Below are 288,358 nucleotides of genomic sequence, written 5' to 3'. Positions count from 1 at the left end.
CATGAATACACACACACAAAACCACTGTATAACATTTCCAGAATTCCAGTTTGTCCTTTAGGACAAAGAATTGGGCTGCTGATAGGCAGGTGTGTTCAGGCCAGTCTGGTCATGTTGTCAAACATGTAGGATCTTCTTTGCAGCTAGGCATTTGTGTTGGAGGGTGAGCCAATTGCCCCAAGAGCTCAGACCCCCTCACAGCCTCGTGACAAAATAAACAGTGGCTGAGCCACTGCTAACACCCCCCTTTGTGTGCACATACATGTATGTGTGTGTGGCTGTGTGGCAGAAGGGAGGTTAAGATATGGTCTCATATAGCTATGGCTTTATCTCAGGTTTTTTTCTGCAGTTTCTGTTCACCTTCACCTCTGCCTGGGTGTATAGATAACTCCAGTGGAAAATTCCAGATATGAAAACGTTTCAATGAGGTGGACATTGCAGCCACTAACACCAAGCCACCGATTTGTCCTTCTGGGGTCAGTTTGAGTGAATCCTAGTCTTAGCCTTCTCTGCCCCTTCCTTTTTATTTCTGTTGTCGTTGTTGAGACCAGGTCTTGCTATGTTGTCCATGTTGAATTCAAACTCATGATCCTCCTGCTTCAGCCACTGGGGTACTGGGATTACAGGTCTGCCCCTCCAAAACCAGCTCCCAGCCCTTTCTCTTCTGAGTCCTGTTTGTTTCCTTGTGTTGGTGTAGTGAAGAAATGGGGCTGGAGAGATGGCTCAGTGCTTAAGAGCACTGGCTGCTCTTCCAGAGAACCTGGGTTCAATTCCCAGCACCCACATGACAGCTCACAACTGTCTGTAACTCCAGGTGCAGGGCATGTGGCATCCTCTCGGGGCCTCTGCAAGAGGCAGGCACACATGTAGTACACAATACACTCACATGCAGAGAAAACACCCATACACATGAAATAATGAAAAATTTTAAAGAAAGTTGATGTTAGACGTGCTGGCTGCTTGATTCTACCCACCTCCAGCTTCCCCGTGCACACAAACACTGAATTCCTACGGGTTGCGTCTTGTCATTTTTCCATTCTTTTTCCTGTGCACCAGCACTTGCTGTCCCCCCCCCACACACAAATGTTAAGGATGTAAATTATATTTGAGTGTATGTGTGATGGGTGCACACGTACCATGCATGTGTGTGTTCAGATCACAGAACAGCCTGTAGGAGCCAGTTCTCGACTTTCATCATATGGGTACCAGGTGTCTATCTAGGGCTTTTGGTCTTGTCACAAAGCACCTTTGTGAGTTCAAGACCAGCTTTGTCTACAGAGCAAGTTCCAGGACAGGCTCCAAAGCAATACAGAGAAACCCTATCTCGGAAAAAAAAAAAAAAAGTATTTTTCTTTCTCACTTGCTTTTTTTTTTTTTTTTTTTTTTGTGCCTTCCCACAAGAATTTTCCAGACATGTTGTGACAGTGGCCACAAGTCCTTGATATAATATTTAGTCAGTCTCCCAAGAAATAAAAGCCAGTCAGGTCTCCCAGGATATACGAACAACATATCAAAACCCGTGAAGAAAAGCATACCGCATGTTACATGTGGACAGCCTTCACCAGACAGGGAGACTCCCAGATAACCCGGCTGTCACCCATTAACATCCCTTTTGCACGTTTTTCTGCTAATGAAAGAAAGCTCGTCAAGTTTCCTTTTACATCTTGATCCAGACGATATGAAAAGGTGCTTATGCTCAAATTGAAGCATTGCATTAATGTCTTCCGGGACCCGGAGGACCGGATCACAACAATGGGCACAGCTAGAGTCCAGTGGGATGCAAAATCGAAGCGAGTGTGTGAGGCCTCTGTAGAATAACGATGCTTGAGCCTCATTTGGCTATTCCGTTGTGACCAGAGTCCAAACAACCAAACTCCCTGTGCATTACAGTGATGCGCCTGAATTTCCAACTTTGCCTCTGGAGGGAGTGAGAGCCCTTACAACGATAACCACCTTAAAGGACAGGGCTCAGTGGGGGGTGTCACCTAGTTGATATATTAAAATTTCTCTGATTTCAATGAGGACACTCCATGAATAAAGTTTTTAAACAGAAGATGAGAATCTAAACTATAATTATAGAAATATCCAAGGGCCATTACTTCTTTGGGGCTTGAGTGGCTTCTAAAGGATGTCTTTGTCCCCTGCTTGGGTTCAGAAGCAACAGAAGTAACACAGGAATGAGATGCATGGAGGTGGGCTCTTTCTTCCATTACTATAGCGATTGATTGACAGGAATGGGCAGACACCCTGGCTACATGGCTTTGCTGACTCCTTGAAGCTGTGTAGTCCTTGGCTGTCACCGGAGGGCAAGTGTGTACCAGATTCTTAATGCTGAATTCCTGCTGTGAACTGGCCCAGAGGGTAAATACAGATAGGCTGTTTCCATTCAGTCACAAAGTAGGTACCAACGCCTATGATCAGCCATTTGGCATCAGGCCCATGGCTGGGGTAAATAGAACAAAGGCTACAGGCTTTTAGAAAGGAAATTCACTATGAGAATCAAATGCATAGGAAATGCAAGATTTCTGATGGATGCATTTTTATTTTGTATTTTGGCTTTTGTATTTTGTATCCTGGAATCTGCTCTGTAGACCAGGCTGGTCTCAAATTCAGAAATCTGCTGCCTCTGTTTCCCGAGTGCTGAGATTAAAGGCATGTGCCTGTTGATGGATGCATTTTTAAACTTTTATTAGGATTACATTTTTATGTGTGCATATGTTATGCCACTTGTGCACGGTTGCAAGTGGAGGGTGGAGGAGGAGGTTGGAACTCTGGAGCTGGAGTTATAGGCTGCTGACTGAACTCGGTCAGATCCTCCAGGAAAGCTATAAATGCTCTTAACCACGGAGCCATCTCTAGCCCCAGAATGTGTTTACTTCTTTAACGAAGCAGGCAGGCTCCAGGCCAGGCCTCAATGACCTCGCACTACTTTTGTCGTTGCCGTGGCAACATACCGCCAGAAGCAACTTAAAGGAGAAGAGGTTCGCTCTTGCACAGGCTTCCTGGGGGTATAGTCCGCTGTGGTAGGGACAGCGTGGAGGCTGGCATATTTTTCATTCAGAGTGATGGGAGCTTGTGGCTGGCATTACTTACATGTGGCCATCCAGGAAGCAGGGTACTCTGCTGGAACAGAAGGTGAGTATAACCATCAAAGGTCCATCCCCAAAGCCCTGGTTTGTCTGCCAGCTAGGTACTCCATCCCAAAGGTTCACAACCTCCCAATATAGCCTCGTCCTGGGGAACAAGTGCTCAGAACATGAGCCCGGTGAGGTGGGGGCATTTCACATTTAAGTCATTGAACCAGGGACAGTCTTGGGTCACCAACTACACATGGTAGATGGGATGGTATATTACCTTCAAGATAAGGTCATCAAAGGTAGACAGTCCAACACAGGGCCATTCTTTCATTCTCTTCCTCTTTGTTGTTCATTCTGAGGGAAGCTGGTAGCCATGTTTGTGGTGGTCTTGAGATGGCAATTATTCAGGAGGAACAGAAGCATCAACACATATCCAGTGGGGATTTGAGTTGAGGGTGGATTTTTGCTTTCATGGATCAAATGTCCATAGTCGAGCCCTGAGGTTTGAATCCCAGGAAACACTTGAATATGCACCCAGCAGAGACCCTAAGCTAGAGCTACCCAGCTGAACTACACCTAGAATTTTGATTCTCATAGCCTGTCTGAGACAACCAACCCATGTTCTTCCAAGCCCCTAGGTTTGGGGACTCACCAGTTTCTAACTATGGGCTGATGGGCCGAGGACTGTGGGAGTCATTGTGCAAGACATAGGAGAGGAACTGCCTTGTGAGAAACCCTTCACAAAGCTGTCTATGCCCACTCTACAAAGCCAATGAGATAGAGTTTGTTTTCCAGCAGAGGGAACTAAGACTCGGAGAGATTACGGTCACGTTCAAGCTGTTCAACAGCTGATGGAATTTTGGTTGCCTGAAACACGCTGAGTCTCATTCATTTCTAGATGTTCGAGATGGAAAATGAGACAGCCTGACTCTCCACTCAGATCCAGCAAGACCCAAGGTGACAGCAAAGCAGATGTGTTTGGCTAGGAATGAGGATCCTAGGCCCCTTCTGCATCTCAAGATGCTTTCTGGGGACGGAGCTCTCATCTTTGACTTCATGGGTCAAACATCTCCTGACAGATCTTTCTTGGGTAGCATGCACAGCCATTGTGACTGAGAAATCCCATTTAAAGAAGCAGCCTTGGCAACTGGCAGGGCCTGGACAGTTAGCTCTTTGGGGGAAGCCCACACTTCCATTCTTCAGCATCTGCCTCTACTCACATGTTAGCGTGTGCATCTCCTAATTTTTTGACTGCTTTATTTACTGCTTGTTTTAAGTAAACAGCGCTACCTGAAACTACAATTTAGAAGTTTTCACATTTATTTTTACTGCTCCCCCAATGTGTACATGGGTGTGTGAGCATGCCCAAAAGCCACAAGAAGGTACCAGATCCTCTGGGGATGGAGACACAGGTGGTTATGAACCATCCCACCGGGGTCCTGGGAATGGAGCTCTAATCCTCTACAGGAGCGCTCTTAAGCACCATGAAGGCTCTTAGCCACTAACCCTCTCCAGAGCTTCACATTTTATTGTGTCTGTGTGCGTGCACATGTGCGCGCACACGCGCATGCGTGTACATGTATGTGTACATGTATAGATGTATACACGTCCGTGCAGCTGAATGTGTGGCACCATGCATGCATAGAGGTCCAAGGACAACTTTCTGTAGGCAGTCCTGTGTTTCACCTGTGGCTTCTGGGGATTGAACTCACATCATCAGGCACACATGGCAAGTGCCTTTATTCATTGAGTCATCTCTCAGGTCCTGTCTGGTCTTTGAGAGTCTTGCTATGTAGCTGAGATGGTCCTTGAACTTGCAACCCTCCTGCCTGAGTGCTGGGATTACAAGCATATACCATCGAGTCTTGTAAGAAACCATACGTTTTGAGATTATATATATATGTGTGTGTGTGTGTGTATACATATATATGTATATATATATGTGTGTGTGTATATATATACATATATATGTATATATATGTATATATATATAATTTTCTTTTTGTTTGTTTCTTTTTGAGACAGACTCTCATTATACAGCCCTGGCTGTCCTGGAACTCATTCTGTAGACCAGGCTGGCCTCAAACTCACAGAGATGTGCCTGCCTCTGCCTACAGAATGGTGGGATTTGAAGTGTTGAATACCATGCCCGGATGACATGGACTTTTTTTGGGGGGGTGGGTGAGACAGGGTTTCTAACTCACTATGTGGACCAGGCTGGCTTCGAACTCAGAGATCCACTTGCCTTTGCCTCCCAAGTGGCGGAATTAAAGGTGTGGGCCACTATGCCTGTCTGATATATAAAATTTTCAATGCCACCAAGTAGATGGAACTTTTTTGATAGGAGTGTTATTGGGGCCACCAGATGTTTGCATTAATGTAATAATACATGTTCCCATGTACTTGTAGTTTTGAGTCCTCAGCTCAATACCTCAAAAACAGACCAATCCATCCCAGGCTACCAAATTAAAAGAAACCTTGTCTTCACTAAACTGCTTAATGTACTTGGAGTTAAGAAAAATCCAGCTGCTGAATAATAATAACAGCATTTAAGAATTTTCCAAGGTGGCAGAAATTAAAATCTCCAGACAGACGGCACTTCAGGTTTGATTATCCATATTTTTGCTATGAATACATTTATTTATGAATAAATAGGTTGTATCAATTAACAGTGTAACAGCTGGACCAATAAAAGTGCAAATGAATGTTTTTGCATGTGATTTTTTTTTCTTTTTGGTCCCGGTTGGAGGTTTTGCATCTCTTGGGTTTGTACTTCAGAAGGGACTTCCCTGGTGATGGTGGAGGACAGACATGCAGCAGGTGGGCAATTCTGTCAGGGGGAAGAGCAGGGGCAGGTGTCTGAAGGTAAGATGTGTGCCATAACTGGGTTGTGTTTACATAAACCAGCACAAACTAGCAAGCCTGTTTGTAAAGAAGAGTGGCATCTCCCATAGGCCTCCCATAGGTACCCCGGTGACCATAGTCACCCCACTTCCCCCAGCTCCTCCCGGCTCCACCCCACCTGCGCCCCCTCCTCTAGACTCATGTCCTCATTTATTTATTTTAAAACAACCTGCAGAGTCCAATTAGTGCTGCCCACATACATGCGTGTGGGGCCATCTCCTGGTGCATGGCCAACCTACCAGGGTTACAACCTCTAAAGAAAATCGACCCTCTTCCTTTAGCAGCTACAACTGCCAAGAGGTCCGGTCTAGGAGTGGGGACTCAAGAGTCTGTCCCCTGTCCGTGCTGGCATGATGGTCGGCTTGATCTTGTGCAGGCGACTGCAGTTCCTGTGAATTCATGCATGCATGTAGTAGCCGTCTCATATTCAGAACACAGTTTCACCCAGCCCTACCTCAACAGTAATCCCTGTGCATATGTGTGTATACATGCATGTATGTATGTGTGTATGTGTGTATATGTATGAGCATGTGTGCCTGTGTATGTGTGCCTATGTGTGTTTGCATGCATGTATGCATGTATGCATGTGTGCATATGTGTATGTGTGTGTATATGTGTGAGTATGTGTGCCTTGTATGTGTGTATATGTATGTATATATGCATGCATGTGTGTCTGTGTGTCTTCCTCAGTTGCTGTCTGCCTGATTTTTTTGAGACGGCCTTATATTGAACCTGAAGCTCACTGGCAAATGAGCTCCAGGGCTCTGCCCCTCTATGTGCTCCAAGCCCTACCCCTGCCTCCACCTGATCCTAATGCTGGGGTTACAGATATGCTTCTGCACCTGGCTTTTCCATAGGGGATCTGAACTAGGTCGTCTTGAGCATGTGGCAGGCACTTTACTGAGCTCCTTCAAAAGCAGTGCTTGAGCCAATCTGCTGTACTTAGTGAGACCCGGTCTCCAGTGTTTTGCTTTGCATTGCTTTGTTTAAATGCACTTTGGAAAAGAAGAGCTTGGGCCACTGGGAATTGTGTGCGGAAGTTGCAGGGCAGGTCTCTGAAGGCCACACTGCTTCAGTGGACCTGCCTGGGGAGTTTCTGCAGAAAAGTCTCTAAATGCATGGCGTGTGAAAGATCTGGAAACAGTAAGGCTTTTTAGGAAATTAGTATCAGATTAAAGCGATCTAAACCTTTTCTACGTTCAAATAAGGTTGTCTCCCCTCCTTTATCTGCAGAGGTCATATTCCAAGATCCCTGGAACATGTCTGAACCGACACATAGTACTGAACACTCCCCACACGGGATTTTATCCTATATATTCACACCTATAACAAGGTTTAATTGCTAAATTAGGTACAGTAAGAAAATAGCAATAATAGCTAATGATAAGACATAACAACCATAATAATTAATTATAATAAAAATTCCAGAATCACTCCTCATACTCCTTGGGGCCACTATTAAATAAAATATGGATTACTTGAGTACCAGTGCCAGCATATCACTGGAGTTGACTTGACAACCAATGGCTACCGGGTAACTAGTGGGCAGGTAACATATACACTATGGATACACTTGGCAAAGGGATGATTCCTAAACACGGGAGGATACAACAAGTTTTCTTGGTGACATACACTTTTAAACTTATGAATTGCTTATGTCTGGAATTTTCTGTTACCTATTTTTGTATGTAATGGAAAGCTTCCTATTCAGTGAACCTGTATGTTTACTACCCTCTAAAACATCATATCAATGCTTATTCTTATTGTTTACAACATATAATAACTGACTTTTATAATTGTGGTATTAATCATTACCTTTAATTTATCCAACTATTTGTGGCTTTTTTTGTTTGTTGTTTTGGTTTTTTGAGACAGGGTTTCTCTGCATTGCTTTGGAGCCTGTCCTGGAACTCACTCTGTAGACCAGGCTGGCCTCAAACTCACAGAGATCTGTCTGCCTCTGCCTCCGGAGTGCAGGGACTAAAGGCGTGCACCACCAATGCCCAGCATGTTTGTGGCTTTCTAACATTCCAATTGGGCCTGTTTTCTATTCAGTCACAAACTATTCCACTTTCCCCTTTAAACGTAAGTGGTGTTAAAGTCTTCCACTCCTTTCTATTTTTCTTGCACAAACATTAATTGTATTTGTGTGTTCTCTCATTTTGAAGGGAATTGTGAGAGATGTATACTCCTAACTTTGTTATCATGGTTACTTTTCTATTGCTGTGACAAAATACCATGACTCAGGCAACTCACAGAGGGGAGGGTTTCTTGGGTGCTCTCGACTCCAGAGGTCTAGGCATCCATGACCACCGTGGCCGGCAGGGGGCATGGCAGCGGGCGTGGTACTGGAGCAGCAGCTGAGCCATTCTCTCTGGAGACAGGAGAGTGAGGGAGAGAGACTGGGAGAGACCAAAGCCAGCCCCAGTGGCACACCTCCTCCAATAAGACCACACCCCCTAATCCTTCTCAAAGGGTTCCACCCCCTGGGGACAAGTACTCAAATATGTAAGCCTATGGGGCTCTTCGTTATTTTTGATACTGTCTCTTAATTAAAGCATTTCTCTTTCCCATCCCCTCCCTCCAAACCTTTCCATATACACCTCCCCACTCTTCCAAACTCACCCCTCCTTTTCCAACAGTGGTTACTGCGTGTGTGGATTTGTAGACACATACATGTTCCTAAACATAACCTGTTGAGTTTATGTCATGCTACTTTACGTATGCTCTCAGAGCTGACCCTTTGGCAGCCTTTGGTGTGTTCTTCTCTGAGAAGGACCACCTCTCGGGCTCTTGGCTTTCTCCGTCGCCTATAGCTCTTTGTGTAGGGTGGAGGTCCCATAGGTCACAACAACTTGTGGGAGGCAGTTCTTTGCTTCTACCACGTGAGGCCAGCGAGCAAACTCAAGTTTGGGGGCAGACACCATTTCCTGACACCCCGCCTCCCCCTCGAAAACAAAACAACTCGGCAGCAACAGCAACATCAGAAAGGGAGAACAAAAGCATGCAGCTTTTGAGTTCAGTTCGCAGCACTGGCGTTGTGTGGTTCGCAAGCACCTGTCACTCCAGCTTCAGGGAATCAATGGCCTCTTCCGGTCTCCGCAAGCACCTGCACTTACGTGTGCATACATGCGCACATACACATAATAAAAAAACAAAATAAAGAAATAATGGAGAAATGGGGTAGGCAGGAATGTGAAGAAAGGAAAACTGAAGATTTTCAAAGCTCTCTCGGAGACAGCTTCCTTCGGGATGTGACCCAGGCCCCTAAGGAGAGACTGTAGAAGCCAGGCTGTTAATTCCTGGAGTTCAGCATCATGGCCGCTTTGGACCATCACAGACAAATCCAGGGTATCTTCTATGCAGCTTGTGTGAACAGGAAGTGCCTTGGGGATTGGATCCCTTGGGATCTGACCGCATTGGTGGACTGAGTCCCTTGATGGAGGCCTGGCATGATGGCGGCCTTGGAAGGTGGGTCCTAGAGGAAGAAGGCCATGAAGGATCTGCCCCAGAAAGGTGTCCCAGTACCTTCCCCGCCCCTGTTCCCTGGCCACCACAGTGAGTTGCAGTCCTTCACGCCCTCCTGCTGGGATCTGCTGCCTTGAAAGCAGAGAGCCGGTCAAACATGGACAAGCATTTCTGTTATAGCTAAGCTACAATGGACCCTCTTCCTTTAAGCCTTTCCTTTCCTTTTTTTTTTTTTTTTTTTTTTTTTTTTTGAGACAGGGCTTCTCTGTGTAGCTCTGGAACTCGATCTGTAGATCAGGCTGGCCTCGAACTCACAAAGATCCACCTGTCTCTGTCTGCCGGGATTAAAGGGGTACATCACCAGTGCCCCACCCTTTAAGCCATCTCCTCTCAGGTGATGAAAAATAAGGATGGCTAGTGAATTTTAAACATTTACATTGTGCCATGGGAGACACTAAAGACTGGGGGAAGAGTATTGCTTCATTTATTTTATTGTATTGCTTATTTATTTTGAGAAAGGGTCTCACTAGCCCTAGCTGGCCTCAAACTCACAGAGATCCATCTGCCTTTGCCTCTGCCTCAAGTGCTCGGATTAAAAGCATACACTACCACTACACTGGTCCGTGGAATGTTTTTTTGGCACAGGGCTGGGAATGTAGCTTGGTGATAGAATGCTTGCCTGGTATACCCAAGGCCCTAGGTTTGATCCACCGAACTACAAAACAAATGGCGCTCCTCTCCCCCTCCCCAGTGGTGCACAGCACTCTGGAGCCTGAGGAAGAAGTTCGAGGCCACCCTTGCTACCCATGAGACCCTGTACCCCAAAGGGAACCCATAGAGCACTATTATTGATGCTATTCTGCAGTGACTTGGGAGAGCCAATGGCAGGGAAGCCTGCGCTCAGGTCTGGGCAGGATGAAGCCCTTAGGTCCCGAGCCTCTGGGCCGGTCCTTTCACAGCTTTGCTGCCTTTCTGTCTGGGTGGTTGTGACCATTCTGGCTCTGTGGCTGTTGTAGTGAGATAGTCCTTCTGTGGCACTGACCACGCCCATTGGGGGTGGAGCCATGGGCGAAAGTGACCTGTGGAAGGAGGTCGGAGGGGGCCAGGAAAGACGCTCTCTTTCTGGCGTCACGAACAGGATGCTGTGGCTTCCTCTTGGTCCTGGCATTGGCCATTAGGATGAAACTGAAGAAAATCCTTGTCTTTGGGCCGGTTTGCTGCCCTTGAATCCATGATCCTCCTGCCTCAGCCTCCTGAGTACAGGCTTACAGTTGTGTGATAAATACATTTTTTAAAGGCTAAAAAAACTTTAGATATGATTCCTACCCCCTTTCCCCCCCCCTCTCATCTCCTCTCTCTTCTTCCCTCCCCTCTCTCCTCTACTGTCTCCTCTCTTCCTCCTCTCCTTTCTTTTCTTGGTTGTCTAGCCCAGGCTGTCCTAGATTTTGCAAATTCTCCTATTCCCTCATCATAAGTGTCATTACAGCTGTGCCCCAACATGCTTGGCTTAGTCTATAAAACCTTTAAATGTACTAAACACCAATGAGATCTCCTGTAAGACACACTTACCTTTTTTTGTTTTTGTTTTTCAAGACAAGGTTTCTCTGTGTGGCTTTGTAGACCAGGCTGGCCTTGAACTCACAGAGATCCACCTGCCTCTGCCTCCCAAGTGCTGGGATTAAAGGCATGCATCACCACCACCCAGCTGACACACCTTTTGAAAGTAGTAGCAACTCTACTTTGCTGAAGAGTCTGCCCCCATGGTAAGCCTCATGAAAACCTATTTCTCCTACAGGGTCCCCTGCCTATCCTGCGAAGTGGCAGATAAGGTGGGAGGTGTCATTGCTAGAAGCCATCATGAGCTTAAACGTGGGAACCAGGTGTTAATTGGATTCAGCTGGGAATCAAACTCAGGTTCTATGGAAGAGCAACTAGTGCTCTTAACTGCTGAGACATCTCTCCAGCCTTCATCTTCTTACTTTATCTATTATTATTATTATTATTGTTATTTGAGACAGAGTCTGGCCATCTTGGAACTCACTGTATAGACCAGGTTGATCTTGAACTCATAAAAATCTACTTACCTCTGCCTCCCTCCCGAGAGCTGGAATTAAAGATGTACATACCACACCTGGCACATCTCCTTATCTTAACACTGATTTAAAAGCAGAGGTTTAACTTGGAGCTTGATCCCTGTCCTTAATACTTACTGTCTTAGTTAAGGTTACTGTTGCTGTGAAGAGACACCATGACCACAGCAACTCTTACAAAAGAAAGCATTTAATTGGGGCTTGCTGACAGTTTCAGGGGCTCAGCCCACTGTCATCATGGCAGGGAGTATGGCAGCTGATAGAGAAGCCACTGAGAGCTCTATCCTGATCCTCAAATGGAGAGAGAGGGAGACTCTGGGACTGGCTTGGGCTTTAAAAGTCCCAAAGCCCAATCCCAGTGGCACACTCCTCCTCCAAGGCTACAGCTAATCAGTGTTTCTAATCCTTTCAAATGGTCCCATTCTGTGGTGACTAAGCATTCAAATATGAGCATATGAGGGTCATTCTAATTGAAACCACCACACTTACCCTGGAATAACCGTGTGTGTATGTATGTACAATATGTATGTATGCAATATTGTATGTGTGTGTGTTTGTGTGGGGGTTATACACTGCACACACAGATTTTGACAGGATCTTACTAAAAAGCCCAGGTTGCTCCCAAACCTGTAATCCTCCTGCCTCAGCTTCCCAAGCATGCCTCCTCAACTTGCTATATTTTAATAGGGAAATATTTAGCTGACTGATCTTGCAGTAAGACAAGGATTGACAAAGGCTGCCAGAAGCTGTAAGAGAGATGGAAGAGTTTCTACCTCACACCCAGAAAAAAACCAACCCTTGTCAGCCTGGGTCTTGGATTTCTATTCTCCAACCTGTGAGACCATAACTTTTGATTAAAATATCTGTATTAAGGGGCCAGAGAGGTGGCTCAGTGGTTAAAAGTGTGTGCCGCTCTTAAGAGGACCTGAGTTCAGTTCTCAGCAGCCACTACAGGCAGCCAACAACGGCTTGAAACTCCAGTTCCAGGGGATTCAACGCCACCTTCTGGCCTCCCGGGGCACTGCACCCATGTGTATGCACATATATACACATAATTAACATTAAAAGCTCTAAAGAATCTTTGTTAGCTGTTTTTATCGTTGCTGTGATAAAATATGCAGAAGCAATTTACAAATTGAGAGGTCCTTTTGGCTCATAGCTTCTCTGCCGACCAGGCACTGTAGTGGGAGGGCAGGAGCAGGAGGCAGCTGGTCACATCACAGTGGCTGACCGGGAAGCAGAGAGGACTAGACCGGAGTAGAAGCAATTATAACCTTCACATTCTGCCGCCGGTGATCTGCCCCTGCTAGTTAAGCGCTGTATCTCATAGTTTCCCCAGTCTCCCAAACCAGCACCAGCAACTGGGACGGAGCCTTCAAATGCCTATGGAAGATGCTTCAGGCTTTAAGCCATCACAGCGCCCACTTGTGTTGGTTCAACTTGGTTGTCAACTTGAGTGCATCTAGAGTCAACTGCAAGGCAAGCCACTGGGCACAGGTGCTGGGGATTTTCCTGATCAGGCTATTCAAAGTGAGAAGGTTCACATGGGTGTGGGTGGTACCTTGTGGCGTCAACCCAGATAAAAGCCGGTGAAAGAAGGCTTGGTTAGCTTTGCTTTTGCCTGTTAGCCTCCACACTTACCAGCAAGCTCATCTACCCTGTTGCTGCTGCTGTTACCGCCACATTTGTTCACTGACATCAGAATCCAGGTTCTTTGGGTTCTCTCCCAGCATCCTCCAGGCCTTCAGCACTGGATTGGGAGTGCTGGGGGATGTAGCCTTGTGGACTGAGCGTCTACCATTTCTAAGTCTCATTGTGAGACAGCCTGTGTTGAACTCTCTATACCACACTGTGTAAGGCAAGCTAATAAATCCCCTTTTAATATGTGTGTATTCTCTCCATTCCATTCCTCTAGGGAACCCTAACACACCACCCTAGGAAACAAATGCACTCGGGGCCAGGAGACCTCTGAGTCAAACCTATTAATTATGACTTGACCCGCTCCCCAATCTTGATGATAAAAAAAGTGTCCTAAAAATATAACCTATTTTTGGGCAAAGCTAGTGTGGGTCTATGTGACTCTCTGGCCATGAAGGATTTTTTCCTTATCATCAAGGACAAACATGTTGCAGGCTGGATAAGTTTTGTTTAGGACTTGTTTTAAAAAGTTGGTCCTTCCCAAGTGGAGAGGTGGCTCAATGGTTAAGAGCACTGGCTGCTCTGTCAGATGATCCAGAGCCTACATTGCAGACCACAAGCGTCTGCAACCCCAGTCCCAGGGGATCTGACGCCCTCTTCTGACCTCTGTTGGCACTACATGCGCATGGTACACAGACATGCAAGCAGGCAAAACACCCACACACATGAAAATAATAATAAATAAATAAAATGTTCAAAAGTATTTTAAAAGGCCTTTTTGAATAAAGTAAGCATCTCAGAGTATGTATACAGAAGGCATAAGCACCAAAAGATATTCCTAAAGACAAATTATAATTTACTTAAATGGATGTTTACCATTTTGCCCCAAGCAGAAATAAATTTAACTCTGTTTACTTCCGTGCTTTGAAGATCTCTACAAAATTATTCCTTTAAAAATTTTTAACCATGTACTAACTGTCCTGGACGAGAGTTCAGGCATTTTTAACTATTTGTATTTCTTAAAAGATTCATTTTATTAGCTATGCGTATGGATGTCTGTGAGAGGTGTTACATGTGAGTGCAGTGCACACAGAGGCCAGAAGGGGGTGTCAGACCCTGTGAAGCTAGGGTTACAGGCAGCTGTGAATTGCTTCATGCCAGTGCCAGGAACAGAACTCTGGTCAGGATGTGCTCTTGACCGCTGGGCCATTCCTGCTTTCTGATCTGATGTGCTTTTTTCTAGCCTCACGTTTTGTCAACATTAATTCTGAAAGTAATCCAACCACAGTAGCACAGTTCTCTCTTCTTTTGTAGGCTCAAAATGCAGAGACCATGGAAGGGCAAAAGGCTGTCCAAAGGCATGAAGAATACAAATTATGAAAGAAGCATGATTTTTTCGCTTTTCTCTTCTCATCCCTTCACAATACTCACACATTGAGATTAGCGTGGTTGTCAAGCTCAGACTCACACATACAAAGAGACCAAATCTTTGAGTCTACGGTTGGATGCCTCCTGTGCTGAGTTCTTTGGAGTCCAATACGTCACAAAACCACTGTCTTGGTCTTTTTTTTTTTTTTTTTTTTTTTTTTCTATATTGCTATTGTGGAACACCAGGCACTAGAATTTTTATAAAGAGAGAAGTTTGCGTAGGCATGGTTCTGGAAGCCCGGAAGTTCCACAGCGATATGCCAGCACGTGTTGGCATCTGCCGAGGGCCTGCTTGCTTCGTCATACCATGATGGAAGGCAAACAAACATGTGCCAGAGAGAGGCACCAAGCAGGGGGTGGGCTTAAGCCCGCTGTCACCACAGTTAGTCCACTCCTGCGATGCCTGTATCATCCCACTCACACACAGTGCAGAGCCCGTGGGGTCAAGCACCTCTTTAGGTCGGGCCTCACACCCTCTTCTGAACTCTGTGGGCACAGGGCACGCATGTGGTGCACAGGCATACATTCAGACAAAACACCCATACATATAAAATAATAAATCATCTTTTAAAGTGTGGGAGGAGGAGAGAGATAAACAGACAGACAGACAGATAGATGAGAGAGATTAGGATATAGGATAAATGTCTCTTGGTCTGAAATATAAACAAACCTACCATAAATCACAAAATGAGATGTTGATTTTTTTCCTTGAAACCTAAACTCCTAGAAAGACATATGAGGTATGAATCTACTTCCATGAAGCAGCTAACTCCATGAAATCATGGAATCGTATGGTATTTTGGGGGGTCAGGGGACAAGGACGAGCTGGACAGTTACCAAACCCACAGAGCCTTAGCCTAACATGATGGCTAAACTCTAGAGATCTTCCGGGTACCATTATACTGACAGCTGATAAGTGAGGACATTCCCCAGGTGAGTGCAACCATCCCGATCACAAAAATCTATTACTATTTTTTATTTATTTTTGAGGCAGGGTCTCACATAGCCCAGGCTATCTTCAAGCACGCTAGGTTGACCAGGATGACCTTGAACTCCCCATCCCCTTGCCCCCACCTCCTGAATGCTGGGGTTATAGGTGTGTGTCACCACAAATACGGGGGACCGAACTCAGGACTCTGTGCATGCCAGCTGAATCCCCAGCACTAAGATAATTTCTTTAGATGCCCGTGTTGTAAGTGACAGCGTGCCTGAAAGATAGCACAGCTAGCTGAGGCCAACCTCGTCACAGCAAGGAGTTAGTTATGCCAGAGAATGCGTGAGACATTCCCCATGAACTTGGAGAATGAAAGTGAGGTGGCCCTCCCTTCCACCCACCCACCTTTGTTATTTGAGAGAGATCTGCGTTTTCCCCCTGCTTGGAGTGAGCTGCGCCTTTGTGGGCCTGCACAGTGCAGCCCACTCAGCCTGCCTGCTTCCGTCGGCTTGTCTTGCTCACTAATTAGAGCGCCGCCGCCGCCCGATTCACCTTGTTAATTAGAGGGACTTGAACACGAGGCCTCCAGGCAGTATGCGAGAGAGCCTCGCACCGGTGCCCCGAGAACGAGGCAGTCTGTGAACTCATTCTTCTCATCCTCCTTCTATTTTTCATTTGAAATGAATAAATCATTGAGATTTTCCTTGTGGAGTGAGAACGCAGGAATTCACATCTTTGTAAGATGTAAATTACATGTGATCAATAGGGCAGGCTTTTGCGCATGTGGTACTGGCATGCTCTTTCTAATCCCCTTCTGGTTGGTGTGTGGAAGATGGCCTGGAATGTGTGTCCCTTCTCCACGAACCCATGCCCGTCGCCTGCTGAGAGGGCGCTGGGCGAGGAAGCCATCGGAAACTGATCCAGTGGTTCCAAATTCGCTAGTGCCTGGGGGGAGGGGAGAAGGTGGCACACACCTGTAATCCCAGCACTCGGGAGGCAGAGGCAGGCGGATCTCTGTGAGTTCGAGGTCAGCCTGGTCTACAGAGTGAGTCCCAGGACAGCCAGGGCTACACAGAGAGACCCTGTCTCCAAAAGCAAACAAAGCATATGTTTGGGAACTGCAGGGCCCTAATGACTCATAAAGAAAGCAAAGGCTTTAGGTAGTTTCAATCTAGGCACCCCCACGCCAAAGCCTCACTATGAATGTATTCCTGGGTATCCTTTCATTCACTACATGGCCCAGGCTGACCTCTGGAGTGGTAAGGCATGCACTGCCTCACCTGGGTGAGACACCCCTAGAAATATTCCGTGATTGAAACTGAAGTGTTAGGTGTAGCTCATGGGCCTCTGAACTGCACTCCCACGCACATTCCACCATCCCCCGACCCATACACAGAATTTGAAAGGAAAGAATAGGAGGGTGAAGAGACAGTGAGGTGGTTAAGAGTAGCACTTGCTGCTTTTCCAGAGTACCTACACTTGGTTCCCAGGTGTCTCAGAACTGCTTATAATGCCAGCTTCAAGGGGATCCAATGCCCCCTACTGGTCTCTGCGGGAACTTCACACATATGCACATACATACAGACATGTACACACATACACATAGTTTTTTAAAAACGACGTTAAAAACACAATTTAAGAAGAAAGCATCTACTTGATGCTTGAACAGACTATAAAGCCGATCACAGAAGTGGGCGTGCCTGTAAACTCTGTTTTCTTCCCGTGCTCATGCAGAGGGAGGGCACTGTGAATGATCCTTCCGGTGGCTTTTGTCCATCAAAAGGAAACATTATGGAGAAGGAAGAGGGAGTCTTCACAGGTGGAAAGAGGGTACAAGTGTGGTCTCCCCTTGCTAAAAAGCCAGACAGTTCCTGCTAAACAGAGTAGTTTGATAACCCCACTGTCAGTCTTGGACTCCTTGCTGAGTTTGGTGAACGGCTTGCAAAATTATCTCTTTAGAGAAAGGAAGGAACTTTATATTTGCATACACACATATATGTGAATGTGTATGTATGAATACATATACATACATACACATGCATCATCTATCTATCTATCTATCTATCTATCTATCTATCTATCTATCATCTCTATCCTGGGGGAAAATTCTGAGGCTGCTTTCTAGAATGTTCTTTGTATCCTTGGGCAAGTCTGATTTGGTGCCCATGGTCTTGCCTTCTATATATGTTTATTGCATCCACAACACAGTCCTACCCTGAGGGAGAACACCAAGAACATAATTGGCCTTGGGGCCCACTTGCCAATAGGGGGAGCTGGAGAGACAGTTGCTCATCGGTACAGTGCGGCCAGTGCTCTGGGGCTGTGGTGATTTCGCTGGACAAGGTAGATGCAGTCTCAGGAGAAGCAATGTTTGTGAGGGTTTGCGGTAGGGGGGGTGTGAGGAGGATGAGTAGAGCTGCTGGGGAGAGAATATCCCCATCAGTTTATAGGGAGCCATAGAAATATCAAACCCATCTTGGCTGAGAGCATCTAGGGAAGGCAAGAGGGAGGCAGCCAACGTGTAGAGAGAGGAGGGTAGGGGTGAGGGTGGAGGGGATTTCTATGGCTTTGAAAGATGAGTCTGGTGAGCGTGTGTTTCTCGGTGTATTCTACTTAGGGCGTGCCTGCTTTGAGCCTCCAGCCCGGGGAAGGCAGAGTCCTGGCTCAGCCGAAGCCCAGGCAGGTCTGCAGAGTGTTGGGGAGTGTGCAGTCCTGTACTTGGGTTCTTTGACACATTTTTTTTTCTCCCTGCGTAGCTCCAGCTCTGTGTGCTGGAACCATGGAATAGAGTGAATGAGGAAAGTAAGTCAAGCAAGCAAAAATAGCCATTTCTGCTACAGCCACAACTTGTCTGAATTTCAAGTTTCATTATTATATGCCTTCTGAGTGCTGGGTGCCACTCCCAACTTAACGCCATTTTAATTGACAGGTGGTACATCCCATGAGACACCATGTGATGCTTTGATAGGTACGTGTGTTACATAATGATCAGATCAGGGTCATTAGCATATCCTTTCAAATATTTGTCATTTTGGGGGACATGTTCAAAATTCTCTCTTAGAATCAATTTAAAATACACACTAGGGGTGGGCTGGTTAGCTTAGTTGGTTAGATCTTGGTGCTAATAAAATACCCATTAGGGCTGAACAGACGGCTCAGTGATTAAGAACCTAGGTTCAGTTCCTGGCACCTACATGATAATTTGTAACTCCAGTTCCAGGGGAATCTGATGCCCTCTTCTGGCCTCTGAGGGCACTGCACACACATTGCACAGCCATTCATGCCACAAATGTTTGTACACATAAAATAATAAATAAATGTCAAGAAATGCACACTATGTTATTGTTGGTTGTAGCCTCTCCACTGTAATACTCAACACCAGAAAATATTGATCAGGGTCCACACGCCTGGCTCAGTTAAGGTAGAATTGAGCCCCTGTCCTTTGCCAAAGTCAGCACAAATAACCTAGGGTCTCAAGATGAAAAGGGACCCAGAGAGAATCAGGCAGAAGCAAAGAGCACTTGAGGAGACATAGTCTTATGTCAACTTGACTAAAGTCAACAGAGAGCGGGAACCTCGACTGAGGAAATGCCTCCATAAGTTTGGGATGTAGGCACACCTGTAGGCATTATCTTCATTAGCCACTGATGGGGAGGGCCTCGCCCATTGTGAGTGGTACCATCCCCGGGCTAGCGGTCCTGGATTCTGTAAGGAAAGAGGTTGAGCAAGCCACAAGGAGCAAGCTAGTTAGCAGCACCCCTCCAAGGCCTCTGCCTCAGCTCCTGCCTCCAAGTTCCTGCCCTGCTTAAGTTCCTGTCCTGACTTCCCTCAGGGAAGGACTATGATGTGGAAGTATAGGCCAAACGAACCCTTTCCTCCTCCGCTTGGTTTTCATCATTCACTGTGTTTCACCACAGCAACAGTACCCGTGACTAAGACAAGGATGCTCTAAGTGTAAAAACCATAGCTGTGAGATGGGATGTCACCAGGGAGGCGGCTCTGGCATTGAACCTTACAGAATGAAGGGGAAATGGGTTTGCAGTGATGGTAATGGGGATGGTTTCCCAGACAAGTGACAGCTGGTAAGGGGCGGGGGGCTGTGCTGCACGGCTCGGGGCTGGCTGGGGATGTGTGTTGCATGGCTCGAGGCTGCCAGGACTCTTGAGGCTCTGATTCAGGGAAGGAGCCAGGGACATTGGCAGTAGGGCCCAGAGGACTGGGGTATTCGGGACAGAGTATAAACAAGATCAAATCTGAAGTCATGTTAGAGGCTCCCGGCCCAGGCTGCTGTGATTTTCCAAGCTATCAGGACAGCAAAGGTGGGGCCATTTTATCATCTAGGCAAGAGCTGTAGGGGAACCAGCCCAGACTGGCAGAAGACTGCAAGGTGAGGAGGATCAACCAGGGTTGGGGCGACAGAAGTGGGAGGCGCCTGGGAGGAGTCTACAGATGTGGAAGCGGAGGGAGGTGGGTTCCCGGCGTGGAAACGTGGAGACGGAGGGGTAGGGGAACATCCCCCCTTCTAATTGCAGGGTGGCGTGGCTTCCTGCTTCATGTAAGCCATGAGAAGCTTCCTGCTTCACAGCCTCCAGCTTTACAGCTGTGGAGAAGAGAGACTCCATCTATTGTCCAACTTGCCATCCAAGGGTGTTAGGTCCTACAGTAAAGTCACCCCCACCGGCACCCACTTTCCCGTAGATTGTGAGCTGCCCACACAGGCTGTGACATCTCCATCAACTATACGGTGTGTCCTTTCTGCATCGCTATTATTATTATTACCATGTCTCAAAAAACAAAAAACAAAACAAAACAAAACAACAAAGCAACCAAAAGCCCATAAGGTTTTCTCCCTAATTTGGTGCTGTCTTAGACCCCACAATCTCCAATCTCCCTGGGTTCTGAGTTTCAAATAGTTACCAGGGGCCCACAGACACTTCTGCCATCTGCCTCCCATGGACTCTGAGAACCACGCTTACTCACAGGAGCATCTCAAGTCTGTGGCATGCCCTGGTGTGGGAGGCAAAGGCTTCCTGCCTGTTCCCCTCCAAGTACAACAGCACCCCACCTCTTGAGAAACATCTGCTAGTTGAGTAACATTCTGCAAACACTTGGAAAGCACGTTCAGGCTGGAGAGGTGGCTCCATGCTCTTACACAGAAGCCACCTTGAGTTTAATTTCCAGCACTCTCATTGGGCAGCTCACAACAGCCTGTAACTCCAGCCCCATTGGGACCTGACAGCTTTGACCCCCTGCACTGGCACTCATTTGTGCACACACACTCATGCACACGCAGCGGATCTGCCATGCCTTATCCCCTGCGATGTGAGGATACACACATACACTCACATTCACACACACACACACACACCACATCTGCCATGCCTCCCCTCCTGTGATGTGAGGATACACGCACGCACGCACGCACGCACGCACCGTATCTGCCATGCCTCCCCTCCTGTGATGTGAGGATACACACACGCACGCACACACGCACACACACACCATCTGCCATGCCTTCCCTCCTGTGATGTGTGAGGTGCGGTGGAACTCCCAACTGTCCCTGGGAAGGCAGGAAGCTGGGAACACCTAGCTGCAGCTTTGGGCTGCCAGAGGGGTAGAGTGGGTGGCTGAGTCTGTCAGCCACGAGTAGGGCTTGCATCCACTGAGGGCGGCTTGGTTGGCCCAAGGCATGGGGAAGCTTTGGAAGCCATGGACACAGTGACATTTAGGGCAACTCATTGGAAGAGAGCATGGAGCAAAGGCAGAAGTGTAAGAGGGTCTCCCTCCCCCTCTCCCTCCAAGATTTGTTTACTTTTATTTTATGGGTATTTATGTCGTTATTTTGCCTGAATGCACATGTGAGTGCCTGGTGCCCAGGGAAACCAGAAAAGGGGCTCAGGATCCCCTGGAAATGGAGTGAGAGATGGTTGTGAGCTGCCATGTGGGTGCTGGGAACTAAACCTGGGTCTTCTGGGAAAGCATTAGGTACTCTGAACCGCTGAGTCATCGCTCCAGAACTGTGTGTGTGTGTGTGTGTGTGTGTGTGTGTGTGTGTGTGTGTGTGTGTGTATGCCTGTCTGTGTGTGTCTGTATATGTGTGTGGGTATGTGTCTATGTGTGTACGTATGTGTCTGTATATATGTGTGGGTATATGTCTGTGTGCTATGTGTTTGTGTGTCTCTGTGTGTATATATGTTTCTATGTGTGTCTATGTGAGAGTGCATATGGGTGAGTATCTCTGTGTGCGCGTGTGCGTGCATGCGTGTATGTATTTTAAGACAGCTGTGAAAAGCCAGGCACACCTGCACTCACAGCCCTCGGGAAGCTGACTTTGCATCTCAGCTGACCTACATAGCAAGGCCTGTCTTTAAAGACAGTTGTTAGTCAGTCAACAAATACTCTAAACACCTAATCAGATATAGTCTGAGGAGACAGCCATTCTTAGGACACAAGTGTCCATCTCCGGAAAATAAATGTTATAAAGTAAAAGCAACTTTTGATGTTGTGAGTATGCTAATAAAAAGAAGTACTTTCTGAAGAATTGAATGAGGATGATGGCGTAGAGGGCTGGTTGGAAAGGGCCTTGAGGGAACAACTGTTGTGATTTGTGGGGACGTTTGAGAAGAAATGGGGGTCAGCGTGTCTGTGCAAAGGTCCCAGGCTGGTGTTCGGAGCAGAGGGAGGCAGCTGGGTACCCGAAACAACCAGAGAAGTGAGTTGGGTGTCCATGTCAGAGGCTGCTGGGTCGTACCATGGCGGGCACTGCCTGGGGGGGGGAGGGTGCCCAGTGGGTCCAGTCACCTCGTGATGACACTGACATTCTGAATCGGGGAATGGCCTGACGTGATTAGTATTTTCAAAGGTCGCTGTGGCTTTTGTAGGTGAGTAGGCTCCAAGGGGACAGGAGCAAAGCCTGGTGAAGATGCTCCCTGGTTGGGGATGGTGGGACAGGCGGAAGCAAGGACAAGCGTTGCCGGAACATGGCTGGTTCGGATCAGCAGTGATAACCACTGTAGGGTCAAGTGCCCAGGCTGCTGCACCCCAGTGGTGATGGAAATAGTCTAGAAACTGGGTAATCACCTAGCATCTGTTCACAGGTGATGTGTTCTATTCAATGTGTAGTTAGCAGATATTCTATTCGTGTTGTAGGACTCTCACTTAATTAGCTGTTTTGATTGGGCCCTACTTCTAATAGGGGTAGGCTTATTCACAAATCATCTCATTACTTTAACTGCGATTTTTGGCATGTGTATGTGTGGGGGGGTTGCGTGTGTGTGTGTGTGTGTGTGTGTGTGTGTGTGTAGGGGTGCATTGTGTGTGCAAGTGCAAGTGTGCATGCTTCCCAAGCATGTGTAAGAGTTGGAGGGTATGTTCCTCTGGTTCTCACATAGTCTGTCTAGAGGGCTGGTTTGGAGGGAGAATGTAAGGTGGCTCCTCGTATATGGTTCTTAAGCCGGCTACAATGGCCAGGCACAGAGTCGTGGTAACCTGAGGCAAAGGTGGCTGTCACACGGCCCAGGCTTGTGACCCTCACCATGCAGGGGATGCTAACCAGGTCTCCCTGCACCCTCCACGGGTGTCCAGAGAACCAATGGTGCCAATAGAAATTACGCCCTGGGATGCCGACTGAGGTGTTGGCGGTGTAAAAATTTAGAAGAAGCATAATCCAATGCGGATTGCGCCATATGAATCTCGTGGAATATTATACAGCAACCACAATGACTGTATGGGTTTTGTTGTTTTGTTTTTGAGAAATGGCTTCAGTATGCAGCTCAAGCTAGACCTGGGCTTGAAATCCTCCTGCCTCAGCTTCCCAAGTGCAGGGATTACAGGTGTGCACCATCACTGCCAGTTTCACAGGTGTGAATGTGTGTGGAGGGGACTCTGACTTTATGTCCTTTAGTTCTTTCAAAAATGGCCCAGAGTTTCTCAGCAACTGGCCTCTTACAGTCATACCATGATGGCCCACCATCAGGGATCTTGGGTCCCCCTGGACACCAAAGCCCAGAAATACTAATTTGGATTAGCAAGTAAGTATCTGGATTACCAAGTATTGCCTTACCCTTTACATTTATAATACACATTGTGTGTGTGTGTGTGTGTGTGTGTGTAGGTGTGTGTGTGTATAGGTGTGTGTGTGTGTGTATAGGTCAGAGGACAGTGAAGGAATCAGTTCTCTCCTTCCACTATGCGGTCATGGAGATTTGAACTAATGTCATCAGGTTTGGCAGCAAGTACCCTTACCCATTGAGACATCTTGACAGCCTCCCATTTTTATTTTGATGAAATAGGTGTAATATAAAATTTGCTATTTTAACCATTTTTGATGTATGTTCTCACTGGGCAGTACTGGCTGACCTCAAACTGGAGATCCTCTTGCCTCGGCTTCCCCAGCACTGGGATTACTGGTGCGCACCACCATCCCAGGCTCCCAGGGGTAGAAATCCTCCTCTTAGGCCTGGCAGTGCTGGTACATGATGGCCACCTCCACACAGAGAAAGGAATCGTGATTTAACAACAGCCCCTCAGAGAAGGGCACTGTTAATGTGACTTGTAGAATACCTGAGGCTGTAGGCGTGGAAAGAGAGTTAACCCAAACAGAGGGAGCCAAGATGAAGCCTGGGTCCCAGGCTCCCGAGTAGATTCAGAGGCCCTGAGCCACCCATGGGGGACCGTGGGCCTCCAGCAAAGGGACAGAGAGATTCCGCATAGTGTGGCAGAATCAAGGTTCGGTGTGTGGGTATTGCTGGCTCTTAGTGGGCAGCGCCCACAGGGAGCTGATGTTCTTAGGAATTCCGGGGCAGGGGTGGTTGGGTGGGGGGTGGGTGGGGGGGTGGGATGTGGGTGGGGGGGTGGGATGTGGGTGGGTGGGGTGGGACCCTGAGTCTCAGAAGACTCTCAGAGAGAGCCACTCCAAAATTCTTCTGTGCTGTGGCTTCTAGAACCTGCCCATCCCCAGGCACCCCCGTTGAGTTTGAGGCTTTGAGTCTTCAGGTTTCATTGTCATCAAGTCCGCCCCTCCTGTGAATACATTCAACAGACATCTGACCATTGTGATAACCCTGATGGGCGGCGAGTGGGGCAAATTAGCTGGAAGATGATTGATTTTCTTTTTTAATGCAGTTTTATCTTCAACCTTTTCCCAGCAACGTGCTATGCCAGGGCAATCATTTCTTCTCGCAGGTATTTGCCAGTATAGAGATTGCACATCTATTTACAGCTGCCTGGAAGCCTCATAATTACAATATGGTCCAAGTGCCCATTTTCCTTCCCTGACTACAAATAGGGATCAATCGAATTTTAAACCACTGCTGCGGGGCCCGCTCCCGATCGTGACCTTTGTAAATGATCGCACTCACCACTGCTGCTGTCTGCCCAGAGAAGGCGAGCGGGCAGAGCTTTCTAACTGGCATTTGATCTGGATGTGAGCCAAAGACATTCCAGGTGCAAACGGCCGATGAGCATCCGGTGGAGAGAGAGCTTGTGGGGTTTTCTCTCAGGCCTATGGACGCTGCCCGTGCATCCCAGCAGTCTGTTCGCTGCGTCTCTCTCCTGAGTTCTGTGGGTGATTTTTTTTTTTTTTTCCTACATCACAGAACAAGACCTGGCTCAGCTGGGCTGGTCCCTGGGCGAGTGGGAGGATGAATTCAGAATGTCCCTGGAAACTGTACCGCTGGGTGGAAAAACTTGCCTGGCAGAGAGAAGTTTGATGGTTTTAGTTTGGCATCTCAAATGGTAGCGAAGGAAGCCAAGCCCACCTGCAGGGTAAACATATTTCTGGAAAAATCTGAGGCCAGGACTCTGCCTCAACTCCTATTGAACAGTCCAGGATGTTCCCAGGGACAGACCTTTAACTTGGGGTAGAACGGTGTGTTTGAAACGTTCAACGCCCAAATTGCTTCTTGAGCCACATCTCAGGACTGCCTTGAACTCAGTCAGGAACGGTGGTAAAGTTTCTCCCTGCCTCCTCAAGATCATGAAGGCTGATCATGGTGGCGCACACCTTTAATTCCAGAATTAGGGAGGCAGAGGCAGGAGGATCTCTGTGAGTTTGAGGCCAGCCTGGTCTATAGAGTGAGTTCCAGAAAAGCCAGGACTAAAGAGAAAGTCTGTTTCAAAAACAACCATCACGTGCGTCTGTTTAATGGCAGAGAGGGGCCATGAGCGGATGGATAGAGGAGAGTAGTACAGGGTGGGCTTAAATGCCATTTCCAGGTTGGCCTTAGAAAGGCAGTGGGATGCGAGCTCTATGTCACCTCCCCTTATTTCCCGAATGAATGCATCCCGTTGGTTGGGGACAACAGTACTTGGGCTTTTCTAGTTGATCTCATTGGGTGTGTGTAGGTCTGAGGCCACCATCAGCTGTCTTCCTTGATTGCCCTCCACCTTATTTTTGGGGACAGGGTCTCTCGAATCTGCCTAGGCTGTCTGGCACTGTCCTCCCAAGCGCTGGGGTTACCAATGCATGCCTTTTAATGAGGTCCAAACTCAGGTAAACAGCTTTGCAGGGCAGGCACTTACCAAGTGAGCCATCTTACCCTCCCATCCCCACCCCTACTGGCATTCAGTTTTAATGTAGAAATGCTGGCAGGCTCTAGCCTTTCAGCCACAGCCTATTTCAATTATGCTGTATCGAAGGATTACAGTGTGAAGCAGCCGGCTTAATCCCCAAATATCTTGTCAATCTGGAAGCATGAGATATATTTTGTGTGCTCTCAGGATGGGCCCCTTAATGCATCCCTGGGTGCAGCAGCTGATCTGAGCCTGGAGCCAGCATCGGAAACTGCCATCCCGGAGCCCTGTGACATCGCCACACACTACACTAGCCACATCTGGGGATGTGAGCCATCCCGGGGGGTGAAGATGCCCGAATGCCTTTGTTTGTGATTACCTTTGTGTTCACACCCTGAAGAGCAGCGACTTTGCTGATTGCAGTGTTTACATGTGTGCATGCAAGTGTTTTCCAAGATGCTTACATTAGTGTCGTGTTTTGCAGCTGATGCAGAACAGCAGGGCTTAGGTGAGAATCTGCGATGCAAAATCTACCGCTCCTGAGGAGAGGGGAAGCACATTGAGTTCCAGGAGAGCTTACCCCTTACAGTTCGCCTCTGCCTGGGCACCTAGAGGGTTAGTGGTTACTCCGACTAGAACAACGGCCTGTGTTCACATTTGCTCATGAAGTCACCAGGGAGCCTTCAAGGCGGTGCCTCCTTTGCAGAGTTCTGCTAATCCTATTGAAATATACACATATGCATATAGGTATACACATATTACACACATACATATATACAAATTCATATACACATACAGATACATATACATGTCTATATCTACATATTTATACACATTCACATATTCAATTGCACATACATAAATATGCACACATGCATCTATCCATTCATAAACACATACATATACACCTATGCATACATATAAAGATATACAAGTAAAAATATACACACATAGACAGATACCAGTAGGGCCTGATAATCACAGCTACTCTGGGGGCTGAAGCAGAGGGTTCACAATTTCCAAGTAAGCTTGGGCAACAGAGAGCTCAAGGCCAGCCTGGGCAACTTCTCAGTGGTCAAGGGCTTACCTTGTATATGCAAGACCACACATAGGTCTGGTCTCCAATGCCTCAAAAACAAAACGTAGCGGAAACCACAAGGTTGCACAGTTGAGGAGAGAGAGGCAGTTCACGGACAGAGAGCAATACCAAAGCAAGGAAAGTGTCTTCTCCCAGCAGAGCCTTGCCCCAGCCTTAACTGCCTCTGGGGCATTTAAGTCAGAAATCATGGCTGTAAATGAAGGCATTCAGTAAGGAAAAGGCAGTTTTGCAGGTATTCCGAGATCCCAGAATAACCCGCTTCTGCCATAAAGTAATTACAGTAGTTTATCTCTAGTCCAGGCCAGGTTCCAAGCCATCAATGCTGCCTTCTCCCCTCTGCAGCCACCTGGTATGCGTGGCATGCACACAAACACCCACGAAGGGAAGTAGGTCTTTTCTAAGATGATGCCTCAAGTAGTGTCTCTTTTCTCGTTTATTTCTGTGTGTGGGATATCCTGTCTGCACGTATGTCTGGGCACCAAGTGCATCCCTGGTACCCGAAGAGACCAGAAAAAAATTGATACCAGAGTACCCAGAAATGGAGCACAATGTAGGCGCTGGGAATAGAACCCTGGCCCTCTGGAAAAGCGGCCAGGACTTTTAACTGCTGAGACGTCTCTCTGGCCCCTTGGGGGTTCTTCCGCTTGGGTTAGAACAGACTTTCATCTCCGGTCCCAGCCCCTTTCCTGCCCCTTTCCTTCTCCCTCCCCACCCACCGCCTTCTTTCCTGAAGCTTTCTGCAACCTGCCCTCTGGGCTTAGTGGCGGCTCAGGCTCTGCTCTACTTGGAAAGGGTTTCCTGCCCTCCTTTGTGGCGGGCTTCTCCTGGTCCTTCAGCCCGCAGCTGCAGCTTGGAGCCCCTGGTGGGAAAGTCCTGTCCTTGCTCACAGCCAGCCGTCTGCCACCTGTCTCCTCCTGTCACTCCCCACACCGTTGACACTCAGCGTGTTCCGAGTGCTGTCTGAAATGACCTTATTTTGTTTACCCATTGCCCATTGCCTCCCCTGCCTGAATGTGAAGCCCCTGGGACAGATCCATGTCCTGGACTGACTTACCCAACCTGACCTCTGACATTGACCCCGGGCCTGCCACTTGGAGTTTAAGTGACAACCATAAAATAGGTATTTGGCCCGTGTAGCCCGTGGTCTGCCCCTTCAGCGTGCTCAGTCCGTGGGTTAGGATTGGAGGGCTCACACCTCGTAGGCCTTGTCTGCCCCCTGCCACCAGCTAGGGGTCTCGGATGCACACTGGAGACCTGGCCCTGATTTATGGGTACCCACTCACCACCCTTGTTGGGTGATGGGCCTCCCGGGGCTGTGTAACACCCCTGCTCCTGTCTCTGCCACCTTGCCTGCTTCCCTTTTCTGGCTTGACCTCTGTAGACGGGAGCTCCCACTTCGTTTAAGTGGCAGAAGAGGTCTAGGGATGTGAGTGTTTGCTGAGTAGAGGTGGCGCGGGGACCCTCTCTTGTCATTCTGCTCTCAGCTGCTCTCCCCGACTGTGAGCCACAAGCTTTCGGAGGCTGTGGTGTCACCCAGCCTGGAAATGCCTTCAAGTCCAAGGCTTCCACTCCAGCCAGTGGCTTCTGTCACTAGGGCTGACGGGACTGGTAAGAGTGGGACCACAGTGCTGGCCTATCTCCTGCGAAGCAGGCAGACACAATGACTCCCCTCTGTCCAGCACTGGGGCCCTGGCTTGTCCCATACCAGGGCCTCAGAGGCGTCAGCTCTTCACTGCATCCAGAGGGTACCAGCCTGGCTCCCAGGCCTCCTCTGCAAAGCTGCACACCTGCGTGCCCGTATAGCCGAGTACCCACACTGGCACACTTATATGCTTGTGTAACCAAGGTTTCTTTTGACCACCAGCTTCCGAATAACAAATAATGACATGGAGACTTTTTATTAATTATGAAAGCTTGGCCTTGGCTTGGGGTTATTCCCCAACTAGCTCTTAAAACTTAAACTAACCCGTTTACGTTCTGCTATGCGGCCCGTTACCTCGCCTCCATGTTATATATCCAGTTTCTTCTGCATCTGGCTTGTGAGTCCCTTGCCTCTCAGATTCTTCCCCTGAGTTCCTCTCTCTGTCTCCTGCCTAGCTATTGGCCCATTAGCTCTTTATTAAACCAATCACGCCTTAGGCGAGTGAGGTAAAACAGAGACATTGTCACACAGTGTGATCAAATATCCCGCAACTTATCTGCATCCCTGCACACTTGCACATTCGATATCTGCCACCTGCCTGTCTGTATACCTGTGTACTCCCGTATGACGGCGATCCTGCACTTGCATGTCTGATAGCTGCCATTTGCCTGCATGTTTACCTGTGTGTTCGCTCTTAGATGTACCAGCAACCCTGCAAACCCACACAACTGCACACCTGATACCTTTGAACCGAAGTACTTGGGCGCCTGCAACCTTTTGCGCTGTCTTAGTTGCTTTTCTACTGCTGCGGTAAAACGCCACGATCATGGCAGCTCATGGGAGGAAGGGTTTATTTCCTGTTTATAGTTCCAGAGGCGTAGGAGTCCATCGTCCCTACAGTGGGGAAGAGCATCAGCAGGAAGGCATGGTAGCTGGGGCAGCGGTGAAGGGCTCACATCTGGAACCTCAAACAGGAAGCGGAGAGAGCAAACTTGAAATGACATGAGTCCTCTATCAAGGCCACATCTCCTGAGCCTCCCCAAACAGTGCCATCAACTGGGAACCAAGTATTGAATTGCCTAAGACTATGGGGACATCTCAGTCAAACCATCATGCCACACACCTGTAAAAGTGCCTACAGCATACACACCTACACCCCTGCGCTTACACACCTGCATACCTGCAAACATGCAGATGTAAAGCATGGACACTTACATGCATGTGTACACACTTAGAAGCCTGTATACTTGCACACGTACCCACAGCTTTGTGCCATCCCTTGCCTCCCATCCTCCGGCCTAGTGCCTTCTACTGGACCCCTGAGGTCACTCACTATTTCCTAGTCAGGGATGGCTGTTCTTGCCCCTCCCCCGGCATCTTGCCTCCCACACCAAACTCTGAGGCTTCTGGTGGCCCTTCCCTCTGTGTCAGACCCTCCATGCCTTCAGCTTCCCTTAGCTGAGCCTGAGAAAGTGGCACATGGTGGCTGGTGTCAGGTGATCCTTGGAGTCTACAGAGGATGAGTCAGCATAGCGGGGTATTCCCTTCAAGTCACATTATTAGTAATCTCGGTTTCTAAATATCCCCATCCACTCAGCTGTGAAATGGGACTGTGGTCAGCACCCACAAATCTGTGAAGACCCCTTGTCTTCATGCTGCAAGCCATTTCTTTACCTCCCGAAGAGCACCATGAGATGAAAATGATGGCAGGCTCTGGTGGGAGGAATCAGAAGACATGGGAAGTGCAAGGTCCCAGAGCCCTGTGTGCCGGTAAAAAGTGACTTAAATCTACACACAGGGCTGGAGACACGGGCTCAGTGTTTAAGAGCACGTGCTGCTCCTCTAGAGGACCTAAGTTCCGTCCCCAGCTCTCACACTGGGCATTTCGCAACCACCTCTCACTTCTGCGCCAGGAGATCTGATGCCCTCTTCTGGCCTCTTCAGGCACTGCACTCACATGTGCACATAGCCACACACAGACCCACATGTATGTACATAATTTTCAAAACTCGAAACAAAATTTTAAAACTGCTTAAAACAATAGAGCAAACGTTTTGTCAATCAAAAGTACAAACAAAATAAAACAAAAACAGCTGCAAAAAAAAAAAAAAAAAAAAAAAAAAAAAAAAAACCAAAAGAACCCTGGATGGTTCACCTAATTAGAGAAAATTAAATGATTACGTATGACTTCACCTTCACTCCTATTCCACAGCTGCATGACCCTCAATCATGGAACATAATCCATAAATAGAAGTCACTTGTTACCGTGGATTTTTGCTCTCAAGTTTCACCGCACCCCCAACCCTTTGCTTTTCCCCAGACTTAGGCAACGCCAGTCTAGCTGAGAAATAAGTCAGTTATTTTTAGTTCTTTAATGGTGTTCATGAACTCGTTCCTTCCTTTGGCCTAAGGCCCAATGGGACCATCAAAGGGATTTTAATACTAAGGTTGAAAAGGGAGAGGGTCCTTGCTGGCCACTTATCTCCTTGATTACCTCTTTCCAGCTAGAACCCAGGGCACCCGTGTGAAACAGAAGCTGGGGCTTTCATTTACCGCCATGCATTTCATTTCTGACTAAGTACATTTAAACAGAGCTCTCTGGCTCCTCTCCCTTGTCAGGGAGGGGTGGCTCAAGCCAGAGGCTCTCTGCAGGCTCCGCCTCTCCTTCATCCTTCTGCCAATCACCCAAGCAGTGCTGTTGGCTCCCAAGTGGACCTTGGAGTTTTCCCTGCATCGCTTGGGATTGACTTGGTGAAGCGCAGACGCAGTTTCCAGCTTCCGGTAGGTCAAGGCTCAAGGAAACTTTTCCTAGTGGAGAGTCGGGCTGGACAGCATTCCTTTCCTGGTCCCCACCTCTGAGAAAATCAGATTTACAATGGGGGATACAGAAATGTGACCGATCGGGCCAGCGGGAGGCTGAGCCGGGAAAGGTGCTTGTCGCCAAGTCTCGTGACTCGATACCCACCCCTGATAGCCCTGTGTGGAAGGGAGCCTGACTCCTGCACGCTGTCCTGTATTGGTGTGTCGCTGGGCTGGCACACAAATCAAAATAAACAATCTCCTTGGATCCGCATAACTTGAGTAGGAGAACAGATACCCTTTCCTTCTCTTACTCCTACCCTGGCGGTAGGCGCGACTCTCAGCAGGTGACAGAAGTGGCCCTCACCTCTCCAGGGAGAATATTTCTGTCCCTGCCATTTCACTAAGGCCAACTCTCCATGTGGTGGAAAGAAATCTCGCCCTTCCTCCTCCTCTCTCTCCTTGTTTTTCCCTAGCCCGTTCTCCAATGATAAAGCTTGGTGCCAAGGCAACTGGGTCAGGTGGGAGCTCGGGTGGGGACCAGCCTTGGTGTCTGCCTCACTCACTCGGGGAAAGCTGCAGCTAGCCTGCACTCCCGGTGTTTGTTTTTGAATGCAGAGATGATTGCCACGTGTTTTCATTGCCCCCCCTTTTAGTGTGTGCATGTATGCAGAGCGTGTGCAGGTGAGTTCATATGTGTCCACAAATGCATTGCATGTATGTGTGTGTGCATGTGTGTATGAATGTGTTTATGTATGTGTGCAGGCTCAGGGTTGATGCTGGGAATTATTCTCTCTGTGTCTGTTTTTCCCTTCCATCCTTCCTTCCTTCCTTCCTTCCTTCCTTTGCTTCTTTCTCTCTCTCTCTCTCAGCATATTTGTTGAGGCAGAGTCTTTCCAATCAAACCCAAAGCTCTTCAGTACAACTACCTGGCTAGCCATCTTCCTCCAAGGATCCCCTGTTTCTGCCTCCCAGCACTGGAATTGTAATTGTGCCACCTTACTGACCACCCTGGGTTCTGGGAGTCAAATGTTGGTCCACTTGTGTAGCAAGTGCTTTAGCCACTGAGCCATCCTCCATCCCCCTGCTCCCTGCCCATTTAGAGACCTAAGGTTATGGGACAAAATGGTCAGAGGATGCAAAAATGATAGGGAAAAAAGAGACTGATAACGTTAAAGCCCAGGTCTGTGGCAGTCAGAGTTCTGCCACCATGAGGGGGTTAGAGGGATTCATCAGTAAAGGTACATCTTAGGGATGACCAAAACTCCTGGTCCAGGCACCAAGGTTCTCATTAGACCTCAGCCACAGCTGAGTGTTACTACCGCCAGGAAGCATCACGGTCTGTTATAGCAGAACAACACAGGCGGGGGCATTTATAAAGAAAAGAAATATGATTTTCATACTTTTGGAGGCTGGGAAGTCCAAGATCAGGCTTCCAGCACCCAAGTAGGGCCTTCTTGCTATACCTGAGCTCTCATGCTCCCAAGCACTGGACTCCAGGTGCCATGGCTGAATCACAGATATGTTTTTAAGGACAGTTTCATGTAGAACAGCTCCGGAAAGTTACAAAGGTTGTGTAGGGGTTTGAACGAGAAATGTCCCCACGGTCTCAGGCATTTGAGTACTCGGTCACCAGTTGGTGGCACTGTTCGCATAAGATGAGGAAGTGTGTCACCGAGGGTGGGTTCTGAGGTTTCTGAAGCACTATGCCATTCCCAGCATGCTCTCTGCTTCCTTGTCTGTGGTTTGAGATGTGAGCTCTCAGCTTCTCCACCTCCTGCTCCAGTCTCCAGGGCGGCTTGGGGCCCCTCTATGGTGGCAATGAACTTGTGTCTCCTGGACCTGTTAAGTCCCAAGCTTGAGGACCTGAGCTGCATCTTCAGGATGCATGTAGAGAGCAGGGTGTGGCGGTACATAACTGTAATGCAAGCACTCCTAAGGGGAGATGGGAGACTAAGTCAGGAGAATCTCCGGAAGTTCTCAGGCTGGCTAGCCTGAGTACACTGCACGGCAGCAGACACAAGCGAGGCTCTGCTCAGCACTGGGGAACCAAGCGCCAACTCCCAAAAGCTGTCCTCTCCATTTCAAACACACGTGGCCGTTGTGTGTGCATGTGTGCACACAAGAATAAAGAAATAAACCAATACTGATAAAGTATTGATTTCCTTATAGACTTGTATTCTGGTGTTTTCAGACACACACGTGTGTGTGTGTGTGTGTGTGTGTGTGTGTGTGTGTGTGTGTTGTGTGTGCCTTGCACATTCTAGGCAAGTACTTAACTGCAGAACCACACCCTCTGATCCTCATTGATGGATTCTAGGCAGGGGCTCTACCACTGAGCCATACCCCAGCCCCTCACTGGGGGATTCTAGGCAGGGGCTCTACCACCGAGCAACACCTCTAGCCCCCAGATTTTCTTAAGCTGTTACCTGATTCTTGTTTTCTCTTTTCTAGAATCCCATTAGTCACCAGTCACCCTGGGTTCCTCCAGGCTATGACAGTATCTCACACTTTCCCTAGTTTTGATGACCTTAACAGATTTGAGGTCAGGTGTGTTGAAGAATGTCCTTCAACTAAAATCTGTCTGATGCCTGTGTTATCCTCAAACTCACACTATAGGTTTTAAAGAAGACCACAGTAGTGAAATGCCCCCTCGCTGTGTGGGATAGTTAGGGTCACTACTGCTGTGATAAAACACAATGACCAAAACAACTTGGGGAGGACAGGGGTTATTTGACTTACACTTCCATACCACTGTTTATCATCAAAGGAAGTTGGAACAGGAACTCAAACAGGGCAGGATCCTTGAGGCAGGAGCTGATGCAGAGGCCACAGAGGGTGCTGCTTAAGGGATTGTTCTTCATGACTTGCCCAGCCTGCTTTTCCATAGGACACAGGACCACCAGGCCTAGGGATGGCACTACCCACAATGGGCTGGGTCCTCCCCCATCAATCACTAATTAAGAAAACACCCCATAGCTGGATCTTATGGAGACATTTTCTCAATTGAGATTCCCTCCTTTCAGATAACTCTAGCTATGTCAAGCTGACATGAAACTATCTAGCACAACTGACCCCCTGCCAACTTGACACTCAAACACATCATTGTTAAGCCACGACATTTCTTTTCTTGTTTATCCCCAAGATTATACATTAATAAAGTCATCACAGTATAAAACATTTTTGCAGACTTAAAAAGTCCCACAGCCTTAAATTTTCAAACACTTTAAAAGTTGTCTCTTTAAAAATATCCATCATGGGTTGGAGAGGTGACTCAGCCGTTAAAGGCTAGGCTCACAACCAAAAATAAAAATATCCGCCCACTCCATTGCCCCTGTGGTGGGCAAAGGGGCTGGCCCACCTTCTTCCCAGCTGCTGCACCTCACCTGCACAGCGAAATAGAGCTGACCCTGTTGGCAGAGGTGTGGGTGAGCCAGTCCCAAAGTTGTGAGGGGGGAGCTGCCCCCATTACTCTGTCACGTGGCAGGCAGGGGAGAGATGGTGCAGCCCCGCCCAACCCATCCAATGCCTGAGGCGGGTGGGAGAGCTGGCCCTGCCCCTCAACAGCTGCAGCTCGCCTGGGCAACACAATAGAGCTGGCCCTGAAGGTGTAGGTGTGAGGGAACAGACCCTGAACACGATCCTGAAGAAAGTACTGGCGCCACCCCTTGCCCATCACTGAAAGAGCCAGGGCAACGATGGAGAGCTCACCCGGGTGGTGAGGACAGGGGAGAGCTGGCGGACTGACCAACCCTGCAGTTACCCAGGACCAGAACCAGGGTGAAGTGTTGGCCCACTCCAACATCCATCCGTCTGTGATCTGCTGGAGCGTGGGGCGGTGGTGGGAGGTGTTCTGCAGACTCACAGCTGCAGGATCTCTACAACACAGCGCAGCAACAGGATGTCCAGGAGTCCTAGTGAGGGTCCAGCATCGATGCTATTACACAAACCGGAGTCCAGCATCGATACCATTACACAGACCGGGGTCCACCATCGATGCCATTACACAGGCCGGGGTCCAGAATTGATGCTATTACACAGACCGGGGTCCACCATCGATACCATTACACAGACCGGGGTCCAGCATTGGTGCTATTACACAAACCGGAGTCCAGCATCGGTGCTATTACACAGACCGGGGTCCACCATCGATGCCATTACACAGACCGGGGCCCAGCATCAATGCTATTACACAGACCAGGGCCTCAAACTTCCAATGACTCTTTGTGATGAACTGAACGCCCACATATATGGATAAAGGGGTAGTCTCCTTCAAAATCCAAATTCTCTGTAAAATCCCCAAATCTCTCTCTCTCTCTCTTTAGAAGTTTAAAATTTCTCAACTGTGGGCTCTTATAAAATCAAAAATAAATTAAGCACTTTCTTACTTCAAGAGGGAAGGACCAGGGCACGGCCACAATCTGAACAAAGCAAAACCACACTCCAACAGTGTGAATAACTCAATGTCCAGCATCTGGGATCCACTCACGACCTTCTGAGCTCCTCCAAGGGCTGGGATCACTTCCCCAGCTCTGTCTCGGTAGGGCACACAGCTGTCTTCTGGGCTCTGGCTGGCCCCACCCCACAGCTGCTCTGTCTTTGGTGGTCCACCCCATGGCACTGGCGTCTCCGAAATGCTAGGTTCTTTTGCTGCAACTACGCTGCACCTCCATGCACAGCCTCTCAAAGGCTTCTCTTCAGGTGCCAAACCTCAGCTTCTCTGCATGACCCCTTCAGTCCTGGGCCTTCAACTGCCACTGAGACTTCACCAGTGGGCTCTCCTGGCCTCTCACAGTGCCGAGCCTCTGCTGTTCCCCAGGGCGCCTTCATGCCTTCAAACCCTGGGTGACTTATACATTACCAACGGACTCTTACACATCACCTTCCAGAGTGAAGAACAACCTTCGCCACCTCTGGAACACAGCGTCTCTCTGCTCTCAGGGAAGAGCAGAAGATCTCACCTCAGTGATGCTGGGCTCTTCTTAGTCACCAATGATTTCTCAGCTCCAGCTGATCGGCGTCAAGTGTCCCGGCACAGCGAAAGTTCCACTTTAGCTGCTCTGGTGTCTTGTTAATCACAGCTGATTCTTCAGCCCCAGCAAACCAGAACCACGGAATCTTAATTCAAAATAACGAATGGCCCTGGTAGTCTTGAAACTTCCCATTGGAGACTTCACAAGCCAGGCCTCCATCTTGCACATTACCCTCAATATCTATAGCTATGTATGTGCGTATGCATGTGCATGTGTGTTTATCTGCATGTACACCTTTATGCCAGAAGATGGCATCAGATCTCACTAGGGATGGTTGTGAGCCACCAGGTGGGTGCTGGGATTTGTTGCTTCTGTGCCTCTGGAAGCTCTTTTAGTGGGTACTTGGGCCTCTTTGCCATATCTCAGTAATTGTACTTTTGGGTGACATTTCGAGCAATGTAAGTCTTAGAGCCAGTCATCTCCCCAAAGATCTTTATGGGTCAGTGCGGAGTCTCCAGAGGTGAAGAAAACAAGAGGAGATAGTAGATTGGTAGGCGGATAGGTGAACAGACAGATGCTTAGATGAAGACAGATAGGTAGGTAGGAGGTAGACAGATTGGCAGCTGGTACAGAGACAGAAAGATGGTAGATAGGAAGGTAGACATGTGGTAGATAGATAGATGATGAATAAGATAGATGAATGAGAAATTATGCATGGTAGATAAATAGGTAGATAGATGATAGATACAGTTGATAGGTACATTTGTAGACAGATGACAGAAAGGTCATTGACACGATATTTAGATAGACCCCATAGACAACTCTAGCCTTATCTCCTCGTTTTCCTGTGAGCTATCACAGGACAGAGCCTTGACCTCAAACACCTTCATCCCTTTGTTTATTAGTTCAATCCCAGCTTATGAGTAGAGTGACTTAACAAGGAAACCCTGGAAATTTTCCTTACCCATAAGAACTTAGAGTTTCCATACTTAGTTAAGTCCCCAGTCATTTCCACAGTGACTTGGGTTAGCATCATCTCATATATACCTTCAGTGAAGTTATTTCGTACAGGTATGGGTAGATTTTGAAGAGCTACTTATTGTTTTGCTATTGTTGTTTGTATGTACGATGTGTGACGGGAGGTACACGTGCCCCCAAGGCATGTGTGTAGAGGCCTGGGACAACTCTATGGTGTCTACTCTCTCCTTCCACCTTTACATGGGTTCTGGGGACCAAAGAAAACCACAGAGTGGCTTAAACAAAAGAAGTGTGTTTCCCCACAGGTCTGGAGGCTGAAGTCAGAGAAGGAAGCAATTCAACTGGGCTTGCCGTTTTAGAAGGCTAAGAAGTCCACCCAGGAAATCCTGTTTCATTCCAGAAGAAACTTCACCGTGGCCTTGAAAAAAAAAAAAAAAAAAAAAAAAAGGTCAAGTGATGATGTCATGACCCCTCCTCCTCTGGGGACACACTGCTGTCTCAGAGCATCATGTATCCCCTGGTGATGTCACCTGTGCTCGGGTGACTGAGTTCCAGATGATTTAAGTGTCCTTGTGATGCATACATCCGAGGGCATCTTAAGGTATTCATATATTCCTCCAAGTTTTTTTTTTAATTTGTTAAGCCAACACACACTAGCATCTTAACCAGCTCCTGCAGTAATCTCTATTTTGCATGTTGAAAACATCATCTTAATGAAATGGAACTGAGAAGTTTAAGCTTTGCTGTAAAATTAAAGTAATCAAGGTAAAGTGGTCCTGGAAAAGGATTGACAAATGGGAGAGAGAGAGAGAGAGAGAGAGAGAGAGAGAGAGAGAGAGAGAGAGAGAGAGAAAGAGAGAGAGAGAACTTAGAAACAGATACTCACCCATGTTGATGTCTGTAGTCCATGGTGATGACTTCTGGCGGGGTGAGATGGGGAAGGACTCAATTTTCATTAAGGAGATGGCCACTAAGAGTTTGCCCCTGCTCCAGTAAGTATATAAGCAACAAACTTGGATGTAGTGTATTTTTTTTCTTCTTCTCCTTCTCCTCCTGCTCTCCTCCTCCCTTCTTCCTCCTCTTCCTCCTCCTCCTTCTGCCTTCTTCCTCTTCCTCCCCTCCTTCTGCCTTCCTCCTCCTCCTTCTGCCTTCTTCCTCTTCCTCCCCTCCTTCTGCCTTCTTCCTCTCCCTCCTTCTGCCTTCTTCCTCTTCCTCCTTCTTCTCCTCCTCCTTCTCCCTTCTTCCTCCTCTTCCTCCTCCTCCTTCTGCCTTCTTCCTCTTCTTCTTCCTCCTCCCCCTCCTTCTTCTTCCTTTGGGGGCTGTCACAAGGGCGATGGGGTGGATCTGAGAGGACTGGTAATGAGTGTGATGAACATGCATTATGTAAAATTCCCAAACGATCAATAAAAGTATTGTGTTGGGGAAAAGGAAATAGATACTTATAAGTGCAGTTATTTGATTTTTGACCAAGATGCTAAGCAATCTGGAAAATGGTGAGCAAAGATGCCAGGACAATTGAATTTATATAGAGAACAAGAAATGAACTTTAACCCCTGGATCAATTAGGGTTTAATCAGAAAGACAGAGCTACCATGGGTGACAGGTCAGGCATTCAAACTGACTTGCGCAAGTTGTTACTAATGTGGCCGAGAGGTGGCTCAATTGGGTAAAGGGTTTGCTACTCAAGTGTGAGGACCAGAGTCGGGCTTCCCAGATCCCATGTACATGGGTAGATGCGGTGACACATGTATAATCCCAGTACTCTGGAGGTGAAGACTGGGGATTGTCGGAGCAAGCTGTCAGTGAGCTCAGCTAAATCATGTGAGTCCTGGGTTCAAGTGCGAGATCTTGTCTCAATATATAAGGTAGAGAACAATTGAGAAGACATGCAATGTCAACCTCTGGCTTATACACACACACATGCACGCACATTAACTATAATGCAGAGGTTAGTGGGGAAAAGATTTTAAAGTATGGTAAAATATAGATGAACAGAAAGCACACCAGAAAAACACTCAGGGCCAGTAGTTCTCTGAGAATGCAGATAGAATTCCCAAGGAGACATCATGACACACCAACCAGAATAATTAAAATGCAACAGACTTGTCAACTCCGTATGCTGGTGAGTATGGAGACAGCAAGGCTTCTCCTATGCGTAAGAGTGGGCAAGTCTATTAAGGACTGGAACTTTGCAATCCATCAAAATATGGACGAGAAAGCAGATTGTGTTTTCCACAAATGAGCTACAATATGTCCCTTCCCACTGGAACTGGTACAATGACATCCCAACTGTCTGTTTTCGAGACATGGAGCCTGCTTTCCCTCTCCTGGAGTCTGTGAGCTGTGACCGCTGCTACTAATGTCACTGAATGGAATTAATGAAATGATGTGACCTACAAGTTCATGGTGTTTCCATTTTGTTCAGACCTCCTTATGCTTGGAGGTCTGAGTTGTCTAGTAAGAGTTTGTATATGTATGTGGTACTTGGAATTGAACCTAGAGCCCTCTGCATGCCAGGCAAGTGCTCTATTACTGAGCAATGCCTCAAGCCCCTCACTGGGGGATTCAAGGCAGGGCTCTACCACTGAGCCACACCCCAGACCCTCACTGGGGGATTCTAGGCAGGTGCCCTACCACTGAGCCACACTCTATCCTCAAGAGAAGATTTTCTTATGATCTGATTTTAAAATGTTCAATTATTAAAACCATCAAAAATAAACATGTCTTTGAATTACTATATTAACTTACTAGGCAGGAAATGGGCTCAAGTTGTGCCTGGTTATTGGGCCATTTCTCCTGGAAAAAGAAGGACGAAACAAAGGGCACAGTTAAGATCCCAGAGGGCAAAACCAAGAGCTATGAGAAGCAATTCCCACAGCGTTAAAACAGCCCGGAGGGGCTACAGCATGTGCCTGACCACATTTCAGAACTGCGGTGGCCTGGTGTCTCCCGTGTTCCTCTACTAGTCCCTTTCCAAAAGGCACAGGGCTGGTAGTGGTGGGTACACAGACAGTGTCTGTCCACGTCTCCGTCTAGAGGAGTTCGCAGAGGACAGTGCCTGAGGAGCCTTATCCACACCTGGTTTCACTGCATGGAGGACTCTGGGACTCCGAGCCCGGATCTAATGACGTAATAGAATGAGCGTTGGCTCTTTAAAAAAAAAAAAAAAAAAAAAATGTGGGTACTCCTCACAAGATTACTTCCGGGTAACTACCCGAGAGAACCAAAGCCTGCATGCCACAGAGATACTTGTACCTTCACCTTACTCTGCGACAGTCAAGGGACAGAAGTGCAGAGATGCTGCCACTGACAGAGATGACTGCATCATCCCCAGCATTGTTGAGACAAAGAAAAAGGGCTGCCTCTTTCATGAAAATGGATGGGAGCGCAAAGCTCTAGCGTGATGGCTTGATTGGATTAGGAGACACGGAGGGCGTTAGTGAAGCCCACCTTTGGGTCTGTCTGTTAGGTTGTTTCCAGAGAGGATTAATTGAGAGGGAAACACCAGCCCTGAATGTGGCTAATGCCATTACATGGGTCAGGGTCCTCCGCTGATGAAAGAGGGAAGTCTGGGAGGTCAGCCGAACCCCAAGGCTACCCTTCCTCTGCTTCCTCACCTGCCCGGGTGTGAGCAAGCAGCCTCCCGGTGGTGCCAAGCACAGAGCTAGTACACACAGCTATGAAAATACGAACAAGGCGTGTTGGCACACGTCTTTAATCTCCGCACTCTAGAGGCGGAGGCGGGACTGGGTTCAACGACAGCACGGTCTACACAGAGGGACCTTGTCTCAAAACACAAACAAACAAACAAACCCAAGAAAGTAGAAGCGAATAATATTTGGAAGAGGGAAAGGACTCAATGGGAGGGGGAGTGACGGGAAAGGGTAATAGGTGAATGAATTTACACAAACTCCCTGAAAATCATGTAAGAAAAATCGCTTGAACCAGAGCGATGGCTCAGCAGGTTAAAAAACAGTTGCAGCACCAGCCTGAAGACCCGAGTTCAATCCCTGGAACCCACATAAGAACGGAAACACAGAAGAGACCCTACAAAGTTATGCTCCGCCCTCCATATGTGCTTTCACGCAAGAGCCTGCATACACACGTCATGCACAAACAGTAGTAATAAGTAAATGGCTTTTAAATGCATACTTTGTACAATAAATATATGCTAACTAGTTTCTCTTTGGACAGCTCAACTGTCCCACTGACGGTGTCCTTTGCCTTTCTTTCAGTTTCTTGAGGTCCCTTTTGTTAATTGTTGGTCTCGATGCCTGTGCTATTGCTTTCAGGAAGTGGTCCCCTGTGCCAACGTGTTCAAGGCTGTCCCCTGCTCCCTCCTCTATCATGTTCAGTGTGTCTGGTTCTAAGATGAGATTTGATCCACTAGGACGTTTGTACATGGTAATAAATATGGATCTATTTTCTACATCCAGTTTGAGCAGTACCATTTGTTGAAGACACTGTCTTTTATCCAAGTGTGTATTTCTGGCTGTTGTCAAAAATCAGGTGTCCACATGTGTTTGGATTTATGTCTGGGTCTCCAGTTCCATTGCATTGATCAATGTGTGTGTGTGTATGTATGTGTGTTTATGCCAATACCGTGAGGTTTTTGTTACTATAGCTCAGTAGTACAGCTTGGAATCCAGCAGTTCCCTTGTTGCTCAATATTTTTTGACTATCCTGGGTTTCCTTTCAAAGTCTGTAAAGAATTATGTTGGTATTTTGACAGGGATTGCTGTAGACTGCTTTTGGTAAGGTTGCCATTTTGTTTGTTAGTTTGTTTTGTTTTGTTTGACAGGGTTTCTCTGTGGCTTTGGAGCCTGTCCTGGAACTAGACCAGGCTGGTCTCAAACTCACAGAGATCCGCCTGCCTCTGCCTCCGGAGTGCTGGGATTAAAGGCGAGTGCCACCACTGTCTGGCAAGGTTGTCATTTTTACCATGCTAATCCTACCAATCCATGAGTGTAGGGGATCTTTCCATCTTCAGATATCTTTTTCAGTTTCTTTCTTCAAAGCCTTAAACTTTTTTACCATACAAGTCTTTCACCTGCTTGGTTATATATTATTTGTGACTATTGCAAAAGATGTTCTTTCCCTAATTTCTTTGTCTGTCATTTGTATATAGGAGGGCTACTGATTTTTTTTTTTTAGAGTCAATTATATACACTATTATATAATCTGCGAATAATGATACTTTGACTTCTTCCTTTCCAATTTGTATTTCCTTGAACTCCTTTTGTTGTCTTATTGCTCTAGCTAAATCTTCAGGTAATATATATGGAGTAGATAAGGAGAGAGTAGACAGCCTTGTCTTGTTCCCGAATTTAGTGAAGTTGCTTTGAGTTTCTCTCCATTTAATTTGATGTTGGCTGTCAGCTTGCTTTTATTATGTTGAGGTGTGTCCCTTGTATCCCTAATTTCTCCAGGACTTTTATCATGAAGAGGTGTTGGATTTTGTCAAAGGCCCTTTCTGCATCTAATGAGATGATCATGTGGCTTTTTTTTTCCTTCTAGTTTTTTTATGTGGTGGATTACATATTGAACCATGTGAACATGATTCACGTGTTGAACCATCCCTGCATCTGTGGGATGAAGCCTACTCGATCATGGTCAATGATCTTTTTGCTATGTTCTTGTATTCAGTTTGCAAGTGTTTTATTGAGTATTTTTGCATCTATGTTCATAAAGGAAATTGGTCTGTAATTCTCTTTCTTTGTTGAGTCTGTATATGGTTTGGATATCAGGGTAACTATGTTGTCATAAAATGAGTTGGACAATGTTTTTTCTGTTTCTCTTTTATGGAATAATTTGAGGAGAATTGACATAAATACTTCTTTGAAAGTCTGGTAATATTTCATGCTAAAATCATCTGGCTCTGTGTTTTATTTGGTTGTGAGACTTTTTTTTTAATTACTGCTTCTATTTCCTTAGAAGTTATTGTTCTATTTAAATTGTTTTTCTGATCTTGGTTTAACTTTGGTAAATAGTACCTATCCAGAAAATTATCTACTTCTTTTAGATTTTCCAATTTGATAGATACAGGTTTTTAGTGTGTCATGATTCTCTGGATTTCCTCAGTGTCTTTTGTTATGTTCCCTTTTTCACTTCTGATTTTGTTAATTTGCATGTTCTCTCTCTGCCTTTTAGTTAGTTTGGATAAGGGTTTGTCTATCTTGTTGATTTTCTCAAAGAACCAATTCTTTGTTTCTATTTTATTGATTTCAGCCCTCCATTTGATTATTTCTTGCCCTCTACTCCTCTTAGGAGTAGAGCTTTCAAGTGTGCTGTTAAGTTGCTAGTGTGAGATCTATCCATTTTTTTTTTTTTTTATGTAAGCACTTAGTGCTGTGAACTTAGCACTGATTTCATTATGTACCATAAGTTTGGGAATGCTATGTATTTGTCCTCATTGAGTTCTAGAAAGTCTTTCATTTCTTTCTTTATTTCTGTCTTGACCCAGTTTTCATTCACTAGAGAGTTGTTCAGCTTCCATGAGTTTGTGTGTTTTCTGTTGTTTTTGTTGTTGATATCCAGCTTTAATCCATGGATGCAGGGAATTACAAATTTTTTTATATGTATTAAGACTTTCTTTGTGTCTGAGTAGGGAGTCAATCTTGGAGAATGTTCCATGAGGTTTAGAGAAGAAGGTATATTCTTTTGTGTTTGGGTGAAATGTTCTGTAAATATCTGTTAGGTCCATTTAGTCTATACCATCAGTTAGCGCCAGCATTTCTCTGTTAGTTTTTGTCTGGATGACCTGTTCATTGGTAAGAGTGGAGTATGGAAGTCTCCCACTCAGTGTGTGAGGGTCAATATGTGATTTAAACCATAGTAGTGTTTTTTTTTTCCCTTGGGCTTTTTTGTCTGGGTTATAGATGTTAGGAGTTGTAATGTTAAGTGGTGGATTTTTCCTTTGATGAGTATGCACTGTCCTTCCCCATCTCTTCTGATTAAGTTTGGATTGAAGTTGATTTTATCAGATTTTAAAATGGCTACACCAGCTTTTCTCTTCTGTCCATTTTGCTTGGAATATCTTTTTATGTCCTTTTACCCTGAGGTGATATCTATCCTGACGTTGAGGTGTTTCTTGGATGCTGCAGAAGGGTGGATCCTGTTTTTGCATCCATTCTGTTAGTCTGTGTGTTTTTATTGGAATTGAGTCCATGAAGACTGAGAAGTATCAGTAACCAATGATTGTCAATTCCTGTGATTTTGTTGTTGATGGTGGTAATGGGTGAGTGTGTGTGTGTGTGTGTGTGTGTGTGTGTGTGTGTGTGTGTGTGTTTCCCTTCTTTTGGTTTTACTGGTGTGAGATTATTTATTTCTTGTGTTTTCATGGGTACAGTTAGCCTCCTTACTTTGGAGTTTTCTAGCACTTTCTGTAGGACTGGACTATCTGTAGATAGATATTAAGTTTGGCTTTATCATGGAATATCTTGTTTTTTTTCAACTATGTTGATTGAAAGTTTTTCTGCTTATAGTAATTTGAGCTGGCATCTGTGGTCTTTTTTAATATACAGGACGTCTGTCCAAACCCTTCTGGCTTTTAGAATCTCCACTGAAGTTAGATGTAATTCTAATAGGTCTGCCTTTATATGCCACTTGCTCTTTTTTCCTTGCAGCTTTTCATATTCTTTAACTGTTCTAATTGTTTAGTGTTTTGATTGTTATGTGGCAAGGGGAATTTCTTTTCTGGTCCAATCTATTTGGTGTTCTGCAAGTTTCTTGTACCTTTATAGACATCTCTTTCTTAAGGTTAGGAAAATTTTCTTCTATGATTTTGTTAAAAATATTTTGTCTGGGATTCTTCTTTTGTTCCTATTATTCTTAAGTTTGGTCTTTCCATGCTGTCCCAGATATCCTGGATGATTTGTGTCAGAGATTTTTATATTTAACGTTTCTTTGACTGATGTATCCATTTCTTCTATCTTATCTTCAGTGCCTGAGATTCCCTCTTCCATCTCTTGTGTTCTGTTTGTGATGCTTGCTTCTGTAGTTTCTGCTCGAATTCCTATGTTTTTTTCATTCCCAGGATTCTCTCTGTGTGTTTTCTTTATTGCTTCTGTTTCCATTTTCAGGTCTTGAACAGTTTTCTTCATTTCCTGCCACTGTTTGTGTTTTCCTGGATTTCTTTAAGGGACTTATTCATTTCCTCTTTAAGGATCTCTTTCATCTCCATAAAATTTATTTTAGGTCTTTTTTGCTTGTGCTTTGTCTGTGTTGAAGTATGCGGGACCTCCTGTGGTGGGATGGCTCAGGCTCTGGTGCAGACATGTTGCCCTAACTGTTTTGATTGTGTATTTCCACTGACATCTGGGTTTGGGATGATTATAGGTCTAGGTGCTGATTTCTGGGATTGTCTTTGTTGGGTGGGTGTTATGTTCCTCAGTTTCTGTTTCCTCTCTGGATTTTCAGAGTGTGATGGCTCTGTGTTGCTTGAGTTACTGCACTGCTCAGCTAGTGTGTTTCACAAGGAATACTGTTGGTGTTAGGGGCTGGGATACTGCAAAACGGGTGTGGAGAGGATGATCTGTGAGATCCACAGAAGAGATGTAGCTGGTGATCTGTTGCAGTGCTAGGGACAAGACTTAGTGTCTGGGGTATTGTAGAGAGAAGAAAATGACTGTGGGCAGCCTACCTGTTTTTCTGGCTGGCATGGCCTGTGCTAATAATATTTTTAAGAGAATTATTGGTTCATCAGATGGGCTCCATGGGTAAACATGCTTTCTGCCAAGCCTGATGACCCAACTTAAGTTCCTGGGTCCCCACAGAATTGACTTCTGTAAGTTGTCCTTTGATCTACACACACACACACACACACACACACACACACACACACACACACACACAAATAAGTAAATACACAAATAAATAAACAAATGTAATATATGTAATAAAAAAACTTAACAAGAATTCTTATGTTTTTGGTTGTGAGCCTAGCCTTTAATGGGTGAGCCATCTCTCCAGCCCCTTAACAAGAATTCTTATAATCAAAGAGCAAGCTCAATCCCTCCAAAGACCGCCATGATGTGCCCATCCTATGGGTCTTCTACAAAATTACCTTGTCCTGTCGTCATCAAGAGAAGGGGCACATGTCTCTATTTGAGTCTGTGTCTCCCTTGGCCAGTAGGAATCAAGGCTCTAACTTCCCAGTTTGCATAACAAGATGATGTAACTTCTGCCTCAAGTGCAGGAGCCCAGACTTGGAGCTCTGAGCCACAGCACAAGAAGTCTGAGCACTTGGAGGCGATCATACCGGAGGGCCCACACATGCTGTTGGCAACTTAAACCCAAACAAGTCATGGTGTCTCTAGTCAATTCTAGTCGCCACTCTCCCTTGACCTAACGTCTTCCAAGAAGAGCTTCAAACATTCTACCTCCGTGGTTCTCAACCTTCCTAATGCTGCCCCCCCTTTAATACAGCTCCTCATGTTGTGGTGACCCCCCCCCCAGCCATAAAATTACCTCATTGCTATGTCATAACTGTAATGTTGGTACCATTAGGAATTGTTGTGTACCTAAGTCCCTACATCTCAGGGCGTCACTATGCACACACTGGAAGTGGGCTGAGAGCTAGGAAGAGGAACAGAGATAGGTGTGCCGATGTGTGGCAAAACAAATGTCGCCTAAAGTCTCTTGCAAGGCTAGATGAGAGTTCGTTACACACTTCCTTCAACTTCTCTGCATACTTGAATATTCTTATGACGGAAACTGCTAAGAGAGAAAGACGGGAACACTAGCTGGTACTAGTTAGTATTTATTACGCATTACAACACGCTGGGCTCATGCCAAGCACCCTTGTAGTTAATGCTCTCAACAGCTGCTCAGGTTGCTGTTGTATTCCTTTCCACTTACAGGTAAGGGGAACCAAGACAAAAGGGAGGTCGAGTCAGTTACTACAGTAACAATCCTAATGAGGAGTAGACGGAAGACTCCAAGTCAACCCTGGGGACCCTGGAACAGAAACTCCCCGAGCCTTGCACACAGTGTTCCCGGCCACCTCTCTCCATTGCTTTGATAAAAACGTAAAAACAAGAGGACTTCTGATAATTCCTTATTTTTTTATAGTTCTCCAATAAAGGGTTATGCTTCCCCAGAATGAGACATACCGTTCTTGGTTTTCCTTCTAGGATGCCATTCTTTCCTTCCCAATGTTGTCAGCCATTGCGTGTATTCTATTATCAGGTGATAAGAAAATCTCCTTTGAGGGTGGGGTGTGGCTCAGTGGTAGAGCCCTGCTTAGAATCCCCCAGTGAGGGGCTGGGGTGTGGCTCAGTGGTAGAGCCCCTGCCTAGAATCCCCCAGTGAGGGGCTGGGGTGTGGCTCAGTGGTAGAGCCTCTGCCTAGGATCCCCCAGTGAGGGGCTGGGGGTGTGGCTCAGTGGTAGAGCCCCTGAGGGCTTAGGATGGGACTCAGTGGTGGATCGCCTGTCTAAAATCTCCTCATGAGAGTCTGGAATTGTAGACCTCCTTTTGCTGTTCTGAAAACAGGGCATTTTGTTGTTTTTTCATTTTTTGTTTTGTTTTATTTTGTTGTTGAGACAAGGTTTCTCTGTATTGCTTTGGAACCTGTCCTGGAACTCGCTCTGTAGACCAGGCTGGTCTCAAACTGACATAGATCCGCCTGCCTCTGCCTTCCAAGTGCTAGGATTAAAGGCAAGCGCCACCACCACCCTGCCTTTTTATCGTGAGGCTTGGAGACTTAACATAAGCTGTCCAAGTCCAAACAGAATCAAGGGACAGGGCATAGCTCCTACGCAGGTCACCCAAGTCTTCTGAGGTCATGTCCGATGTATTTCACGACATTTCTATTAACTGATCTCTAGAACTGAGATGAAGGAGCATGCGCTCACAGGTGCCTGTGGCTTTCCCTGAGCTTTCCAACAAGAGCTTCCAGAGCCCTTTCAGGAGGGCAACCCTCCCGCCTCCCAGGAGAGGGGTATTTGTATCCAGGTTTTAGCTTTCACCATAGGGCTGTGAGGTACTGGCCAGATTCCTGCAGCTCGAGGGGAGGTGGGGGGGTTTTGGGGGGGTATTCAGAGTTTATCTTCCCAGTAGCTTTGTGCCTTGACTCTGGTACCTGCTGCAGGCCGAGCTGCAAGCAGCCTGGCCTAGTCAGCCTTATAAGTGCCTGATTTCCTCCAGGCAGTGGCTGCCTCGCCGGCCCAGCCACTAACCTCAAATGTTGGAGCTGGTTATTACAACCCACAGACACACACACACCAGGGCTGGCTGACCCACCCCTATCTTGTCCTGATCGACTTCATCTGGGGACCAACACCACCGAGCACAGGAATCTCATTCCAAGTCCCCATCCTTTGGGCTCCCGGAGTGAAGAAGCTTGTCCTGGGGTGCCCAGCTGTCGGATGGTAACACAGCCACCTCATCTAGACCCTGACCTGGGACCCAAGCTGGCGAATCGCCACCCGCTAAGGAGCTCATCGCCTGAGGTCTCCTGAACACTGTAGTTCCAGAAAGGCTGCAGGGAGGCAGCTGTGAGCCTGCTGCTTCTGGCTGCTTCAGGCTGGAGCCCAGGGCCTGGGTCGTGTTGCTTAGCAACGGGACCCCGTCTGGGCCTCTGCCCTCCCCACTCCTGTCCCCTTCCCCCATCGAGACTCAACCCAGCTCTGGTTCCAGAGCCGAGGGAGTGGCCCAGGGGGAACTGGTGTAGAGCTTAGGGGCCGCTCAGGTGTAGAAGTGGCTGCCTTATCTGCATGTGACTTAGGGACCAGGAGGGCCCCAGGCAGCGACGAGGACAAGTCGGCTTCCGCCCAGGCTCTGCCAGCTCCAGTTCAAACGAGTCTTTCCGGTGGGGCTGCCCAGCCTGATCTGCCCCGCCCCAGCCTCTCCTACCGGCCGGGAGACTTGCTGCACCCCGCCCAGGCCGAAGGCGAGCTCTGAGGTCAGGCACAACGTTGGACTCCAGGGGGTGGGGGTGGGGTGGGGGAATGGGGTAGGATGTGATTTTCCTACTCCTCCCTCCTTCCCATTCGGGTCCCGGAGCTCCGCAGGGTCACCCTGGTTAGAAACGCTCCCCCAGTGATGTGAGTAAAAGACCTTTCGTCCAGTTTCATGGATTCAAACTTGGGGAAACTAAGTCACCACAACCTGTCCCAAAGCCATTCATGAGCTAGCAGACAACAAAGCCTTGAAGGAGAGGCCTGACAGAGTTTCCCATGGCCCGGGTCCTGATATTCTGGGGCAGACTACCGGGGTCAAAGACAGAAAAATCTGGCTGTTTCTCCATTCTCTCGAAAATTAATAAGGAAGACAAGGTCCCTTTTCTTTCCACAACTGAGCAGATTCCGCCTAGTTCTGAGGTCTGAGGGGCGGGACCTCCCTCCTCCCAGCCTGGCTCTCACACAGCCCAGAAGGCATGGTAAAGGAAGCCAGGATTGGGAGCCCCTCTCTCCAATCCTCAGCGGGAAGATCTCTGATCACCCAAGTCTGTTTTTACCCCCAAAATCACAGGGAGCGAAGGCCCCAAAGGAAGGTACCCCGGAGCCTGCCTAACCTTGACTCTGACTTGCAATGGACCTTTGATCAAGAAAGTTGGTCAGTTTCTCAAAATGCAAAATCGATGGCGTTTCTTTGGGGTATTCTCTTTGCTGGGAACGAGAGAAGATGAACCATTTTCTTAAATTCTGTCTCGATAGCCTCTTTCCATTCATGATTCCCCTGCAGCCAGAAAGACCTCAGCAGCTTCAGTTTTATGACTTTTGGAAAATATAATTTTGATGAATTTTTATGTATTCCTCAAATTAGAAGACTCCTTAATTGCAGGAGAAAATGTTCTCAAAGAGAAAAGCCAGACTTTTAGAGTGGGGAGGGGGTAAGGCCTCCTTCAGCAAATCTCAGGGCAGGCTGACCATCTTCATTTCTGGGAGCCAAGAATCAAGCTTAAATGTCTTCTAGTAGCTCCAGGCCCACTCCTGCCAGTTAATTTGTGGTTAGAAAATAAGGACTCGGCCCAGCAACACAGGTCTGTAACTCCAGGCTTGGGAGACTGAGGCAGGAGGGTGGAGAGTTTGAGGCTAGCCTGAACTATTTACAAGTTCAAATCCAGCCTGGGCGACATAGTGAGACTTGGTCTCACAAAAGAAAGAAAATTAAAAGAAAGACAAGATAGAAAGCATACATGAAGTTCCACTGAAAGCCGCCCATCTTTCCAGAAGATTCTAACTGAAGAGGAAGCAACTGTCTTGGTTAAGTATTTTATAACTGTGCTTCAGTGGCTAAGGGGAGTTCTCCTAAAAGAATTCTACCTGTGTGAGAGGCACAATAGACAGAATATCACTGCCTGGCATCCCTACTAGATAAACGGATAGGAGTGGCCAGCAAGTGACTGATCACAAGAGAACCCAGAGAAGGCCGACATAGGATGCCTTGCGACATAGGATGCCTTGCTGTTGTCTCTCTGTCTCAATCTCTTTTTGTTGGTGGTGTGGGTTTTATTTGTTTTTCAAAGATTTACTTAAAGTTTGAAAAGATTTATGTTATGTGTATGACTATTTTGCTTGCATGTATTTCTGGGTACCATGTGTGTGTCTGATGCCTGCAGTGGTCAGAAGAGGGTGCTGGGTTCCCCTGGAACTGTAGTTATGATGGTTGTGAGCCACCATATGGGTGCTGGAAATTGAACCTGGTTTCTCTGCAAGAACAAGTGCTCTTAACCGCCGAGCCATCTCTCCAGACTCTCTTATTCCTGAAATAGGGTCTCTCACTGATTCGGGAGCAGGCTGGCAGCTGGGAGGCCTCGGTGATCGTCCTGTCGGGGTCTCTCAGAGCGCTGGAGTTACATGGAGGCATATCCACCTGTGACATATTTGCCTTTTTTTCACATGTGCACGGGGGATTTGAACTCAAGACCTCATGCTCTCACAGCAGGCACCTTTACCTGTTCTTCTGTTTCCCCAGCCCTGTCATTATCACTATCTTTGTCATGTAGTCATCGTCTTCATTTTCCTCTTCATTTTGTTGTTTTGTTTCTTCAAGACAGGTTTTCTCTGTGTAGGCCAGGCTGTCCTGGAACTCACTATGTAGACCAGGCTGGACTCAGACTCATAGATCCGCCTGCCTCTGCCTGCTGAGTGCTGGGACTAAAGGTATGCACCACCACTATCTGGCTAGCACAGTATCTTTTAATATATAAGTCAACACCAACTGTGATACCCAGCCTTCCCCTCTGAATCCCAAACAATTTCTCTCTCTTTCTCTCTCTCTCTGCCTCCCCTCTCTCCCTCTCTCTCTCCTCTCTTCCCTGAACCCAGGTGCTCTACCACTAACACACAACTTAAACCTGATTCTGATCTAGGTCTACCTAGATCAATTACCACATTTTTAGGAAATGCAAAATAAAGCAGAGCATGTTAAATGTCACATAGATCAAAGCAATCTATTGTAGAAATGACTTCCTCAACAATGATTTACAGGAAAATAATCAAGACTGAATAAGTGGTAAAAATATAGGGGTGACATTTATAGGCCACTTGTAAATTAGAATATTGATGAGATACCCAGTGTTAAATGATACGTCGTTAGTTGTTTTTGTTTTTTATAGTGGAAGCATTACGGTTATATTTTCCAGTCATCATTCAGAAATACATGCTAAAAAACATTTACAGGTAAAATGAGACAGAAGTATATAGACAGAAACACAGAAACAAGTCTCCAGCCTGGGCATTAGTAATCAGTATACATCAGTGTGTTGTGTTCTTTTCCATATTACAATGTCATTATTTCTTTTTTCAAGATGCTTTGCGTAGTTGAATGGTATTTTTAAAGATTTACTTTATTTTTAATTGTGTGTGTGTGTGTGTGTGTACACGCACGCACGCGCGCGCACACACACACACACACACATACACACACACACACACAGGGATAGCTCTATGTGAGTGCAGTTGCCCTTAGAAGCCAGTAGAGGGTGTCCGATTCCCTGGAGCTAGAGTTGAGGCTGTGAGGCTGTTCAGTGTGGGAACTGAACTCTTAAGTGCAGTACATGCTCCTAACCTCTGAGCCATCTCTCCAGCCCTGGTTGATTGGTTTGGAGATGAGGATTTCCCTGTGTTGCCCATGCTGACCTCAAACTCTCAATCCTTTGTCCCCACCACCCCAGGCTGAGATTAAAGATTTGTGGTACCGTACCCAGTCTTTTCAGGGTTCAATTTGTAAACCTATGCTGGAACCCGTGGCTGAGGCCTGGAATCCCTGAGCCTCTCCACAGTATCCACACATTTCCCTGTTGCATGTCCATCCAGCCAATGCCACTGGAGATCTCTGCTTGACCTAACCTCTTGGAATCATGGAGCTCACGTTTGGAGATCAGATCAGAAAATGGCAGAGGAGGAAGCTTCTAGATAGAAGTGTGGCAGAGCTGCAGAGCTATTGTTTGCTATGAGTGCTGACATGTAGAAAGATCGCCTGCACAGTGCCAGCTCATGTTCTCTGAAGTGAGATGACTAGGCTCCTCTACAAGGAGGACATACCTAGTCCCAATCTTCTTTGATAATTGCCCGCTGAAGAGCATGTGTTCCTCTGTGTCCACTTCTCCACAGAGCTGTGAGACTTTAGACTTCCTGCTGTCATCTCTTCCTGGCTTGAATTGTTGGTCTGAATCTCTTGGTTTTATTTGGAGACAGAGACACAATCACACCATAAAACTGGCAGCCTTCATAGGAAGTGAGTGATGTCTTTTGGGGTTAAAGAGTTTTTCTTTCCTGTGCATCCAGTTTCCTCAGCCATTTCACTAAGTGGCTTTAGCTATACACTTACTGGTCCTCTTGCCCAGCCCTGGTAATTGACCACACTTGCGTCTCAGAGTGTGCATGCCTGCAATCAATGACCTCAAGTCCCCTAGTCTTTGCTCCCTTTTGCTAATGCACACAAGGTCACGGGTATAACATGGTCTTCAGGTTGACCAGATGACTCGGATAGCTTTACCACAACAGGCCTAACTTGGCTCTGATGGCCCCTTTGCTCACCTGTCAAAGGGGAGCCTGAAACAGAAGTAGGTAAGCAGCTGGCTGTCTAACTTTTCCACTCTGCGGAGCAAACATTTTTGTGTAAATCTATTTATTCTTGACATCTTCTCAGTTTCTACAGATGTTCACACTTTAAAGATTTATACATTTTTATTTCATGTGTATGAGTGTTTGCATATGTATGTACAGCATTGCATGCAGTGCCTTTGTAGGACAAAAGAGGGCATCAGAGCCCTTTGAACTGGAGTCAAGGAGAGCTGTGAGCCAGGTGTGAATGCTGAGAATATAACCCTGGTCCTTTGTAAGAAAGAGCAGTGAACACTGTTAACGACTGAGCCATCTCTCCAGCCCTGAACGTTTGCATATTAAAGTGATTTATGAGACTTTTAATGTGTTAGTCAGACTTGGTGTTGCTGTGACAACATATCTGATAGATACAAATTGAGGAAGGAAACGGTTATTTTGGCTCATAGTTGCAGAGGATTTAGTCCACAGTCACTTGGCCAGATGTGGAGGAGAGGAGAGGACATCATGGCATTTGGAGTGTATGAAGGAAGTTTACCTTATGGTGGACAGGAAGAGGAAATGGGTGGAGGAAGAAGAAGAAAAAGGGGAGGAAGAGAAGTCCCAAACAAGACCCAGCCCTCTTGCTGGTGGCACACCTTTCATCTTGGCACTCTGGAGACAGAGGCAGGCAGATCTCTGTGAGTTCAAGGCTAGCCCGTGCTACATACATAATTCTAGGCCAGTGACATGGTTGGCATAGGGGGACTCGTTTCAAAACAAAAACAGAAAGAAAGAAAGAGAGAGAAAGGAAGGAAGAAAGAAAGGGGGAGAGACAGAGGGAAGGAGAGAGGGAAGAACGGAGAGAGGGAGGGAGGGAGACAGAGGAAGGGAGGAAAGAAGGGAGAGAGGGAGGGAGGGAGGAAGGGAGGGAGGAAAGAAGGGAGAGAGGGAGGGAGGGAGGGAGGAAGCCCCACCAACATGTCCCCAGTGACCCACTTCCTCCAACTAGACTCTACCTCCTAAAGTTCCCAGAACTTTCCACCATAGTACAACTAGCAGGGAACCAAGCATTAAATGCATGAGCCTATAGAGGGCATTTCAGATTCAAACCATAACAGTCAATAAAAGAGAACTCTCTAATGTTGGCTGCTGCGTGTTTGTTGACAGATTTTCCAAGTGCTATGTGACTCAGTCAAATACTTTGTCTTCTCAAGAGCCTGGCAAGCATTCTGCAAGGTGATTCAGAGCCTGGCCGGGGGCTGGGAGAGCCCGTTGTTCTTGTTATAAACCGAAGATATATTTTACTGTGGGAAAAAGTACTAGAAAGCTGTCTGTGATATAGTGTGTGTTTCCAAGGCTTGCTCAAAAGTCCCTTATGCTAATTTAATTAGAATCATTTACTCAAACAGAAAACTATAATTTTGTACTTTTTCCAACCAGTGTAACCAACTTATATTCTTTTTTAACCTACACAGATGGAATTTATTACTCCAAAGCCAATATCCTAAACTTTAATTTGTGCCCTAACCATCATTATAGGTGGAGAATTGTGCTAGAGGAGTATGTGGGAAATCTGCTCTTGGCTCTGGAACACCAGCCTGGATCAAACAAAACCTCCCACCCCGAGGAGGGAGGACAGCTAGACGATTTAAAAATCTGTTCTAAAATACGAGAGAACTGCCCGGACAGTGAGAACTTGAGGGGGCTACTTCCTGGAGAGATGAGAATCGAGAAAGATGACCCTCGTGTTTAGCTGTGTTCTCTCCCAACATTTGACTCTAAGGATGATGCTTCAAGGCCAAGAAGCTGAGCCAAGCTTTGCCTGTCTCAGAATGACCCTGATAATGTCCTGGGCTCTTGGATAGGGTCTCTGCAAAGATGTTCGCATAGTAAGGGTAAAGCCAACCCACTAACCACTCTGTGTCAGTTTTCAATTGCCAGGTCAACATATGTGGCAGAATCAGCTTAAGGAATGGAGCGCTTATTCTGGCTCACAGTTTTGGAGGGTTTCATTCTCTAACTGTGGGGAAGGCATGGCAACAGAGTAGCTCTGTCCATGAAGATGGAGCATGAGGCAGCTGTTCATTGTGGTAGGTAGACCGGGCAGAAAGCATGGGGCCAGAGACGGAGCCGGTCTGTCACCTTCGAAGACCCGCCCTTAGTGTCTTACTCCCACCAGCCAGGTGCCATCTCCTAAAGCTGCACTGTTTGCAACCAACCAACTCTACAGTCTGGATTGAGTATTCAAAACAGCTGCCTGGGAGGGGTGTTTCCGGGTTAAAGCATAACAAACACCAGCTCTCACAAAGAAAGAGTTTAGATGTAAACCAGATTAAGACAGTCTAGCTCCTGGCTGGAGAGACAGCTCAGAGGTTAAGAGCACCGGCTGCTCTTCTCAGGTCTTGAGTTCAAATCTCAACAACTCCATACATGGTGGCTCATAGCCATCTGTAATGAAATCTAGTGCCCTCTTCTGGCATGTAGGCATACATGCAGGCAGAATACTGTATATGTAATAAATTTTTAAATAAATAAATAAGGCAGCCTAATTCCATAGCAACTGATAAAAGCAGAAGAAAAATCTAGGGGAAAAGTTATTTTACATCATCACAGTGATTCTATGATTCTGCAAGTAAAAATTACTAAACAAATGACTCAAATACAAGAGAAGAAATAGACCCACAGGACCCCAGTGGCTGAAGTTATCAGATCCAGGGACAGACTTCGGAATAGCTGCAGTCATGTATTTAAGCAAAGAAAAGGGAAAGTGGAGAATTTCAACAAAATTCTGCTCAGGTTGATAAAAATAAAACACCAACTCTTAAAAGTAGAGGCACCTGCCTTTAACCCCAGCACAGAGGAGACAGAGGCAGGTAGATCTCTGTGAGTTTGAGGCCAGGATGGTCTACAGAGCAAGTGCCAGGACAGGAAGGCTCCAAAGCTACACAGAGAAATCCTGTCTAGAAAAAAAAGTAGAGAGAGGACTGGAGAGATGGCTCAGTGGCAAAGAGAACAGACTGCTCTTCCAGAAGACCTGGGTTCAACTCCCAGCACCCACATGATGGCTCACAACTGTCTGCAACTCCAGCTGGAGGGGATATGATGCCTCTTCTGGCCTCCTCAGACTCCAAGCATGCAGGTGGTACATATACACACATGCAGGAAAGACATTCATACACACAAAATAAAAATGAAAAACTTAAAATAAAAGCAGAGGATATGCCATTTCAGCCAACCTTAATTAGATGGAGAGGTAGCTGCAGGTGCATAGAGACAAATATTCCCAGGAGAGGCCTCAGCTAGGAATGCAGGGTGAGCATGAGCATCTCTAGAGCAGTGGGGCTCGGAGTTGGTACTGAGGCAAGCACAGGAGTTGGAGGTAACGATGTCTATGATGGATGTTAAGGGAAAGAGTGTGGTCTCTCTGCCTCTCACTGTCTCCTCAGTAGCCCTCCTCACCTCTACAGCTGCCAAGGCTTCCCCTGTGAGAACCTGAATGGTATGTTCAAGTCCCAGTCTCCTGTGCTGGGATGAACCTGGAGAAAAAAAAAAAAAATCACCCATGGGCATTTGTACAGCTTCCAGTCATGGAACAAAGGATTAAAATCTGTTTGCAGGGCCATTAGTGACCTTTGTTTGTTTGCTTGCTTGCTTTTCTCTTTTGAGACAGTCTCAAGGGAACCTGAGGTACCTTCAAAGTTGAGATTCCCCCTGCCTCAGCGTCCCTAGTGCTAGGGTGTAGGCATGTACAACTGTTGCTGAATGCTCTTTCCCACCAGGTCCCACAACCGCTTTTCAGCCCGAAATAAACACACGGACACTAAATTAATTATAAAACTGTTGGCCGATGGCTAGGGCTTCTTCCTGGCTTGCTCTCTCACAATTATTAACCCATTTTTATAAATGTATGTATTTCTACATGGTCTTATCTTACCAGAGAAGGGTCCTGACCTGCTATTCCTTCCTTGGCTACATAGCGTCTCTTCGAGGTCTCTCTATGCTTACCTTTCCCAGAATTCTCCTCATCGACTAGCCCCGCCTTTCTTCCTGCCTCTGTTGGCCAAACAGCGTTTTATTCAAATATACAGAACGAAATCTCCCACTATACAACTGCACCTGGCTCTCTCTTCTTGAGGCAGGAATCTTTGAGAAGGACCTGTCTCATTTTTGTCCCCATGGGAAGACTCTAACAGAAACTCAGCAAGGATCTGGGAGTAAAGCCAGCATGGTACCTTCCAACAATAATCAGATGGAACCTCTCCTCCAGAGGGATGCTTTTGGTTTTGAAGTTCTGAGTCCCAAGGGGGAATCTTCGGACTCTTACTAATGGAGTGAGCACACTGACAAAGAAAACAGGTGATTCTGCTAAAATTGTGCAATAAACATCTTCCTAATTAAAGTTCCCAAGACATCAAATTCCCAGAAGAAAAATATGTTTCTTGCCAAATTGTAAGGCAGTTGTTTGTCACTCTATAACCACAGAATGGAGACTGTTTTGTAAAATAACTGCTTAGTCATTGAAAATAATGGTAATCTAGTAAGTGACCAAGAGGGATGTTCACTGGTACAATAGTGGCGTGACTGTTACAGCAGTAACCAACCACGTTTTTTCTCAAGACAGAATTTCACTGTGTAACTGAAATCCTGGCTGGCTTGAGCTCTCTATGGAGACCAGGCTGGCCTTGAACTCATGGAGATCTGCCTGCCTCTGTCTTCCAAGCACTGGAACTAAAGTTGTGAGCCACCATACCTGGCTCCCAACTACTTTAAGATTTGAGGCCTGCACCATGGGAGGGGAACTCTTGCTTGGCACTGGACACCTGGTAAAGAGCCCATGGCAAGGGAAATCATAGGCCCTGAGGTGAACCCGCTGCTGTTGTTTTGTCTTGTCAAACTGCTGTCTGAGGTACATATGTTCATGTCTGTGGACTAGTGGTGCTCTCCACTGTGGTCAGAGTAGTTTCTTTTCCAGTTTGGGATGGTGATAAACACAGATATTTACAACTGGTCAATGCACCAATAATAACTGACTGTTGAGTGCTCAGCGCTAAAGGAGACATCTATATCGCTTACTGCCTAAAGCTTGGGAGCTATTGTAGAAGAGCAGGCTGAGGACTGTAAGAGCTGGAGGATGGGGAGGAGGGGCTTCCAAGCAATGTCTACTGAGATAAAATGGACATCATTGTGTTACAAGCAGTTTTCCCACCGACCTGGTCCCAAAGCCACGTCAGCCCCAAATAACACACACTACAATGCTGTTGACCAGTTACTAGTTTCTTATCGGCTAGCTCTGTCTTAAATATTAACCCATTTCTATTAATCTAATTATTTCCACATGGTCTCATCTTACTGGAGAGAGGGCCTGCATTGTTCTCCCTCAAGTCTCTACATTTTGAATCTCCTCCTCCCTCTCCCTGAGACCTCCTTCTTGGATGTAAGGAGTACGGTTTTTCCTCCCGCAGCCTAATCTTGCCCTGCCGCCGCGCCAGCCCCAATTAACACACAGAGACTCTGTATTAGATATAATTCTGTTGGCTCATTACTAGTTTCTTATTGGCTAGCTCTGTCTTAATTATTAACCCATTTTTGTTAATCTAGTATTTCCATGTGGTCTTACCGAGAGCGGAGGAATGGCAGTTCTGCTTTCTCCAGACTCTCCATCTTGGCTCCTCCTTACTACTTCCTATTTCCTCCTTGTTTCCTAGTCCCACTTATCCTGCTTTCCTATTGGCCAACAGTGCTTTATTCATTAAACCAGTATGAGAAACATATACAGAATGACAACTCCCATCATTACACTCCTGAACTCAGCTGCTGTAACTGCCTATGCAAGGCATGCAGAAGACTGGGCTTATCAAGATTCAATCATGGATGGAGGAAAAGGCTCCAGTAGTTGCTGGGGGAGGGGAGAGTCTGATGTTTTCTTCAGTGGTGTAGCCAATGATAAGCTACCCATGCTAATAATCTCTGTGTGTGTCTCTCTCATACACTCACACACACACATGCTTAGGCATGTGCAGTCACGTGCACTCTCTCTCACACACACAACTCACACCACACACACACATACATTTGCTCTCACGGCATCCAAGTAGGAGGGGGCTTGTAGGGGAAAGGGATTTTAATGGGAGAAGAGAGGAAAGAAGATAATGGGGAGAATATGAAAATTACCAAAGCTCATTATGTACATGTTTAAAATTGCTTTTAAAAAAACTATATGTACATAAATATGGTTAGAAAAGGCTGGCTGTTCAATGGTGGAGTACTTCCTAGAATCCCCCAGTGGAATGGGGGTGTGGCTGGTAGAGCACTTGCCTACCACGAATGAGGGCCAAGTCTCCATCCCCAGAACCAAATAGAAAGAGGGCAGAGTGGTCCTTAACATCATCACATTTTGCTCTCAGAGTATCACAAGGGAGGCTACATTTCCTCACTTGTCAGGTGCGTATGAAAGCTGATGACTGTGAGAGCCTTCCTGTGTTTGTTTTCTCCCTCTGACCTATCCAACAGCTACATGGTTCAAGTCTTCTTCCTTCCTCACCTAAGACCCACATCCTTTTCAAAACACTGTTCCAGAATCAAAGTGAGTGGGACAGACTTTCATCCGAGCATGGGGAAAGCACACAACATTCAGAGCTGAGCAGCAGGTATCCGATCAGTCCCTGTTATCTGATATCCAGCCAGTCCCATACTAACCCAGTGTGGGCGGTGCTACACTTCAGGAGTACGAATCAAGGTACAGAGGCCAAGCAGCTTGCCCAGACCCCAGCTGACAGAACGAAGAGCTGATCTGTAGACACCACATCTGTGGGCTCTTGACCCCATGATCTCAGCTCCCCAGGCAGCTGAGCAGTTGGTTCTTGGGGACCCTCTCCCACACTGGGGGTGCCCTGGGTTTGGAGGTGGCATCTACGGCTCAAGAGGGAGACCAGAGGAGTCAGTTCTGCAGCTCGTTTGACCTCTCCTCATCTCTGGGGACAGGTGAAACCACTCGGTGCTCCCTTGCAGGCCAGGGTCCTGGCATTTCCTTAGATACTTCTGGGAACTTCAACACTCAATAGGAACCCATGTCTATGGAAGGCGTCTGTTACATGATGCTCTCCCGGTACTTTAGGCCAGCAGTGTAGCTGCACTGTCAGGTAGGGGAAAACGGAGCATCCTGGTGGATATGCTTGGGCTGCCAGAAAATTCCACAGAATGATGAGTGGTTTAAACAATGTATAACTCTAGAAGCCAGAAGAGCTAAGGTCAATGTTCCAATATGCTCAGATTCTAGTAAGGTCTGTCTACTTGACTTGTTTTATGCTCACTTGGCAGAGGGTTCAAATCCTGACAACTTCTCTTATGAGAGCACTAATGCCACCATGAAAGGATCCCATCTTCTAAACCTACTTGCCTCCCAAAGGCTCCATTTCCAACTGTCGATCCCCAGCACGTGGGGGGCGGGGCTGTACTCCTGTCCCCAGGAGCTGGCTTTTTCCTGTTTAGACAAGTCCCTTTGTGTCTTCCAATCCTTGCTCTGCAGTCTGTCTCAGAGTTCTTATCCCTCTCAGAACTCTGCAGCCAAAGGGCTCTCCATTTGCCATGCTGAGAGAGGAAAAAAAAAAAAAAAATGGCCCCAATTGGACTCCATACTGTTTCCCATGTGAGCTTAGTTGGGTAGGAAGCTGGGGAGGGAGGGCCCTCATCTGAGCAAATGTCTAGACATCCAGAAATTCAAGCCCAGCTGAGTTCACATCGTTAAGTGTCCTCTGTATCTTTTCAACTTTCTAAATTAATTTCTTTTTAAACATTGCAAAAATTGAACTTAGTATGTCCAGCTGCTGGACATGGAGATTTCACAGAGGCCTGTGTTAGTCAGCTTTCTGTGACTGCAACAAAATATTTTAGAGAGACTGACTTGTAAGTATAGAAAGCTGTTTTGGGCTCTCAGTTGGGAAATCTCAATCCAAGGTTGATTAGTTCCATTGCTCAGTGGGGATGCATGGCCCCGCAGAACCACCCACCTTACAGCCAGGAAGCAAGAGAGAATGAGGAAGGAACTTGGGGTCCCATTCCCTCTCTCTCTCTCTCTCTCTCTCCTCTCACTTCCTTCCTTCTTTCTTTCTTTTTTTTAATTTTCTTAGACAAAGTCTTACTATATAGCCTTGGCTATCCTGGAACTCTCTCTGAAGACCAGGACGGCCTTGAACTCACAGAGATCCACCCACCTCTGCCTCCCAAGTGCTGAGATTAAAGGCGTGTGTTACCTTGCCTGGCTCCTGCCACTCTTTTCAAAGGACATACCCTCAGTGACTTAAAGCCTCCCATAAGGTTGCTCAGTGGTTCCCAACAGCACCATCGTGAGGACCAGTCATTTAACACATAGGCTTTTGGGAGACATTTGAACATCGCACTGGCAAGGCCACAGCCTCATGCTCCCTTGTATCTACGTAGCCAGTCTCTCTCTCTGCCCCAGTTCCTGAGCCTCTGATCTTCCAAGAGACCCACAGACACTAGCGCTTTCTTCCTGAGACCCAGCCACTCCGTGTCTGGTAGGAGCTCACCTTTTGTGCTGCAAATAGGGATGGGTGGAGGCTCACGAACCCCAGCCCAACCCTACATAGGGTGGTGGGCCTGTACCCTGGACCAAAGTAGGGGTGTCCAAGGCCCTGAACTTCTCACGGACTAGAGATTTCTGGTGACTGACTTGTTCCTGAACAGTCTGGACTCAGATTTTGCCCTTAGCTGAGCCAGAGCCCTGGTGAATAGAAATTTTTTTCTGGCCCTCTAGAGCCACCATTGACCCCTTCCTGTCTGTGGTTTTGTGAACATGTCTGTCTTTAACACCATGGTATATATGCAGCAGTCCTGGGCCTTTCTAGAACCTGCTTTTTTATCCCACTGCCCTGAGGAGGAGTCCCCGTGTTCACACCTGCCCGGTGGCTTAAGGGATAAGCGGTCACGCCTGGGCAGGACACCTCCTCGGAGCAATGCTACTCACATGAACTGCTCAGGTTGGCCTAGAAACAAAGCTTTTGGACAGCTTCTCTGTGAATTACGTGTTGTCCTCAGACCCCCTAGAGCAGGCCTGGGGGTCAGGGCTGGGTTTAATCTGAGCTGAAGTGCTCACACACAGGAAAGCCAGGACTTGCTGCTTTCATGGTTCAGGCCGGGTACAGTGGGACCCAGGTGGCTAAGTCACGCATACCGCTATCTTCCTGAAAGTCAAGACTTAGAGGGGTTGGGCAATTTGGCCATGGTCACCTAGCACAGCTGTTACAGAGAAGGGTTCAAAACCAGGTTCCTGGGAGCACTCCAGCTGGCTTGTGCCATCTCTGCTATCCTCATACATGTGGTGTGCAGGCTCAAACGGTGGGCAGAGGAATGATTGGTGTGCGTGTGTGCTTGTGTGTGAGGACATTATATGCTAGACCAGTGCTCTATCCTGAGCTTCATACCATCCCTTGAAGTTTTTGTTTTGTTTTGTTTTTTAAACAGGATCAGCGCAGGTGACCTTGAACTCTAGCTCCTCCAGCTCCAGCCTCCCAAGTGCTGGGATTACAGGTCTGCACTCCAAATCCAGTGCCAAGTAGTGACAATTGAAAAGGATCGTGTCTTATCTTCTTTGAAATAAGCTGTCACTCTGCAGCTCTGTCAGTGTGACAGTTGTCAAGTGTAGAGTGCACAGGACAAGGAGCCCTGGAGGGCTGAGGAACTAACAAAGCAGAGCAGCTATGGTGCTCACCATGCCCGGGCGCCCACAGCTGAGGGGCGATGGCCCTCACCGTGCCTGTGTGCTTGAAGCTGACAGGCAGCGGCTCTCACCATGCCTCTATTCCGACAGCTGTCTGTTTTCCCTTCTCCTACACCATGGAGATTCCACTACATGCCAATAAGGGCCTCTTGTGCAGGCCTAGATAGCTGGAGAGTAACCCTTCATACTTGATAAAAATAATCATGTGTCCCAAGGGACATGCTTGCTCTAAACATCATCAGCTGAGGCCCAGTGCCTCCTGCTGAAGGGGAAACACCCGGCTTCAGAATACTCCAAGACCCTGGTGGGTTAGTGAAGCCCGGTGATGAACACCTATGATTCCAGCACTCTGGAGACAGAGGCAGAAGGATCACGGATTTGAGACCAGTCTGGGCTACATAGGGAAACCTAGTCTCAAAATTAAACAAAGTAGGGCATGGTGGTGCCCAGCACACGGGAGGCAGAGGCAGGTGAATCTCTGTGAGGTTGAAGCCAGCCTGGTCTACAGAGCGAGCTCCAGGACAGCCAGGGCTACACAGAGAAACCCTGTCTCAAGAAAAAACCAATCCAAACAAACAGACAAAAAGAAATCTCTGCCCTCCATTTCTGAGCTCACTAACCCTCCTTGACCTCCCCAGATTCCCCTTCACATGGCTAGACAATGCCCTAAACCTTGGGTCTCCTGCCTGCCAAGCACATCTGCCAGTCTCTCTTGTTTCCTGCCTGCCCTGGCTCCAGGCCAGAGGCCAGGTTCTATGACAGTGGCCAGCCTGTTGAGACAACAGGGCCAGAGATAGTGGCCACAGATGACTGAAGCCCCTGTCTCCCTGACATGGAGGTGGCGTGATTAATCAGGAAGTAATTAATACGGATGCCAGCGGCACGTCACCCTGAGAGATGGTCAACATCTGTTGACCTTCAGGACCCTGGTCCCTCTAATGCTCCTTCAGCGTCCAGCCAGTGTTACCTTGAAGCCCAGGGATGATTCTGTGCCTATGGGTCTGTTACCCACCATCCTCTGAGGTCCGAGGGGGCGGACGACCATAGGCAGAGTGTGGGTGACTGTGGCTGGGCCCTGGTCTGCATGTGCCTGCATTTCTGGAGCAGCCTGGCCTGGGAGAGCTCAGAGCACGGCTCAGACAGGGCAAGCAGGACGACATAGGTTCAAATCCGACTCTCCCCAAAGCCCCGTATTAGCCACTCTTCTGGTTACTGTGGCGAAGCAATTGAGGAAGGAAACAGTTTATTTTGGTCTTGGTTGAAATTGTCCATCTTGGCGGGGGAAAGGCATTCGTGGCAGGAGCATGAGGTAGCCGGTCACACTGCGATCACAGTCAGGAGGCAGAGGGAGGTGAATTCAGCCGCCCTGCTCTTTCTCCTTTTTATTCATCCATGCCCATGGCATGGTGGCTCCCACTTTCAGGCAGAGTGTTCCCGCTCCAGCTGAACCTCCCTGGAGACACACCCGGGCTTGGATTTCCTAAGAAGTTCTGAATTGCATGAAGTTGACAGTCAGGATTAGCCATCACAGCTGGGAGGGGCTCACACCTTTACTCCCAGCATCTTTGAGGTGAAACAGTACCATGTCTGTGAGTTCAAGGATAGCCTGGACTTTAAAAAAATAAAAAATCACAACTCCACAGGGAAGTTGGGGTGAGGGTGTCCTTACGGTGGCTGGGTTAAAGGACATAGTGACTGGGCTGGGACACTCACAGCAGCACGGACAATATGGAAAAGACATCTGATGGTGGATACTGGCTCATGGCAGCCCATGGTGGCCAGCTCCAGCCCCCCCAACCCCCAAATTTTCCCAGGGAGACACTGGGAAGGCTTCTGGGAGATGTGATTATTTGTACCTCTCTGAAGGAACCTGTGAGAGCCATGTGGCCCGGAGCTGCTGTGCCCATCCACAGCGGGGTCATGGCGTGCGTCTCTGGCATGCTGTCCGCCCCAGCAAGGAAGACTCATGGCTCGCAGGGAGAAGAGATAGGACAGCATGTAAAGGTGCCTGACTGTCTGAGTGAGATGGATTCCAGGACCCGCATGGTGAGAGAGAACTAACTCCTGCAAGTACCTCTCTGGCCTCATGTGTGCTGCGATACACGCACACGCACACGCACACACGCGCGCACACACGCACACGCGCACACACGCACACGCGCACACACGCACACGCACACACGCGCGCACACACGCACACGCACACACGCGCGCACACACGCACACACGCACGCACACGCACACACACACACACACACACACACTAATTAATTCATTAAAAAGTAAAACAAAAACAAATCACACAGCCAGCAGATGCATGTGGAGATGTCCGCCGTGCCCCACCCCCGCCCTGGAAAGTAGCTCAGTGGTTAAGAGTGCTTGCTTCTCTTCCAGAGGTGGGGGAGGGGTTGGTTCTCAAGGCCCACATTAGGTGGCTCACAAACTCCCCTAACTCTAACTCAGAGGGACCCAGTGCCCTGTTCTGACCTCCACAGGCACTGCACACACATGACAAACATTCCCACAGTCACACACATGAACGGATTTTAAAAATAAAAGAAATACGAGTGGAGATGAAGAGAGGCGAGAATATGGGACGCTTTGGGTGGGAACGTAAGTTGGTGCAGCCATTATGGAGTATGGTATGGCGGTTCCAGAAGACAGGCTAACAGTGGGTAGATACCATGGCATCTGACAGTGCCATATCTGGACAAATATCTAAAGAAACTTACATCGGAATCGCAAAGAGACATCTGCATCCTATGTTCAATGCAGAAGTATTCACAACAGTCAAGATGAATGTGGGGGGCGTGTGAGTGTACAACAGGGTGTGAGTCTGTGGGTGGGGCGTTCATGAGGGTGTGAGCCTGCAATGCTCACACGCAGTAGAATGCTACTCAGCCTTCATGGCCTGGTATCCGCAAGAATGTAGATGAATCTGGAGGTCACTGTGCTGAGTAAAGTCAGCCAGACGCAGAGAGCCCAAAGGGCGTGATCTCACTCACACACAGAATCGGAAATCATCAGACTCTCAGACACAGGTCGAATGGGGGCTGCCAGGGGCTGGAGAGGGGAAAGAGTGGGGAGGTGGTGGTCAGGATTCAAAGTCAAAGTGAGTCCAAAGTAGGTTCTGCAGATCAAGGATGCCGAGAGCTAACCACACTGCATCCTATATCAAAGGAGCTGAGACCAAGATTGGTGAGAACTGTTTTTACCACCCAAGAGTCAAAACCTGAAACAGCAGCAAAGAAACGGGGAAGAAAGTTTGTTGAAAGGCGTTAGATGTGTCCTTGGGCTTGGCGCATAAAAGATTTTAAAAGAAATGTGTTTGGTTCTGGAGAGATGGCTCCGTGATTAGGGGCCAGCACACTGGGTTGCAGCACCCATGTTCGGTGACTTACAACCACGTGCAACTCCAGACCCAGACAATCTGAGATACCTTCCACACTCCATGAACCGCCCCTGCTGCCGAGCCTTCTGAGACATGGTCCAGAGGAGGCTGCCCCTTGATCTGGGCAAGGCATTTGCTGGAAGCCTCCAGCACCGCAAGTCTGCCTTTCACACCAACAGACAGCTACCATATCAGGAAAGCCTCCGCTGCTGGTTCGCCGTGCAGATCTGATGGCAGCCTCAGGACTCAACATCCACCACGCACAGAGGTGGGAGAGAGTTGTGCAAGAGGTACAAAGAGCGAAAGCCGATTACGCCAAGTCTCCCTGGTTTGGGGACCTTTGGGGCTCAACCTAAATTCACATTCCATCCTCTCCCTGTGATTGGCATGTGTAACTTTTGCAACGTTGGCACCTGAGCTGCTATGGCCCATGCAGAATGATGCACCGGATACAGCCCTCAGCTCCATGTTTGGGTCTCGGGAAGCCACAGTGATGGAGATAAGACATCTTCCTGAACCCGATTTTGGTTTCATACTTGCTACTTAGCCAAGGATGAAGAAGACCTTGAATTCCTGACCTTCCTGCCTCCACTTCCCAAGTGCTAGGGTTGTAGGCATGTGCCACCATGCCCAGCTCCTCCAGCTCTTTCAAGATCTTAACAGAGAGGCGAACTATTGCATAATGCGAACTTGCTTTCTGGGTGTGATTAAACAGAACGATTTGCCTTTTGTGCGATGAGCAAGAAAAGCTGCAGTTTAATTCGGTGGCTCTTTCCCGTCTGATTTGTTTGTATCTGTTTGTTTGCTCATTTTTGAAACAGAATCAGGCTGCGTTGCCCAGGACAGCCTCCCACCACCACCTTTGTGCTTGGCCCCTGTGAGTGCTGATGTCACAGGCGCGCATGCGCCACCACACCCAGCTGTCGTTGCCCCGGCGTCTTAAAGCTGGAATTTTACTGTTAATGGTTTCAGAAATCCATGTCAGAGGATAAAGTTTAGGGAGAGAGTAATGGCCTTAGCCTGAGAAGGGTCAGTTAAGAGTTTGCATTCACTCCTCTGAGGGAGTCGGCAGTGGGTCCCCCATGATTCTGCTGGTTCCTTAGCTCTAGTGCACATCCCTGTGGCAAGACCAGGACCAGGGAGTGGAGGTAGGAGAAACACTTGCCGGGAAGGAGGGGTCAACATTTAAGGAGGTGCCCTCAAACCAGTAACCAGCTAAATCATTTTTAATCTAACAGTTAAAACAAACAAACAAAAAAGCCAGGCAGTGGTGGCTCATGCTTTAACCCCAGCACTTGGGAGGCAGAGGCAGGCGGATCTCCATGAGAATGAAGCCAGCCTGGTCTACAGAGTGAGTTCCAGGACAGCCAGGACTGTTTCACAGAGAAACTCTGTCTCGAAAAACCTAAATAAATGTAAAATAAAATAAAAATAAAAACTTGTGTACACACCCCAAATCTAAGATGAACAAAACTTCACCAGCAATACTTCACCCTTGCATGTGTGCCTACCTGTCTGGAATTTTCTAGCTCCTGGCATTCTCCTTCCCCAGGTCTAGGAGAAGCAAGGAGGCTCCATGGACCTGCCTCCTATGAGCATGGCAAGGGTCAAGGAAGCCTTTTCTGCACACCATGTGTGTGAGAATGTGTGTGTGTGTGTGAGTGTGTGTGAGAGTGTTGTGTGAGTGAGTGTGTGAGACAGTGTGTGTGAGTATGTGTGTGAGAGTGTGTGTGAGTGTGAGACAGTGTGTGTGTGAGTGTATGTGTGTGAGAGAGAGTGTGTGTGAGTGTGTGACTGTGTGTGAATGAGAGTGTGTGTGAATGTATGTGTGTGTGAGTGTGTGTGAGAGTGTGTGTGTGATTGTGAGAGTGTGTGTATGAGTGTGTGTGAGTGAGAGACTCTGTGTGTGTGTGTGTTTGCTTTCTGTTGCTATGATAAACACATTAACCAAGATCAGCTTGGGGAAGAAAGGGTTCATTTCAGCTTCCACTTTGTAATCCATCACTGAAGGAAGTTGTGGCAAGAACTCAAGGTAGGAACCTGGAGGCAGGTACTGTAGCAGAGGCCATAGAGGAACGCTGTTTACTGGCTTGCTCCCCTGGCTAGCTTAGCTTAGTTTTTTTATACTGTCCAAGACTGTTTGCCCAGGGGTGACACCACCCCAGTGAGCTGGACCCTCCCACATCAATTGTTAATCAATAAAACGTTCACAGACAGATGTACTAGCATCTTGATGGAGGTATTTTCTCAATTGAAGTTCCTCTTGCGTCAAGTTGGAAACAGAAAAAAAAAGGAGGACAGTGTATGTATGTGTCTATGTGCTTTAGTATTTTTATTCCTTGAGAGCTCTGTTCAGGTGATGTGAGATTTGAACCCACTTTAAACCCATGGAAGGAAGGGGAAAGACAGGGAGCAGAAGATTGAGTGGGGCCTGCAAGGCATCTGGGATGAAGTCTCTGCGCGTCCCCTGGGATCTGCAGAACCAAGAGCAGCGTTTTAACTTGAAGCGCCTTTACTCTCCTGCACAGTGTACACGGCCGCTGCTTGGACAACGCATGTTCCAGTCCATACAGTGCCTCTCAAAAAGGGACTTGTCTTGGAAGCTTAGTTGATCAGATCTTGGGCACAAAGTGTTCAGACACATGAGACCACAGGGGACATTTCACATTCAGACGTAACAATATTTAAGTCCAACTCAACGAATGATGATACAGTTACAGACGTTTACTCAGTTTGTCTCATCAGTGCATTATTTTCTCTAGAGCCGCTGTGTATAGCTCCGACTGTCATCAAGCTCGTCATCCTCCTGCCTCAGCCTTCCAAATGCTCAGGCTACAGGCTTGCCTCACTCTATCTGGCTCTTAGTATGACTGTGCGTGTGTGTGCACATATATATGTGTATGCGTGTGGAGGCCAGAGGATAACCTTGCTGGTCAGCCCTTGTAAGCCCACCTTAGTTTTTGAGGCAGGGTCTCTCAATGGCCCGGCACTGACCAGTCAAGCTTAGGGCTGACCAGGGATCCCCAGGCCAGGAGTCTGTCTGTACCACCCCTCTACCAACTACATCACAAGCTCCAGCTGTCACACCTACCATTTTTTACATGGAGATAAAGTTCAGGTCCTTATGCTTGCGTGGCAAGTGCCTCACTGGCCGAGACACCTCATCAGCCCCTCTTCTTCATATTAAAAGTAAATAAAGGTAGAACTGTGATAAGCTACTTGTAGCCAGTTACTTGTGGTGTGTGTGTGTGAACTCACTACTGAGGGTCCTGGTTCTACCAGTAAAGATAGTAGCAGGTCAGGGTGGGGACACAGGGCATATAGAGAGGACAGAAACTCCGTCTCCAAAAGAAACTACAATGGAGACCGGAAATCAAATTTTGTGTCAAGTTTTCATACAAGGGACACTTTCGAAAAATGGATTCTGTAATTTATTATCTTTAATAACATTCTTTAAATTATTAGTAAAAAATGCCACCCAGGTGCGCAATACCATAGAAATCCTTCCTACCCATAGACTTCATTTTAGAATGCTTCAATTTCTCAGCATCTTGGTTTCTGTTGTTTTTTGCCCAAAATAGCAACTTTTCTGCTCAATGGTATATTAATGCAGAATAGAAGTACAGATGCTTCAAAAAAAAAAAAAAAAAAAAAAAAAAATCCTTCCAAGCACAAAAGGAGATGGTTTTCAACAGATAATTTTCCATATTTACATATTTTACCTTAAGCATTTTGTAGCCTGTGCCTACTGGTGAATGGATCAGATTCTCTTTTTCCACGCCTTCAAAATGAACCAGTTTGGCTTCTAAGCCGTTGCAAGAATGGAAATGAATTTGAACTTTTTTTTTCCACTTCATTTTCGCATCTTCACGTTTCCTTATTTCACATGGTTTAAAATAAAATGCCTGCGGCATTATTTTTCCTTTCTCAAGAGCAAAGTGAACGTGACTTTTCAGAAGGGTCACGGGATGCCCGCAGGGGCTGTGGGTGTTACTGGACCGCTGCTGCTTTCAGCTTGACTGAAGGGCTTGTCGGAGTTTGCATCTCCCAAGGAGCCCCTGGCGCTGGCCAGAAGGGGGGGAGAAGGCTGCAGAGGGAGGCCCATGCAGCTGCCTTCCCACTGACATCAAATCCTGGGGTTTGAAAATTAATCCCACACAAAGACAACCCTCCATTGTGGAGCTTGTTTGAAATTATACAGCGATAATAACCTTTCTGGGATGCCTTGTGTTGACGGAGCTCCCTATAGCAACCCAAAGGTTGCCAGAGGAGGCACCCCTCCCCCAGCGACTCTGTCAAGGTGACTGCCCGGCCTGGCTGGGGAATGCTCTGGGACGGTGCCACGTGGCCTCCAGCATCAATGGCTGCAGTCCCCCTGGTCACCGCCTCTGTGGATTCCTGGTCCGGAGCCACTGACCGTTACTACTGGCTCAGAATGGCTCTTCCCCGCGCTCCTTGAAGATTTTATTTTTTTCAAACTTATGTGTGTTAGGTCTCAAACCCAGGACACTGGGTTAACTAAGGTGCTTATTAACACATGGAAGCTGACGCTGACCTAACTGCGTCTGAGTGTTTTGTCTGCATGTATGTGTGTACACCGCATGAGCCTGCAGAAGGGGAACTTGGATCTCCCAGAGCTTGAGTTGTGGGAACTCAGGTCCTCTGCAAGAGTGCTAGGTGCCCTTAACCTCTGAGACACCTCTCCAGCCCCATGCCCTTCTAGTGCTGGCCAGTATTGTTGTTCCAAGGAACTGGAGCCTCGCCCTGAGCGCTAACAAAGAAAACAGACACAGTGCCCCTTCTCCAGAGGATGGGAAGGCCCCGGGGCACCAGATGGGAACCAAAAACCAGGAGGGCCATCTTCTGCAGCCTCCCACTCCAACTCTGGGACCTACATAGCAAACTGCCTGTCCTGGATCGTGTCTGGAAGCTGGTATGACAACATGGACTCACCTAGGTTCTGAAAGCTGACTGTACTCTCTCCCATGGGGCAACATGGTAGCTCCCCCACTGGGCAATGGATATCCATCTCTGTCATCCATGGTGACCAAGGAATAGCATAAGGTTAAGTAGTTAGAATGTGACCTTCCTAGACTAGACTAGAATAACCATTTCATTATTCCCAATGCTTCCCAGTGAGTAGATATGGCCATCACCTCTGTGACTGTTTGAAGCCAGGGTCTGTTAGACAATGATCGCTGAGCCTCAGAAACAAAAAGCACAAGCTGGGTGGGAACAGAGGATGTTGGGGGTGGGGGCATTCGTGCCTCTAATCCCAGCATTTAGGAGGCAGAGGCAGGAAGATGGAGAATTCTAGATTAGTCTGGAGTTCAAATGCAGCATGGGCTGCATAAGGAAACCCTGTCTTGAAAAAGAGAAAGAAGCTGGGTATGGTAGCTCATGCATTTGGTCTCAGTCCTTGGAGGTAGAGGCTAGTGAATCTTTGTGAGTTCAAGGCCAACTTGATCTTCATAGTGAATTCTAGGACAGCCAGGGCTGTGTAGTGACTATATCAATAAGAATAATTATTATTAATTTTTAAAAGAAGAACGAGAAGAGAAGAGAGAGATACTGTGGCCGATGCTGCATTTCCTGATGTTCTGGGGGGGGGGAGGGATTTGTGGTTTTGGATTTTGAGATTCCAAGGCTAGAATCCTCCAGGAAGGTTTTTTATTTCATTTAACTTGCTTCTTTTAACCCTTGGCAATGGTTTTGAAGAGAGGAGGCCCTAGAAGATGTTGAGGATTTTGTCAACAACCAAAGCTGATTTATCAAAAGAGCGCTTTTTAACAGCCCGATGACCTCTGCCAAACACCTTTCTGTGTTCTGGGTTTTGGAGAACGTGCGAGGTCTGGTCCTGGCATCTGGAAACTTACAATGATGCCTCCTTCCTTGTTTTAATGTATTTCACCTCACCGAGGCAGACGGATCAGAAGCTCACAAGGAAAACCGATGCCCTTTCCCGCAGCTAAATTAACCAGAGTCACGTGGAAAACAATCCGAGCCTTGTAGGAACGGGGAGCCATTAAAATGTGCCCTGAGCAATGGACTGCACCCAATCTTGCAGCCTGGCTCTCTCGCGCTCGGCGGCGGCAGCAGCAGACAAGAGGCTGCTCCCTGGGATGGAGAGAGAGCCTTGTTGGAGTGCCACAATTAAAATCAGCTCCTCTGCCAAAAAATAAAAGGGAGGAGGGAGAAGGAGAACATCAAAGGCAGATTGAAATGTGTAGTTAGTAATAAGAGTGGTCTCCTCTTGAACCACAGCCCGCAGCGATTCACGGCCCCCTTGTTAATGAGAAATGTTGACCTCTGGTTTGTGAGTTAAACTTGTAATCCCAGCTAATGAAGTAAATCACTTCCAACTTGAGTCTGTTGTTCCTGTCTGTTCTGCACACTGGGTCTGTGAGTGAGTGCCCAGGTCCACATGCAAATGGGGGGGGGGTGTGATTCTGGGACTGGGACTGCTTGTTTTTTTGCATGCAGAGAGCATGCTGTGGGCAGTTCTTTCTTCTGTTTCTAGTACTGGAGCTTGAGCCCAGGCCTTACTGATGCTGGGCAAGCAACTCTACTGCTGAGCCGCAGTCCCTCCTAGCCCAATATACTCCCCATCCTCCTGCCTCAGCCTCCAGAGAGGTTGGAATTACAGGCATGTTCCACCACCTCTAGGCTTGCTGTTAGTCATTCTGTGGGCTGCTTATACATTACTCTATTGTAACTTGCTATTGATGAGAGGGAGGAAAGAAGGGAGAGAGAAAGAGAGATAGAGAGAACCTATTGACACTAAAATGAATGACATTCTGTAGGGAATTAAGCAGGATGACCTATATACTATATTTCTTATTTTATTTTCTTTTGTTTGTGTGAGCCCAGATAGCTCATGGTAGAACATGGGACTCCTCTCTCTTTCTCCCTCTCTCTCTCTCTCTCTCTCTGTGTGTGTGTGTGTGTGTGTGTGTGAGAGAGAGAGAGAGAGAGAGAGAGAGAGAGAGAGAGACCCATATGTGCACACAGAAAAGGCATTGAGTGTCCTGCTCTATAATGCTCTACCTTGAGACAGTATTTTTCACTGAACCTGGATTCTGCGGGGTTGTTTTTGTTTGCTTTTCAACTAGGCTCATGGGCCATCTTCCCTCAGCACTGGGGTTACAAAGTACTCCTGCAGTGCCTCGCTTTTGGGTGGGAGCTGGGGATCCAAACCCAGGTCCTTGCCCTTGCAAGGCAGGTGCTCTTACCCACTAACTTATCTCCCCAGCCCTTCATTTCTTCAGCAAGTAGAAGTGCGTCTTGTAGGCTCGCTGTGAACAATGACTGATCTAGTCCAGAGCTTGGATGCGTTGGGAGTCAGGGGGGATTTGTCGGACAAGCCATGGCAGCGGGAGGCTGCAGAGATGGCTCAGCAGTTAAGAGTGTTTACTGTGCTAGGGGTGGTGGCATAGCCTTTAATCTAGCACTTGCAAGGCACAGGCAGGAGTACTCTCTGTGAGCTTGAGGCCAGCCTGGTTTATATAGCGAGTTCCAGGACAGACTGGGGCTATGGAGAGAAAGCCATCTAAAACAAAACAAAAACAAACAAACAAAAACCCCACTCCATCTATGATCTGCCGGAGCACGCGAAGGGGCCGGTCCTGAAGACCCAAAGCCTCAGGCTCTGCACCACACGGGGCAACAACAGGACACCCAAGAGGAGTCCCAGTGAGGGCCCAGCATCGACGGTGTAGCAGGAGCCAGAGGCCTCGAAGCAGACCAATGACTCTGCAGTGAACACTTGCGACTAAAGATGTATGCACAAAGGTAAACTGTGACTCACTGTGTCACACTGCAGCTTCCATGACACGGAGATGAACGGGATGGAGATGCGTGGTGTGAAAGAATAGACAAAAAGAAAGTTAAAAACAGAAGAGCAGAACACGGGGTTCGGTTGCCGGCACCCACTTCCGGTGGCCCCGCCACTGCTGCAAGTCCAGACCCAAGGGCTCTGACAACCTTGTCTAGCCCCCTCAGGAGGCCACCCAGCACATGTGCATACATACACAGCACACGCCAATACACACAGTCCCACACACGAGAAAAATAATAAGAAGGGAGGAAAGATCACTAAGTCCTGCTGCGGGCTTTGCTGGGAAGACGATACAGCTGAATACAGCTGAAAACAAACAGCTCAAGTCCAAGCTTGAAGCTCAGAGTCTCAGACTCTGGACTATACAACCAGACCTCATCCTAAGGAGAAAAGAGGAGATGAGGGAGGAAAAGAGGGAGGGAGAGTGGGAAGGAGGGAATGTTTGGGTCTAAGAATGTCTGTGGGATCTGTAGGCTGACAGTCTCCTGCCTTTACTGAAAATTAAGAAGGGAAAAGAAAATCCGTAGTAAGAAACTAGATACAGCTGGGATGCCTCAGGCTCGCTTCTTGCTGTGATAGACTATAGCTTCGAGACACAGTCTAAAAAAGAAAGAAAGGAAGGAAGAAAGAAAGAATCCCATCTTTCAGTCATGTGAGGGCAGGAGGAAGGTATCTGGCTTTTGTTTTGTCTAAAAGGATTTTATCCTGACAGCGGTGGACGGCCTGTTTAACTTACAGAGACCTAGTTTCGTTTGGCTCCATGACAGGTCATAGTCTCTCCTGGCTCGTCTAAATTCCCTCAGTGTTTTCTAGATTACAGTGTGAATTTTCATCACTTCTGCCTGGGCGACAGTATGACTTCACTTTTCTGCCAGGAGGCCGCGCAATGTGGCCCGGGAGGGCTTACCGCCTGGAAGAGACCTTCTGCTTGGAAGAACCATTATCTTTCCCACCCCGGGAGAATTTTTATATTATTATTATTATATTATTATAATATAAATATATATATAATATAAATATATATAATAATAATAATAATAATATTTTGAGACCAGGGCACCTCTCTGCATCTAGGCTGGCTTTACAGGCGGGAACCCACCCCTCAAACCTAGCAGCTCTATGTGGATTTAGTGGGGGATGGGTGCGGCTTCCACCCGTCTCTAGTGCAGGTCTCTTGGACAATCTTCTCCCATGGCAAAAGACTTGCTCTGAAAGGTGGGTCAGACCAGATGGTGCAGGCATCTTAGGGAGGCTGAGGCAGGAACAATCCCAAGTTCAAGGCTCAAGATGCAGAGGGAATTCAAAGCTGAACTGATCGATTTAATGAGACCCTGTTGTAAAAACTGTTTTAAGCTGCAAAAAGAGGGAGGAACAGACCAATGGGAGGGACACTTGCCCAACATGAGGAAATTCAATCTCTAATATTGAAAGAAAGAAAATGAAGAAAAATTGCCCCCCCCCAATATCTGATGCATTTATTTCTCTCATAATCTTGTTGACCATCCCTTAAAAGGTTTCTGGAACTTTCTTTAAGCTCTCATTTGGTGAGAGGACCGTCTTAAAATCATTGATCCTTGCTGTTTGTGTAAGGGCACCTAGCATAGCCTCCTTGTGTCTCTCTGATTTTTCGTTAGACAAAGCGAAGCGATCCGGCATTTGCGTGACCCTGAAGAGAGCTCTGGGGTGGCATCCCCTGGGGCTGGAAAAGTCACTGACCAATGTCTGAAATCCGAGGATGAGGACGTCTGGGGCCTGAGGCCAGCGATTCACGTCTACTACAGACAAGGGGTACATGATATATAAAGGGATTTGGATCATCTCATTTTTCTTTTTTTCTGTGAAACCTCAAGCATGGGTAAAATGTAAATTTCTCTAACAAGTGGTGTATGTGTCCCCAGCAAATCCCCTGTTCTGGGATGACAGTACCTGGTACCCGGACTACACCATCCAGAACACAATCCTAGTTTACCAGCCGTATAGCCTTTCCCCTTTCTTCCTATTCACTTAATTCAAAGTGAAACAGCTCAGCATGCAAAGCTAAAATTAGCCAGGGAGGGAAAAAAGGTGTAAGTGAATACGCAGGCAGATCCATTCCAGTGGAGGGTTCTCAGGGCCCTTGCCACTCCTCAGACTGGGCCTATTAAAACTGGTAATGTCTGCCGCCAGCCATGCCCCCAGCAAAGAAAGAAGGCCGAGGCAGGCCTATTTCACATGCATCAGACACAAGAATTAAATAGCCTGATATTCCCTAAAAGACTGAAGTACATCTCTTTCTGACATTCATCTCGGGCAAAAATCCATTGATCTCCGTATGTCCCTTGGCAATTATAAAATATTAAAACCAAGTCACACTTTTCTCGTTGGCTTAATTTTTTTCTCTTTTCACAGCTTTCTATTTGATCAGTTTTAACAAGTTAGGGAATAGCATATAAAGATAGTACTAGCAGTAACAACAATAATAATACAGGGCTTTAAAGTTCGTTCTTTTGGCTTCTTTCTGTTTTATTTTGTTGTGGGTTTGTGTTCCATAAAAAGACTTTAGGTCTATTTTCACACAAAGAAAGAAAACAAGAAGCCAGAGATTCTTTATGGAGAATAATATTCATCAGAAGGGATCAGCCTGATTTTCAGAGTTTTTCTGTTTAGCACTATTCAGGATGTCTCGGAATCACCATGTGTTTTAACCCAGGCGTATCTGCCGTGGCTAGAGGTTTGTGTGGGTTCCACTGAGATTTTTTCAAAAAGATGTATATCCTTCTTTCTGTTTTTATGCATTTGTAATTTTTAGCATTTGATGTTTGCTAATTCAGAATAGAACATAAATGCAAACATAGACCTACATAATAAAAATGCAGAATTTGGGAGAGCCTGTTCCCTTGGAATAGCAATTTGGGAGTCATCAGGGGAAGACACTGCCTAATGCTAGCTTATCTCTTTAGTTCTGGCCTTAAATTATTGCAGCACCACTCCCAAATTTAGAATTGCGTTTTGTTTTATCCTTTTAATGATTTTATTTGGGTTTTTAATTATGTGTATATTGTGTCTGTGCGCATGAGTACTGTGCCCACAGTACTCATGAGGCCAGAAGGGGGCATCAGATTATCTGGAACTAGAGATATAAGTAGTTGTGTTGCTCCTAGGGCAGGTGCTGGGAACGGGACTAACCCTTTACAAGATTAGGAAGCACACTTAAGCACAGAGCCATTTCTCTGGGCCCCCTAGAAAGTCATTTGATAACTGAAATCATTTATATGAAATAATGCATATTTTTATGTTTGCAGTACTGTGGGTATGTTAGAGCCCTGAGTATGTTAGGCACATTGTTGCCTACTAAGCCACTCCCTCAACCCATGAAATAGCAATAATAATAAAATAATAATAAATAATAAAAAACCTCCTTACATTTAGATTTTCCTATGAAAAGTAATATTTAATCAATTATTTTATTAAATGCTTTATATTCCATGGAACTCTTCCCAAAGACCCACAGGATCATAGCTTTGCCTTGGGTTTTCAGATTAAGAATACCAGGGACCCCAAAGCATCAGCAAGAGCTCTTCCTGGCATGGCAGGATCAGAAGAGAAAGGGGAGAGGTACAGTTAGAGTTGAGAGGGAGGGGAGGGAGCTGAGCTTGGTGGCGTTGGCCTGAATCTCAGCTGCTTTAGGGGGCTAATGCAGGAGGTGGTGAGCTTGGAACCAGCCTCAGTTGCACAGTAAGGCCCATGCCAGCCCAGGTTACATAACAAGACTTTGTCAATCAAACACGATGAGGGCAGGGCCTGGAGACGAGTCCTGTCAATTATGGGAAACCCCAGGTCCCTGCAGTACCCAGGCAAGAACCCGGTCACCCAGGGCAGGGTTATAAAGTGCTGTTTTCATCTGCGTCCTCCCTGTGTGTTCCAAGGTGATCAGGGTTGAACCTGCCTCACTTGGAAATTACTTTCAGACTGATGAACCGTATGTATCTGTGATCCTGCCCTGAGACAGGGCCCCATGCGTGATGTCTCTATATAAGCACCATGGTTATTCTGAGTGGCCAATTATAAACACTTCAAAGAGAATTCAGAATACAGTTTGGGAAGACTCTAAGCCCAGTGGCTTCTGGGCTCCTAATAGGACCTACCTGGGTTCGCATCGGAGCCTCAGGTACAGAATGTTCTCTGTAGCTGCCGTTGTCATTCCTTTCTTGTCCTGACCCTTTGAGGTCCGTGTGTCCTCTTCTGTCATGCCCTGCAATGGCCATGAGTTGCATGCTCCCTTCTGAGAGGGAAGAATGTGACCACTTAAGGAGATGGGTGGTGATTTGGGGACCCAAACTGTGCCTCCAGCTGTGTGTGCCAGGCTTCTGGAACCCTGAGGCCAAGGCCATGAGCTGAGCGGTGTCCAGTTGTGGTGGACTCACCCATCTCTGCGTCTCCCACACTGGTGTTCCCTTTCTGTGTCACTAGTTCTATAAGGTGAATGCCAACGCCAAAGGGTGCCTATTGGGGCACTGTCACTCTGGCACCTAGAGTAAGGCCTTCCAAGAAGCAGGCGCGCTGAAAAGATCTGCTAAGGGGCAGAATGTGTGTGTGGTAGATGTATGGAAAGAAGGAAGGGTAGGCGGGTGGACAGAGAGAAGGGCAGTCTGAAAGGCCGATAGACGGGTGATAGTTAACCAACTCTCATAACCCACACGCATGCAGCCCCTTAAGGAACACTGCATTTGTGAGAGACCTAAAAAGAAGCTTTACACAAAGAAATATGACCCCAAATTAGGGCTTTCGAGGTGTGCTCTTCGTCTGTTTGCTTTGAGAACCACCCAAATGTTCCATTTGTTCAAGCCTGAGGTTCTACCCAGGCACTCAAGCTGAGTTTTATTGTTATTTATTTATTATTTTGAGGCAACCCTGGAAGGCTTTGTGTGCATTTGAGGGTTTGGGAGCACAGCTCTCTGAAGAGTCGGGCAGGCTGGGCTGCTGGAGGTAAGGCACTCTTACCTACCTAGTCACAACGGCTGCTTTCTGCTCCCTGCAGTAGGCATTTTAGCCTTCACACCCAGCTGAGCTCTGGACACCAGGAGACCACCTGGCTTGTACACACACACACACACACACACACACACACACACACTCTTTGTCCAGGAAGTGGGACCTATCTTTGGGGCTTTGTGTTGGCCTCATGCTGCCCAAATCCAGCACTATAGTCCCTAGGAACCCTTGAGAGTAAAGGTCCTTTGTCTCTTCCTCTCCCCTGCCCTTGGCTGGCAGCACAGGCACCAGATTTAGGCCAAACTGTCCAGTTTTCTCAAGCAGGTCTAGATGGGCTCCCTCCTTGCAGCCCTTTGCTGGTGGAAGCGGCCTCTGCACCATGGGAGTGTGGCGTTGTTTCTCCTTGGGAGCCTTGATTGTTCCGTCTGTAAAGTGGAGCTGAGAATGTGAGAATGAGGACCAGTTTGTCTCACTGTGTAGATGCCTTGTGATAGGAAGAGACCTCTACAAACCCTGACGTGCAAGCATGAGCTTCTATGTCCGTTCGATTTGGTAGTAGGGGTTAAATTTAGGGCCTGAGCTTGCTAAGCAAGCTGTCTCCCACTGAACTAATGAACTACATCCCTATCCTTTTAAAAATATATATATATCTTTTTGGCTTGAAGCAGTATCTAAGTTACCCAATTAACATTGGCCTCACTTTTCCTTTCCCCTGCCTCAGCCTCCTCAGTAACTGGGAAGACAAACTTGTACAGCCAGGCTCACACGTGCCCGTTTTAATCCTGGGCCCTAAACTATCACTTAGGGTCATTTCCTTCCTTTGTTGGTAGGGAGTGAGTAGTGCTGATTCTTCTAAGGCTGACCTGGGGCCAAATCTGGAATACAAAGGGGTGGGGTGGGGTGGGGTGGGGGCTCCCTGCGTTTAGGGCACCGGTGAAATCTCAAATGGGATATGAAATTTGCAGTCTCCACATATCTGTTGTCAGGTTTCATATGTTTACTTTTAATTCTGTGTCTATGTTTGTGGAGGGGTATGCACATATGTGTGTAGGGGGGGTATGTGTGTGCATGTGTGTAGGGGGGTATGTGTGTGCATGTGTGTAGGGGGGTATGTGTGTGCATGTGTGTAGGGGGGTATGTGTGTGCACATGTGTGTAGGGGGGTATGTGTGTGCATGTGTGTAGGGGGGGGTATGTGTGTACATGTGTGTAGGGGGGGTATGTGTGTGCACATGTGTGTAGGGGGGGTATGTGTGTACATGTGTGTAGGGGGGGTATGTGTGTGCACATGTGTGTAGGGGGGGTATGTGTGTACATGTGTGTAGGGGGGTATGTGTGCACATGTGTGTAGGGGGGTTATGTGTGTGCACATGTGTGTAGGGGGGTATGTGTGTGCATGTGTGTAGGGGGGTATGTGTGTGCATGTGTGTAGGGGGGTATGTGTGTGCACATGTGTGTAGGGGGGTATGTGTGTGCATGTGTGTAGGGGGGTATGTGTGTGCATGTGTGTAGGGGGGTATGTGTGTGCACATGTGTGTAGGGGGGGTATGTGTGTGCATGTGTGTAGGGGGGTATGTGTGTAGGGGGGGTATGTGTGTGCATGTGTGTAGGGGGGTATGTGTGTGCATGTGTGTAGGGGGGTATGTGTGTGCATGTGTGTAGGGGGGTATGTGTGTGCACATGTTTGTGCACATGTGTGTAGGGGGGTATGTGTGTGCACATGTGTGTAGGGGGTATGTGTGTGCACATGTGTGCAGGGGGTATGTGCAAATGAATACAGGTGTTCGAGGAGGCCGGTGTGTCAGATTCCTGAAGCTGGAGTTACAGGCATTGTGGACCACCTGACATGGGTGCTGGGAATCAAGATCAAGTCTTCTGGAAGAGTAAACACTGCAAGCTCCTAACCACTGAGCCACCTGTCCAGCTCCCCAGCCATGTTGGTCAAGTTTTAAATGTTCAATTTTCTTATTATATTAGGAATTTGTTTAGCTTTGTGATTGTTGAGCCCAAAGGTCTGTAAAACACAATAGTTATCAATGTCTGTGAGTGAGTGTGTGTGTGTGTGTGTGTGTGTGTCTCAGAGAGAGGGAGAGAGAGAGAGAGAGAGGTGGATATTCAAGCCAGCCAAAAGCAGTTTACATATCCCTAGCCAGTGTTAAGCATGCTGTTCTTTCCTGAACTTAACATGTTCTTGAAAATTCCCAAATCCCTCACTCTGGAATGCAATGATACTGTACTAAAAATGGTCCTGTGTTAAAACAAAACAAAACAAAAAATCCCCACTTACCAACATCCTCATTCTAAAGGTCGTGGTGTGGGACTGCAGGGGTGGTGACCCAAGATTTACCCTTCCCTGCTTACCTGCATTTCTGATCTGAGGTGTTCGAGTTCCGGAATGATCTTTCCCTGAGTTTCAGCAGCTAAATAAGTTGCAGGCCCTTCAGCTATACTCATAAAAATTTGCTTCCAGACAACATGGTCTGTTTATTGTGTAATAATCGAAATGGCACTAAATCGCCCTGATTGCCGAACACTTAGGAATCATATTAACCTCTTCAGTGCTAAGTGGTTTTCTGTCCTCCCCTGGCTCTTCAGACACGGTTCTGTCACCGGACCTTCCTCATCCAGGGTCACACGGGAAATGAAAATCCTTAGGCCTGAGGCTGTGGCAAGAGGATTATAACTCTAAGGTCAACCTGGGATAGATAGGATGTTGGAGGCTAGCCTGCTTGACTTAGCGCGACCCTGTCTCCGAACACTGGAAATTTACCCAGTGGTAGAGCACCTGCCTAGAACTGCCCAGTAAAGGGTTGAGGGCTGGGCTCAGTCAAAGACAACATGGACACAGAACCCCCACCCCACTCAACAGTGGCTGGAGGCGTGGCATAGTCAAGAGCAATTGCCAAATAGGCACAAGGCCCTGGGTTCGAGTCTCAGTACATCCCCAGACAAACACACAAAAGCAAAAGCCTCGGGCTCGAGATGTGTCCTGGCAGCAGGCTCGACCCTCCTCGCTTGGTTCACCTGAAAGCTGAAAGAGCTGCTGAATGCCCCTGGAAATGGAATGCCCGTCCTTAGCCCCCAAATTTCCACTTCTGTCCCCTGGCTTCAGAGGGTGTGTTTTGATGACAGCGGGTTTCGGAGAATAGATTCTCTGAGAGAGAGAGCTGCCTATTCTGCCCAAGCTGCCTCTGTTGAGAAGTTGCTGGGTCCTAGGAGCGGTAGCCCCTGCCGCCCTGCAGAAGGCCTGGCCTCTGTGGCCTTGACATCCCTGGGCCTTGTTCCTGCAAGCGCCAGGCAGGCCCGGGAAGGAAGAGTTAACCAGAAATGGAGCGGCGCTGCTCCAGGGCAGGCAGCCTAGCTGCAGAACCGAGCAGCATTCGTGCGAAGGCAAGTCATTTCCCGAAACACTGCAGACACACGGCCTCGGGCAGCCTAAAACCTTTGGAGACCAAAATGGCTCGCAGGGGTTGGAAGTAATAAGGTGTTTTTCCCTTCTTTCTCCTTCACTGAGATTCTGTGAGGTTGCTTTGCATGGCTGGGGAACAATGGTACAGTGTTTTTTTGTATTTTCAATGGGCATTAAGATCCATTACAATGTGACATTTTTAAGATTGGTTATCCTGTAGTTTGGTGTTAAATTGAAGTTGTTTGTTTTGAATTTAATTCTTTCATTTTTCAAATAGCAAATGTGGAGTTGCTGTGGCTGGGCATGGGGTTGGCTTACTGAAGTACTTTTAGGTAAAGCATCCAGACCATCCCCAGACCTTTGTGGGGGGTGGGAGGAGTAGAACTTAACCTACTTCCTCATGGGACAGTCTGTGGGGCTCCTTGCAGGCACTTTCAAAACCAGGAGATAGGGGTCGTCTCCACTGACTGGAGAACAGCATCGTAGGGGCCGTTTTTAATAGAACGTTCTACAGCCAATCTGTTATGGCTAATGCCGCCTGCATATAATTATTCCTATTCTGTGTCTACGACAGCAGTCGAATCGGCTTCCATCCAACAAATGACCCAGCAGCAGTGGGCCAGCCGCCACTGAAAATGACATCTGTTAACTCTTTGTCACATGCCCTGTCCTTCCCTCTTTCTCCTCAAACGGCTGTGTGGTTAATTAGACGCTAGACGCTGAGCATCTGACACAGGCTCTCGGGTGGAAAGACCTACTCAGGGGCAGGGAAAAGTCTAACTCCTAGTACTTCTCTCCTTTCTCTCCCTTAAAAAAGAATGAAATAAAATAAAGAACCATAGCAAATTGCTATAAAATAAACATTCATTCAGAGTGCCAGAATAGGTTGTAGGAATATGTTTTGATTAAACCCCAAGATTGCAGGGTTACTGTTTCAGCTTGGTGTCTTGAGACCAGAGCTTTTGTGGGAGGAGAAAAAAAAAAAGTCACATCAAATTCTTGTTAAACCCTAAGAAATTTTCCATCGGAGGAGGAGAGGCAGCCAAGAGCACCCTCTATGCCTATGAGTTTAGAATCAGACACACATCTGTCCAGCCATTAGCAACCTGGTGAGCAGTTTCGTCGTAATTGGCTGCTGGAATTTGAGATGACCAATCTGACAACCCCAAATTTAGGACCAGCCTCCACTAAGGGCACACTGCCTTTGCATTGGACCAGCCTCCCTCGCTGGAATCAGCGTGTAGCAACCCGAATCTATAGCAGGGCCTTGGCACCGCGCTGGTGGAGGTGGTACTTCCTTCTCACATCCCTGCCTCAGCTGCTGAGTCCCAATCATTCTGGAATCCATAGGTGAGGCTGAACATCTGTGATCTGGTACCCTGACTCGTTCACTCACTCTGCTCTCTGTTTGCTCAGCCTAGGTTCATGCCCAGTGTCTGAACTATGTGACTGCCGCTGGCTTCCCCACAGGGGATCCTCCAAAAGTTTGGGCACAATGTAGCCAGTTTAGATAGAAATATGTTTTAGTAGCATTTAAAACCCATACCATCTTGGCCCGGAGGAGGTGGCGAACACCTTTAGTCCCAGCACTCGAGAGGCAGAGGCAAGCGGATCTCTGTGAGTTCAGACCAACCTTGTGTACAAGAGCTAGTTCCAGGACAGCCTCCAAAGCCACAGAAAAACCCTGTCTTGAAAAACCAAAAGCAACAACAACAACAACAACAACAAAAACAAAACAAAACAAAAAAACCCATACCATCTGGGGCCGGGATATCCCAGTGGTTAAAAGAGCCTGCTGATGTTGCAGAGGACTGAAGTTCAGTCACCAGCACCCACTTCAGGAAACTCACAAGCAGATGGCTCACAACCACCTGTCACTCCAGCTCCAGGAATCCAATGTCTCTGGGTGGGCAAGGAGGTCGTCGTTGACTACATAGCAAGTTGGCGGCTATGCTGGGCTATGAAAGGCCTTGCCTCAAAAACAACAACACGAAACTGAACTTCACAATTTCCCCAAGTTTGTTCCACCCATAGATCCTTTGGGGTCTACCTATACTAGGTCTGGTAGACATTTTCTGAAAGGTTTGTGGATTCATCCTGGATGCCACAAAGGACAAAGGGTCCCTGAGGGTCCTGGGTGTAAGCACCAAGTGTGAACCCTCCCAGGACCCAGGAGCCAATCACTTCATTTACTGGAAATTCGAATGTGAGTTTGATTAAGAACATAACCCAGGCCAGGTGGATGTTAAGCCTAGGGTTGGCAAGCGTGGGGAAGGACGATTGTTGCTGTACGGGCTATCTTACCAGGACTAGGGCTTGAACCCATCAAAAGGGTCTTGGATCTTGAATCAAGATTACACTCCTTGGCTCTGTCATCCAGTGTTTGCCCTGAATAGACAATACTCCTGTGGGGTGGGTTTTTCAGTTTTCTCATTTATAGGTACCAACCAATTCATCCAAGTAATACAGCTTAGTTCAAAATAGGTCTTCACAGAGGCAAATGTTGGAACCAATCTTGCCTGGATGTGTGTGCGCGCGCGCATCACATTGTGCAATACCCCCCGGAGGCCAGAAGGAGGAGTTGCATCCCCTGGAACTCGAGTTACTGCTGGTTTTAAGCAGCCATTTGGGTGCTGGGAATCAAACCTGGGACCTCTGGAAAAGAAGCCAACACTCTTTCCAGCCCCGGTGTTTTTGTTTGTGTAGGTATGTGTATGTGAGTGTAGTTGTTCTCAGAGGCAAGAAGAGGGCATTGTGTCCTCGGGAGCTGGAGTCACAGGCAGTTGTGAGCCACCTGCCGTGGGTGCTGGGAATTGCACCCAGGTCCTCCGGAAGAGCCGCAGGTGTTCTTAACTGCTGGGCCATCTCTCCAGCCCTGAAAACAATCTTGGGATGAGCACACCATCCCTGTTCTCTGTTGGTTTTGGATCCGCGAGGGGTGGTTGCATTTCCCTGACCCTCATTCCGTCCATGGCCAAGCATGCTGGGTCATCTGTCATTTCAGCAGTGTAGACAGAAGCACTCCCCTCCGGTGATGGGACACATTGCTTTGTGTCACTGATGCAAGACTCAGAGTGGGGACCTTGACTTTGAGCAAGAGACTAGATGGAGTTGATTAGAAGCCAAGCCACAGCGAAGACTCCGCCCCACGCCCTCCTTTTTCCTTGTCCTGGCCCTGAGCAGGTGCAGGGGGCTGTCCACAGATGCTAATATGCACATCCGCTTTCCAGCCCACACGCCCTAACCCATACCCAGGACACTGATTCCAAGGAAGAGTCTTGGAAGGTATTCAGAGTCACCCCTGAGGCCAGAGCTCTTTTCTGTCCATGGGTCCGAGACTTGAGTCTGGAACTCAGGCCCCAACATTTCCGTTTAGACTCCGTCCAGGGCACGCACATGTGGCTTAAATTAGAGCAATATGTTTTTCTAACAGCATCTTGGCTGAAAAGTCAAGCAGATAAATGGAAACAAACCCAGCTTTATGTGAATGAAAGGGGGCTGGTGGGAGGCGACTTCTGCCTAAAGGGCTGCTCTGGCGAGGTTTCTCTAGGGCTCTCCCCACCCCATCCCCTCCTCCTGCCTCCACACAGCTTCTCCTGACAGGCCTCGGTGCCTCCTAGCCTGCTGTGACAATCCTCATGTCCCCAGTACTGTATGTAAGGTCAGCATCTTCTGGGCAGGCCTGGCACCTGGGGAAGAATGCACGTCTGTCACTCATCCATTTCCACCCCACACTTATCACCCATTAAGAAGAGATGTCATTTGGAGGCTACCTCAGGGAGCTCAGGCCAGCACTGCGCATGACATGTCACGTGATGCTTTAATATAGACATAGGATGCTTCTAGATTGGAGTGTGCCTTCTCCTTATTGTTGTTAATATCATCCCGTATGACCCCTCCAAATTGCACCTGGCCTGGGGGCTCCATGACGGCTCTTCTCCTCATCCATGACTCTGTGATCCTCCCACCTAGTCTGGAAGGGTGCGATGCCAGTGTCCATAAAGTTAGGGCCAGCAAGTGGTCAGAGAATGCTTGCTAGGAGACTGGCTGGGGATGCTTTCTGTTCTGTTGGGGTGTTTTATTTCATTTGAGGGGAGGGTCTTGCTATGTAGTCCAGGTTGGCTTCAAATGCATGATCCTCACATCTCTGCCTGAAACTGTTGCTGTTTTAATAGAAGAAGGACAAGTACTCCTGGCCCCCAGCAAAGACAGCCTATATCGTCACTCCTGAAATGCAAAACCAAATGGCACTGCTAAGAAATTGTTGGAAGTGGGTTCCTGGGGTCAGAGGACATTACCCATGTTGACCCCCTAAAAGATAAAACTCAAGTCCCCCTTTCCCAGATTTATCAAGATTGTGTATTGTTGTGATATAAAAGAGAAAAATCACAGGCTTGAAAGATGGTTCAGCAGCTGCTGCTCTTCCAAAGGTCTCGAGTTCAGTTCCCAGCATCCACATTGGGTAGCTGACTGTAACTCCAGCTCCCAGAGATTGGTCACACTTTTCTGGCTTTCATGGGCACCTGCATTCACACACGCACACGCACACACACAGTCACACACAGACACGCACACATGCATTCACAGTCACACACAGACACAGACACACAGTCGCACACACGCGCGTGCATTCACACACAGACACACACAAATAAAAAAAAAACAATCTTTTAAAAAGATGAAAAGCACTCCTGGGGTACTCTGCATTTAACTGCTCCCCTGGGAAAACAAAGGCCGCCGCTATAGGGCTCCCACAGCGGAGAACATCCTAGTACTTATTTCCCATTCAGGGTCAGAAACAGTCAGTCATTAGATGGCTTCAGATTATACCATTTTGTTTTGTGACTACTTTTCTGGACTCTGTTAAATGTGTGAGGCAAGTCATTGGAATCCATCTCTTCCAGAACCTTCCCTGCATTTGCCAGTGCCCAGTGGCTGCTTCCTCTCCCCAAAACCCTTCAACAACTTGACTGTCTGCTGACAACCTCCTCCCAGAAGTTAGACATTCTGCAGTGTAAGGAAAGAGGCTGTCCCCAGTCCCCAACCCCCCCCCCGGGCTTTGTGGGGAGCAGGCACACCGTTTGGGGTGTCTTGTCTTATTTGGGAATGCAGATTTATTCTCCACATCTCATTCCATCTTCTCTTTGTATAGAGGAAGCCCGAGGGGTCACCTTTCAAATGCTTCTGTCCTCCTGTCTTGTCAACCCATTACAGCTCAGGGCTCAGAGCTCACCTCAAAGGCAGAGAGCCTCTTTTCTCACCTGCCAGGACCTAGAGCAGAGTAGCCTGCTGCATAAGCAGATGCTGTGAATGAATCAGTAAAACAAGCAAGCCAGACAGAAGTTGCTAAGACAATGGCAACATGGATTTATTTCCTTGTAGGCTATTGTCATAGGAACCTGGCTGTGTGAGTACAAAGAAAACAAAGGCAAGCAGGGTGGTGGTGGTGGTGCCTGTCTTTAGTCCCAGCACTCAAGAGGCAGAGGCAGATCTCTGCTGTGAGTTCGAGGCCAGCCTGGTCTACAGAGCGAGTTCCAGGACAGCCAGGGCTACACAGAGAAACCCTGTCTTGAAAAACAAAAACAAACAAATAAACAAACAAAACAAAACAGGTCATTATTGCCTCTACAATAAAACACCATAACCAAAATCAAGTTGGGGGGAATGGGGGATGGAGAGAAAGTTTTTACTTGGCTTGGACATCCACAGCACTGACAAAAGTCAGGACAGGAACCTGGAGGCAGGAGCTGATGCAGAGGTCACGGTGGGGCGCTGCTTACTGGCTTGCTCCCCATGGCTTGCTCAGCCTGCTTTCTTATGAATCCAAGACCAGCAGGCCAGGGATGGCTCCACACACCATGGGCTGGGCCCTCCCCCATTGATCACTAATGCCTTATAGCTGGAGTTTATGCAGGCGTCTTCTCAATTGAGGTTCCTTCCTTTCAGATAACTCCAGGTGAGTCAAGTTGACATAAACAAATGACCACAGGGATCTTACCTTAACACTTTCTCATTCCTGGTTATTAGTTATAGGACTGTGCCCTTAAAGGACTCCCCACTCAATCCTATGAGTTTGTTAACTGATTTTCTTCATTTTATTTTCATATTAATATCTTTGTCCTTTTCCAAAATATATTAATTTACATTCATTTATATATCTGTGTGGGGGGTATCCATGCATGTATATATCTGTGTGTGGGGTATCCATGCATGTATTTATATATTTTGTGGAGGGGTATCTGTGCATGTATTTATATACTTTGTGTTGGGGGGTATGTATACATGTATATTTTGTGTGGGGGTACCTATGCATGTATTTATATATTTTTATGTGGGGATATCTGTGCATGTATTTATATATGTGCAGACAGAAAACATCTTACAGAAGTTGGTTCTCTCCTACCATCACCTTTCTTAGCCGCCTTTATCCACTGAGAGTTCACCCCTCCTTTTTGTTATATTTAATTAATTTACAAAGTAGCAGACATCAGGGTTCAGTGTTTAAGTATAGACAAACTTTCTCATTGGGACCACCAGCTCCCAAATAATGACATGGGGACTTATTATTAATTATGAATGCTTGGCCTTAGCTTACTTAGGCTTGTTCCTAACTTGTTCTTATAACTTCAATTAAGTTTTTTGTTTGTTTGTTTGTTTGTTTTTTGTATTGGTTTGGTTTTTCGAGACAGGGTTTCTCTGTGGCTTTGGAAGCTGTCCTAGAACTAGCTCTTGTAGACCAAGCTGGTCTTGAACTCACAGAAATCCACCTGTCTCTGCCTCCTGAGTGCTGGGATTAAAGGCGTGGGCCACCACCGCCCGGCTTTAACGCATATTTTTTAATCTCCGTTCTGATACATGCCTCATTATCTCATCTCCACACTGCGGATCTGGCTTCCTCCACGTATGCTTGGTGACTCCTCCTTTCTTCTTCCCAGGGCTTTCTCTGTCTAGAAGTCCCGCCCATACCTCCTGCTTAGCTATTGGATGTTCAGCTTTTTATTAAACCAATCACAGTGCTATCTTTACACAGTGTAATCAACTATCTGGCAACAGTTAAGCGCACTTGTTTCCCTTGTGAAGGACCAGGATTTGATTCTCAGCACCCACATGTTTGCTCACAACCATCTGTAACTCCGGTTCCGGGGAATCTTCTGAGTGCTGGGAATGCCGGTATGCTCCACCACACTCAGTTCAAATGAGGCTTTTAATGTCCCGTCAGAAGACCAGCAAAGGCCGCCAAGAGAGGACTGGCCAGAGGCCACCTTCAGATCTGCCTGTCTCTTCCCTACAACCCAGCCGGTTGCATCCCTGAACTGGTCTGTAATGACAGGTTAGACTGCGCGCGAGAATGGAGCAGCAGACTTCATCTTTCTCATTAAGGGGGGGGGGGGAGTGTCAATCTGTGATAACCTGCACAAGCGGAGTGTTAGGAAGTGCGACCCAGTTTATTTGGTTGGGTCTTTTATATTGGGATTTCCTGCTTGCTGCTTTAAAATCCGAGTTTGTATTTCAAAATGTGACATTGATGACCCTCTAAGGAAGTATGTGGAGCCTAAGTAAGCAAGATGGGAGGAGGGAAGAAAGGCTCGCTCATCCTGCCTTCCCAGATGCTCAAGGGTATAGCAGTTTATTTCCACAGGTGAGGCACTGGCCGCCTGCAGCCCAGTCCAAAGAGCTGTCTGCTTGATGGAGAGCTGGGAAGGGGTATCTGTGGGGACTTCCTAGGGCTGGGAAACCGAGTCTCTGCAGAGAAGTCTACCAAAGCTGGAAGCTGGCAGGCAGTTGCTGTAGACAGAACGTCTTCTTGGGATACTGTGCCACACTTTCCTTTCTGGGCCTTAAATGACCTTTTAGATCTTCCTCCCTCTCCTCTCCAGTGTCTCCCCTCCCGCCCCCCCCCCATTCCTCTCCTTCCTCTTCTCTTCTCCCGGTATACATGTAGTTGTCCTACGGTATCTACGGGGATCGGTTCCAGAACCCTTGTGGATGCAGAAATCCGAAGATGTTCAAGTCTTTCATATGCAATGGAATAATATTTGCATGTAAAGCACCCATATGTTCCCAGATGCTTTAATCCATCTCTAAATAATTTGTGTCTCCAACACAATGCCTTGTTCATAGCTGGTCCGTTGGGCTGATGTGGAGAAAAAGATATGAAAAAAAGTCAGTACAGTTTTTACAGATTTTTTTTTTTTTGCTGCAGGTGTAGGTTGAAGGTTGTATACAGAGTAGATTCAGAGAAGCAACTGTATATGTGTTATACATGTGTGAATATGCATGCATGAATGAGTTTGGATTGAATCTTGAATATCTCTCCCAAGCTCACGTTTTGAACTCTTGGTCTCCATCTAATCTGTGCCGGTTTTGAAGGTTGTGGAGTCTTTGGAAGGGGTTGGAGATTGGGGTCTGGCTGGCAAAATAGGTCACTGGAAGTGAGCCTTTGAATGCTCCCTGAGGCCCTGGTTCCTGCTTCTACCTGGGCTCCCTGGCTTGTCTCTACACAGCCCTGTCACCAGGGGGCGCTGCTGTGCCAGATCTTCCCTGTCACAGGATGCTGAGTCAGGGCGATCTCCGCCCATGTCCCAAAACAATCAAAAAAGTAAATGAGAAAAAGGAAAGAGGAAAAAGGTTACAACCATTTACCTACGTAGCATTCCCGCCTCTCTGTCCTTAGTGTTGACCTGCTTCCATTCGATTTTATATTCCTTCAGCTTGGAGAACATCCTCTACCATCTCATAATTCATGTTTCTTTTATAGAAACTACACAGGAGAAGGATTCCATGCTGTTAAACCTTCATGGCTTGATTCCTTTACCATTTGTTTCTGTTTTTCTTCTAGCATTTATTGAGGTGAAAAGTGCCCTGTAGTTCTATACCCAGCAATGGTAACCTTTTCTTCCTTCAGAGTTTTAAGACAGTGTTTTTCACCGAGCATTGGTGGTGCGCGCCTTTAATCCCAGCACTCGGGAGGCAGAGGCAGGTGGATCTTTGAGAGTTCCAGCCTTCATTTCTCTTGGCTACATTACCCCTGGCAAGTCAGCAGTAACTCCCAATTACATAATGTGCCTTTAAAATACGGATATTATAGCGTTTAGGATGGTGACATGCTATAGTCAGATGCTTTTTCTGAGGACATACCTGTTCAATGATTTAGAAAAAAAATAACCTAATTTGTTAGGTACAACAAATGTTCAGTGGCAGAACATTCGCCTGGAATTTAAGAGGTCCTGGGTTCCATCTTTTAGTGTGGTATAAATAAAAATAATGACCAGAATAGTTTAAAGATTTATTTTATTTTAGTTATATATACGTGCATGTGTCTTTCATGTGTGCATGTATACATGACCAAAGGTCCTGGCACTGGCCAGAAGACAGCACCAGATAGATCCCCTGGAGAATGTGAGCCAGCTGATGTGGGTGCTGAGAATCAGACTTAAGTCCTCCACAAGGACAGCGAATGTTCTTAACCACTGAGCTGTCACCAGCCTAAAGAACCGACTAGTTGAAAGATGCATTTGAAAATGAATTGTGGGGCTGGCGAGATGGCTCAGAGATTAAGAGTTCTGACTGTTCTTCCAGAGGACCTGGGTTCAATTCCCAGCATCCACATGGCAGCTCACAACTGTCTGTAACACTCCAGTTTTAGTTCCAGACATATATGCAGGCAAAACTACAATGCACATAAAATAAAAATAAATAAATAAAAAAGAAAAGAAAATTAAGCAGGGTGTGGTGGGCACACCTTTAATCCCAGCACTCGGGAGGCAGAGGCTGGGGGATCTCTGAGTTCGAGGCCAGCCTGGTCTTCAGAGCTAGTTCTGGGACTACATGAAGAAAAAAAAAAACAAATAAAACAAGACAAAAATAACTGAAGCCAGGGCCTAGGAGAGATGGCTCAGTGAGTCAAGCACTCATGACTAAGTTTAGTTCCCAGGACCCAGGTGAGAAAGCAGCCACGTGGCCTTCTAGGTAACCGCGGCCTTCCTGTGGCGAGACAGGTCAATCAGAGAAAGTCTGTGGGCCAGTCTGCAGCAAGAGGAACAGCAACAACATCAGCTGTCTCAAAGAAAGAAGGTGGAAGCCCCCCCCCCTGCAGGTCTACTGTGGCGCGTGCACACCTGCGTTCACAAACACACTCCACATAAAAATGAAAACAAATTCAAAATGGTACCTCACTAATATGTGCAACTTTTGTATGTTTTTATGCATCTATTCAAATAAACATTAAAAATGAATTAGACTAGTTCGTCAGGGTATTTCCCATCAGTGTTGTCCACGCTTGTTTCCAGTCCTTTCCAGTCCTCTCCCTGCCTCACTGATGGTTCCTTCGGGGACATTTTTGTTGGTCGTGCTATGCTCCCCTGTTACTTATTTATTGCTGAGACAACATCTGCCAGGAGCCCAGGCCGTCCGTGAACTCACTATGTAGCTAGCAGAGGATGGTCTTGAACTTCTGATTTTACCTCCTGAGTTCTGGGGTCACAAGCTTGTGTTACCATGTCTAGTTTCACAGGATGCTTCATGTCTGCTATTCAAGCGTTTTACCAACTGAACACCTTCGCCAGCCCTCCCTGGTTGCCCTGACTTCCCAGAGTGCCTCCCCTCCCCTCCCCTCACATTCATTCCTTTGATGCCAGTGAGGTTCTATCTTGACTCCTGGCTTCCTCCCTGGGTGTACACCAATCCCCGGTTTTTCCACTCTTGTGTCTAACAGGCATCTCAACCCAATGTGCTCCCAACCGGACAATCCCCCCGGGCCGCCCCATCTTGCTCTCCACAGTCCTCTTCAGCCCAGCAAAAGGCAACTTGCTTTGTTCCAGCTGGAAGCTTGAAGTCACCACAGACACCTCTGTGGTCCTCACACCCCACATCTGGACATGCTGGCTTCTTTCTCCAGAGTATGTATCCACATAGGAAGCTGCCCTCACCACCTCTCCAGCCTCCACTCTCCTCCAGGCCGCCTTCAGCTCTCCTCTGGGCCTTCATAGAAGCATCCAGCTGGGCTCTGTCTCTCCCCTCGTCCTTCAGTCTGTCATTGCTCTGTCTGTCACTCAAGTGGGGTGTCTGGGATTGGGACTCTGCAGGAGCCAAAGGCCAAAGCTTAGCCAAGCTCTTGAATGTAAGTAGCTCGCTTTGAGATACTTCCCAGGTGTATGCTGGGTAATACAGGGAAGGAAGGGATCCAACACAAGGCATGTTTCAGTGATGTACCATGTGAGCCACTGGAACTTGAGTTCCCCACTAGGGCCATCTGAGATGCTGAGAATATGCCTCCCATTGTCAGATACAAAAGGCAAGGTGATGTCTATGCCTTCCTATCCTATCCTAACTCCACATGATTTTCAGGGACTTTAAGTCCCTCCCCTGCCCCATGCTCAAGGTCCCTCCTGCTTCTGTGATCTTCTGCCTAAACATATAGAGCTGAGTGACCACACACCAGACCCCTCCACCCCAAACCATGAAAAAACAAAAATCAATCAAACAAACAAACAAAAAAAAACATTTCTTCAAGTTGTTCTCTCAGGTATTTTGGTCACAGGGACACAAGGTGTAACCAATACACAAGCCTCATGGTCTTTGCATCTTTATTTAAATGATACCATTTCAGTAAGGCCTTCTCGGTAAAAGGAACATGACGCCTTCCAATAAAGACAATCGAAAGACACTTTACTAAGTACTCTTTAAAGGCTGGGGAGACGGCTTAGTGGGTAAAGTATTTGCTATGCAATCATGGAGTTGTGTGTTCAAATCCCCAGAACTTACATAGAGCTTAGTGTGGTAGCACGTGTCTGCATTCTGAGTGTCCCTATGGCAAGGCGGAAGGTGGAGAAAGGACAATCCCTGGAAGCTAGCTAGAGGGCCAGCTAGTCTGAGAACAAAGCCATGAACAATAAAGAGACCGTGTCTTAGACAAGATCCAAATACATGAAGCTTTTCATTGACCTCTACAGACATGCCAAGACTTGCACACATGAACATTAACACACACATCATCATCACCACATGTACATCATATACATGTATAATACAAAAACGTTTTTAAAGGATAAAGAAGCACTATTTGCAAAGGCACAGGGCAACCAGAGAGACGAGAGCCCTTTGTGTATAGCCAGCCATAGTTCCCACCTCCAGTCCCGAAGAGTGGAAGAAAGAGATGTACTCTCAGACCCAGCCCCATGGAAAAGCCTCTCGCTGGAGCTGGAGCCTTTGGAGGAGGAATGAGAGATGCTGACCTCATCGTCTTCTGCCCTCCAGTCTCCCAGTGTGCTTCCCAACAGCCACAGCCAAGGAGAAGCCAGAAGGTAAGGAAGCAAGAAGCCAGAGGGTAAGGAAGCCCCTTTACCCTGTTTGTGCTGTTAGCCTCCAGGCACCAGGCAGGAAGCAAGGGCCAGTGATGGATGTTCCCCCGACACACACCAAGAGTAATATGCATGCACACGCCTATCCACCTTCATCTTTACCCCGTAGCTGTGCGCATGATGGAGCCTATGGTCCATTTGACTTCTCTTCTTTAATTCCCATCTTGACTCACTAGGTGTGAATGCTGAAAGGTTAGGAATGTTTTTGTTTGTTTTGTTTCATTTGCTATTGTACTCTAGGAGCACTCAAATGAGGACTCTGAACTTAGCATATGCACAACCAAGATTTTATTTTTAATACTTATTTATTTAAAATTGATGTGTATGCCTGTGGGCCCACGTGTGTTTGTGTGTACCACATCCATGCGGGTACACAGAGGGGTCAGAAGAGGATGTTAGATCCTGTGGAATTAGAGTTACAGGTAGTTGTGAGCTGGTATGTGGATACTGGGAACTGAACTCTGGTCCTTTCCAAGAACAATATGTGTTCTTTTCTGTTTACTCATCTCTCCAGCCCCTTAAAGTTGTGGAATATAAGATGTGTTACATTCATTTATACTGTAGACTATTTGTTTAATGATGCACAGACATGTTGCATTCTTTTATGTTGCATTTGTTTAACTCTGTAAAGCTGTGTTACTTTGCCTGTCTAGCACACCTGATGGCCTAATAAAGAGCTGAACAGCCAATGGCTAGGCAGGAGAGAGAAAAAGGCTGGCTGCCAGGCAGAGAATAAATAGAAGAAGAAGGGGAGGAGCTTGAAAAGGAGGAGAGGAGGGTGCCAAGGGCCAGGCAACCAGGTGTGGAGTAAGAAGGAAAGAAAGATGTTTAGAATAAATAAAAGAAGCCCAGAGGCAAAATGTAGTTAAAGAGAAACAGGATAATTTAAGTTAGAGAAGCTGGCTAGAAAAAGCCAAGCTAAGGCAGGCAGGGCATTGAAGTAAGAATAAGTCTCCATGTATTTACTTGGGAGCTAGGTGGCAGGAAGAGAAAAACAAACAAAACCAACTACACTTTAGCATTTCCGTGGGGTGGAGGAATAACTCAGTGGTTAAGAGCACACCATTCTTACAAATAATCTGAGTTTGTTCCTAGCATCCACATCAGTGGGCTCACAACTGCCTGTACCTCCAGCTCTCTGGGGTATCTAATGCTATCTTCTGGCCTCTGTGGGAATCTGCACACATGTGACATACACAGACATACATAAACATAAATCTCAGAAAGATTTTCTTGCCCCGTTTTCTTTTTCTGTCTCTTTTCAGTACTGGGGATGGAACCCAGGTCCTTTCCAATAGCAACCAAGCACCCACTGAGCTATATCCCTAGCCACTCCTACCACCACCACCACATCATCACCACTATCACCATCATCACCTCCATCATCCATCACCACCACCACCATCATCATCACCACCACCACCATCACCATCACCACCATCCCCATCACCACCATCACCATCATCACCTCCATCATCAATCACCACCATCACCATCATCATCACCACCATCACCACCACCACCATCCCCATCACCACCATCACCATCATCACCTCCATCATCACCACCACCATCATCATCTTTACCATCCCTGTCACTATTTTGTGATGTTGGGATGGTACCTAGAACCTCGCATGTAAAAACACTCAACCACTGAGCTATTCTCCAGCCCTCCGCTGAGATTTCTTGAGTGAAGTTACTTCCCAGCTGTAGTGGGCACAAGAATCCTCTTAAATATCCACAGACCCTCAGTGGGTATCTGCATACGGGTAAGGCTATGTGGTACAGAACAGTCAAGTTTCCAAAGAGAATTACAGTTGCTCCGTTGACCTTAGAATAGGGAGGTTAGCTTGTATTATCTGTGCATCCAGTGTAATTACAGGAGTGCAGAGAAGAGGGAGCCAGAGAGATTTAAGAATGCTAGGCTGCTGGCTTTGAGGCTGGAGCAAGAAACCACAAGCCAAGGATTGTAGGCTGCCTCCCGAAGCTAGAAATAAAAGAAAGGCTTCCACCCTAGGGCCCCAATAGAGAGCACAGTGCACAATCCCGAGAGTTCCATTTCACACTCTGGCTTCTAGAACAAGACCAAAAAAAAAAAAAAATACATCTTCTCAAATTTAACATTGTTTGTGCCACAGGGTTTGTGGCAGTCTGTCACAGGCAACACAGGGAAGCAATATACTGGCTTTTGCAAAAACAGGCTCTCAAACTTGGTGCCATCACTTGATAAATGACAATTACTTTGTGTGGAGTGGGTAGGTGGGTGAGTCTGTACAGGTGCCACAGTGTATATATAGAAGTCAGTGGACAACCTGCAGGAGTTGATCCTTGTCTCTTACTAGGTGGGTCCTGGGAACTGAACTCGGTTTGTCAGGATTAGCTGCAAGCACCTTTATGGGCTGAGCCATCTCACAGGCCCCTGTTATAGCTCTTCTATATGAGTAAATGGGACTTTCTTTCTGCCGTTATTTTTGTTTGATTTTTGAGACAGGGTCTTCCTGTGTAGCTCAGGCTTGCCTCAAATTCTCCCTGTAGCAGAGGCTACCCTTCAACTTGTGTTCCTCCAGTCTCACCCTCTTGAATTCTTGGATACACGTGTGCCCCATCGTGTCCAGCCAAATGAAACTCTTAAATGCTATTTTCCCATGGTGGCAGGTATACGGGCTGAATGACCAGGTCATTCGTATCATCCAGATGGGCCAGAAGCCATCAGGGCATCTTCTAGACCTGCCTGGCTGTTGCAGACACTAAATATACTTGAGGAGTGAACACTCCCCCAGCAACTCCTAACACATAGACGTTTTGTCTCTCCTGTTTATAGGACATCAGGGACTTCCTCCCCAACTTTTGCCTTTTATAAATAAAACTGAGAATTTATTTATGCGTATAGGGACTTTTAAAAATTAGTCCTCTACCATGGGATCTACAACACACACCCCACACCTAAGGCTCAAGGAAAATCAAAGAGAAAGGGGAGAACTAATTGTCAGAGCCCAGGGATCCGGACACCTGCTGTGGAGACAGTGTCCTCTAGACATGACAGAGAAGCTGAACCCATGAGACCTCAACAATATGGCAGCCCAAACAAGAGCATTGTAATGGCAGCCATTTTGTGTGCTGATGGGAAAGGGGAACTGTCACAGGCCTCACTCCCAGATGAGGAGCTACAGGAGATCAATGGGACAGAGGGGAAACCTGTTTCCTCTGAGGATAAGCCCTCATAGGTTATCCAACCCAAGTGGTCAACCCCAAACAATCGTAGGGACGGACTCAGTTGGCTGCATGTATGCATTTAACAATGACAATTGAAGAAAAGGTCACGAGAGCTGGAGAGATGGCTCAGTGGTCAAGAGCACTGGCTGCTCTTCCAGAGGGACCTAGGTTCAATTCCCAGCCCCGCCCCCATTTTGGCTCCCGATTGCCTGTAATTTCAGTCGTAGGGGGATTCATCACCATCTTCTGGCCTTCAGGGACACAGCACACTCTTCATACACATCCGTACCTGCAGGCAGAACACAGATGCACATAAAACAAAAAAAGATGTCGTGATTCTGAGTTGGCGGGGGAGAGACATGGGAGAAGTTGGAGGAGGAGAGGGAGGGTAGACGTGATATAAGTACAAACTCATATATGAAATTCTAAAATAATAATAATAATAGGAATTGTCTTATCCTTCAAAACGATCAGGCAGGCTGCAAGGCACTGGCAGCTTCTCAGTGCAGAGCTGGTCAGCTGACTACAGGTGGGTTACCGCCCTATGCATGCGAGCCTCCCACATAGCGGGGAGAGTAAAGGCAGCTTAGACCTTAGCAGAAGAAGAGGGGAGAGGTTGTGTCTGGAGGTGGCTTAATGAATTCCTCTCTTGGGCCTGGCTTTCCACATGGTCCCTCCACCAGGCCATGGGAACTAGGGGAGGCCCACGGGGGTTGGGGGGTGGGGGCAGGAGAGTGAGGTGTCGCTCGAAACTTCTCCCTGATGTAAGATTAGTGCCAAGGCCAGTTCAGCGGCTCGGGGTGGCGCCCGTCAGGATGAGCTATCCAAACCACCCTCGGCCTGGTCCACATCCAGCAGCCCTGCACCCCAGCAAGATGCACACCCACAACCTATGGATGTGCCTGGAGGGGGGGGCTTTCCCGGGTGTCTTGGGGGAGGTGGGAGAGCCAAGGGGACCGAGGGAATAGGCAAGCCTTCTGCAAAGCGCGACCACTCTAGAGGTGCCTGCCTGTGCCCGCTGTACCCTGACCACAGCTGGTACCACTGAAACACCGCTGGACTTGAGTTTGCAAGGCAGAGGAGGGAGAGGGGTTGTGAAGAGAAGCCAGCAAGAGAACAAAGGAGGCTTTGCCTGAGAAGAGAGGGAGGCACCTTCCACTGAGGCCTCAGGGCCTGGGGAAGTGAGTCACTGAGCCTCCGGGTTGGACCCACCTCTGGGGGCTCCGTGGGCCTGAAAATGCAGCCCAGCTGGCCAGGCACAGACCCTGGGGTGCGGCAAGGGTTGTCTTTGGACTTTGTTGGGTGGGGTTTTCCCCAGCTCTCCCCGCCGCCCCCAGGACCTGGTGTGCGTCCAGCCTGGGGGCCTTGGCGACGGTTTGTGCCTCATTAGGCACTGCCAGGCGGGGCCCGATGCCACTGCTGAAGCCGCAGCTACCCTGGGGCTGTAGGCGTGGTCCCCTCCACCAACCCTCAGCAGGGACCTGGGTTCTATAGCCCTCTGTAGAGCCTCACAGCACCCCTGCCAGAGAGAGGCATCAGTGCCACCCGAAGGTGGCGCCCTCCTCTGTTCCAAGCTGCCCCCTTCCTGTCCCGTCCCCCACCCTGGATCCTGGGGATGGGAACTTGGAGATCTCGCTGCACGCCCCAGCTTCTTGCACAATCTTCTCCCAATTATTCTCTGTATAGTGTGTGGTAACAGGGCGAGCATTCCAGGACCTTGTACTTACTCGTACAAATCTGCCTCCTGTTTGACTGCAGGGCCAGGCGTGTCTCCTTGGGCCCGGGGAAATGGGGGGTGTGTTCGCGTCCAAGAGGGCGTGGCCCGCGTCCGCCGCGGGGACAACCGCCCAGCCCTGCGCCCAACCCAGCCCTTGCAGCCTATTTTGTCCCAAATCACAGCCACTTCGGGAGCCCTGGACCCCATCCAAGACCCAGAGGAGGATGCACTGGTGACATCCTCGACTCAGGCTTCGACCTACATGGCCTGGGTCCTCCTGTGGGCAAGATCGGCAGCCTCAGACGCCTCAGCCTGGCGTGCAGGTCTTTGCCCGTGCAGGCTCTGACTTTGTCCTGAAGTTTTTGTCCTAGTTTGTGATTTTTGTTTTGGCATGTTTTCTTTAGTAGAGTGTGTGTGTGGGGGGGGGGTGTCTCACTCTGTAGCCCAAGCTGGTCTGAAACTCACTGTGTAGCCCAGGCTGGCCTCAAACTCATGGCAACCCTGCCTCACCCTTCCAAGTGCAAGGACAACAGACTGGTGTGAATACCACATTGGGGTGGCTTGTAATTTTTGTTTAAGGTGGGCCCTAGGAGTCTGCCCCCTGTGACCAACTATTATTCTTCAGCCATAGCTTTGGGTCAGGAAACATTCTCCACAGACCCACAGATCACAAAGGGTGCCTGCTCTGATGGAAATAAAGACAAAATTCCAAAATGGAGCCAGCCCGTCTGGACTCAGCTTCTTGTATGTTACACCCCACCCCAGCCTGTGAGACCGTTCATTCTACACACACCTGCCATCTGGGGTTATCTGTGTTTGGGGACGTGGCAAACTTAGAAACTATAATATGATTTCTCTTCTGAATAATTTGACAGCATCTCTGATAAGCAATGGAAAGTAAATAAGCCATGTGGATAAACAGATGTCTTCCTTTGGCCTCATGAGCTGCCATTTCTCGTGAAACTGTAGTGGCTGGCCAACAGTAGAAGAGAATTTTATTTTGCCTGATAGTTTCAGACTTTGCTTCCATGGCGGCTTGACCTGAGCAGCTGCCAGCCTGTGGTGAGCTTGGTCTTGGCAGCTATGGGCAGAGAGACGGGAGAGGAGAGTTCAGGGACAAGATATAGCCTTCAAAATCATGTCTACAGATCTATTTCCTCTGAGCCCTACCTAGGAACCCATCAGCGGTCTGGCCTATAGATGAAGTTGGTACCCTGGTGATTGCAATTTTGGATCACAGTGCTATCAATCTTTGGGGGAACTGATGGACAGCTACACCTGGACTCACAACTCAAGAGTAGCCCCCTTCTCAGGTGCGAAGACTCGTTCCAAACCAGCGGCTCTGTAGATCAGACTGGTACCCGTTTGCTAAGCTTTGATGCTGTGGGAAAAGAGCCACTATCCAGGGCTCCCAAATCTATGGGTTAATTTAGGATGAAGGTAGGGGTGGGGGATTCTTCACTGTGACATAAAAAGGGTAGGTTCCCATCTTGGCAAGAAAGGCATGGCAGCAGGAGTGGGCATGGCATAGCTTCTTCTCACACCTAGGTGCACCAGGAAGCAGGGAGTTTGGCTGCAAGTGTTTGCCTCTAACCACCAAGCTCCAAGCACTCCCTCTCCAGTGATCCTCTTCTCCCTCCTAAAAGTTTCACTATGTCCCCAAACATCATCATCAAGTGGGGACTTAAGTGTTCAAACACATGACCCTATGGGAGTAATTTCACATTCAAATCAAATAACAGGGAACACACGGGCCATACTGGGGTTCAATGGACATGAAGAGAGAGAAAGACACAGAGTGAGAGAGAGACAGAGAGATGAAATGCCCACCCAGTCAGCTCTCTTTCTTTGACCCGAAATCCTTTGGGTTTGTGTCCCTTTTAGGCCACCGTCGAAAACGCTGGAGCTTCCTAGACAACAGCAGTGCCAACCTTGCTCCTGGCAGGAAGCTACCCTGAGATGTCAACAACACCTTTATCTTTGTCTTGTTCCACACAGGCCATCTCCTGAGTCCTCCAGAGAATACCCGAGTCACCATAGTGCATCGTCAGAATGTCCTAGCAAAAAGAAATTCTGGCGGGAGCAGGTTTAACCATTCTAATCTAAATGCAGCCGTCGTTAACCTACAGTATTCTGTGAGTAGGTGCCCTTGACTCTCTTCCTCAGATCCAGGTGAAGTTATGAAATACAGCAGGGAAATTGTCTTGGGGTTCCTGTTGGATGTTAAAGCTTCATCTTTGAAGGTTTCCTTGGATACTAACAACAAGCTTCAGCTGGCTAGCGAGAAAGAAACCTTGGGTCCATAAAGGCAAGCGCTGCCTTTGATGAACAAACATTAAAACCATTCCTTACCAGAAGTGGAGGCACACACCTGTAATCCCAGCACCTAGGAGGCTAAGGAGAGAAGATGCTAAAGAGTTTGAGGCTAACCTGGGCTATCAAGCGAGGCCCTGACTCAAGGGCAAAAGCATCTTTCTTTTCTTCATTTTTTTAAAACTTAGTTTCATTTTTTAATGTAGACCAGGCTGGCTTTGAATTCAAAGATCTGCCTGCCTTTAACCCCTGAGCACTGAGATTAAAGGCATGTGCAACTAACTACGCTGAGTTCATCCCTCTGTTAGCAATTGTTACAGTTCCCCCCACCCCTCCCCACCCCCTCAACTCTCCCTAAGCAAGTCTTTCTGTATAACCCCTTCTGGCCAAGAACTTGAAACTTAGACTAGGCTGGTCAGGAATTCACAGAGATCTGCCTGCCTGTGCCTCTGGGAGCTGGGATTAAAGGTGTGCGACACCTGACCCTTTTACAAATATTTTAAGGCCATCCATTTGCAGATAACTTGTGGCAGTGAACAGTCTCACCTTTGACCCTGTAGAGTAACCACGACCTTTCAATGTCACTGAGCCTCCTCAGAGGGGCCTGGGGGACAAAACTTCTCTCTACCTGCAATCACTTGCTTTGCAGGTTAAGGGGCAGAAAGAAAGGTTGTCACATCCTTGTCGCACGAGGTGCAAGCCTGGTGTGATGGTTATTTTTAATTGTTAACTTGACACAGTCTGGAATCACGTGGGAAGGGAATCTCAATGAGGAATATTCTAGATTGGGTTGTCCTGCAGGCATGCCTATGAAGGACTTTCTTAATTAGGTTAATTGAGGAGGGGAGACCCATCTTCTATGTGGGGAGGGGGGCATTGTCTCCAGGGCTGGGCCCTGGTCTGGGAAAAAGAGGAGCAGAGAGCAACCATGCATGCATTGCTGCTACCTTTGTGATGATAGATTTGATTTAACCACCCCTCCCCCGAGTTCTGGCTGCAGTGGTCCTCCTCACCATGATGGACTGTGTAACCTTGAACCGTGAGCCAAATAAAATGGCTCCTTTCTTAAGTTGCACTGGTCAAGAGTGTTTTATCATAGCACCAGGAAAGAACACAAGACAGTTGGTGGCTGCTGGAGCTGGGTAGCTAAACCAGCTGCCCGTGTCCCTTAACATTGGCTCAAGTTATGACCACCACACTGTGCCCAGCACCCTGTGTCAGCCCAAATGGCAGGCTCCAGACCCATAGCTGTCCTCACCTCCGGCTCTGTCCAGTGTCCGCTAGTCCTCTGGTGATGCCTGTCTGTATGTCCTGCCTTGTCATTTAGTTAGTGGATGAGAAATGGAGTAAAAGGAGGAGGATGTGACTACTCCTGAAGTATGGGGAAGATTTTTATTGTAGAGATAAGAGAGAAAGCAGGCAGATGGGAGAGTCCGGGCTGAACATGGCTGGCAGACTAAACGGGACCACCAGAGGAGGTGGGGGAGAGGGGAGCTGCTAACCAAGAGTCTGCTGTGGCCAAATGGCTGAGTTATACAGGGATCAGGGTGGCGGGAGGGAGAGCCTTAGGGTGGGCAGGTGGGGTGAGGAATGCTGGGAGCAGCCACAGGTACTTGTCCTGGAGTCTCTTGAGACCCAACAGGAGATACTTCTATCCTGTGTGGTCTGGAGTGTCCTTCTGGGCCACCTCGAGTGTTTACCTGTCTCCGGAGTCAGCAGGGACAGAGTGATGAGCTGTGACACTCTGGACAGACGGACACCTCCAGAGAATACAGGGAAAGGTCGGAGGCTCTGTTGAGGGCCAAGCTCGAGTCTTTTCTTGGTTGGGGGTTTAGTGGGGTCTGGGTCCCCTCTTTGACCTGGCTCACACACTTTACTCATCCCTGTGACCCCGACAGAAGCAACCTCAAGAAGGGGATTGATTTGGGCTCACGATGGGTACAGCTCATCCTGGCCAGCTGGGGCAGTGCCAGTCGGCAGTGTGGCTAGGCACCACGTCCTTCGAGTTCCACTGGCCTTCCAAAACTGCAGCCAGTTGGGATGAAGCATTCAAATGTTTGTGGGACACCCTTCATATTCACATCATTAACAGGCAAAAAAAAAAAAAAAAAAAAAAATACTCACCAGTGCCCGTACCCTGAGACCAGGCCTGGGATCTGGGAAAGGTACCAGAGTTTTGTTCACTCCCGGTGCCATCTGCCAGCAGGACACACACTGGGTGTTGACAGACTACAGAGCTGCTGCGGGGCCTGACTCTCACCGGGACCCCGAGGTCAGGGGTTCTGGCATTTGAATATGGAACCCATAGTCAAGGTTCTGAAGAACCCAAGCCTTCTAGCAGCTGCCTCAGAGTGCTGAAAACTGCATTGATTGGAGTTGTCATTTATAAAATAATTTTCTAGGGAACACAATCAAGTAGTAGCTTTAAAAAAAAAAAAAAACCCACACTTTCCAAAAGATAGTATTAATGCTGTGAACTGGCTTTGAGCTCACGAATGGGCCAGTAGTGGGTTACCTGCTGTAGCTTTCCCCGGCACTAGACTGGCAGAGGCTTGGGAGGTAGTATTGTGCCATCTCTCTTCTTTGTCTAGTTGCTTATAAAGAATGAGTGTTGAGGTTTTCGGAAAGGTAAAAAATAGTGCTAGCATTTCATGGGCATATGTAAGACGCTCACTGTGGGCTTTAAGGAAAGGGTGTGTGTCAATCATTAGAAAGATGACTTTTTTTTTTTTTTTTTTTTTTTTGGTTTTCCGAGACAACTAATCCCTGTACATAACAGTCCTGGCTAGCTGGCTGGGAACTTGCTCTGTATATCAGGATGGCCTTGAACTCAGAGATCCACCTGCCTCTGCCTTCTGAGCAGGGACTAAAGGTGTGTGCCACCAACCAGCCTTCTTTTAAGACTGTTTCTCATTAAATTGCCTAGGCTGACCTTGAACTTGTAATCCTCCTGTCCCGGTCTTGCAAGTAGCTAGAGTTAGAGGCCTGTGTACAATTATGCTTCTTGACTAGGTAGTGGTGGATGGTCTTGAACTTCTGACCTTCTGCCTCTGCCTCCCAACTGCTGGGATTTCAGGAGTACTCACCATGCCCTGTTGTGGCTTCTTGAACAAAAAGACAGCTTGAAAGTCCTGGAGGATATCTACCCATCAGGACCCATGCTATTATGCTAGAAACACACACACACACACACACACACACACACACACACACACACACACACAGCATTGGGTGTTTCCACTAGGCTTCCTTGTAACAAGCACAGCCCTTTACCTCCTCTCAGATGCCTGCCTGATGCTCACATGCAGATGTGCCAGCTGCAGGCATGCTGTTCAGCAGAGAAGCCTAACAAGTTTGTCCAGCAAATTAGATTGTACTCTGGGATGGCGTCTCTGTGGCCTCAGACTGGAGGTGCTGGCCTGTACTCCCAAGCTCCGAGGCAGATGAAGGCTGGCGACCCTGGGCAGGCATATAAAATGAGTCCTCGTGGGCTTGAGCATACAGGGATTTGAGTGAAAAAAAATTTAAAAAGCTCATTAAAATTAGAGGCCTCTATGACATGTCCAGACTCCTTCCCTGGAAAGGGACATAATGGGATCCAGTTTGCATGCCGGCTAGGTAGCCTCTGTCCCTTGGCTGGCCTGAGACAGTCTGTGTCACCTTCTCCTACCATTGTGTGTTGGGGTTTAAAGAGAATTGTTGGATGGTGTGAAAGGCTGCAAACCCAGGATTTGGGACACAGTGAGTTCCAGGACAGTCTGGATACATACTAGCAAGTTCTTGGAAGGAAAAAAAAAAAAAAAAAAAAAAAAAAAAAGAAAAGAAAATAAGATGGGGAGACATCAACTCAACTAAAATACCAACCCCCCCCCCCCAGAAATGCACTTACCTCTGGCTAGGGGCTAAGAGTCAGAATGTAGAATCTGTGTCCCCAAGAGACCCCATAGAAGTAACTAGAACCCCAGATGAATAAACAGCAGCAAGCTTGTGACGTGCACCTCCTACCAACAGCTGTTCCTTCCTTGATTAGAACCTAGGAAGGAAATCCCGCCTCTCCCCGCAAGCCCCATCCCTCTCTGCCCAAAGTCAGGTGTGGGGACCCGAGCTGCAGCTTTTACACAGGACGGAGCCTCAGTCTTCCGCTTTATAGCGTTCTTTATGGCATGAACCAGGAACGCAATGTGTTTACACAAACACAAAACAATTGTACATCAGCATCTTTACAATATTAAAGGAGCCATATACAAGTCTACAGGCATTATACACAAGGGGGTGCCGGCCAGGGCGCCCCTTCATCAGGTCTCTGCCATCCCCCGACTTGGGAGGACTAGGGGAGATGTGACAAGGCCTGTGTGTCCACCTTTGGGGCCTGTGGTCTGTGAGGACCTCTCAGGCCAGTCCTTGTTGGGATTTGGAGTTAGGAGCACTGGGGAAGCCGGGGTCTGTGCCTTACTGACAGGCTAGTTTAGTACATTTAATTAAAACTCCATGTGCATGAGTGTGGGGAAATTGGAGTTGGGGCAGAGGGTGGCTCCCTGAGCTGGGGACCCAGAGACTGGCGGTGACAGATGGGTCCCTTGGTAGAAGGGCCCATTCCTGAGATAAGCTGTGGCCTGTGCTGACTGGATGGGTGGAGACTTCTCCGAGAACCCAGACGTGAACACAGTCAGTTGGGACGGGAAGCTGCTGGGCATTGGCAGGTCAGGTGTGCACCAAGTACAGCCTGGGTTACAGGCGGCAGCAGAGTGTCTCAGATAAAAGTCACAGAGTCACTTAGCCCCCAGAGCCCCCTCCCGGCTGCCCTGCCCCAGGGGCCCTGTTCCATCTTAGGCAGCGGCGCACCACCACAGCTGCCTGCCACATCTGTCCCCACAGCCCCAGCTCAGCAGGCACCTGGGCCTGACCGCCGGCAGCACATCCTTTGCAAGGCTTGCTCAACACTGGGCTGAGAGCTGAGCACCACGTGAAAGCAGCGACGGTCCTTGTTGGCCTTGCCGACTTGGGCATCGACAGTTAGTTGTGTTTTAAATACTGTAGAAAAATAAGCCATCTCCAACACGAGGAAGCCTGCCAATGTCCGCCAAGCGTGGAGGATAAACAGCCGCTCTGAGGTGACTGGCCCAGCAGAGGATGCTGTACCAGGCTGAGGAGCAGAAGGGCTAGAAGCTGGCAGCATAGGTGCAGCCCGGCATCTCTGGGTCACATCGACAGTCCTTGCACAGGCATCCCTCATCCTGTTGCCATGACAGCTGGTACTCCCAGGGATGAGCTCAGACCCTTCATTCCCACCCTCAGTCTGTGAAGCACAACCAGGCAGGGACTCCTCGGCACTGTTTCCATGCCCCTGGGGTTGCCCCAGGAGTGAGGGGGTCTCAGGCGGGCCCCAAGGCAGGGCCTAGTCCAGGGGTTCTTGCTTTATCCGCACGGCAGTGGGGGTGGGCTGCGGTCGCCGCTCCTCCCGGCAAAGCACATACTCGCTGAACTGAGAGGAGTCCACACCGCCCCCGCAGGAGGCGGCCACGCTGAACCCCCTCTGAAACAGCCTTTCTAGGACCTGCAGGGGAAGAGAAAGGGGTCAGCAGTGCCCAGCTGCCAGAGTTCGCCTGGCCGGTGGGCAGCTGGGTGCCAGGCAAAGCAAGCTACCTTCTGATGGGTTTTAGTCCCAGCTGTGATACCAGCTGGATCCTACCCTAGGCAGGATAGGTGCAGTCAGGCCGCAACTTATCCAACCAGGGTGGGCCTCTGCTATCCCACCCAGGCTACCGCCTCCAACCCTCAGGGGTGTATAACCAGAACTAGGCAAGCAGAAGAGGGTTTGGGGGTCCTCTCCCTGTTTTCCAGGGTGTGCCCCTCCCCATCACACACACACACACACACACACACACACACACACACACACACACACACACACACACGGCCCCAGGCACCCCCTCTCTCAATCTCCTGCTCCAATAATGGAAAGCCCCTGTCCCCTAGCCTCAGGGCAGCCACCTGCTTCCTGGAGCTGAGTCCCAGATGGTCTGAGGCCTCAGGGCTCATCAGCTCAGAGAGTTCTAGGTGGAGGGAAAGAGGGGGAGTCCTTTCGGTATGTGAGTCTTTGTAGGCCCACATGTCTCCTGGGTTACGTCTTTGGGAAGGTGGGGGCTGGCCCCACATCTGTGTCTTGCAAATAGTACCTACCCTCCCACTCAGAGCCTGCAGAAAGTGAGGGGCTCTCCCCAAAGGGCCCCTTCTGTCCTAACCCCAAAACATGTGTCTCTGAGTCAGGAAAAAGCTTCTAGAAACTTCCAGGGAGCTGAGGCAGGAGGAGCTGAAGTTTGCATCTGGCCTGTCTCAAAAAGAAGTGCTCTAGGCAGCTGCTGCCTGCCCGAGGCCCTGGGGCCAGCCTCATGGGAAGACTCCCTGCCTTTCCTGGTGCCTGGGTTTAATTTGAATCCAAAGTCAGCCTCTGCATGTTAAATGAAGCATGTTCCGTTGAAAATTCTCTGGGCCATTTTTTTTTTTTTTTTTTAGAACATCCTTTTAGGGGGAAAAAGAAAAGTACAGATCAATTTTTTTAAGTCCATCCCCCAGGCACCATCATTTAATTATGAGCAAGGCATAAATTATGCATGGGCACATTGTTGCCTGTTCTGTATGGGTTTCGTCCATTCCGTTCCGGGACTGTGTCTCCCTCCGCCTCTCTCTGCATCCTGGGGCCCCTCACCTGCACAGAGTTGAGTCGACAATAGCCATTGAGGGGAAAACGGATGACGTGTGTGGGGTCCTGGTTCCAGCCAGCGTTGACGGAGTTGCACATGACATCCCCGGTCTCAGGGAAGACCTCCTCAATGAGAGCTTTCTCGCCACTGAGTGCAATGCGTTCACCCAGGTCGGGGGTGACTCGTACCACCAGGCAGTCGCAGGCGCGGCTACGGCGTCGCTGTTCTTGTTCTTGCTGCCAACGCTCCAGCTCACGAACCATGGGCTGCAGTTGGTAGTACCGCGCCTCCTCATACAGCAGGTTGAAGTCCTGTGGACAAACACAGTGTCAGGGAAGCAGGAAGCAGTCCCATCTGGGTTGCTCATCCTGTCTCCAGTGGGGTCCCTTTCTCTCTTCACAGATAGCTTAACTCCCAGAGTACAATGCAGACTAGGATGGTCATTTCCACTGTAGAGACGAGCAAAGACTCCAAAGAGTGTGCCCCAGATATACGGAATCTAAGAGCAGGCTGGAGTGCATCTGATGAGATTCTCTTCCTGGACCTTCACCTGGATGGCCAACAGGAGTGTCATAGAAAGAGCTGGAAGCTGCTGGTGGTGCACCCCTTTACTCTCAGCACTTGCGAAGCAGAGGCAGGCGGATCTCTGTGAGTTCAAGGTCAGCCTAGTCTACAGAGGGAGTTCCAGGCCAGGCAGGGCCACACAGAGAGACCCCGTCTTGGAAAAATAAAGGAAGGAAGGAAAGGGAGGGAGGAAGGAAGGGGAGGGAGGAAGGAAGAAGGGAAGAGAAGGAAGGCAGGGAGGGAAGGAGGAAGGGGAGGGAGGGGAAGGGGAGGAAGGGAGGGAGGGAGGGAAAGAGTGAGCTGGAAGCTGAACTAGAGGGGTGGGATCTGGGCATACGCTGCCTTCCTGGAAATCCACCCAGAGAAGACATCACACTGGATCTAGAACATTGTGCTCTTGCCCAGCTCCCAAGCAGCCCTCCACGGAATGCATTTCAGCCTGGTCACCCGTCAGCCACAAGGCCTACGAGCCTAATACCAGCCTTCCTGTGCCAGCTTGCCCTCTTTACAATATAAACACCGGACCCTGAGAAGCAGAGTGAAGATTAAAGCACAGACCTGCCCAGTGTCTGTCCCTGCCCAAGCAGCTAGAGAAGATGACAAGGTCCCTGGGAATGAAGGTCCTGGGACAAGGACCTCACCAAACAGCCCATTCACAAAAACTGTCTCCTCAGACCCCGACACTAGCCGTGTGTTCACCAATTCCTGAGTGGCCTATGCCCATGACTCATGCCGCTCATCGGGGCTCAGCATCGGTGGTGACTGACGGTCCCAGGGGAAAGGCAAGGGAGATGAACTCTCACGGCACAGCCGACCCTGAACACCCAGTGTGTATCTGTCTATTGACCCCAGAGGCCCAGAATCCCATCATCTAGGCCCACGTGTTATGACCCTGCCTGCTTTCCATAAACGACTCCTTGGAGGCTCCATCCCAAGTCTGTTCTCCTAACTCTCACCAGCCCTTAGTTGTATATCTTTCCCCAAGCCTAGAATGTTCCATGCCCAGACTTTCACTCACCGACCCAGGGCTGAAGCTGCAAGCTGGACACACCCTCCAGTACCTCCTGACCCAATAACCCACACTCAGCCTCTGTACCCTATCCCTACTCCCAGCAAAACCAGAAACACAGTGACATAAGTAGCCTGTCCCCACGCCTGCTCCCTGCATCTCCATCAGAGCCCGAATGCTCCTCCCAGTCTGCAAACCTCATCACCCACCAAGATCCAGGTCTCACCCGCAGCCCCCCCACCCCCTCCTTCCGGTTCACAGCCCCCCAGACCTCCTCTCCAGGGCCACGAGGGCCCTCCCACATGTCCCCACCCTTCCTTCCCACCCAGGCCAGGTTCCCCCATCTTTTGACTAGTACTCGGTTTTGTTTGTTTTTGCTTCTTTGTTTTGAGACGGGTAGCCCTGGCTGGCCTGAAACACCCTCTATAGACCAGGCTGGCCTCAAACTCACAAAGACTAGGCAGCGTTTACCTCCCAAGTGTTGGGATTAAAGGTGTACACCATCATTGTTGCTGACTTATTTTTAGATAGTGTCTTACTCTGTAGGCCAGACTAGCCTAGAACACTCAGCAATGCCCTTGCCTCAATCTTGGAAGGCTGGGATGAAGTGTGTCTGGTGGGATCCACACCAGGCATGTACAATGTTCTGAAGCAGCGCTGGCCCCAGGCAATTGAGACTAGACCTCTGTTTTCTGGACTGGAAGGGGCAAAGCCTATGGCTTCCTCCCGTGTAGCTCTCTTTTCAGACCAAATTCAGTTGTTGCCATTTAGTAACTAGGCAGGATGAGAAAGGCCCCTGGGCTGCTAGTGCAGAAGCTGCTGCAGGAAACCTCAAAGCACCGAAGCACACAGACAGACAGACATTTTCCAGCAAGACCCAGGCCTGAGTTTCCTTCTTCCTATGATTCCCAGGACTTGAGAGGGGCTCGGCGATGAGGCAGGACCACAGGGAGCCAGATCAGCCACCTAAAACAAGCTCAGCCCTCCTGGGATTAACATTTGTTTAAAGGGTGGCCACCTAGCTCTTAGGGGTTTTCCCCACCGCAAAGTGCAACAAGGGACAGACACACAGACCTCTAACTCCTTAAACACAACTAACATCCACCTGGGGTAAGTGCCAAAGCGTAATTGTTGTTACACCCCGATAAACACAGGCAAGATGTGAGAAGGCAAAATGAGTTTAGAAAAACTGATTTAGCCCTCGGCTTCATCGGTTAACTTTTGGTGGTCGCCATGACAACTGTGGGTCCGTTTATTAAGTCACAGCGTCCCCTGTGTAATGCCACCACACAGGCAGTGCGGGGGGGGGGGGGGGGTGGCCGCTGGCTGCGTGCGGACTTACCTTGAAGTCATCTGGAAGCAGCAGTTTGGACGTCCGCAGGAAACTCAGGATGTAGCGGAAAATCTCCCCATCCCGGTCGATGAAATAATGTTGCTTGAGACTGTCTAGGACAATGGGCTCTGTGCCATTGAAGAGGCGGCTTATTCTGGGAGAGATGGGCAAGATGGGATATGGATAGGGTAGGGTTAAGTTCACCTGCCCCAACTCCACTCCTTAGAACTCACTCAGAGTCATCTAAGGTAGCTTGGAGACCTTGCCAATCCTGACAGTTGTCAGCACACACATGTGAGGCTTCACACACACAGGACACTAGGGCAGCCATTTCACACACTTCCAACCACACTCCCCAGCTATAGCCAGCTAAGGGACATATCTAGCTATGTCTGATGACCCACTGACACGTATTACAGGCCTGGAAAACCATGGCGAGACACAGCCAGCCACATAAACCAGCTGGTCCAAGCTGCACACACACCCGTGGCAGAAAGATGTGTCCAGAAAAGGTGTGTCGACCACCCAGCACTCCAGTTAGACATCTGCTTAATGTATGTCAACCAGCCAAGTCTCTGGGGACACACACCTCACCCAAGCTACATCACCAACATCAGGTAATAATAGCACATGCAGCCGACAGGCCCACGACCACAGTCTCAGGCAGTGACATTCTCCAGCTAACACAAGCATGTGGAGTGCAGCAAGCATGCAAACCCCAGAGCACGTGATCATGTGGCCCCAGCCCTGGACAGGTATTCATGTAGTTCACACATGTGCACATCTGGTGAGAGGCTGGGATTGGAAAGACACAGGGCCTGTGGGAGACCTTGGGGAGCCCCTGACATCTGTCCATCTCATGGCAGAGAAACCTGGCCCTAGGACCTAGGCTGTCTCCCTAACGCACATAGTGGCAGGGTCTGGTTTGGTTAACTGCTCCACGCAGATCTCAAAGGCTAAGCTAGATAATTAGGAGCCACAAAATGGGTTGGGGGCAGCTAAGATCTTCACTTGGGAGCAGAAGCGAGGTGGGCAGTGTTCTTCAGTGGCTGGTTGACTTCGAGCCTGGGAGAACTGTTCCCGAGAAAGCCTTGGAGGCTGAGCAGTGGTGGCATGTACATTTAATCCCAGCCCTTGGGAGGCAGACACAGGAGGATCTCTGTGCATTTAAGGCCAGCCTGGTCTACAAAGCCAGTTCCAGGACAGCCAGAGCTACACACAGAGAAACCCTGTCTTGAAAACCCAAAACCAACCCCCCCAAAAAACAAAAAACAAAAAAAAAAAAAAAAAAAACCAAGCCTCGGAGAACCAGGGAATTAGGGGATAAGGGTAACGTATTGGCTTGGCCTACACCAACCACCCTGCCCCTTCCAAGAACCCTCTCCCTGTCCTGTTGGTATAGCTATCCACTCAATGCTTAGTCCAACTCGACCACACCCAGCCACAGCATGTGTATGTACCCACAGCAGGCCAGTTGCCAGAGCTGAGGGGTTCACAGCCCCCAATGCCCTTCTTAGGTACTCCCAATCCACAGTCCTCTGTTCTGGTGGCCCTGTAATCCCTTGTTCTCATCCTGGGGATGGATTTTTGGCCCAGCCTGTCCCAAGGGGGCAGTATAAAGGGCAAGGTTGCCTGGCGAGTGGGAGTGCAGGTCAGAACCTGTGGGCTAGAGGTGTGGAGGCCTGAGCTTGAAGAACCAGAGGTACAACTGACAAACAGAAATCCTGAGCGTTCCAGAGGCTGCTGGTGACAATGTCCTCCCCAGGACGCAGGGAAGGGCAGAGCCAAGGGCCCACACCCAGGTCACTGTGCTCTCCCTCCCCCCCCCCCCCTTTCTCTCTGGCTCCTGACACCAGCTCCACTGCATACAGGCCACCCTGACCAGCCAATGAGAACTCAGGATTCTGCTGGCTGGTGACCCCGATGCAAACCCTTGTGAGTTGCACAGCCCTTTGCAGACCTGGCCCTTCAACACTTCAACATGTAGCTGTGGGGGGTGTGGGGGGCACCCAGAATCCCTGGACACAGACGTGACTGAGCCACGATGTCAAGTGCCAGGGCAAACAGCTGAGGGCCCATGCCGGGCTCTGGCAAGGGAGAGGTCAGAGGCAAGGGTACAGGTGAGTTAGCAAATCTGACACCTCAGCCTTCCTGGGAACTCTTTCCGCCCTCCCCCGGCCGAGCTCAAGCGTTCTGTTCTGTGTGGCAAGCAGAATGCTGGGTCTGGCTGGGTTCCAAGCTGCTCTGATGTCGGAGTTGGCAGAGGCTCCCTGGAGTCTGTCCTGTCGGTCTAGAGGATTCCCAGTCCACCCACAGCCCAAGGCTGGCAGGGTTCTAGGCTGTCTACTAAGCCAAGACAAGCAGGTTCTAGATCTTTCCACGATTTGGTGTCAGTTCCAGGACTAATGGCAGGTGGACACCTCCTCTTAGGACAGAGGCCTTTCATGGCCCCAGCAACCAAGTTTTACAGTGGATGCTGGGCAGGCTGGAGGGATATTTTGGATAGTTACCACAAGGAAACCCTTAGCATTTCACAGGGTCTCGTGAGCAAGCTCCTGAGTTCTGTTGGTGGCTTCATGTGCCTCTGTGGGAACTATGCCTAGACCAGCCCTCTGAGGGTGCAACTTCCAGAGGTCCTCTGCGGAATAAACCTGCGGACTCCTCGCTTTGGCGGCTGGGACCTGCACTATCCAGCCACTTGCCCTGATGATAAAGGGTACGTGCCATCATATTGCCTTCATCCTCCTTTTGAAGCGCCGCCTCTGGCTTCCTGGGTAGTGCCCAATGTTATTAGCTCCGAAGCGCCCAGCCACCTTTGTGTGCTGTTCCTATGCCAGCACGGGACGGTGTCAGCAGCAGCTAAGTGACACCCGTGAGCAGGACACAGGGAGAGGCAGGCCATGAGGCCACTCTCAGCCTCAGGCCATTTGCTCAGGTTGAACAGGGGAGTCACCCAGCACCAGGCCCACAGGGTCTAGGCCACCCCGACCAGCCAAGAGCCAGAGGTTGGGGTACAATGCTATGAGCTCAGAGAGCGGAGGCAAGGGTCCCCCGACTCCTACAATGCTTCCCAGGGTGGGACACTGCTGGCATCCAGAGCTGTCTCCATGGGTAACCTCAGCACTTTTATTTCTGTCTCCATCTGTGCAATCAGTGGTACATCTTTTCCAGGATTGTAATAATCCACTTGTAAAAAGCCCAGGGGACCCGAAGGGGCATTTTCCATACAAAATGGCTCTGACGCTCCTCATGACCTCGTCTTTACTGTGTCATAGGTCTCAGCTTCAGGCCTAGCAAACGGCTCCGAGGAACCAGAATTATCTAGGCAGGACGACATATTCACCCAGTTCTGGTAAAGTACGTGGTATACCCTCTGGGCATACCCGAGCCGTGGAGGGTTCCACATGCCACATCACAGGTCAAGTCCTCAGCTCCCCAGAGAAAGAGAATGCCCGCTGCATAGCAAGCTGATAAGTGAGGGCAAGCTGCACTGTGGAACAGGGAGGGAAAATGTCCCTCAGTCCCCAAAAGCCACTAGAGACAAATGTGAATGGAGCCCTCTCCCTGCCCACACGGCCTGGGTGGCGATAACGGCAGGAAGGCAAAGATCAGACTTTAGGAAACACTATTCCAAGAAGGTTTGGGCAAAGATTTTTATGAATCTCACTCGCAAACACCGTCAGCCGATTATGGGTTGATCTATCTCACACAACTCAGGAACGCCGCAGAAGGCAAAACTGAAATTAAATGAAGAAAATCCGTCTCCTAGCCTAGACAGGGCTCTGCAAGGAAGCATGCAGCCAGTGCTGCATACAGCCTCACAGATCCTGCCCTACCCATGCTGCATGTTCATAAAGGCCCCTGTGCCTAGTCTGTGTTGCCACTCTCTGGACCGGACACAAAATCTACTTCCAGTATCCCCCTCTCCGGGGCACTCCTGTAACGGCAAGGGATCTGCCCAGACACCTCTGCACACTGAAATCCTCCAAGCTCTGAGCAGCCACCCTGGTGATGAGCCTTCGGTATCTAGGGGATTAATTAATTTCTCTTCTTATTTTAAATGTATAAAAGAGAGGCGATGCCTGACAGGCCTGCCCTCCTGCTGGCCAATGGTGCTTGCTGCTAAACCACGCCAGGAGCAAGCAGCACGGGCCCAGCAAGCTACACGAAGTGTCACCTGTAGGAGATGTGCACAGAGACACAGCCCACCCCCATTAGTTTTGCCGCCAGCTGTGGGGCCAAGGTGTGTCCTTGGGAAGTAAATCCAGGAGAAGTAACAGCAAGCGAGTTGGCGGTATTCAGTGCCATACCGCTAAGGGACCCTCCTGCGACCAGTCTGAAAGTCCCCAGTCAGGGTCCTGGTCACAGATATTTCCATGCATTACAAGGCATTGAACTCATGCTCAACCACTGTCAAAAATATATCCGACTGTCCTGCAATTTCTAACTCATTGCTACACCCTCCAGCTCCAAAGGTAAAGCTTGTTCCTAGCATCTCAGGTCAAATGGTGGCCGCCTAAAAAGGACGGTGCAACTGTAGCTGGTACTCCATTCCTTTCCCCCAGGGTAAGGGTAGGAAACAGCATTGACCATGTCCGCCCTCACCTGACTCCTAAGTGTCACTCTGTGAGGCTCCCCAGCCAGCGGCTGGCCAGGCTCATGTGGGACTGGATCTTGAACATCAGTGCAGGGTCAAAAGCCCGTCAGAAGTGGCCTTCAACAAGCAAGCCATCTCTCAAACCCTCAGGAGCTTTAGGGAGCGACCGACCTTGGTGTAGCATCCTACGAACACACCACATGCCCGACACTGGTGCTGACACATGCCAGCTCTTACCTGGAATCAGGGTACTTGGTGAGTGTGGCTAGGCTGCTGGTGTACATGTGACCGCCCACATCAATGTGCACAGGTGCGTTGGCTTTGGTGAGCTGAGCTGGCAGTGGGATCCCCTGGGCAGCCAGGGGAGACACAGGCGACCGGGTGAGTGACAGCCGGGACATATTGCCTCCCTCCTAGAGATAGAAATAAATTGAAAAACAGGGGTTCCTAAACCTCCATTTATTTCAAATGTGATCACAGATTTAATCAGATCATTTCTGCTTGTGCCTGATCACATATTCAGCTGACAAATTATGGCCACCACTGTAATTAAGTGTATTTGCATCTTTTTCTTCAAAGCACTGGGGGGGGGGGGGCGTAGGGAAAAGGATGCTTATTAGCAATAAGAAATCAAGAAAAAAAAATTTTTTTTCAAGGTGTCAGCCTCCAGGGGCATAAAACAAACTGCAAAATTCTAATTAAAGGTCGCAGGCTTATGTGTTAGATGTGAAATATCCCCTGACAAACGAATCACCAATTTGTGAATTGGGATTCAGGGGTTTTTTGCAAGTTTGTCTCAGTAACGAGACACCTCTAAATTAGTGACTTCCTCAGCACCTAAGGCGCCGAGCTTTATACATGTAGTAAATTTCACATCAAATTAGGAGCATTTTTGTTTCAAAAAAAAAAAAAAAAACACCATAATCGTCCAGTCAGTCGATATCTATCTCCTAAGTGCTAGGTCCCAGAAGACCTGCAGCTAGTTGAGCAGGTTCCCTAGCAAAGAGCAGAGGGCTGAGGGGCTGACCTAGCCCACCCTGTGAGCTCACCGAGGTGGTGCCGCCGCTGCTGCCGTGTGCGTTAAGCGAGGACCCGCTCGGCCGCTCCTTGCGGTGAGGCATCTAGGCTTCCATCCCTGCCCAGAGTATCTGTGGGAAGCAGTGACAGGGGGCTTATTCCTCAGTAGCCATGGGCACTGGACCTCCCCTGGGGTCAACGATTTTTACAAAGATACCATCTGGGACCCCATATATACCAGGCAGCCCTCCCAGATTCCATCCAACACTCCACACCCCAAAGCAGACCTCCAGGCTATAGTCTGTCTCTCTCTCTCTCTCTCTCTCTCACACACACACACACACTCACACACACACACACATACACACACTGACGTTTTCTAGGCAGCTCCATGTCTGCTAATTTGGCTAATGACAGCCTAAAACATATGCTCGCCATTATTGCCCCGCAATGTTTCAGAACAAATCTGATTTCTTTGGTATTTTGAGTTAGAGCCGTGTTACCAAGCGTGTCTCCTCTTGCATCAGTGGAGAGAACCTTGGGGGAGTGCAGCTCCCCTCAAATGACCAGGGAGCCCAGGACCTCTCACCACCCAGTTAAGATGCGGTTTGTATAGGACACCTCTTTCCTAAGAATCCTGGGCAGAGATGAGGACGAGTCACTGAGGAAGCCACCAATCACCTAGGGCTCCCAAAGCAGACAGAACCTGTCTTTGTTTGCCTACTCTGCACCTCCCTGCTTTTCCACAGACCCCTAGAATGGTGCTGCCTGAGCCTAATGTATTCCAGACCCCCTCAGGATCATAGGCCCTGGAGGCATGGAGGGCTGGCCAGACAGCAATCACCAAATGGGCTTTCTCCCCTCCTCCCCAGAGCTACTCAGGGACTTTCCTATGGCCTCAGACACCTGAAATAAAACTGTGCCTCAGTCCCCAGAAGCTCCCCGAGGGGGCTTTTTAAGGGAGCCATGCAGGAGGGTAGAAAAGGGTAGGTTTCTGGCTACCACTTCTAATGACTTAGAGCTGTCTCAAGGGGAGATAGAAGGGACTGATCTCTCTCTCTCTCTCTCTCTCTCTCTCTCTCTCTCTCTCTCACACACACACACACACACACACACACACACAGAGCAGGGATTCTACAAACATAACCTGGATTTCTCTGACATACGTTCACATGTTGTTTAACCCTTATGGGTCAACTACATGGTAACCTGGGTACCCATATGATGCTTTGTTTTCTATCAAACTCTCTCTTCTAGAGCTCTGCCTTAAAATTTGACATCCAATTATAAAACATGGTCAGAGGCACATGGATTCAAACCTTCAAATAGAAGACTCCTCCCCTCCTATGATTTCTTCTGTACCCCCCAGTGCCCTGGGAAGTGCTCTGACCTGAAACTGTTTGGGGTGAAGGGAGGGTGTTCTATCCCCATGGGGGTAGCTTATCCAGTCCCCTGTTTTGGACATTCCAAGTCACTTATCTCAAGGAAGTTTTTGAGAAGCCAAAACAGACCTGAGGGATGGATTATCCAGCCCTGGGAGGGGGCGGGGATGAGGGAAGTCAGAAGGGAAGATCCACTAAGGGTCAATAGGGCTAGAAGGAATTCCCACCCAAATTCTACCAAAGCACCAACCACGTTTCCTCCATCACCAGGGCCCAACTCAGAAGTGAGAAGTAGCATCAAGCGCCCATCTCCCAAGCTGGCGGAGCGTGTTTCCCACAGCAGAAACCAGAAACTCACCATTGGAAGCCCCAGGCCTTACGCCTTGACCCGAATCTCCACTGTTCCCTCCAACAAACGCATCTGCGGTGGACCACAGTCTCCCGAGGCCACTGCTGAGATCACAAGCATAAAAGTGCGTTTGATAAGAGATACAAGTTCACTGCACCAAACACCACGACCTAGACTCGGCTGAGGCTGGGCCAAGCCGCCTGTTGCAGGGACCTCAGCGGGTTTGCAAACTGGCCCAGCACTGACCCGCTTCTTCAAGCCGTGGTGGGAGACCCTGGTCCCGCGCCCACCCGCAGCCGAGCCCCGCCCGCCTCAGCAGAGGGAAGTGAGCAGAATGCCACGCTCATTTACACACAAAATGATTTTGTGTCCCATTGTGCTCGCAGTTGTTCAGCTCTCTGGGGGTGATTAAACTGGCTGAGCTGCGGCAGCTTGAGACGATTTCACTAAATCGCTTCTTCGTGAAGTCGCTTCTTTGCTAAGCTGTTATTTTAACCATAAAAGGTAAACAGAAGGCGCCTCTGAGTTCCCTTCAGCTCTACGCCCTGGGCGCCTGCCCGGAGCGACAGTGCCAGGGGCCTGCAGGACAGTCCAGGGGGGTGGACTGAGAGGGACGCGGCGGGCCACCTGGTGCGCGACAGCCCCGCCGCAGAGCCCGCTGGCCCATGTGAACTTCGGGGCTACAGGAGCCGGCTGGGCCGAACCTCCGGCCCCGCGGGGCAGGGTGGCCAAGGTACCCTAAGGGCCCAGCGAGGAAAGGGTGGGAGTACGGTGGGGGCGGAGACAAAGTTAAATCAAGAGGCAGACACTTCAAGACCACAGATGGGAAGCTCGCCTAATTAAGGACGTAAAAGCGCTTTTGTTCTCAAAGTTTATTGTTGCCGGGATTTAAAAAAAATTAATTGAAACTAATGCTGTTATTCACTCGTGCAGTTAAATTCCTTCATGCACATTTGAGACACCGAGTGAAAACTTGAAGGTTTTATCTTTCTGCAGTCGGGGGTTTCTTGAGGGAGGGCAGAAGGGCGCTACAGTGGCGCGGAAGGGGAGAATAGACTGTCCGCATCCAGGTCAAGGGGTGCGTGTGGGCAGCCGAGACAGGGAGGGGAGACCGAGGTCCGGTCTTGGGACCACCACCAGTGCGTCTGGCACGGGGCTCGTGGGGTGGGCGTCAGAGGACGCACATCTGTCCCGCTAGAGACTTTTCCCCCTTTTCTCTGATTTGGGCGCCAACCCGGTCCTGTGCGCCCCGAAACCCCAGCTGCATGGAGCGGGTTTCAGAAAGTCATCGGCTCTGCAGGGCACTCGAGCCGGCACTGGAACCGGAGTGCGGAGGACCCGGACGCAGTGCACCGCGCGGCAGGAAGATCGGAGCCGGGCCGAGTGGGGAGGGTCCACCCGCGGTCAGGACCAGCCCACGTGGGCTCCCCCCGCCCCGTGCGCGCCAGGCCTTTGTGCTGGGCGCCCCCACGCCGCCAGCCCCTGCGCTCAGCCGAGGGACAAAGCAGCCCGCCCCCCCCAACCCCCAGCCCAGGTCCCGGCCCCGGGCCGAGCGACTTTCTCGGCATTGCCGCCACTTTGGGAACCAGGGGTGTGCGGCGCTGAGCGGTGGCCGCCCGCGCTGGGCTTACCTCGGAGCCGGAGCGGCGGATCGGGCTCCGGCGCAGCCCCCGCCCCCCGCAGCCGCCGGTGTCGGGCGCCAGGCGCAGCCTCGTCGCCTAGTGCTCGATGCGCGCGGGTCGCTCCGGTCTCGTCCTGGAGTTACTTTCTCTCTCGCCCCCAACCCTCCCCCCACCCACCCCTCCCGCCCCGGCCCCCGCTCCGCGCGGCCCCTCGCGGCGCGCCGCGCCGGGGCCTCCCCTCCCCGCCCTCCCCTCGCCTCCTCCCCTCTTCGCCGCGGCCGCCGCCGCCGCCTCCTCTTCGCGCCGCTCTTCGGCTGCCCTCCCGCCGCTCCCACCTCCTCTCCTCCCTCTCTCTCCAGCGGCTTCCTCCCCCGATGGCTGGGGGAAAAGAAAAAAAAAAAACAAAACAACAACAACAAAAAAAAAAACCAACCTCTCCCCCCCCCCCCAAGCCCAGCCGGTAGCCTGTGCGCCTCGCCGCGGCCCAGCCCGGATTGCAAAGGGCAACGATCCGGTTCCAAATTACCCCGGCGCGGCGAGCGCGAGCGGGCGCGCGCGGGCGACTCCTGGCTCCGGGCTCAGCTGCGCCTCGGGGCAGAGGATTAGAGTCGCAATTAGCTCCGCGCGCCCGCGCCTGCCGCGCTCGGCGACAAAAATGCACCGTTCCCCCACCGCCACCACTTCCTTTCCACCTCGCGATCCCCACCCGTGGTTCCTGGAGCCCGGTGCCTGCGTGCCGGGGGGCTCGGCCAGGACCCTTCCGGGAGCGCTGCGCCCGGGCCCCGCGCCCTCTGCGCCCCAGCCCCCCGCCGTCCGGCCACGCGGCGCCCGGGCCTCCTCCGGGCTCGGGGAGGGGGCGGGGGAGAGGCTGATTTTAATCATTGTCATTTCATCTGATGTAATATTTCCCCGGGCGCTTTCAGCTGGGCATAAATTTTCGACTCCCAAATAAGTAACACAGGGCACGTTTCTCACATTTCTCGACTCCTCGGTTACAAAGAGGAGAGAAGCAGCCGCCGCCGCGGCGCCCCGGGGCTGAGGGCGGGACTTGGTGTGGGGAGGGGAGAGAAACTGGGCTGCCAGGCGGCTTACCTCCCTCTCTCCCTCCCTCTTTCCCGGGGTCTCGGCCCCGGTGCCCCTCTCCCGGGGAGCAGCGCCGCCCGTGACGTCTGCGGACACGCGGTGGCCACCGCGGGGGAGGGGCGCGGGGCACCCGGCCGGTCGCCCGGGGCCACTCGCGCCATTTCCTGAACGAGCGCGGCGCGATGGAGACGGCGGCGGCCAAAGGTCCCTGCGGCGCGGGGCCTGCGCCCAGGACGCCCCGAGCTGCTCCGCGCTGCCCCTTCCTCCTCTTCCTTGCCTTGCGCCCCGCCCGCCCCTCCTCCTCGACCATTTCCCGGCTCCTAGGAAACGGATCGTGGTCGGTGCGCTTTGCCCATACTGCGCCCCCGCCTGGTTCCCGGGACGCCGGGGCCAAAGCCAGGCTTTCGGCGAGGAAGGCGGGTGCGCTCCGATTGGGAGCGGCGCCCTGGTCCCCCTCACTGACTCCGGCCGGGCCTGGGCGCCCTCTGCTGGCCAAACTCCTGGGGGTGCTCTCGAGGCCAGACCCGAGCACTGTAGAAAGAAGATTGGGGGGGGGGTATCTCCCCTGACTCAGGGGATCTCTAGTGCCAAGAAAGCATCCCGACCGCGCATCTGTAACTTCACGCGGGAATAAGAAACTTTCCTCCCGAGGGAGTTATTTATTTATTTATTTATTTATTATCTCAAACTACTAGAGAAGGGGGGAAATTTTCTCATTAAAGTTACATCCCTGCAGTTAGTTCAATTACTTGATATATGCAGAAGATGTTGTAAATTTATAGATTTAAATAGCTTACAAAGATGCCGCAGGCCCCATCAGTTAATTTCCTTAATTTATGGATTTTAAGCTGCTCCAAGAACAGAAAGGGGCCCCGAGAAGTAGGTCAGGGATCTGAGCTGTGGGGTCCATGGCTGCCCATATTGGCTTCCCACGCTCAGGAACCCCCTGGTCTTCTAGCTCCCAGCTTCGATTAAAACAGTGCTACTCTTCCGGCCCGGGTCCAGTTCCCCAGCTGGCGTCCTCAATCTTTTGACAGCTTACAGTAGTGGAACCTAGAAACAGTCAACCCCCGCAGTGTTGAAGAAGGAGACCCTCTGAACAAAACTCAAACAACTTCTCAAGGACTGTATTCACAGTCTTGTCTGGAGTGAGTCCTTCCTGGAGCTGGCTGGTGGGCAAATGCTCTCAGCTCCAGGAATAGAACTTTCCCACGCCTTTTAGTGAGGGAGGTATGCTAGGCTCACCTGAGGATGAAGGACCCTCTGAAAACTGTTTGTCATGGCCAGAGTGGCTGTTGACGAGTCTGTTTTGTGTTCAATATGGTTGAATACATGCATACAAATTCAAACTTAAAAGATAGGCGTGAACTAAACCGTTTTAGGAAGCCACATGGCAATGTGGTCAGGATTGGCATTCATGATTTAACATTTCTTTTCCCTCTAGATGAAGTTCCTAAGATTCACAAGGCACATGTCAAGGACGGGTGTATAAATGGATTTTTATTTATTCACAACTCCACGACTAATTGCTTCCCTTTGCCTCAAGGCCACGAGATTGGTTTTAATATGACACTTCAAAAGTATTCATAGAAGTCCAGAGGTAGCAAGTGTCATTGTTTAAGAGACAAATCTCACCGTGATACTGGCTGACCCTGAAAAAAAGAGCAGGTTTCACTTTATTTTAAATTCCCACATGTTTTTTTAAAGTTTCACTGATACCAACTATATTAAAAATGCACAATTTAATCAGAGCAAGGGCTGACCGTTTATTTCCTTCACGCTGTAAGTCTTTGTTTCCATGCTCTCCAAAACCTTTATTGAAATGCTGAACTCTCTCTCTCTCTCTCTCTCTCTCTCTCTCTCTCTCTCTCTCTCTCTCTCTCTCTGTGTGTGTGTGTGTGTGTGTGTGTGTGTGTCATTAGGAAGCATTAACTTAGGTCTTACTTTCCTCTCAAGTGTTTTCAAAGCTCCTGCCTAAAGCGGCTGGAGAGATGGCTCTGCGGTTACGTCCATAGGCTGCCCTTGCAGGAGTTCATTTCTTGGCACTCAAGAGGCATCTTACAAGTGCCTGTAACTCCAGCTTCAGGGGATCCCACACCCTTCTGGTCTCCGAGGGCATCTGCACTCACCGCACATTACCCCCTCCCCAGTGCATAATCTAAAATAAAATAAACATTTTTTTTTAAGTTGCTAACTTAATGTCAACCTCCTCTTACAGCAAGAGAAGTTGGCATGGCCCATGACAGGTGTTGCATGATCTGTGGTATTTATTCCAATAGGGGTACATTTGTAGATTGAGGGTATATGATTAGGACTGGGACATCGTGTGGACGGCATCTTTCATAACTACCATCCAAGAAATGAAACCGGATGAATCCAGACAGAACTTGTGTCATTTGGATTTGAGTAGCGCTGAAGTCTTCACAGTCTACAAAGCAGCCCAGATCTGTGCTCATTGTTGACTCCCCCCTTTAAGTTCCCACACAAAGTGCCAGCCAGGTCAGTCCTGTTAGCGGCAGGTGCAAATGCAACTGTTAGTGGCTAGTGAATCCTGGCGGTGCACCCGGGCTGAGGGAGGTGGATCCTGAGCTCTATTCTAGCCCAGACTGAGACCCTGACTCAAACGACGACCCTCCTAACAGGCCCTCAGTTAGAAGGAGGAAATGGACCAGATTCTTAGGACCAATGGATGAGTAGCCTGAGGGTCCTTCATCCTGGTGAAAGGAGGGATAGGTGTGCGGGGGACCTCATCTGTATCCACCTCAAGACTAAGAGAGGGCCCTCTTTACCATAGGCTGGAGCCAGGCCGGCCCAGAGCTTACAGGTTTGACCTTTACCTTAGCCATGCCGCCACCATCTGAATTTTTTTTAACTTTTTTTTTTTTTTTTTTTTTTTTTTTTTTTTTTTTAAGACAGGGTTTTCCTCCGCAGCCTTGGTTGTCCTGGAACTCACTATGTAGCCTTGAACTCAGAGATCCATCTGCCTCTGCCTCCCGAGTGCTGGGATCAAAGGTGTGTGCCACCGCCACCACCACCTGGCTTGAATTTTCTTTAGATTCTAGAGACCAAAGCGAGCAAAAGAAAATGGAGACTGAGATAATGAGCTGGTGATCCGTGTCTGGAATCCCAGCACTGGGGAAATAGAAGCAGAAGGATCAAGAATGTAAGGCTAATCTGGCCTACAGAATGCCACTCTGCCTCCAATACGCTAGGCGTGGTAGCACACATTTGTAATCTCAGCACTTCAGAGGCAGAGGTAAGGACGATCAAGAGTTTAAGCCCAGCCTTGACAACATCGTGGATGTAAGGCTAGCCTTAATGAGACCTAGTCTCAAAACGAAATGTCAAAATGAAAATGTTTCACACCTACCTAGACACCCTTAGACAAAAGGAAGATTATCCATCCCAGTGACCCCCACCTCACTCCCCCCACACCATACTGCCCCAAGCTGGTTTTCATGCCAACAGACTTTGAACAATCACTCTTAGCTCCTGGGCTGGAGTGAAAGGAATATTGGACAAAGTTTGGCTGTGTCTGGGGAAAGTCGGAGGAAATGGGTTTTATGTTCAGGCTCAGAGCCCATAAAGGTTAGTGAGGTGTTTCTTAGGACTCTTGCCCAACACCTAGCACAGTGGCAGATGCCTGAACTACAGGGACTTGGGAGTTTCAGGCCAGCCTAGGCCGCATAAGCAAGTCAGATGTGTGTCTGTACATATAATCTGAAAAGCATTTTTTTCCCTTTTTCTTTGGCAGGGGCAGGGTCTCTCAATGTAGCTCTGGCTGGCCTGGAATTCTCTTCCTTTGTAGATTTAGGTACAGAGATCCACCTGCCTCTGCCTCCCACGTGCTGGGGTCAAAGGTGAGCACCTCTGTGCCCAGCGTAATATTTAATTTTAAAGAAGTTCCTCGAGCCCAAGACGGAGATGGCTTAACCGCCTTTCACCTACACCCTCGGGAGACGAAGCTCAGAGGTGGGGGTGGACAGGCAAAATGTGGCTACTTCCAGGCAACCAAACCAGGCCACTGGCCCCAGGCGCTCCACCTGGGTTCCTCTCAGGGCTCATTCCACTCTAGGGAGCTGCTTCAGTCAGGCCTTAAGTAGCTCCCGGCAATCCCTCCAGGCATGGGGGATGGGTTTGCTCTCTGTTAACTCAGAAAAAACAGGTTAGTGGATTCCCAATTACACTCCCGCCTGGTACTGGTAGAAAACGCAGGGGCCACCTCCCCGAGTCCAGTGTGTTCTCTGTGTGTGTGTGTGTGTGTGTGTGTGTGTGTGTGTGTGTGTGTGTGAGTGTGTATGTGTTCTGTGTGTGCGCGTGTGCGGTGAGGCTCTTTCTGGGGTCCTCCTGTTAGGAAAACACAGGCCCAATACTTGGATCCTGTTTTGAAGTGACTTCGTGTGGCTTCAGATGACCATCTGGTCTCATAAGACACAGGAATCTGCGGACACTTTTGCAAGAGTTCCAGGGAATTTTTCCCAGGAAGGATTACAGGTTAAGAGGAAAGTGACCTTTGGTCTCTCAGTCCAGTCCTGGGGCTCTTTTTCCAGGACAAAAACCTCTCAGGATGACCCTCTGTCCCTTCCCAGGCAATTTTTTTTTCTCCTTGGGTTTGCTTTGGAGTCTGTGTGGGGAACACGTGTCTGCCTGACTAGCCTTGGGCATCTCCTGTCTGTCTTCACTTGTGATGTGGGAACGGTGAAAGACCTTAGCAATGGGAATGCTGAGGAAATTAAAGGTAAGGACAGACAGCCAAGAACTTGACCCAGCCTAGGCTAAATGCTTAGCATGGGTGTTGTTTTAAAGTGCCGTAGGTCACTGCGCCCGATGCAGTTCTGTGGCAGAATGCTCACCCAGCGTGGGCAAAGCCTTGACTTTTACTCCTAGCACCCAAAGCGATGACGATGGTGACGATGATGGTTGTGGTGGTGGTGGCGGCAGCCTTTTGCAAATGACTCTTGAACCATCTCTGGGCAAGCCTGGGTTGTACCCTTACCCCTTCTGCCCATCTGCAGGAGACACGGTGCATCATGGGAAGGTTGGGTGGTGATCGCTAGAGCAGCCCCTGGATTCTAGAGTTGGGGCTTAAAGCCCCGTGACTGTATAATTAAGACAAACATGTATACCTTAAGGGGGAGACTCTAAAATGTGCCTGAGGTTTAAAGATAAAATACAGGACTTCAGAAAAATGTCCTATTTGCTTTGGGCTTTATCTTTGAGGCAAGATTAGGAAATGTCCCGGGGTTTTCTGTCCTCAGGGCCCAAGAGACAAAGGGCGGCACAGCTTCAGGGAGGAGTCCCTCACCCCTCATCATCGCCCCAGGGCACGAGGGTCTTCTGGGAAGTTCTGCTTTTTTTTTTTTTTTCCAAACCAGGAAACACTTTACTGTCCTTAAAAATATTGGAAGGGGTGAGGGCAGATAACAGGAGGATATGATCACTATTGCTATATGCAGGTGGAAGTTTAACCCAGAACCCCATTGCCATGTACAAGCCTTAGATTCAACAAAACTGGCTTTTGTTTTGTTTTTTATTTGTTTGTTTGTTTGGGGTTTTTTGTTGTTGTGTTTGTTTGTTTGTTTGTTTTTGGGGGGCTCAAGACAGATTTCTCTATGTAACAGCCCTGTCTGTGCGCTGGAACTCATTCTGTAGATCAGGCTGGCCTTGAACTCATAGAGATCCATCTGCCTCTGCCTCCTGAGTGCTGGGATTAAGGGCATGGGCCACCACTGTCCAGTTTAACAAAATCTTTTAAAATATTATATTATTATTGTAAGCAAATACAATAAACCTTAATAAAATCCACAAAAAAAGGAAACACAACCCTGCTTCCTCTTCCTACCTGGATGGTGCCAACACTTCAGTTTGTCTACCCAGCCTTCTCCTGTTCACGTGCCCACAGTGTGCTCCCGGACTCATACGGATACACACGCATGAACACACATGCTCAAGGTACAGGGAATTGAATTAAAACTCTAGGCACAGTGCCACGGACAGACACAGATACACACAGTAGTGGACACAGAATGGCTCAGGGAACTCCAGTCCTACACATATGTAATAGGTGCCCATGTGCTCACACACGGGACAAACACATTTGTGAGTGTGTCACACACATACACCACACACCACTTGTGATTTTCAAATATGGAATTAAAGGCAGGAGGCATGACTCGGTGGCAGAATGAGCTAGAATATGTGAGGAGCTAGGGTTGAGGCCCAGACCGAACAAGTGTATGCTTTCTTGTTCCTTGCAGTGTTGACCGTGGCCTTTGTGCTGCTGCTGAGCTAGACCCCCAGTGTCTCCCACCTTGTGTGTTTCAAACTACAGGCAACGTTATCACAGAGAGGCAGGCAGCCCCCAGCGAAATATAACCGATATTATACAAAACAATCAGTGAAAACCCATCCCTTCTTCCCAGCGTAAGTTGTATTTCCTCTGTGGGCAGCAACATAAGGATGGATTCCCAAGTGAGGGGTAACAGCTTGTTTTAGGTTTTACCTAAACAGTGTGGAAACGGACCTCCTCTGGCATCCTGCGGTGGGCCCCTTGCTTTGCTCACATCGGTGGGCATGGCTGGCCACCCCTTTGTCCCTCCTTGACCTACAGGGACTCCATGGCTCCTGCCTAGAGCCGGGTCCCTCGCCTGGTGCCCCTCCCCTTCTCCCCCCTCCCCCCCTTCTCACCTTCTTTACCTGTAGGGCATTCAAGCCTCTGGCAGAGAACCTGGAAGGTTACCCAAGGAAGTACAAAAAGAGGCATCTAGGTAGAGTTCGCAACACCATCTCTCCATACATTTTTAAAAACCATGGTTTTTTACGTTTAAGGCTCTCCTCCTTTTTAGAATTAACTTTTGCCTATGGTTTGAGGCCTTGAGCTAAAAAAAAGAAAAAAAAATGTAATTTTCAAAACAGCTAGCCAGTCTTTTAGACGAGCTAAGTGATAAAAGATCACACACACACATACACACACACACACACACACACACACACACGGCTGGAATGGGGGATTGGGCGCTTCTTATTTTTTTGCTTTATCGTAGAAGGATCTGGAGAGTTCAAATACGTTGTAAAAAATTAAAACATCGATTCCTTTAGTAATTAGAACTAATTACAAATGAATCCCCCACACCCTGGCAATCTCATTTTCTTCTTTGTAGGGAAGCTGGGTTTGGATGTGTAAGAGGTTAAATTATTGATTCCTATTTCTCCTGCCCTGTAGCACCCAGTGCTGTCTACGCCTGCCACTCAGACCCAGTAACCCATGTCACCAAAGGGAAGTCCACGAGGAATGGCACCAACAGAAGTTGGAAGCGGGGAGGTATCCTCCTGCTGCAGGGCTTGTTCTGGCGCGAGCAGCTAACAGGAGAAAGCCACAGGCGGCAGCTGCAGACCAAGCCCAGGAATGAACTGTGTAGGGTGGGGCTGGGCATGTCACCTCCACACAGGAGAAATGAAGGTCACTAGGACCCTCCGAAATTTTGTCTTTATCATGTATCAATAGCTGAGGACTCTAAACTGTGGGTGTGTGTGTGTGCACACAAATGTATATAAATTCCATGAGAATAGTATGCATACTAGTCTATGATTGATAATTATATAATGTGTATAATTATGCATACCATAATATTATATAAAATTACAAGTGTTAGTTCATATCTCTTGGTCCTACCCAAAATTTTTTTTTTGTTTTGTTTTGTTTTTTGTTTTTTGTTTTTTGAGACAGGGTTTCTCTATGGCTTTGGAGCCTGTCCTGGAACTAGCTCTTATAGACTAGGCTGGCCTAGAACTCACAGAGATCCGCCTGCCTCTGCCTCCCAAGTGCTGGGACTAAAGGCGTGCGCTACCACTGCCCAGCCTTTTTAATTAATTAATTATTAGACCGGGTCTAATATGTAGCTCTGGCTGTCCTGTAACTCTCTCTGTAGACCGGTCCCTCCTAGAACTCACAGAGATCTGCCCGCCTCTGCCTCTGGGATTAATGTACTGTGCCCCTATGCCTGACTATTTTTGTTTGTTTTTTGTGTACCAAGGTGCAAGGACAGTTTTGGGAGTCAGTTCTCTCTTCCACCACCATGTGGGACCTGGGCACTGAACCTTGGGAGAGGCATCTAGGTATAGTTCGCAACATCTCTCCGTACATTTTTAAAAACCATGGTTTTTACGTTTAAGGCTCTCCTCCTTTTTAGAATTAACTTTTGCCTATGGTTTGAGGCCTTGAGCTAAAAAAAGGAAAAAAATGTAATTTTCAAAACAGCTAGCCAGTCTTTTAGACGAGCTAAGTGATAAAAGATCACATACACACACACACACACACACACACACACACACGGCTGAAATGGGGGAATGGGCGCTTCTTATTTTTTGCTTTATCGCAGAAGGATCTGGAGAGTCCAAATACGTTGTAAAAAATTATAACATTGATTCCTTTAGTAATTAGAACTAATTACAAATAAATCCCCCATACCCTGGCAATCTCAGGCAATCCCAAGATACCTTGGGAGCAGAACCATTGGTCCCAATTAACATTTTGGGGCCCAGACTGTGAGGGCAAATCAGTATCCAGGTTGCAAATGTTTAAGCTTTTTCTCTTCCTCCCCCACCCCCCAGGTCTCCCCGTCTATCCTTCCCTGTGTAGACCAGGCTGGCCTCGAACTCACAGAGATCAGCCTGGAGTGCATCACTACCTCCCGGCTTTACGCATTTCTTTACTTGTTGCTGGTTCTTTTCAGGTAATTGTTTAGTTCTGTTGTTGAGATGGGTCTGTCTCTGTAGCCTAGGCAGGCCTTGAGCTTGCCTCCCTTCAGCTTCCGCTGTGCTGTTACAGGTGTGCACCAACAGATCCAAACGTCTAATTATTTAAAAGGTGTGAACTGAATTAAGCGCAAACATCCTTCCTCCTTGACATAATGACCGGGAACATCCAGTTCACTCTGGAATTCTCCGTTCCTTCGTCTGGTATGCCTGAATGTGGCAACTTGGGATTGGCCAACTATTCCTGGGCAGCCCCTCTCTGTCACTACACCTGACTCCATCAGCCAGTGTGGGGATGTGTGTGTGTGTGTGTGTGTGTGTGTGTGTGTGTGTGTGTGTGGTCTCATGTGTACACATACGCGCAACCTGTTTGCTCATTCTGGATCTGTCTATACCCTGTACAGATCCATGCTTTCTCCCGCCAGCAGATCCCACCGCACACTTGATGTGGCCTCACTGGAGTATCCGAAGTTCCTTAGATTCGATAGACTTGATGCACACCCAGAATCCAGTCTTGCCATTCTTCCAACCTGGACTCCACCCCAGGGCTCCCATCTCACCGGTTACTCATCTCTGTAAAGTGGAGCTGGAGGTCATTTGAAGGCCTGCCTTTTTACCCCATCTCATCCCCAGCCTTTCATTAATGTCAGGTAAGGCACTCAAACCCATGCCTGACTCCTCATGCTGGGCCAGGTGCCATCACCCCTCATCTGGGTAATCTGTCTGTGCCCAGTGCCTCAGTTTCCCTTTTCAGATCCCTTCCAGGAAATCAGCTGGCAAGAGATCACAGAAGCGTTCCCTTAAAGCCACGCAAAGGCATTCCTCGTTCTCGGGTGGAAGTTGACATTCTCCTAAACAGGTCGTGCTGTTTGGAAGTTCACTGTCAGCTGGGACCTGTCTGGCTTTTAAAGTATAAAAAGCATGCCATCCTGGGTCCTTTGGGTTTTAAAGGCTAGCACCAACATTTGCCATCTGATGCTGTTTCTGAACATTTGCGAGAATAGCTCACACAAAGCTTCAACGGGCATTTTCCTACTTAGCTTCGTCCCTTGCTGGCAACCTCTGCAGGACAGTTTTCCAGATCTGGAACGTTTGGGCTCTCCAAGGCTGGGAGAGAGAATGAAGCTAAGACCACTTCTTCTTCTCCGAGCCCTGGCTGCTGCTCTGTGGATATAGTAAAGGGAGTAGGTCCACAACAGGGAAGAGAGGTACAAGACAGCCCTCAGAAGGAACTCCTGTAGAAAGAGCCCCTGGTATGCAAGTGTCCCAGGCCCTGGGTTCTAGCCATCATCTGAGCTCTGGCCAGGTGCTTTCCATGTGAAGTTGGTAGCCTTAAGCTTCTGTCGTTCACCACTGAATGGTGTTGCCGGAACAATGTCCGATTCTTACCATAGTTATCTAAAGACGGGAGTACCATGCCCCCCTTCTTGAGAATGTGTCAAAGTGTGTGCACATGTTGTGTGTCTGTGGTCTATGACTAAGTTGCATGTGTTCTTGAGGACTCTGAATAGTAACATAGTCTCCATAGGAGGTCAAGTTCTGCATGTGTATACACACATACACACACACACACTCATATACTCACATCAGTCTGAATGTTGGTGTTGGCTGTGAGGCAAACTGAGTCTCTCTCTGATTCTACTCAGCTCCCTTCAAGAGTTGATTTAATAGGGGTGGATATGCCTGATGGCCGCATCCTGGGGCCAAACATGGTGTGCAGAGTCCTGAGAGGCACTGCAGGCTAGCCCAGCATTCCCTAGGAAGGCTAGGGTACAGTAATTACCTAAAAGGGGTGGGGCTCACAGCTTCAGGGTTTGAACAGCCACCTGGATGTGTGGCTCAGGGGTAGTGTCTTATCTACTTTTCTGTTGTTGGGAAGACACACTTTTAGAAGAAAGTTTATGGGGGGGTTGCTTACAGTTTTAGAGGGTGAGAGACCTCTAAAGGGACATGGCGACAGGCAGGCATGGTATTGGAAGAGTAGCTGAGGGCTTATGCAGGGAGGGAGAGAGCTGACTGGGAATGGTGTGGGCTGTTGAAACCTCAAAGCCCACTCCCAGTGGCCACGCCTCCTAATCCTCCCCAAACATTTCCACCAACTGGGCACCAACCATTCAAACAAGCTCAGCAAATAAACTTATGGGTGCCGTTTTCTTTCAAACCGCCAAAGGCAGGCAGCAGACAGTGAAGTGTCTAGTGGCCATCCGGGTGGCAAAGGGCCATGTGGGTAATCGTTATGCTTCACTGGGATCTGGATGCCCTGGATCCTGACTCAGATGCCACAGGAGTGCAGTGCTTACTTAGCACAGGTGAACATGGTGTATGTAAGTCGATACTCTGTGCTGAATACTCGCCACTCCCCCACCCAGCATAGGGCGCTGTGTTAAAAGCTCATTCCCATGAGGCCGTTGAGAAGGCTGAGGTCACGAGGGAGAACTCCCATGAATCTCCCAAGGCTGCTGCCCTATTGCTAGCATTCTGTGCGGACACAGCAGGGAGACAGATGGCTCTGTGCAAACCAGGAGGTGCGCTCTTGGCAGACTCGAGCTATTGCCACCTTGACCTTGGAGTCTAGAACCTTGAGATTCTGCAAATGGAGTCCAGAGTGTGCTAATCCTTCCGGGCCAGTAGTCTACCCCTGAGTGACGTCTCTGTCTTCCCCTCGTTAGTTTTAAGGTAGGTTCTCTCAGGGTTGCCCCCGTAGGTCTTAAACTCACCATCCTCCTGCTTTCAGTTGCCTGGGTAGCTAGCTGGAGGCAAGGCCAGGCTCAGGGTCCCTTATGATCCTTTGGGATACAGAAGCTGGACCACAGTACTCCTCGAAGCCCTTTACTGCCTCCCAGTGGCAGCATATGCTCTACTCTCCTTATTGGGACCTAACAGTTACTGGGGAGCTGGTAGCAGCCCTCCCAGGCAGCCTCCATCCTTCCCTACACATTCTGTACCATTGCCCAGGTAAGTGGGGGGGGGGCGACTCACTCAGCGACTGCACTTGCTCCCATGGATCCAAACCATCTACACAGGGTGTTCGTGATTCCTGTGTGTGTGTGTGTGTGTGTGTGTGTACAAGTGCACATGAATCACATATGAATCGCATGTATGTATGGAGGTCAGAGGTTGACATCCAGTACCTTCCTCAATTCTTCTCCAGTTTATTTTTCGACCCAAAGACTCACCAGGAGACTGAGGCTGGGGCTCAGTTAGGCCGGCTGCTGGCTGGCCAGAGATCTGAGGGAGAGTCTGCTTTCTTTTTCCACTCCCCAAGGTGCTGAGACACCCTTGAAGGTGCCTGACTTTGCACATGGGGGCTGGGGATCTGAACTCATGTCCCTGAACTTACCCAGCAAGCATTTTACTGACTGGGTTGTGTCCTCAGCCCCCTGACGCTTGGTTTCGGACACAGCACTATGATGTCACATGACTCGTCCATCTTTGGGGTACAGCCATCCTAATAACTGCCCCTCCCCCGCCACCTCAAGCCCTGTCCCCTAGTCACCTTCCAGTGATCCCCGTTCATCCTGTGCAGACTCCCCGAGGCTAGCCAACCTGGCTGCCAATCCATGGAGAGCTAACGTCTGAGAAATGATGGTGAACCCTTGTCCCCATGTCATTAATTCTCCTGCGATTGAGGCTTTCTCCTGGGTGGGTGCGGGGCCAGGTGACTGATCACACCTGCTTAAGCCTCTTGAGGACTTTGACCAGTGGGAGACATCAACAGAATTTCCCCAGTGAAATGCTGCGTGGAGATTAATGGCCCTGAGCTGTGGGAAGCTCTGGCTGTACTAGGCTTGAGTGCAGCTGGCCCCAGGTGCCTGAGGCCCTTGGATCTGCCCACCACCCCGCTCTGCCCGACCCCTTCCTGGATCAGAGCTGCGTGCCTGGGCTTTGCCTTTGCTTGGATCTCAGGGTCCCCCAGAAATGGTAGTCTCGGCATCATGCCTGAAACCTCCAACACAAATAATTTTCAATTTGCCTGGGAGTTTCAATCGTACAATCCGATGTTAAATAATAGATTAGAAGCCTCGGGGAGAGAAACAGGATTTAAGGAGAAATAAATAAAAGGCAAAGTAAAAATCTGTGCATGGGTTCGGAGAGAAACTCTGATCTCCCAGTTTCTGCTCTTGGCCTGGATTTGATCGTCCTGTTCCTTCCCGCAGCGGTGGGACAAGCAGGTGAGACAGCAGGTCTCAGGGGCAGTGGGATTGGCACCCACCCACATCCCTGGGAGCAGCTAGACGGACTCTTTCCATCCCGTACCCCCTTTGGGGCTCTGCACCCCAAGGGGAAGCCTTCATCTGTACCTTGACAGCTACCACCTGGCTAGGGGGTCAGGCTGTCCCGATGCTTGGACAGAGACACACAGACATTCCTGGGCAGCCTTAAATGACAGGCAGCTGCAGGCTGGCAGGTGATGGGTGAACAGTAGGCAGACAGGGTCTCATGGCATCATGTGAGATGCCCCAGAGGGAATATTTATGGGGCAGGACCTGCCCACTGCCCTTGAACTGTCTACCCTGTGCTACCCTTCACTGTCAATCCAAGAGAACGTTCCATATTCTCATCTTCCACATACCTCTCTCTACTCCCCAGCCTTCCCTCCCGAGCCAGATCCTTCCTTCTCTTCCTCCTCTCTCCTCCCCTCCTCTTCTTCCTCCCCCTCCCCCTTGCCCCTCCTCCCTCTCCTCTCTCTCTTCTTTCCCTTCCCCCCTCCTCCTCTCTTCCTCCCTCTCCTCCTTCCCTTTACCCTCTCCCTCCTCCTCCCCTTGCTGCTCCTGCTCCCTTACTTTCTACTTCGAGGCAGGGTCCCTCATGTAGCCCAAGCTGGCTCAGAACTGGCTGTGTAGCCAAGGATGGTTTGGGCTACTCAGAATAGACCATCCTGTCTCAGCTTCTGGATTGTTAGTTTCCAGGCATGCACTAGCCCACTCAGGACCTGTCCCTTTCTTTCCTATCACAGTTGCTGGGTGGGTGAGTGGGGGCAGCTCTGGTCCCCTCATGCTGCCTTCTGGCAACGGGAGGGGCATTCATCAGAGCCCTCAGGCAGCCATTCCAGCGTCTGGAATCTCAGTTGCCTGCAAAGCTTGTCTTTCCCTTGCTCCAGAGACCGCTGGATTCCTAATTTGTTCTCACAGACCATCCCCCACAAGCGCAGCAAAGTATTCAAATGGTAAGGACCTGACACCAGACCAAACTGCCTGGCCATGAAAACGGGCAACAGTCCTCTCAGAGCTATGTGGCCTCAGGCAAATTGTTTAATCTCTTAGTGTCTCAAGGTCCTTATCTGTAAAAATCTGGGGAGGATAAAATTGCACTATATCTATCTCACAGGGTGGTAATGGCAAGTAAATAAGATAATATATTCATGAAATATGCAGAGCAGTATGGCGTAAGCCTGTAAATACCACCATTTTGTGTGTGTCTGCTGGGGCTTGAACCTAAGGCCTCAGCGTGTTGACAAATGCTTTAGCAGGGACCCATACCCTCAGCCTCTCACTGGGGGGGGGGGGGTCTAAGAAGGCAGTAATCCAAGGCATGGCCAATATCCCCCCTTCTTTTTAAAAAAATCTATTACATTTATTTGTGTGTGTGTGTGTGTGTGTGTGTGTGTGTGTGTGCGCGCGTGCGCGCACATGCATGCCACACATGCGGATGGAGGTCAGAAGACAACTTCTAAGAATCAGTTCTCCTCTTCCACCATGCAAGTCCTGGGATTCGAACTTAGACTGTCAGGCTTAGTGGCAAGTGTCTTTTTACCCCCTGGGCCATTTTGCCAGCCCTATTGCTATTGTTTTCTGAGACAGTGCCTCACTTTGTTGCCTTGGCTGATCTATAACTCACGATGTAGCCCAGGCTGGCCTTAAACTCAAAGCATTTCCCTTGCCTCAGTCTCCTGAGAGCTACTCCTCATGTGTGAACCACCACTCCTAGCCATTACCTCAAGAGCCAAGGCCCGAGGGGACAGTGTCCTGGGTATAGATGACAGTTTCAAATAGGGAATAGAACCTGGTTAGCCTTTGATGGTGATGATCCTGATGCTGGCATACAGAAGAGGCTGGTCAGCCTGGCCAGCCTGGGCTACTAAGTGCATCCAAGGCCAGCCTGAGCTATGATAGCAAGTCGCTGTCTCAGGAAACAAAGAAAAAAGCTCAGGAGACAGAAGGAGAAAGGGAACACAGTGGAGACCCCCTCGGGAGGCAGGACCCCGGGAGTGGGGGCGCAGGGATGACTGGAATGGAGAAGGCGAGGCTCGAGTTCTGAGACTCTCTCTTTCTCTGTCCCTCTCCCTCGCTCTCTGCGCTGATGTGGATGTGGGGCAGGCAGCTGGCCCAGTGGGGTGGAGAGTTGCTGAGGTCAGGCGGTGGTATAAAGCAGAGACTCAGCATAGGGGTGGGGAGGTGTCCTGCAGGGGTGCGGGTGTGCGAGGGCAGGGGACTCAGAATACTGGAGGCGCCAGAAGCAACCGCATGGACTGTTTAGAAAGAGGCGGGAGGGTGTGATATGGGGTGGGGTTGGAAGTGGAAGGGTGCTTTCAGAGAAGGAGGAGGTAGAGGAGCAGTCAGTCAGTGGGGTGAGTTCTGGCGGGAAAGATAGACCAGGGTTGAGGCAAGCCCCTGAGGAAGACATCTATTTATTTATTTGTTTATTTTAGGTTTTTCGAGACAAGGGTGGTCTCGAACTCCTGGAGAATTGCCTGCTTCTGCCTCCTCTCCTGGGATTAAAGTCATGTGTCACCACTGCCTGGCTTATTCATTATTTTTGAGAAAGGGTCGCACTAGGCATGCAGTCCTGACTGATCTCAAAGTCACGATCAAACTCGGCCCATCAGCTTCCTGGTTGCTGGGATTTCATGGTGTGCACCACCATGACTTTTTTGTTGTTGTTGGAGTGACTCTAGTTTTGTGTTCTGTCAAAGGGAAACATAAGGACTGTGCTTGGGTTCTTATGTCTTGCAGGAAGAGGAGAGAGAGCTGGCTGGGAGGAAAACAGGACCCATTTATTTAAACACAGGGAGAGGTGATGCTCATGACTATGTGTGTACGTGTGTCCATGTATGTGATGGCTGTGTTTGAGAGAACAGGTGTGTGTGTCAGTGTGAAGATGGGTATGCACACACGCGCATGCTCGTGTGTGTGTGTGTGTGTGTGTGTGTGTGTGTGTGTGTGTGGTTTATGCAGGCTGCCTGTGAGGTCAAAGAATACCTGGTACCACTTGGATGGACGGAAAACATTCCCCTGCCTGGTGTTGGTGACCCTGATCTTGGGCCCACATGAGGGGAGAGAGAAGTTGAGGTGTTGGGAAGTGTGGTATTGGGAGAGATAGGTTCTTTTGGAACTGGTGCGTTTGAAAGTAGCCTCCGGGGTCTTCCCAGGGGCTCTGAGGAGGCCAAAATCTCCCAGGGGCTCTGCGGAGGCTGAAATCTCACAGAGTGTGGGGGTACAATTCTTTCTGGCCTGCAGTATTACCCACCTGGCTCTGGAATGTTGCTGCCACCTGGTGGCCCAAATAGGGATGCACAGGTCTCTGTTTAGGCGCAAGTACTTAGCCCCTCCTGCTGGTTAAGAGTGGTTCTGCATCTATGAAGTCCCTGTTGGTGGCAGTCAAGCCTGTGGGAGAGAAGTGGCTTGTCCTACCTGCTTGGTTACTCCCCAGGGGATTTGAGGGCGTTGGATTCTATTTTCAGAGCCAATGAGCAACCCTGGGCTTTGCAGTGGCTATTGTTGTCTATCCAGAAAATGGCTTCTATATCCAGGGAAGCTCAGCCATTCAAAGACCTGGTGGGGATCGTGTGTATGTGTTGTGTGTGTTGTGTGTGTGTGTGAGTGTGAGTGTTGTGTGTGTGTGTGAGTGTGTCTTTCCTAGTGAGGGCCTGTGTGATAGATCACATTAGAGGCGGGTACCCGGGACAGGGTAGTTACTCTCCACACTTGATGAGTTTTCTTGACCCCAGTGACCCTTCCTGGATCTCTGATCAGGCGGACCCTTTCAGGGAGCATGGTAGGCACTTGAGACAGGACTGGGTAGTGAATACACTGTGCTACCAGAGAGGAAAGGGGCAGGATTGTCCACGGTCCCATTCATACAAGGTGCCCAGTCATAGGGAGCCACACAGGAGGACAGACAAAGGACACACACACATACATTTACACTCTTTCTTATGTTGAATAGTCTGCCCCAAGCCCCGAGGCTGGAGATACTGCAGTGAATTCCAGGCAGGGCTGTGGGGCTGGGCCTGTGGCATTCAGTTGATGGCCATGCTGGGGGCCATCAAGGTGGTGATTATGATTATTGTCAGAGTCCTATGTCCTTTCCCCCCCTCCCTTATAACCGGTAATAGACACATTGCATGTAGGCCTGTCCAGCTCGAGACGGGGTGCCCCTGATAAATGACCCTGTGATGTGTTTTATCTTTAGCCTGTCCCTGAATCTCTCTATCTCTCTCTCAATCCTGCCTGACCCTGAGCAGCAGTAAACCATGCCCAGCTGGGCCTCCAGTGTCCTTTTGCTGCAGACTATACTGGCCACTCTGCCCCGGGCTCAGCCAAATGCACCCACGCCCAGGGACAACACTTTCTGCATTGTAAATTCAGTTTCACATTGTGAGCTCTGCAGCCTGGGGCCTGCTATTGCTGGGCTACAGAGAGCCAGGCCTCATTTGCCTCCTCTCACATGGGTCTCCAGCCAGCTCTGGCTCAGGGAGAGGGACAGCCCTCTTGGCTTCCTGAGCCTTTGAACATCTGTCTGAAATGAATCTCAAGTGCCCCAGGCTGTGATTTTAGCTTCCTCCCTGTCCCTCTGGGTCCCTCACTATCAGATGGTCACCTCCAGCTGGAACCAGAGGGCAGCCTCACCCTTGCTCAGGGCTCCTGGATAGAATGTGGCCTCAGGTACTTGTTCCAGTCATGGAAGATTCCAGAGTCCATGGTGGAGGCAAAATGGAGATGTACTAGCTCCAGCCAGTGTGTAAGGCTAACTGGGTTCCAGCATCATCTACTACCCTGGGGACTCAGTGTTGCCCGGTCCTAGGGATCCAAAAACAGCTCCCTCACCAGGGGGAACAACTTTAGGAGCGGCCTCCCAAGAGGACCAGCAGATTGTTCCACACACGGATCCCAAAGGCAGGCAGAGGTTCCCGGCAGGCCCCGAGAGACCGGCAATGACTTCTGCCTCCAATACAAAGTGCCTCCCTCTCCCTACAGACACTCCACACAGGCCTCACAAATTACAGAATCACAAGAATTAACTGCTGTTTGTTCTGGGTGCCTGATGGGTCCCAGCAGCAGCCCTAAAGGGCAGCCGACTGAGAGCACGATCCTGCCCTAGCAGTACTCAGAGGGTGCCTCAACTCCCTCAGTGAGGACGGTTCTGTCTTTCCCACAGGGTCTTTCTGCTAGGAGGGACCACACGACTAATTGGGAGAAAGGAACAAATCCCCCCAAACCAGAGCTACACAGGCAAGATCCTGCTTCAGCAAAACAAAAGCAGGAGGTGGAGACATGGCTCTGCGGTTAGGACCTCAAACTACTCCTGGAGTTCAGGGTGTGGTTGCCAGGACCTACAGGAGGTTCACAGCTGCCTGTACCTCCAGCTTTGGGGGGGGGGATTCTGATGCCTCCAACCTCCACAGACACCCGCACTCATGTGCACATATTCACATATGATCAAAAAGTAAAACGGATCTGAAAAATAAAATTCTAAAACTCCCCCAAAGCGCAGGGCCAGGCCCTATGACCTCACGGCATGACTTGGGGTGGACAGACAGACTGCTTTGAAAACTGTGAAACCGTGTGCTTTATTCAGACCTTCCCCTGGGTCATAGAAAAGCAGCAAACCATGTGGTTTGGTACAAGGCAAAGGATGAGGGAATGTAGGACATCCCCTACCGCTGGGGCCCTCAGGTTTCCCTGGTCAGCATCTTGGCTGAGCTCTTGGAGCATCCGTCTTAACACTCCGTACCAAGCTCAGCCAATCCAGAGAAGAAATGGGTGTAGGACAAGAGTCAAGGTCCAATGTCTGGGCCTCTGTCCCCCACCTAGGGGCACAGCCACCACACCTCACATCCTCCAAGCCCCGTACTATAGATAGCTCAGCTCCTAGAGGGTGGGAGGTGCCTATGCACAGGTGAGTGGGCAGACAAAGCCCTCCCCCGACCAGCAGGCCTCACCCCTCAGTACAGGTCCGAGAAAGGCTTGGAGTAGTTGAACATTAGGTAATCCATATAGTAGAAGTCGTAGGTGCGCTGCCGCTGCAGGGAAGAGAGCTGAGCAAAGTACTGATGGGTGATTCTCGAGGTGGTCCGAGCTTCCTGGGAGTGCCTGTCCTTGAACCTCGGGAAGGTCAGGTTCCCAGGCGCGTGGATGAGATGCAGGAAGAAGTTGGCATCCTCCTCCATGCTCTCAAACTTGCCCACGAAGTCATAGTCGATGAGGCAGGGGCTGCACAGACGGCTAACATGGTCCCAGTGGATGTCCATGCCCACGGGCCGGTGGACATCCAGCAGGTACTGGATGAACTCGGGGAACTGTACACCGGAGCCAGTCCGCAGTGCCTCCCGTGAGGCGTTGGCCCGATACCGGGCCAGGATAGCCTTGCCAAAAACAGGGTGATAATAGCTGTTGGGATGCTCAAACTTGTCTCGGAAGGCGGAGACCAGCCTCTCAAAGGGTTCCCGGACAAAGAGCATCTTGGTGTAGGTACTGAGGCGGTGCACGATACCCTGACGGTCGAACGTATCCAGGCGCTTGAGGGCGCTGCCGTAGTGGACAGTGTTGTGTTGTATATCCGCAGTGGAGGAGGCCAACCCTGCAAGCACCATAAGCACCCGCTTCCAGTTGGAGCATCCTGCCTTGGGCACCTCACAGTACAGCACGCGGTGGCGGTCTTCCACGAAGATGCGGGACACGTGGCGCGGAGTGACGGCTTTGCGGCTGCTGCTGGCCCTGTACTTGGCACAGGCTTCTCGCATCACGCGTTTGCGTTCCTGCTGGCTCTGGTGCAGGCTGACCCAGCGACTGTCCATGGTGTGGGGTCTCGGCTGGACAAAGGTCTCGGATGAGTTGTTGCCTCGGGTGGTCCCTGCAGCTGGCATCTTTTTGATGAGTAGTCTCCGTCTGCGCTGCCGGAGTCGCAAAGGAGACCCCGCCGCCCTTGCCTTTGGGTGAGGTCGAGGCTGGTCAGGCACCTGCAGCTGAAGACCTCTTGGGGACCGGCTAGGTGAATCTCGTGTGACCCTTTCTGTGGGTATCCTCAAGTGGCCATCCTGGGACAAGAAGAGTAGCAGTTAGGGTGTTTAGGACAACTGGGCATGGCGGGCCACATAACCCTGGCCCTCCACATGGCGGGGGGGGGGGGCTCTACCCACTCTGGCTTACATTCCTCTTCAGGAAAGGGAAGTTGCAACAGGCTGGCGGTGTTGTTGGTGTGAGCCTCTGGTCTAAGACCCGCTGGCCACACACAATGTTGCAGAAATGTGGAACCTGAACGACAAATATAATTTCTACCACTAGGTGGTGCAGTCCCCCCAGGAACCTCGGCTTGGCCAGGTGGCCTGCAGGAGGCTTGCTCAGATTTACTGCGGAGTCCAAAGGAGCCATCTAACAGAAAGGGGAAATTCATGGATCCAAAGCCCGGGTTTTGTTCCCAAGGCTCCTGGAAAAGACCCGGTACATTTGTCTTCCTATGAATGGATTCACCATAAGCTCCAGATTGTCTTTGTCATCCTCTCCTACTTTCCCCCAGGCGCCTGGCATTTATGGGGTTGTCAGAACTTACATGCTGGGGCCTGATGCTGAACTTCATGCCTGGAAAGCAAGAGAGGAGAGAGATGTGTTAGGCAGCGGAAGTTAAGTGAGGAAGTACCACATACCTGCCCAGCCCAACCAGGTAAAACCCCCTCAGGCCACCCTCCACCCCACTCAGTCATTAAGTCTCAAAGAACTCAAAAGAAAGCTCTGTCCAGCCCCTCTCTAAGCCTGTCATCACACCCTGCTCCATACTTGAATATGGCAATACTTGAACACACCAAGCCCATGGCACTCCAGAATTCCTGGGAGGTTCCCTTGCCTTGACATTCCCATCAGAGCTTTGGCCTTCTCGGACAGTCAAGGGAATGAGATTCATGTCTGGTTCATCCTGGTGTCCCCTAAAGGTGTGAGTAATGCCAAGGCATGGGCAAGTGCTGATTGGTGATGTGGGGGAAGATGGAGAGAGAGCTGTATGTCACTGTGTCAGTTACTTTTCTGGTTGCCAAGACAAAATGCCAATTAAAAGAGGAAATATGCTCTCCCAGAGGACCTGGGTTCAATTCCCAGCACTACACACCAACTCGCAACTATCTGTAATGCCAGTTCCAGATATTCCAACGCCCTCCTCTGGCCTCTATAGGTACTGCACACATTGGTACACATGCATGTAGCAAACACACATACACAGAAAATTAAAATAAATGGATCTTAAATAAATAAATACACGCAGGCTTTGGTGGCACATGCCTTTAATCCCAGCACTCAGGAGGCAGAAGGCAGGTGGATTTCTGTGAGTCGGAGGCCAGCCCGGTCTACAGAGGTAGTTTCAGGACAGTCTCCAAAGCCACAGAGATACCCTGTCTCGAAGCACCAAAAACAACAACAAAATAAAACCAATTTATCAAGGGTCATTGTTTTAGAGGGACCAGTGCATGGTTGCTTGGTGTTGTGTGCTTGGTGGAAGCATGTGGTAGAGGAGAGTTGTTTATCTCACAGCTGACCAGGAAACATCACAACCCAGGATAGGACCTGGGAAAAGATATCTTCAAAGACCTACTTCCAGTGATCTACTTCCTCAAGCTAGGTCTTACCAGCTAAAGTTCTCAGAACTTCCTAAGTAGGACCAAGAGCTGGGGACCAAGCCTCTAATACATGAACCTTGTACTAATACTTGTGTTGTGATTGGAACAAAATATAGAAGATTTACTTTATGGTGGGCAAGGCATGATGACTTGGCTTCTGTCTGTGATTGGGAAGTAAACTGTTATATTTCAGTCGACTGGAAACCAGAAATATCAGACCCAAGCTGAACATGTTGGGTATAGCCCTCTTGTCAGCCCCTATAATACTATATCTACTATCTAGGCCAGGTGTCCTAAAGGTTCCACATCCTCATACAGTGCCACCAGGTAGCCAAGTGCTCAAACACCCAAGCCTGTGAAGGATCTTTCACATTTAACAAGTCTTTTGGAGGACACTTCATATCCAAACCATGTCACTGATCAAGTTCTGGAATGTTCCCTCTGCCCACCAAAGAGGTCCCATTGGGCTGGTCAGGGTCACTCAGGATAACATGTTCTAGGAAAATGAAACTTTGGCCAGGATGGGGAGTTGCTTCAGATCATTTGGTGTGTTGGGGGAACTTGGTTGGTAAGGCAGAATTTCTGTCGAGGAGTCTCCTACTTGAGATCTTACCCATCCTTTAAGATGTCAGGGACTCTGTTCCTGAGCCCTGGAATAGACAGTTGTGCTCTGAAACTTTGCTGAAAGCTGGTCACAATCAGAGAAACAGCTGCCCCTCACACAAGCAGAGAGCCAGAGTGACAGCCAGCATTTTGGGGCACTGTGCCCAGCTATACCTGACCAGCTCCTGGCAGGGAAGGGGTGGTTCTGGTAAACTAGCGCCCCCCCTGTCTCTGTGTATTGGGCAGAGGACAGTGGCTATATTAAGCAGGTAAAAGGATATCCAGGCTGTCACTGCCCCAGACTCTCCGTGGGCTTCAGTTTCTTGGCTTCAGTGCTGTGACCTTGATCTCATGGTGCCCAGTCTGAGGCTATGCCCCACATATCCTTCATTCATTAGCAAGCAAGGAGACCAACAAAGGCTGCTTCTGGGATGGAAGCCTAAATGCCCAGAGTTTTCTGGAATTGTCACCGTGTGTGGGCATGTATGCATAGTCAATACATTTGGTGTTTTCCTCAACCACTCTCTATTTTTTCATGTGCATGTGAGTGCATTTATGTGTGTCTGCATGTGTGTGATTGTGTGTGTGTGTGTGTGCGTGCACATGTGTGGGTACAGACCCAAGGCTGACATTGGAGTCTTCCTCTATCGCTGACCCCCTTATTCACTGGGGGTGCTCATCACTTCAGCCAGTGTGCTCTTGGGACCCTACATCCCAGCACCACTGTGCCTGGCTTCCATATTTTGATGCTCAAGAGCAGATCTCAAGTCCTTATGCTTGCACGTCAAACACTGAACTAACTAAGCCAGTTCCCCAGACTCCAGAACCTTCTTTTCCAAGACAGCGTTCCACTTTTACACCAGGTTGACCTCACATTCACAATCCTCCTGCTTCCATCTCCCTGCCAGGCCTGTAGATGTGGGCTACCACACATAGCTTCTGGAACCTTCTTCAGCTCCCAATGAGGTAGGGTATTGGGGACTTCCTCACTGCTGTGACCGAATACTTGGCAGAAATGAGAGGAAGTGTTTACTTTGGTGCACAGCCTCGGAGGCTGCAGTCACCGAGGCAGGGGAGGCATGTGGTAGTCATGGTAACAGAAGCATCGGGCAAACTCCTCCCACAGTGGTGGACTGGGAGCGGACCCAGAAGTGGATATAAGCTCTACCCTTAGTGACCCACGTCTCCCTGGCAGGCCCTACCTCCTAACAGCACCGTGACCTTCAAAACTCTACTACAAGGTGGGGTCCAAGGGTTCAACTTATGAGCCCATGGGGGCTATTTCATACCCAAACCTCAACAGAGGGAAGCAGAGGCAGAGCTCTGGCACACTGACACTTTCTTCTGCTGGGCTGGGTACAAGTGATGCCCTTTTGAGACAAAGGACGGCGTGCCCACCCTCCTGCATATATGTGAGCACACATACACACATGAGAAAGCTTCCAGACAAGCCTTGCCGGTGGCGCGGTGGGGGCGGGCATGTCAGTGGGGTGAGCAGCAGGTACTGACTTAAAGGTGAACCCCCCGCCCAGTGCTCCCTCATCCTCACCAGCGCCCCCTCCCCATCCCTTCCTCTGTCAGCACAAGCGTCCAGAGCTCATTTCTCTTTGGCATGTGGGGTCCTCTCCTGCTGCCGACAATGACAGATCCCTTCACCGGAAGGGACCTGCTGCAGCCGCTCCGTTCCCTCTCCACCTCGGCGTTCCTTAATTATTTTCTTCTGGCGATGGCAGCGGGTTCTGCTAAATCACCTCTCCCCCTCAGAGTCTCAGATACGGGGATTTACTCTGGTTGTCATTCCTGTCAACCTGTCAAGGTATGACGGTGCTTATTTATATTCCTTTGCTGGAGCAAATGAGTCATGCTAAATTTGGCCAGGAGTGGGGCTGCTGAGCTGCTTGTGAAGGCTCCCCATCGCTCAGCCAAGTCAGGCTGCAGCTGCCAGGGCTGTGGGCCCTGTCCCCTTTCACCTGTGCAGAGGGGACAGGAGGACCCTGTCTTGTGCACACTGCCTCCCAGCCACCAGGGCATTTCAACAGATGGCCAGTCCTGGGGCATCAAGGGCACAGGATAAGGGGAACTCCCTCCTGGATACAAACCCAAACATCTTTTGCCCACCAAGCCAAGCTGGCTCCAACGGCTCCCTAGGAAAAGAAATTTTATCATGCAGTTAATAACAGATAAAAAGACTGATCTCAGGTGAGTGTGCCCAAAGCTGTCCAATCCCAACCCTTAAACGCAGGGCAGCTTGTTAGGTGACGATGAACCTGATTCCTACAAGGCTACTGAATAGACAGAATTGTCATGAAGAAAATGCAAGGGACTCTCCCAGCTGCCAATGGCACAGTTCTCACACGGAGGGAGTGGTTTTCCATGTGTTACTCTGGGCAAGCCAAAGCCAGAAACCAGGGTATACCAAGGCTGGAGTATGTGCATGCCCCAAGGACCGCCCTTCAGGACCATTGACAATTCCATGGAACACCCAAGGTCAGCTAACCATCGCTTCTGATGCTCAAGGCTGCCGTCAGTAGCTTGAGGCTCTTAAGAAGAGGGAGGCTATGGCTTCAATATAGCCCACCTCAAGTTCCCACCCCAAGGCTCTACATAGATAAAAACTGAATTTAGCAGGGCACGGTGAAGCATGGCAATCCTAACCCTCAAGAGGCCAAGGCAGTAGAAGCCTTAGTTCAAGGATGGCCTAGGCAATGGATGAGGAAGCTCACACTCAGCCCCAGTGGCTGGGGCTGAGGCTCTGGATAGCTTACAACTAATCCAGTGAGGGGCTGGGGCGTGGCTCAGTAGTAGAGGCCCTGCCTAGAATCCCCCAGTGAGGGGCTGGGGGCGTGGCTCAGTGGTAGAGGCCCTGCCTAGAATCCCCCAGTGAGGGGCTGGGGGCGTGGCTCAGTGGTGGGGTGCTTGTCCTAGATTTCACCCCTGAAAAACAACAATGGAGTGAGCTTGCTGGGCAGCATAAGCTGTGATCCCAGCCCCCTCTTCCTTCCAGTGACATGGATGCTGCCATGTACCTGTCTCCTACCCTCACCCAGGACAGGAGACCCTCAGGGTCAGCCACACCTTCCCTCTCTCCGCTCTCTGTGTCTGGGTTACCTGCTAGCTACTCATAGGACTATGTTAGAATGTGGAAGGGTGCTTCAAGCCTCTGCACGGCAGGAAATAAACAGTTACTTTCTCCTTCTGGACAGATGACATTCAAAGAAACACACAGAACGTGAGAAGAGGGAGCATCAGTGAGAAGAAACAAGGCGTGAGTTATGAGGACTGCCAAATGTGCTCCGAGCTGTGAACTCTTCATTGCCTGGTGGGTTTTCTTCTCAGTATTTTGGCTGAAAACCTTTCTGGTTCTCTGTTAGGGGGAAGCAAAGGCCAATGACCATAGGTAAGGTTCATTCCTTTCTCTTCTTTTCTTTTTTTTCTGTTTCTTTTCTTTGTGTGTGTGTGTGTGATACCTAGGATAGGACTCAGGAGCTCTACCACTGAGCCACACCCCAGCCCCTCACTGGGGGATTCTAGGCAGAGGCTCTACCACTGAGCCACACCCCAGCCCCTCACTGGGGGATTCTAGGCAGGGGCTCTACCACTGAGCCACACCCCAACCCCTCACTGGGGGATTCTAGGCAGGGGCTCTACCACTGAGCCACACCCCAGCCCCTCACTGGGGGATTCTAGGCAGGGACTCTACCACTGAGCCACACCCCAGCCCCTCACTGGGGGATTCTAGGCAGGGGCTCTACCACTGAGCCACACCCCTACCTCCACAAAGCCAGGTTTCTTTCCTTTTCTTTCCTCCCTTTCCCCCTTTCCTTCCTCTATTTTACTTTTGAAACAGCCTCACCGTATACCCCAGGCTTCCCTCAACCCTGCAACTCTCCTGTCTTGGCCTCCGAAGTTCTGGGACCAAAGGTGTGTGCTAGCATGCTAGCTAGGCTCTCACAGCGTCTTAACAACCAGGGGGGCCAGCCTGAGTCTGACAGCTGAGAAACAGCTTCACCGGCACGTGGGGTTTCTGGGTAGAAGGATCTTATGGTACCCTGCAGAGACATAAGGGTATCTACTGGGTTCCATACTGAAACCCCAGTCCCTAAAGTTCAGGGAAAACCCGGGGAGGTGACTGGGCCCAGCTCTGTGGTCAGACTGTGCAGGCATGTGGCACTAACAGGGAAAAGGGACAAAGCGCCTTGTGTTCCAGGTGTGTCACACTTGAGGTGACAGCTGCTTGGGCTTCCCAGGGCCACAGTCCTGGTGGGCGAGAGTCCTGCCACTCTGGCCTCTGCAGTCCTCAGAGGGAGAACCTCTGTGAGGTGCCAGAAACAGAAGGGTGGGGATGGGAGCCGTCTAGGGCCAGGAGAGGCAGAGGGTGGGTTCCAGATTCTTGCATTTTCTGGAATTTTCTAATGGAGTTATTTCCTGATTCCATATCCCGGAACTTCTGGCTGAAGATGCCTCATAGCTGCCTACACTGCCTCTTTACATGCCTGTTCATATTGGGGCTTCCCAGGCAAGTTCTAAGGGTTTAGATTGCCCTGCTTGGCTCAATCTGGGCCCCGGGAACCTCACTGCATGTACTGAGCCCACACTTGCCACCCCTCACACACCCCCCCAGGACTAGCAGAGCCACTGGTGTCCGGAGCCTCTCAGGGTTCAGTACCACTGTTTGCACTTCTTGATGAGAAGCCCGCACGTGACATGTGTTCAGGACAGGACCTGGAGCCACAGTGCAGCCCTGTATGTGACCAGTGCTGAGCTGAGCCTCGAGGCCAAAATCCTGGTGCAGAAGGGGCAGACTGGGAATGGGGTTGGGGTGCCCTGCTCATTAGACTCAGAGATAAAGCCTGAGTCAGCAGCCAGGCCCCGTATCACAGGAAACACAGAAGGTTCCTGAGAGAGGTTGTTCTCTAGGAGTCTGAGAAAAATACACACCCAAAGAAAGAAGTATCTTTCTTTGTTATGTGAGTTTTTCTCTCTTTTCAGGGCCTTCAACTGACTGGGTAAGGCCCACCCACACTACCAGGCAGGTCCTTGTTATTCTTATCATCTAAGGCTCCAAGTGCTAATCAATCACATCTAATGCATCTATTTACAACAACACGCAGAGGTAGGCTGGTGTCCCTTGGGCTAGCCAAGCTGGCTTCCTTTCCTGTGTGGATACTGCCACTAAGTATATGTAAACTGGGCTTCAGAAATAAGCAAAGCAATTCCGTCCCGTTGGAAGGATGAAAGTCAGCAAATGAAGGGGTTAGGGCTGGAGAGATGGCTCAGTGGTTAAGATCACTGGCTGCTCTTCCAGAAGACCCGGGTTTGGTTCCCAGCTATAAAGCATCTCTGCAACTTCTATTCTGGGGGATCTGATGCCCTTCTCTGATCTCTGAGGGCATATATGTATGTAGTACATATACATACATGAAGGCAAGCCACTCAATATACATAAAATAAATTAAAGAAATAAGGATGTTGGCAGGGCTACACTTGCCTCCAAGCCTCTGGGGAGGAGCGTTCCTGTCTCTTCCAGCCTGTCAGTTCTGGGGCGTCCCTTGGCTTTGGGCAATGTAAGTTCAGTTTTTGCTTACTTCCTTTCCATAGCCGTCTTCCCCAAAGAATCCCCTTTACTTGGTTATGTATGCAGAGAACCTGTGTCGTCACAGTTATGGGTATTGGAAGCGAAGAGGCCAGCATTGGGGGGGGGGCATGCAATTCAACCTGGATCAGGAGATAAGCTCTATGGGTCTGTAGAGTGTCCTAAGGCCAGGGCAGGAGCAGACTAGATCTTGGCAGCGGGTGTGGGGGTAGATGTGGGGTGTGGATCTTTGGGTTTTGAAGGACTGTGCTGGAATTTGATGTCCACAGGGGAGAGGCTTTGCCTTTGCTAGACTGGAGCAATGCCTAGGATACTCTAGGGGCTCCATAAATGCCTGTGGTGAGGCTGATGCTAACACACTGTGCTGGTACCAGACATGGCATGGAAACTGGGCCTTTCCCTGCAGAGACAGCGGCTAGGGTTCTAGCCAGAGTCACCAACCCAATCCGGGTATTTCTCTAGTGCAGTTCTGTGGCCTGGAAGGGCCTGCATGTCTGAGTGGCAGGTGCCAGTTGGGTGGTCAGGTGGATGGGGCAGCCTGGGAAGATCTACCGCCACTCATGGCTCAATGGCTATGAAGCCCTGCCTCCCCTGGACACAGACACCTCTAGCTGGCTCTAGGCTGCTGCTATCTGTGGCACATCAGGCTGGGGTCCTGCTCCTGTGGCAGCGGCCTCGCTGTGGCCACTCCATTCCTGTGGCTCTCTTCCCATCAGTCCGGGTCACTCCGAGCTTTGGCTGCCCCAGGGGTGAGAGTTGCACTGCGCCCAGGGACCTCGGGTGGCTTCACGGTGAACAGGCAGCTTTGCACCGGTAGACCATTAATGTATGCAGATTAGATGCAAATAGGAAGACCCAAGTGCTCAGCAATTAGAGATCAGCCTGGGCTCTAGGCACGGAATTTGGATGAAAGAAACCTCGCGAAAAGGCTTTAAATCCTCACGTGTGCTCACAGGAAAATTCAATTTACTAAATTGCTAGATTACAGGGCATTGCCTAGGCTGGTCACAGTGCGTGCCCACATGGCTGCACGAGGGGAGGGGGGGGGCGGTGTTCCAGCCACTGGAGCTGTTCCAGACACAGATGTCAGCTGTCCCTGGACCCTGAAGTTGGCTCTGTGGTTGGCACGGCACTTTGTGGGAGTCATTCCCAGGTGACACAGCAGCAACCGTCCATGTGGTGGCATCTGCCCTCCAGCCCGAAGCCTTGGCTTCTCTGGGTTGATGTCCTCCGGGTGTCCTGATCCGCAGTGAATTTAGTCAGATGAAGGACTATTTTCTGAATCACCTGAGACTTGGGTAATGGCTAAAGCACAGCTCAGCCGGCTCACGGTCCTAAAGGCTGCAAATGCAAGAGAATGGGCTGGAGTCCCAGACAGAGTATGGCAGAGGGCAGAGGGCAGAGGGCAGAGGGCAGAGGGCACGAGCTTGCAAACTCGGGTTGCTTTTCCCTCTTCCTACATCCACCTCCTTTTCTCCCTTTTCCAGTTCCAGGGATTGAACCCTGGGACTCGTACAAGCCCACCAGGCACCCCACTACCGAACCATGCCCATGGCCTCTTGCTGGTGGATTCCAGGCATGTGCTCTACGCGTGAACCATACCCCAGTTGGTTCTTTGTGGTTTTACTAAGGCCCTTATCCTATCTAGGGATGGGGCTAGCCTCTGGGACTCACCTAACTCTAATTCCCACCCCCACCCAAGTACCATCATCGTATGAATCTGGTGACGGGGTTGGCAAACACGTGAATTTGGGGAACACGTGCATCCATAGCAGAGGGCTCAGTGCTCTGTTACTTTGGACTCATCCCAGGATATGGCTTAGAAAAGTTGTCTGGAGAGTTTGTTCTTAGTTACTGGAGACAGGGTCTCACTGTGTAGCCCGGGCTGTCCTTAAACTCACAATCTTCCCGCTTCAGCCTCCTGAGTGCTGGGATAACAGGCCTGTGGCATCAGGCCTGGGTACCTGGGTGTGATGAGGCATCAGTATATCAAAAAGGGTGAATGACAGCAGGGGGCTGTAAGGTGGGTGGGAGAGAGAGACAGATGAATGCCACGTGTCTCACCGTTTCTGTGTCCTTGTCTAGACAATGAGCTAAAAGCATTCATCGTACAAGTCCACAAAGGTGCAGGTGCAGGTGCACGGGACACTTGGAGCTGCCGGCTCCTGGTGTTGGGATGCCCTGGTCCCTTTGCCAGCAGCTGTGTTCCGGGCACGGCTGCTATAGTGGTGCAGGGCCTCCGGGAGGACCAGCAAGGAAGGAGGCAGGAAACTCCCTGTCTCTGATTGATGGGCACTGGCCCGATGGATCTGGCTGCTTTTTGTTTTGTTTAGCGATTCTATTCTCTGCCTCTGTGATTAGGATTCTCGATTCAACTGGGTAGTTCCCTGTCAGCTCAGCCCAGGCTGTGAATTCCCTGGGAACTGTCAAAGACTGGCCTGTAAAGGCTGTCTGTCAGTCAGCCAGCCAGCCGCTTGGCTAGTCTGGGAACCCAGCAGCTGCTCCACCAGACCCCACAACCAACTGCCTGCCCATCACTTGGTGGGGGAAGGAAGCCCTAAACATGTCACTCCTGCAGAGGCCCCGCCCACCTACAGGGAGAGGCCCTGACCTTGCAGCTTCAAGGCCCTTCTTTGGTTATAGTCTGTGGTTGGTTCCCACCGTGTCTGGGGTATGTGAGGGGTCACAGCACACACATGATCACCATACCTCAGCTCATATACTGATGGGATGTGATTTACATGTCTTACGGCCCAATACACCACGCAAGGCAGAGGCCCGTCAGAGTGCACATGTGTTCTCTGCACTGTGAGCTCTCTGTGGCATGCATGGTGTAGGGGGCACTTGAGTTCGCATCCCTGCTGGTCTCAGAGTTTTAGCTTCCCTTGGGTGCTCTTACATGCAAATCTGGAAGGACTGGTGGTGAATGGTGTAGAGGGCACGCAGGAACAAACTTCATGACACCCACGAGTGACACCGTGCGTCCCCCAGAATGTCCAGTTCTGCCTCCCACACTGGCCGCACCTCAGGCAGCTGGCCCTGCTGCCATCACACCAGAATGCCGGGCCATTCACCAGCATGTGCTCGCACTCGACACGGGCTGAGAACCGACATGGACCAGGCTGTGTGCTGCATGCTGCTGGCGACTGTGTCTTAGCCAGGAAAGGGACACTTTAGCCCCAAACTCATGGAGTTTTCCGTGCAGTTAGGGGTAAGGCAGGGATGAATGCCTATCTGTGCTTGGAGGACTGGAGGCTGCAGCAGGCAGGGCCGGTCAGCCAAGAGCATGCGATGACAGCGGTTGGCACCTGAAGGGTATGACTATGGGCATTCTTGGCAGAGCTCAGCTACTTTGCCTCCTGACGGCCAGGCAGGCGCGGGGGTGAGGGAGCCGGGCTCGGGGGTGAGGGAGCCGGGCTCGGGGGCGAAGGCTGAGACTGAAGGGTGTTGAGGAAGGGCAGGACTGAAAGACTGGAAGGATCTGGCAAGCAAGGGGGCTTTATGGTCCTAAAGGCACCAGACTTTATCCCCAGGGTTCCAAAACCTCATCTCTGGGCTTGTTGTGAGCCGTGTGAGGTTGAGGTGAAGACAGAGCAGCAAGACCCATCAGGCGAAGCTGCCCTGGCCAGGTGAGAGGCGCCTGAGGCCTGGCCCGGATGGGCCTCACCATTAGGGGTGAGGGAGAGAAAGTCCCACAACCTCCTGAGCGCCAGCCTGGGTGGGGTGGGGGGAGGAGTCTGGCCCTCTGAGCTGATTACCAAGGTGTAAATATTCCCACCACAGCAGATTTCACACTGTTCCTGTGAACCTGGAGCAAGGCCCTCCTGGGCTGGTAAAAAGCTGACTCCAACTCACATGAGTATCAGCAGGACATGGGGGCTGGCTGCGAGTGGAAAGAGACAGCTCGCGATTTCTCCCTTGAGTGCTAAATTGGACTCTGGTATGTTTCTGTTGAAAGGGAACAAGTCCAAGTAGTTTGGGGTGCTTATGGGCTTCCCACATGTAAGGGCAGGAGGGGTGAGCTGAGGCTGGATAGGCATTCATGTCCAGGAGCCCATGTCTGGCTGGTGCGGTGTGTGTGTGTGTGTGTGTGTGTGTGTATGTGTGTGAACTAGCTCTTGCCAGAGGGACAGAAGGGCTAGGAAAACAGGATGGAGTGCTGGGCCTAGAAGTCACAGCTGCACAGGGTTGCGCCCAGTGGATTAAATGGGATGGATGGAGCTGGGTGTGACGTCACACGCCTATCATCCTAGCTCTTGGGAAGTGGGGACAGGGCAATGCTATGGAATGGTCATTTTCTACACTACGGATATGTGTTACTTTCGTTGGTTAATAAAAAGCTGACAGGCTGGCCAGGAAATTAGGCAGGGAAGCCAACCTGAGAACGATGGGAAGAAGGGCAGAGCCTGAGGAGTCAGCAGCCAGATGCGGAGGGGGCAGGAGATGAACGTGCCATGCTAATAAAGGTACTGCCATGTGGCAGAGTGCAAATAAGGAAGGTACAATATAAGAGATAGTTAGTAATAAGCCTGAGCTATTGGCTGAACATTTGTAATTAATATTAAGCCCCTGAATGATTATTTGAGAGTGGCTGCCAGGACAGGAAAACTCCACCCTAAGGACAACAGGATAATCTCAAATACATAGTGAGTCCAAGGCCAACTCAGGGTACATGAGACTCTGTAAAAGAGCCCAAACTAAAAATCAAGCAAAAGAAGGTAACAGGGTATCTGGTGACTGCCTTCCTGTCATCTCAGCAGGAAGTGGGTAGATTTGGTTTAAATAACAGTGAACTCTTACTATAGAGTCCCAGGGAATAGAAACAAGGGGGATGGGCTAGGAACTGGAGCCTGAGGGGCTGCACAGTGACACTAGCATCATCTGCCCAGCCCCGTGCTGGCCACTCCGAGTACAGGTGTGTCCCTTACTGGCCTGTAGAGGCAGTCAGTGGGGCAGCCTCATTACTGTAGTGGCCTGACCGGAAGATAATGATCTCTGCAGTTCTAGCTGGCCTCTGGATGTGTCGTTCGGGCGGCATCGTCAATTACTGAGCTGGCCTGTGGCTGTCAGACCTGTCTCAATGGCTGTCTGTGATACCCTGAAGAGCCACAAGAGCAAATTTCATCTTAATGGATGCTCCTCTGAAGTGGGCCGCATCCCTTACAGGCCACTCTGTCCTGAGAGAGGCACCTCATTCCATGCCATTCTCAGAATCACCTAGGGCCTTTCCAGGGGCTCAGAGGTGGGTACTCTGGCCCCTGGTGGCTGTGTACTGGTGGCCAGTGTGACTACTGACGCCACTCAGGCACCTCTGAGTCCCGACTCTAGCAGGATGGGTAGGCAAATACACTACCAGGGCCCTCCCACACTTCCAGCATTTGGACAGTGGAGCCTCGTCTTCAATAGGTCAGGCTGTGTGCAAAGGTAAGGTCAAGAGCTGGCTGGACCACTCCAGGGGAGGCATGCATGGAAGCAGGGAGAGGTCAGCATAGCTGTTCCCTGCTAACAGCTACTGTTTACATTTGGGAAGAAAAGGCCTTCGAGTTGGCGTGGGGCGTAGCTAAGGACCAGGGCAAGAGTTACCCAGGAGGCCTCTGGTTTGAATGTGTAGGAGAGCTGTAAGACCCCAGAATACAGATACGAACACTGAGCTTGGCAGTGGCTGACTACAACGATACCACCTTTCCTGTGTGTCTGGCAGGAGGCCACTTCTGGGCTTGTGATGACCAGCCACGCTCACTGTACATAGTTCCCTGGAGCTGTCTCCCTGGAGACCCCATATGGCCTGTGGGAAGAAAAGGACCAGTCACACTGGCCCCAAAGCATCCCGGGCAGCGAAGAACAGCCAGCCACCTTCCCCATGGGGCAGTGTCTACATACACTGCATTCACCTGGGGCTGATGTCTGTCTACACACACTGCACTTGCGTTTAGTAGCTCCATAGGCCCCGTGTTCTGTCGGGCCTGGGCCAAGACAGCTCAGACTACAGGGCTGAGGAAGTGAATGACGGGTTTCTGACAGACTACATACTCAAAGGTTGTTCTCGGGGCACCTCAGAAACAGTCTGTGTGAGTGAGGGAAGAGGGAGAGGGGGAAAAGGATTGGGGTTGACATCATGGTGTGGATGGGAAATGACAGGTCATGAACTCAGGAGGAGAGGAGCAGGGAGGGCCTGGCGAGTCAGGGGCAAGCATGAGGAGGGGGAGGGGACCCTCCACAGAACAAATTCTGTCAGGGACAAAGGAGCCAGTAATCCTGAAGACTGATGTTAGGTTACCCCAGATCTGAATGTAGATCTGAATACTGCCAGAATGTAGAACTCTATCTATAAACTGTAGAGGCTGGGTGCAAATAGTGCCCGTTAGCCAGTTTGGAACTGTACACCTTGGCCTGATTCCATTCATCTGTCTGTCTGTCTGTCTGTCTGTCTATGGGGGCAGACTGTCACTCTGTAGTTCAGGCTAGCTTCAAACTTATGGGTCAGCCTCCTGAGTGCTGGGATTATAGACATGGGCCACCATGTCCACCTCCCGGAACCTCGGCAGAGAAACTGTACAGTCCAGCTCTGTGATGCCCAACACCATCGTCACACACCGCCCTCATTATCCCTGACCCAGCACATTCAGAATGGTCACACTTAGAATCGGACAGTCTTCTCAGGACCTCCCTCAATGAGGACGCTGCCAGTTTTATCCCCAGTTCCATCTGGGGGAGGCAGGGTGTGCGGGGGACCTCGATTCCAGAGTCTAGCTGGGTTGAGGTGGAGGCCCAGCCTTTCTTTGCCTTGAGTGCACTGCGTCTGGACATTTACACCTGGTTTACCTCTGCAAATAGAACTTGGTCCTCATGTAATGACCACCTAGAGGGTGGCTGGGGTCATTATGTCCTCTGGCCTCCTTTGAAACCCAACCATCACAGCTGCTCTCAAGATGAAGTGATAGGCACAGAGGTGGTCCCTCCTGGCTGTGCATGTTTCTGGAGAAAGGAAGACTCCCCACCCCACAGAGCAGATTATTTGGGGTCCTTCTTTGTAGTCGGGACACATGCCCCTCAAGGAAAACAAAAGCGGCTGGGCTTGTATCTTTGGCCTTCCTCGCCTGTGTGTGGTGAGGGTTGAGGAGAGGGCGGGTGAGGCCACCCTCTCAGGAATTAATGACTTTTGAGCTGCTTTGCCCATCGAGGCACCTTCTGCAGGATTAAACATCATTCCTTCTAATGACTTGATTTATATCCAAAGGCTTATTGCTCCAAACAAAATATTGGAACGATGGCAATAAATCACGCCAAGGATGCTTCCAGCTGCGACTAGCACGTTTGCTATTGGTTTGGGAGCAGACTGGGGTACTGAGGGTGGGGGTGGGAGCTGCCAGGTGGCAATGTACACGGGGTGCAGGGTGAGCGCAGGACTTGGCTGGCACCAGGCAGCAGCGACTTTAGCTGGGGCACCAGAGGGATTCTGATGCTCGAGTCTTCGGGGAGAAAGGATTTCAGAGAAGGATTTAGAGAAGCCAGAAATCCCCTGAGCTCCAAGGAGTGGCTTTCAGTGATGGATGGTCCTGATGATGGCACCCTGAGCTTTCATGCCCTACTGTATCCCTGAGTGAGAGGTGCAGAGATGAGCCAGGCTAGATGGCTCTGCAGGGCCGAGCTCCCTGGATGACAGGCTGCAGACAAGGTGGTCCTAGGCTGGCTCCTGTCCCAAATGATAAGCAGAACATTCTCCTTGGAAACCAGGCCCTTCCTTGCCCTGCAGAGCGAGAGCTCAGAGGAGCCGAGGTCAACTTCAAGGCTAACCTTGTGACAGATCTGGGTAGAGTCCAGCCGCCTCGGGCCAGGAGTCTGGGAGAGTATGCACCTCCTCGTGGGCCGCACTAATCCTCATCCTAGCACCACGGTAGAGCGAAAGTGGGTGGAAGGAGGAAAGATTGGGGTCCAGTTACAGGCCCAACATGACTCATCCGAGCACCCCGCAGCTGCTGGGATTTATCCTTGGAAAACTCCCACGGCCTAGAATATCAAAGCAAGAGCAGGGTGCCTGTAAGGCCACGGTCCAGGGTGACCATGGTGTCGGGCACTGGGGAGAGTGACCCATGACAAGGATGTGTGTTACAGTGTGAATCTGAAATGTCCCTCCCAGGCTTGTGCTTGTGGTACTTGTTCCTTAGTAGGTAATGATATTTTGCGGGCTTTAGGGAGGTAGGTCACGGCTGGTCAATGCAGGCCACTAGGGGTAGGGTTTTTGGATGTTACAACCATCCCGGTTCTGATGTGGGTTCTCTATTTCCTGGTCTCCCATGCTGTGAACAGACCCTGCCTCACACTCCTGCTGCCAAAGATGGGGTTGCTGTGGTGTGTTCTGCCTTCCCCTCTAGGTGGAATGAAATCTCCTGCAACCCTGAAGTCAAGGCAACTTTCCTCTTTTGTTTCGGTCAGGGATGGAGATGGGTAATGGGTGGTGTTTAAAGTTTTAAGAAAAGAGTTGAAGATGGAGTTCAAGCAAGGGTGGGAAGCAGATGGCCAGACAGCAAGGGTCAACACATGGAGCTAACTATACAGCCACAGGCAGGCTTTAGTTTCCTACAGGCTGAAGGTACTGCCTCTGGCTGTGGTGTCCCTATAGAATTGAATACAGGAAGCTCACCATGCCCCCTATCCCGAACCTTTTCAGCCTCCAGGATGCTCAGAGCCAGCACAGGGGACCTTGACAGCAGTGATGCCTAATGAAAGGAGAACACGGGTCCTCCACTGACCTGTGTGAGCTCTCAGGACAGAACACTGGCTCCTGGGAAGGACGCGGCTATCCGTTTCCCTCTGCAAACAGCCCCCAAAGTCAGAATGCAAAGCTCCCATCCATCTTTGATTAAAACAAGTAGGAAATGGAGAAGTGCTGTTTGCTTTATAAAGTCTGGCAAATTTTGATAATGAAACCTTCCGAACATCAAGTTCGGAAAACCTTCTTAATTCCAGGCAGATAAGGGATAATGGTAACGTATTTCAACTTCAAATGCAAAAAAATAGCCTTTTATCACCGAATTTAACAATGTTGCTGGCGAAATATGTTAGGAGAATGTAAAATGCTATTTAAATGATAAAATGTGCTGTCTTGGATGCCCAGGATTTTAATTGCCACAATCAGAGTCCAAACACACTTCCTTGCCGGCCCTGACAGACGCGGCTAATGACAGGGTGTCCATAACGAATAACAGTGGAGGAAAGGGTCATTCTTGGCTTCTGTCCTCTCCCCGGGGAACCATCAGCTCGACAGCTGTCTGGGCTCGGCCGCACTCATCAACATCAGTGCTTGTGAAGTATGGATCGACTCAGATATTAATATTAATCAGCCATCACATTAATATTAACCAGTTAATATATATTTCCCATGACAACAAGAGATGAAGGAATCTTATTATGTGGCGGATCGGGGAACACACAAAGCCCAAGTGGATTTCCTTGGGACGCTCAGCATAAAGAACACTAAACCTCTTAGGCCTGTTATCTCTGCGGAGGGGGAAGCTGAGGCTCACGTGGGGGCAAAGCGACACACATGCTGAGTCCCAGAGCAAGCCAGTTTCTTTCACACAGCCAGCAGTGGGTAGGCTGACGGACTGTGGTTAGTGAGGCTGGTCCCCACACCCCTTCCTCCTGGGGCTCAGGTGGCCTGTAGAGTACCCCATCCAAGCCCTGAGCGAGTAGGAGACAGGGTGAGCAGGCACAGGATAGCGAGATGGGAAACCCTTCACTGCCCACGGGAAAGAACTATGCCCCTGCCTCCCTCGTCAGTCTCAGTGGAGGGGGCACCAATCCTGTAGTTACTCTTTGGGGACCTGGTATGTGCCAAGCTCTGAGACCGAGAGAGACGCAGGGTAGGGGAAAAACGTGGTGTCTGTAGCTTTGTTGATGCTTTGGTTTTACAATCCCCATTTGAAGGGTGCTAGATGTCCTCATTGCTGGCCAGGTGGGTTGCAGGCTGAGGTCTAGACCACGCCTGACTTGATGCTTTGGGTTTAGCCATTAGCCACCACTGTCTGAGTCCAAGGAAGAGTGGATTGGCCACCAAGAGGGTAGAGTCGGAGTGTGCGGACAGGAGAGGGCCACTGTAGGTTTCTCAACAATACCCCAAAGTCACACTGTCAGAAGGGGCTCAGGGTGTTGCCCTGGCAGCCGGCTCAGGGGTTCCTGGGGGAGGCCCGCTTGCTTGGTGGGGGCAGGGCGTGGAGGACTACCTACCTGCCTGCTGGTTTACAGACTGCTTCCACAGGCAGGCATGTGCACATCTGAGCACAATTAACATTTTAAGCACTAATTATTTTACTTGGGCGTCTAAGTCTGAGGATCCTTCAATTCCAGTGTAATTGGAGAAAAATGGTCATCAGTTATTACACAGCAGGAGGCAGGCTCCATGCTTCCTCAACACAGAGGGGCAGAGCCGCCTGGGAGGAAGGCGAGCATCGAGCATCGGAGCAGATGGGGTCTGCCACAGCAGCTCAGCTGCTGGCTCTGGTGAGGGTGTGGTGGGCGGGGCCAGAGGACCTTGGGCAGTCTGTCCCGCTACCATCCCTAGCATCTGCTGAGGGAGACTGACTTGCTGCGTTGTCTTTTCCATTTTCAGGAACGCATCTGTTATAAAAGAGCAACTGCAAAAGGAAGTGGGATTTCGCTATTAACGGAGGGCCCATGACTTCGTCACAATTTCCTGAACCTGATGGTAATCTGAGCTCATAATGAAATCAGCAGGCACTGCCTCACCTGGTAGGCAAGGTTTGCAGGTGCCGGCCTGGAGGAGGGGGCTCTGCCTAAGGGGTACCTGACACCCAGGAGTCTAGACAATTCCCTCCAGTGTCACTCCCGTCTCGATTCAGAGTCTCCTGGGAGAACCCGGAGGTTTTGGCGAACACAATTATGAAACATTTTGACTTCTGCCAAATTTGGACCCATCTAGAGAGAAACTCAAGCTGACCCATTGGTGAGGATGATAAGGTGGCCCCAGGGGCTCGGCTGCTGGTGGGTGTAGGATGTAGTCGTCTCTTATGGTAGCCCTCAGGATAGCCTGGCGTGCAGCCTGAGGGAGGGCAGGGCCTGGGACACAGGGAAGGGCTGGCTTGTGTCTGGGCCCTGTGGTCCTGGGGAAGGGTTTGGCCTGATGAGGGAAGAGCAGAAAAGGTTACAATCTGTCTCAGTGAACAGAGCTGCTGGGAGAGGGGATTCTGAGCCCCAGAGAATCTGAACTCAGCCCATTAAGGGCAAGAGGGGGCCATGCCCAAGAATACATCCTCCCATTCCCAGTGGCTCTCCCTTAGCCACACCCTCAATGACCTCCATCACTCACATCCTCCTACCCCATCCCAACTCTTTCAAATTTCCAGAGTCTACCTGATTGGAGAGAGTCCCTGCTTCCTCAGGGTCCCCTCAGGCCTAAGCCCTCTGGCCCACCTTTGAGCATCCCAGCCCCCACACATACCCACCTCCCTGAACTGGCTCTCTCAGTCTTAGCAGAGGACCTGGTCCCTTGCAGAACTCACAGGTTAAAGGGCTTCTCCATTTTCCTCCCATGTTCTGCAACAGAGTCTGTTGCGAGGCAACGGCATGCAAGAGGAAAAGAGATGCTTCCACAGCCTGCAGCCAAATCCTACCCGAGTGTGCTGTGAAAGCAACTTCAAAGCTCCCAAGACTCCCTCAGAAGGTTTTCCAACAAGAAATATTTCATTCATGCAAGAAAAAACATCTAACATGTAATATTGACACTATGAAGAATAACAGCCATGGCAAGGACGTAGCTCGGGGATCGAGTCCTTCTCTAGCTCGCATGAAGCCTGGCTTCCATGCCCAGCACTGCAAATAATGAAATGACCACAATGATACAAACACCCAGGGCTTTACCACCCAGTAGAAGTTGCCAACCCTACCAACATCTCTGAAGTTCCTTCCGTGTCCTCTTGGAGGGACACCTACCTCTCCTGCACCTGCCAGTACCACTCCCCTTTGACTTTCCATGAGACTGCATCTCATGTAGCTCAGGCCTCTCTCAAGCTTGCTGGGTAGCTGAGGATGACCTTGAACGTCTTGATCCTCCTGTTTCCACCTCCAGAGGGCCGGGCTTACAGGGCATGCCAACGTGCCAGGTTTGTGGGCTGAACCCAGGGTTTTGTGCATGTCAGGCAAGACCTTCAACCAGGCTACATGCTCAGGTCCCATTTCTTGCTTTCCTTCTGAGCTTATTGTTTCTATGTAAGCAGCTAAAACAATAATATTTTTTTTTATTCATGGAAAACTTCGAATTGGATTCAGAGAAATATTTACACCAGAGAAATCGGCAAACATTACAAACAGCAGCCTTCGTTCGTCTCTCCACCCCCACCCCATAGAAGGGCAGGATGTGCATAGTCAGGACATTTCTAGGGTAAGTGTCACCTTCCAAAAGAGGAGGCTGCTATCCCAGGAGGTCAGATCTGTGAGAAAGGGTACAGCTGTGAACTCATCAGCGTCCAGCAGCGCTCCTAGTGGTGGGGGATGGGCGCACACCCTGTTAACCTGGAAGAAGATCCTGAAACTTCCAGTAGAATAAGTTATAGCCAGGTGCAGATTGGAAGGGACCCCACAAATCTGCCCACCCCCTCATTTTTTACCCGATTGCTCACTGTATTTACAGACCATTCCTTGGAGTCAACACATGCTTACCAGAACTCTTCCTACCCTGAAATTATTTATGACTTGGCATTCAGGGTGGAAAAGCAATTTTCTCAAAATGTCCAATGTCATGATATATAGTCCGTTTGACATGCATGTGCCCAAACAGATTGCTGTGTAGGCCCGTCTCTCGGTGACTAGGACCCTGAATTAAAAGGGTGGATGAGTGTCACTCAGTGGATGCAGCCAAAGAAAACGCTTGGAGCATTTAATGGAAGAAATCGTGAATCGCACCAGACATTTGGTGGGATTGTTTCGTGGAGTTTCTGGGGAGCTCTGTGGTGCTGGAGTTTGCCATCCTGGCTCACGGAGCTCACATATACTTCCTGCCGGAACCTCACCAGGCCAACCCTATCTGGGTCCCTGTGCATGGTGCAGATGAGCTGAAAGAGGTATTTCAACAGGTGAGTGGATACAGGAACTCCTTACCAATAAAAGCAAATGGCCAAGATGCAAGCCAGCATGGATGCTCTCACTGGCAAAGAAGCAAAGGAGCCCAACACAAACAGAACTCGCTGAAAGATCGTACTGACCTGGGGCTCCAGAACAGGCCAAAGTAGTTTCTGGTGATAGGATCAGAGCAGTGGCTACCCTGGGGGTAGAGGTTGGGATCTGAGTGAGCAGAGACACGTGGGAGTATTCTGGAGTGAGGGAAATAGCCTGTGTCTCCATTAAGATGGTACCTGTTCGTCAAAGCTCGTTTACAATGCATGTGTTTTCTTGTTTACATATTATATCTTAATTAAACCGACAGAAAATGGTATGAACATATTTTAGAGTGTTAAAGTGCCAGGTTGTTTTATTTTTTATGCTATTTTGGTTTTGCAGAAATCTCGCTCGTATCTCAGAACCAAATGGCAGCCCCTTGGAAGGCTTTCATGAATCTGAGAGGGGAGGTGTTTCCAATAACATCAGTTACCAATCATTTTTCAATGATCTTTGAATAAGCCAGGCAGCGTGGAAACATTGCCTCCACGAAGTTTGCTTTCCCGAAAAGCAATCGCCAGGCAGTTCTTGTCCTCTGACTGGAAAGCCTGGACTGGGGCGGGCACTAGAGCCAGGAATGGGAGGCTGAGCCCAGACAAGACAGTGGCAGCCCAGCCAGGCTGCTCAGAGAGGAGTATTCCTACAGAGACTGGACTCAGCTGCAGGAAGTCACCTCGTCCAAGGTCACAACCCCCTCCCGGGGGCTGCCTGCATCCCACGGCTGATTCAAGTGGAGTTTGCAGGTCCTGCTTCCTCCCCATCAGTCAGGACACAGCTGTGGAGCCATGTCAGCTCCAGAGTTCCTTGTGGGATTGGCTGACTAAATCACAGCCGGAATTGTGCCTCCTTCAATTCCTCTACTCCACTGGAGTGTGCTCCAAGGTCACTGCCACCTCTGCCTGCCTGGCACACTTTCTGATGTCCTCAGGGTCTTCCCTCAGTAGTCTGAGAGTGCACGTGCTAAGATGAAAGTTTGGAGGGATGATTTACTACCAACCAGCCAGCAAGGGGGACTCCAGGATGGGCGGGTAAGCACAGGCAGCCTGCTTGTCTGTGGTAAGAAGAGACACTAATGTGGCTGTTAAAAAGGGTACTGCTGGTGAACAGAGCTCACACACCAGTGGAAGGAAATACTCTGGTTTGTACAAAAGAGGAGCCAGAAGCTGAAAAGTGTGGGGCCAATGATAACTTGGGGATATTTTGATGGCTACCAACCGCCTATAAAGAAATCCTCAACTGGGCTCAGTGGTAGAGCCCCTGCCTAAAATCCCCCAGTGAGGGGCTGGGGTGTGGCTCAGTGGTAGAGCCCCTGCCTAGAATCCCCAGTGAGGGGATGGGGGTGTGGCTTAGCGGTAGAGGCTCTGCCTAGAATCCCTCAGTGAGGGGTGGTAATAAAACTCTCCTTTGGCCTCATACTCTAACCATACCAATTTTTTTGTGTGTGCCCTGTAAACAAAACCAGTGTACTTATGCCTCAAGATGCCAGATTTTAGTTAAAAAAAAAACTCAGAAAACAGGTCCCCCCATATACCCATTTTTCTTTTTCAATAGCCATAATTGCATGACATTCTTGATTGATTTCCCTGTTGATTCTCAGTTGACTCCATAAGAACCGGTGCAACTCTGTCCATCTTGTCCACAACTGCATTTTATATGTTTAGAATACTTTGTTTAATAATAATTAGTGGAATAAATGAATAAGAAGACAAAAAAAGAAAAAACTCGTCAGCAGAGCACTTGTGGCCTAATACTTAGGAGATTAGGAGAGGAAGAGGAGAGAAAGAGAGACAGAAAGATGTAGAGACAGATTATGGGGAGGGAGGGAAGGAGGAAAGGAGGGAAAGAGGAGAGAGAGAGAGAAAACTAGCATGTTTCCCAAAACTTACTCTAACCCAGGTCCAGCACATGACTAATAAGGACTGAGACCCAGAAAAATGAACTGGGACATCAGGACTAAGACTTGGACAAGTTCCCACACTTGCCAGAGTCCTCTGGGCTTCAGAAGCATTCCAGCCTCCTGCACTACAGGCTGGCAGTTACAGGTTTCTGCTGGCCAAGATCTCCTTAAGATCTGCCCACACATCCTCACAGAACCAGCAGGTGCACCCTCGCTGGGGAACTGCTGGCTTTGCTAACGGAGCTAAGGATGCCCAAGAAAGGAGGGAGATGCAGAAGATGGGTACCGCCAGGGACCAGGAGGATGGGTTTAACTGCTGAGGGAGCTCAGAGAGAGAACAGACCACGAAGCTGGCTATGATAGAATGGTTTAGAGAGGAGCACTCTCCTGGGAGGCGGGCTTAGAGCATGTGGAACCGATCCCAGGAAAGATGCTAGCTACTAGGGTGACTGGGGGAAGCAAGCCAGCAGCCGTGATCCAACTGCTGTTCCTGCAGCCAAAGAGCCAGGGCCGCCAGGGATGACCCTTTCCCATCGGGGCACGCTGAGGACTGCCGAGTGCATTTGTGGGAGACCTGGCAGTATCCGCCTTTTAGTGAAGTGCTAGCATCTAAGTGAGGTTCGAGGCTGAATGTCAACGACTCCCAGACAGGGTCCTTGAACAACCAAAGCCAAGCGGTGATGCTTGGCCGTGATAACCAAAGAGCACACACATCCCAGTGTCAGCCCCGGGGGCTCACGAACAGATGGGTAAATTGAACATGCATCTCCGAGGTTAAGAGTGATGGGCCACCAACACGTAGGGTGTTGTCAATATACATACCGAAAAGAAATTCAGGAGGCGGAGGGCAGACCTCCCGGTAAAAAAGGCACAAGCCAGATCCAAAACTCAACAATCAAGAGTGAGAGCAGACCCCCAGTGGGAAGCACACTCCATGACATCCTGGGAATGCAACGCACACAGTGAAACTTCCCCAATCTCCCTCCGGAGGGCCTGCTGGGGGGGGGGGACAGTCAACCAGTCCTGGAGTTTTAACCTGGTTATTTGGCCCCTGGGAGCCACCCCTTGGTCCCTGTCTAGCTCATGCTGGGCTCATGGTGGTCACTTTCCTGTCCCTGAAGGGGTAAGCACAATGGATGTCTGTGGGAACTGTCAGGGCCTCCATGCCCTGGGCCTGTGCATACAAATGATCCCAGTGGGGAATGCCTTCTGAAAGCTCAGACAGTGACCCTCTGTGGTTCATTTTTCACATTTATTTATTTATTTAGAGTGAATAGATGCAAAACATTTCTATTTTTCCCTAGAGTTACTTTTCTGGTTTTGGTGTTTTGAGGCAGGGTCTGTCCAGGCCTTGAACGCTCAATCCTCCCTTCTTAGCTTCCTAGGTGGTGGCTCACAGGCATGGCTCACCACACCTGCTCAATTGCTACTGTTATTGTTTTAATAAGCCGTTCCCCCTTGATATGGAATACTTACTATGTAGCTGAGGATGCCCTTGAACTCTTAATCCTCCTGTCTCTGCCTTCTGAGTGCTGGATTTCAGCTGTGTAACATCCATCCAGCTTGTGTGGCATTAGGGATCGAACCCAGGACTTTGTGCATGACCCACATCTCCAGTCTCTAGCCACTGCTTAATGAGCATCCTCAGCTACATATTCTGCCATTGCAGGAAGCCTAACACGCCACAGGTGGAATGATCACCAAGCCTAGTTCAGGAGCTGGGGTTTCAAGCAGAATTGACTTAGGATCATGGTTGATAGCAAAGGGAATGTTCTAGCAGAGGTCAGAAGCAGAGTAACTGACCAGGAGGTCATCCAACTCAGGCTTAGGCAGGCATCACAGATCCCAGGGTTGCAGCTCATCAACTGGAAGATGGAGGCTGTTTTCAGGACCACAGACAGCTACCCTCTGGTCTCCCACCCAACCGCCCCTTCAGGTCTAAGGGACCCCAGGTCCTTATCTCTGGCATAGCAAGCCTAAAGAAATGGGAGGTGGGAAGTCTTTACTACCTTCCATCATTAATTGATGGGTCTACAACTGCCTCGACAGTGTGGGCAGTTCCTTGTGGTCCTGTTTGTTCAGAAGCCAAGATATGTTCATATAGCATGCTGTGCAGAGCCAGTTCTGGGGCTGATGTAAAACTAATTTATCTCTAGGAACCTTCAGTCTCTAGTGAGGAAGACAGATGGATGGGCATGGGATAGACTTCAGGGGCCTGGTCCATTCAAGTGATGAGTGTGTGTGTATGTGTGTGTGTGTGAGATAGATAGATAGATAGAGACAGACAGACAGACAGACAGACAGACAGTCTTCATGTTAAAGTGGGCTGAGCTCTAGTCCTGAGTCTATCAATCATTTGTGTGAGGCTGTGATGAAATACCGACCACAAACAACTTAAACGGAGGATTTATTTCAGCTCAGGGTTTCGGAGGACTCAGCCCATGGTGACCTCTGAGCCAGAGGTGAGGCAGGGCATGGTGGTGGAGGGATATGCAGTGGGCAGACCTTCCCCTCAGCAAGGAGAGCAAGGACCTCTCCCATTAAGGCCTTGCTTCCTAAAGGCTCTAGAACCCTTCAATTTAGTGCCACTAGTTGGGAAATGGGTGTCCAACGCATGAGTTTGGGATGGCTGCTTCATATTTAAGAAATAACACCAGGAGCCTGCCACTTAGGGTCTGAAGAGGTCTTCTTGCCTGTAGGGATTGGGAATTTCTGCTAGGGAATCTCACAGCCCACAGAGAGGGGAGAGAGGTGTGAGGTTTTTCTACTCCAATACCTTAAGGGTTTCTGGAAGGTACCAGGCCAGGCTCATGTCCCCATGTAACGCCAGGGTAAATTACAGCCATCACAGCACACTGACTTAGAAATGATTTAGTGTGTGTCCTTGTGTGTGAGATGCATGTGGGGAGCAGAGGCCAACCTCATGTGTAGTTTATCAGGAAGTCTGTCCACCTTGATGGGCTCACCCCTTCCTTCCTTCCCTCTCTCCCTCCCTCCTTCCCTCCCTCCCTCCTTCCTCTCTCTCCCTTCCCTTCCCCCTCCCTCCCTTCCTCCCTCCCTCCTTCCTCTCTCTCCCTTCCCTTCCCTCTCCCTCCTTCCCTCCCTCCCTCCTTCCCTCCCTCCCTCCTTCCTCTCTCCCCCTTCTCTTTCTCCCTTTCCCTCTCTTTCTTTTGAGACAGGGTGTCTCATTGGCTTGAAGCTCATTGAACAGGCTATGCTGGCTGGCAGAGAGTCACAGAGACCGTCTCTCTCCACTTCCCCATGGTTGAGGTTACAAGTCCTTGTCACCATGACCAGTATTTTTTAAGGTGGGTTCTGGGCATCAAAATCATGCCCTCATGCTTGTGTGGAAAGCGCTTTGCTGGCTAACCTAACTCTCCCAACTATTAAAAAAAACTTAGCATATTTTCATATTTATTTACTTACTCTGTGTGTGCATGTGTGTGCAAGTGTGTGTATGTGCCACAGCGCCCAGTGGCAGTCAAAGGAACCTACAGGACGCAGTTCTCTCCTGCCATGGGATGCCTGGGGATCACAGTGGGGCTCCTCTGATTCTTCACAATGCCCTTATTTGCCAGCTGAGACCCCATAAGAGCTGAGGCCCCTTGATTGTCTCCTTTGAGACACCACAGATGAGACTTCCTTCCCCACCTCACACCTAGTGTCGGGGGATGCCTGAAGAACCATGGTGATGCTTAAGAGTCAGTAAGCACAGGCAGGCTGCAGGGAATGTTCTGGGGTGCATGGAATACGTTCCAAATCCTGCAACACAAAAGCAGATGCATGGGTACACACCCAAGCACCCGCAGCCCTGAGCACCACCCAGTCTCCTGCTGTGACTCCACCCACAAAGTAAACAAACGATGACGAACCATCTAATCATTCACAAACTCGGACTCCACCCACAAAGTAAACAAACGATGACGAACCATCTAATCATTCACAAACTCGGACTCCACCCACAAAGTAAACAAACGATGACGAACCATCTAATCATTCACAAACTCGGACAAAGCTCGTGCAGTGTAGGGAGAAGGAACTGAAAATGTGGGGTACTTGGGGCTGATCAGATCCTCTGAGAAGCAAGATAAATAAGCACTCAGCCTTGATGAGGGAGGGAGGGAGGGAGAAGATTCTTGCTTCTGTGACTTGCAGGGGATGAGTGATATATACCCACATGTGGCTGGAGAGTCATGGTAAAGTGCCCTACTGGTAAATATTCCATCTTGTGGGAGCAGGGAGAGTCACTCAGGGCCAGAAGTGGTCATGGCTGAGAGCAGGGAGAGGCAGAGGCGGGGTGGTTGGAGCTGAAAGCTAAGATGAGTCTCTAAGTCTCTGTGAACTTACATTCTTCCTGTCTCTCTCCCTGCAGATGGAAAAGAAGTGATGTGTGAAGGAAAGCCCACGGCCTCTCATGGTCAATGAGTTCCTGAAGAAGGTAGAGGCCGGCTCTGAATGCTGCCTGATTTCCATGGATACAGCTGCTGTTAGGAAGCCCTTCCAGAAGGCAGAGGTTACGGCACTCTAGAGCCTTAAGGAGTCAGGTGATTTCCTCACCCACTCCCTCTCTCCCCCTTAGTCAGGGAACAGTTCGTGCATTTGTTAAAGAACTCAGCCCCGACTCTGTAGATGTCAAAAAGAGCACGAGGGCTCCTCACTGGGTTCTGTTTCATTTAGAGTCCCTTCCCTTTTGCTTCCAAGGGGACTGTGTCTTTGAAGCCATATGGGCACATACTTAATCCTGCCCAACCTGGGGCCATCTGTTTTGTGACATTTTGCTAAAATCCCAGGGCAGGGGGCTCTGAACGACAGAAGACTCCTGAATCTTTGTATTTCTACATCTCTTCCATTTTCTTAATTAATGCAGAGATCAGATGCTGTGAAAAAAACTTCCAGGCAGACACTGGCAGGGGCTTCTAACCTGGTCAGTGTTTGATCCTACACCCCCAGAGTGAGCCAGGCATCACGGAGTCCCCAAACCAGCCCTAGGAAGTTGGCATCAGTCACAGCCCTGGTATATTTATCTAACATGGATTTCTAGCTTCGTGCCACTTCCTCATCAAGAATGGGGAAAAGGGTAATTGGATTTAAATGTCAAGATGTTCCAAGTGTGGTGTGGAAGACACATATCTATTTTCTTGGCTATATATTTTTTTTCCGTCTTATGATAATGAAAACTGCAACCACTTGTTGCTCAAGACGGGAGCGAATTCATTAGGACTTGAAGAAAAATGCTGAGGTCACCGCCAAAGAGCAGGTTCAGATGCAGAGGGCAAGTCACCAGGGGCAGAGGAAGAGTGAGGGAGCTGGGCAGGAGATGCAGCTGGGCAGAGGACATCCTGGAGAAGGGCCAGAGAGAGTGCAAAGGAAGATTTAGCTAGGACATCAACCCTGGGATGATCATCAACCCTGGGATGATGGAAAGGAAAGGGTGCACCATCCACCCAGGGATGATGGAAAGGAAAGGGTGCATCATCCACCCAGGGATGAAGGAAAGGATGGGATGATGGGAAGGAAAGGGTGCATCATCAGCCCTGGGATGATGGAAAGGAAAGGGTGCACCATCCACCCAGGGATGATGGAAAGGATGGGGTGATGGGAAGGAAAGGGTGCATCATCAGCCCTGGGATGATGGAAAGGAAAGGGTGCACCATCCACCCAGGGATGATGGAAAGGATGGGGTGATGGGAAGGAAAGGGTGCATCATCAGCCCTGGGATGATGGAAAGGAAAGCGTGCATTAAGCTTTGCAGCACCCAAGAACAATTCTTTTCTGGGAACACTGTCTTTGTGGCTTTTTAATTTGTTTGTAAAGGTTTTATTTTATTTTAAAATCATGAGTATATGTGTCTGTGTGTGGGGATGTACACAGGAGTGCAGGTTCTCACACGGGCCAGGAGGGGGCATCAGATCCCCTGGAGCTGGAATTACAGGCTGTTCTGGGCCACTTGACAGGGATGCTGGGAACTGAACTCTGGTCCTCTGCAAGAACAACCCACCCTCTGAACCCCTGAGCTGCCATCTCTCCACCCTTTTTTATTTTTTCAAGACAGGGTTTCGCTGTGTAACAGCCATGGCTGTCCTACTCTCTCTGTAGACCAGATTGGCCTCAGACTCACGGAGAACCTCCTGCCTCTGCCGCCCGAGTGCTGAGATTAAAGGCGTGCACCACCACCACCTGGCTCTCCAGCCATTTTTGTAAACAAGATTTTGAAAAAGTTATTAGGGCAGTGACATGCTCCCCACGAGCTCATGTGACTAAACGCTGGCTTGCTAGCTGTTAGCTGTTTTGGAAGGTTGCGGAATCTTTGGGATTTGGGGCGTGAGGCCACTGGAAGTGTGTGGGGTGGGTGTCACCAACCGGCTAGCTTCCGTCCAGTCTCATTCTTATCCTGGTATGCTAAGATGTGCAAGGTGTCACTGTCACGGACCAAGCCATCCCAGCCCTCCTGCTTTTCTTACCACAATGGACTTAAGTTCCTTGAACCCCGAGCCAAAATAAATTTGTCCTCCCCCAAGTTGCTTCTGCCTCATTTTTTGTCACAGGATGAGAAGTTAATGAAGGCGCTAACAGCATACGAGAGCGGACCTGTGTCCACCTTTGTTTCAGCTGTAACTGTGGCTCCTACTGGTCACCAGGACAGTCAATTTCTAGTGCTGAGACAACTCAGTGGCCCCACACCTGACTGCGGAGCAACAATGATAGCCCACACATCATGCCATGGGCTACGTTCTGCATGACCACAGAGCCCCAGTCTCCAAAGTTCAGGGTAGAGAAGTAAGGGGAGTAGCCAGGTTGCTAGTGCTAGACACCTTCTGCAAAGATGGGACAAGAGTCTGGACTGGCCATTCCCAGCTGTCCCAAAGGCAGGTGACCACAAGGGGGCATCACCCCACTTGTCCTGGGTTGATGCAGTTGTGCATAGGGGGATCATTTCTCAGTGAAAGTGAGGCCATCATCCCACAGGAGGGCAGGACAGCGAGGAACACGTCACAGACTGTTGCCAGAACCAGCCAGCTGCCCTTCTGAAGCCACCACTCATCACTCCGCCACACTGGTAGGAAGGCTTGGGAGTGGGGATGCTGTGTGGTCCTGATGTGCAGCCACGGTGACTCTGGTGTGGTGGTCTGAAAGAGAATGGCCTCCACAGGCTCACATATTTGAATGCTTAGGCTCCATTTGGTGGATCTGTTTGGGGAGGATTAGGAGGCATGGCCTTGTTGGAGGAGGTGTGTCACTGGGGATGGGCTTCAAAAGCCCACACCAGCTCTCTGTGTCTCCCGCTTGTGGGTCACATGTGAGCTCCCAGCTTCTGCTGCAGCCTCATGCCTGCCCGCCCTGATCCCATGCCCCCCCTCCATGATGGCCATGGACTCTGACCCTCTGGAACGGTGAACCCCCAAATGAAATATTTTCTTTTGCAAGCTGTCTTGCCCGTGGTGCTTTTTTCGCAGCAACAGAAAAGTAACTAACACACCTAGTTAGACTCAGGCTTGCCCATCACCCATCAATATTCATAGTTGACTAAGTGAGGTGAGGTACTCAGGAGTTGGGGTGCAATGGGAACTGGCATGATCCACTCCTGGTTGGTTCTCCACTGTTGACTTTCCCAAACCCACACCTGACCATGAAGTTCTTGCCCAGCAACGATCCACATCTCAGCTCAGAAAACACAACCGACACAGATAAAGAAAACGAGCCGCTCAGCCTGGTTGCAAACCTTGGTGTGCAGCCCAACCCCAGACACTGTTTCCATTTGGGTGTTCTCTAGGCGCACAGAGACTCTGGACTGCCTCTAGGCTTAGAGTCCACAGAGCGATGCAAAATGTGCTTCCAATACAGAGCTGGTGATGGACTCCCGGCCCGCCTCCTGGTGTCTGTCTTGGTCAACACAAATTGCTGGCTTTGTTGGACTGTGGTCACCTACGGCCTCTCTCAGCAGGGGGCAGTCAAGGACACTGCCACGAGGATGAATGGTACTGCAGAAAATAAGCATCCTTAATTAGAGACACGCGGAAGGGACACCCCACTCCGTTACAGGCATTGATCAGGGGTTACGACTTTCTTGACGGGTCTGAGAATGCAGCCTGTGGTACTCTGTGTGCAGCGAGGCGGGATGTCTTGGCTGGAGGCCCACACTCGGCTCCCCCTCACCCATCCACACACTTGCTCTGCCCCTCTTCCAGTTCAGTTACTCTACCTGTGGGGTGTTCAAAGCCTTGTCTTCTGTATATGTCCGTCATTCTCCGCCATGGGCTAGGTCAGGCCTCCACAGGAGGAAGGCTAGAGGCAGATGGGGAGGGACCTGTAGCTGCCCTGTCCCTTTCTCTCCCACCCCTTCACAGCCAAGCTGCTGGCAGGCAGAGTTGGACGGCCGTGTTTTCTGATGCAGAGCCAGGCTTGGCACTGCAGCTTGCCAGAAAGCACATGCCTTTAAAAGGATGTCTCTTCTCTCCTGGGCTGGGAACTTCCCTGCCTGGGGAGTGTGATGGGCAAGAGAGGTTGGGGTTAGCCCTAAGAATGTTAAAGTGCATCTTCACCCACAACAGACAGCTGTTGATACCCTCAGGCTCAGCACTGAACACCTCCCATCAACCACATGGAGCAACATCCCCTGGGAGTTCCAAGCCTGGCTGTAGCCATTCTATTCCACCCGAGGAACAGTGCTGTGTTCTGCTCCGTGGGTCCAAGCCACCATCTTCTCACGCAGATAAGAGCCTAGCCTCGGAGAGTCCATTTGATTAGCAAATGAAGGTTTATAAAGTCTCCCTCTGAGCAGGCTGTAGTGTAACATGAGGGTCCCGGATGGGGCTCCCGAACATAACGTGTGACAGCTGGAGGGTGTTTGGGCTCTTAGTAGCATGTCCCTTCGGCTCTGAAGCTATGGGCATCTTGTGCGTAAGTCTGGCACAGGTAGCTGTGCTTGTCTGTAATCCCGGCACTGGGGAACATGGAGGAAGAGAAGGCAGAGAAGAGCTGCAGTAGGAGGGATGCTCAGAGACTGTCTTCTCTACATGGTGCAGCTGGCACACTCATGAATCACAGCAACTGTGGTTACCACACAAGACTGGGCCCTTCAGTATTTCATCGGGGTGTGAGAGGGTCTCACACGGTCCCTCCCCTCTCCGAGAAGCTGTTGGCAATTAATGGTTGCTAGGAGAGGAAGAGTCATTTTCTTCAGTAGTGTATCCACTGGTGGCCTGTGTGTGCTCTAGTAAATAAACCCACTTTGCAAATAAACCCTAATTAGATTCAGTGGGACACACACACACACACACACTTACACCCATCCACACACTCACACTTACACACACTCACACTCACACATCCACACACACCCATCCACACACTCACACATACCCCCACATACTCTCACACACTCACACTCATACACCCAACCCTCCAAACTCACACATGCACACTCACTCACACACTTACACATCCAACCCCTACACTCACACACATTCACCCATTCACTCATACATACACACACACCCAACCTCCACATACACACACACTCACACACACAACTTACCCCCACTCACAACACCCTACTCACATGCAACGCCCACACTTACACACACTCAACCCCCGACTCACACAACTCACGCAATACACTCACACATATTCACACAACCCCCACACCCACACAACCCCCACACTCACAACCAACCCCCGTGCACTCACACACACTCTCTCTCACACCCATACCCACATACTCTGACATCCACACACACCCAACATCCCACTCACTCAACACACACACACACACACACACACACACACACACACACACACACTCGGAGGGGACTTGTTGGGAAGAAGTTGGTTCATTGTGGGCAGAGGTTGAATAAGATCAATATACATTATATACATGTATGGAACTGTCAATAAATAAAAGTTGATTTTTAGAAGAAGGGGGTGGGTCCTGAAAACGCAAATTACAAGTGGGATCCACAGAAGAAACAAACAGAGGGGCCAGGAGCAGTAGAAGCTGCAGCTCACATGGCTGGCTCTCCTGGAGCAGTGATTTAGCCGTCTCCCTGAAGGCCCAGGTGTTAAAGGCTCAACCTTTAGGAGGTGGTGCTTAGTGGGGACAGTGAGGTTCTCTGGGGTTGTACCCCCAACTTTCCTCTTTCTTTCTGCTTCCTGGCAACTATGAGGTGAGTAATATGTTCGGCTACATGCTGGTGTTCAGCCTCGCCATAGGCACAGAAGCAACAACGGTCCCACAAGTCTGAAACCTTTTCTCTGTGTGAGTTGATGGTCTCTGATGTTTTGTTACAGTCCTGGGGAGCTGACTAACACACTTGGTAATGGGCTGTGGTATAATTAAGAGCCTATCTGGACTTTGCCCCCGGGGTTCCTGACAGATAGCTGTAAAAACTCCTGTAATTCTCTGGATGGAATAGCTCATTATGTAAATGATGCAGGCCAGTCGCCAGAAGTATCAGCCACTGGAAAGGGAGGGTGCCTGATGTCTGAGGAGAGGGTGCTGGTGACTGGGGTTAAGGTCAATCGTGTGGCCAATAAATCTGGACTATTCTCAATCAAACAAAACCCATTTAAAACTCTGGAAAGCGGGGCTGGAGAGATGGCTCAGTGGTTAAGAGCACTGACTGCTCTTCCAGAGGACCTACATGGTGACACGCATCTGCCTGTAACTCCAGTTCCAAGGGATCTGACGACCCCCTTCTGGCCTCTGTGAGCACTGTACACAGGTGATACATATACACACATGCAGGCAAAACACTCATATGCATAAAATAAAATAATAATTAAAGGATGAAAATCTGGACAACAAGGCTCGGGACCTTTCAGGCAGACAGGCTGAGGTGCCCGGAGGGTCATGAGTCTGGACCCTGTGGGAAAGGTCAGACAGGTCAGCCTTCTGTTCAGGATTCAGTTATCTTGTGCCCCAGGTAAATCCTTTCTATAAACTGTCATTGTCAGCCCAGCACTCAGTTCTTCAGATCTTCCTAACAAGTCCTTGAACATGAAGTAGTCACACAGACTCCCGGTCTGCATTAGCAGTGGGTGGCCTGGAGACCCCTTTGTGTCTAAAGAAAGGCCAGTCTTACTGAGGACTCTGCCTTTAACTTGTGGGGTCTGATGTTAGCTCCAGGTGGCCAATGTCATGGTTTTATTGGAGTCCAAACCAGCTGGGAGTGGCTGGGAACATGTGCTCAGCATGAGCTGCTTCCAATGGAGAACACCAATTCCTGTCATGATGAGTAGGCAATGGGACCTCCAAAGTGCTGAACAAATGCCCTTGACCTCATCCTGCGGCAAGGTCAACTGTGAGCTGCCAGGGGCTGTTGGTCAAGCTTTCAAAAGATTCCATTACAGTGGATCCCAGCTCAGAGACTCACAGGCCAAGTGCACACGGGGGCAGACCTGGCTGGGACAGACACTCATTCCCACACCTTGGTCCCAACACCCCCAGGCAATGGCAGCTTCCCACAGGGGTCTGGGCAACCTGCAGGACACCTCACACACACAGCTCTGACAAAATACCCATCAGCAGCAATTTAAGGTTGGAAAGGTTTGTCTGGGCTCCCCGCTTTGGCTTGGTACAGCGAAGAAGGTGTGTGAAGGTCTCGGCAGCAGGAGACTGTTCACAGTAATCACCGCACCCCAGAGTTTAACTGGAGCAATGGTGTCTGATGGAGGAAACCCCACAGACCGATGACTTCACACTCTCTCCTCTAATGCCCACCATGCTATCTCAAGTAGATTCTGCTACAGGCAGCCTCACTTAACAATGGTTCACGGATGATATTTTAACCTCAGAGTATTTAGTCTTTACTTATTTTATTTTTTTTTATTATTTTTTCTTGAGACAGGGTTTCTCTGTATTGATTTGGAGACTGTCCTGGAACTCCCTCTGTAGACCAGTCTGGCTTTACAGAGATCCTCCTGCCTCTGCTTCCCGAGTGCTGGGATTAAAGGCGTGTACCACCAACGCCCGGCCTTATTGTTTATTTTTAACTACACGAATGCATATGTGTCTCATGTATATGTACACGTGAGTGGTGCAGGACCCACAGAGGCCAGAAGCAGACATCAAACTCCCTGGAATTACAGGGGGCTGTGAGCGGCCTGACACAAGTGTTCAGAACCAAACTCAAGCTCTCTGCAAGAGCAATGGCTGCTGTTGGCTGCTGAGCTGTCTCTCCAGGCCCCTTTCAATTTTATGAAGGAGAGAGAGAGCAATATGTATTCTACGAAGTTTGAATTACTCATGCTGGGCAGCGGTAGCAGCCTACAGATTTGGCACATGGTCATTTAGGGGACATAAGTGGTCCTCCATGGCAAGATGTGCTCCTAAGCTAGCATGCTTGGTAGGCTGGGTGCAATGAACGAAACGGTAACTTCATATACACGATGGGATTTTATTCAGCCATAAAAAAACCAATATTATGTAGCTTTTTTTAAAAAAAAAAAATGGATGGAATGGGAGGCAATTTTGTTAATACAAGCTAGACTCAGACAAAAGTCATGTTTTCTCTCATATGCAGAACCAAGGCACACATATTTTAAAATTTCAAAAAGCTGGAGATGAAAGAGATATGCTAGATGTATCCAATAAGGCTACACACAGAAAAAAAATCGAAGAAGAGCCAGAGATAGTTCAGTGGTTAAAAGCACTGGCTGCTCTTCCTCATTACCAACACCCACATGGCAGCTCAAGACCCAGTGGATCTGACGCCCTCTTCTGGTCTCTGAGGGTACTGCATGCACACGGCATACAGGCACACAGTCAAAACACCAACACACATAAAATACAGATAAAGCTCTTAAGAGATTAAAGAATTCTGATAGCATCAGATCTCTCAGCAGCAACTCTGCGTTCCCTACAGCGGTTGTTTCTGGGGGTTATTATCTTCTCAGTTCCAGCCTTGGAACCTGATTTCTTCCCCACAGTCTCTGCCTGCCAGCTTTCGGGGCCACAGCAGACAGACTCGGCAGCAAGCCCTAATCTGGATGGAGGAAATGAAACCTGTAAACCCTGTCCTGGGCCTGCAAAGGCATGTGACTGGGTGACTTTAGAATCTTTCCAGTTGTGGTAGATTCCATGTGGCATGGCTTCATTGCGAGCCAAGGAGGACCTGCGTTACCCGCGTGTTCTTTCCCTAGGCTCTATTTTCAGAAAATCCCTCCCAAGTGGTCTCTCAATCTCATCCTTGCTAAACTCCTTTATTTATTCACATGGCAGCCAGGGTAACCTCATCAGTTTGAGATGTCACCGAGAGGAAGGTTTTATTGCTCCCATGATGCCCCAACACAAGAGGGAAAAAAGCAGCCTCGCTTTTTAGGGGACCTTTCAACACCCTCCTGAAGGACCAAGTCTCTAGACCATGAGTCTGTCTGGGGACACACTGGAGCCACATCCAAACTGTAGCAGATGTGGTTGTTAAAAAAAAAAAAAAAAAAAAAAGACAAAACAAGACACAAGCAGACCAGGCATTCCCTAGGGGGCTAAAAGCATCCTCCTTCTATAGGTGCCATCCTAAAACAGCATCAGTACCAACTCAGGACACGGGGAAGTTTCAATAGACAAGACTGTGTGCATTACCCAGAATTTGCCAAGACATTCCAAATCGGTTGCAATTTGCTGAAAGAGCAGCTAAATAGTCTGAGATGAGGCAGGTTGGGGTCTAGAGACAAAAATGTAAAATCTGTACTAGAAATAGAGAGCGTTCCGTCAGCCATGCTGGAACCACATGGCTGCCATGAGTGTGGCCACCATGGGCTTAAGGCACTTGCTGGGGTCCCAATGCTCCATTCTTGACAGCCCCGTGGTGTTCTGACCATCCACAGCCTGCCTGTGGCTCGGCCATCCCACCTGGCTAGGCTGGAGAAGAGTACCAAGCCGGAGGAGGCATGGCCTCTCCATCCCAAAATAGTGTAGTTTGGGACTCAACAAAGTAACAGAGTTCAGGAAAAAGGGTCACCATGAGGGAGACACACAGGTTACACAAACAGCGTAGAAGCTGGAAGCCAGCCACCAGCCTGCTCCTGCAGAGGCTTCCCCAGGGAGCAGACCCACTTGGCACCTGGTCACGGTAATTACTGCTGAACTTTAGAACCTAACACAGCAAAACTACAAATATTTAACATGTGCTTCTCCTCCCCAGGGGCCCCCAAGGGAAACAAGAGCAAATGGCTGGATTCACAACATGAACTCCCAAGTCTGTTCACAAAACAGATTAATACAGAAGCCAGCCAATGGGAGCCACGGTGCTTCAGCAACCTTCGAGGCCCAGACTTCAGTGTCTTCTGCCTGCCATGCACTCGGCTTCGGGATGCCCACTCTGGGACTCCATGGCTCATGAATGTCTCAACACTCATGTTACTCATCCACAGTCTGGTAAGGGCCAGAAGCATGCACAGTCTCTACATTAACATGGGCTGTCATCCCTTATCCCGGGTGGGTGTGGCCCGGCATGCCAGGGTTCTCTGTGCGCACACTGACTCCGCCTAGGGCATCATTACTCCTCATGAACAGATCCTGGACCAGCTTTGACCTGAGCCTTCCCGAAGCTTCTGTCATAACCAAGAGGGGACAGGGAATGCCAGGACCAGAGACGAGGCTGAACACTGCCGCCCCATTCTGCTGGCCCTCCTCTGGTCACCCCTGAGCCCTGGTTTGGGAGACCCCTTCTAGAGGAGGGGCTGGGGCGTAGGAAAAAAAGAATCAGCTTCTTACTGACATCTGCAACAGACGGCGATGAGGGAACAGGGGCTCCCTAGGCCAAGGGCATAGCACTGGGTAAAATTCATTCAGGGGTGCTGTTGCTGAGCCCCCACAATGACACAGCAGGGACTTTGGGCCACACCAGTGATGCGCGCGCACACACACACATACACACACGCGCGCGCACACACACACACACACACGAGACAAAGAGTGAGAGACAGAGAGAGATGCGCGCGCGCGTGCACACACACACACACACACAGAGACACAGACAGAGAGAGAGAGAGAGAGAGAGAGAGAGACAAGGGCTGACCTGGAGACAGGCCTCACTGTGTGGCCCAGCTAACCCCTACATTCCTAGTGCTGGGACTGTAGGCATAGGTCACCACTTACACAGCCGCTGTATTGTAGCGTTAGCCTTTGCAAATTTCGTTCCTGGGAATTTCAGATTTGAAGGGTTAGAACTTTTGGCTCAGGCCATGTTGGAAGAGCCAATAGTTGTGTGTGGCAATCCCAGGTACAGGGTACCCCAGAAGCTGAGTGTGAGGGGGTGGCGGGTGTCAGTCAGGAACCAAAGGGAGACAGAGGCCCTTCCCATCCCTGATCAGCTTCAAGGACTTGGAGACTCAGTTGGGTTCCACCAACAATCACACAGAGCCACAAGCTCTTGAGCCTCCCCTCCCTCACACACTGCACACCATAGTCACACACCTTCATGACAATACTTTCCCAGGCACTGCTATGTGTAACCAGAGCCTAGGGGGTCCGTGGTGGGAGCTGTACCCTGCAGACTCTCCTGGGGCCCTGAAAAGCACCACCTTTGCAGTTCCCATCATGCCCAGCGGCATTTTTGCAGGGAACGGGAAGACGGGAAGATGGAGGCTGCAGGGACCCCTGCTTCCCCTCAACTGGACCCTAGCTGGCCTATGCCCAGGAGACGACTGCAGGAAGGGCAGGTCCCCGGCTCCGCCCCTGCCCCCCCCCCCCCGAAGCAGGCCTCTCTGTGACACCTGGCTTGGGAGCCCTACACCTGCTATGCAGCAGATCTTCCTGGCTGAGCCTGGCCTGGATGCTGCAGAGAGAGCAAAGCAAGGAGGGAAGGAGGAGAGCAGGAGGCAGGGTTCAGCTGGTCTGTCTGGGTCTGACCTCTGCCAGGCTTCCGGGACTGGCCCTGGCAGGGTGGAGCCCGCCCACCACCAGCAGCCAGACTTGCAGCAGCACGCTGTGGGGGAGGGGCGTCCTGGAGGCTGCCGCCACACATTTTTAAGGTGTCTTAAATTATTCATGGAGATTTGGAAGAACTGTCTGCCTGCCTGGAGCAGCCCTGCAGCCACACTTTGCCGGATGGAAGCTCGCTGCTCCTCTGTCTGTGCCCCACACGGGGCACAGGCGTCCTCCTCTAGGAATAAAGGAGCCACTGGGAGAGCAAGGCCCCTCCCATGCTTTACCTGGCCCAGTCTTGAGTGGGGGATGGGGGACACGACAGGGACTGGGACCTGGCAGTCTCAGGCCCTCTTAGCATCTTCCCTTCTGAAAGCCTGCCCAGGATTAAGGGACAGCTACAGCCCAGCCCGGGGCAGCAGCTGTCAGGGAGAGGCATGCCCGACATGGAGCAATGGAGCAGGTGGACTGCATCTGGCCAGAGAGTCTAGCAAGGGTCTGGATTCCTAATGCCAGCCAGCAAAGCCCTGCCAAGGATGCGGCCTGAGACTAGAACAGTTCACCTCACCCACACACGGCTGCTGCCAGCATCCATATGGAGTTGGGGCACCCTGCTCCAGGCCTGGTGCCCAGCAAACCAAGCCCAGTAAACCAGGGAGGGTGGTACCCACCTCCTGATTCTGTTCCTGGCCCCCCTCCTCCATGCGTGCCAGCATTACTTCCTCAAGACCCCTACCTACCACCTGAACTGGGTTGGTACCACATACTAAGGACAAGGATGCAGGATCCAACTGGACCGCCTTGCTTGGGCTACACCCACGTCCAAGGATTTGGATCAAATATGGTCCTACGGTAAGAATTGGAGAAGCCTTGGAAATGGCAGGACCACCCCTTAGGAAAAGGACATTTGGGTTTGAAGCAGTCAAGTTCTGGTGACACTGAGATGGCACCTGGGTGTGGCTGTCCTTGATGCTGTCTGTCCCTTGTAAAGAAATGCTCCCCATCCAACCCACGTCCTCTGCCCTCGGGCCACCTACTTCTCCAGCAGAAAGGACTGTAAGGAGTAAGGTTTTTCCTCCCGCCGCCGGTCCTGGACCTTACTCCTTACAAAGGACAGCAGGTGACTGCGGGGCCACCCACCACACACCCCAAGGTGAGAACAATAGGGGCGTGTTCCAGGTTAGGGCAGACAGTAAGGCATGCCATCTCCTAGAGAGATGACTCATGCCCACTCTCCTCCCAAGGCTGCTGCAGTGTCTGGCATACAGCCACACCACATGACAAAACCAGGTCCCCTACATGCACACACACACATGCGAAGTGAACAGATAGATGCTTTCCCAAGGGAAAGTGCCATTCTCAGGGAAACAATTGGATGAGCACACGTGAACACAGAAGGGACTGTGCGCTCCAAAGGCCAGGCATTCATCCCCGAGAAGAGTGTGTACGCACACACAGACGCAGAGAGAGAGAGAGAGATCTGCTCACACCCTTGCAGACGCCGAGGCCCCACAGTCACTCCAGGATCACGTGTGGGAAATGTGAGCATCCTGGGCTTGGCAGGGGAGTGTGGCAGAAGAAACCTTGCCGGTGCCTTCTGGGAGCAGAGTCACGCTGGTATTAGGCAGGGTGAGCATCAGGTGAAAAATGATTAGCTGTCACTCAGAGTTTGATGGATGCAGGCCTCCCTCTTCCTCTCGCTCTTGGCAAAAGGCTGACGCATTATTGATCCACTTAGTGTATTCAGATCGGCAGTCACATACAGGCTGAGCCATGATTAGCTGAAGAACATGGGAGCAGGGGTGGGCTATGGTGGGGTGAGGGCTGCTTTTACCAGGTCACCCCAGCCTCTGTATGCCTGGCTGAGCTAGGCGTTCCTAATGCTTTCTTCTAGAAACTTCGTGTCCTGCCAGGTCCCTTCTGGGATCCTGGTACTAATCATGAACCCTCAGGCCCAGTTAAAGAGGGAGGGGTAATATGAGGGAATAAGATGAGCAGGGCAGAGGCGGAGACATCTGATGACAAGACCTCAGGAACATTGGGGTAACAGTCACAAGAGACCATCAGATCTGGAAATACTAGGCTCCTGCTGCTTCCCAGGGGAAGCCGGTCCACACAGGGATAATGGCTTAGTAAATCTTTATACAACTTCCCTTCATTTGTTCCTTATACCACACACCACCAATTAATTCATCCATCCATTCATCCACTCACCTATCATCCATCCATCCACCCACCCACCCATCATCCATCCATCATCCATCCATCATCCATCCATCCATCCATCCTCATCCATCCACCCACCCATCATCCATCCACTCACTCATCATCCATCCATCCACCTACCCATCCATCCATCACCTGTTTACCCATCCATCCATCTACTCACCATCCACACTCCATTCATTCATTTACCTACCCATATTTATCCACTCTACATCCATCTATCCATCATCTACTCACCCATCTATCTAGCTATACATTCATTCACCCATCTGTTCACTCACTCATGCATCTGCCCATCCATCCATACCATACCCATTCAGCTATGTATCCATCCATCCATCCATCCATCCATCCATCCATCCATCCATCCATCTATCCACCACCCACTAACCCATCACCCATCTCTCCATTCATCCACCAATCCATCCTTCTATCCACTCAACAAGCATTTATCAATCACTTGGCACATGCTAGGTCCTGCATTCATTGTGCTGATAGGGACAGGAAGGAAGGAAGCTTGTAATGAAATGACAGAAGAGACCTTTGCTCCTGTCCCAGAAAATGTCCAAAGTCAGAGGACAGGGCACCAAAAAATGTCATGACCTGGCTCAGGGTGCCCTCTTCTGGCACTAGGGCCAACACACACCAGGACAGTGCTTTAGCCCCAACCTCAGAAAGGCTATCCAGAGATGGGCAGCCTTTCCATTGAGTCCTGTCATTTCCCACAAAGCTTCAGGGATCAACTTGCCTTGAACCTGGGGATGGTTACAGGTGCAGTAGATATCGCTGATCAGACCACGCCCATCCAGGGGGAGAGAGTCAGGGTACCAGTCTTCAATGGGCCAGTGTCAGCTGCCACTTTGATCTGAGCCATGATGGGCATGATCTTCTTTAAGGATAGGACTCTCAGACACCATTCTCATTCCCCAGTTCTGCTGTCTATCATACTAGGGAGGGAACTGAGGGGTAAGAAAGAGAAGCCTGATGCTTCAATACTGCTTGGCTTGGTCTGTTTTCCTTTTGCCTTTGTATTTTTCTGACTTTGCCATGGGGATTTTGGCTGCTAGGCAATAGAAGTCAACAGACAGTATATGTGACATGTCTACACGTGGATTTATATATAAATGGTATGTTATGCATGTGCTAGGTGTATATATATGTGTGTGCGTGTGTATGTGTGTGTGTATACATGCCCTGTGTGTGGATGGTAAGCATTCACACATGGTGTATATGTATCATGATGGTATATATCTATGTGCAGTGTGTAGTACATGTATGGTATGATGTATAGCACATCATATATATGTATATGTATATATATACATGCATATATACATATAAATATATGTATATATATGCAATGTATATTGCATAATATATGTGTGTGTTGTGTTTGGATGGCATGTACATATGTGTGTTTGTGTGCAATGTGAGCATATGTGTATTTGTAGGAATGAATGGAGTATGTGATATGTGCATATATATAGGGTGCATGTATATATGTGTTGTGTGTAGGTGGCAGTGTGTGGTATATATGTATTTGTTCAGTATATAATATACAGTGCATGTATTATGGTGTTATGTGTATTGTATGTCTATGGATGCTATGTATACATGTGATGTGTATGTGTGTGGTGTGTGCATGTATGGCATGATTCTGTATGCACATGAATGGGCAGTGTGTGCATGATCAGGCCCAGACAGTCCTTCTAGTTCCTCCCCTGGGCACTAGAAACTTCCTGTGCCTCCTGCCTCTTCTGATGGTCAGGGGGTCTCTAGTAGAGAGGGTCAGGCTGTGGAGTTTCAGGGGCTCACAGGGGTGCCTGGCATGCTTTCCGTGGAGCCGGCTGCCACAGTAATAGCAGAATCATTCATGGTAAGAATGACTGTCATGCTCACATGGGGAGATGAGCCAGGGGTCTCCTGTGTGGCCCAAGGCTCCTCCCATTCTCATGAAATGATGCGTGGCCATCATGGTGGCACTGTCACAAGACAGGAGAGACTGTCACGTGATGCCCTCCATTGAATGGGGAACCCAGGCTCGCTGTGACCATCCCGCCGAATGAGGCTAACCCTCTCTTCCCCTTCTGCTAACAAGGTTCACCCACTCTTGACCATCCTCCCAGAGTCCTAGGCGGCTCTGCAGGCTTGACCTGTCTGGGGCTGGGCGCCTTGGTGTCCTCTGCCTTCCATCCTCCTCAGTCACTGCAGGCAGGTGACCCTCGCAGTCTTGTCTCTTAGAATCCTGTCACATTCCTGGGCTTATCATCCAGCACAAGGAATAAATAGCTAGCTCATTGAGCCTTATGAAAATTCCCTGTTCTCTGAGTTGTAGGCATTGTACTCCATCTCCCTCTCTCTCTTTTTCTCCCTCTCTCTCTTCCCCCCTCTCTCAAACACACACACACACTACGCACGCACGCACACACCACACACATACGCGCGCGCGCGCGCGCACACACACACACACTCACGCACGCACGCACACACATACACACACGCACACACACACACATACACACGCACGCACACACCACACACATACACACACGTGCGCGCGCGCGCACACACACACACACACACACACGCACGCACGCTTTCATGTTTCTTGGGCAGCCCAGGCTGACTTTGAACCTGTTACTACCTTAGGCTGGCCTCTCCATCCTCCATCCCCAGTCTCTGGAGTGCTGGGATGACAAGCATGGGTCACCATGCCTGACTACCCCACTCTTTCAAAGGCACTCTGCTCTCACTCTTCGCCTAGAGAACAGTGTCAGGGAGCTCTAGCATCTGAAGCAGGAGCCTCAAGTGGGGATGGATCCTAAGACACAACGCACACTTCCCCAGCAAGGGCTCTAAGGCCTTGGAGAGAGAGAGACAGAAGGAAACCTGAGTGAGTAGCAACACACATTATCTTGCCTTAGCCATGCAGCCCCTTCCTGTTGACTCAACAGTACCCTGTACCTTATGGACAGGTGGCTAGATGGACAAGACTCAACCCTACCTGGGCATCCCTTCTGGCCCGGGGACACCTGCAATATGTCTACACAGAGCCAGCGGTTCCTCGCCTGACCCAGTCCACAAAAGGGTACATCTTATATCAGGACAAGCGTAAATGGCTTTAAAAAAATGTATCATCGTCAGCCACAGTTTGGAAAACACATTCGTTTGGGAGGTGTCAGACACCGCCTGCCTGCCTGGCCTGGCCTCCAGCTGTAGGGAGCCACACCTAATGACATCATTGGTGGGAATGGGGAAGGAATCTGGGCTTGTCTTGGGGCTGGGGAGCTGGGGGAAGCCACAGAGTCCTAGGACAATGGACACTCAGCCAAGACCAGAAGAGCAGGCACCGGCAGAGCAGGGACAGGGGACAGGTAGCACCTGGGATTCAGGAGTCACAGAGAAGCCCCGGCCCTGGCCAGCTCCCCGCATCTCGCCACTAAGCCAGTCAAGAGCTGGTATCTAGCCTGGGTGGGGCGGCTTTCTCGCCCCTCCTCTGCAGCCGGCAGCTTTTACCTCTTCTGGGGAAGGGTTCTGGGTAAACACAGAGGACTGAACATATACATTTATCTCAGCTTCCCTCTAAGATCACAGTGTAACGACAGCAAAGAGTAAAACAGATAGCAGCCCACGGTGACAAACAGCACTGGTGCAGGACGGCGGCAGATGACAGACTCCAACACATTCCTGGAAAGTGGAAAGCGGATCAAGGCTGGCAACAGCTTCCACGGGTGAAGGGGACATGCTGGCCAAGCCTACAGGCTGCACGCAGGATTGAACCCACAGCATACAGGGGGCGTGGACTTGGAAGCAGCAGGGCAGGAAGCTGGCTGATAGGAAGGCGGGGCCTGAAGCTCCGGGCAGCTTCCCCTCTCACCTGGCCGATCTGCCTCAGAAGGACTTAGAGAAGACAGCCGGCTCCAGGTTGGGATGGGGATGCAGTGAAATCAGGTAGTTTCTAGAAACCTTCAGATGGAATGGTCAGAACCCAGGCCTCCTCCTTCCAGAGGTGCTGTAGTCTCAGTTGTGTGGATTCTCCTAACCCACTGTGTCCTAACCCCCCACCCCACCCCCCACACTACGACTGCATTTGGAGATAGGGCCTTTAAAGAGATTAGTTAAGTTGGAGTCATGAGGGTGGGTCCCCTATGGCTGATGTCGCAATGACAAGAGGTCTAGATACACAGTAAAGACATGGGAGGAGCTGGAGAGGTGGCTCAGGGTTAAGAGCATGCATTGCTCTTTCAGAGACCTGAGTTTGATTCTGGTACCCGCATTGGTGGCTCACAACCACACACAACTCCAGCTCTAGGGATCTGACAACTCTGGCAGGGGGCACCTGCACAAAAGTAAACATACACACAGACAGACAGACAGGCAGGCAGGCAGGCAGGCAGGCAGGCAGACAAGACAGAAACACACTAGAAAGAGACAAATACACACACACACTCACTAGAAAGACAGACAGGCATACAGGACAGGCACATACACATGCTAGAGGGAGACACAGACAGACAAGATACACACACACAGGAGAGAGAGAGAGAGAGAGAGAGAGAGAGAGAGAGAGAGAGAGAGAGAGAGAGAGATACACATGCTAGAGTCAAACACATACACACACACACACACTAGAGAGGGAGAGATACAGACAGACAAGACAGACAGACACACAGACTAGAGAGACCAGACAGATACATATTAGAGAGAGAGAGAGAGAGAGAGAGAGAGAGAGAGAGAGAGAGGGAGGGAGGGAGGCACAAAGAGATGGTGGTACCTCCAAGCTGAAGAGAGAGACCTCAGAAGAAAACAGCCCAGCTGACACCTAGATCCGGGATATCTAGAATCCAATTCCGTTGTTTAAGTCACCTGGTCCATGGTGCTTTTGTTATACGCCTTGGAACTCTCCAGCAAGATGGCAGGCTCCTTACATCAGTACCTTGATTGAAGGACCTGCGTGCCCTTGTGTTATATCAGGCACTTTCATAATGTCATGAAGGGTCACCAAGCACGTGGGAGCCTCCACCATGATAGTAACCAGAAGAGGCAAACAGAATAAGATGACTGGCAGGAAATAGAAATAATTCATGCAGTAGTTAAAAAAAAAAAAACAAAACTTAAAGTAAATCATTAAAGAGGAAGCTGGAGGATTACAGTTCAAAGCCAGCCCGGGCTATATACTGGGACTGCCTTAGGACAAAACAAAACAAAATGGTATGTATTTACAATAAATAAACACCACACAGATTCGGAAGGAAATAACAATCTCCATATGCTGATTAGAAAGGGGTCCACCGTGCAGTGCGAACTGACAGAAAACTAAGGACAGTTTATGGAACGTGGTTTGTTTATGTCGGTGACAGCTGCAGAAGAAAAGCCTTGTGGCTAGGGAGATGGCTGGGCAGTTAAGAGTGCTTGCTGTTCTTATAGAGGACCATAGTTTGGTTTCCAGCACCCACACAACGCTGCTCACAATCACCTGGAACTCCAACTCTGGGAGATCTGATACCACTGACCTTTGCAGGCTCCTGTACTCACATGGTATGCATACACCAGACACATAATTAAAAAATAATAAAAAAAGTAAATCTAAAAAAAGAAGGGTCTGCAGAGAGAAAGTCTACACAATTACATTGTTTGTGTGCCAAGTTTATTTTCTAAATGGGTTCACCCATGTGCCAGATAAATAAAAGCTCTATGGATTTCCTGGATCCTAAGAATTCCCAGGTACCGCTGAACTCACAGAGAATTATTCCTGGTTGGTCTGCAGGCCCAGGAACTTACACACTTGCTAAAGGAGCTAGAAGGAGGCAAGGTATACAGCAGGTGCCAATGACATGGATGGACAGACAGAAGAAGATGGACAGATATATACTGGGATGGATGAGAGATGGGTGGTGGTGGACTGGGCTGGGGTTGATGGATGGATGGTGGGGTATAGGGGGATATGTAACAGATGGATGTGAGACAGAGCTGATTGAACCCCGGGGAACTGAAGGTCACCCCGAATGCTGTTGTTTGCTGATGATCTGCATACTTCACAGCATCTATCACCTTCTGGCTGAGCAGTCACTGATGCCCTGAGAAGAAGTTTAACCTGTTGAGTTGCCAAGGCAACAAGAAGCATGTTAGAATGCAGAGCTGACAGTCCCAGGGAAGTCTTGTCTTCTATTTGCTAAATTATAGTCCATCAACCCTCCCCTGAGGCACGATCCTATCATTTCAAAAGCTGGCCACAAGGCAGTGCATTCTTCACTGACCCTGTCTGGGGGTGGGATGGATGGGGGCTGCTGCAGCCTTGCCAAGAGCTCCATGTTACCCACAAGTAGTTCTCAACTCCAGCAGTGGCTGAGATCATGCTAGACACAGCAGGTCAGTGAGGCAGGTGATACCATAGCCAGAGAGCTCCATCAGGTACTCTGCAACTATGGCCTTGACCAAACAGCAGTCTCAGGAGGGAAGGGTGAAAATGACTTGTTCACACATGAGGATGGAGCTATTCACTGTCCAGAAGGGGGGGCAGCTCAGAGGGCAACAGGGAAGAACATGATGGATGGATGAAGGGATGCATGCATAATGGATGGATGATGGATAGCTGATGGATGGATTGATGCATGCGTGTATGCATGCATGGGTGACAGGTAGATAGATGATGAATAGGTGGCTGGATGATAGATGAGTAGAAGGATGACGGATAGACGGATGGATGGATGGATGGATGGATGGATGGATGGATGGATGGAAAGTTCAGGGCCAGTGTCCTAGAAAAGTCACCCAGAGAGGAGGTGAAAGAAGAGAAAGTAACCAGGGCTAGAATCAGGTTTCTGGCAGAAGAATTGGACTGAGACAGTAGGATATCTACATTCGAAAAGACTGAAGTCAGGGGCCAGTGGGATGGTTCGCTGGTAAAGGACGTGCTGCCCAGCCTGATGACCCAAGTTTGATGCCTGGAATCCATATGGTGGGAGAAGAGAACAGACTCCTCTGCACATGTGTTGTGGAGTGTGTGTGTACGGATGCGCGTGTGCACACGTGCACGCGAGCACAAAATAAATAAATAGATGTAATTTAAAAAGAAAAAGGTGAAGTCAGGCCATTTGTGCACATGAAACACACAAAAAACTCGAAACAGATCCCAAATATACACAAAAAACTTACGAAACTTTTGGAAGAACATATAAGTGAACTATTTTTGACCTTAGGCTAGGCAAAGATGTCACAGGTATAACACCAAAAATATGATCTGTAAAAAGAATTGCACTCCTTCAAATAAAAAAAAAATGGATTTAAAAGGATGCCATTAAGAAATCAAAAGGGTGAGCTGTAGATGGGAAGCCATTCGCAGACGTAGTAATACAGGCCTGTAGAAATAAAGAACCATAGCTCAATAAAAGACATCCGTGTTTCACATGGGTGTGAGACTGTATGGATGTTTCTCCAAAGGAGATGTCCAAATGGCAATAAACACACCCAAGTCTGCCCAGTGTCATTAGTCATTACAGAAATGCAAATTAAGACTGAAGTATCTCCCCACTTCACACCGACTGGCATGGCTCTGATTAAAAAGTCGAGTAATACCCAGTGCTGATGAAAATGTGGAGACCCTGGGCTGCATCCATCTCCTGTGGATGTGGCCATTTGGGTCTGGTTGGTGATTTCTTTGAAAGTCAGCCTACTTTACTATACAGCCTAACAATTCTACTCCTAAGCATCTCCTCAAAAGAAATGAAAACACATGTTCACACGTGTGTGTGTGTGTGTGGAAATATACACAACAGCACTACACATAACAGACAAAAGGGCATGAACAATCTAAATGGCCATCAACCTGTGGGGCAGTGAGTCAAAATTCTATAAAATGCAGTATTAACAGTCAAAGGGAAGAGAGGGCTTGTCCTGGGCAGTTAGTTCTGTGTCGACGTCACACCAGCTAGAGTCACATTTCTGCAGGCAATGACTGATCTCAGAGAGTTCAGACCACTGTGGGGGGGCACCCCTGAGCAGGTCCTGGGTTCTGTGAGAACGCCAACCGAGTAAGTCTTGGGAAGCAAGCCAGTAAGCAGTGCCCCTCCAAGGGTTCTGCTTCAGCCCCTGCCTCCTTCAGCTCAGCGTCAGCCATAGGGGATGAACCACAAATTTTAATCTAAAATAAGCCCTTTCCTTTTGGTCATGGCGTTTTATCACAGCAATAGAAACCGTAACGAAGATGGTGTTGAGATGGGCTGTGAAGAGTTGAGCCTCAAAAACATTGTGCTAAAGGTATGGGGACCTAGCTCAGTGGCAAGGCAGCTGCATAAGACTCAGGAGATCCTGGACCAAATGCCCAGAACTGCAAACAAACAAATGAACAAACAAGAACAGGATGCTCAGTGGCTAAGAGTTCCTAGTGCTCTTCCCAAGGACCCAGGTTCAGTTCCCAACATCACAACTGCCCTGTGATTCAAGCTTCAGACATTCTGATGCCCTCTTCTAGTCCTGTAGGCATTTACAGAACATGTGCATGCGAATGCGTGCGCACACACACATGCGCGCGCGCGTGTACACACACACACACACACACACACACACACACACACGAGGTGGGGCAGAGGATAAGAACACATTTTTTTTTTTTTATAAAGAATATGCAAAAGAGAAAGAAGACAGATGGTAAAGGCCAGACAGCACGCGGCATGATCACACTGCTAGGAACTGACTTTATAAAGACTGATTGTCACTTTCGGTTACTTGGGCTGGGGGTGAAAATGAGGAGAGGGGGGAGGTGACTCAGAATGGGCACAAGGGATTTGGGGAGAGCAATGGAAATATCCTAAAACTGGACTGTAGTAACAGTTGCACAGCTCTGTAAATTTACTAAAATCAGTGAAGTGTACATGTAATGTAGGTGAGTTTTATGGTATGTAAATTATACAGTTTGCTCTCGATAGCTGTGAGTTCCGCAGTCTCTGATTCAACCAACCGTGGGCTGAAAATATTTTGGGGAAAACTGCATTTGTGCTGAACAAGTATGACTTTTTCTTGTCATTATTCCCTAAACAATTCAGTATAAATAACTATTTACTTAGCATTTACATTGTGTTATATATTGTAAATAAGCCAGACTTGATTTAAAAAAAATATACATGGGATATACATAGGTTATAGATGCAAATGTTGCATCATTTTATATACCACAGAACTTGAGTATTCAGGGAAGGATGTTCTGGAACCAACCCCAAGAGATATGTATCTGAATAAAATATGCTTTAGTGGTAGAGCATCTGCCTAAAATCCCCCAGTGAGGGGCTGGGGGTGTGGCTCAGTGGTAGAGCCCCTGCCTAGACTCCCCTATGGGGGCCTGGGGGTGTGGCTCATTTGCCTGAAATATACGGAATTCTGGGTTCTATTTCCACTCCCTACCTCCCCCACTATAAGCATTAAGATTGCATATGTGAACAAAATCATGTAATCTTTGTCTTTTCTGGGACTGAAGTTTTTTTCACATAAAATAATATCTTGACTTACATCCATTTTCTTGCAAATGACATAATTTATTATTGGCAGAATACTACATATATTTATGAAATGTACACATTTATACACATATGTAAAACATTTCTTTGTCTGTTGATGGACAGTTAGGCTGATTCCATAAGTGGCTCTTATGAAAAGTGCTAGCTTGGGGCTGGAGAGATGGCTTAGAGGTTAAGAGCACTGGCTGCTCTTCCTGAGATCCTGAGTTCAATTCCCAGCAACCACATGATGGCTCACAACCATCCATAATGAGACCTGGTGCCTTCTTCTGGCCTACAGGGATGCATGCAGACAGAGCACTGTATACATAAATAAATCTTAAAAACAAAAGAAAGAAAATGCTAGGTTGATATATATTGAACAATCCTGCTCTGGTAGAGTTCCCTGCGGATAAGGCAAGTGAGAATCCCTGACACTACCCGGCCTCTACCCAAGCAGGCATTTAGCAGTATCCCTGGGTAAGAACCAGCAAGGCCTCTTCCTTGAGTAGGGATAAAGAAAGAAAGAGTCATTAGAATAGTGTGGCTCCTGCCTATTAGGTCCATTTTCTGTTCCTGTGACAAATATCCATGACCAGGTCATTTGCAAAGAGAAGAAATGTGATGATCACTGCTCTGCAGTCTGAGATGTCCAAGAGCATGGCGTTGGACCTGGCAAGGGTCCTCTTACAACATCAGAGAATGTGTGCATGAGAGTGTCACATGACAAGACACAGCAAGCATAAGATGCTTGTATTACACACCCACCAGTCCTCTGTGGAGTCCCCTACCATGTGTCCCCCACCCTAACCACAAACCCCAAAGTGCCTCCTCTTCATAAGATAGACATAGAACTAACTAAAGAATTACATTTCAAACAAGTTTAGGGAACACATTGAGAGTGAAGCAGCATGCATCTAAGCAGCCTACCCCAGCCCCTCATTGGGGATTCTAGGCAGGGGCTCTACCACTGAGCCACACCCCAGCCCCTCACTGGGGGATTCTAGGCAGGGGCTCTACCAGTGAGCCATGGGATGGGGAAAGAAACTACCAGGTGAGGCCAACAGAAGGTGGGATCGTTAACCTAAAGTACTTGACATACATGCATGAGAATGTCATAATGTAACCTTGTACAAAGAATACACACTAATAAAAAACAAAATTCAAATCCTGAATTAGGCTAGCCTGACCTACCCAGTGAGTTCAAGGACAACCTGGATTACAGCTAGGCCCTGTCTGAGGTAACTGAGCGAAACTAGAGCAGCCCTTGCCACAGTAAAGGCTCACTCCTGCCAGCTGTGTTCTTTCAGATCGCCCACCCATTGCTGTGGGAAGGGGAAGGAACCCACTCCAATGCTGCAAGCCTTCTACCATGGGCACTGTACATGCCCCAAGCTCAGGCTCGATGTGAGCCAGGCCAACTCTATAATTACTGCTTCCACTTCTGGCTAGGCTCTTTGAAAGAACTAATTCCAGCGGTGACCACTCGACCTGAAATTTTATGAATGCAATTTCACCATTCAGTCTGTCTGGGTTGGGGGCAGAGGTTACAGTCACCGCTTTTCCCGACTCCCTTCTGCAATGAGAATTCTTCATTCACTTCTCTTTCTGAGGATCTACAGACGGCTCACTCCCTTCCAAGCTGCTAGCCTCTGCCTGTGCTATGACTGTTTGTGGCAGGAGACAATTTCCCCGGGGATACGCAGAGCAGCCAGCCCCAAGGTCAGGTGCGGGCCGTTTCCTCCAGGAGTCACAGGCTATTGGTGTGCCTTGTGTCGGGGTAGAGACACACTCGGACCTAGACCAGATCGAAGTTGCAAGGATCGGATAGCGTCTATAAAGCCCAGAGACAAAGCAGACCCACATAACAGGACTTCAGGGCTAGCTTTCCAGTGCCATGTGTCTTACAGAGGACTGTCCCCAGCCCCTAGTGGTTGTCAGAGTCACAGGTAAGAACATAGATTTTCAGGGTTCTAATTCAAACACGGCCACTTCCTGGCTGTGCGGCTTTGGTCCAGGGACTCTGTCTCTCTGGGATGGAGAAGGGGACTGAAAGGACCTGTGCCACAATTTCTGTAAAGGGCATAAGAGACATGAAGGGGGGGGCCGGGGGAGAGTCACTGCTGCGGATTGAGGTTAGTCTACTGATGAGCCACGCCCCTAGCCCCTCCCTCATTGGTAGGTCTGAACCACTGAATCACACCACCAGCTCCTTGCTGGCTCATTCTAGGCAAGCACTGTAACACTGAGCCATTCTTTCAAGCATTCATTAGTGGATCCTAGGCAGGTGCTTTATCACTGAGCCACACCCCAGCCCCTCACTGGGGGATTCTAGGCAGGGGCTCTACCACTGAGCCACTCCCCCAGCCCCTCACTGGGGGATTCTAGGCAGGGCTCTACCATTGAGCCTCATCCTAGCCCCTCACTGGGGGATTCTAGGCAGGGGCTTTACCACTGAGCCACACCCACAGCCCCTCACTGGGGGATTCTAGGCAGGGGCTCTACCACTGAGCCACACCCCAGCCCCTCACTGGGGGATTCTAGGCAGGGGCTCTACCACTGAGCCACACCCCAGCCCCTCACTGGGGGATTCTAGGCAGGGGCTCTACCACTGAGCCTCATCCTAGCTCCTCACTGGGGGATTCTAGGCAGGGGCTCTACCACTGAGCCACACCCCAGCCCCTCACTGGGGGATTCTAGGCATGGCTCTACCACTGAGCCACACCCCAGCCCCTCACTGGGGGATTCTAGGCAGGGGCTCTACCACTGACCAATATCCCTAGCTTTAGAGAATCCACTCTTTCCAGGTGTCCTGCCCTATCGCTCCTGTCCTCTCAGGCACAGAGAAGGACAGCTATTAAGTCTAGCAAGATAAGAGGGCATAGCTTAGTACACAGACTGTCAGGGCCCTAGTCCTCAGCAGTCAGCAGGAGATGCCAAGTGCAGGGGTCCATGTGTCTCTGCCAAACACCTCCTTAGTGAGCTGTGGTTGAGACCTTGGACATCCAGGTAAATATGTTACAGACTTAGCTGTAAATACCCTGAAAACTACAGGAAGATCCAGGAATAGTGGTGCATACCTGTAATCCCAGCGCTTGGGCAGCTGAGGCAAGTTTGAGACCTTTCTAGGTTACATAGAGAGGCGCAGGATAGCCTGGGCTACATGGTGAAACTTTGTCTCGAAGAAGAACAGGAGGTGGAAGGAGGGGGGGGGGAGGAGAAAAGGCAGAAAGACACACAGATCACTCGTCCAGACAGAGAACCGCAGGCCAGGGCCTGGGCTCGCTGGCCTTGGGGACAACGGAGCCCAGCTCAGTGTATAGGCCAGATAAGGCCAGACCACTCTCCCCGTGAGCTTAAGGCCTTTGAAGGTGGCTGAGAAACTCCTCAACCAGGCCTGAGAGCAGGAGGAGAGGCAGCCCCAACTTCCCTGTAAGACTCGACTATGAGAATGCGCACAGCCTCAGGGGACTTAGACACCCCCTCCCTCCCCCCCACCTCCCCCACCCCGTCAGAAGCCAGTAGCTTCTAGGCTGCCACTGTCAGGGGCTACAGAATGGGTGCAAACAGGCTCTACTATTTGCCCATATAAATAAAAATTTTAAGTGAGAGAACCTTCCACAGAGCTCCACGGTGATTTCAGTAAAAACAGCAGAGCCCCAAATCCCGGGAAGTAAGCTTTGTAATGAAAATATCAGCAGGTATGTAATGCTGAGCTTTGGTTTTAAATGAGATCTTCCTAGAGGCCCGAGGTGTTCTGGGAATGGGGTCAGGAAAGGACAGAGCTGCACTGACCCTAGGGCATAAGAATTGTGCATGCAGCGATGTGAAGGGCTGGTGTAACCCCACACAGGCTGTTGGCCCCAGGGAGCACAGCCTCGCCCCACACCCAGGCCCTCCCCAGGTTGGATGTGCCTCGGTCTCCAGTCTGCTAGTACTTCCATCGTTAAAACTACCCCGGTGACATCTGCCTTGGTTTTCAATAACCAAGACTGGCCCCTGGGCCATGGAAGGGAGGGGCAGACATAGGGGCTGCAACAACCTCGTCTTCCGGGCAACCCCCTACCACTTACATTAAGAATCGGGGCTCAAGGACACAAGGGAGGCCAGAGCTGTCACAAGCCCACTGGGCCACCTCCACTAGGAATGGGTGCCTTGTTCTGTTTGCGTACGTCCGAAGGCCTCACTTTTACGGCCAGGACAGGTAAGTTGAGGGACAGACAGGGAAGCAAGACAGATGTAGGGAGGCCCTATCGCCTCTCTTGGAACCTTGTGCCTCTTGAGACCGGAGTCTCAGCTGCCAGGCGGTGTTCACGAAGGTGCCTGGTCAGTGAGTTTGGACAGAGGCGGGTGTGGGGTCCAGGTGGTGAGACAGGACCTGCGCCCTGCTCCCTGCCTTCAAGGTGCTCTTAGCCACGCCCTGGTGCAAACATGGCGTCCTACCAGATATCATTTTGGGGCATCTTACACACAATCCTAGCCTCCGCCTCCTCCCCCTAAGTTCATTCTGGTCCAGGCACAGTGGGAAAGAGGACACCCCACACCTAAGGACCCCCTCCAGACATGTGACTTGTGTCACACGAGAACAGTCTGATTCGTCCCCACACAGGAGGGGACAATGAGCTGCTGTGAGAGGGAGAATCCAAAACCAGGCCACCTGGGGACAGGGCGGGCATCGGAACCAGCAGCCCTGATGGGTCTGTGCCCAGGCCCACACACAATGGGGGACCAGGGTCCTAGCTGGACTGTAATTTCAGAAGGCGTCTTTGCCATGGGACTCGATATGCAAAGCGGTTGAGCAGCCTTGGGGCCTGCAACCAGGGAGTTGAGATGTTGCCAAAATCTGCAGGGTTCAGTCAAGAAAGGTCCTTGGGGGAGGGGACAAAAACAGGAGACTAACAACAAAAACTAAAAGACCCGGGGACTCTGACACCAAGGCGACAAGCAGGGACGGAATGGGCCATGCCCAGACCTGAGGCAGAATCCGTCTCTGTCGAGTTCCCATGTTACGCGGCTGCTTTAAAAACGTCTGTGTGGAGGTCAGCAGCTCATAGAGTGAAGGCACATAGATAGGGTGGGTAACAGGGCCACGACAGTGCTGGCACCCCAGAACACGACTGTCGCGCACCCCGAGGCTTAACTACGCTGCGTTGTTTTATGAATTATCACCCTGTACCTATGGGTGGCTGTTCGGTTCTTCAGAGCCAATCGTGTCCATGAATTCATTAGACCCACACAGCGATACTGGCTCTGTCTATTTTCAGGGTTGTGCTGTAGCTCCCTGAACGCGGAAGTCACACGTCTATCAGCCACGACTGTCTCACTTTTTCCTGTTCGGTTCTCTCTTCTAATTTCCCCACCCCTAGGAGCCTTTGGCATAACAATGCTGGGACCAGTTTCTATTAATATCAATTTTCAGATTACAGTAATAGGATGTCTGTTTCCTAACTGAATTAGGTGATTCCTGTTATTAGTTCCTACACGCTCGTTATTTTTCATTTAGCATACTCCGATGCACTGAAGCAAAGTGAGGCTCTGGCTGAAGAAGACCCCAGAGTGTCTTCTGCAAGATGACTCGAATCTGCAGGAGGGTGGGGGACCCAGGAAATGGGGACCACATGGAGGAAGGGGACATTGGGCTGCTACAGGAGTGGTCTAGGCTCGAGGGCAGAGAGAGAGAGAGTATGGGACAGAACAACTAGCTATCGACCAAAGTCAGGGCCTCCTAGAAACTACGAGAATGGTGGTCCCCAGGATTCCCACAAGTACACAGGACAATTAAGGATGGGATATAACGGCTAATTATTTTTAAAGATTTATTTCTATTTCTATTAATTTCTGTGTGTGTGCATGTGGACGCAGGTGCCCACGGAGGCCAGAAGAGGGCGTCAGATCTCTGGGAGCTGGAGTTATAGGTGGTTATGAACACCAGACCTGGATGCTGGGAACTGGAGGGAGGTCCTCTATGAGAGCAGGCACATTCTTAACCACGGAGCCTTCTCTGCAGCCCAGATTAGCTAAAAAAGATTTTTCACCTCGGTATTGAGGATCGAACCTAGAGCTTCATGCCTTGTTGCATGCAAGACAAGTGTTCTACCTCTAAGCTGCAGCCCAGTTACCTCATTGAATGACTGAGATGGTCTTGAACTCACTCTGTAGTCCAGGCCTTGCAATTTGCCTGCTTTGGCTTTTCTTGTAATTAGGGCTATAAACTTATGCTAGCAGCAGGCCCAGCAACAACAACAATGATATATATACATATATACATATATACATATATACATACATATATATATATATAGATAGATAGATATATCTCAGGTACCCCAGAGAAATGCTCTGTGGGTGCTGGAGACTGAGCCCAGATCCTCTGCAAGGCCACTAAGTGCTGTTAACCATCTGTAGCCCTGATTGTTGATTTTGATTGACAGGTTGATTGCACTAAGATGCACTCTCCGGTTGTGTCAGAGGGGATGTTTCTAGAACTAACCAAGGAGGGAATGTCCACCCTGTATACCTCATGGGCAGGAGTCTCAGATGCAATAAGAGCAAGCACCAGCTAGTCCAGGCCCTCCCTCCCTCCCTCCGTCCTCCCCTCCCTTCCTCCCTCTCAGCCTCTATGAGGTAAGTTGCTCTATCCACACCCTTCCATCACGATTTGTTAAAATCTCTGAAAACTTGTTCACATAAAGCTTTTCTCCCCTCAGGCATTTTTTTTCTTCTTTTGTCACAGCAACAAAAACAGCTGAGTAACACAGGTTCCAATGCGGGCACCCCTGCAACTCCTCAGGCTGGCCAGGCTTGAAGGCTTGAAGACTCTCCTGCTAGCACCGGCTGACTGACTGCCACAGAGGGCTCTGTGTCCACGCCACCTTCATTCTGGCCTCTGCCCAGCTGCAGGGGTTGCCCTTCACATAATTAGCATTGAACATGGTCTGCCTGGAGCCTGCCTTATGCAAAGGGCCATCTGGTGTTTCTGGTCTCGCCCAAGTGCACGCCTCCAACTGTGTTCAATGTGCCTTCCTTTCCCCCTCCTGCTCGACAGTGAGGATGGCGCTGGCCCCGAGGAACTTACACATGGATTCCTCAAGTCTAAGGGTCAGGAAGGGCAAGGCCTCATGGACCTAGAAGAAACAGCTGGCCTGGTACCCCCACCCTCAGCCTTCACGGCGAGAACCTGGCTGCGTTGTAAGACGCATAGGGGGATGTCCCCCGAGAACTGAAGACCACGTGTGTGGATTTCCCCAGAGGGAAAATGTGTCTCTGAGGTCCCAGAAAGGTGAGACAAAGGAGGGTGAGGTGTCCCTGATGGGATGTGGGCGGTGCTCAGAGAGTTTGAAGATGGTACAGGTCTATTGTTTAGAAACATTGGGATCTGAGAGTCCCAGCCTGGCTGATTCCGCAATGATATATTGCCAGCTACTTAACAGGATGGATCACTGCAATTACATGTCACTTCTGATATTCACAGTCACAACAAGGATGTGTCAGCCTCACAAGGTTTAGAGGAAATATATAAGATGTTCCGCAATGCTGTTAGAAAACGGCTCCGGGAAACAGACTCCGGAGGATTCCAGTAAAATCCACCTGTTTGGGGAAAAGCAGCCAGCTCCATGGAAACAGGAGGGGACTGTGCATTTCAACACCCCAGCTCTGAGAGGGCGGGGTTCAGTGCTGGGGCACAGGTGTGGTCACTGTGCTTGGACGGACAGACTGCCACTTTCTGGGGATGCTCCCACTGTGGCTCACTTGGCGCTCTGTGGGGTTGGAACTCTCAGGGGACACAACTAGACAAGGGTAGTCTCTTTAGAAACTGGATGGATCTGGCATTGCAGAATGACCCTCAGCACTGTATAAGCAGGGCCACACCCCTGGTAATGTGGAAGCCAGAGCAAGGGCCACACACATTTTAGGCAGCACAGCATTGTGTCGAGGGTGAGGCATCATAGGTAAGACAGTGAGCAGCATGCACCCCGGAGAAAGACTCCCAGCTCCATGGAGCGAACCCAAGCCTACCTGGCTGCCCGCACTGATGGCGGAACCGCTGGGCTGCTGGAGAAGGTAGATGGATGTCTCACAACAGGTTGACTCCAGGGAGCCATTTAGACTCCTCCACCTTCCAGAGGCCCAAGACTCAGCCACCTTTGTCCTCTGAGTGCCGCCCAGTAAGTTTATTTCTTCCCTAGCATCCTCTATGGCCGGGCCCTGCCTTTCCCACAATGCCCTGGGGGGTCCTCTAGGAAGAGGCTCAAGACTGTCTCCATCTCCAGATCATATGCTCCTGGAGGCAGAGCCTACCCAGTCTTCCTCCACCTCAGAATGGCTGTATCTCCTCACTCATGGGGTCCCTGCAGACAGGCACACAAGAGTCTCTTTCCCCAACTGGCAAGCCCAGCACCCCAGATGGGGTGATTCTGTCCCAGGACAGGCAAGAAGCCTGATTCCATCCCTGGCAACTAGCCCAGCAAGGAACACGGGCAGTGTCCAGTCCAGACCTGCGTCTCCAGAGAGACCAGCCCCTCTCCCGGGGCAGAGCTCGCTCACAGCCCTGTGCACCCTCACTGGACCCCAAACTCGAGTGATCAAGAGGACACAGAGGCAGAAGGAACCTTCCCACAGCCTATGGCTGTGGAGCCCATTGTTGGAGAAGGTACAGAATACCTCCCCACATGCCGCCCAGAAGTTATGGAACATTCCTTTACACTGTGTGAACTGTGCCACTGTGATTGGTTTAGTAAAAAGCAAAACTGCCAATAGCAAGGCAGGATTTTGGGGGCAGAGAGAATGCTGGGAAGAAGGGCAGAGGAGACACCAGGAGCCGCAAGGGAAGCTACAGAACAAAGTTAACGAGACACGTAAAAGGATGTAGGTTAAAAGAAATGGGTTAATTTAAGTTGGAAGAGCTAGTTAGAAACAAGCCTAACCTATGGCAGAGCTTTAACGATTAATAATGAGTCTCCGTGTCATTACCGGGTAGCCGGCAGTCCCAATGAAAAGATCCAACAACATCCAGAACCTCAGATTCCCTAAGCCTGAGACAGAACCCATGCCCCCTGTCCTTCCCTGTCAGAGTTATCATGGGAAACGGTACCTTCCATGTGCATCCCCTTCAGCCCCCAGATGCTGCCCTTCACATTCTCCTCATCAGGATCTGCACACACACAGCCCCCCTTGGTGTCTGTTACAGTTTAAGCTGAAAAGCCCTCTGCAGGCTCATTGTTGAACACACTATCCCCAGTTGCTGGCACTATTTTGAAGGCTGGGGGTTTTTTAGGAAGTGGGTCTGGGTGCTGGATGCAAGTCCCTAGGGGCAGCGCTTTGGAGGAATTGAGCCTTAAGTTGTGCCTGCTGGGCATTTTGCAGCAGTGATGCAAACAATATGGGGACTAGAGAGATGGCTCAGCTGAAAGAGTACAGACTGCCTTTGCAGAGGACTAGAGTTCTTTTCTCTGCACCCACACAGGGCAGCTTGCAACCAGCTGCAACTCCAGTCCTGGGGGATCTGGCTCCCTCCTTCGGCAGCTGTCAGCATTTGCATGCACACAGTGTATATACACATGATCAGGTAAACACACACACACACACACACACACACACACACACACACACACCTGTGTGCATGCCTGCACCCACAAATAAGTACAAATAAATATTTTAGAGACCAGCCTTTCTAAAGCCATACATGGTGGCACAAGTCTTTAATGCCAGCATTCAGTGGCAGGCTGATCTCTGTGAGTTCAAAGCCAGCCTGGTCTATGTAGTCAATCCCAGGACAGCCAGAGCTACAAGGTGAGACCCTGTATCTCAAAAACCGAAACAAAAGTTAAACGTTGTTTTCTGCTTCACTTGACAGTGGTAAGAACCACCATCTCCATCCTTAACTGAGGTTCAACCATGGCACAAGTAACTATTTTGTATCTCAGATTCCATCCTTCTCCCATCCCCCGCCCTAGGCCTAAGGTCCCATCTGCTGACTACCATCTCCAGCTGTCTTGGAACCTCATGCTCCCTAGCCCATGAAGACACTAGAATGAGCTTGCTTTTAAATGAAAGACTTGTTTTTATTTATGTGGATGTGTGTGTGTTTGCGCATACGTGCACGAAGGTATCCCCCAGGCCGGAAGAGTGTCCAATCCCCTGGAGCAGGCATTACAGGGCCCTCTGCTAGAGCAGTCAGCACCCTAACCACTGAGACCCTCTCTGCAGTCCTGGAATGAGTTTCTACTCCAGCCCAGAACCTCAGAGGCAACGGCTGGCTCCTTCCCATTGTGTCCCAAGGGGGTTGCTGGGCCTGGGGCCTGGATGACTCTTTAACCATAGGAGATATTTCAGTGCCCTGCCCCTCAAGTCATGCAGAGGTCCTCATATGCCACTCTCTCTGGCCTCCAAATCTTTATCAACACTGGGCTGTGCAATGGGCCTGGGCCTTGGTGATGCCAGTGGCCTCATGCACAGGGATGCGGGGGGAGGGGGGGCAGATGCTCAGGCACAGGCCAGCTCTGAAGCCTGGAAACTACATGGCCTTGGGCATGATTCTTCACCTCCCTGACCTCAATGATCTCACGGTCAAATGGTGTCGGAGTGAGTAACTCATAGGGATTTCTGCAGTGTCAAAGGCATATAAGATGCTCATGAAAGAGTCTGACACATGGCCAGAGCTGGCAGTGTCTGATCATCATTCCTGTGTCTGAGCTACTTGGTGAGCATCCAGTGCACTGGAACAGAAATCATGATTGTAAGAACAATACTGAGGTGTGGCTGGGGATGGCTACAATCCCTGCACTTGGGAGACTGAGGCAACAGGGTCTAGTTCAAGGGTAGCCTGGGCTATTAGCAAGCTCCAGACCAACCAGCCTAGGCTACACAGAGAGACCCAGTCTCAAAAACAAACAAACAAAAAAGAAAAGAATTTGCAATTTTGCTTAGCTTAAAACTTGAACACACAGTAAATGGTCTGTTGACATTGGTGACTCTAAAATGCTCTTGTTCTCAGGAACACAATCCAAGGGTACCATAAGGACAGAGAAGCCATCAGTGGCTGTCCCTTTGTCTAAATCAGAGTTGCCGGACCAAGGAATAGGACTGTCACTATGGCACCTCAATCACAGATCCTCCACTCTGGGAAAGAACAGCGAGCTGTGGAATGCAGGGAGAGCCTACTGTAGGGAAAGCTGCTCTGCAAAAGCCAAACAATAAAGAACTCAGACTGGCAAGATGGCTCAGTAAAGGTGACTGCTACTAAGTCTCTCTTCCTTGTTTTTGAGACAAGGTCTTGCTCTGTACCTCAGGCTGGTCTCAAACTCACTCTATGGCCTGGATTAGCCCAGAACTCTCGATCCTTTTGCTTCAATTTCCCTAGTGCTGTGAAGACAGCCATGCACTGCCAAGCCTATCACTATACATACATACATACACACCCACATACATACATTCATACATACATACACACACACATACATACACATACATTCATACATACATACACACACATACATACTTACATACATACACACACATACACACATACATACATACACACATAGACACACATACACACATACGTACATACATACATACAGTATTACACCAATCAACCCATTGACCAACATTCACCGCAGGGTCATGAGTGGCTGGGAAAAACTCACCTGGCCCATGAAGATAAACTCCATCCCTGTGAGCAATGAATGAATGACAAAATGAGGGTGAGGCCCCCGGTGTGACCCGTGATTAAGGGGCAGCTGCAGGCGTGACCACTGACGGCTCCTATCACAAAAGAGCTAGAGGACATGAGCCGCCTGATGGATCGCAGAGCCATGTGTGTGTGTGTGTGTGTGTGTGTGTGTGTGTGTGTTTTCTTATCTTTTTTGATAAAAAGCAAAGCTGGTCCAAACGGAATCTACTTGTGCTCTTTGGGCAAGATTTTCTTAACCATATGCAGAATACAAAGAATAAAGGACAAACGGGTGCAGTCAGTTAAAATGGGCACAGTCTATGTGACCCATGGCCCAGCATCCTGAAAAACAAAACAGGAAGAGAGAGGAACTTACATGTGGAGAGAGATTTAAAGGATTCATAAGGCAACTGCAATGTGTGCTTGGAGCTGAATATTTGCTAAGACACTGGAGATACATGTATTTATATTTATGAGACAATTAAGTCTCAACACTGACTAGACATCCGAGTCTGTTTTTCTTAATGCAGGGGCTTGCTACGTAGCCCAGGCTCACCCCGAACTTAGGATTCTCCAGCCTTAGCTTCTCATGGATTGCCTGTTTAGCTGTTGGATGATTTTAAGAACATGTAAGATGGTCGGAAGTAATGTTAAAAACATCAATTCTTATCTTATTCAAACTGAGAAACCCTGAAATATTTATGTGTGAATTGGTTCAATGGCTGGCGTGGATTTCAAAAACCAGACCTGGGCAGAGACGCCTGGAGGGAAGGATGGGGCCAGCCTGGCCAGGTTGTGGCACTGGGGGTGGGGGGTGGGCAGGCTCCTGGAGTTCATTCTTCTACCATCCTAATCTTCATCCCCTATAATATAAAGTTCACAGAGACAGGCAGCTACAGAAATTGTCTGCCTAAGCAAACGCTGACGCTGCCTTCTGAAGTCCCCAGAGCCACCATGCTGAGTTTGTTATCCCCAGTTCTGGTCTCCTATTAGTAGAAAGAGTGGGTCTTGTGTCAGGAAGTGAGCTTCTGGGCTGGTTGTATGGCTCGGTGGTAGAGCACTTACTTAGCATGCTTGAGGCCCTGGGTTCAAACCCTGGCATTGCGATGATGATGATGATGACAATGATGATGTAACTCTCCCTAGCTGGGTAATTCTAGCAAGCATGGGGAACTGGGAATCTGAGGCCAGCCTGAACTGCATGGTAAAACATGGTGGCAAAAATAAAGGAAGCCAAACAGCAGCAACAGACTTACACAGAAGGGAACACACTGAGACAGAAGCTCTGGCCCTAGGACGGGTAACTTTGCAGACTGGAAAATAATCATAATTAGATAGGTAGACTTGTCCAGTAAATAAGAAAATCTAATCTTAGAATGCAGGTTGGCTAGTGGGTACCGACCTATTATAGACTGGATCTACGACGTCACCCACAGGCTCATCTCGAATGCCAGGTCCCCAGCTTATGATCCATCTTGAAGGTCATGGGGCCTTAGTAGGGGTGGCTGGCTAGAGGAAGTGTGTCAGTGGTAATGGGATCTGGCAGAAATGCCCACCTCCAGTTCCAGTCCATGCCCCCAGATTCCTGTCTACCTCACATGAGGGGTCTTTGCCTCAAGCTCTGGCGGCAACGTTTCTCCCACCCCACCCATGATGGACTGAAAACAGGAGCCGAAACAGCTGCTTCCGTCATGTATTTAGTTCTGTTTCGAAAGGGATAATTTAAAATAGAACACTCTTTTTTTAAAAAAAGAAAGAAAACATGGCCCACCTTTACAAAAGCTGGTAATTCTGTAAGATTCTGTTTAATGCCCTAGCCAGGCCAAGATGGGCTAGCTGGCCCCAGAAGAGATTGGGATGTGTTTTCATAAATTGTATGACACAAACCTAGTCACCTGGCAAGATGGAACCTTAACTGAAGAATTGCTTCCACCAGATTTGCCCGTGGCCATTGTCTCTATGGCATTTTCTTACATGTTAATTGATGCTGGAGGGTCCAGCCCACTATGGGCAGTGTCACCCCTAGGCTGGTGGGCCATACAAAAAAAGTAGCTGAATAAGTCAGAGAGGGAGAGCGCCAGCAAGCAGCATCCTTCCACGGTTCCTGCCTTGAAACTCCTCCTGCTTAACTCCCCTCAGGGATGGATTATGACCTGTGAGTTTTAAGAAGATGAAATAAACCCTTTCCACCCTACATTGCTCCCCCCCACCCCCTGCCCCTGGCCCCATGGTGTTCATTACAGCAACAGAAAGCAACCTAGAGCAATATAATTGTACCCCATCAGTGTCAGACCCCAAGAACCACAAACATGAAAGAACTCCATTCCCTTTCTCAAGCTGTTTCTTGGGCTCGAACACCCGGAACTCACACCTCAAGTCTCAGCAAAGTTTATACCATGGTGTGCAATTTCCCGAGTTCTAGTCCCTCCGGTGTTCCTGCCGACAGGATAGCTTTCAAGTCTACAGCTCCTTCAGACAGAAACTGCCAGGGAGAAGACTTGGCCAGGGGCCCTCGGGGCCACCCACCACGCAACTGGGCACCTACGCTTTGTAAGCACTGGTTTCCAGCAGATAAATGTAATCAAGGTTTATGTGCTCGGAGAAGCCAACAGGACGGGGTTGTTTCACTTGAAGGATCAGAAGAAAATTGTAACTAATGTTGTGGAAAATTACTTTGATATTGCTTTCTTGGTACCGAATCACAATTAGGCTGCTGCTTGCGGTACAGGGAAGGGATAAATGAATAGTAACAAATCAACACAAACAGCTGTGTCAGGACCACTTCGCTCAGGGAAAGTAACGCAAGCATTACTTAAAGTTTTACGGCCGCATTTGGTGTGATTTACCTAGACCGTCAGGGTTGCCCATCGCGTAGCACACTGTGCCAGTGGCCCACCGGCATCTGCCAATAGGATGTGGAGACCCGCCCCTGCTCCTCACTGGCTCCGCCCACCGCGGGGGATGCCCATCATGTGATCCTGCAGGCTGCCAGTGTGAGGCTCAAATGCCTCGCTCCACCGTACCATGCCACTCATTCCCCGAAGTCCCAACCGTCCTGTGGCCCCCACCCACCTGTAATTCACACATCTGTGCACTTGAGCAGCTGTTTCAGAGCAATGCAAGCTGGAATGAGAGACAGGAATCCAGTGCCTGTGAAATTAAGGGTTCCGCTTTGCCAGCTGGCTGGCGGCATGGCAGGGCATACCCTAGGACCATCAGTAGATCACCTGTCCCAGGAATGGACTGCAGAGGGGCCCATTCCCTGTCCCAGATGGAGACCACACATATACTTATGCCTTTTCTCCCTTCCCCCAACACACAGTGCGGACATCAGAGACCCGGACCCTCTGCCAGTAAGTGCCACAACCACACACGAAGGCGTCCACCAGAGGTATGTAGTACCATTCATCCATGCAGTCTTCAAGCTCCCTGGATTCTTTTTGCACAGACTACAAATAGTCACAGGGACCAATTTCCTGCACTGTGATGGCATTGTCCTCCGGGACCCAGCTGTGCTGACTTAGTGTCACTCGCTATTCTAGGGCTCTTGAGAGGCTACAAAGTCCCCAGAGGAGCCAACTCAGTCACGCACACTTGCTTCCTCAGAAGCTGGGGAGCAGCCAGACCCATTTTTGACAGCCACCAGCTGTAGGGGTTGACCCGGGAATGCGTCAGCACAGTGGCTTGCCCGCTGTTTCCAGGGCCTGCAACTGAACCTACTTCTCACTCACTGTGATGAAAGGCATCAGCCTCCCCCGTGCAGGGCTTCTGGCAGCTGCTGCCAGCTCCAGGTAGGCACTGGCCTCTATGTGTGTTTCTTCCTTCCCTCCGTGGCCTTCAGTCTGGGCTCAAGGCCACTGCATGAGGGGTTCGAGGCTCCAGTTTGCAGAAGGAAAACAATGGAGTGGTGCAAAGGAAGGGGACCTGAGCTGGGGAGGGCCGTGGGAGCATGCTCTGCTGGCTAGAGGACAGGCATGCGTCCCTTCTGTGCAAGCCTGCAGGTAGGAGTGTCACGGGAAGCCATCCGCCTTAACCTCTGACTTCTACATCTCTTTCATCCTGTCCCTGAGGAGAAAGCGCATCTCCTCTGGGGGTCTCCACAATGGACCTCTGCTAGTGCCTTGGCCTGGAAGCCCAGGTTTCCTTTTCCTTCAAAGCAGATTAACCTCTGGCCTCAGCCCCATGCCCGTGACTACCAGCTCGGTAGTCCTATCTAACAGCAGTGGCCTGGAGAGCTCCTCTTTCCGAATTCCGGCACTCCATCTGCCCCGAGCTTTCCAAACGTTCCACACTTGCCTCTCACTGTCTGTACCCACTGTCCTCAGCAGACACTGAGCATTCTAATGGGTGACAAGGCACAGAGAGAATGGGGGAGGGGGAGGGGTGGGACTCTGCCTCACAAAGCCAGCATGTGCCCGAGTTAGTGTCTGTCCCAAGCCAGAGGAGCAAGGTTCAAAGGGTCCCCCAGGGCTAGATAGGGAAACGGAGTCACACTCTGGATGTGTAAGTTCAAGAAGATGATGAAGGCTGGGGAGGCGGGTGGCTCAGCAGTATAGGTGTTGTCCCCAAGCCTGAGTTCAGTCCCCAAAAGCCACATGGTGGGAGTGAGACACAACCCCTGAAGGTTGTTCTCAGACCTTCACAGGCATGCCCATCACCCAGTAAATAAGCAAATTAATTCATTGATGTTACAAAATTACTTTTTTTTGAGATCAAATCTCATTGTGTAGCCCTAGCTGGCCTGGAACTTGCTATGTAGACCAGACTGGCCTCAAACTCACAGAGATCAGCCTGCCTCTGCCTCTAAAATTCTGGGATCAAAGGTGTGCTTCAACACATCCTGCCATAACAAAAAATTTCAAGCTGGACCTGGTGGTGCAGGACCACAGCCTACATACTCAGGAGGATAAGGTAGGTTCACGAGTTCGAGGCCAGACCTTGTCTGAAAATAATAGTAATACAACCTGATCAGAGGGCAAGACACTGGGTTCAATTCCCTGTGACAGTTTTGCAAAAGAGAAAGATGTTTATCCCCTGATGTCCCCAGCAATGTGGAAGATGCCCCAAGAGCCGGCACAATTTTATGTGAATCTGAAATTCACTGAAGACAGCAAACGGGCTGTCTAGATGGGCAACATCTCCTCGGGGGTTGGGGGAGGGCAGGGGGCTGATCAGCTGCTATGGAAGCCATAACCTTGAAACTAGTGGTCAGCCTTCAGCTAGACACCCCCACACGGACACCAACACCTGTTAGGAGGAAGCCAGGGTCCCTTCTCCGTTTATTAGGGCTATTGTCCCCCAGGGCCAACATACCAGGCCCACATGAAAGTCTGCAGTGTCCTGGCAATAGGAACCAGCAACCTCGGGCTCACCTGGAACCTGCTCGGGGCTGAGCTCTACAGGGTCCTGTAGGCTGATGAAGAGGAGGAGGCCCGCAGCTCCAAACAGCAGGATGGATGAGAACATGCAGGCTAGCCGCATTGTTCCAAGTCGTGGGGTCATCTGGGGCACGCTCCTGGGTCACCTCTCGGGTGTAAAAGGCACGTTCTTCCCTCATTATCCACACCAGACATCCATCGGGCTGAGCTCTATGAGACGGAAGGGAAGAAGTTTCAGTTGCAGGATATCCGGGCGGGTTAAGGCCCCTATCACTGCAACAGGGCAACCTCTGGATTCCCCTAACCCGCCCTGGAGCTCTCTCTCTATCATCTTCCTCCCTTTGGACAGAGACTCATCATGCAGCCCAGAGTGGCCACAAACACATGATCCCCCACCTGAGCCTCCCCAGTGTTGGGATTACAGACATGCCTGCCCACTTACAGCTTCTGCAGCCCACAGAGGCTGGGTGGAGCCCTGTGCTACGGGCACCTCTAGCTACCCTAAAAGGCTCTCCCTGCCTGCATCTGCCATAAAGCCACAGAGAGACGCAATCTCTGGTTGCTGCCTGGGGACATCGAAGGGTGGCGAGAATCTTGATAGTGACAGGTGGTAGGTAACCAGTGCCCTGCCCAGCTCTGTGAGCCCCCCAGAAAACACCATGCTCCCTTCAGAGACTCACAGCCCTCCATCCCTGCCCGCCCTTCTGGCCTCTGCAGATCCAGAGCATGAACACGTGATGTGTTCATCCTGGCTCTACCAGAAGAACAGAAGCAATGACCTCCACACTGAGTACAAATAAATGACCCTCAACCGGACCAGGTTGTGATCGAGATAGGCTCGCCCCAGGGCTGGAGAGATGGCTCAGTGACTAAGAACATTGGCTGCTTTTCCAGAGGGCCTGGGTTCAGTTCCTAGCATCCACATGGCAGCTCGCAGTCATCTGTTCCAGAGGTTATGACTCCTTCTTCTGGAATCTATGGGCATAGCACACACATGATGCATAAAAGCACACCCATAAAATAATAATTTTTAAATTTTCTTTGCGGGAGCGGGGGGGGGGGCTGGGACAAGTTTCTCTGTGTAGCCCTGGCTGTCCTGGGACTTTCTCGGTAGATCAAGCTGGCCTTGAATTCAGAGATCCACCTACCATTGCCTTCTGAGTGTTGGGATTAAAGGCGCGTGTTACCACAACCTGGTATAATCTTTTGTTGTTGTTGTTTGCTTTTACAGGCAGGCACACCTCACTATGGTTTGAGCCTGAAATGTTCCCAACAGATCCATATCTTTGAACACCTAGTGTCCAACTGCTGGTGCTATTTTGAGAGATTGTAGGGCCTAAGCCAGGCCTGTGTGGGGGCCGGGAAAAGGTGAGAGGGCAGAGGAAGTCCCCAAGGCAGCTGCTGTGGGCCTCCGCCATACACAATATTCTACACCCAGCCGCACGATGGCAGGGACTCATATCCCACCATGTACTTGGACAAATGGTCTCAGGGCTTTTACCACTTTCCCCATTACTGTGACAAAATGCTTCACAGAAGCAAACTCAAGAGAGGAGAGCTTGGGCTGCAGAGATGGCTCAGTGGTTAATAGCACTGGCTGCTTTCAGACAACCTGGGTTTGATTCCCATAACCCACACCGCTGCTCACAACCATCTCTAACTCCAGTTCCAAGGGATCCAGTGCCCTCTTCTGGCCTCCATAGGTACTGCATGCACAGGGTGCACAGACACAATTAAAAAGAAAAGAACAGAGGGCATAGGGAAAAGTTTTATTTTGGCTCTTTATTTTATTTCAGAGGGTTGGATCGAGCATTGTAGGGAAGGTATGGTAGACCTTCCCTACAGGTCCACTAGTGTATAGCAGGATGCTGGCCTCACACGCTGGCCGGGCCAGGAAGCCGTGGAACTGAGGGTAAATAGGGCTGGATTATATTAAAGGTTTGTCTATAAGCCAAAAAAATACCCCTATTTCCACCTAAGGAACATGCAAAAATCTAGCACGGGGCAGTGTCAAAGGAAGCTGGTGCTACTCAAAGCCACAGGGCCCGGCCGGCGCTTGCCGTGGTCCAGCCTACAGACCTTTAAGCAGAAAGGGAAGCTTATAAAGACTGTTGCTGCCCTTTTCTGTGCCCAGAAAAATTTCCCAGGGCCTAGATTGATTCTCAGAAAAGATTAGGAACTAAGAAGTATAAATTCCAGGCTTGGGTTTCCTCTCTGCAGTGTCTGTAATTATTTTTTCACTCAGTTAACTTTAATTAACCTGCCGCAGGCCTCTACGCGCCTGGTGCTGGGCTCCCTGGACTTGCAGAGCAGGGTGGTTCCCACGACCTCCCTGCTTTTATGTTTGGGGAGCAGCTATGAGAGGGGCTCAGTTGACCGGTAGAGCCTGACCTGGGTTTTTTGAGCAGGCCATGACCTCTGTGCCACAACCCTTAAAAAAAGACTGTTGCTGCCACCTGGCATCGGTGAGGGGTGGGAGAGGGAATCTGGCCTCGCTCATAGTGTGCCCAGACCGAGAACCACAGATTCCCAAACCTCAGGCCTGAGTACCGCCCGGGCTCCCTGCAGGAGGACTGTCCGGCATGTCTAATCATTGCCTTACAAAGCCATGGATGCATCATCCCTTTCTCCAAGCGTGGCCTGCAGAGTCCGGCCCGCTGCTGTCAGCCTCTGGATGCTGGGCGAGCATGAGTGGACAAGAAGGGGGTGGGGCTATTCTCTCACACACGCAGAAACTGCTGCGCCTGTGTCTTCATCTCTGTATCCTCAGGCGCTGGCCCGCCACGAGCAGTTGTCATGACCCCTGAAGAAACCCATAGAGAGGAGATGGGTGGGTAGAAATACCACTCTGCAGCGGCAAGGCAGAGAATGGACTACTGGCGGGGAAGCAGGGGAGGCTTTGATGCTTTTCTAAGCAAGCTGACACCCTCGCCCACGGGTAGACTGGAGCGGGTCCCCTCCTGATGCTTACATGCCCTCACCTATGTCGTCAAATCATGGCTCACTGTCTATGATGTTAGCATGATTCCTACAGCCTCATCAGCCTCCAGAGAAAGGGGGTCGATCTGACCAAAAGTGGGTGGTCTCTGGCGGGAAGATAACTCTTCCGGAGGATGAGGCCCCCACAGGCTCAAGTCTCAGGGCTTGCTTCCCTGGCGGTGGGATGTTGTAGACACATTAGAAGACGGGACCTAGCTCCTAGTGAGGAACTGGGGGTGGGCCCTTAGGAATACCTTGTCCCCGGCTGCCACCTCCTCTTCTCTTCCTCTCCCCTCCTGTTTGTCACAAGGTCAAGACCGCCCTCCACCACATACTCTCATTGCATGGTGCTCTACCTAAGAACACAGTACCAAGCCACTACGGACCGAACTCTCCAAAACCCGGAGCAGAAACAAAGTCAGGTACTGTCAAGTGACAATAACAACGACCTAACTCATACAGAGGAAGGAGAGAAGAAAGTACAAGCTACACCCAGCATGCAGAGATGCCTGGGAAGGTGGGTTACAATGTCCCACGGGGTCACCCCAAGGCTATTTGATAGACAAAGAAAGGTAATAGAATGCCCTGTGATTACCACCTTGCTCGTTTCCAGCCGGGCACTATAGATGTGACTACAGAGAGCTGCCCATCAGTCACACGGCCACCATTAGAGCCATTGCAGATTTCTGTCAACAACTAAGCGGCTTCTGCAGTTGTGCCCTGAATCTGTTCACACCAGATCCATTCATGGAGACAGGATGGGGCTGCTCGTGGGCCTAGGACCCAGGAGAGGAGGCAGGAAGCTCAGCTGTACAACATTTGCCATTTCACAGACCCTGGAGAGCACACAAGCACCTGCCGACATCACGTGGCTTCCCGCCCAGCTCCTAAGCCCTGTCCCCAGCCTTCCCTCCTGGGACCTTATTCTCCATGCTTGTTCTCACTAGGGACTATATGGTCAGCCAACTCCTGGCTCCATGCAAACGAGAATCAAAAAGCCAGCTGCCTAGCCTCCCGAGGAAACTGCTTGCTATCTGGCTGGATCCGTAATGTCCTAGGAGGGGACCAACATCCTGGAATCTGCAATGTTCCTCTTCCCACAGAGACCCAAGGGTGCATGCTCCAGAGGACATGTGTCTCTGACCCCTCCTCTGTATCCCCCCCACCCCAGGGTTCTTTAGTTAGTCACATCGTATTTTCAAGACTACAGGGAGATGCTGGTCCAAAGGTCATTTCTCTCCCTCTTCTTCAAACCCAGCTGTTGCCTTGGGCCTCAATATAACAACTGTCACAGGACATGGCCTGGCTGCCCCAGGCCGTGAAAATACATTTGCAAGACCTCAGCTCCCACCTGGGACTGCCTTGGCCTCAGCTCATATGTCACACTCTGCTCTGGTGACAAGGGGAAGTGATCCTCATGTCCCCGCAACCCTTTCTAAAACCAACAGACAGTAAGGAAAGTCAGATCATTGGCAATGAAGAGAGGGTTGCAGGGGGTTGGTTAAGGCATGAGAAACACACAGCCTGGTTGAGTATCCTGCCCTGCTCAAAACTGCAAAGCCTTCTAGTGGTTTCTTCCCCCAAGGCCTGAATGGCGTCACTAATTCTTACTTTAAGAAAGAAAAGATCCAATTAATGTTACACCTCCTGGGACACAGGGCAAGGCTGACAATCCCTCCCATCTCCTTCTTTATTTGATTCAAAAATTTGAAATTGACTTCAGGGGCTAAGCAAGGACTTGAGAATTCAGCCAAAACACACGCACCTCCAGTGGCGACAGCTGGACACATGGATGACTCCAAGGACACGCCTGGCTGTGGCTGCTCCGGAGCCTGGATGTTGCTCTCAGTCATTCAGAAACCCCTCTGGCTGTGGGGACCCACCCACACCTCATGACAGACAGCTTGGGTACACCCACGTGATCAGTGGGTCCCAGGCCCGGGAAAGTTCTCTGTCCCGGTGTGTCCTTCTCATACGGGCAGGAGCGAACAATGCGTCCCTCCCAGCTGAGGGCTACAGGAGATGCTGTTCGTCGGGAGACGGGCTGCTATGGCAACTTGAGGAGAATGGAGCCAGGCACTGCCGTCACCTTGAATCCGGCACCGTGCCTTCTGCTGCAGGGGCAGCGGGGGCCTGGCACCCGGCTCTTCCCACTACTGCAGCTGGGCACGGGTAGCTGGCCCTGGGTCCCCCTCCTTGGCTGCCTGGCCTTGGGTACTCATCAGCTCCTCCTCCATCGGAGGGAGCACACCCAGTCCTGAGAGCACCACCTCCATTTGTATTTGTCACACTAGTTCTTTCGTGTGTGCGCGCCCGCGTGTGGCTCCAGCTTACTTCTGAGATGGGGCTCTTCCTTGATTTCAGCTCATTAAAATCCTGCAGCTAATTAAAACCCGCTCTACCAGCGGCAGCGGCAGTGGCTGCAAACTCTGGGATTCCTCCCTCCAGTTTTATGCGTAGGCATAAAGTTGCAGTGCTCAAGGAAGCTGCAAGGGCTTAGACTCTGAGGCAGGGCTGCGGGCTCTGAATTGCTCCAGCCCTCCTCCACCAGCTGGGTCTCAGGGGTGCTGGATGCAGCCCTGCACGACTCATCGGCACCCTAATTGGATAGGTGGGTAGGTATCGATTTGCCCACTGTCCTAGGTTTCTGCTGCAAGGCCAGATTCCCTCCAATCTCCCCCACCCTCCAGCTTCTGCAAGTCAGAGAAAGGGCTACCTATTGTGGAGGGTACAGTGTCAGTCAGGTTTATAGAGCCCTGAACTTTGTTCCTGAAGCCCCTGTGAACACCACAGTCCAGCCTCACAAATCCCCCCCCCCCCCCCGCACAAACACAGAAAGTCTCCCTGAAGGCTGAAGGGATTCCAGAAAATTCAAGACTGCTATGACAGGTCCCAAGGAACTGGCCAAAGAACCAGCAGCTACAAGGCACACCACTTGGGACTTCTCATCTGCTCGGGGGAAGTTTGCACCCATAGCCAGAGGATAGGAATTCTAAGGAGAGAGAAACTGAGGCCCTCCTGACGCCAACCCTTGCAGATCCCAGTGCCCCAGCCCTGAAGCTCTGAGCCCTTCCCCCACTGGGCACTCGGAGCCAGGGGAGCTGTGTGGGAGGGCCCTCTCTTTCTTTGCATTCCCAGCACTGAGTACCAAGCCTGGTACCGGAGAAGTGATCAATAATAGCTGTGGTGCATGTGGAATGTGCATGAGTTAATAAATGGAAGTGTTGGGGGCCATCGGGAGAGAGGCACACCATGAACGTGGACTTTTAAAAAGCTCATTTACGTTTCAGGGAGCTACGGGTTTGTTTTGATTGGGTTTGGGCAGGAGTCAAGTCCAGTGGAAGGGTTCCGAAGTGAGCCCTGTGGAGTTGTTACCTCAAGAGCGCCCGAGGCTCACTGTGCATTGGGATGAGACCACCTGGGATCCCTCCATCTGTTCGAGATTGCACAACACGGGGCTTGAAGACTTGTACTTCCAAAGTAAATGTACAGCCTCTCCCTTGTGGGTATGCAAATGTATAGGAAAGCATTTACATAATTCTATGGATGTCATAGAACTGATGGCCTCCAACCCTTTTGTATTAGTTACTTTTCTCATTGTTGTGACAAAAGGGACGTGAAGAAGGAAGGGTTTTGTCTCACGGTTGGAAACAGAAAGAGATGCCATGGCAGAGCATGAAGCATCGGGCTGCAGTCTGCCTGCAGTCAGGAAGCAGACAGCGAGGACGCTGGTGCAAAGCTGGCTTCCTCCCTTTTTGCTCAGTCTGGAACCTTAGCCTGAGGGATGCATCCAGGGTGCACCCTCATCACACCTTCCGATGGCCGTATGATGTTAGAAAACCCCAGGCAAACTCACAGCTCACGTGTGTTAATCAAAGGCCAAGAAGGGGCTGGCCAGATGGCTCAACGAGTAAAGACACTTGCCTCCAAGCACGACAACCTGAGTTTGAGCCTAGGACTCGTGCACTAGAAAAGGATTAACTCCTAAAAGTTGTCCTTTTAACCTGCACATGCTTACGGGAACTCGTGTGTACACACACACACACACACACACACACACTCACTCACACGCACATAAATTGTTTCGAAATCAATACAAGCGTGTCTCAGAAGATGTATGTAAGGTGAACCAGAACAGTCACAAAGGGACAACGCCACACGGATGCACTTTATGAGGTGCACAAAATTGTCAGGTTCAGAGATGGCAGGCAAGGTAGAGATCGCCTGGGTCTCGGAGGGGATGCCCGCAGTTTTTCAGTGGGTACAGAGTCCAGTCTGGGGAGATGAAGAGGCTGGGAGGTGGATGATGGTGATGGCTGCATATCAGTGTGAATTTAGTTAACGCCACTGAACTGCACACCGAAAAAATGGTAACAGTGGGACCGGAGAGATGGTTCAGTAGGCAGGACTGCTCGTGCAGAAAACCCAGGTCCCAGCACTCATGTAGGGTGACTCACAACCACTTGTAACTCCAGTTCCAGGGGATCTTTCCAGACTCCCTGGGCACCAGGCACACATGTGATGTACATATGCACATATATGCAGACTATGGTGGTTTGGATAAGAACGGCCCACATAGGCTTGTATGTTTGAATGCTTGTTCCCCTGTTGTTGGAACTATCTGGAAAGGATAAGGAGGCGTGACCTTGTTGGAGAAGGTGTGTCACTGGGGCTGGCTTTGAGACTTCAAAAGCCCCAAGACATCCCCAGCGTACTGTTTCCTGCTTACAGTTCCAGATGTGAGCCCCCAGCTGTTCCTGCTGCCCTGTCTTCGCTCTGCCATCATGGACTTGACCCTCCCGAGCTGGGAGCCCAATTAAACCCTTCCTTTTATGAGTTGCCTTGGTTACGGTGTTTTATCACAGCAATGGAAAAGTCATGAAGACAAGATAAAACACAGGCACAGCTAAACTCGTACATTTCATGTGACGTGTATTTTACACATTCTTGTTTTTACTGGGCTCAGATAAGGAGTTCATGTTCTGGGCCTGGCTTCCCCTCCAACCGGCTGTGAAACCCTCAGGATTCCATTTTCTTTATCTCACAATCTGTCCTCAGACAAAATATCAACCGCGGGTGAGTTTCCACGTTCCTAGCAGCTTGGGGGGGGGGGGAGTGAGGCAGATGCCTTGGAAAACAGAAAGGCATCTTGTGACTTTCACACCCACAGTGCCACTTTCAGGCGGACAAGTGGTCAGCGGAGAGAGAGAGAGAGCCTCCATCACCCATGTCTGAGGCCTGTCCCTCACCACGGGTCTCGGCCACTTGCATACAAAAACCTCTCTGGAAGGCTTCTAGGGATGTGCCCTAAAGTCCGACACACCCAAATCATTGTTGCAGAGGCAGCCAGGTCCTCGTGCACGAGTAGGTCATGGTAAGCTATTTGCCTCCATGACAGCTGTGTCTGTTTTTGACAGAGGTGTCCGTGACAATGTGGCTGCAGAGTCAAGCTGTACGCTATATTCTTGGGTCCTACAGAGCCACGCTTTTCTACCAGAGGGTACTCTGCCTGAAATGAGGCCACCTGGGGCTGCTATGGACCAGGGACCATTGTTTTATGTGTGCACTGCATGGAGCCCAGCCAGGACTGTGTCCCCTTACCTAGGAATCTCTGGGGCCTGGACAGTGAGACCGGGTCTCGCGTCGTAGCTTAGTCTGATCTGGATTGCGCTATGGAATCCAGGTTGGTTTGGGAGTTGAGATCTTCCTCTGTCAGCCTCCCAAGTGCTGTGATTACAGACCCTGATGGAAATCACTTTAAAGCCGACATTTAAACCGGGATAATGACTTGGACCATAATGTAACTACAGCCAGATTTTTCATTTAAAAATCTTTAATTTTTAAAGAACTTTAAAGGGCAACATGGGACTGCATTCGGTGACGAAGCATCCTCTATTTTACAGTCTCGTTATTGATACCCTGGTTGTGACACTGTACTATTGTGCAGTACAGCTGTGCGTAACGTTAACTATTAGGAGGAATGGTATAAAGAGCACACAGGAATTCTGTAGGCTGTTTTGTACAACCGTATGAATATATAAAAAATATTCTATTTTTTAAAGATGTCAGGAACTTAAAATTAGAAGTTCCTGGGGCTGGAGAGATGGCTCTGTGCTTACGAGCACAGGTTGCTCTTCCAGGGACCTGGGTTTGATTCTTAGCACCCACAACCATCTGTAACTCCGGTTCTAGAGGACTCAATGCCACTTCTGGCCTCTGTGGGCACTGCATGTACATGGTACACCTACACACATGCAGGCAAACACTCGTGCACATAACATAAAAGTAAATAGGTCCTAAAAATGTCTGGTCTTTCAGCTCATGCGTAGTGGGAATGAATTCTAACAATGCACCCACAAATAACAGAAAGCCCTTCTCATGGATCAGTGCCAGCCCTCATTTTATATATGAAACATCTTAAAGTTAAGAGACTATTCCTTTAATAGGAAAATTTGATGTGTTAGCAACTACTGGCCGCTCTTTGTGCATTTTTCAATTGCAAATTGCACTTTAAAAATGCAAACAATTATTAATATTGATTTGGACTAAAACAATATTGAATTTCAATATATCTCCAACTCCTTTATGAGTTGCCCTGTGGACACATGGCGATTATGATAGAAGAGCATCTGCATGCTCGATTTCTTTTCAGTGAGGATCCTTGAGGAGGACTGACATGATGCATGGATAATGAACTAACCTCACAGGTATAAGCCCAGCTCCAGAGTCCTTGGCCATAACCACAGATTTCCCCCACAGCCCAGGCCCCTGACCTGTGTCATTGGACGTTTCCCCAGTCCATCTTACAAAGCACAGGTTAGGAACACAAGCTCACATCCAAGAATAGAATTTCAAGGGTTTTCAGAGGGAGGAAAGAAAACGGAACAGATATTTATCTTGCTTTGATGATGTTTCAGAGACGGCTCAGGGCACTATAGAAATAGTCCACTTAGCTTGCTTCACAATTACTTCTTCAAGTGGAAATCATTGTCCTTGTTTGTCACAGGCCTGCTTTTCTGTGAGAAGGAGCTGAGATGCAGTTTGGAGGTGTAAGTGTTTATTAAGGACCAACACCTGTGAAGGGGAGAGGCTGGAGACTGAAGGGGGCAGGACACCCCTGCATCGGGCACAGCCTGCGGGCAGCAATGGCTGACTTTTCTACCTCCAGCATTTTCTGTGGCTGGGTGTGGGTCACCCAGGGAAGGGTGTGACCTCGGGTGAGGCAGCTTGCAAATGCTGAGGCAGATCCGGTGGGAACTGACAACTGACTCTGGCCGTTGACCGCATGTGCTGTGGGAGGTCAGCAAGCCCTCCCTGGAAAGATAGACGCACATCTCTCATCTGCCTCTCTGTTTCCCAGTGGACAAAACAAAGGCCCAGGGAGACCAAACATGTCAAGGTTATGCAATAAATTATAGCCGTCCCAGATCCGTCGGATTCAAACCCTGTCTCTCTCCCTGCCGGCCCCAGCTTTTCTCCAGCAACGCTTACAGCAGCCTGTCCTGACCTTCATTTGTGGAGACAGGAAGGCTTGGAAGCCTCCAGAGGAATATGCAGAAAGTTTGGCTGTGTAAGCAAATACACTCCCCTCCCCCCACTAACATCTGTGCAACATGTACGCATGCGTGTGCACGTACACACACACACACACACACACACACACACACACACATTGCTAATGCAAGGGGAGACATGGGTTATTCGGGTGAAGAGCTCCCCCGACTTTCAGCTTGGGGCCATCTTTTCCCAGTAGAGCCAATGGATCTTGCCAAAAGCAGCGGAGAGTGCGCAGTGTTGCACCACCAGCCTCCCGTTACTTGTAGCAAGCACTAAGCCATTCACATTTCCCAGCTGCTCTGACATCCACAGCAGGGAAAATTACAGGGAAGGAAAAAAATTGCATATTTACTTCTCCAAATTGAAAGTTGGGGTATAATAATATGGGCAAGAAGGAATGTGTGAGTAAAACTGGAGTGCCCCGGCCCCTGGCAGGGCGCAGCTGCCTCCAAGCTGCCAACGGCAATCCAGAGGCTCCGGAGGAGGAGAGACTGGCTGGGAGGCTTGGCCTCTTTCCAGGGAATCCCTCTCCCTGTGGTTGGCACAAGGCTGCTCCAGAGGACTTGCCCATGGGCACTCGGATGCCAGCAATGCCTGGAACAGAGTGGGTGCTTGGGCACTGTGTGGTGAGCAGAGTATCCTATGTGAGGAGAAAAGGGGGGAAGGCATTTGCACACTAGAACAACTTTTAGCCAAAGTCATGTGTCTGAGATAGGTGGATGCAACAGACGGATACACAGTGACCACCCCCTTCTTACTTCTTAGTTAAACATTTGGTTTCTAGTAATTTTTAAGAGTGTATGTGTGTGTGTGTGTGTGTGTGTGCACGCATGCGTGCATGTGAGGTACAGGTGTCTAAGAAAACCAGAAAGGTCAGATCCCCGGGGGCTGGAGTCACAAGTAGTTTAGAGCCACTGGATATGGATGTTGGGGACTGAACTCAGGTCCTCTGCCAGAGAAGTTAAGTGCTCTTACCCCTGAGCCATCTCTCCAGCTCAGCCATTCCTTTCTTGACTTGTGTATTAGCTACTTTTGTCATCACTGTGACAAAGTACTGGCAGGAACAACAGAAAGGATATGACTGTTATTGGCTCATGAGTGGATGGATTTCAGACCGTCATGGCAGGGACGGTACGCAGGAGCAAAGGAGCTCCCATCACGTCAGGAGGCAGAGACAGGGGATGGTGGTCCCCTGACAACATCCTCTCAGGATTCTTAGCTCAGTGGATGCCGGTGTCTACATTCAGGAAACACTTTGCTGTGAGCTATTCTCTCTGGGATCACTCACAGTTCCAGCCAGGGGTGAGCCTCCCCAATCTCCTAGCTCATTCTAAAGCCAGGCATGCTGAAGAAGCACACTCCCTATACAAGAGCTAACCACTGAACAGGATGGTCTCTTACAGTGGCTAGGACTGACAGTAGCACAGAATGACCACGTGTCTTGGTCCCCTCCTTTTGTCCAGTGAGTAGGTTGAGTTTCAGTGACCTGAGAGTCCTAATGAGTAGCTATGCATGGAGTCGGGGGCCCAACCCCTAATGAGGTTCTGCCCAACATCTCCATCTCTGTTGCAAGTCTCCTCTGCCTCATTGATCAATGAATGGTCCCTTCTTTCATCCTAGATAATTTTGGAAAGCCAGAATTTACAACCCCTCTCCTCAACTCCTCTCTCCATTCTACCATGCTAAGCTGGAGTTGCAGCCTTGTGAGCATCTTTTCCTGTCTGTTGGTGCTAAGCTGGTTCAGCACCGGAGGACCTGGACAGCTCCCACCTCCAAACAGAACTAACTGTATGGTATTTTCAGTCACCAGTCCCTGTTCAAAAAGTTAGGGCTGCCCAACTCTGTTCTGAGATACCAGTTTAAGATGTGTTACATTTTTTATTCCTTGGGATAGTTGTCTGATGATGCAAAGATGTGTTGCATTCTTTTATGTTGCAATTGTTTAACTCTGTGAAGCTGTGTTACTTTGCCTGTCTAATAAGGAGCTGAACAGCCAATAGCGAGGCAGGAGACAGATAGGTGGGGCTGGCAGGCAGAGAATAAATGGGAGAAATCTAAGGAAGAACTAGGAGGACTGGGAGCGAGAAAAGGAGGAGAGGAGGGCACCAGGGGCCACAGCCACACAACAGTCACGGAGTGGGAAGGGAGGAAAGACACAGGATAAAGAAAGGTAAAAAGCCCAGAGGTAAAATGTAGAAGAAACAGGATAAAAAGCTGGCTAGAAACAAGCCAAGTTAAGGCAGGGCATTTAAGTAAGAATAAGTCTCCATCTATTTATTTGGGAGCTGGGTGGTAGGCCCCCCAAAGAAAAAAACAAAAAACAACTACACAGCTCTCCACATCCAAACATCTGAGCGTGACCCATGAACTTGGAAGAGCCAGTCTCTGGTAACATCCTGCCTTCGTCCCTCATCACTCCCAGATGATGCCTATGGAAGCCTGCCGTGCCCTCCCATGTCCTCAGCCCCCAGGACTTTCCTCCAACACATGTAACCAGGATAGAGCACCGTGCTCCAAGTGTCAGACGTTCAGTAGTGTTCCTCATTGGGTGGCATCACCATGTCATATTTCCTGTGCGGTGAGTGAGTAGGTCCCTCAAAGACCCATCCCACAAGGCTACTTACGGAGATTCCAGCTGTGACGGGCTGATGTCCTGGGGTGAAGGACCAGTCTCCTCCCCACAGATGGCACCTCTCTTTCTTTAAAAAAATAAAAGTACCTGTGTTGAGTGTATGTAAACCATATGAATGCCTGCTGCCTACGGAGGTCAGAAGCTTTGCTGCTCTGGAATCTGATGGTACCCAGGCAGAGGCAGCTGTGGCTCTGTGAGTTCAAGGCCAGCCTGGTCTACATAGTGAGGCCTTGTCTCATGAAACAAAAACTCTTCGTGTCTAAACCCTCCTGGCCCTGGGGTCCACTCTGCCATGAAAAGTACAGCCACAGGTGTGAGGAGCCATGAGATCCCTGGATAGAAGTGATGCTTAATGTTGCAGAGACTGCATAAAATTAGCTGAGCAGAGAAAAGGCTCGAGTCCTTGCTGCGCCGATCTGCCGTGGCCTCCCCGATGAGGAGCTGGCTCTGTACCATTCGGAAACATGGACTTGGAGGATGGTCAGTGTGGTGAGACGGGGAGGTGGTGCAGGATGTATGGTACACCACCCCCAACCCCGTTCTGTCCCTTCATCCCCTCCCTCCTGCCTAGTGACGTTACCCCCCTTTCTCTCATCCAACCTATATTCTGAGGTCCTAACCCCCAGCACTCAGAATGTGACTGTATCTGGGATTACTGCAGACTAATCAGTTAGGATGAGGCCATGGTAGAATAGAAAGAAGGTGCCCTGTCCCTAAAAATTGGTCTACATAGTGAGTTCAAGGCCAGCCAAGGCTACCTAGTGTCCTTAGAGAAGGGAATCTACAGACTCATGTCCTATTCCCTAGGAAACCCTTTATTCATGTGAGGTTGAGGGTATGAACATGTCTGTGACATGCACATATGAAGACACTGCTCCATGGCTCTGTTTGTGTGTCTGTGTGCCGATGAACATATACCAAACACACACGTGTGTGTTTTCAAAGTCCTCATTCTGTTGTTAGCTGCCAACTAGCTAGGACGGTCCAGCTGCAGCCAGGGGGCTAAGCCCACCAAGGGGAATGACCCCCAAGTACATCTTGTCCCCTCTCCACAGTGAATCTGTCCTTCACAGGGGTGGGAGAGTCAGGCTCCTTCCTGGCAGACTTCAGACAGCAAAGCTCTGTGTCTTCTGTGGGCCTGGAGGAAGGACAGCAGGAGGGTGGCCTGGGCTGGTGGGGCGGGAGATGCGTAGGAGCAGCAGCCTAACAGGGCCATCTGCCATCTGCGCCACTGCTCTGCTGTCCTCTCTGTCCCTTCTCCGCCTCAGGGTGCATCACTCTGGTGACCCCTGGGAACTGGAAGCTAATTTTCCACCATCATTAGTGATGGGAAGACCTCAGGTTCCTGTCTTTAATTAAAGTCAAACGTGGGGCTGAGGAGAAGTTCCACACGCAGACGTCCCTGTCTCGTTTGCAAAAGCCATATGCAAATAATTAAGCAAGGCATGGAAGCCATAATTAAAAATTTCACAAACCCCTCATTAGCTGAGCAGGCTGCACAGCGAAGCAGGACTGAGCCCCTCCCCCACACCCATGGCAGTTCCTGCAGATGGTTAATTGGGGGGTGGGGGTGGGGGTGGGGGAGAATGGTGGGCCACACCTAGGTGACAGCGCACCTGGCAATGTGCCCGCAGGGCTCCTAGTACATTTCCTAGGACAAACTGACAGCTTGGTCTCTCTGCCTCTCCATCCCAGGATATGGAGGCTCCACAACAGGGGCCATAGTCCCAAATTTCACTCCCTCTCCTGGGTGCAATCCTGATATGTGTACAGCTGGGTCCCACTGGAGACTAAAGACACCCTCCATGTGGACATGGCGGAAGCCCCCACCCCTCCTCAATTCCTGAAGTCATTCAATCCCTTTCATGCAAACTTATGTTACTGCACTGTGATCCATAGCAAGACAAAGGCCTTGGGCAGGATACCCACAACCCAGAGAGTTCTCACCCAGTCCTGGCTTCCATCAGCATCCCTGGTAATTCGGAGGGTGGGGTGCTGGGAGGGTGTGTCTGACTTTACTATTTCAGATGCTCTTTGGTTTCTCTCCCCATCCCACTGGGAGACCCTGGCTCCAGCTCTCAGCATCCAGACACCTGGGTCACCTCGTGATGGGGATTGATCCTGCCAGGCGAGTCACCACAGGCATAATCTTTACTTGCTCATTGACGTTTCCAAATGAATATTCACTTGTCCCAATTGTGGCCACTTGTTTTCTGTCTCCTTTGATCAATCGTATTCCTCAGGAGGTGCGGTGCTCACTGGAGACATTGATTGATGGCCAGGAAGCTGCCCAGAGCACGATGGAACCAGATACGATCTCCCAGCTACAGGACTAGGACACTGGCTTGCTTGCCTCGCCTGCTGGCTGTCCTGTGCTGGGCTAGACCAAAGCTTCCGCACAGCCCACAGCCGAGATTCACTCCTCTCACTGGAAATGAGTGCAACGATTCCAGAAAACAGACCTTTTTGGTTTGTTTTTGAGACAGTGTTTGTATGTAGCCCAGGCTGGCCTTCAACTTACTATGTAGCCAAGGCTGGCCTTGAACTCACTGTGTAGCCCAGGTTGAACCTGAAATCTGGACCCTGAAATCAGCTTCCGGGATGCTGAGATTACAGGTCCACACCATCACTCAGATCCAAAAGCAGATCTTAGCAGCTATGGAACCTCAGAGTCAAGAGTGTCCTGCTTGGCCATCTCTTGACCCAAAAGATCTCTCCATCATTATCCACATTTCTGGACTCAGACATTACAATTCAGACATTGCTTTTCTGGTGGCTCAAAATAATAATAATAATAATAATAATAATAATAATAATAATAATACCCACTTTTCTTTCTCTTCTTTCGCATAGAGAGGACACAGACCACTCAGCCAAAGATGATAGTGAGATACCATGCCAGCTGTCTCAGAAACATCCAGAACTAGGTGTGGTGAGCCTGGCTGTAAATCCCAGCCCTTGGGAGGCCAAGGCAGAAAGATTATGAGTTCAAGGAAAGCCTAGACTACATAGCCAGACCCTGTCTCAGAAGAGAAAAAACAAAACATAATAATCGTCTCAGTCACTGTTCTAGTGCTATGATAAGACATCATGACCCGGGTAACTCCCAAAAGGAAGCATTTAGTTGGGGGCTTATAGTTCCTTAGAGTCAGTCCATGACCATCATGGCAGGAGCCAGGCACGGTACAGGAGCAGTAGCTAAAGAGCTCACATCTGGTCCATAGGCTGCAGGGTTGGAGATGGAGCAGTTAACTAAGAGCTACAGTCAGAAAGCAAAACTGGACCTGGTACATGCTATTGAAATCTCCAGTGGCATGCCTCCTCCAACAAGGTCACACCTCCTAGTCCTTCCTAAACAGTTCACCAACTGGGAAGAAAACATTCAAATACATGAGCTTATGGGGGCCATTCTCATCGGACCACCGCAGTAATCCAGCATAGGGAAGTCTTGGATGGCCTTCTGTCCTGTATTTCTTTCTTCTCCAGCACCACTCGGACAAAGGTGCATAGAGTGAGTTTGCAGCCCCCTTCATTTCTTTTACCCATCACTTACAGAAGCTTCCCCGTGGGTCGGACGCCCTGCCCAGTGTATCTTCACTGCTACGAACACACCTGACTGACCGCCTGCAGTGTAGTCATTGATTGACACCTCGTATAGGCGAGCATCTCTGACTTCCAAATTCAAAGTGCCTCAGAAGTCTACAGCTCCCCCATTGCTGCTGATGTGATCCACAGGTGGAAAATTCCACCACGGGAAATGTGATTTTCCACACAAAATTCATATCAATATTGTATGAAGCCACTTTCAGGCCTTGGGTACAATGGGCATAGGAGGCACACACGAGTTCTATGCTTAGACCTGGGCCTCATCCCTAAGACACTGCATTATTATATACACAAATGTTCCCAAAGCTGAACAGTTCAGGAACTCAGAAGGGCTGTCTGGACCTAAGTGTCTTGTATGAGGAAGGGTTCACTTGTGGTACACACTTAGGTGGAGAAATCGGCTGTCCCATTTATACAGACACAAATTCAAATTCTCATTCTATCTGTTTCTGTGTGTGTGTGTGTGTGTGTGAGAGAGAGAGAGAGAGAGAGAGAGAGGGAGAGAGAGAACGTGCTAGGCTACCTTTATACCATTTAGCCACACCCCCAGCTCCTAATAGCTTTATTCTAGGCATTCTACCACTGAGCCACGCCCGCAGCCTCTGACTCAGTTTAGTTTTAAAAATTCTTTATGAAGCATCTCAGATTTACATATATATCACATATATAAAATTATATATATGCATATATATATATATCATATACACAAAACAGTAGTGAACCCATTCCCATCTTAAATAATAGAACGATTGCTGATATTTGGATTCCCCTGGAATCTCACCGGTTGCTTCTCCCATTTCCCCCCTCCACAGGAGGTAACTCATCCATGTGGTAAATGTTTAATAAGCATATGTTCCAGGCCTGGAACTATTCTGGACAACTGACACCCGTTAGTCAACAGAACAAAGAACAGAATTCTATTCTAACCAGAGAAACACAGACACTGTAATGGACATAGTAAATTACACGGAACATTGAAAGGCGCTCAATACCATGAAGAGAGAAGAAACAGACGATGAGTAAGGGGAGAGGACCGTGGAGATCTTGAGTCTGGAAACTGGTCTCAGTACCTCAGTGTGCGTCAGGACACAGATGTCTTCGCTGGGAAGGTGGGTAGATGTACAGGGGTGGCTCATGCAAAGGCCCTGAGTGAGGATATTTCTGAAGTGTGATATGGGATGTCCTTCTGTATGTTGCAAACATGCATTGCTTTTACTGGTTGTTGAATAAAGCTGTTTTGGCCGATGGCCAGACAGAATACAGCTAGTAGGAAATCCAAACAAAGATGCAGAGAGAGGGAAGGTGAAGTGAGGGAGATGTCATGTAGCTGCCAAAGGAGCAACATGCCAAAGCATTACCAGCAAGCCACAGCCTCGTGGCAACACACAGATGGGTAGAAACGGGTTAATTCGTAAGAGGGAACTAGTCTGAGCCACTGACCAAACGATTACAATTGATATTAAGCCTCAGAGTGTTATTTCATAAGTGGCTGTGGGAATTGAGGGGAGGGACAGAAAACTTCCAACCTCAGAAGTGTCAGGAGAAAGTTGTACACCCAGAAGGATGAGCAGAAGTGAGATCAGGGAGGTGGCTTAATCCGTCTTGGACATAGGCAGTGCCCCCTCCTCGCACACTGAGAGCAATGGCAGAGGCGAGGCAAGAGGCGGCTGTTAGGGAGAGCTGTGTCTGCTCTCTCACGGGAGAACTAGTTACCGTCACATGCGTTGTTTACTCTGGCCATGGATACTGTGGGTCATAGGAACAGACTGTTAATGTCCCCTGTCAACCCCGGTGACATGGAGGAGGGCCCTGGGACAGCCAGGCTGCCTGCATCCGCACTCTGGCTCCCCTTCTGTGACAGCCAATCTCGATGGAGAAGCATCTAGAAGACTGGTCACACACACACGCTCTGGGTGTGTCCATGAAGGTATATCCAGAGGAACAACTCTGGGAAGAGACTTGTCCTGGGTGTAGGTGGTACCACCCCACAGGCTGGGTCCCTGGAGAGAGGAAGACGGAGGAGAGAATTCAAGCCATGCTCCCATCGCCATGACAGCCTTTGACTCTACAAGCTAGAAGAAATCCATCCGCAGAGCAATGAAAACCTTAGGCTGTGCCACCAGGGGCAAGTTACTTAACCTCTCTGTGCCTGGGTTTGTTTGTTTTGTTTGTTTTTTCAATTTAAACATGAGGCTACCATACTAGGTTACTATAAACATTATATGGGCAGTCACAGAGAATTTGTTGGAGCCATGCCTGGCACTTAAGGAGCCCTCATTCATTTAGCAATTAGTTTGGAAAGATGGACGAAGCCCCTCCTGCCCACCCAGGCTCCTACACCTGGCAAGACCAGAATGCCTGCAAGAAATGAGAGCTGTAGAAGCTTCCAGCGACGTCCCCAGGAAACGTCTCCCGAGCACAGAGAAATGTATGTTCCTGGAAAGGGCTTCCAGGAAACAGCCTATGAGCACTTCATCAAGAAGGGAGAGAGCAGCCGCATTCTTGGCCGGATATCTGCAGCCAGGCTGGCCTTGGGCTACCTCTATTGGCTGGTGTCCCAAAGAGCAGTGGGATGGTATTTATCTGTACAGTTTGTGTTCGCGGTGTTCTCTGAGGCGTGGCTGCTGGAGATGCCAAGCCCCGCACAGAACATCTATTTGCAGAGTGTGATGTGGTTAGGCCTCTTCCCTGATAGTTAAGCAGCAGGTACCCTGCGGCCCATGTCACACCCAGCACCTCCGATGATTTCCCATCGGCTCAAAAGGATCCAGTGCACAATAAGATTCCAACATACAGACCGAAGCGGCTCTGAACCCCCAACTCTCCTGACTCACAGGAGTCTATCTTCTATCTTCACAGGTGGGCACCATCACAGCTGGCTACCAGTGGGCCTTTAGGATTGACCCATATTACACTTCACGGGATCAGGGAAACAGGGTGGCATTTAACGTCCTGTTTAGTTTTTGCTGCCATATGCAGGGTTTTTCCCTCTCTTTTTTACATAATTAATTACTTTGCTTGCAAGGTTGAAGTCTCCTAAAAAATCTGGCAAAATGCTGAAAGTTGATGCTTGGCAGGGAATGATCGAGTGTATTTTCAAAATATTTGTAAGGTTTTCTTCTATGTGTGCGTGTGTGTGCATGCTCACACACACATACACACACACACACACACACACACACACACACACACCAGCCTTGTCTGGAACTTGGCATTGTTGCAATACCCATAATGGAAAATTGATATTATTTTCCAATTCAACTTGAAGAAATTTGACTCCAGTTCATACACATTAAGGGAATCTCTAAGACTTAAGAAAACAAAAATTTCTCCTGTTAAATATTTAAATTTTGTTGGGCAGTGGTAGCACATGCTTTTAATCCAAGCACTACAGAGGCAGAGGCAGGTGGATCTCCGTGAGTTCAAGGCCAGCCTGCTCTATAGAGTGAGTTCCAGGATGACCAAGGGTACACAGAGAAACACTGTCTCAAAAAAACAAAACAAAACAGAAGCTCGTTTTAATGAGTGCATGTGTGTGCACACTGGCACTCATGCAAATGGGTGTGTGTGTGAGTATATGTGTGTGCCCGCACATACATGTGGGGGCTAGAGGGTAAACTCAGGTGTCATCCGCAGCTATGGCGTCTATCTTATTGAGACTGGTTCTCCCATTGGTTTGGGACTCTCCTATTGGGCTAGCCCAGCTGGCGAGCGAGCCCCAGAGATCTCTGACTCTGCTTACCCAGCAATGTGCTTACGAGCACACGACAAACCCAGCAGTTTTTACGTGGGTTCTGGGGATCAAACTCAGGTCCCCACGTTTGCATGGCAAGTACTTCACCAACTGTGCCATCCTGCCGGCACCTGATTCTTTTCTGTTCTGAATGGACACGCAGTCCTTGTACATATCTATGGGGTACAATGTGACATTTAGATACATGTATGCAATGTGTAATGATCAAACCACGATAATTACCACCTCCATCACCTTGTATACTTGTCGTTTATGCGGGGAATACCCAAAATCCTCTCTACTAGAGATTTTGAGACGTACAATTTAATGGCTATCGCCTGAAGAATCCTATGGTCAAGTTTACCCCTCCACCTTCCTAGTAAGAGCCATCGTTAGTGATATATCACACTGCCAGGAGCTTGTGTGTGATTTTTCTCCTCGTCCAGCCATCACAATTAATAGCCAAATAATAGATCTGACCTTTTGCAAAACTCAAAGCCTGCCACATTCATTAAATTGGTATTTGGACACAAAAACTAAAAAGCCTCTGGGTTGGCAAGGTACAAGTATGATACCATTTTTTTCCTTTTTCTTTTCTTTTTCGTTTCTTTGTTTATTTATTTGTAATTATGTAGCTCTGGCTGGTCTGCATTTCACGATGTACGTAAACCAGGCAGGCCTTCAACTCAGAGATCTGCCTGCCTCTGCCTTCCGAGTGCTGGCAGTAATGGCCTGTGTCACCACTGACAGCTAAGATGGCTCACCAGATAAGGTGCTTGCCTCCAGGCCTGACACTGAGTTCAACCCCACAGGACCCACATGAGGAAGAAGAAAGCAACAACTTGTCCTCTGACTTCCACACGCTCACACAGCACATGAGCCCTTTCAAAAAACTAAATGTAATAATGATGATAATAATAATAATAATAATAATAATAATAATAATAATAATAAAAACTTGAAGTCCTCTGGGCTATCTTCTCTATTTCTTTGTCAAGTCAAGGATTTGGACGTTCTCAGTGTGGGTTTCATGAAATTTTCCTAGAAGGTGAGGATCTTTGTCTTTAAGGACAGCAGGGGCTCTGTCCTGCCCTCCTGAAGAGGAGCCTCCTGCACTGTCTTCAGGCACCCCCAAAAGGGACAAAAAATCAGAAGGAGGACAGCTGATGCTCATGTGTAATTTGAAGACACCATTGGAGACCTTGGCGGTGAGCCAGAGGGGCGTGTGGCGAGCCAAGCCTCTATCTACATTGGGCTCCAAATAGCTGGATGTGCCTGTGAGTTGGTGGGTTTGTCTGGCATGCAGCCATCAGACTGTGTGTGGCTGCTGGCAAAGCCTTGGGGTAGAGTTCCCAATCGTAACCCGAAGACCACCTTAAGCTCACAGAAGGGACACACCAAAGATACCACACAACCAAGTTTCTTGAACCTCCAGTCCCCGGCTGCAAAACCAAAACACCAAACTGATGGGGGAATGTCCTTCTGTATATATGTTTCTCTCATTGGTTGATGAATAAAACACTGTTTGGCCAATTGAGGCAGGAAGATAGGCTGGGCTAGGAGACGGGAGAATTCTGGGAGAGGTAGGCAGAAAGGTGTCTTGAGGAGACACCATGTAGCAGAGGAAGGAGTCTCTGGTAAGAAAGACATGTGGAAATATTTAGACTAATAGAAATGGGTTAATAATTAAGATAGAGGTAGCCAATAAGAATCCCTAGTCATCGGCCAACAGGTTTATAATGAATATAAGTCTCTGTGTGCTTATTTGGGGCTTAGAAGGGTGCTAGGACCTGGCAGGACAAGAAACTCCAACAACACCCAACTTCCTTAAGGCACTTCTTCATGCTGAAAGTGAAGACACCTTTAGGAGACATGGCACAAACCATGACATACACGCCTACGTAAGCGCACGGTGACAGCCTATAACATGAGTGGCACAGGCAAAGCCTCAAAATCCCCAAATCAGAGCCTTACATGCATGGCAAGAAATGAGAAGCTTTGCTTCCAAACACTGTTTGGTTACAAACGATATAATTTTATATTTTGAATCTCTACAACAGACTCTCCCCAATTATTGGATTTCTTTTTCAGTTCCTCAGCTGCTTCCCTTTCCCCAGTAATGTTGGTACACTGTCCCATGGGGTCCTCTGATCTGACCCTCATCTCTTCCTTCTCCCTGCAAAACTGTGTGACATCCCACAACCATGCCTGGGAAAAACGATGCGATGATTCAGCGTATTTTTTTCCAAAGTCTACTTGCACCAAAGCTTCCTTTTCAGCCTCACAAAGCCACCTTTCCTGCCCCTTCCTGCTTAAGACAACAGTGGACCAAGCCCCAGCATCCAGCATGGAGGAGCCTGTGAGTTCTCTCCACACCCAGTCATGGAGAAGGTAGCCCCCCAAAAGGAGTGCAAGGTTCGGAGCAGCATGAACAGAAGGGAAAGCCCAGGGTCCCCAAGCAGAAGCCTCTGTCCCCTGGCAACCATCACTACAATGCAGTCTAGTTAATTCCCTTCCACACCATCGAGGCATGTGCAGCGGCTTTTGCAGAGGCAGTGTTAGAAGACTCTCTCTCTCTCTCTCTCTCTCTCTCTCTCTCTCTCTCTCTCTCTCTCTCTCTTTCTCCCTCTCCCTCTGTCTCTCTCACATATATAAAGTAAGGTTGTGGTCATTCCCCCACCAGATACTATTGTTTTAGGATATAAAGTGATGCTAAAAATGGCCAACATATCCCCCCCCTGACACAGGGGCATAAATCAGTACATCTTCGGCGCTTTCTTTGTGGTATCGATTATTTTCTGAGAACGGAGGCAGATGGCTCCGATATGGCATCAGCTAATATCCCACCCCCACCCCACTTGATTTATAGATCTCTTTGTACATTACCTGAACATAAATGAGCCTAGCATCATTTCTTGCACACTTGTCAAATTAAGGTAAGATATTCTTGTTGACCTTTAAACCTTAAAAAATAAATTAAAAAATAAACCAACGTGTCAGAGACATTTTGCAGTGAGATCTATAAATGAGCTGGGCTCTCAGATGCCAATTAAGAGGATGTAATTATGAAGGGGATTGTCGTGTGTGCTGCGGGTAATGATTTAATTTTAGTTTTAATGCGTTCACTCAATGGAGGAAAAGAAAATAAGCTGGTTACGAATCATCTCGAGAAAGAGCCGAGAACAACTTGGCACCGTTTGTTCCCTAATTTACCAAAACGGGAAGGAGCTGGGGGTGCTTGGCACCAGAACCTTCCAGAAGGAAAGAACACTTTGGAAAAGGTGCAGAATGAAGACGCACTGGCAGGAACCAAAATAGAGACAAGGTGGCCGTTTTCTGCGATGTCACCAAACACAGCCAGAGCCAGCCCATTCGCTGTTCGTGTGGGGCTGGGTGAGGGTGTGAATTGGATCCAATTTCCTGCAGGGGAGGAATTCTGCTCAGGGGAGGCATTAAGCCTTTCTCCTCCACTGCCTTTCCCGGTGTCCTTCCTCTAACAGCCAGCCTTGGATGCCAGAGACGGGTCCCTGGGTATTAGGGTTTGTGTGGAGACTGTCCCCCAGGGCCAGAGTGTTGCGACAGTGTTGAGACAGTTTCCAGCTGGTGGGGCTGTGCTAGAGGTAGAAGCTTTGGACACAGGGTCACAGTGCTTCTAAGCAATTAGCCAAACCTGAGTCCTCTTCTCCCCTCGGATACAATGTAAACAGCAGCCTCCCAGGGTTGCTAGCCCAGTGCAACCATCTTCCCCACCACCATGGACAGCATCCCCTCAAGCCACAAACCTGAAACAAATCCTTCCTCTCTCCAGCTGCCTCTTCCAGGTGTTTGTTCGTTTGTTTTAAATCATGAACAAGAAAAGTAATTAATCCCCTGGCCAGTGGCAGGTGTCTGACCGTTGGTCTGCTGGGGCACAAAGAGACCTCTTTGCACCTCCATCCATAAACACCATTGTTCAAGGCTCGCTGTACCGATTCACACCAGCCTCAGTGTGCCCACACACTGGGGAACACCCAGCACTCCCCCCCCCCTTCCCCGAAACACTTAAGATCTGGCCTGACCGCTGGCTTTGGGCATCTTCCGTAAGAATTTGCATAAGAATATCCCATATAACAATCAACTTCTAATTAAGTCTATCTTTAACCCTCACCAAGATAACAAAAGGGGCCCGGGGGCCCTGTGCGGATCCCTCCCTCTCCCTCTGTCTTGAATGATAACTTCTGGGCCCACCCCTCCTCACGGCTGCCATGCCCCCTGCTGCGCACAGCATGTGGCTTCCTACCTCAGCTCCACCCATTTTCTAAAGAGCTCTCTTTTCTCTCTACTATGGAGATGCTGACCTCCCATCAGGGATTGGTACACCAGGCAGACAGAATCCTCTCTGGGACAATGGGGTGAGATGCTGGAGTGTCTGCTCACTGTTTAGGATTTACATATGAAACATTTCCCTGGGGCTCATGTTTTGAAAGCTGGTCCCCTTGCTGAAGGCTGCAGCCTTTGATGTGGGAACTTACTGGAGAAAGTGGGTCCTCAGGGGCGTATTATCCCTGGGCACCCTTGGCACCCTGAGTTGCTCTGCCAGGCCTTCCCGTCATGACAGACTGAAACTGTGAACCTAAATAAATCTCTCCTCTGCAATCGTCTCTGTTGAGTATTTTGGTCACAGCAATGAGAAGCTAACCAATGTGTTCACACATCTGCCGGTGCACGCTCAGGCACACGCACACAAAGCTGGGTGTTCGGCGGGCATAGAGGAATGAACCCCCTGCATTTCCCAGTCACAAGTTATGGGACGTGTGACTTTATCCACAGTCATGTGACTAATTAACATGGCCTACACAGCCCCACATGAACGGACTCTCCCTGCCCTGCAGCCCACTCCGCATCAGTGTCGGCCTTCTGACATGCGTGACCCCCAGCAAAGATAAGCGAAGCCTCCAAGGAGGCCAGCGGCTGCTTTTCAGCACCCAGCCTAGGGATGCCACAGGCTTCCTCCCAAACCTGAGACGGGGTCTGCTCCTCCATCCTGACTTCTGGGCCTTCCCATGGGCAAGCCACTGGAAGAGGAGAGCCTTGTTCATCTCTCTGATTGTGTACTGAGTTCCAGTCGGTCACAAGCAAGCTCTGGCCTCCTCAGACTTGCATAGAAACAGGAGTTGCTAAGGTGGCTTCCAGAGGACCCTCTCCCAAGAGATAGATAGAGGAGGAATTGGTCCCATTCCTGGCCCCACCCTGGTCAAGTTAAAGAGACTGCAGGACTGTAAAGCATTTCTGGCAGCACGGGAGATGGCTCAGTGGTTAAGAGCACATACTATCCATAGAGAGGTCCTGAGTTCCCAACACCCACATAAGGCAACTCACAACTGCCCCAAACTAGAGCTCCAGGGTTCCTGACACCTCTGGTCCCCGTGAGCATCTGCACTCACACATGCACAAACCCACAGAGACACACATGTAGACACAGTAAAATATTAATAAAGGGCTGGAGAGATGGCCCAACAGTTGAGCGCACTCGCTGTTCTTCCGGAGGACCCAGGTTCAGTTCCCAGCACCCACGTGACAGCTCCCAACAGTCTAACTCCAGTTCCCTCTCCTGGCCTCTGAGGGAACCAGGCACACGTGAGGTATAGATGTACATGCAGGCAAAACACACTAACACACATAAAATAAGTGAATCTAATAACAACAATGCGTAATAACAATCTAATAAACAATAATGTTCTAAAAATAGATTTAAGCTCTACAGCATAACTCTTCTGGTTAAAACCCTACCACACCCCACTTCCCACATCCCTCTACCTACACAGCCCTCTGTGAACACATCAGTCAAACCAGGAAGGCACAAATGATGGCCCATGGACCAAACTTGCCAGCCACCTGTTCTCTTAACTAAGCTTTAAATTTTTTCTTTGCTTTCTGCTGGACTGGGGGTTGAACCCAGGGCCTTGTATAGATGCTAGACAAGTGCTCTACCATGGAGCCACGCCCCCAGCCCTTCGAATAGACTTTTACTGGAACACAGCCACACCCATATGTTTCCACACCATCTATGGCTGTTCTCACTTGTAGATAGATTCAGCGGAGAGCTGTGACCCCCAAATCCATTATAGTCACCACCTTCTAGAGAAAGCTTCCTGACCTGTGGCCTAAGCTACACATGCAGTTTCTTCATAAATTATCTGTCAATTAACTTTCAGGGTTGCCCATTAAACTTTAGGTAAGCCATTCAACACAGCCACTCAAAGAAATAAAAGCAAAAATGCAGATTCTAAACCCACACATGAGCACACAGGACATGGGCCTCACAAGGTAAACCTTCAAGCGATGCCATTAAAGTGAAGATTCCTCCGAAGGTTGCACCCACTTTAGACCATCCCACACTGGCCACTGGCAGAGTCCTCCCAGCCTTTGCTCTTGAGGGGATACTTACAGAGAAAAGCAGAGGCCATACGGTTGTGGCCTTCAGCAAATGTGGGCTTTAGCCATAAATTACACATACATGGGGCTGGATAGACGGCTCAGAGGCAAAGATGCTGGATGCTCTTCCAGAGGATAAGTTTGGTTCCCAGCACCTCACCGGGTGGAATTCCAGCTCCAGGAGATACACTACCCTCTTCTGGTCTCTGTGGCAACTGCACTCATATGTGCACATATCCCCCTACACACACACACACACACACATACACACACTTAAAAACAAAATAATTCTTGGGGCTGGAGAGATGGTACAGTGGCTAAGAACACTTGTTCTTACAGAGGACTTAGGTTTTGTTCCCAGCACCCACCTCAGTCCACAGCTGCAGTTCCAGGGACGTGTGTCCTACATAGACATACATGCAAACAAAAACACTCATACACACAAAATAAAATAATTTTTTTAAAATACATTTTTAAAGAATGGCTTCTGGATACCTTACCCATGTAGCACAAACAGACTTACTGTATGCTTCTTAACTGATCAGAATTTTCCAAGGTGTGGGTACACAATCCAGTCCCCAGGCACACAAACACCAGCACCAGCCGTTACGCCTAGCACACACAGCCCCCTCCCCCCAAATAGTACCTGCTTTGCTTATAATCTCTATGACAAAACACCTGGTGGTGGCAGCTTAAGGGGAGAGAGATTTGTTTGGTTCAGTTTCCGAGAGTTCCCGGTGAGGAAAGCATAATAGAGTTCCGGTCCGTGCAGTTTAGACTACAGAGTCTTGGCAGGCCCAGGAGAGGGCTCAGAAGGGAACCAGGGCTCCCTCCATCCCCATGACCAGCTTCCTCCAACTCAGCCCTGCCTCCTGAAGGTGGGCTGGGGGACGGCACGGGTTACACCCTAAACACAGGCAAGTGGCCCAGAGGTCACGTTGGAAATTGACCCCTCAGTAGGTGGACTGAAGGTCCCTCCCACAGAGCTGTCTCCTTGAGGATGTCCCCTCCGCCACCTGTTCCGGGAGTCCTGTCAAGGAGATTCTGCGTGCCCCGCAGCCTCTGCTGGCGCAGCCCCTATGATCCACAACTCCAAACACCCCATTCAAAGATGCTATTTGAAAGGAGAATCACTGTGAATATAAATGACTTTCTCAGAAGCTTGACTTTTAAAAAAGGAAGACGGATCTGGCCCTTGCAAATAAAAAACAGATTGAGGAGCTGAGCTTCGTGGAGTGACTTAAGCAGGCATTCAGAGTTGGCACCCGCTGGGAACAGTGCGGCAAACTCTGGAGCTGGAACAGCCGAGCCCCGGGCCTGGCTCAGTAGCAGCTTTTCCTCCTCACTTGGAATTGCCGCCGCCTCCTCTCCCCTCCCCCGCACCTTCACGCCATCTCTGTTTCAAAAGCCCTCAGTGAGCACCTACTGTGTGTGCTGGTCAGTGTGCCTAGACCTGGCTGGCTCTACAGTTCCCAGTGGTGTTGCTGAGCAAGGGACCCCAGCGCACCACCTTGCCCGATGCTAAGCGAGGCCTGATGGCGAGGCAGGGCCAGGAGAGCAGCGGCAGTGAGGCGCATTCCTCACACAGGTCTGATGTAACCAGAAGGTTGTTGGAAATTTTCCTTTTCAAGATCAGCTCTGCTGCAGGCGGAGAACGGAGTCATGGGGTCAGCTCTTGCGCCTATTCACTGTGTGCTCCGGGCGGGGGCGGGCTGATGAAATAGCAGAGAGACCCACAGACAGCTGGAGCAGAGGCTGTGGTGCAAAGAACCAGGTAGGGTACAGGCATCCTCTGTCTTCCGATGGCCCTGCTGGGCAACTCTCTTGGGGAAAGACAAGGACCCCTATGAAGGCAGGGCTGCACTCCTAGAGGGGACGTTATGAGCACACAAGAAGCACAGACATGAGCTATCATTCCACTGTGCTGATGACCATACATGGTGCTAATCCGCCTCACTGTTCAATGCATTCCACGGTGTCAGGGGCAGTGGGCTTGCTGTGCCGACTGAAGGCCACCTGGTGACATCGGGTCAGCAGAAGAGCCCCTTCCCATGTTGCCCAGTGACAAGGGACAGGACCTGGAGAGGTGTTTCAGAGGTTAAAAGTGCATTGTTCTTGCATGAGTCCTGAATTCAGATCACAGCATCCATGTCCTGAGGCTTACAACCCCGAGTAACTCCAGCTCCAGGGGATCTGATGCCCTCTTCTGGCTTTCATGGGCACTGCACCCACATGCACTGACCCACATACAGACATGCGTACATACACAATTAAAAATAAAATCTTTTTAACTAGGGATATAAAAAAATCTAAATAATAAAATCTGGCTCTCACATACTTTTGTGTTTAGCTGACAGAATGCAGTTTTTTCAATCACTCGAAGATTCTTTAGAAAAGTTGGCTTATGTTAGACTACAGAAAAAGAAAACTCAATAGAAGTCATTATCTAACCAATAAAATAGAATATTTTAAAAATGATAGGGAAAAATACTGGATACAACATTCTTTCTAATGGGAGAAAGTAGAAAATATATACTTGACCTTTGCTGGGGAAGGGAAGTTCCTGTTTCAAAGGCTTGAGAAGGGAGTCAATAGCCAGAAGCCAAGGATGAAAACCACAATATCACAGTCGCAAGCAAAATTAACAATACCATCAGCACAGCAGAAGATTTCAACAGGTTTCATTCAAACTTGGGATGATCATGGGGCTTAAAAGAAATGGCAGGCACACACATAAAAGATTTGAGATGCACAATCCAAACCTGATTGTATGTGTGTGTGTGAATGTGTGCACATGTGTGTATAAGTATATGTATATGATGTGCATGTATGTATTCACTGGAGATGTGGCTCACTGGTTAAAAACACTGGCTGCTTTTCTAGAGGACCTGGGTTCAATTCCCAGCACCCACACAGGAGCATCCAACCACTTTTAACTCCAGGTCCAGGGGAGCTGATGCCTTCTTCTGACCTCTGGATATGACATGTGCATGGTGCACAGATACACATGCAGGCAAAACACCCAAGCACATAAAATGATTTTTAACTACATGCCAGTTACAGTATATTATGAAGAACAAATGTAATTTAGATCACATCCCTCACCACGATGTGCATTTCAGCCATTTAAAGTGTGTTTTATCTCTTTAGACATCGGCTCTGAAAACCAGGATGCTTCTAATAATTGATGAGATATTAGGGTTTAAGTAGTGCTGCCCCGCCTTTCACTGGTATCAAAAATAATGGTGTGCATTATAATCCACAGCATTTTATATTTCATGAAAGTATGGTAATTCTTCAGAAATGTACGGTATATATTACTATTGAGCTAGAAATTAATAATAAAAGAAAAAATAGATGCTCCCAGGTATTCTCCTGAACATTTCTCTCACATCAGAGAGGAAATAAAAACAGCAATTTTAGACTATGAAGAATTATGATAATGGCAACTTGTGCCCATCAAAACTTATGAAATGCAGCCAGAACTGTGCTTGGAGAAAACTATTGGCGTCAGTGTTACATTCATTTTTTAAAAAGATAATAAATGACCTGGACATTCAACTTTAAAAAATGTGAAAATGAGTAAGAAAGTAAGTCCTGACAGGTAATGAGAGAAAGTGGTGCCTTTCAGAGGCTCGAGGGAGGAGGAAAGAATCCAGGGGCTCTTTCTCATGAAGGCATATGGAACAGTCCAATCTCCAATAAAGTTCTAACTGAGAAAGGAGAGATCCCTGGGACCGGAGTGGGAGGGTATAAGCTATATAGTTCAGTGGTAGAACCCTGGCTAGAATCCCCCAGTGAGGGGCTGGGGTGTGGCTCAGTGGTAGAACCCTGGCTAGAATCCCCCAGTGAGGGGCTGGGGTGTGGCTCAGTGGTAGAACCCTGGCTAGAATTCCCCAGTGAGGGGCTGGGGTGTGGCTCAGTGGTAAAGCCCCTGCCTAGAATCCCCCAGTGAGGGGCTGGGGTGTGGCTCAGTGGTAAAGCCCCTGCCTAGAATCCCCCAGTGAGGGGCTGGGGTGTGGCTCAGTGGTAGAGCCCCTGCCTAGAATCCCCCAGTGAGGGGCTGGGTGTGTGGCTCAGTGGTAGAACCCCTGCCTAGAATCCCCCAGTGAGGGGCTGGGTGTGTGGCTCAGTGGTAGAGCCCCTGCCTAGAATCCCCCAGTGAGGGGCTGGGGTGTGGCTCAGTGGTAGAGCCCCTGCCTAGAATCCCCCAGTGAGGGGCTGGGGTGTGGCTCAGTGGTAGAGCCCCTGCCTAGAATCCCCCAGTGAGGGGCTGGGGACGTGGCTCAGCCTAGAATCCTCCAGTGAGGGGCTGGGTGTGTGGCTCAGTGGTAGAGCCCCTGCCTAGAATCCCCCAGTGAGAGGCTGGGGTGTGGCTCAGTGGTAGAGCCCCTGCCTAGAATCCCCCAGTGAGGGACTGGGGTGTGGCTCAGTGGTAGAGCCCCTGCCTAGAATCCCCCAGTGAGGGGCTGGGGACATGGCTCAGTGGTAGAGCCCCTGCCTAGAATCCCCCAGTGAGGGGTGCAGGTATGATTCAACAGAGAATCCAGTGCCTAACATGCTTAAGGCCCCAGATTTAATTCCTAGCAATGCAAAAAAGAAAAAAGAATAGAGGGGAAGACACTAATGAGAAAGAGATAATAGCATTTGTGAAAAAAAAAATTGCTACAAAGATACCACACAGAATTCTGTTTTAACTTTTTGATTGAATGTATGGTAATCTTAGGAGGCAAAAGTGATGCAAACTGATTCCAAATGTGGGAAATCTGAATAGAAAATAAATGTGTGAAACATACATCCCCACCCCAAAAGGCATTGTCCTCCGCTGGTTGCAACCTTCGAGGAAAAGACATTTTCTGTCCCATTTAAAATGTTCCAGAGGATAAAGAAAGCAGGAAAACTTCCTAATTAATTTTATGAATAACACATAAGCATGCTACTAAAACCTGCCAAAGATGAAAGAAAAATAAAATCACAGACTAATCTTGCTTGTTACTATAGATGCAGAAATTCTAAATAAAAGATCATGGCAGACACACACAGCCTCCTCAGCACCAGCCCCCAGCACAAATGCACAGAGCTGCTGGACAAGACAGAATGTAAAACAATTAAATACATACGTCCGAGATCTCTTTATTATGAAGGAGGGGAGAGAGGGAGGAGAAGAGGTGAAAAGTGATGAGAAGGGTAGGCAGGGGGGGAGAGGAGGGGAGGGAAGAGATGCAAAAATGGTGTTCATGTTCCCAAGAGCCCCAAAGGATGGATGAAAGAACCCAGAGGTCCCACAGATGGATTCAAGGCAGCCTGGACCCCTGTCCACACGGAACTGAACTGAGCTGCCCAGCGGCTGCCACCTCAATGTAAGGAAACCTAGACCCAACGATAAGCTAGGTGTCGTGCCTCAGGCCTCTAATCCCAGCTCTCAGGGGGCAGATGGGGGAAGACCAGGACTTCAGCTCCAATCCCTGGAGACACCCAAAGTTATCTCCCCTACCTACACACCTGTGTCATGGAACACACACATACGTGGACACACACACACACATGCATGCAATTAAAAAGATGAAACAAAATCTTTTTTTTTTTTTTTTAAGTTCCTGTACAAAAAGGGAAATGTCTTCTGGGAAAAACAAAAAAGGAGTCTGCACACACCCCACGCCTGCTCTGTGGGTATGGAATCCACACTTCCGTTACCTGTGTGATGCTGGAAACCCCACCCCTGCAACCGAAATAACGGGAGAAATAAATCCCAGACTTGGGCACGCACGCAAGCTACCAGCAGAGGTAATTCCTGATTTTGACAACTCAGGAAGCACAGGGATACCATTTAAAAAAAAAAAAGATCCCTACCATACTTAAATTAGTCTGGATAATTTTTGCTTCTGTAGAATATTACATAGAAACCATAATCCACACACGGAAATGACTCACCATGAAGTCGGTTGATGAGGAAACGGATCAGAACCTAAGCTGAGGGCAGAATCTAATTTGCATGAATTTACTTATTGTTTATGTGAATATTTCCATTTTAAACCATTGAGGAGACAGATATAATCAAGCCAGGGAAGGTGGCCCATGTCTCTAAGGCCGAGACAGGAAGACTGTTATGAATATGAAGCCAGCCTGGCCTACATAGTAAATTCAAGGCCAACCTGGGTTGCATATCAAGGCGCTGTCTCAAATGAGTATTTTTTAAGAGAAAGAATCATAGCAATAAAGAAAAAACAGGAAACCATAAAAGTCAGGCAAGGAGATTTTCAATATCTCTTCACAGTTTCAAGAAATGAAAACTATAGTGATTGGAATTTCAAAAACACGTTTCCAGGGATTAAGAATAGACTAGTTATCGAAGTAGGAAATGCCGGCATCCAGATGAATCTGACATAAACACTCAGGTTACATATATGATAAACATGAGACTGAAGTATTAAGAGACTCGAATAAGAAAAGGCCCAAACAGTGTCATTAATCATAGAGACTCTGGCAGCAATGCCAACCTGGGGACCCAAAGAGAGTTAAGTGCCTTCCAGATAATTTGCAGTAATGAGTTTAAGGCAAGCAAGCCAGTGCCAGCACCGGGTCTCTGCTGGGTTCCACAGCACACTGAGAACTGAGGCTGGCCAGGAGCGCTCTGCAGCATGTTGCATATTTAAGTGTATTACATCCTCACGATGACCAAAGAGCGTGTTAATATGGTTGTCCCCATTCTATAGACAGCGAATCAGAGGAACAGGGAGTTGCAACTGTTTTCTCTAGCTACTGTGTCCTGGAGAAAAAGTCAAATCTAAGCGGCCCTCTAAGCTTATGCTTAGCTCTGTCCAAGCCACTGGCATTTCAAAGGTTGTTCAGAATGGGGGTGTAATTGTTAACCCCAATTGCTAACTTGATGGGACTTGGAATTTCCAGGAGACAGAGCTTATTGGTATGTCTTTTCCAGAAAAGTTCAGCTGAGGAGGGGAGGAGACCCACCCTGATTATGGGGTGCACGTGTCTTTGGTCTGGGGTCCTGGACTGAATAAAAAGGGAGAAGCCAGTGGACCGTGACCATGCTGCTCAGTCTTCCTGCATGCAGACAAAGCGTGCAGCGGCCTTGTGCTCGGCCCTCGGGGCTGGGGCTGCTGTCACTGATCCACCTGCCCCCGTGACAGGCTGTACCCTCCAACTTGGAACCAAACAAACCCTTCCTTCTCTAGGTTGCTTTTGTAGATCGTCAGGGCAACGAGAAAAGTGACTGACACAAAAGCAAAGAAACCATTGAAGAGATGATGACCAAAATTGTAAGATTTAGGAAAAGTACCAGTCCTGCTGTGCACACGTACAGTCCCAGCACTCAGGAAGATGCGGCAGGAGGACCAGGAGTTGGAGACCAGGCTGGGCTGTGGTGAGGCTCTGTGGAAGGTGATGAAGAACGAACTGAGAGTCTTACATCTTGATCCCCAGGCAACAGAAGCAACTGCATCACGCTGGCTGTAGCTTCAGCATATATGAAACCTCAAAGCCCGCCCCCACAGTGACACCCTTCTCCAACAAGGCCATACTTCTTAATAGTGCCATCCCTATGGGCCAAGCACTCAAACACGTGAGTCTGTGGGGGCCATACCTACTCAAACCGCCATACTCCTCCTTTTCCCTTTCCCTCCCATCTTTCCTTTTTCTCTCTCTTTTTCCCGCCCTCCTTCTCTCTCCCTCCCTCCCTCTCCTTTTCTCCCTCTTTTCCCTCCCTCCCTCTCTCTCTTGCCCTTCCTGCCCCCTCCTTCCACAGAGTCTCACCACAGCCCAGGCTGCTCCTGGTCCTCCTGCCTGTACCCCACCATGAAGATAATGGACCGAACCTCTGAACTGTAAGCCAGCTCCAATTAAGTGTTTTCCTTTATAAGTGTTGTCATAGTCATGGTGACTCTTCACAGCAATAAAAGCCCTAACTAAGACAAGGAGGAAGGGGCAAAGGGAAGAAAGGGGAGAAGGAGAAGGCTAGAGATAGGGAGAAAGAGAGAAGAGAGCAAAGAAAGAAGGAATGAAAGACACATAACAGAATTCTATACCTAGATCAACTATCCATATCAAAATGCGAAGCAGGAAGTAACAGTGGCATGACCAAGCTACACTGTATACATGTATGGAATGTTCAAAGAACAACCAGAAATACTTCTTTCAAAGATTAAAATAAAATCTAAATGAGCACATGTTAACAGAGCTTACATTGGTTATGTGAGGCAGTCAGAAACAGAATGCACAAAGAAAGAGTAGGATGCAACACACAGAGGCGAGTAAAGAAGGCCAATAACCAAAATAACCGATGGATAATGAGGACCCGTGAGCCATGGAGACTTTAAGCCATATGGAGTTAACGTAAAAGACGACGAGGGAGTGACCCGACTAAAGTGTTCTTTGGAGAAAAGTAGATATTTTGACTTCAGCTCTACTGTGTCAATCCATGTGTGTAGATTAACAATATAAAGATAAACACTAGAAGAATAAAAAAGCAGCAGATGCAAGTTAGAAGCCAGCACAGCGAGGAAAAGGGAATCAGAGGAACAATGGCGAAGTAGGTCCTTGGAGACAAGGATGGACTTGAACAACGATGAAAATCCAAAATATGTATAATAAAAATAAAGCTTTAGGAAAGAATACAGAGTGGCTGGAGAGATGATTAAGATCAAATACTGCTCTTGCAGAGTTCAGTTCCCAACACCCACATGACAGCTCACAACCTCCTGTAACTCCGGCTCCAGAGGAATCCAGTGCCCTCTTCTGGACACACACACACACACACACACACACACCATATACCAGACAAAAAACCAAAACAAAGTTATTTTTATAGTGTAGCTATAAATCAAGCTGGAGTTTATTTGGTAAAAAAAAAAAAAATATTGATAGGGATTAAAACAGTTATTATACAAAGAATAAGGGGATAATTCCCTCAGAAAATGTAATAATCTTGAACTTGTGTGTATCTAAAATATTGCGCTACAAAAAACAGTGTCAAAGTTTATGAAATTGTGAGGTAGAATCAACAAATTCATAAAGACATGAGGAGATTTTTAGTGCATCACACTCTGGTGTTGATAAATAAAAATAGACAAAAAAATAAAGTTAGAGAAGATAGCTACAACAAGACCAAGTTAGAGAAAAATATGAATGGATACGCATGGAATTGTGCATCAGACAATTAAAGGTATGTGCTATTTCAAGCATAAGGAACAACAGTGACCACACCCTAGCCAAAACACAAAGCAATTCTCAACTAAAATTAAATAATCAATATCGCACAAGCCACAACCTCTCAGTATAACACAACAAAACTGAAAATTGATTGCTTTAAAAGGCAGAAAAGGGGAAAATGTCCTTGAAATGTTTAAGATTCTAAATAATTCATAAGAGAAAGAATCACAAGGAGACTATAAACATTATGGTTATTGAACAAGAAATACAGTAGAACGGTTATGTATACCAGCCAATTACAATTTAGTTCAGAAATGCATTGCAGAATGGCTCGATATTAAAATATCTATTAATACAATTTATTGCACCAACAGATCAAAAGATAAATTTGTATTTATTTTTACAGAAAGACTAAAGACATGTGTGTGTGGGTGTCTTGATTATCTATAAACATTAGTAATACACACTATTCTTTTAGATTTAAAAATACCATTCCGTGTAGATTAACTTACAATCCAATTTTGCCGCTCTTAGGTATTCATTCAAAGGCCTTCAATCACTGTAATCACAGACAGGCTTTTATATCTGTGTTATAGTTCTAGCCCTCTTCATGATAGCCAGGAAGTGAACCAGCCTAGACATCCACCAACAGACAAATGGTTTAGAAAATGTGTATACATGGAATTTTATGGAGCTGCAAAGAAAAACCAAATCCTGACATTTACAGAAAATTGGATGGAACTGGAAACCATGTTAAGTGAAATAAGCCACACTCAAATTACTGGAAAATTTTTCTCATATGCAGAAGCTAGATTCAGAATCAGGTATCTACTAAGTGGCTTTTATCCAAATATAGAAAGATCACTCACACCAAGATAACTAGAAAACATTAAACAGCCCAATTGTTATGGGCAAAGGATCTACATAGATGCTTTGCAAAGTTGTACAGGTGTCCCACATGAGATGATGCTCACCACCATTCTTCATTAGAGCAATGCAAAACAAAACTACTGTAAGAAGGTGTTTCCAAGCACCAGGATCAAAAGACAGACAATAACAAGACTCAGAAAAGAGGTAGAGAAGTCAGAGCCCTTACACGCTGCTGGAGGAGACACAAAACATCACAGCCACTTCTGAAAACAACTGGACAATTTCTCATAAAGTTGTGCAGAGTTAGCAAACGACCTAATAATTCCACTGCTAATGACACACCAAGACAGTGCTTCTCATCTTCCTAATATTCCTGTGACCCTTTCACGCCGCTCCTCACGTTGTGGTGAGCCCCAACCATAAGATTGTTTTCATTGCCACTTCACTGTAATGTTGCTACTGTTATGGATCATGAGGTAATATCTGATTGATATGCAACCCTATGAAAGGGTCTTTTGACCCCTCAGGGGGTCGGGGCAGGTTGAGAACTGCTACACTAAGAGAAATATATGACACTATAAAAAAATCTTGTAGATGAATATATATATAGAAGTTTTGTCCATAATTGTCAAGAGGCCAAGAGGTGAAAACAACTGAAATATCCATCAGTAGATGAATAGAAGAAATGATAACTGTGGTATGTCCATACAATGGGATACTCTTCAGCCATCTAAAGGAATAAAATATGGATGGACCTTAAAACCACTATGCTAGAGAGAAAAGACCCAGAAAATAAAACATTGTACATTACAACTTGTAGGAAATATCCACGATTGGCAGATCGGTACAGATGAAAAGTACTTAGCGATTGTTTAGGATTAAGTAAGCAGTAATGAAGAGTAATAGTTAATAGTGTAGGGTTTCTTCTTGGGGGGGATGAAAATATTACAGTTGTGAGAGTCTGTGAACACAATGAAAACCAGAGAGTGGGAGGGAAGGAGGGGGAGGAAGGACAGGGAGGAGAGGAGGGGAGGGAGAGGGGAGGAGGGGGAGGAAGAACAGGGAGGAAAGGAGGGGAGGGGGAGGGGAGGAGGGGAAGGGAGAAGGGGGAAGAAGGACAGGGAGGAGGAGGGGGAGGGTCAGGAGGAGGGGAGAGGAGGAGGGGAGGGGGAGGGGAGGAGGGGGAGGAAGGACAGGGAGGAGAGGAGGAGGGAAGGGGGAGGGGAGGAGGGGAAGGGAGAAGGGGGAGGGAACACAGGGAGGGGAGGAGGAGGGGGAGGGGAGGAGGAGAGGAAAGGGAGGAGGAGGGGAAGAAGGGGGAGGGAAGGAGGGGGAGGGAGCGCAGGGAGGGGAGGAAGGGGGAGGGAGTGAGACTCAGCCAGTGCATTTGTACCCACATTTCTGTCTCCATTTTCCCGTGGGTTAACTGCCCGTGCTCCCACCTAAAGCACCTCTGGTGCTCCTTCACCCTCTCTGAGACTCGCCTTGAGCAACCCTCCTTTCTCCTGCCTCAGATGCTCACGAATCCTCAGCCCCTCTTCCCATGACAGCCGCCTCATCCCTTTGCTTTCCCTTCGAACTCACCAGCTTCCGCTTCTCGCCCCTCATCCTCCCCTGGAGCCGAGCCGTTAAGTCAGACACCACCCCAGCAAGCCCCTGCTTGCTTAGATCACATGGATGAATCCATTGGTCAGTTCTCGGTCCTTATCTTTTAAGTGTGTGTGTGTGTGTGTGTGCACACGCGTCCATGTCCATGAGGGAGAGTCAGATTCCTTCCTGTGGTGGCTTAAACGTGAAATGTCATCAGCAGGTTCTCATTTTGAACAATTGGTCCCTAACAGGTGATGAGATCTGGAGACACTGTGGGATGCTGAGGAAGTTGAGCTTAGCCGGAGAGCACAGAAGACCGGTCCTCAGGGGCCCACCATGGCTGTTCGGTTCCTGTCTGACTGATTATTTCCTGGGGCCATCAGTAAGTCACATAGTGTGAGAACACGGTAGTGGCCTTGATTAGCCATGCAGGATAAAGAGGATTGGAAGTGTGGGAGAGGGAGAAGATGGATTGAAGAGCTAAGTGGGCTGTTATCCTTTGGATAAAGTTTTAGGATATACCCCCAAAGTTTCATGTGTTAGAATCTTGAACCCCAGTAAGTCAAATGACGCTTTCGAGGAAGCCTTAAGACATGGGTTGAAGTCCGGCTTTGGTGGCACTCGCCTTTAATCCCAGCACTCAGGAGGCAGAGACAATCAGATCTCTGTGAGTTCAAGGCCAGCCTAGTGTACAGAGGGAGTTCCAGGACAGCCAGGCCTACACAGAGAGACTGTCTCAAAAAACCAAATAATAATAATAAATGAGGTGGTTTTAGTGAAAAGTTGTTAGCCTGTTAGGATAATATTCTCCTGGGACTTGGCTAAGTTCTTGATCTCCTAGTAGACTATGGTCCATAGGAGCTGAGATGTCCCTTGGGTTTGTTTTCTAATACATGTGCCTTTGTTGCCTAGGACAGCACCACACGCACAGTTGACTCTCAGTAAATATCTGTTGAATAACTGGATAGATCAGAAAATGTAACATGGTAATATGTAAGTAAATTCTTCCTATGTTCATCTATAAATAAAACACAACTCACCACAAATCTCTGACAGGTATAATTTGAAACTGGACTGCATATTTCCAGAAGACTCTGAAAACCAAATGTGTCATCCCATACAAGACAAGATGAAACTTGCATCTAAGATTTGAAAAAAGCAGTTATAAGCCACAAAAATTAAGATGGTGGATTTGGGGATAGAAAGATGACTCAGTGGTTAAGAGCACTTCCTGCTCTTCCAGAGGTCCTGAGTTCGGTTCACAGTGCCTAAACAGGGTGACTCCCAACACCTGTAACTCCAGGCCAGGAGACACGCTGCCCTCTTCTGGCTTCCAAAGGTACTGCACAATGTGGTGCACACGTACATATGCAGGCAAACACTCATACATATAAAATTAAAATAAATTTTAAAATAGAAGTTTTTTTCCTCTTTTCCATTTTCAAGTATGTAGCGTTCGTGTGTGTGTGTGTGTGTGTGTGTGTGTGTGTGTGTGTGTGTGTGTGTGTGTGTGTGTGTATTTGGAGGTACACATGCATGAGGTTGATGTCCAGAGCCACCCTCTTTTACCTTATTCATTGAGGCAGGGTCTCTTGTGAGACCCGGAGTTTGCACACATGGTAGTATTGCTAGCCAGCTTGCCCTGGGGAACCCCTGCCTCCACCTACAGAGACTGGAATTACAGGCAGGCCTCTACGCCCACCTGGCATTTCATGGGTTCTAGGAATCTGAAGTTAGGTCCTCACAATTGTGTGGCAAGTGCTTTCATCACTGAGTCATCCCCCTGGCTCCTGAAGTTACGCTTTTAAAAAGCAATAATGATGCCCCTCTTTAACCTATCAAATTGACAACGATTTTAAAAAGCAAAGATTCCCTATGCTGGTGCAATTATGAGAACAAATAGGCACGCTCACGCACCACTGGGTCTTCCTGGGAAGCAATCTGTCTGGAAGTCTTAAAACCGTGGCCACCCTTCCAGGAAGTGCCCTCCGTTGCCAGAAATCTATGCTGTAACGACACCAAGGTATACGGCCAAGACTGCTCACTTCAACATTCTTTAAAATTGAAAAACAAAAATGAAAACTACCAAAGCGTCCAACAGGGACCTGGGTATATAAATTATGATAAATTCATGCGAAGAAATGCGGTCGAGATGTCAAAATCGGAATAGAAACAGATCCATTACCAGGGAAAGGTGTTGGTGATATATAAAGTGATTAACCAGGTTATGTGCAGTAGGCATAAAGATTATTGCATTTTTATAAAATGAATGTGACTTATGCGTTTATGAATATGAAGCGACAGAGGAGACCCTCTCTCTGTAACAATGTGTGAGAACACAGGCTCTGGGTGCAAAGACTTTAATTGTCTCCCTTGCTCCGGAGGGTGCCAAACCCCATTCACCAAGCTCACAGCGAACATTGCTTTCCTCCCATGAAGGTGGGGGCAGGGTGCAGACTGATGTTCCTATGAAGTGGGGTTTTGCAGCCCTCTTCTGCGACACACACATTCTCAGAACCCAGGGAGGAAGGGTCCACCTGGAAGACTGCGGTCGCCAAGGACCTTGGAGCCCAACTAGCAGCCCATTGCCCAAATGCCTGGACACTGAAGATGTCACCAGTCTCTGTGGCCGAGGACATCCTCCTAGCGCACAGGGCGCAGGTAGCGAGTGCTGGGCCCAGCCACTCTTAGCCAGGACCTGGGGTTTTAGCAATTATGGTCTCTTTCCATTATTCTGTCCAGACATGAGACACCAGGCCCTTGTCTTTAGGTAGGAAATTATCTCCCTGGACAAACAAAGTGGTTATGAAATCTTCAAGTCCAGAAGCCAAGTGCAATTTGGAATACTGATGGCTGCGTTTCTAAATTCTGGATCCATCTTCTTACAGACAGGAAATGCATAGACATCTTATTCTAGCCTGGTGTGGTGGTAGCACATCTATAATCCCAGCGCTTGGGAGGTGGAGGCCAGAGGATCACACATTTGAGGCAAGCCTGAGCCAGACAGCAAAATGCCTCCTCAAAAACAAACAAAATTAGAGGCTGAGGAATTGGCTCGGTCAGTAAGATTACTATGTATGCTTGGGAGTCTGAGTGTGAGCTCAGCGCCCACATGAAAAAGCCAGGCAGAGCAGAGGCTCAAGCTTGTAACTGCATCAACGGGAAGGCAAAACAGGAGGGTCGTTGGGGCTCATTGGTCAGCCTGTCTATCTGAATTGGGGTTCAGCCTGGCACCCAGTTTCAAAACTGAAAGACAATTAGTGTAAACCTCTGGCCTCCACACACATGCACACATTCATACATGTGCGCGCGCGCGCGCGCGCACACACACACACACACACACACACACACACATGCTCTTTTGTTTGTATTGTTTTATTTTAGGCAGACCTTGGGACTGAATCCAGAGCCACAGACTCACCAGGCAAGAGATCTACCACTAAGTGACATCCCCGCCCCTGCTGTACATGGTTTAGTCTTTGAAAACTTGCCCACCCTGGTTCCCCATCCCTTCTAAATGGCAGCTGAACTTTCCCATGTGCTCACCACCACCCGACCCTGGGCTGAGTATTCTATTAGAGATGTCCCGGCATCCGAGTACTTGAGCTGCCCAGGCCTCTTCTCCCCACCTTGGTAGGAGCCCCTTTCCCTCCCACCCACCTCAGCTGTGTGGGAAGCAGAACCAACGGGCACCCCACCATCCCAGACCCTCGGCGCTGCCTCTTTGCAGAAGAACCCCTGTGACTCTGCCCTCCCTTTCTCAGATCCAGCTGTGTTGGTGGAAACTCTGCAGCACTACTCAAACCCTGTCCAGGAGGAACCTGAAGCAAGCCTCAGAACCTGTCAGCAACTTAGCTCCAGAGCTAGGCGTAAGAGCAGAAAGAAAGATCCTGGACCGACAGTTCATTTTAATAGTCGACTCCACCATGTTAAGGAGCACCTAGGCAATTAGCAAAGCCATCTTTGAGCTGTCTGCAATGGCATTTTCAGAGACAAATAGATAATGAGGGTGCTGACCTAATCAATGGACAGTCTCATACTGGGTCCGTAATATGATGACATTATTGAGAGGTGTGAAGGGAGAAGGTGGGGTGTAGTTGTAACAAGCAGGTCACTGGACTGTGTGTGTGTGTGTGTGTGAGAGAGAGAGAGAGAGAGAGAGTGTGTGATTACATATGTGTAGTGGTATGCTCACCTATTCATGTGTACATGGAGGCCCCCAGTCTGGATGTCTTGCTTTATTGTTCATCATCTGTTTTTAGCTACTTTCCTGTCACTATGATAAAACACCAGGACGAAAAACAACTTAGAGAAGAAAGGGTTTGCTTTGGCTTATGATTCCAGAGGGATGAGTCCATCATGGTGGGGACTCGTGGCTGAATCAACAGGCTGGCAGCAGAAGCAGGAAGCTGAGAGCTCACATCTTCAGCCAAAAGCAGGACGCAGAGGGAGCAAACTGGAAACAGGTGAGGCTTTCCACTTGCAGATGCTGCCTCCAGGGATACTCTTCCTCCTGTGAAGTGACACATCCTTAACCTCCCCAAATAGCGCCAACAGTTGAGGACCAACTGCCCAATACTATAGGGGGCTTTCCTCATTCAAACTACTATGTCACACCTGGTGTGTGTGTGTGCGTGTGCGTGCGTGCGTGTGTGTGCGCGCGCGCACACATGTTTGGGGGCTCATACATGTGTGCACGTGTGTGGTGGCCTAAAGTTAACATCCAGTGTCTTCCTCCCTCATACCCATACCTCACATACTGATGCAGCGTCTCCCACTGAACCAGGGCTCCCAGATTTGGGCCAGTCTAGCTAGCCAGCTTGCCCCATGCATCCTCTGGCTCTACCTCATGGGTGCTGGGATCATAGGTGGCCACTGTGTCTGTTTGGCTTTTATATAGGTTCTGGGATCAGAATTCTAGTCCTCACACTTTAATAGTGTAGGCATTTTCTCTACTAAAACATTTCTCCATCTCTCCACCTTAGTTTTTGAGCCACGGTCTCTGGCTTAACCTAGCGATCACCAGGTCAGTTAGATTGGCTCACCAGCAAGCCACTGTTTCCCATTCCCTACCTATGCTGGGGTCATAGGTCAGCTCTTTTACCTGAATGCTTGGGATCTGAACTCAGATCCTCAGGTTTGAACAACAAGTACTTCACCCATTGAGCCATCTCCCAGGAATCCTGGAGTATAGACTTAGGGGCTAAATCTTGCCCTGGCCCCTTCCTGGATTCCCCCGCTCCACTTCCTGTCCAGCATGAAGAAATTCCTCCATGAAGTGTCCTCACTATGGGGATGGTGTTTGGTGTAACTCATGGGATGAGTGTGAGCATGGACTGAATCAGGAGACGAATACTTCCTTTCTTGTTCCATTTGCCAATGTCAGGTGACTCATCATAGTGACTGCACTGTGATGCTGATAGGCTGATAGGTCCTTGAGATGCTGACCTCAGCCAAGAAGGACTTAGGAAAAGAGAAACCCCACGGTGCCCAGGATCGAGGCTGGGTCCCCTGGAAACTTTGAGATACAGACCAAAGACAGTTGAGGGCCTTAATGGGAGGGCTCTGGATAGAAGAGAGCCAATTCAAGACCTTACACCTGGTGGCTAGAAGGGTCATCTTAATAGAGGGCATCTGCCTACAAAGCCAGTCCCGGCACACAGGTGAGGATGTGACCCATGGCCCAGGACAATTCTCCCTACAGATGTCAATGGAAGTCTCAGTAGCAACTCTTCCCAGCAGCCCCTGGCGGCCTGAACCTAAAATCTCAACGGAATATAACATGTTCCTAACTCATGAACGGGCAGGGAACTCCACAGGGAGTCGCAAGAGGGCCACCCTCTGGGAGGAGGACAGAGGTGGCTTCTCAGGCAAGGCCACATAGGAAGGGCTATGGAGGACTGCACTCGATACACAGTCACATCCCCAGCATTTATTTGAAACAGAACATTAATTCTGACTGTCATTAGAGTCCATTTCAATTTTGTAATAACATAAAAAGTTAAGAGTCTAATTTATTCATACAAATCTTGTTAGCATCCAATTTCCACATAATGTAACATATCTCTTAAAACGCTGACAAAGCAGGAGAAATTAAAAACAGTTTAAAAAAAGATATTCAAGGGTTCTCACTGCCTTGGAGGCAAAGGTGAGGAGGCGGACAGGTCAGAGCAGTGTGGAGTGGGCTAGATGCTTGGGGACCAGAGGGGCAGGCTAATTCCTTATACACCCCAGGCTGCCCCCTCCGGCCGCCTCCCCATGGTCCCCACACGGGGGGGGGGGGGAGGGAGGATGAGGAGTCGCCACCCATGCTCACCACAGACAGCCGCCAGGCACTTCCCTTCAGCAAACGGATCCCGGGGAGCCTGTAAGCCCTCTTAATTACACAGCTGTGGTGTTTGCATTAGATAGCTGTCACCCTGTAATTTACCCATACATGGGTTTTAATTGTACATTAATCTTTCTTACACGCCACTCCCATGCTAGAGTCTATACGGACAGCAGCTGGGGGGGGGGTCACTGTGTTTATCCCTCAACCAAAAACAGCTGATGAGTGTAATTGCACACTGCCCCCTCCCCCACACACCTTGCTCTTCCAGGATTACCTGCTGGCTGTTGGGCCTGGGAGAGAGATTCCTGTCACCTGCAAGCCACCTTTCAGCACTGTGTTTGACTGTTTCACAGCTGACATCAATTTTAGCGGAAAGGTCAGCAGCAACAAACAATCTTCCCATCAGCAGCCCCGTGCTTTTGGGGGGTGTCCTGTCATCCTCTCTCTAAATTCTCACAGGATGGGTGGGCCTGGGAGGGCTCACCTGCGGGGGGATGGAGAGCCACCCTGCGAACCTAAGAAACCTTGCAGCACAGAGGTTCCAAGGTCACTTGGAGAGCTAGGAAGGAGAAGTATAAATTACAAAGCCCTGGATGGCTGCCAGGGCCCCAGGAAGCTACATTTAGCGTGCCATTCTCCCGGCAGCAGGATGAAGCCTTAACTCTCTTCCCGAGGAATTTGAATGGAATTTGTTACGGGGACGTTGTGATTGAAATATCACCAATTGGCTTTTCATGACAACTCAGCAATAGATTGCAATGGCGACGGGGCTCTCTCTTTCTCCGTGTGTGTGTGTGTGTGTGTGTGTGTGTGTGTGTGTGTGTGTGTGTGTGTGTAGAAAGGGGGGTTGCTTGCTGGTGTGTTCTCAGGTTGACCAAAGTGGCAATGAGGGAATCCCCATACAGTATTTTTGACATCCTGATGAAGCCCTATGCCCACAATGAGCTGATACCGTGTAACACAGATTTCAAAAAGACACCTTGACATTTGCCCAAGATCAGATTTCCACTGCCAGAGGCCCAGGAGGCTTTGGGCTTATGGAGGTCTATCCACTCCCCAAACTCCTCCTGTAATCATCTTCATTTAAGCTAAGGACAATTAGCACTGGGGCGGAGCAGACACTCCAGAAAGCGGGGGAGGGGAGAGTAAGTGTGCACAGCGCATCTTCTTTGTGGAAAATCTTAGCAGCGGTTTTCCCGGGGAAAACACGGACGGGTCTGTTTTGTTTTGTTTTTGTTGGTCGCTTGAGCTTTTTGGTTTCTCAATGAATCTTTGACTGTCCTAGAACTCACTCTGTAGACCAGGGTGGCCAAAAACTCTCAGGGATCCACCTGCCTGTCTCCTGAGTCTGAGATTAAAGAACGGCAGTTTTGATTAGTTTTATTGTTACACACTTTCTGGTGTGCTGAACAAAGCTTTGGGGATCCTCTGTGGTGAGCGAGGCTCTAACAGTTGTACTTAGGCAAAGAGAGACCCATGATCCATCACAGGGAAGCCCAGGAAATAAAAATGAAAGAAAAATGTATGTCCCTGGGGCCAAAGGTTTATTTCAGGTGCAGCCCTCCCCCCTCTCTCTAAAAACCAAAACGAAACAGTGCCTCACAAGGTAGCCCAGGCTGGCACCAGGCTAGAATCCTCCTGCCTCAGCATCTCATCATACGCTAGAATGGCAGGCTTGTGTCATCACACATGGTAAACTTTGACCTTTGACTTCCTCTCCCTGGAGATGTAGCTTTTGGAGAGCAGAACTGTTTAAGAGAGGGGACATTTCAGCACTCCCAGAGAGGCTGTACTGAGGGGTCAGGAGCATTCGAGTGGCCACGGGTGGTCAGCCCTGCCCCGAGTTTGTCGTGTGTCTGGAGGTGGCTGGCTTTTGGAGACAAAGGCTCCTGGCATGAATACACCAGGATCTGGAGTAGTGAGACATGAAATACTGAATGAAGTATGAGGCTCAAGTCCCCAGGTTGTTTATGAGTCCGAAGCAGGGTCGATTTAGGTGGTTTTTGATAAACATTTCATACTCTACATCCTAAGAGAGGCAGAATACTTGTCAAGCACACATCTTTATGAGCTGTCCGCCTATAAAACTCGCACGGAAGGTCCGTGCTTAATGCTGGTCTGGCAGTAAATTGGCGCGTCGCGCTGGTCGGCAGAATCAAATTAGCATCGACCCGTAAAAATGTTACTGAATGATTCCTCAAATCTGCCAAGTCTTCAAATCAATTTCGAAAAAAAAACGTCAGCCTTTTTTTTTTAATGTTGATAAACCTTTCATATTAGTTATCACAGAAGACCATAAACCTCCCTAATCTGCCTTCTTACCCCCACGGGGGGAAAAAAAAGGTGTTGCTTTCCCAAACTGCTCTTAGCTCTTCCATCTTCACACACCCGCCTACACAGCACATAAACAATGCCTGTGTCACAGAGTCATTTGTTGTCCTATTTTAAAGTGAAGTGTATTTGGTTCACACAGGCCCTGTGCCCTGTGATCCCAAACCTTGGAGAGAATTTCTCCCAATACCAAGACAGAGAGTTCCCTTGCTTTGCCTTGGAGATAAGCAGTCTCAAGTTGGCTTCTAGAATCCTCTAATGTTGACCTATGTATTTGCGTCTCTTGAGCACCCAGTGTCTTTGTCCTGTGGGCGTTTCTCTGCTGATACTCAGGGGTGGGCTCACACTGATTCATTGGGGAGGTATGGTCTCTCTATCTTGAGGATCAGCCCTGCTGCCCCGGCTAGAATCCCTTACCCATGTTGTCAAACCTTAGACTCTGTGCTGTCTGCACCCAAGTTATATGTGGGTCTACTCCCTTCCCTGAGGATAACAGGTACACGAAGAACAGCACATGTGTTCCAAGGACTCTGATCCAGGCTCTCATTGCCCAACCACACTGTTTTCCAAAGACTTCTGTCAAGTTGGAAGGGAGTGGGCCAGAAGCAGCCAAAGGCAGAAGGTATCGCTATGGTCAAGTGGTGGCAGGATCTGTTGAGTAGTTTGTTAGACACGAGCTTCTGCTTCTACTGGAATGCAAAGCATGCCAGCCACGGAAAACTAGCACAGACAGCCGAGGAGCCCGTGACACACAAAGGGGACACTGCTTTTGACAGGGCAGGGGAACTTCCAGACACCTGCAAAGAAACCCAATAGCAGGTACATCCATCAAGGATGAAGATGAAGGCACCTAAGGAATGGAACTTAACACATGCTAGACAAGTGTTCTACCATTGATTCCTTCTCTGCAAGATTCTAGGCAAGGGAAATTACCTCCTATCTGTACCACTGGGCTACATTGCCAGACCTTTTCCTTTGAGACAGGGTCTTATGAAGTTCCCCAACCTGGCTTTGAACTCACTCTGTAGCCCAAGAAGGCCATGAACTTGTGATCCTCCTGCCTCAGCTTCTGGATTGCAGGACCATGCATCAGGCCTGGCTAAGGGATGATGCTCTTTAATGGCCAGTGCTTATATATAGCCTTGGGTAAGCATGCCTGCTCCTCCATCATAGCTGGCTTTGGACACTAGGGGGAACAGATTCCCAGCATGGATATCCTCTAAGGAGAATCCAGTGGAGTCCTCACCAGGCAGCTCAGTATATTGACAAACCCCTGTTGAGTCAGGGAGGTAGGAGGGACTATGAGGACCAAGGGGCAGCTTCATCATGGGAGCCTTTATTCACTGGGCTTTCGTGGGGCCTAAATTTGTGCTAGGATGGTCTTGGACACTGAAACACAGCAGTAAACATGAGTCCCACAGGGCAGACTCAAAGTTCATGGCATCTGTTAGGGTTCCCACCCCTCACAGAAATGCAAGACTACTCCATCTCCCACCTTCTAGAAGGGCAGATTTAAACTTCCCCCGGAAAAGAATCATACACAGCTATAGACATTTAACAACCCTATCCTCTGGGAATGGAAGTGAATTTTAAGATTTGTTGAAGAATATTTTCAGGTTCAAAATATTCTGGGCAAAAAAGAAACTCTATTAGTCATCTGAGAAATCAAATTAAAAACACAGTGTGATAGCTCTACATAGTCGCAGGATGGCTAAAATGATAAAAGCCAACCACATAGTGTTAGAAAGGATGTGGAGTGACCGGAACTCTCTCACATAACTGTTGAGTAGACTTAAGGTGGTGAGTCCCACTACCCCGCATGCACCTGAGTGCATACAGGCGCGCGCGCGCGCGCACACACACACACACACACACACACACACACACACACGAGCAAGCGTACACACACACACTCGTGCACATGCATGCACACACCCACGGGGCTCACCAGGAAGTTTGGGCTGATCTTGAGTTCACGATCCTCTGGCCTTAGCTTCCCACGAACGGGGATTGCAAGTGTGCACCTCCATGCCTGAGAGCATGAGCACTTCCTAACCCTGGCTGCAGTTCCCATAAAAGATGTGTTCCCCTAACCCAGCGCGCCGCCGAAGTCCATGCTTCCCAGATATGTTTACACATACCCAAGAGACACATGCAAAAACGTGCGCAAACGTGGCTTGGAATAGTCAAAAACTCTGAACAACCTGAATGGCGATCAACAGGCAATCAATAGAGTATGTCCACACGATGGCGTGGTACTGGTCAGCTCCTTGTTTCCACGGCAAAACAGACTTTGTAACTGCTTTGTAAAAAGAAAAGGAGGTTTTAGCTCACGATCCTAGCGCTCCCAGTACATGATCTGGAGGCCCTGAATGCATTGGCGTTCTGGTGAGGGTGCCAAATGACAGCAGTAGGGCATGCCCTGGGGCCAAGGGGCAGCAAGAAAGAGATGACCAGTATGATTCCACAACCCCATTTTGGGCATGCCCTGAAGGGTGACCTCCTAATGATTTGCAATACTTCCCAATTAGTACCACCTAGGGAACAAAGCCTTCCAAACGTGAGCCTCTGGTGGACACTCATGCAAACCACAGTAGGAACCCTGTGCAGACAAATCTCTCAAACATGATGCTGACCCAGGCACGCATGTGCACAGGCTGTAATTCCATCACTATCAAGTTTAGGAGCAAGGGAAACAAACCTACGCCATTAGTTACATGTGGCGAAGGGGGGTGGAACGGACCAAAAGGGAATTCTGAGGTGTGTGTTAGCCATATTGATTCCTGCTCTGGTGCTGGGGACTCAGGACTGGGCAGCTCTCAGACAGTCGCTACATTTCTCACATACGACCCACTCACTTGTGTGTATGCTAGCTAGCTGTAACCGGGTTAGGGCTTTAAAATGCGCTTGCGAAACACGTCACTATGTCATCAGGAAACCATTTTTAAAAGATTTGGGGCTGGAGAGATGGCTCAGCAGTTCAGAGTGCTTGCTGCTCTTCCAGCGGACTCAGATTCAGTTCCCAGCATCCACACAGGTAGCTCATAACTGCCTGGAACAGCATCCTCAGGAATCTGAAGCTCTTTTGGTTTCCTTGGGCGTCTGCACACTTACACGCATGCACACACACACACACACACACACACACACACACACACACACACACATACACAATTCCTTTAAAATAAAGACTTAAGGTGACCCTGGCCCCGAGGAACTACAAGCCCCGCCCCAAATCCTTTTCACATTATCAGTTTAAATCCCTGACCAACTTGTTAGACTAGGAGATCAAACACAAAGGAAAATATAACAATAACAACAGCAGCTGTTGCCTTGCCAAAAGCTGCTAGACTTACTCTAGGAGGTGGGGGGGGGGGGTCTATCGTTATTCTCATTTTATAGCTGAAGAAACCAAGTCCCTAGTCTACACAATGACTAAGGGGCAAGCTAAGATTCCAACCAGACCAGTTTGACTCTGTGTACCAGCTTCAGTTACAACCCAGAGGTGGCCCCCTGGGGTGGAGTGAGGGGTGTCTGTGGTTGTCATGGTTGTCTGTTGACATTTTAATTCATGGAAAAGGAAATGGAGAAGAGTTAAATAATAGGCATAGAGTGCTTTCACGGGATGAATGGTCATGAAATTAGATTTGCAGATGAAGCCAAACCTCGTGAGACCCCAAATCTAAGCAGAAAACAGCAAGACAGACCCAAGCAGGAGAAACTCAATTTACTACACACACCGAGGCAGTAATCCACACTAAATGACTTTCCAGAGATGAAGGCGTGTGAGTGGCTGCCATGAAGGGTAGCAGAGGTGGCACCGGCCACAGACACCAGGCAGCCTCTGCTGAAAAGCCATGGGAACTGTCCCTGGGGAAGGGGACCCACATCGGAGCCAGGTGTTTGCGAGGCATCCTCAGAAGGGAGAGAACCACCCAGGCCTGGGCAGGTTTCCAGAGAAGCCCAGAACACTGGCCCCTGCAAGCCTGATGCTGACCCTGCTCCCCGCTGTTTCAAGCAGTGTGGCAGTCTGCCTGGATCACGTGTTGGACTCAGCCAGGGTAGCCAGTGCCTGCTTTGAACACTGACTGACTCAACCAGTTTTGAATGGCTTCAGTGATGTAATCACTGACCACTGGTGTAGACAGACTTCACAATGAGCTGGGTTCCCCAGCTGGGAAGCTCAGCAGTGTAGACAGAGTACCCGCCAAGCATACTGGCTCAACCTGAGCACAAAGACAACCGGCTTCCTGTGCTGGTGTCCAACAGTGTAGGCAGACCGCATTACCCATTGTGCTTAACCACCTAGGCCCTGGAAGACAAAGGCTCTGACGTGTCAGCCTGGGTCTGAAGGGAAGTCTGGGCCTAGGCAGAGTCCAGTCACCAAGAAAAGCTGTTGAAGCTAGAGAGGCTGAGCAATCTGAGCTATGTTCAAAGGCCCTGGAGAATGGAGCAGACACAGACCAAATGGAAGGTTCCAGTGCAAACTCCCAAGACTTCACCGGGGTACACATACTGCATGGACCACACACTGGCTCCACAAGGTAGACGGGCTGTCTGCATCAAACCCTAATTCAGCCAATGTAGATAGACTGCACGCATTAGGCCCCAGCTCAGCTAGTGTGGACAAACTGTGTGTCACGTGACGACTCTGGCAGTGCAGACAGACAGCAGGAAAAAACAACACTCGAGCTCGGTGGCCCTGAGCCTGAGTATGTTGGCCCAGCACCCCAAGACTAGGTATGGGGCCCTACACATAGGAGGTCAGTATTTGCTGGATGCTGAGATTCTCCCAGCAGGTACTGCCTCCTTCCCTTACCCCACCAGGAATACAGGAAGTGCACCCCCCCCCCCAACAAGGCTGGAGGACGGCCTCAGTGATCACAAGACTGGGCAGATGAATCTTGTCCAGACAGATGAGTCAGCCCCCCAGAAGAGATGGCTTCCACGATGGGTATGACTTGTCTGTTGAGCATGAGTCAATCTGAGCCTAGAGTATAGAATGTTGTGTCAGGTCCCCATGGATGGGTATCTGGTCCACGGACAGCTAGCAATCACAGCAGAAGAGAGACAGGCCAGCCTGAACAGAAAGCTTTGAACAAGCTATAGACAGCCACAGGGAACACACTACCAGAGAGAGTAGGGAAGAACAGCCTACCCTTAGGCAAAGAGCTTCAGATAGGCCAGCGTTTACAAAGCATAAAACTGCTCCGTCCAGAACCTCTCCTTGCCTGTCATCGCTCTTATCCCCAAGGCTGGCCCAGCTTGGAAGCAGCTGGCTCTGGCCCAGATGGAGTAAGGACAAGGTGACAGCGACCTGGGCTGTTGCCTGCATCTCGGTAGCTGCCACTCAGCTCAGGGCCTGCAGCCAACAGCATGGGCCCACCAGGAAGTAGGGTGACTCACAGGCCTGCTTTCCACCACCCCAGCTCTGGAAGACGATGACGGAGGGAAGCCACGTCCCTGAGCCGCAGACAGCCTGAGAAGAGTCAGACTTCAGAGGGAGTCAGGGAGCTCTCGACCCCGGGCGGGCAGAGGCTCTCAAAGGGATGGAAGCAGCGTGGTAGGAGGGAGAGACGAGAGGAACGAGGAACGCGCACAAGAGAGTTCTTTCTGGGGCAGACGCCAGCCAACTGCCAGGTTAGATCAACTACATGGCAGGCGAAGCTAAGAGAATACAATACAGGCAGGAGCGGCAGGCAGGCAACCAACTCCAGGAGAAGGTGGGCGTCAGTGTCCTGCAGGCGGCTGGCACACAGGACAGAGCCCGCAGGGGGCTGAAGCCTTGCCCCACTTCCCCTCGGGAAAGGCAGGTCCTGAGAGGAGCTAGCTCAGCAGAAAGGTGTCAGTTCCAGAAAGGGAATGAGCAGTACTCCAGCTGCTCCTTACCTGAGAGCCCTGGCAAGGCTGTCACTGAGCACTAAGTGCCTACTATGTGCTCTGTGTGTGTGTTTTGCTTGCGCTGACAATGACGCAGCCTAGAGTCATCTGGGAAGAGGGAAACTTAATTGAGAGGAGGTCTCCATCAAATAGGCCAGTGGGCATGTCTTTAAGGGCATCTTCTTGCTTAATGATTGATTTGGGGCTGGAGAGATGGCTCAGCGGTTAAGAGCACTGGCTGCTCCTCCAGGGGTCCTGAGTTCAAGTCTTAGCAACCACATGGTGGCTCACAGCCATCTATAATGGGATCTGATGCCCTCCTTCTGACATGCTGGCATACGTGCAGAGAGGGCATTCATATACATAAATAATAAATAAATAAATACTTAAGGATTGATGTGTAAGAGTCCAGCCCACAGTGGGTGGGGCCACCCTGGCACATGGTCCTAGGAGCTGGCCTTGAGCCAAGAGGGCGAGTCAATAAGCAGGAGTCTTCCCTGCCTTTGCTCCAGCTCCTGCCTCTCCATTCCTGCTTGAGTTCCTGTCCTGATTCTCTCCATAACGGACCATGGCAGGGAAGTGTAAGACGGAATGAACCCTTCCCTCCCCAAGTGGCTTCTCGTCTTGGTGTTTTCCCACAGGAGCAGATAACCAACCTGACCAACATGGTGGCATGGAGGTGGCTTGGGAGTACTGCAGAGACCTGGTCGCACCGCCAGCCATCGGACCACCCAGTCCTGGACAGGAGCTCAGGACCCCAGGGGGAATCTCTGTCTCAGGGAGCCAAGGGTTCTCACCAGCCTCATCTCAACCACCTCACCAGGCCCCCTCCCAAACAATTCCTTTGGAACTTCGAATCTTTAACTCCCGGTCCATTGCTGCTCCTTTCTCACGGGTCTCCAAACCCCACAGCAGTCTGTCCCAGACACCTCTGTCCCTCTCCTTCATCCGTCGGCGGCACGCAGAGGTCTTCTCATAGCAGGTGACCAGAACTTTCTCATTCATTCCTTCAGCAAGGGCAGCTGTGCCGGCTACTGCCCATGCCTGGTCTCCCCACCCCAGGCCCTCAGTCTAAGCCAACATGTGGGTGCTGGGAATTGAACTCGGGTCCTTTGGAAGAGCAGCCAGTGCTCTGAACCTATCAGCCATCTCTCAAGCCCCTGCCCTCCGTCTAAGCCAGCTCACCCGCCTGCAGGGCTCATAACAACTTGGCCGTTTCTGTCGGAGTCACAACTCAGTGGTAGAGCATTTGCTTAGCACGCATGGGTCCAATGCTGTAAAGAAACAACCTGGGCACCCCCTCCCTACTTTTCTCAAGCCTAGACTACCACAGCATTGGTTACGGCTAATAATGCCTTTGCCTAGCATACGATAGCGTGATGAATGAGAGACGGTGAAGTCTCTGTCCCGCAAGGGACATCCAATACATCCTCAATAAGCACTCACTGATGGCAGAATGAAGGAGAGTGACAAGGGGGTTGGCCCTGGGAGTGTGACACAAGAGTCATTTGATTCCAAGTTTCAACACTGACAATCGCAGTTTAGTTCAAATAAACGTCACTCACCAAAGCCAGCCAGGTTTGACAGGAAAAGGATACCATATACCGTTACTGTCACCAGACCTCCCCCCAAAGTACTGGCTCCCCTGAAGCAGGGTTTTCCAGCTGGGGAGAAAGAATGAGAATCTCAGCCTGCCAGCCGGGCAGGCAGCTATGTCTGACACCCCCAGCCCAGGGCCTACATCCGGGTACTCTGTGAGAGTAGGACCAGGGCTGCTTCTGGATGTTGGCCCACAGGGACACAGACTTGTCCGGCTTCCCGACAGCATTAACTGCTCCTCTGATTTCCTAACCACCCACGATCAAGTCCCAGCGGCAAGTCTGTCTGCAACACCAGATCACAAATGACAGGTAGTTTTGCAGAGGGTAGAAGTCACAGTTCCTTCACACTAGCGATGTGTTAGCCACATCCTCTGCCACAGCAATTTACTAACTGTAGGGTCACTTAGCCTTCAGCCAATAAGAAGTGAGCCGAGGTCTCCCTATCCTCTGCCACCTGAGCTCAGGAAGCTGTCCCCAGGTTACCTGAGCCAGGGAGCCTCCTCTATTCAGGGGCAGCTTTTTCTTGGGAGGAGAAAAAAAAAAAAAAAAAACAACAGCTGCTCTGAAGTCAGACAAATCCAGCAAGGACTCCAAGGACAAAGCTCCAGGAGCCTCTCTGGCCACCACAGTGTCACAGGAAGGCTGCCCACCTCCCACAGGCATCCTGATACTGATGCTACGTATGCACACAGCCAGCATCTTTACTCATCTACTTTATTTTTGGCTGTCCCTCTGCACTGCTGTCTTGACCTCCTCGGGCCAGCATTATATAAACCTCCTTTTAGAAGATTCATTACCTTCTGATTAACACAGGGCCGGGCAGTTGTTTACTGACTGCTATTTGTTTTTGTAGCTGCCATGCATAGGCAAATCAGAGTGGTGGGAACATGTGGGAGCTAAACGGGGTAGGCAAGAGGCAGACACGTGAACTGGTGACCACACCTTCCTTGTCTGTCCCTATCAGCACTCTAGAGGCCACAGCAGCTTATTCTGACCCCATACAACCAGCAAAACAGCAATCACAGTTCTGAGCACCAACCTCTCCTCCATCAGCAAAGCCACAAAAGGCAGCGGCTGGCACGAACTCAGAGTAAAGTACAGGGAGGCAGCCAGCACTGTATTTCCAATCAGAGAAATCTGACTTTCCCCGTTGTAAGTGAATGGAGGGTAAATTCTGAGATGAGCCTGCCAAGCATACTTGCCCAACAACCATGGGGCCCCGGGGATGGGGTGGGGGTAGGGGGTGGGGGGCGGTAGTTAACTGAACTTTCCCAGACTTATTAGCTTACATAAACAGAGATTTGAATAAATGTTTTAAAAATGAAATTCCCTTGATACTCTGTAATCAGTAAATGTTCATTACAGAAACACAGCAAATATGCATAAAATTTCCCAAGTGATGTTCCAGCTACAAGATGGAAAAGGCATCTCCAACAGCAGGCTGAGTTACAAAGCATCCTCCGTCAAACAAGCCAGCTCTCCTCTCCCGGCTGGAGCCAGAGAAAAATAGATTTCATTTTGCCCACTCAGGGAATTTACAAATGAGCACACCCCCTCCCCGGCTGATGGATGTCTCTCTATAAATAATTAATCCTTGACCTTGCTTTGAGAAAGCCTTGGCATTTTAAATTTGGGATCTAAAAAAAAAAAAAAAAAAAAAAAAAAAAAAAAACAAGAAAAACAAGAATCAATACCTGGGGAACATAATTCACTGCCACAAAGCCAGATTCCCAGTAAATAAATTAATACACTGACCATTCATGTGTCCCATGGTGATGCCACCAAATGATGGGACAGGGTCAGGCTTTGAGGTTTTCTGAGTTCAAATGCTATTGGGTTATTGATTACCCCAATTTGACTCGGTCTTTTCAAGGTCTGAAGAGCACCTCTCTTGTGTGTCACTTTAGGGAGACCAATCTGCATAATCCCCCAGAACATGTTTCCACTCTCCTCAATAGGTGGGGGACCCTGTCTGCCTGCGAGTGGTGGGAGTCACCGGATCAAAAGAGAAGGCCCTGTAGGGTGTGATGGTGCGCACCTGTAATCCCTGCACTCAGCAGGTTGAGGTCATGAGTTCCAGGCCAGCTTGGGCTACATGCTAAGACCCTGTCTAAAAAGGAAAAGAAAGAGGTTCTTCTGTAAGAACCACGGGCCCTGGTTCAGTCTTTCCAACTGTGCTTTTGGGGGCATTAACAGGATCAGGAGACACTGGCGGTAGGACATTTTTTAAGAGTTCAAGTGTAAAAGGTTGCACTAGGGAGGGACTTAAGACAAGTCCCTCTACCCACCAGTGTAAGGTCAAAGTTAACCCTCAAAAAAGTGGACTTGTTGGAGGAAGCCCATGCCTGTGATCTGAAAGAGTTCATCTGCCTTTACCGCTTTACCCACCCTTACCACCTGGAGCTACGTCCTTGCCCGCCCCCCCCCCCCCCACTGAGTCTCCCACTTGCTTTCTGGCTACATCCATAGAAACAGAGAGTCCTAGAAGCCTGTTCCTCTTAGAGCCAATCAAGCTTAGGGTCCTGCTGGGAGGCGGATCAGAGATGCGATGCCGGGTGATGCTGAAATGGCCGCAGGTCAGGGTGTTCCAAGATCAGACCTGTATGCCTGCAATCCAGTACATAGTCCTCTGACTGTTCCAGGGCCCGGTGAGGGCCGCAGGACCCAGAGACAAGATGTACAACTAAAGTAAGATTTGGAGTCCTGCGCGGGAAATAGAGAGGTCACTTGATGCCCAAGCGCCACCTCTGGCCCTGCCCAAAATCGGGAACGCACCTTCACCTGGCCAGGCCGGCCTTGGCAAAGCAGCCCTGCTCAGCAGCTGGAGTTGCAGCCGCCGCTAGAGATGGGCTCGGTCCCGCCGCAAAGAGTATCATCTCACCGCCCCCTATTCCCAGCCGCCTGAGGTTCCAACTCCCGCACTCTGGACACACGCATGCACAAATCTCCCTGCTATCAGTGACGCACGCACACACACTTGCCCGGAGCTCAAAACAGGCCGGGGCCCTAGAGAGTTGCTGGGTGGAGATGCGCGCGATGGAGCGCAGGGACACCTTATGCCTCCCGGTAGGGAGCCAAGGTCGTCAGTGACTTCCCCTTTCGCCTTGCCGGCCCCAACTGACCCCTACGTCCCAGCTCCAAGCGCACGCCAAAGCCTTGGCACCTTGGACGCTCCAGCCCGGCCCTGGGGCGCTCGTCGCTCAGTGCCCAAAGCTACTTCCACGCACCCAGCATCCAGATCTAGGAGGAGGAGGAGCGAAGGTTCCTCAGGGAGAGCCCTTGGAGAGAGAGAGAGGCAGTTCCCAGGCGTGAAGAAAATCAAGGATCGAAAGTATAATTAAAGTTCCCGCTCATGGGGGCCGGTCCCCAAAGTGCAGCCAGACCCAAGCACCGCACGCCGTACCAGCACCTGCAGCTTGGGACTCCGATCCAGGTCCAGCAGCGAGGATTGCGCTCAGAGCGGTTCTGGTTCGCTCAAGGGTTCCCTGGGGCATCCCTTCGGGTGAGCAGCCCGCACAGGGAGGGAACGGGATGATGTGGGGCGCAGGCACTTACCTGGTGCGACCGGTGCTCTTCAGGCAACGGGTTCCTCCGGTCCGGCGCGGTTCTTGGCGGCAGGAGGATCCTCCCGGGCGCTGGGTCTCTTTCTTTGCGTAGTCCTAGGTCCTGGGAGTGGACGGTCGGCGTGGAGTCGGCGGCCGGAGCGCGCGGGAGAGGTTGCGGCTGCGTGCTCCTATTGGGTCTCCCCAGCACTGGTTGCGTCCCCTGTCTCCGCCGCCACCGCCCGGTCCTGTCTCCTCCCCGCGGTGCCACCGGATCCGGCTCCAGCGCCGGGAAGGCTCGCAGCGAAGTGCGAGCGAAGCCTCCGGCGAGGCTGGAAATAGCGCCGCGCCCGCCCGGCGCCCCGCCCCCAGCCCGGGCCCCGCCCCACGGCGGAAAGCCGCTACCGTGGTGGCGGGGCAGAGAAAGGGGAAATCTCTTTCTCCGATCGCTCAACCCTCCCGGGAGCTCACGGGCGCCACACCCACGCGCGCTCTGCGGCTCCCGCGGCCCCACTGGCCGCGCGCTCCGCTCCGAAGGAGATGCCGCTGGGCGCGGTCGGGCGACCGCGGGGGGTGGGGCGGTATTGGAGCGGGCAGCGCCGGGCTCGGGGATCCCAGAGCACTGGACTCTGGTCTGCAGCTGGGCTCCACTACGCAGCTTCTTTGCGTAGTGCCGGGTGGTGGCACCGAGTAACCCCACACTGACCTGCGGGGAAAAAAAAGAAAAGGCGCCAGCACGCAGGGTTGTATGCTCTAGACCCAACGCTGCGGGGGCGCAGGGCTTGCAAAGGGATCGATGCACGGAAGAGTCGGGTAGGTTCCCAGACTACAGTCCTCGTGGAATTCGATCAAGGCTTTGTCTCTTGTTGGCACTCACCCCCAAATTTCTGGGTCTGTAGTTAACCACAAGTGCCCAATGACACGGATTCTCGCTTGAGAACTTCATCCTTAAGGGTCCGCCTGACACCAGCCTGAGAGCTGAAGCAATCAAGCCCTCTCCATCCATACCGGGAAAGTCACAGGTCCACAGACACGCAGCACAAGGGTAGAACGAAGACTCGGTTTCAGGGCGGTGGATTCAAACCCTCGTTTTTTCCAGAGAAGCTGCAACCTGCAGGGGGCAATCAGGCGCTGAGAGGAAAGACTGACTAACTGTATGTCCATACCAACCATTCTAAGTCAGTCACTGCCTAGACTTGAAGGGGCATACAGACTACATTGCAAAATCATAACAAAACGCATGGAAACTTCCAGTAGAACAGAACGGAGGTTCCCTCCCTGAGATGACTGTTGTTTGGTTGGTTGGCCTAACTTCATCCTGCTGACCCACACAGGTGAGGAAGTTAGGGACTGAAATGGACCTGTGGCCATTGAGTGACCAGATAAGGGTGTAGCAGCCCTGGTAAGGACCAGAGCCACTCCTGAGCACAGCCAGGGAGCCCCTGGCACTGGAGTTGTTGGAAGGCCTGAGTGGTCTTGGGGCCTCTTCTGCGGCCTCAGTTAAGATCAGAGTATAGATGAGAAGACAAACAAGTATGCAATGACCTTCTTTCCATTGTTTTTGTTTTGTTTCTGTTTTGGAGATAGATTCTCTCTCTATAGCCCAGGCTAGCCTCAGACTTGCTGTGTAGCCCAGGCTGACCATGAACATATGATCTTCCTTTCTCAACCTCCAAGTGCTGGGATTACAGGCATGTACTACTGTTTCGGAGTATTTGTTTACATTTTGAAGACTTGTCTTTGCCAAAGCGCCTTCTGATTACTTTGATAAAGAGCTGACTGGCCAATAACTAGGCAGGATATATAGGTGGGACTTCCGGACACAGAGAGGAAGTAGGAGGAGAGGCAGAGAGAGACCGAGGAGACATAGAGGGAGTCATACGTGCAAAATGAAAGAAAGGATAAAAAGCCACATGGTAAAAATGGAGATTAATAGAAATGGGCTAATTTAAGTTATAAGAGCTAGTTAGGAGCAAGCCTAAGCAACAGGCCAAGCTTTCATAATTAATAATAATTCTCCATGGCATTATTTATGAGCTGGCAGCCCAGAGAAAAATCCATCTTTATATCACTACATCCAGCTTCCTTTTATCCCTTTTATTTTTGCAACAATGCAGCAAGTGCTATTATTCTTACCTTTTATATGAGGGAACCAAGGCACAAGATGCCACCAGGTTGTTACTGTCAACAAACCTGGATGGTGGTGGAGCCAGGATTGGGCTCAGCTGGGCATGCTGGTTTCCAAGTGGTTCATGCCAAGGGACCCTCTCTGGGTATCTCAAGGTGGTCTGAGGTTCCAGGCTGTGCTGTGACCTACACTGCTCCTCTGGCTGCAGCCGTTGCTTGTAGGAAGGAAGGCGTAAGTGTGTGTCCCGGAAGTCAAGTTCAGATGGAGTGAGATGGATATGAGGGACAGGACTCAGAGTCAGGGAGAATGGGGCAGGAGAAACATCAGGCTGTACCCAAACACTGTCAGAGCAGAGTGGGAGAGATGGAAACCAGGAAGGGGGTGGGCAGAGAGCTACCTCCCTTCCAGCCAGCCAAGGCTGCAGTCTCCATGGCTTCATGGCCCCTCCACGTCCAACCTGTCACTGCCCCCGGAGTCCTGGCCACAGCTGGACGGAACAGTTGCCAGTGGGGTCCTCATCTACAGATCGGCCTGAACTAACACAGGAATTTGGTCTCAGAAGCCTGATGGTCACCAGAACCTTTTCAGTGGTGTGCGCCCTTTGGAGGGTAAACACACTCATGCCCATACATACGTGTTTGCACACATTGGTGAGTGGAGGGATAATGGGAGCTTCCATCCCCAGCCTAGCTGCAAAGCTGGGAGGAGCCTTGGACAGCAATGGCCTTCATAGAACAAGTTTAAACAGGCTTTATTTCCCTAGAGCCAGTCCACACCGGCCTCCCCGTGACCGGTGAGCACAGCCAGTCAGACCGTTGTAGCTGCCCTGAGTACAGCAATCCTCCTGGGAAGGGCGGTTTTTCCATTAGCTTCTCCAACTGTACTTATTAGCCCTTATTTGCATCTAATATTCAGGCAGACACCAAGAGGCATCAACAATGCCTTTGACACGCTCCCCATTTCTGTGCTTTTTTCCACTCCTCCTTCCCTTGGGGGGAGTCCCGGAAGGAGGCCGGGGGGCCCTGGAAGGAACACGCAACCAGTTTTCCTCCTGAGATTGCTAAGGGCTGCAATGCCCTTTTTTGAAAGTCAGGCTCAGCCTCTGCAGTGAGGGAGGTGGAGACAGGCTGCAAAGCCCAGCCATGAAGCCCTGTGCCTGCTTGCGGGTTTTGATATGTGTGTCTCCACCAAAAGATTTGTGGCAAACACATCTCTTTGCATCCCAACTAAGGCGAACAGCCACTTTCATTGTATGGCCTGGTGAGTTCACAGCCTGAGCTCTCTGGAGCTGCAGAGGAGGCCCAAATGCCTCTCAACAGGAAGGAAGACAGGGAGAGGTTTTAGCTACAGACTACAGGCAAACCCCTTGCTCCAGTTTTGGGTTGACTTCTTGTTTTTCTGTATCACCTTCTCTGCCCGTGGACAGTCCTGTCCTCCTTTGCTTACAACTGAGGGTAACATGGCTAAGAGGCCAACACTGGAGTTTGGAAACTCATAGATAAAACTGAGTGTTGAGTCCTAAAACATTGAAAAGAAATATGGCAACGGCTGTGGGTGTGGCTCGGTGGTAGAGCCCCTGCCTAGAATCCCCCAGTGAGGGGCTGGGGTGTGGCTCAGTGGTAGAGCCCCTGCCTAGAATCCCCTGGTGAGGAGGTCTGGCTCAACAGATGAGTGCTTCTAGAATTCATCAGTGGTGAGCAAGGGGGTGTGCCTGGGTCCAGAGCACTTGCCTGGCATGCACAGAGTGCTGGGTTAGCTCTCCAGCACCCCAAATAATAATAATTGTCCTTGTTAAAATTAGTTGTAGTAAAACTATCTGTTGAGGTTGGTGGCTGTGGTCGTTCGAATGTAATTGGTCCCCATAAGCTTAAAGGGAGTGGCACTATTCAGAGGTGTGGCCTTGTTGGAGGAAGTGTGTCACTGTGAGGGTGGGCTTTGAGGTCTCCTATGCTCAAGCTACACCCAATGAGATAGTTCAATTCCTGTTACCTCCCTTTCAAGATTTAGGAGTCTCAGCCCCAGCATCACGTCTGCTTGCATGCTACCATGTCCCACCATGATGACAATGACTAAACCTCTGAACTGTAAGCCACCCAATGAATTGTTTCCCTTTATAAGATTACTGCAGTCATGGTGTCTCTTCACATGGAAGGGAACCCTAACTAAGATTGTGGCACACATACACATCATCCCAGACCTCAGGAGGTTGCAAGTTCCGGACCATCCTGGACTACGTATCTGCTTCAGAGCCAGCCTGGGCTACTTAATAAGGTCTTGTACTGAAAATCAAGTAATAATAACAAATAAGGAAACAGAAGTCAGAGCACTATACTGCGGAGAGGACTGGGGTGCTCTCTGTGGCCCATGGAAGAAGCGGAAGAGGAAAATGGGAACCAGCCTAATGCTAGCATGAGCCAGGTGGTCTCCCAAGTCTTCCAGTCCTTCAGATCCTGTTTCTTGTTTTCAAAGGCGTGTGTGCCAGGGGAGGGGGAGGCAGTAGACGCGGCTATAGCGTGAATGGTATGAGCGCTACTGGACTCTAGAGTATCTGGCATTGTGTGATCTGGCTGGTCTCCCTAAGCCACCAAAGTCAGCCGTGTCAGGGCATAATCTAGCTCCACCTCAAGCACGTGGCCCTGCCGTGGCCTCTGATGACTCCTGTGGTCCCCAAAGTCAGTCACATGGACGAATGAGCCAATGACATGCTGTTGATCAGGGTAACCAGCCAGGTGGCTCTTCCTTGGGAACATGGCTGCCTTCCCTAGCTGAGGGGCTAGCATGGATACATGGCCACAGCCTTTCCTTCACAAGCTTTGTCCTCTCTGTTAAATGAGAGTGAGATTGGGGTCCAGGTTCTTGACCCCTCTTTCAGGCCTGAGTTATAGACCCTGATTCTTGAAAGCACCTTGGCTGGGAAGAAAACTCAGAACCAGTTCTCTTAGCCACCTTACAGGGTGAGTATGTCTCCCAGGTCCTTTTCCCCCAATTCCCGTGGTATTCCCCTTTTCCATCACCCCTTGGATATACAAGGAATTGGGGAATTGTGGTGTGTCTTTCATTGTTGCATTGCCTGGGATTTCCCAATGTCAGCCACTGATGAGTACCCTGCGTTAGCATCACTGTCGGGGCATTCCCTTGTCCCATGTGTTAGTTACTTTTCTCCTTAATTTTTTAACCTGATTCCTGATATCACAGTGGTGAAGATAAGGCCACTGGAGGAGCCCAACACATTGCAGCAGGACATGGGTGGTAGCCTCCTTGGTGTGAGTAGATCAGGAAGCAAAGAGCTCAGGCTGACACTGCCTTCAAGGCCCACCTCCATTTCTGCTAGCTCAGCTACAGGCCCAAAGGACCCACCGCTTCCCACAACAGCGCTGCTAGCTGGGGACCAAGTGCTCGCCCATGGGAGCCTGTGACGGAACCTTTTACATCCAAACTGTAGCACCGCACACACCTGCTCTGATTTCTGAAATGTCTCCATCATTCTTAGGGGCATGCTAACAGATACTCATTGCAGAGCAGGTTTGTGGAGCCTGAAGGAAGGCTGAGGGGCAGCCCTTTGGGTTGTTAGGAAGTGATGCCTCCTTAGACCACTGCAGTGATGGCCTCAATATAAAATGGACCAGCACACAAAGGGGGCTTGCTGACCCTCTAGTCCAAGACGGATCTATACCCCAGCCCACATCTGACCTCTCGGTATAAACTGGACTAGGAGCCAGCCTGGCTCCTTTGTTGAGGTCTTGCCAAGTTCAAATTTGTTTCGGTTCTTCACAAAAGTGAAGTCCTGCTGTGTGGCCTAGGTTAGCTTTGAACCTGTAGCCTTCCTGCCCCGGCCTCCCAAACATGGAGTTTATAGGTGTATGCCACCATGCCTAGCTCGATGCCTGTTACCTTAAACAAACAAACAACAACAAAAACACCACCAGGGCCGGAGAGATGGTACAGCTCGCAAAGTGCACGCTGCCCGAGGGTAATACTTGGTACCCCACTGTGGGAGGAGACGACTGAATCACCAAGGCTGTCTTTTCTCCTCTGCCTGTGTGGCATACACGAGTGAGTGCATCCACAAATGCAGTCACATACACGAGTGAGTGCATCCACAAATGCAGTCACCAGGATGTCTGAACCTGGCCACCCCTCAAGCTCCAAGGGCTCAGCTGACATCCCTTCCCTAGGTCTGTCCACAGTGGAAAGACTGAACAGTTCCAGGAAGCAGGGAACAGGGAGTCCAACATGCCCTCAGTCTAAATGGGATTTTCTACCTTCCGTTCCTTTTACCCTGAGATAAAGAGTTTAAACTTTGAGAATGCCGACCTGTCACAATCCAGCAACTGCTGTTTGACTTGGCCCACACTAATTCAGTGTTCATGTTGTGCATGGCTGGGCTCAAGTTTACTTTTTTACTGTCAGTCAAAGACAGCGGGGACCGGCTTAAGAAGGATGCCTCCCTCGCTGGGTCTAGGCAATGGGTTTTGACGTCTCTTGAGGGAGGTTATGTCTGCATCAGGCTATGAATGAGCTCGGCACAAGTGGCTCTCTATTCGCCCCGGCTGGTTTGGCTGTCTCTCTTTCCCGTTTATATGCTGTTGATCTCTAAGTAAGGTGAGTATCACAGCAGGCGAGTGACTGTATAACATAAGTAGGTAGCACCTGGTTTTGAATGCTGCCTAATTTGGAGAGCTTGTTCATTCTCTGCATCGCCTTCTGGCTTAGCCTGGATTGGCTGGACTCAGAGGACTTTGATGCAGAAGTTGCAAGTGGTTCTGCTTTGCCTGGACCTTCTGTGGGGCCTGAGGGGGCCAGTGGGGCCTCTTAGGACAGGAACATCAGCCCAGGCTGCGTTTTCAAAGCTCTTACAATCTTGGAGCACAATGGCGCCGGCCGGGAATCCCAGCCCTCTCTAGGCAGAAACAGGATGGATGTGAATTCAAGGCCACAAGGCTACATACAGAGACCTTGTTTCAAATGCACACATACACACCTCCTCTCCCTTACCAAGGACCTCTCCATTGTGTAGCACGAAAGGAGTTCAGCTTAAGTATTTTCTAAGTTCCCAAGACAGCTGAAAGCAGTTTTTTTTTTTTTCAATGCAAACTTGAATGCTGGTCTAAATTTAATGCTTAGTATTAAGCATCAGCTGTGGAGATTTTTGAGAAGAAAAGATGGCTTTGAACACAATAAAAATATTTCCAGTGGAAAATTCCAGAAACATTTATCAGATGCCAGCGGGGACATGCCTTTGGGTAAAGGTGTGCGCAGTGAGACACCCTTGCCTGGGTGGTAAGGGTAATAATGGAATAGGCTTAGAACTACCCGGTAAAGATAGAGGACGTGAGGCAGTGTCGAAGCCAGGCTAGAAGGACCCCATCTTGGAGGCGCTTCGGACCCTGCACCCTCAGATCCAGAGAACAAAGCCACCATCAAACTCAGTAATGACTTCTGCAGGAGGTTGGCCTCCAGGTTTGCTCGGATCCTTAAAGCTCCAGGCGAGTGTGGGCGGCCGCAGCCGAGATGGAAACCCAGTGGCAGGTATGGCCCTGCCCCACGTGGTCTGAGCAAGTGGCATCTTCACACTGTGCTCGGAGCCCACACAACACCTGGTGGTGCGATTTGTTCTGTCGCAACAGAAAACAAAAGCCTGGTAGAGGGATGCTTCCAAGGAGACAAGACCGGGAGAAAGCCATCCACCAGGCTGAGTGGGCCTACAGGGGCATCTAAGTGCAGTGTATCCGGGACATTTGTGGCACACAAGCAAGCAGGGGGCCTGGCCGGCAGCCTCTGTCAGCTCAACAGGAAAAATCTTGGAGAGACGCCTGACACGGTGTTCTGTAGGTTCTCTGTGAGAAGGAAGCCTGCATGGGTTTGCTTCTTCAAATGCCCAGGGTTTCTTTGCAGTGAAGGTGGGCAAAACAAAAACTTACCATCTGCCCCTTCCATCCTATGTCCAGCAAGTAGCTGAGAGCCTGTCACCTTTACTAAACCATCGTCTGGTGTGAAGAAAGTGTCAAGGTCACCAGGCAGGTGGTGGTCTCCAGTTTCTGAAGATCCCTGGGGGCCCCTGTTCCCCCTGAATAAATGGAACCCTGCAATTGAAAAGGAAAGCAGTCAGTGCCGGTCCTAAGACAAACCACCCCAAGCTCAGGAAACTTCATCCTGCAGGCAGAGCCCAGGATGCCCGCACGAGTTCAGAACACTGCCCAGTGGCGTCCTGTCTGTAGCCATGGCAACAGAGAGACAGCCGCCTTCCTGTCTGCTTTCCTGCAGGAGACATCTTGCTGTCAGCAGTGTTTAAAGTTGGCTTTAGAAAGCCAGGCGGTCCACATCTCCTCTTTTGACACCATGCAAGGAGCCATGTGGCATAAAGGTAGCCATCAAGATTCCAGCATGGAACCTGTCACACTCTGCCTCAGTCCCCATCCCAGTCCTGACTCAGATGGAGCTCCCTCCTGCCTAGGGCTTAGCAGTGGTGCCTCAGGCTCTTGTGGGTCTGCCTTCAAGACTTGCTGCTTCTGTAGTCATACCCTGCCCCAAGATTGGGGGTGGGCAGGGTGTAGACAGACACAGCTCAGCTCTGGGTACTGAGATGACCTCCAGGTCATGTGCAAGCCAGAGACAGCCTCTGCGCCGAAGCCCAGCATCCTGTACCTGAGCCACTGTTTGAGAATCTAGAGGTAGGGTCAGGATGCCAAAGTAAGAAGCACACCATTAGGGAGGAGGACAGGCAGGCAGGCAGGCAGGCAGGCAGGCAGACAAATGAGACTTCCAACCAGAAGGCAAAGCTAACTGTGAGTGTGGCTAAGCCGCATTCCCTGGGGTCAGGGACCCAGTGTGGCATTTGGCCTGACATGTCTTTAAATTCTCAAAGAATCAGAGAGATGATAATAACTCGGTGTGCATTTTGTGAAACACTGGGGACATCCTGGCGACTGTAGATGAAGAAGCCTCACTTCGTGTCCCAAAAAGAACAACCAACAAACCAAAATAAAGCACAGAGTTGACAGATAAAAGATTGCTGAATTCTGGAAAACAAGCCTAGCATTAGGAAAGACAAGGTCTGCGGCAAAGTGCTTGCCATCCCGAGCTTGAGAGGATAAGGAAGTTGTAAACAAGGGATGGATGATCATGTCATTCCGGTAGACTAAACCGATTCCTCACCAAAGGCCTTCCACACTGCCCCGTTTCAAAAAGTCATTAGCAGGTAGCTGGACTAAGCCAATGCTATAGGAACATAGCCGATGTCTCTCATAGGCGGTGGCCTCCCCCACACCCTACCCCCACAAAAGCACGCCAGAGGCAAAGCTCTGAGGGTGACCCCAGAAGCAGGTCACCCAGCTTTGGTAGAGGCAGGGACAGCCCTCAGAAGAGATGCAGGTGCCCGTGGGTGGAACTGTGCCCTGGTGTTGGACTTAGGCTGGCTGCAGGGTCACAGGCACACATCAGAATGGTCTGTCTGCCTCGGCTCAGGGCCACAATCAACACACAGAACCACAGAAAGGACGCCTTCGGTGTGATTTTTAATAAAGCATCCTGATTTAATGACAAGTTGATTGGGATATTTTTTAAAAAGACAACAACGATGCTAGATGGCATAGATTTGAATGTGCCATTAACAAAAAGCAGCCAGAATGATTATTCGGCCAAGCCAAAACCTACAGACACACTTGAACAAAGCTGGTGGGCAGCCATGTGCCTGTCATCCCAGCATGCAATAGGCTGAGGAGGGAAGCTCAGGAACTGATAACTAGACAGGGCTGTGTAGTGAGACCTTGTTTCAAAGAACAATCATTCTGTGAGGTACCTGTTGGCTCATTTTATGTCAAGTTGACTCAGGCTAGGGCAAGCCTGTAGAGCACTTTCTTCATTAGTGATGGATGGGGGAATGCCCAGCCCATTATGGGTGGTGCCATGCCTGGGCTGTTGGTCCAGGGTTCTATGAGAAAGCAGGCTGAGCAAGCCAGTAAGCAGTACCCCCCACCCATGGCCTTTGCATGAGCTCCTGCCTCCAGGTTCCTATCGTACTTGAGTTCCCGTCCTGACTTCCCTTGATAATGAACTGTGATGTCGAAGAGGAAGCCAAATAACAAACCCTTTCCTCCTAAGTTGCTTTGGTCATGGTGTTTCATCCCAGCAATTGAGACCCTATGCCATGATATATGTGAAGAAAGGAAGAAACAGTCGCTTGCCACCCTGGTCAGTAGGGCATCCCTACTTGGAATAGGCAATAAATATTGACTAAACATAGAGTCCTACTTTGAGAATGGTAGCTGAAATCTTGTGGCTTTCTGGTTTTGTTTTGGTTTAGTTTTGGTCATTTAAACATAAGAGTTTCTCTATGAAAGAGCACTAGCTGTCCTTTGTAGACCAGACTGGCCTTGAACTCACAGAGATCTATCTGCCTCTGCCTCCCAAGTGCTGTGATTAAAGATGTGCATCACCATGCCTGGCTGATTTCTGGTTTTTCTTTTGTTGGACTGGGGACTCGAACCCAGGTCTCACACAAGGCAAGCTCTGTGCCTCTGAGTACATGGGATGGCAGGCTTATGCCAGTGGGTCAGGATAGCCGCCGAGGGATTCTGCGCACTACAGCATTGCACATGCGCAGTGGGTCTTCAGTAGGAAGACCGAGGAAGGAACGTTCCTACCCACGAGCACTCGGGAAGCTCTCTGGGCTTTCCTTTAAAGACACGAGAGAAAACCACCGAATGAAGAGTCATTTGGATGAAGGAGCTTTCGGATGTAGCTCAGTGGCAGAACATACCTAGCATATGCCTGCCCCTGGGTTCAATCGCTAGCATGACAATAAATGGATAAATGAATAAAACAGGAACAACGGAAGGGGAGGAGGAAGATTCAGGTAATGGGAGATTTTTTTTTTTTTTAATAAGAGACAGGAATCTCAGAAAACAGGCTGCCATATTTTTTCCAACACTGTCAGAAAACAACACCACCACCACTACAAGCGGTGTTTTGTGAAGTTAAAACACCTCTATTGAGCTCAACCTCTGTAAAAGTTCAGAAAAATTAATTTCACCTTTACAGAAGTGAACAACAGTAACGGACTTGGGTTCCTTCCCATGCAAGGTGATTTTAAAGAAGAAATTATAATAAAGATTGAAGTAATACCCCCAGAGACCATGAGAAAATTCACGAGAAAAACAAAGGTCATCACCTCCCGTGTCAAGACCAAACACAAAGAAATACAGACAGTGATGTCAGCTCCGAAGACACAGCAGAACCCCACAAACAGAGGAACTCAGAAATGGAATGGCCAATTCGGGGAGGAATTAGCTCACAAGAAAAAAGTATTTCCAGAAACGGAACTGGGGAGAATACAAAGCTGAATACACATAACAGATAATGCCTTGGAAGAAATTAAAAAAAAAAAAAAAAAACCAAAGAAAAATGGAAATGTGCAGAAATCAAAGAAACAAACACGACTCAAAGATTAAAGAGAAAGCAACAAATCTTGAAGGAGGTCAAAGGGATTCAACACAGACAAGAGAAATCCAGGAAGAAAGAAGAAGAAGAAGAAAAAAAAAAAACCCAAGGCAGTAAAGAGAACATACAGAAAGCTGCAGTCCAAGAAAGCCTTCCAGAATCAAAAAGAAAAATAAGTTTTGAAACTGCACATGGAAAGGTCACATAACATTAGCCCCGAGAATACTGACCCAGAGCAACCCATGCCAGGACATAATTTTGTAAAATGATGGAATGTTAAGGAAAAAGAAAAATCTTTTGAGTATCTAAAAGAAAAGAAAGAAAGGAAGGAAGGAAAAGAAGGAGGGGGCTGGGGAGGGCTTAGAAGGTGAAAATCCTCCTGAGATTTTGTTGTTGTTGTCGAAATGCTATGCAGGAGAAAATAAAGGAACATATTCCTGAAGCCCAAGGAACCAAAACACACGAGCTTAGTATCTTATATCTAGGGAAACTGGTTTTTAAACATCAGGGTAGGAATAAATTCTTACCAGCGTGTAAGAAAGAACTTTGGAAACAGTGTTCCCATAAGTCTTTCCTGAGGAATTTACTAGAAATTGAATTTTGGAGAGCCAAAGATGATTAGAACAGTATCAACACATGGAGGTAAATATTAAATATATAGTTATAGAGTTAAGAGTAAATGAGGAATAAGGGACCAGCAAGGTGACTCAGAAGATAAAGGTGCTTGCTACCAAGATTTATGACCTGAGTTCAAATCCCTGGGATCCACATGGTGAAAGGGAAGAATTGACTCCCAAAAGTTGTCCTCGACTTCCACAAATGCACTGACACACACACACACACACACACACACACGTTCCTGAGGATTGATAAGCAAGGGTACAGTATATACTGGCTATGTACTCTGACAATACAGATATAATGTAGCTATCTATACATTGAGGACTAGGAGAATGGGAAAAGCATATGGGAAGATTTTTACTGTTTTCCATGGTGCTGTTGCTCGAGATAGCGTCTATGCTGCACGCTGACCAATGCTGACCCACTGTATGAGGCAGGGTAGCAGAAGCGAGCCGGCTACCCTAATTGTGCCATCTCCTTGAGAACCAGGATGCTTGGTTGAGAAAAAGAGATTCAGGTACATTGTGACTGGGATGTAAAATGTTGAGTGCTTTGCCCTGAGTTCATGTTTTGCGAGGGTAGGTTCTAGAAATCTGGGGAGAAGGTAAAATAGCAGGGACACAATTCTGAAAGTCACACCTGGTTCCTGGTCCTTCCCTTGCTCTCTGCATCCTGACCAGCATGAGGCAAGCTGGCTACTCCCTCACATGCTCCTCCAGCCACGATCAGATTCACACAGGCCCAGAACTGATGAGGCCAAATGGCTGGAACAGAATCCTTTGTAACCACAGGTAAAATAAACCATTAGTCCTCTTAGCTGCTTGTGCCTTGTGCTTGATCACCGCAACGAAAAGGCTAAGTAGCACAGGCATGAGAAAGAATTTAAACGCAATAATTTTGAGTTTGAAATGGAAATACTGTATGTTCATTAAAGCATTTAAAAAGTGTGTGTGTGTGTGTGTGTGTGTGTGTGTGTGTGTGTGTGTTCACAGAAGCCAGAAGAGAGGATCCCTGGGTTACAGGTGGCTGTGAGCTATCTGATGTGGTACCGGGAATCAAACTCAGATTCTTTGAAAGAACAGCAAAGGCTCTTAACTGTTGGTCCATCTCTCTAGCCATTCACTGGATATTTGTGTATCTATTTTTCTATCTATCTATTTATTTATTCGTCGTAAACTTTTATGTGTGGTATTTTGCTTACATGTATGTTCTATGTACCACATGCATGCATTGCCTGTGGAGGCCACAAGAGGGAGCCACATTTCAGGTCCAGAGGGTTGTGAGCCACCATATAGGTACTGGGAATCAAACTCAGGCCCCTTTGAAAAGCTGCTCTTAACCCTGAGCCACCTCTCCAGCCTTGCATTAGACATTTTTCTTAAAAATGTAGTTGCATTGAGCTTTTAGAGCAGTCTTAGGGTCTTAATGAAGTGGAAAGTAGAGTTTCCATGTACCTTTTTCCACGGAAACACACAGCAACTCTCACCACGAACACCCCGCTTGCTGCAACCCAAGAGCCAGTGTTAACTGATAACAACAAAATCCCATGGTTTACAATGAGGTTCACACCGTGTTGTATATTTGTGGATTGTGAAACAGAGAAGAATGCGTATTCGCTATTACAATGTTGTTCAGAATAATTGTGTTATTTTCCATCCCCGCCCACTCTGCCTGTTCATCCCCCTCCACCACCAGAGCCCTGGCAACCCCTGGTCTTCTCTTTGTCCTCCATAATTTGTCCTTTCTAGAACACCATATAGCTGGAACCCTACAGTACAAAACCTTTTCAGAATGGCCTCCCCACCCAACATGATATTTTCACTAAGCTCTGAGTGGCCAACCCCTTAAAGTCCATCCCCAGCCCTCCATTAGAAGCCATCAACAGTGAAGAGCTACACTTCAGCATCTTTATCACAGTTTTAAAGGGCTCTCTTCAATAGCTTCCTGTCTGGACAGTTTCCTTTTCCTTTTCTTTTTTTTTGGGGAGTGGGGACGGGGAAGAGGTCTCAGAAGCTTACTCCTGAGTCTGCAGTCATCAGCACAATTGCAGAAGAAGCTTCCCTGCCCATAGCAGCCAGTTGCAGCGTGGATCATGGGCTTTCACACGGTTTCAGAAAGCAGCATGAAGCATGGACACAGTGGATGCTGACATGGCACAGACCACAGACGTCAACATGGACCCTGGCGGCAGCAGCATGAGCCCCAGGCATGGGTATGGTTTCTGCTGGCAGCACAGACCACGGACTTAAGCATGGCTTCTGGTGGCAGCACAGGCCATGGAAGTTCCTCTAGGAAATGAACCACTCTTCACCTCCAGCATCCTGCTACTGCTCAGAGTCAGAGTAACAGTTTGGCGGGACAGTGTGTCTGCGGGCAGGACCCATGCAAGCCGTAGGCTGCTGCGCACCACCCTGTCCTTGGCGCTAGCTGCCCTGCCGATATCCTGGGCACAAGCACTTGTGTTTGCAGACTGAGGGCAGCACCTCAGCCACCTTCTCCTCCCATCAGCAGGGCAGACAGCTATAGTGACAGCAGCACTGTCACTTGGTGGCTCCGGGCTGTGGGCAGGGCCAGTGGCACCCAGATGAGACAGGCCCCACTGGTGGCCCAAGCCTCCCAGAAGCCCAGAATCACCTCAAGGACCAGCCCTATACAACAACAACAACAACAACATGCTCCTTAGTCCATTCCACACTGCTTTTACGCCAAGCACCACCACTGGAACCACCAACGTGCTGACCCCAAGTCTGCCTCTCTCCATCACACGCGCTGCTGCACCCCGCCATCTTTCCCATCTCTCTATTGCACATTCATTTGTTAAGGTGATGTTGCAAGCTACTTGGTGTCACACAGTGTATTATTTTGTCCAAACAGCTTTACATGAAAATACTGCAAGGAACCCTTGATCTGGTTGAAGGTTTCCGAAGCACCATAAATACAGAATATCTCTGAGACTCATCTCAGACATCCTGTTGATGCCCAGAATCAGCGTCTGCAAGATACTGGGAAACAACAGCAGGACCTGCAAGAGCTTGAGGATACTGTGCACCTCCCTACCCTTGGTGCCAACTCCCCTGCTGGCAACCCAGGCATGACCATCACCCTTGGCCTACACATATGGCAACAGGGACACACACATCACACACTGAGAGGTGACAAGATCCACCTGCCCCCCTGGAGAGCACCTCAACCTGTACGGACTTGACAAAAGGAGAGACCTTGCTTCTGATTCAACCCCTGGATCCGGCCTCCACTCAGTAGCAAATCCGGATGCGCATCTTGAACCACTCCAACTGGGTCGGCCAGAGGAATCTAGAGAGTGCCAAGAGAGTCAGAGTCTTCAGTGTGTAAATCGTAAGAGGAGAAAGGCAGGAGGGAGGACATGCCTGTAAACTAAGAGAGACCCGAAAGACAGCACACGCTTGAAAATGGCCAGACTGCATTCCGTGTCTTAGGGAGGCATGCTCAGGGGTGTGTGAGAAACCATCAATACAGAGGGGCGTCCCCAACAGTAGGCCAGGGCCCAGAACGGTGGTGCGCACCTGCCGTCCCTATACATGGGCAGCTGAGGTGAGGAGGTTGTGAGTTCGAGGCCATCTCGGGCTCAAAAACATAAACCCAGAAGGCAGGAAAAGGTTGCCTTTGCCAGGAGGGGCTGCTGAGGTTGGGAATGGTCACTGGAGGACTTATGGGGAGGGTGGAGACGTTTCATCCTTTATCTACATGGTTATTACGGTATTTTGCTTAAGTTACACCACCTCTGCTTGACTTTTATTCTACGATAAAAGTCTCCTCACTTTCTCCTTTCTCCTCACTTTTATTAGTGAGAATTATGAAACGTATTTCGATCATACTCGCTACCCTCCTTCAACAACACCCAGACTCACTCACCCCCTTCCTTTGTGTCCTGGGGGGGGTTGTTTTTGTTTACCCATCAAATCCAGTTTATGCTGCCCTTATACTCTCTGGCTGGGGTCGTCAGCTTACCAAGGGTACCGATCTTAAAGAGAACTAGCTCGCACCAGCTGGCAGTTGGCCAATGGCTCCTTGATGACAGATGGACCGTTGTGTCCACCTCCCCTCTCCGCGCTGGGGTTTTCGTCTGGATTGAGCTCGTGCATTTCGGGCTGTGATAACTTCTGCAAATTATTAGTTTTGTCTGTTTGGTTTTGGGTGTTTGTTTGTATTTTGGGGACAAAGTCTCACTGTGTAGCCCTGGCTGTCTGGGAACTCACTATATAGATGGGGCTGGCCTCAAACCTTCAGAGACCCGCCTGCCTCTGCTTCCCCAGTGCTGGGACAGGAAGGTGTGTGCCACCACTGCTGGCCCTGCTGTGGAGTCTTATGTGCAGCTGCAGTGTCTGGTAAGCATTTTTCCTTGTAGTCACTCATCGCCGCTTCTCCTCCCTCGCTTCTGCAGTGGTCCCTGAGCCTTGGGAAGAGGCAAAGTGATACAGATGTCTAATTAAGGGCTGAGCATTCCAAAGTCTCTTATTGTCTGCACCTTGACCAGTGTGGGGTTCTGGGTTAATCTCCATCTAGCACAGAAGGAAGCTTTGCTGACGAGGGCTGGGAAATGCATCGACCTACAGAAATAACAGTAAGTCATGATTCCTGATGACTTTCTGATACATGTGTTTCTTTGGTAAAACAATCAAAGGGTTATTTTTATTTTGTGTATACGAGTGTTTGCCTGTGTGTATGTCTGTGTACTACATGTGCCCAGTACGCATGCAGGCCAGAGAGGATGTCAGATACCTTGCAGCTGGAGTTACAGATGGTTTCAAGCCACCACACTGGTGCTGGGAACAGAACCCAGACCCTCTGCAAGATTCTTACGCAATGGGCCAGCTCTGCAGCCTTCTGTACTTCTTAGCATTTGCTCTTCAATTCACGTTTATTCCTCATTCTGGATACACCCAGAAGCACCAATGGCAGCCGTGGCTGAATTCCCAATGTGATGCCTTGGGCCACTTGAGACATGATGTTTCCAGCAGAACAGAAGGTCCGGAGGCCACAGAACATGCTTGCATCTTCGCTGCTGTATTCTCAGACAAATGTAGCAGCTCAGTAAATGTTGGTGGAGTGAATATATAGCGGAGACCAGACTCAGGATTCCCTATATTCTGTAAAGTGTGTAGTGTCAATAATATTAACCCCACCATGAACGTCCGGCTCCCTATTGTCTCTGAGTCAATGGCATTTGCATAGCTAAGGTCATTTCATGGCTCCTTCGGACACCACGCCTCCCATCATCTGAACCAGGTGGCAGAAGAGTCCTAGGAACATCTCTGTTGTTCCCGTCCATCTATAAAGCATGCCTTACTCCAAAGGAGACCATGTAGGAACTGGGTGAGCCAGGGGAGGGGTGGGGCCAACTTGTCACTTGCCCCAGAGTCTGTTGACACTTCCGTGAAACAGGCTGGGATGTGTTTGCCTCTGTGACCCTTCAAGTTAGCCAGTGTCACCTGTGAGATTTGGTGCTCAGGGCAGAGTCGTCCAAAACCCATCGGGGAAAGGTGGCACATGCTGGCTGTGTCTAGTGTAGGGGTGAGTGGTTTCCATCTCCAGGTCCTAATCTGGGTCCTTGGACCCTGTCCTAGTTTTTCTGTTTGCTGTACTAAAACACCCTGACCAAAGGCAACTGAGGGAAGGAAGGGTTTAGAGCAGGGATGCCAGGCAGGAACCTGGAGACAGGAATTGCGGCAGATGCTGCTGGCTGGCTCTCTCTCTGGCTTATGCCCAGCTGGCTTTCTTGTTCAGCTCAGGACTACCCACCTAGGGACGGTGCCACCCTTAGTAGACTGTGCCCTCCTGCACCCATTAATAATCAGACACTGATCCTCACTCATGTTCATAGGCCCTTCTGATCTAGTCAGCTCCTCAATCGGGGCTTCCCTTTCAGAAGACTGTGACAAAGCTGGTCAGGATGGACCCCAACACCATGGGGATTCCAGGTGTGCCTTCAAACAAATACCCAGAACCACCTTCATCTTAGGGGAGCAATGTCCAGGACACACTGGGAAGGCAGCATCCTGACTGAATTAGATGAAATCGAGTTGCTGAGATTTCAGATTCCTGACGCCCCCTCCTTCCTGTCTGCGACAGGTCAGTAGGTAGGGCGCCTGGGTGCCAAAGGTTCAGTCATGATTCCCCTTGGAGATGATTAATGGACTCCTGTCTCTGCTTCCCATTTAACAAACATTGGCTGAGTCCTTTAGGGCTGGGGCAGTCCTGATCTTGGCCTGAATCTCCTCAGCTCACCTTCACAAGAGAGGAAGGGTTGTTGTCCACCCGTGTAAATATGCATCTCTCCCCATCCCCAAAAGACAAGCTCCCCAAATCCCAAGATCTCTAGTTCTATAGTCCACTTCTTCCAGAGTCTGTTTCATCTTGCTACAACATGCCCCCCTCTCCTGGGCTGGATACTGATCTTTTTTTTTTTTTTTTTAAGCCAAACAGACTGGGGAAGTCTTCGGCTGAGCAGACCCATCTGTTTGGCCTCTGGTGAGGAGGGCTTCCTTGCCTCCATCACATCCTGGTGGGCGACATCATGGGGGAGGATCATGCAGATGGGCAAGTCATGTGATGAGACAGGAAGCCAGAGAGTAGGCAGGAAAGAACCGGCTTGCTCTCGAATAGTCCTCTGGTTAAGAGAAATAACAGTCCCACAGAACTCCCTTAATCGCTTCCGAGGGTAGACCTCCCAGAGAATTAACCAATTATCACTAGTGCCCACCTTGGCAACAGTGCCGCACTGGAGAACCAAGCTTCTAACACATGAGGAGAAGCTACGTGGAAACCAAGACAGTGCGATTTGTTCAGGGAGTTGACAAGGATTCCTTTGACTCCATCATCTTTCTAGCCAGGCACAAAGTGGGCGAGATTTGATGGGTCCTACATGAGAGCTCATAGCCTGGCCAATGGCATGGGAATATCTATTCTTGTAGTTTGTGGAAGGGATGGAGGCTCCTGAGAGAGAGAGAGAGAGAGAGAGAGAGAGAGAGAGAGAGAGAGAGAGAGAGAGAGAGACTGAGTCATGGTTCTCTTAGGTAACCCCTTCACCGCCAGTTAAGCAAGTAAACCTGTTTAAGAGCATCCCCCAGGAAACATAAACTTCATTTCATTGTACCATATAATCCCCTATAATGGGAAGCCAGTAATGAGGGTTACCAACAGCAGGTGCGAAAGGCGGTTTTACATCAATAGAACATTCAATTCTAATTAATCTCTTCACAGCCAACGTAATTGAGTCATCCCTGGGACCACCGAACTCACCCCTACACCCCAGCTCACAGTTGCGTTTGACAGCCCCGCCTTCCCACTGCTGTGTTAGGAAACAAAGGAGAAGCCAGTGCGGATAGCATCTCAGGCGATGTGGGCTTCCAGAAGAGACTCTTTATTTCCATCACCGAGTTATTACTGACATGGAAGGCCCGGAGCTGAGTCTCAGAGGCCTTCCCTCTGTATGTAAATAGCATCCTGGCTTGTTATTTATTTCTCGCCTCTCCTTTTTCCTCCTCTGCCCCCAGGGTTGTTTTTTTTTTATTCTGAAGACATCGCAAGGGTCACGTCTCTCTCTGCTATCACAGCACTCTCCACTTTAGCAGCATAAGAAAGAATTATGAGGCTGGCGAGGGCCCCGTGCCCGGAGTGTGGGTGTATGTCTTGCTGGCCTCTATCCTCCCAGGTGGAGGGGATAATTCATGCATGGGTGACAGCCAGTTTAAAAGCGATCCCTGTGAGGCCTCAAGAAAATGCACAGACTTCATGAATTCCCAGTATTGCTCCATCTGATCCGTCTCCTTCATTGCTTTTTTCCCCTGATGTTAACTGCAGCCATCCTCAGCACTGAGCAAAGTTGTGGCCGCCTAACGTACAGAGCAGCTCTGTTAATTACAACGCTCCCTCCATGCTGGTTTCCCAGGGCTTTACTCTCAGCAAATGTGAGCGCACAACAATCAAGCCAAAAACCAGATTCCAGGCCAATCCTGAAGAAGCCGAGCCCAGATAGGGTGGGGTCCCTGCCTGTCAGAGAAACAACAGGGTCTCATAGAACTACCTCAGTCACTTCCAAGGGCGTCCGAGCATCGTGTCCCCAGTGCCCTACCTAACTGCCAGTGGGCTCCACCTCTTAAAAGGCTCAGCTCCTCACAACATCACCCCACTGATAACCGAGTGTCCAACAACCACACCCAAACCCCAGCGTTGTGATTTACCCCATCCTGTCAAGTTAAAGACTCTTCACTCTCTCATCCAACTGGAACATCGTGGAATGAGGAAGCCTCAAATTTAAGCTCTGTCTTGCAGGACAGCCCATGACATCAAAGTAAAAAT

General features: G+C 49.4%; 2 protein-coding genes and 1 long non-coding RNA gene across 3 annotated transcripts; 1 reads left to right on the top strand and 2 right to left on the bottom strand.

Annotated features, from left to right (window-relative positions):
- The first annotated feature begins 49,026 nt into the window (after nucleotides 1-49,026).
- On the top strand, nucleotides 49,027-50,292 carry LOC127238667 (uncharacterized). Its single transcript, XR_007835934.1, has 2 exons — nucleotides 49,027-49,446; nucleotides 50,016-50,292. It is a non-coding gene; the product is annotated as an uncharacterized LOC127238667 (long non-coding RNA).
- A 56,323-nt stretch (nucleotides 50,293-106,615) lies between these two features.
- Nucleotides 106,616-121,208, bottom strand: Kctd15 (potassium channel tetramerization domain containing 15). Its single transcript, XM_051207309.1, has 7 exons — nucleotides 121,062-121,208; nucleotides 119,440-119,534; nucleotides 117,732-117,830; nucleotides 116,920-117,095; nucleotides 112,095-112,239; nucleotides 109,185-109,490; nucleotides 106,616-108,032 (listed from the first exon to the last, which is right to left on the bottom strand). Exons 3-7 carry the CDS (start codon nucleotides 117,801-117,803, stop codon nucleotides 107,874-107,876), a joined length of 858 nt encoding a protein of 285 aa, XP_051063266.1. The 5' UTR covers nucleotides 117,804-117,830; nucleotides 119,440-119,534; nucleotides 121,062-121,208; the 3' UTR covers nucleotides 106,616-107,873.
- A 19,556-nt stretch (nucleotides 121,209-140,764) lies between these two features.
- Chst8 (carbohydrate sulfotransferase 8) lies at nucleotides 140,765-268,359 on the bottom strand. The gene is made up of 4 exons (XM_051207293.1): nucleotides 267,848-268,359; nucleotides 209,598-209,813; nucleotides 142,659-142,687; nucleotides 140,765-142,146 (listed from the first exon to the last, which is right to left on the bottom strand). The coding sequence occupies exons 2-4, from the start codon at nucleotides 209,725-209,727 to the stop codon at nucleotides 141,055-141,057; spliced, it is 1,251 nt and encodes a 416-aa protein (XP_051063250.1). The 5' UTR covers nucleotides 209,728-209,813; nucleotides 267,848-268,359; the 3' UTR covers nucleotides 140,765-141,054.
- Nucleotides 268,360-288,358: the final 19,999 nt, after the last annotated feature.

The sequence above is a fragment of the Phodopus roborovskii genome, unplaced genomic scaffold, assembly GCF_943737965.1.
Source record: "Phodopus roborovskii unplaced genomic scaffold, PHOROB, whole genome shotgun sequence".
NCBI classification, from domain to species: Eukaryota; Metazoa; Chordata; class Mammalia; order Rodentia; family Cricetidae; genus Phodopus; species Phodopus roborovskii.
This window is presented reverse-complemented; position numbering and strand designations above follow the sequence as displayed.

Coding starts and splice junctions, on each gene's coding strand:
- Chst8 (XM_051207293.1), bottom strand. CDS start 209,727: ATGACCCCACGACTTGGAACAATGCGGCTAGCCTGCATGTTCTCATCC. Junction 142,688..209,597: donor CAGCCCCGAGCAGGTTCCAG/GTGAGCCCGAGG, acceptor CTTGCTTTCCAG/GCATGAAGTTCAGCATCAGG. Junction 142,147..142,658: donor TCAGCATCAGGCCCCAGCAT/GTAAGTTCTGAC, acceptor TTCTTGTCCCAG/GATGGCCACTTGAGGATACC.
- Kctd15 (XM_051207309.1), bottom strand. CDS start 117,803: ATGCCTCACCGCAAGGAGCGGCCGAGCGGGTCCTCGCTTAACGCACAC. Junction 117,096..117,731: donor GCAGCGGCGGCACCACCTCG/GTGAGCTCACAG, acceptor TTCTATCTCTAG/GAGGGAGGCAATATGTCCCG. Junction 109,491..112,094: donor TGCTTCCAGATGACTTCAAG/GTAAGTCCGCAC, acceptor GTTTGTCCACAG/GACTTCAACCTGCTGTATGA.